This window comes from Globicephala melas, chromosome 9 (genome assembly GCF_963455315.2).
Source record: "Globicephala melas chromosome 9, mGloMel1.2, whole genome shotgun sequence".
Taxonomy (NCBI): domain Eukaryota; kingdom Metazoa; phylum Chordata; class Mammalia; order Artiodactyla; family Delphinidae; genus Globicephala; species Globicephala melas.
The window spans coordinates 76333676-76622033 of record NC_083322.1 but is presented as its reverse complement, the minus strand read 5'-3'; the positions used below and the strand labels follow the sequence as shown (position 1 = coordinate 76622033).

The following is a 288358-nucleotide window of genomic DNA, read 5'->3' as shown; positions in this document are numbered from 1 at the left end:
TGTTCTGTATATGTCTGTTTAAACCGCATGACTTTGTCATGTCTTTGTTAGTGTTTTTAAAAGCCACAGAGGGGCTTCCCTGGTGGCGCAGTGGTTGAGAGTCCACCTGCCGATGCAGGGGACGTGTGTTCGTGCCCCGGTCTGGGAAGATCCCACATGCCACAGAGCGGCTGGGCCCGTGAGCCATGACCGCTGAGCCTGCGTGTCCGGAGCCTGTGCTCCGCAACGGGAGAGGCCACAACGGTGAGAGGCCTGCGTACCGCAAAAAATAAAATAAATAAATAAAAGCCACAGAGATATTTTTACATAGAAAAACTAAAAACACATAAAAGTATAAGAAAATCTAACACTAATCTGGTTCCCATTATTCAGATATAATTCCATTTATATTTTTTAATATCCCCCAGTAATTTTTCTATATATTGGAATCACTTTTATTAGATGTCTTCATTTGATCTGTCATCAAAGATGCTTCTAATTGTTATGTATTCACTGAATAATTTTCTATGTTAGGATGTGCCAAAATATATTGAATTCCTTATTTCTGGACTTTGTCAATTTCAACATTCTACTCCCAGAAATAACCCTTGATTCAACTTCTAATTTAAAAAAAAATTTTTTTTTAATAAATATTTTTAATTCATTTTTGTCAGGTAATTCTCCTAAAACTAGAATTACAAGGTTAGTGAATGTGAACATTAGTAATTCTCATTTTACATATCACCCTTCAGAAATGTTGCATCATTTCCTTTTCTACCTCATTATAGAAAGGCCTATTTCACTATATCATTGCCAAAAGAGAGTGATTTCCTTAAAATCTTTTCTCCTTTTATTAGCAGAAACACAAGAATATTGAATTTTTTTCATGATTTTAAAGAAAAATGTTTCCAATATGAATTAGCTATTTTTATTTCTTCTCTCATGATTTTCTGGATATGTCTACCAATAGGTTGTCTGGCAATCTTAGTTTCCCAAGTTTTAGATGTTCTTAGTTTTCTGAATTTGAGAATGAGGAAGACTACATCAGAAGATGCTAGAAAACACTAGTTTTGAAATGGTAAGCCTAGTAGAGAAGCAGCAGAATGACGAATTTAATAGGAAATAAAAGTAACTTTTCATGATGTGACTATTAAGTATTAGAAGCGTGTCACCATCTTTTAGGAGTATTTTTAAAAATTGGAAATAGTTAAGTGATTTTGTCAAGGGGTGGAACAAGTGAATATTCAGGTGTTTCCAACTTCCAGATATTATCAGTCTGTGCAACCACAAAGGCAACTGGGCATTTTTCCTGGTAATGTAATCAATCTAGGAAAGAATTTAAAAATAAAGTTATCTGATGCCATGCCCTTAGTAACCACACCCAGATTTAAAATATTAGAGAAAAATTATTTGGACACTTCTATGTTCTTTTACTGTCCTAGATTTATTCTATTTAATTATAATTTCACAGGTTGCTTCTTGGGACAAATACTATTTTTAAAATGATTCCTAGAACATATTGGTTTCTTTTCTTCACGGAGCTGTGTAATTAATGTTGATGCTTCAGAGTGTGTTTTTCAACATTCACTGTGTATTTGTTTATTACCTTTTAAGTAAAAGTATGTTCTTGGGGGCCTTTTGCCTATAGGGGGTTATTTACCTCTATATTATATGACCTTAGACTGAGGTCCAGTCAGTAATTTAGTTACTGTTGTTTTTTGGAGTTTTTTTGTTTTGTTTTGTTTTACTATTTTCTACTTCCTTCATGTCAGAATGTCACTATTGCCAATGGACATACACTTATTGTTTCTAATCCCACTGATTCCTATCCTCTCCCCACTTTTTTTGTTTCTAATCAACTAATGACAGTGTTCTGGGAAATTGAGAATATTAAAACTGTAATATCTGAATAATAAGGGATATATTAAATGTAAATTCAAAACATGACTACCATTAACTCCCTGCCCTGAAGTGTATCCAGCAGAACTATTTCTCAAGACTTAATTTACCAGATGGTATTACAGGGAAAATAGTTACTATTTTAGAGAAAATTTAGTCTCCATACCTTAAGCTTTCATAGTTGAGAATCCTCGAATTGAATTCATAGTAAATAAATACCTCAAAGGAACGGTATCAGAATGGAGATTGTTTCCAATATAAACATTCCTGAAGCACTTTTCATTTATTCAAGCACCACAGCACCACAAATGAAAAGCACCACTTTTCATTTATTCAAGCACCACTAAATAATTGTAAGCAATTATTTAGCTTTTCCAATTGAATAGCACTTTCTACCTATTGCGATTCTGTGCATGAAATTAGTAAGCCAGAGTGAGTTGTATTGAATTACATTCATGTTTGGGCAACACATAGTCTACTCAAGTGTATCTAAAAAATGGACCAGAGTACACTTTGTTTTAAACATTCCTAAACAACTGTCCAAGCAGATAGGCAACATGAATGAGTAGGACGATGAACACCATAACTCGTACCTAGATCAACAATAATTAATATTTTGTTGTATTTGTTTCCTCTCTCTGCCTACACACACATACACACACAGATGTACATATGTATGCAGGCATTATATTTATGTATCTATTTATATGTGTGTATATATATATATAAATATAATTTCAAAATAACCTAAAGATTATGACAGTTTACACCTAAGTGCTGCAGAGTGTATGCTGTGAAAATAAGGACATATCCCATTAATCATTCCTGTCAAGAATTATTCCTTAAACTTTGTCATTATGTCTTTTTAGTCTGTTAATATAGAAGCGCTCCCAAACTCTTTATTGTCATAAAAGAAAGACACCAAGGCAGGTATGTTTAATAATGTCCCACCACCTAGATTTGTCTTGTTGCTTTTGTGTGGTCATTTAATGTTTTGGTTTTTTTTCTATTTCCTATATCAGCATTAAAATACAATTTAGGTCTGGAGGCTTAACTAGATTCAGTATAAATTTTCATTTGTTTTAAAAAATCCATCATGGGTGAATATTTGTGGTATGTAATACATATTATCAGGTTGATCCACACTTGTGTTCCTACATTTGATTTCCTGGTTAATGTTATGGTCACCACATGCTCTGTTTTAAAGGTAAGGTTTTTCACCTGTGGGATGATACTTTCACAACATACAAATTCACAGTCCTTCGCCCCTCAAAGTTTCCCTAATTGTTTTAGCAGTCATCGGCAATCCTTGACCAAATAAATTTATTTTACTGAAGATGGAAAAATGATTTTTCTAATTCAAACATTTCTTTTATATTAATTTTATTCTTTTGTAAAGAAGTACTTTCTGTCATTCACTGGAGATGAATTACAGTTACTCCTATAAAGGCATGGTCTATGCTTAATTTTTCATTTAATTACCACTTTAAAGAGTAATAGCCAGTGTGTAATAGTCACATGAATAGTGACAAATGAGTCTTCCTACTCTTTTAAGTTATAGTACACACACACACACACAGATGGTGCTAATAGATGGCCAGATAAATAGATAGCTTACAACAAATTACAAAATTCTTTTGATACTTAAATTGTCCCAAAGTTGAACAGTAGGAACCTGTTTTGTGTCATTTAGATATAACCATTTTAGTGTTCACCTTCTGTATTTTCTGCACCATACACATAATCATGCATTTCTGCAAGGAGTTTTTGTCCTTTTAATAGAGAATGGTATTTCAAACCTGTTATACTTTGGTATAAAGTATGTTGCTTCTGAATATCGTTGTTTCTTGGCATTTTCAGTGGACAAAACCATACGCTTTTGTTAAAATATTTATGTAATAAGTTTCAGTGCACAACATAGTAATACTACTGCTGAAAAAATTACTGAATGACAAGATGTCTCTGCAGTCCTTTTCTGTCCTTAGGATAAGTGTCATTAAGGAAGTGTAGCATAAGGGGACTCTGTTCTTCAATCTATTTGGTTGTGTTAACAATTTGACCTAGAATTAGGATCAGTGGCCCCAGCTGTATTCAACTTGAGATTTAGCCTTCTCATCAAGTTTTTTGAATGTGTAAAATATTCATTTGGTTCTAAAAATGCAAAACTATATAAGAATATACGCAGAAAAGTTTTGCTTTTGACTCTGCAAAATGTTTCCTTCCAGTACATCTTTTGTAAATAAAATCAGCATCTGAAGATATGTGTACATACATGTGTGTTTAAGTATGTACATTTATCTATATACTTTCCTAACTTCTTACACAAAAAGTAGCATACCATCTACCCTATCTATACTTTGCTCTCCTAATTTAACAATGTATGTACAATTATAAGTCCATACAAATGTCCTTCATTGTTTTTTATAGTACCGTGGTACTCCAACGGGTAGATTTTTTAAAGCTTTAAACTGTCTCTTACTTTGAATATTTGCCTTGTTTTAAATTTTTTACTGTAACCAACACTACAATGGGTAACATCGGCATCTTTTTTCCCCCTTATTTACAAAGGACTCTATTTAGGTTGGACCCCTAGAAGTTGATTTGCTAAGTCAAAGTAAAAAAGCTATCTAGCATTTTGTGGTGTTAGTTTCCCCCACTAGTTTCCCCCGCTAGATTTTGTGTCATCTGGCCTGTAGACCAGTAAACTGTGACAATGGCTTTTTCCCCAGCAAATTTGCAAGGCCAGTAGAACTTGTTGTCGGCATTTTTGGATTTTAGATCTAAAAAATGAGAACATTTTTAAATGTGGGTTTTAATTTGAAATTTTTAAAGTGTTTTTCCTAGGTTTAAGGGTAATTTTTCCTGTTTTTCTTGTGTCAACTGTATTTTCAGTTATTCATTTTTCTATCAGAATTTGCTTTTCTGAAAGAGAGAGGGAAGGAGCGAGGGAGAGAAGGAGAGGGGGAGGGAGGGAGAGAAGGAGGGAGGAAAGAAAGGGGGAGCACGGAAAGAGAACAAACATAGGGGTTAAACTTCATCTATGATGAAAAGGTACACATTTCTTGTGGTTTTAGTTTGGGGTGGGTTTGTGTGTTTTTCCATGTCCAAGGTTTTTTTTATGGAATCAAATTTATTCATCTTTTACCACTTCTGAATTTTGAGACATATTACGTAGGCTTCCCAATTCTGACATAAGATAACTAATACATGTTAAGCACTTGCACGGTTTCTTTGAAAATATTTATATATCTGATCGACTTGGAGTTTATCCTAGTGAAAGCTATGAAATACAGGTTCAATTTTAGGTTTTTTTTTTAATGACTATTATCTTCAAAATATTAATCAAAAACTTTTATCCCTGTGATTTAATTTATGACATACTATACTTCCATAGGTACTTGGGGCCCGTTTTACTTTGGTGCCAGTGGTCTTTCTGATTATTCATGTACACACAACACATTGCTTTTATGAGAGAAGTGGTTTCTTTTTCTTTATTTTAATATCTAGTAGGGCCAATCGTCCTCTACCAGGGCCAATCGTCCTCTACCTTGTTGATCTTTTTTAGGGTCTTCCTGTCTATCCATGTTTGTTATTCTTTTCCATATGACATTCCTAATGAACCTGTTTACATATAGTGAAAATCTATGGTAATTCTATTGGGACCATGGTAAGTTTATATTTTACCTAGTGTAGATCAATGTCTTTACAATGTTTGATTGTTATAGTAAACAATTGTGCTTCCTTCCATCTTTTTAAGACAACTTTTGTGTCTTTCTGAAGAATTTAAATATTTTCCTTCTGTAGGTTTTGTACCTTTAATCTTAGGTATCATCTTTTACTGATTGTTTTTTTAAACAGGATCTTCTTTGGGATTATTGTTTGAATATCTGAAGGGTTTTGAATTTCCTGACTTTTAATACTCTGATACTGAAATCTTTGTATTGGTTTTTACTCTTTTTTTAAATTCCTCTTGAATTTTCCATACATATTATAAAAAGCAGGAAATTAAGCATGTTTCTTCTTTTCCAGTTCTTATTGTTTTGAATAATAAGTCTAATTCAACCTTATATCAGTATAGATAGGATAGTGGCCCTTTTCCTTATTTTGGTGTTATTGCTCTATTGCTTCCTAGTATGTTGGATGTTGGTTTTGCTAGTGAGGCGTATACATTTTATCACGGTTAGAAAGTCACCATAATTTCTTATTTTATTGGTGTTTTGTTAACAAATAGTGGACTTTTTGAAAGTTTTTGTGTGTAGAGTATAAATTATATTAATGGATTATACTGTATTGAATCACCCTTGACTTTCTAGATTAAATCCTACTTAATTATGATACATTGTTTTTAATGTGCTTTTAGATTCTTCTGATATTATTTTATTCATGATTCAGCAAGATCAGTCTGTACTTTTCTTTTTTTATTACATATCTCTTATGCCATTGTGTCTCTAACATCCTTATAAAACGAATTGATGGCCTTGACTGGGTATAGCATTAATATCTTCATTCATAAAAATGCTCTGAAGGTTTTCTTGTCCTCCTCAATCTCTGTAACAGTTTGTGGCATTAGAATTACTTGCTTTTGCATGTGTGGTAGATTTTTCAGTGAAATTCAGTCTAGGTCTTTGTCTGCTTTTTCTTATCATACTTTTTAGAAATCTGAAAGTAAAAAAAACAATGGGTATATTAATGTTTTCCTGATGCATTATTGATACATTTTTTATCACAGAGCCTGAAAAATATTTTTGAAATGGAGCTTTTTCACTTCTACCACTGTCTCAGCCAAAAAGACCATTTTTTTAAGATGGTATCTCTTCATTATTGTATTCTTCATCAGGTGATGATGAATAGATATGTTGTCTTGTTGATAGTTTATAGAACTTTAAAGCAGAAAGAGTGAAAAACACTTTTTTTTTTTTTTTTTTTTGCGGTACGCGGGTGTCTCACTGCTGTGGCCTCTCCCATTGTGGAGCACAGGCTCCGGACGCGCAGGCTCAGCGGCCATGGCTCACAGGCCCAGACGATCCGCGGCAGGCATGTGGGATCTTCCCGGATCGGGGCACAAACCCACGTCCCCTGCATCGGCAGGTGGACTCCCAACCACTGCGCCACCAGGGAAGTCCCGAAAAACACTATTTATTAACTGAGATTGCTAACTCAGATCTTTTAAATGTCAGTTATTTTCTTTTCCTCTGCTTCTGATATCTGAAAGAAAGAGTGATGAATAATTACCAATCTGATAACTATTATGTATTTTGTCTATTAATTCACTAAAACAAACTCTGTTGATATTTTAATTTTTTAAAAACTTTCAGTGTTACGAATTTTTCTTCCCCACCTAACTTAATTGGAAAATTCTCTTCCCCATGACATCCTGAGATGTGATGTGCCCATGGAATTCTAAATCCGTTTCCTGGAATATGTTTATGCACAGCATGCAGAAACTTCCTATGTATTTTTTCTTCGCTCAGGGCATACTTCTTAATGACACATACCACCTGCTCAAAGCAAAAATTCTTTGTGATTTCTGAGTTACTCAAGGTCAGAAGCACATCTCAAAATCAGAGAATATAGTATTTTCAAATTTATGAATAATGCCCAATACCCTACCAGACTATGAAATCCAACGTCATTTTAAAGCACTATGTAAATTATTGATTGTAACGTGAATAGCAAGGATTCATTTTTTACCTTAATTATCGACATCAGGGTAGGAATATTGATAGGCCTGAGTAATTAAAATAGTTTAGATGATTTCTTTCAGGATTTTTGAATGTCTTACGCATGATTCAAGAATCAGTTTAGAGAAAATGTGTGGTGTTTGAGCCCCAAATTTGCTCTTTATCTTCTTTTCTTTTTTATATATTTTCCATTTATTCAGCAAATATTTAAAAAGCATATGATATCCTTTACTTGGAAATGTACATATTTATATATATGATGTCTTTCTTTATATTGTTGTGGACTTAATGTCCATGAAATAACCAACTCCGGTTCAATTCTAACCTGCTTAACATGGTAGCATACTAAAAATGATGAAATGCTTTCAGGTTTAGTGAGTTTAACTCTTTTCACTTTGCTATTAGAAGCCTAAGTGAAAACAAAGATCAATGTGAAAATAGGTGTCAGGATACTCAAAATTCTATAAACTGTGACACAGTAATTCTCATCATACAAGTCTACCTTAAGAAAGCAGAAACTCAGCTAATGACTTAAGTGTAAAGAAGTTCAACATTATTTAATGTAAAATTGGGAACTACTTATCCAATAATAAGGGACCAGGTTAATACTATATTTCTGAATTCTTGTGCTATATATTCAGTTGTGCAAAGATCAGCAAAGCTGATGATCCCTATTAGCACCTGTCAGTCAAGACTTCAAAACTGTAAGCAAAAGCTTGCAAACTCAAAGTAACGCCTCAACTAAATGCATTGCCCCAACCCTGATAACTAAGTTCCAGCTGCATTGATGTGCTTTATGTTCCTTGGATATGCTGTACTTATTACTACCTCAGAGCCGTTGTACTCCAGTTACTATCACATTATCCATTTTCATCATCTTTATTACTGTTACCACTATTAGAAATCATCACATTGATACATTTCCCTTCTTTTTTTTACACTTAAGTATAGTTGTATAGTTGTAGTTTCAGGTGTACAGCAGAGTGATTCAGTTATACATACATATGTATCTTTTTGTTCAGATTCTTTTCCCTTACAGGTTATATTATAAGATATTGAGTAGAGTTCCCTGTGCTGTATAGTAGGTCCTTGTTGGTTGTCTATTTTATATATAGTCGTGTGTATCTGTTAATCCCAAACTCCTAATTTCCACCCCCCCACACTTTTTCCCCCTGGTAACCATAAGTTTGTTTCTAAATCTGTGATTCTCTGTTTTGTAAATAAGTTCATTTGTACCTTTTTGTTTTTTGATTCCACGTATAAGCGATATCATATGATATGTGTCTTTCTCTGACTTACTTCACTTAGTATGATAATCTCCAGGTCCATCCATATTGCTGCAGATGGCCTTATTTCGTTCCTTTTTATGGCTGAGGAATATTCCATTGTATATGTGTACCACATCATCTTTATCCATCCCTCTGTCGATGGACATTTCGGTTGCTTCCATGCCTTGGCTATTGTAAATAGTGCTGCCGGGAACACTGGGGTGCATGTGTCTTTTTGAATTATGGTTTTCTCCACATATATATGCCCAGGAGTGGAATTGCTGGATCATATGGTAGTTCTATATTTAGTTTTTTAAGGAACCTCCATACTGCTCTACAAAGGGGCTATACCGATTTACATTCCCGCCAATAGTGTAGGAGGGTTCCCTCTTCTCCACACGCTCTCCAGCATTTACGTTTATTTTCTTTTTATTATCTGTCTTTTTCTACTGGACTATAAGCTGCTCAGGCATGAGAGGCTGGCCTATTCTCTTCAGTACTTCATGTTAGCATAAACATATTTGTTGATACATTACAGGCACTCAAGTGTTTAACAAATAAATGAGTGAATAAAAAGTAATAGGATATCATGAAACTGTTAAAAGGCACTTGTGATGTTTCAGAAAAAAGCTTAAAACAATGAGTGTCGGCAAAATTGTATTTACCTTATATATATAAGCAGAGGGAAATGAACACATTAACATGTTAAGGTTGATAACTCAGAGAAATATTAAAAATAAGAATGCTGCTTTTTTTATTTGCTAAATCTTTTATAATGGGCATTATTACTTTTCAGGCATTATTACTTTTGGGGCATTATTACTTTTCGAATCTAAAAGTAAACACAATATCTGAAGCAAACAATAATATGATAGGAAAATCACATGAATGGAGACATTTCTCCCTTTTAACTACTTAATGCCTCCCCCTTGAATATACTACTGGAACACAACAAATTTTAGGAGAAAGAAAGTAACATACACATAACATGGAAACCAAGATGTTCACAGATGCTAAAAAGCCGTATCTCTCGATAAAAATCATAAAGATTATCAAATGTTTGGTAAAGGATTTGATGTTCAAATACGTTGCAACCAATGTTGATGGGAATGTTGTATGAGCATAAAAAGTTTATTTCCTTTTAAGATGTATAAGGCAGAAATTTTTTATATCCCTTTATGAATGAGAAATTCTGTAATTCCATTACAGAATATCAAGAATCATTACATATCTGTTATGCCATTATGTCCCTAATATCCTTGTAAAGTGAAACGACAATTGGATGTAATTTTCTTGACATGATTGGTTGTAAAATAACATTAAGTGGGTCAGAGATCTAGGAATAAATCACAATTACCTTTTTCTTCTCTCCCAGAGATCTAGCCACTTAATTATGTTTTTAAATCATACTGTAAATAGAATTCTGACAAATACCAAAATTTTCCTAAACAATTTTGCCTAAAATTGACCAACTGCATTTTTTGAATGGATTGTATACATAATCAACAGTTTCCCTAAGCGATATCATCCACAGATCGATTCAAATTGTGCAGCAACCTAATATCACATTGACAGAGCAGTTATGGGCTTACTAAATGATTAGTCCCACTGTAATTTTCAGAAAAAATAAGTGCACTTTATTTCAGCTTAGAAATATAATTACACTCTTACTGCGCTCGACTAAGTATCATCAGAGAGAATACAGAATAAGGTACATTAGCAATGACATTACTTTGTTAGCTGAATTTTTTCTTATAAAATTATTTGATACTGAAGAGGGTATTTTTACAGTCAATTAAAACTTACATGTTTAAGGCACGATATCTGTTTAATCACCTGAGAGTCACTGGGTTATCTTGGCAGTTCTTTTGACATAAATGAAAAACATGCAGGAAATGTTTCATTGAGGAAAGTAAAATTAATTATTTAATATAATAATTCCAGAGTCTCTTTTGATGGCAATGACAATCTCCACAATATTTTAAGAATTAAAGAGAGGAATGGTTTGAGGCTGTCATTAATTACCTTAGTTTTCTTTAATAAAGAACTCCAACTTTGTTCAAATCAGCAATAGGCTCAAATCAAATAATTGGGACTTTCTTTGGAAAGTTAGGAACCATTGGGAATGAATGCATCCAAGTAAGAATTAAGACATGATTAAAGTGAACTAAACAAGGAGGAATATTTTCTCATGTGAATGAGGTGATATACAATGTGTTCAGCAGGGTGTAAGCAGCAGGTGACCGGTGAATATTTTCCAGTGTGTCATAGTTCATCTTTATCTTGCCCTTAATTGAAATGAATTCTTTTAAATTTAATTATATCCATTTTTCTTAAATCTCTTTTTTCAGCTTTACTGAAATATTCACGTATAACATGTAAGTTTATGGTATACAGAGTGACAATTTGATACAAGTATATATTGCAAAATGATTACCACAATAAGGTTAGTTGATACCTCCGTTCCCTCATGTCCTTCCCATTGATGGTGGGGGGAGGAGAGAGTGAGAACATTTAACCCTCTTAACAACTTCAAGTATATATTAATGCAGTTTTGTTAATTATAGTCACCATGCTCTACATTATATTCCCAGAACTTACTGATTTTATAGCAGGGAGTTTGTATACTCTGAGCAAATTCTCCCCATTTTCCCCACTTGCAGCCCATGGCAATCACTGTTCTACTGCCTGACTATGAGATTGACTTTTATTTTTAGATTCCTCATATAAATGAGAACATAGAGTATGTGCCTTTCACTGTCTGACTTTTTTCACTTCCCATAGTGCCCTCAAGGTCCATCCATGTCGTCACAAAAGGCATGACTGACTGCTTTCTCGTGGCTGAATAATATTCCACGATTGCCACTGTAGTTACAATTAGTACCTCTATTATTTTACAATATGATCATTTCTTTTTAGTGGTTAGAATAATTCAGTTCTGGTCTTTTAGCAAGTTTAATGTTTGTAATCTGATGTTATTGTCTATATTCAGTATACTATGCATTTAGATCCCTAGGGCTTTTCCTCTTCAACGTCTATCCTATCTCTCCAACCCCTGTCCCCTGGTAACCACCATTTTATCTCTGTTTCCGTAAGTTGACTTTTTTATATTCCATATAGGAGTGACAGCTTGCAGTTTTAGCCTTTATCTGACTTACCTTACTTAGCATCATGCCCTCAAGGTCCATTCATGCTGTCACAAATGGCACGATGTTATACAGACCTTTCACACCTTGGTTAAAGTTATTCCTCAATAATTTTTTATGCTATTGTAAATATAATTGTGTTATTTTTTGCATAGTTCATTGTTAGTATATAGAAACACAGTGGATTTTTATGTTGATTTTTGTATACTACAAATTACTGAATTTGGTGATTAGTTCTAACAGCTTTTTAGTAGAGTCTTTAGCGTTTTCCATACATAACATCACGTTATCTGCCAACAGAGACAGTTTTACGTCTTCCTTTCCAGTTTGGATGTTTGTTTTGTTTTTCCCTAATCGCTCTGGTGGGACTTCCAGGAATATGTTAAATAGGAGTAGAGAGTGAGCTCCTGGTCATACAGGAAAAGTTTTCAGTCTTACATGACTGAGCATGTTTGCTGTGAGGTTTCCAGGTTTCCATATATGGCCTTTGGTATGCTGTGGCACAGTCCTTCTGTACCCATTTTGTTTAGTGTTTTTATCACCAAAGGATGTAGACTTCTGTCAAATATTTTTCTGCATTTATTGAAATGATCTTATGATTAATGTGGGGTATTGCATTTAATGATTTGCATATATTGATCCACCCTTGCATCCCTGGGAAAATCCACTTGATCGTGGTGTATGATCCTTTTAATGTACTATTGAACTCAATTTAATAGTATTGTTGAGAATTTTTGCATCTGTATTCATCTATAGGGATATTGGCCTAGAGTCTTCCTTTCCTGTAGTATCCTAGTCTGACTTTGGTATATGATGACCTCATGAAATAAGTTTGGGAGTGTTCCCTCCTCTAATATTTTAAGAAGTATTGGCATTAATTCTTCTTTAAATGTTTGGTAAAATTCACCAGGGAAAGAATACGGTTGGGAAGTTTTTGATTACCGTTTAAATCCTTCCATTCAATATTGTTCTCTTCAGATTTTCTATTTCTTCATGATTCAGCCTTGGTAAGTTGTATGTTTCTGGGAATTTATTTATTTCAGTTATTCAATTTGTTGGCCTTTAATTGTTCACAGTAGTAGTATATGGTCCTTGTTTTTCTATGTTATTAATTGTAATGTCTTTCATTTCTGATTTGGGTCTTCCCTTACGTTCTCAGTTTGTCTGACTAAGCATTTGTCAACGTTTTCCTTTTATCTTAAAAAAACTAGCTTTTAGTTTCATTGATGTTTTCTATTGTCTTTTTTAGTCTCTATTTCATTTATTTCTGCCCTATTTTTGTCATGCCTTTACTTTTACTGACTTTACTTCTGACTAATTGTGCACTTTGGTGGTTTTATCTAGTTCCTTGAGGTGTAAATTTAGGTTGTTTGAGATCTTTCTTTTTTCTAATGTATGAATTAACGTCCCTCTTAAAACTGCTTTTATTTGTTTGATAGTTTGATATGTTGTGTTTCCATTTTACTTTGTTTCATGATTTGGACTTTTTATTTCTTTTTTTGACCCATTGATTATTCAGAAGCATGTTGTTTAATTTCCACACATTTGTGAATTTTCTTGTTTTCTTCCTATTACTGATTTTTTTTGTTTGATACAATTTTGGTTGGATAAGATACTTGGTATGATTGTAATACATTTAATACATTTGCTAAAATTGTTTTGACACTTACGATACACACTGAAGAATATTCTGTGTGTTCTTCACAACAGTGTATTCTGCGGTTGGGGTAGAATTTTCTGTATGTGTCTGTTAGGTCCGTTTCATGTAGGATATAGGACAAGTGCAGTGTTTCCTTAGTGATTTTCTTTCTTTAAAGTATAGTTATTTTATAATATTATATTAGTTTAGTGTGTAAAACATAATTAAATATTTTATAGATTATATTCCAATTTAAATCACTGCAAAATAGTAGCTATATTTCCCTGTGCTGTATATCTTGTTGCATATTTATTTTATACATAGCATTTGTATCTCTTAATCTCCTACCCCTATTTTGCCCCTCCCTCTCCACACTGGTAACCGCTAATTTCTTCTCTAATATCTTTAAGTCTCTTTCTGTTTTGTTGTATTCATTTTTTAAAGTTTCCACGTATAAGTGATCACATACGGTCTTTGTCTTTCTCTGACATATTTCACTAAGCATAACACACTCCAGGTCCATCCGTGTTATTGTAAATGGCAGAATTTCTTTCTTTTTTATGGCTGAGTAATATTCTACTCTGTGGGTATGTGTGTGTGCGCATGCATACACACACACACACACACACACACACATCACCTCTTCTCTATCGAGTCATTTGTTGATGGACACTTACGTTGCTCCCCTAGCTTGGCAATTGTAAGCAATGCTGCTATGAGCATAGGGGTGTGTGTATCTTTTTGAATAAGTGTTTTCATTTTCTTTGGGTACATACCCAGGAGTGGACTGCTGGATCATATGGTAGTTCTATTTTTAGTTTCTTGGGGACATTCCATACTATTTTCCATAGTGCATGCAAAAACTTTAAATTCCGACCAGCAGTGTACTAGAGTTCCCTTTTCTCCATATCATCTCCAGCACTGGTTTCTGGTAGACTGTTTGATGATAGCCACTTTGACAGGTGTGAGGTGATATCTGATGGTTTTGATTTGCATGTCTCTGATGATAAGCAGTGCTGAGCTTCTTTTCATGTGCCTGATGGCCATCTGTATTTCTGCTGTGTAATTATGTCTATTCAGGTCTTCTGCTGATTTCTTTAAGCAGGTTTATTTGATATTGGGTTGTATGCGCTGTTTATATATTTTGGATTTTAACACCTTATCAGTCGTATCCTTTGCAAATATTTTCTCCCTTTCAGTAGGTTGTCTTTTCTGTCAGTGGTTTCCTTTGCTGTGCAAAAGCTTTTAAGTAGGTCTCATTTCTTTTTTGCTTTTGTTTCTTGTCTTAGGTAACTGAGGCAAAAAAATTACGTCAAAGAGTGTTCTGCCTATATTATCTGCTAGCAGTTTTACATATTCTGGTCTTACATTTAGATCTGAAATCCATTTTGAGTTTATTTTTGTGTGCGGTGTGAGAAAATAGTCTAAGTTCAGTCTTTTAGATGTAGCTATTCCATTTTCCCAGCACCACTAATTGAAGAGACTGTCCTTCTTTGTGATATCTTTGTCTGGTTTTGGTATCAGAATGAGTTGAGAAGTGTGTTTCTTCATCTGCCATTTTTTGAAATACTTTCAGAATGGTAGGTGTTAACTCTTCTCTAATTGTTTGGTAGAATTCACCTGTAAACCCTTCTGGTCCTGAACTTTTATTTGTTGGGAATTTTTAAATTACTGATTCAATTTCAGTACTGGTAATTGGCCTGTTCGTGTTTTCCATTTCTTCCTCTATCAATCAGTCTTGGGAGATGGTACGTATTTAAGAATTTGCCCATTTCTTCCAGGTTGTCCATTTTATTGGCACAGAGTTGCTTGTAGTTGTCTCTTAGGATGCTTTGTATTTCTGCTGTGTCAGCTGTAACTTCTTTTTCCTTTCTCATTTTATTGATTTGAGTCCTCTCCCATTTTTTCTTGATGAGTCTGGCTAGAGGCTTATCTTTTCAAAGAAGGGCCAGCTTTTACTTTCATTGATGTTTGCTATGGTTTTCTTTGTCTCTTTCATTTATTTCTGCTCCGATCTTTAGATTTCTTTCCTTCCACTAAGTTTGGGTTTTGTTTGTTCTTCCTTCTCTAGTTGCATTTAGGCGTAAGGTGAGGTTGTTTATTTGAGATGTTTCTTGTTTCCTGAGGTATCGAAAACTGCCCCAGCTTCCCTAATTTTTGCCTCTATTTCTAGCTTAGAACCAACTAGAGAAAGCCAAATAGGCTCTCCTGACTATTCACACAAGATGCCCCACCAGGTAGCCCACCTCTGTCTTCCCCATGCCAACAGTCTCTGATCAGGGCCTTCCAATTTTCCACTCGAAAGCTTTTATACTTCTCTACCTGCCCTTGATTCTCTGCCAAATTCCAGTACTGGTGGCTTACTCCCTTCTTATAGCTCCTTCCTCATTTGGCTAGTCTTTGCTTATTTCCATAGGAGTCATAAGGAAAATGCCAATTATCCTCACAAGGAGCTACTGTGCCACACACACTCAAATGATAAAGTTAAACGGCTGACAGTTCCAAGTGTTTGTTAGTGAGAAAGTAGAGCAGTGGTTCTCAACCGGAGATAATGCCAAATGTTCCCTCGGGGCAAAAATTATCTGGAGACAGTTTTGGTTATCACAACTGGGGGACTGGGAGCTCTGCTACTGGAATCCAGTATGGATAGAGGCTAGGGATATTATTATAATAACGTCTCAAATGCATAGGAGATTCTCCTAAAACACAGCATTGTTCAGCCCCAAATGGCAGTAGTTAGTGCTGCTGCCGAGAAGCTCTGATGTTGAGCAAATGGAACCCTCCGATGTGTACACCATATGATCCAGCAGTCCCACTTCTAAATACTTACCCAAGAGAAATGAAAGTGTTCATATGTTCACACAAAAGTTGTAGGGGAATATCCACAGAAGTATTATCTGCAATAATCAATAAACTAGAAACAACAAAAGGATGAATGGATACACAAACTTTGGTACCCATAACATGGAATTCTACTCAGCGATGAAAAGGGACAAAATATTACTATATACGCAGCACAGTGAATATCAGAAACATCACGCTAAGTAAAAGGAGTCAACACAAAAGACTTTATAGTGTTTGAGCCCACTTACACGAAATTCTAGAAAAGGCAAAACTATAGCGACAGAAGTTATATCACTAGTTGCCCGGGACCAGGGTCAGGCAAGTGCATGGCATGCAAAAGGGGCAGAAACTTTAGAGGGTGATGGAATGATTCTATACCTTCATTGTGGTGATGGTTAAATACATATAATTACTAAACATCATCAAGGTTTACATCGAAAATGAGTGAAAATTATTCTATAAAATTTTATATATAAATATATATAGGGCTTCCCTGGTGGTGCAGTGGTTGAGAGTCCGCCTGCCAATGCAGGGGACACAGGTTCGTGCGCCGGTCTGGGAAGATACCACATGCCGCAGAGCGGCTGGGCCCGTGAGCCATGGCCGCTGAGCCTGCGCGTCCAGAGCCTGTGCTCCACAACGGGAGAGGCCACAACAGTGAGAGGCCCGCATACCGCAAAAATAATAATAATAATAATTATATATATATGTATATATTTGAAATTAAAACAAGGAAGTATCCATTTGGGAATGATTAATTCTGTCAAATGCTCCCAGAGAGGCAAATAAGGTAGGAATGGAAACAAGAGGAGGCCATCGATGACCTTACCAAGAGCAGTTTGAGTAAAGTGGTTGGGTCAAAAGTCAGATTTTACCGGGCTTCACATAAACGGGAAGTAAGGAAGCAGGCAATAAGTATACACTACCTTTTTGAGACGTCTGAATTAAACGAGGAAGGGAGGGAGAGACTGCACGACAAGAGAGACAAGCACAAAGGCTAAAGGGAGAATATTCCAGAAGAGATGAGACTTAGTGAAGATGCAGAAGAGAAAGACTGAGGGGAAGGAATTAGGTTGAAAGCACTGGGATGGTGGCCCTTGTTCAAGCCCCTCATCCAGAGTAAAAAAACGGAAATTAAGGTATGGTTGTGTATACATTCGTAGGTAGGTAGGGCAGGAATCTCAGAGAGATATTGGCTTTCTCAATTTTCTCAGTAAACTAGGAAGCAAGCAAGTTTGGTTAGAGAGGAGGAGAATGGTGACCTTGAGAAGTGAAGTTTTGTAGCCAGAAGGGAGGAACTCAGTGTGATCTATAGCTAATAAAGGCCAAGAAAAGGATTGGGCAGTGCTAATGGTATTGATGAACTTGCAGACCATGAACTGGTAGTGGTTTATGTTTACAAAGTTGACTGATACATTTAGAAAGTATAGCCTTGGACGTTAACTAGACTAATTGTGGTAAAAATTGCACAATATATACAAATATCTGCTGTACACTTGAAACTACTGTTAATTACACTTTTAATTGAGGTATAGTCTTACAAATTTTATTAGAAGCCAGAAAGTTTAATTTCAGCATTGATCGCAGTTTTGCTTGGAAGGTGTGGCTGGAGGAAAGAGATATGAAGGTATCAAGAATTTTAGGGAGAGTATTGTTTCAGATTGTGGGATCCAGGACCAGTAGGAGAGAGTGTACAGGAAAGAACTATTTGTTAGGGTTACTTATCTGTTAGCAATACAACCCCTGCTTCTGTAAAGCACATATATATATATATATATATACACACACACACACACACACACACACACACACACGCATAGTGTTAGGCTGAGACAATTTCAAAGAAACACCTTTTTAAGCATTTGCTAAAGGAAGAGAATCCATAAAGATAGAGAACAGACAAAATTGGTTAGTTTTTTTCAAAGGCCATCTACCATTGGTAGTTTGGGTATGTTTTTTTATTTAAATTACCTATTTTATATCTATATCTGTATATCAATTAGAAATGTTTCAAGGTTTATAGCTAATCCTTAGCCTGATTTCAACAAACGCTGTAAGTAAGAATTTGAGAATAATAGATCCCTTAGATGGTCTTGTGATTTATGACATCTTATCACTGTGACATAATGGTTAATACAATTCATTTAGTTTCATAAGTATACATAATTCTGTCATGTTGGACATGAAAAATCTGAGATGAACGGGAAAATATTTTCATACCGTTTTTGTAGTGTTGTTTTTATATCTTAAAACAACAACAAAGAAAACAGTCTTTCAAACCAAGTCCTTACTGTTTCATGTTTATGCAAAATAAAATAGTATACCTCACTTATTTTTTAATTTTATAAAAGTAAAGCAGTTTGTATATTGCGGTTTTCAATATATGTATATATTTAGGATACCTAAAATATAAAAATACTGATTAGAATAAAGTTACAATTTTGAAATTCTCACATAACATACCAAAAAAGCCTCAGAAGACATATTTCTCATGTCTCAACCTTTAACCGTTTCCACAGGCAATTCAAGCAACTCACTGCACTTGACAATATGAAGCCTGTAAATGAGTGTGTCTGGTGTCTGCAGGTATGCGTGCCTGCTTCACACAAAGGAGCCACATGTAACAACGATTTACCATGCATAGAAACATATCCAATAATTTATGGGGAATGAGAGCCTTTTTATATGATGTGTTTCTTTTCAGATGTTCTGTGATCCATGATACTGACCCTTGCAAGTAAAGCTCAAGGTCATTTACAAGAAAGTATTATTTTAGAAAATAAGTAGTTAGAAAAAATCCTACATCTGTACAAGCTAGGTTAAGCACCACTTTTGAAGGCAAGGGGAACTGCCTTTGTCTGGATTGTAAAACCTAAGTTTAGATAAAGAATCTGGCAAGCAAGCTGAAAGGCAGAAGGCATAAAAGGAACACGGTGTTATTAATGCTTATCACTCCTTAGGTCCATGCGGTTCAATGACAGTTTCAAAGGGATGTGCTGATAAACGATTTGCCTATAGCTTGGCACAGTGTGCTGTGATGCCAGTAAGCCTCTTGCGGAACAAAGAAAGCTAAGACACTTCTGAAGCTTGAACAGCTGAAGGACAGCTCTGAACCCAAGTGGCAGGTAGTGTTTCCCTCAGGCTTTTGTTACATATGTATGTATGATACATAACAAATTCATATATATATAAATATCTCTACGAGACTATATCACCGTGCTGTGTTAATAACAAAGTAGTAACCGCTGCCGTAGTCTCAGAAGGTTTTATGAGAGCGTCTAACAAAACCTTAAGTGCTCAAGAAAGTAGCACTGTTTTCACTTTACTGCAGATCTTAAGTTTGCCGGATCTTTCTAAACCGGTACCACTGAAAATGCCACTGTGTTATCAGCAATGAGAAAAATATGCCAGGAACTACAGAATATAAGAATTTATTTATTCTCCCAAATAAAATTCAGAGACAGTGAACTCCAGCTAAATGTTAGCTCGTCATCTTGAATATGTATTATCGAGTAGGCAAAATATGCAAACGGTAGTTTAAAACTCATCGATATTTTACTCATTTTCTTTACCTGATGATCAACTGCTTTAAATTCAGAATACTAACTGTCCTGTACACAGGCCTGAACCTGCATATGACAGAATAAAAGTCAGTCAAATGGAAAGTTCTATTCCCTTTATCTTCGTAGAAACTGAGTACTTTGTTTTATAATCCCTATGTTCAAATATGGAAATGTTAGTGGTTTAAAAGTGTTGTAGGGTATTTAACCAAAATGTATTTAACTTGTTACCTTTGAAGATTTTTCCTAAAACAATTGTGTAATGTGCATAGGACTCTATAGAAGTGTGTGAGTATATCCATAGAAAAGATTCCTAGAAGTGGAGATTCTAACCAAACATATATATATGCCTTTTTAATTTTGTAGCTGTTGCTAAATGGTTTTCCAAACCAGTGGCACAAATGCACAGTCTTAGCACTAAAGCCTTAATGCCCTGTTAACCCATGTTCTGGGCCATATTGGGCATTACCAAAATGTTTCTTTTCAAAATAATAGGTGAAAAAAGTGACCCCCTCAGTGTTGTTTTGTCTGTATTACCTCACCTATGAATGACTTTTATCTAGAGGATTATTAGTTACTTATTACATTTCAGTATTTGTATTTCTTGTAGGGAGTAAACTTTATTTTTTCATACTGATATATAACATAACAATAGAAGGCATACAAATCACAAGTGTACAGTACAAATTACCACCAAGTAAGTCTGACATAATAGAACTTTACTGTCATTTTAGAAGAGCCCCAGTTTTTCCTCTCTGCTGCTAACCTCTTCTCCAAAAGTAACCCCTATCCTGAAACGTAACAATACAGAATTGCTTTGCTGGTTTTTGAACTCTTTATGTAAAGAATCACACAGCTGATATCTTTTTGTGTCAGTGTTCTGTTTCTCAAAATTGTGTTTGTGTCTGTGAGATTTATTCTTCTTTTATGTTCCTTTTTAATTGCTGTATAGGATTTGTATAACTGTTACAGTGTATTTATCCATTGGCTACTGGACATTTGGAATGTTTTAATAATTCTATTATGAATAATACATTTTAATAATTACATACATTTCTGGGTTTTCAAAAATGTCATATCTGGTATTTTCTTACTAATTTCTCTAACTTCGTTATATATGCTGTTATTATCTTCCCCCACTGCAGGTCTTACATTTTTAATCTCTTAAAGACCTTTTTTCATATAAATGCTTAATTTTAAGTTATCAATCATTTCCTTTATTAAACCCGAGATTAAAACTTCTAACTATAAATTTTTCCTTGCACTGAGTTTGTGAACTTATTTTCCGCTCTTATTTCCTAAAGACTCCTGTTTTACTCTTTCTTTCATATTTAGATAATTCACCTGAACTTGATTTTTGAGTATGGGGGGAAGATGGGGAAAGGGGTCAGATTTCATTATTTTCATAGATAGATATGCAAGTGATAGATAGCACATGACTTTTTAAACTGACCTTTCTCCACCACTCTTCAATGCCCTCTTTTTTATATGTCTGTCTGTTTGTGGAGGTCTACTTGGACACTCGATATTGGTCTTGCTGTATATCCTTGTACCAAAAGCACATTGTTTAAGTACTGTACCACCTTAATAAGAATTCTTGATACCTGTTTGTTAGAATAAGTCATTCCATTTTGTCTTTCCCCTTCAAGATTGTATTTGCTCCTTTTGCCCCTTAAATTTCTTTCACACATTGCTTATATAGAATGATACTGCTTAATTTCCAAATATGAAGAGATACTGTAGTTATCTTTTATTTCGACCTTAATTTCCATGGGACTAGAAATATAATCTGTATGAATGATTATCTGTGTAATTTTTAGAATTTATTTCAGAATTCCCTTTTTGGCCTAGCATGTTGTATAAATATGCCAAATGAACTTGAACTTGAAAAGAATGAGTGTTTTGCACTTTGGCAGGAGGCGGTGGAGTTTGGAGCCTATTCTATATACTTCAATTATATTAAATTGATACATCTTTTTCAAAGTTTCTATATCCTTATTTTTGACTTCCTATTCAAACATTTAAAGAGCAAACATTTAAAGAGGCATAATGAAATCTTTGTGATTTTAGATTTGCCATTTTTTCCTTTTATTAATGTTAAATTTTGTATTATCTTCTGAGGATATGTTATTAGGGGCACAGACACATTTATAATTGTTATATCTTCCTGGGGATTAATCCCCAGGAAATCACTATGAAAGAACTATACTCAATTTTCTGTTTAATATTAGTACAATGTATCTTTATCCCAATCCTTTATTTCATATTTCATGTATTTTTGTATTTGAGCTGTAATTCCTAGAAAAAGTGCAAAAAAACCCCACAAAAAACAGTGCAGATGACTCCCTTCCCCGTCCTCTCATAATGGTACTATCATAAATGGCTATACTGCCCAAGGCACTCTACAGATTCAATGCAATCCCTATCAAATTACCAATGGCATTTTTTGCAGATCTGGAACAAAAAAATCTTAAAATCTGTACAGACACACAAAAGACCCTGAATAGCCAAAGCAGTCTTGAGGGAAAAAAACAGAGCTGGAGGAATCAGGCTCCCTGGCTTCGGACTATACTACAAAGCTACAGTAATCGAAACAGTATGGTACTGGCACAAAACTGGCACAAAAACAGAACTACAGATCAGTGGAACAGGATAGAAAGCCCAGAAATAAACCCACACACCTATGGTCACCTAATCTTTAATGAAGGAGGCAAGACTATACAATAGAGAAAAGAAAGACAGTCTCTTCAATAAGTGGTGCTGGAAAAATAGGACAGCTACATGTAAAAGAATGAAATTGGAACATTCTCTAACACCATACACAAAGATAGATAAATTCAAAATGGATTAAAGACCTAAATACTATAAAACTCTCTGGCATAAATTGCAGCAGTATTCTTTTGGATCCACCTCCTGTAGTAATGCAAATAAAAATAAACAAATGGGACCAAATTAAACTTAACAGCTTTTGCACAACAAAGGAAACCATAAACTCCATGAAAAGACAACCCATAGAATGGGAGAAAACATTTGCAAATGATGAGACCGACAAGGGATTAATCTCCCAAATACACAAACAGCTCATGCAGCTCAATATTAAGAAAACAACCCAATCAAAACATAGGCAGAAGATCTAAAGAGACATTTCTCCAAAGAAGACAATAGGCACATGAAAAGATGTGCATCATCACTAATTACTGGACAAATGCAAATCAAATCTAAATGAGGTATCCCCCCACACAGGCCAGAATGGCCATCATCAAAAAGTCTACAGACAATAAATGCTAGAGGGTGTGTGGAGAAAAGGGAACCCTCCTACACTGTTGGTGGGAATGTAAATTGATACAGCCACTATGGAGGACAGTATGGGGGTTCCTTTCAAAACTAAAAATAGAACTATCAAATGATTCAGCAATCCCACTCCCGGGCATCTGTCCAGAGAAAACCGTACTTCGAAAACATACACCCCAATTTTCTTTGCAGCCCTATTTACAATAGGGAAGACATGGAAGCAACCTAAGTGTCCATCGACAGATGTATGGATAAAGAAAGCATGGTACATATATACAATGGAATATTACTCAGCCATAAAAAAATCAAATAATGCCATTTGCAGCAACATGGATGGACTTACAGATTATCATAGTAAGGGAAGTAAGGCAGAGAAAGACAAATAGCATATATCACTTATACATGGAATCTAAAAAAATGATACAAATGAACTTACTTACAAAATAGAAACAGTCTCACACACTTCAAAAACACACTTGAGGTTACCAAAGGGGAAAGGTGGAGGGGAGGGATAAATCAGGAGTTTGGTGTTAACATACACACACTACTAAATATAAAACAGGTAATCAACAAGGATCTACTGTATAGCACAGGGAACTTAACACTCTGTAATAACCTATATGGGGGAAAAATCTGAAAAAGAATGAATATATGTATAACTAAATCACTTTCCTGTACACCTGAAACTAACACAACATTGTAAATCAAACATACTCCAATATAAAATAAAAATTAACAACAAAAAAAGAAGTTTTGAGATACTTTGAAAATAGGACTTTAAGACCACTGTATTTCTAAATTCATCTTTATTTCCCAAGTGTAGTCTTTCTGGAAACCATCCTAAAGCATGGGTAATAAGTCAGACGCCCTCATCCTGAGAGGGTGTTGATCACCAATTTTTTCCACTAATCCCAGTAAACTTGCCAAAATACCTGCTCTGCCCATAGTTTCTCAGCCTCCTCTTAGAAACAGGAGCTATCTCAAAGGTCTACATGGCACCAAATGCATTTTTCCCATTTTCCAACGGGACAAACGTATTTTTTAAGAAATACCTGTACTTTACAATAGAGGAATTATATTCTGCTGTCCTACTTCTCAATAGTTGCCACTTCTTTTATATATCTGTACTATTTTTTTTCCCTAAACACTGGCCATTCATTCAAGTTTGAAATGAATAAGTTGCATACGCTCAAGTTAAGGCACTTGTTTTATTCTGCATAAAGTTCCAGACTCTCTATTTTGACACCATTTTTGAAAACAATCTTTGCCAAAAATATTTTTTTCTGTTGCATCTCTATTTCTTATTAAATGTTACTAATAGCACTTAATTTTGAAAAAGTCTCTCTACTCATTTTAAGCTCTTTTAAACCACTTCTATTAGTTACCTTTTTTGACCAAAGAGAATGCATGATTGAATTTAATAAGATATTCAAGATGGATTTAAAACTTGAAACAAATAGATAAAAGAGCTTTAACACAGAACAATTAAAGCAAGACTAGTGAGAGATGAAGTGAAATGCAAAAGGATCTGAAGGGAGTCTTTGAATGTGATATTAAAGCAACTGTGAAAACTGATACCTATTGATGATTCCTTAATAGACCAGTCCTAAATAAGAGTAGTTCACAAGTTTACTTGAAAATAAATATATAACTAATTCTAGATTGCAAAGAAATAAACACAGATATAGATATCTTTCTATCAAATGCCTTTTGTGAGTAAACCATACATCAAAAATAGAGGTATATGTCTTTTCTCCAGCTGGTGGTTTAAATGCAGTTAGTCTGATTTCCGTAAACTGCAGTCACAAATCAGTCTCATTGCGTTATTGTAATTATGTCTTGTATAAGGCAGAAATTAGAGGTTTACATAAACATGCAATCAAATACATTTCAGGAATCAGGAAAATTTTAAAAGGCTGCTTTTCTTCTTATGTTTAAGATACTTAGAAATTATTTCTCTTCTCAGTCTCAATTTCTTTATGCATAAAATCAGATGCTAGTAATACCTCACATAGATACTATAAGGGTTATTTAAAATAGATTACGTGGAGTGCTTAATACATACAGTGGCAATCTCTTTGTTATTGCTCAGCAAATGTTATTTGAATCTGAATATAAAATTGATCTAATGTCCACACAATTTACATTCCATTTTCTTCTATCAGATACCATTTAAAATAAAATGTCAAGCTGTGCAACATATCTAAAATTGATTTTTTAAAATTTCATTACTATAAGCATGAGTGTTCATGTCAGATTCTTATTGTTGTCTAAACAAACAGGAAGCGAAACTGGCAGCAAATGACAAATCATAACATAAAAGAAATGGTGCCCAAAGAAGATGTATGAGATGATCCATTAGATTGCAGAAAAATTGTTAGAAATTCTGTTTATAATTTTAAATATGTTGAGGCTTTCTTTATGATGTAGATTAAAAGACCCAAACCCAAATATTAGGGATCCTCCCTCAAAGCCCACCCACAATTGTGATACACTTGTCGCTACTGCTCATGGCTGAGTTTTGAACAGCACTGCGTGGCCCGTTGCTATTGTTTGCACCAAACATACAAGGACTCAGACATCAGAACAAATATACTCTGGGGGAAAAAAAAATTGGAAAAGTCAAATGAAAAGTAAACGTAACAATACATTATTTAATACATAGCAGAGCGTTTTTGTGTTTTTGATTTGTTTTTTGAAAAAACTATAGCCTGGTTTCCCAGTCCTTCGACTTTCCAGCTTAAAAACAAGTCGCCAAAGGAGATCACAAGTAATTAACTTTATATCATTAAAAGATTAATCAAAATGATTTAATGGTGTTATTTGGAAAGTCGTCTTTAATTTTTAAATGAATCTGGATTTTCCATAACTCAAGTGTTTTATGCTATACTTACCGTGTTTTACCAATATAGACTTCACATATCTTTTACTTAATATGCAAAAATTCACAAAGAGCCTATAACATGCATTGGGACATTTATTTTTGTTCTTTAGGACCAAGTATGGGACATTTTAAAAAATATTTTTATTGGGGTATAGTTGATTTACAATGTTGTGTCAGTTTCAGGTGTACAGCAAAATGAATCTGTTATACATACACATATATCCACCCTTTTTTTAGAGTCTTTTCCCATATAGGCCATTACAGAGTATTGAGTAGAGTTCCCTGTGCTATACAGTAAGTTCTTGTTATTCATTTTATATGTAGTAGTGTGTATGTGTCAAGTGTGGAACATTTAAAACATTTTTCCATATATAGCCCCATTCTATCTTTTAGTTAATCACACCTACCTACTGTGTGATTAACTAAAAGATAGAAATCAATTAAGAAAGCAAAAACTCTTGAACTCCTTTCTGTTTATTCTTTTATTATAGCTTAGTTTCTAAAAATTCTATTCAATCTCTATTTCCAAATATTCCTGATAAAATCCTCATTTAGTTAAAATTATACTGGAAAATAAGGCTTTAGACAGTGAGCTTCTTTATTTTTCAAAAATAAAATGTATTGTTATTATCAAAACTTGAACATATGTTTTATTTTTTTAATTTTGAAATCATTTAGAGTAATAGGAAGTTGCAAAGATAGTATAGAAAGTTTCCGTGTAACCTTCACCCTGCATCCCTTATTGGTTACATCTTATTATGTAAACAGATTCAAAGGGTCACATACTGCATGATTCTATTTATATAAGATTCTCCAAACAACAAAAGTATAGAGATGGAAAACACATTAGTGATTGCAAGGATTGAGAATTGTGGGTAGAAGGAGGTAGGTATGTCTATAAAGAGGTATTATGAGGGACATCATTGTGGTAATACAGTAATTCTGTATCTTGATTGCCGTGGTGACTACATGTATTTACACATGTGATAAAGTTACTTGAAACTACACAGATACCTTATACCAATGTCAGTTCCTTGAGTTGGATATTATATTACAGACATTGAAAATGTAGCCAATAAGGGACAGCATGGCTCCTGTCTGCCTTGATCTAGCTACTGCTCCTGATGACAGCTGAACTTACCGGGTACAGAGCCCCCAGCATGTGATACCGTCCTTTGAGGGTGGCTTTGGATCACGTGGACCTTGTGTTTTTGTGGAAGCAGCACTGATTCTTCTTCAATCAAATATTCTGGGTATGGGTCAATGTGCAACATTCCTGCATATGCAGTCTCTCAGCCAGTGCCTCTATCCAAGGATACGCAGTGTTTTTGTCCATGAACCTGACGTACTGCATAAATCTAACATAAGGCACCCAATTGAAAGAAAATGGGGTGCAGATCATGGGATACACTGGTGCTATCACATACTGTACCACCAGCAGCTGCTGGCTTGATAGAGTGATGAGACTGCTTTTTGAAGGTGCAGCACAAAGGACAAGTTAGACATATTGCCTATGATCTTTACCATCCTTCCTGATACACCATCCTCCGGCATGCAGTCTATACTCTTAAGTCGAGAACCATTATTCTATATATACGCTGCTCCCAATAGAGAGAATACGTGGTTCTGGGAACCAGAGTTTGGAAACAGTGGTGTCCTGCTTATAATCATTTCCTATGACTTAACTTGAAGAATTTGTGCTTTCTGTCTCTTGTTCCCACAAGGAAAAGCACTTGCGCCAGAAGTTTTGTAAACGTTACATTAAGTTTCGCTCACTGCACGGTCACTTTGATCTTATGCACACAAGAAGGCAAGGAAAAGGGTAACCATTGGACAGGAGTAACTGACCCTGAACATCAGAAGGAGATAGAGCTGCTGTAATATTTTGGGGCAGGGAGGAATATACTTGGCCAACCAGGTGATCAACTAGGGCCTCCTCTGTCTCTTAAATCTTCCCTAACCAATTTTTGGCATTTGAGAAGATGGAAGATAGTCTCATTTTTTCTCTTTTAAGTTAAATTTTTTTTTTTTTTTTTTTGCTGCAGTATTCATGACATCATTCCTTGTTATTGACGGTCAGAAAATTCAGGATATATTCCAGTATGGATCACCGTCTAATGATGGTGGGTTCTGACAGCCTGATAGCTGCTGGCAGCTTGAGGCAGTTTGCCTGCTGGGAGCACCCAACACCTAAAGTGATATCGAATGGAAGGAGTGTGGAAAATGTAGATATGCAATTACATAGTATTCATTACCTAAGTTGACTCAAAGCAGAAGCAGCAGAAAGAAGCCCTGTCTAACATGCAACCTCTCAGTGCTTAACTCATAATCTTCCTTGCCCTTGGTGGGAGTCTCAGCTCCCCTCTAGGCCTCCACTGATACATCCCCGCTGCCCTGCTGTTTCTTGGGCCCTGATGTTCCTAGCTTGTCTGACATCTTTCCACCTTTCAGTCTTTTTAATGTTCATTTTACATAGAAAGTCCAGAGTTTTTAGTTGTCAGTAGCTGGAAGAATAAGGGAAAGAACATGTATTCCATCTTCCCAGAAGCAAAATATCACATTGCGTTTTAATTCTGTTTTAACTGCTGTACAAGGCTCACTTCTCTAAATTGGAGGCATATTTACGCTTTGGAGCCATTGTGTGCCCTCACGATTAATACCCATTTCCCAATGCAAGGTGAGTCTGAAACCAAGCAGGATCTTGTGGGGCTCCTGGGCACAGATGCCTTTCTGTGCCCCCCATCTCTTGTTTGTAGGGAATAGACTCCAGCCTCTATGACCTTCCCTGAGTCCCAAAGGGCAGATTCAAATAGTTGCTAATCAGGGAAGGGAGGGAATGCAGAGACAAGGGAGGAGCTGTCGGGAAACAATAGTGCGGCCTTGGGGCAGGGTCCTGGTTCCACCTCAAGGGATACACATAGCACTATCTTTGAGCTCTTTACAGAACTAAAACCCCCAACAAATGGAAGCTGTAGCATTCTTCATTCCAGAGAAGACCACCTGAGTCCAGATCAAAGGAACCAGAGAAGCTCTTCAAGAGATTAAACTGGGACCAGATTAAAGGTGTGCTGGGCCCTGCACACACCCAAATCTTATCAGCAACCCCGCCCTTGAACCATTGCTACAAAACTCCTCACCAAATCCTCCCGGGTTGGGACACACAGTTTTTGGAGGCATGAGCCACTGTGTTCCCCTTTGCCTGGCAAAGCAATAAAGCTGTTCTTTTCTACTTCACCCAAAACTTGCTCTCTGAAATCTGATTCAGCACCGGTTCACAGAGGCCGCGTTTTTGGCATCAAGTCCACTGGTCCTGCTCTCCCGAGTCTCCACTTCTCTCAGGAAAAGTTAGTCCTGTGATTACTCGCTTCATTTTGTTGATCTCTTCCACATTCACAGGCAAGTAGGTGGTGAGTTGGAGTGACAGTAACAAAATCTAGGAATTTCTTCTACTCTAGATACAACATAGGCATCAGGCTACCGGAAAAATTCGTGTAGGTCTTGGTGATGAAATTTTGTACCATCACTTCAGCTACTTTGTCTCCTGCTATATTTAGAGAAGCAGCAGAGACCTTAGGCATTCATGGGAAAGGAATGTTGTTCTATACATATTTACTTTTATTCCTTAAACCCATTTCTCAAAATGCCATATTTCCATATTTGTTTTTTTTTGTTTGTTTGTTTTTGCGGTATGAGCCTCTCACTGTTGTGGCCTCTCCCGTTGTGGAGCACAGGCTCAGCGGCCACGGCTCATGGGCCCAGCCGCTCCGTGGCATGTGGGATCCTCCCGGACCAGGGCACGAACCCGTGTCCCCTGCATCGGCAGGCGGACTCTCAACCACTGCGCCACCAGGGAAGCCCCATATTTAGTCTTGTATTCTCTATTCTGCACGTAGATAGCACAGGTATTTCTAGACTTTCCTCTAATTTCTGCCTATTGAATCAATATTTTTCTAGAAAGTCCCATCATATCTTGACATAAAACTTCCAATTTTAAAGGAACTCTGATCATAAAATTCAAACAGCATGCTCTTTTATCTGCAGGGGTTTTTTTCTTTTTTTTTTTAGTGCATATACAGAAATCTCTGATTGTAAAACTATAGACTAAAAGTGTTTCTTAGCAGTGTGCTCTCTGTTTTCCCGTGGCTTGCCCTATCCCCTTGCTTCCCACCCCCAGTGCACACTGGAAAGCCATGTCAGACATTATTGTCATGGCCTCGTACTTGTTTTTTATATCCTTGCTGCTACAGTCTTTGAACTTTCTACTGCACGGCAATAAAACGGGCTCCATCTGTGATAACCATCTTTCCCACTGTTCATCTTCACCTCTGGCCCTCAGGCTTTCAAATCTAGGACTGCTAGCATGATTTTCTGGGATTTTACTCTATTTTCTATTTGCCCTGTTGCTTTGTAACTATCCCTATGTCATTTTCATCACCCTGTTCCTATCTTCGATCAAAATTACAAAGTTCATGACCCATATGATAAAGTTGTCTTAACTAATTTCTCTTTGCTGAAACTACAGTACTTCACTAAGAAGCCATAAAGTTGCTGGGCCCTTTTGGGATTATGTCTGAGATTAGGGTTTTTTTAAATTGCTTTTATACCAATCTCCCTAGACATTTCTTAGTAAGCTATATTTAAATATATAAAATGAAAAATATAAAGCATAAGTTCTAATTTTGCATAACCAGCCCTCACAGAGTGCATTATGGAGTGTTTCCACTGAGTTTAGTCATTTTTTTAGTCCATATTATGAGAGAACTAATACTGTGCTGGAAATAATTCTACTCTGATGAAATTCAGTGTTTCACCTACATTAAGAGAATATGTGGACAAATGTAAAATAGCAAATCTGACTGAACCCTGATAAGGCAAATAGCGAGCCAATTTTTCTTTAATGTATTTTTTTCTGACTATTCATAATTCAACAGAAGTCTACTGAAGCTACTTAGTGCTGGACAATTTTTAAGTCAGGGAACAGACGGCAGGATGCCTGCTGCAGAAATATATGCCTTCCTGAGCAGCACCATACTATTTTGATTTTGGATTTTCAAGTATCAAAGGAAGCATCTGCTTAAAGAAGTTCATCATGTACATGATAAAGATTCTTCGTCACAAAGAATACTGGGAAATGTAGTGAAAAGAATCTAGCAAAAGAAACAAAGATATGCAGAAGACTTTTTTGGCACTCAAAGTGCCACTTTCTACTCCGTCGTTTTCCACTGTCTGATAAGCTTATACTTGCCAGAAGAAGTTTGTACTTAATATATAGATTTTATAAATTAATTTCAGTGAGATTCTCATGAGAGAATACTTAAATAGAATACCTTTTAATGAAGCAAGCCCTGAGTGGTAAAAAAAAAACTCAAGTGACCTTTCTTAGTTACCAGTAGGAGGGCACTTAGGTTGGAGAAAAGGTGGCCTCCTGTAACTGATTGACTCTGTAGAGCATTCAGATCATGATCTTTCCTGTATCTGGGGCAACAGAAATCAATTGCACAGCCCTGACTATTTTAGTTTGACTGCCATCAAATTTGTGTAAGGTTTTCAGCTGTGTACAGGTATGTGTTTAGAGAAACGATTATAATCTGATTGAAAACGTGCAATGGACCAACCCAGTCTATATTAGGCATCTGCTTCAAGAGTTTTTTTTTTTTTATATTTACCTCTATAGCAGGCATGAAATCATAGCAAAATAAGGAAAAATATAATTAAAAGAGTTTCAAGTTTACATCCTATTCATCAGAGAAGGAAGGAAAAATATTTAATAGATCAGCCTGCTTAAAATGAAGAAACAAACAGGAAACCTTCACTATGAGAATTAGCTATGGAAATAGAATTTAAAATCAACACTGATAAAGAGTAGACCAATTATCCTTTAAATTAAATTAGGATTTTAGCACTACTGAACAACAGGCAGACACTAACTTAAATGTTTTTACACCTCAGTTTTCAAGGAGATTGAGAAGAATGCTGAAAATCTTCTAATCGGTAGGCTCCATTCCCCTGCCATATTCCTCTCTGTCAGTGATAGAAGTGTAGATAACAAGATAAGCCCAATTTTATTAGTTTCTGCAGGCACTATAAAACTATGAATATAGAGTGTGCTTTTCTTAAAAACCACTCACATCTTTTTATAAAATTGTCCCCATGCTTTCCCAGTCAGGTGGATTCATTCCTTTAGGATGAGATATGGCAAATGTATTGCAAATATAATACCTTGTTAGAGTTTAAAATTTCTCTCACCACTGACCACATACCTGAAGTAAATTCTTCCAATGCTAAGATTCTAAGGGAGTTATTATTTGCAAAATTAATTATGATTAATCACCACTGCTATGTGATACGCCGTCTCATGCTGAAAAGAAATTTTAAAATTTTTCGTAGTTTTGTAGGTTTTCACTTCTGTGCTTTGGGCCTGTCTTCCAAATTTTATTATAATTTCTTTGAGGGGAGTCCTTTCTTTCTGTCCCCCACAGCATCAACTAAAATATCTTAAACACAGCTGAATATTAGTTTAGTTAAATGCTCTACTTGATCTTTCACTTTGAAAAATTTTTTTTAAAAATCCATCACAATATAGTCACTCAATACCTTTGTGAATAATTAATTTCTGTTACGTGGAATGTAAAACATAGACAAGTCATAAAAAATGGATTGGTAAAAGGTAAATCATAGAACATAAATCCTTCCTCTCTGATATCTACCAGAGTTTTCTCATCACTTTTTAGCAACTGTTACATCAGTTGGTTTTCGTTTTGTTTGTTTATGTTTATTTTATGGCTTATAGACTATTTACCGAATAGAAATCTGCACATCCTAAGAAACTTTTCAGCTTACAATATTTGAAAGAATGCAGTACGTAGCCCTATATTGACATAAAAGATCTTGCAAAACACTACAGCAAAGAGTTCCAGGAAAAAAGAGTAAATTTTATGCAATAGGTATTTTGATTTTGGTGAAGAGTATTTTTTACTGGTACAATTGTTGCTGTGGTTATTTTGATTTTAATTGAATATTTCCCTTAGCAAAGAGCATTGTTACATCGTAAATCAAGACAAGGTCAGTCCTTCCCAGCAGAAAATTAATCCTAGCTTACACAGAAGTCAACAGGAATTGAGAGAATATGATTAATGCTAATTCCTCAGTTTTCTCTGCCTGGCTCTAGATTAATTAAATACCCAGGATCACTGCAACTCTGATAAGGCTCCAGTAATCTTAGGGTCTCTGAAGGGTAGAATAAAGGATGAGCTACACCATAAAATAGCTATGGCTTAAACTTCCTTTCTCCTTGAAAGAAGCCTCAAATTTCAGCAGTTATGGGACCACAGTGCATGAATTCATTGCTAGGACAAAGAGAAACATTTGGTTGAACTATATAAAATCGCCAGTATTCTCCCATTTTGCCCTTAAAAAATTTCATATGTTTTGACCTGATAATCGTTTGAAATAATTGCTTTTAAAACAAAAAGGGATATGGAATCAATGCAAAGTATAATCTCCCTACAAATAAGCAGGAACCTCAGCAGTGATGAGAATTATGTAAAGTAATAAACTTAACAGATACAAAAAATAAATCTTTTCCCAGGATTGGAGCTGCTAAAGAGTGAAAGGAAGATAAATTTTTATGGATACGTAATTGTGTTTCAATAGGGGTTTACTCTCATTGCATAAAAGTCTTTTAAATGAGTACTCATTATTATCAATAGTTTTTGCTTATTGATTTATACTTCATCTTGTTTCTAGAATGAGTTCAATGGATTGGATGAGTTTTATGAGTCAGTACAAAAAAGGAAACCTCGCATACAACTCATATTACAGTGTCCTTGCAGTCAAGTCCCCTCAGAAGATATATTATTTGCTTATAAAAATCTAGTGAGATAGTGAGCAATTATGTAAAGTTCAGTAAGACTTATGCAGCTTATTTCTTTGTCAAAGGGCATCGTAACCTTTTATTATGAAGATCACAGTCAAGACAGCGAAAAGAAATGCAGAGTTGAGAAATGGAAATAAATATATTTTAGCCATGTTACACAGAGTTAGCCTAGGATGCGACCATAATATTGATATAACTGGTTGCAACAAGCATAAAATATGTGGTATTCACCTATTCATTCTTTCAGTCATTCATTTATTTATTCATTCATTCCACACATATTTACTGAAGAATTCACACATGACAGAAACTATTCTAGGTACTGAGATGCCTTCTCTTGTGGAAGTGACAATCTCTTAGTACTACAGGATTACCTATGAACTCTGTGTTTTAGAAAAAGCTGTAATTAAGTTGTGGATGATGATATTGTAAGAAGATACGTAAGAATCTTTCTTCCTGCTTCACTACTATGTACTTAGTAGAAGACACTATCATTTGTGTATATCAACTATTGCAGTAACATCCTAACACCCTCCTATAGTCCTCAAAGAACTGCCCAAATATTTTTTTAAAATATAAGCCAAATATTTTCCCTGCTCTGCTCAAAGCACTGTAATGTTTTCAAATTTCCTACCTCACTGAAAGTTAAAATTTTTTTTTAACCGTAGCTTTACAAGGGATAACTGTTACTATTCCTCTGACCTAAATAAGTATGAACCTCTCCTTGGTTACTCCATCTATTTTTCTGGATCCCTTGCTTTTCCTCAAACATGACAAACACGTTCCTGCCTCAGGACCTTTGCACTTATTCTTCCCTCTGCTGGAACACTGTTTTTCCAGGTACCCACTAACCTTAGTTCCTTAGTTCCTATTGAACTCAACCTCAAAAGTGCTTTTTATCAGAGAAGCCTTTCCTGATCGCTTTATATAAAATAGCTCTGATCTCAATTATACACCACATTATTCACCGACATTATTAAATGTTGCTTTATGCTTCACACAAGCTAACATGAAAAACGCTTGTATTTTCCAACTTGGAGTTTTATAAAGAAGACAATTAAATTAAATGTTAATATATGCAATGAGTCATGAATGCACTCAGATGTCGATATTTAGTTTCTCTCTAGGCATCTGGTGAGATTCTTTATTCAGCATGAATAAGGAACCATCACTTTTCCTTTTGTTTCTGGACGCCTGTTTGTCCAGGTTCATCTAATCCTCTTCTCTTTTTCATGGCCATCTTGTTCCTTGCATTGTACATTTTTATATTTTTTTGTTTCTAGTTATCTATTACTATTTACAGAATTGTCTTAGTTTTCCATCTGCAATTCTGTGAAGCTCACTTTGAGTACAGTATTTATCAAGTTCTGTGGCAGTATGCTTTTCAATAAATTGTGCAAAATTCTGTTTTCTATTCAACAACAAGAAACATATGCTATATATCAGACACTGTCCAAATACCAGAGACACCTAGAATAATACACACAGCCAACAATCAAGTAGATGGGAATTAAACTCCACCTTGTAAAAGAAAGAGTACCAGAGAATGTGTGGACATATTTTAAAACCACTACACAAACGTTTAAGGCTATGGCTGATCTCAACACAAAGCATGGAAACTTCTGTGTGGCCATAAACAAATTAAAAACTGCAAAAGGAGAGGTAAAGGAGCTGTACTGGGTATCTGCCTATTAAAGAAACCTAGAGAGTTAACATGAAATATACCTGCAAACTCATTTTCCAGCCTGTCCTGCAATAAGGTTAGTCATGTGACTATAAGGTTAGTCATGTGACTATGCTGACCAATAAAATATGAATAAAAGCAGTGGGTATATTTTCCATGCCAACGTAATTATCTATCATGTTGTCTTCCCTCTTCTCTCTCCCCTATGTGGCTGGTAGTAAAAGAATTCCAGAATGTCAGTGTCACATGATCAAAGAACTTTGGATCCCAAGTCAACATTTGGAGAAAAACTGCCCAGGAATCCACCTGGCACTGGACTTCACGTTAGTGAAAATATATACTTTTATGATGTCAAGACCCCGAGATTTCAGAGTTCATCAGTTACAGAAGGATGACTCATTCACTCCAAATAATCCAGAAATCTGAATTTTGAAGAGGTGTTCTTCTGTAACAAAACCATAACGTATGTGGCAACGGTCAGCAAATGTTGCAAAGGACCAGCGTGTAAATATTTTAGGCTTTCAGGCCTCTATGGTCTCTGTTTTAACTGCTCAACAATCCTGTACTCAGCCATAGACAGTACATAAATGAATGAACATGGCTGTGTTCCAACACCATTTCATTTACAGCAACAGGCCAAAGGCCAGATTTGGCCCACAGGTAGTTATTTGCTGAACCATGGCTTACAGTGTGAAAAGGAAATTGATAATGAAGGATAGAGATGCTGTGATCCATGATATACAGCAGCAAAATTTCTAGCCAAACTCTTGCTGTCATGATATTAGAGGTCAACCATGTGCCTAGTGCGTTAGGAGGTCTAGCAAAAATGATTTTAAAATCCTAGCACTTAGGGTGTTCTTGCTAATACTAAAAAGAGCTCAACAAAAAAGAATGGGTCACTCAGCACGTAAAAAAGAAAAGTATCAGACATTTGAAGAACTGGAAAAGCTGAATATTTTCAGACCCTAACCAAAGAGGTTAAATGTTAAATGGCTTTGAGCAAAAAAGAGCCAGAAAAGACCCTCGCTTGCATAAAGTGAATCAAGGATCACAAAACCAGAGTAAAAGGGTGGCCTGCACATCTGCTTCTTTAGGGCCACTGCTGGGTTAAGGGAGGACGAGGGGACCAAAAAGCAAAATTGAACTGGCTGAAGCACAAGTTTAGGTGCTTACTAAATTTTAAGGGATCTGTATTGCCAAGGAAATTATAAACTCAGAGGAAAAAAGCTTTGGAGGGGCTATTGACCACGGAGACTGTGTATGAAAAATCGCCGTGACTCTTTTCCCAGAGGACAGGGTTAACTGCACTGTTTACCTGTGAAAAGTCTAGGCAAAGTCACACCTTTAACATTACCTGAAGGTGGACAATGCAAATTTAGTGTTAATGAAGAAGAGAAAGAGCCCGAGAGGATCGGTGCCACGGTACCAAATGCTCCCAACCATCGCCAGGCACCTCCGTGCTTTGTGGCAGAGAAACATGGAGGAGGGACGCTAACTAAGGAGCCTGAGGGGGAGTTGAAGCAACTAGAGAAAGAAGAAATCGACACTAAATTTGAAGATACTAAGGGGAAAAGGCAAAAAGACGATCATACAACAAACTTCCAGGAAAGAGATTGCAAAGTACTTGCCCTTAAAGAGCCCAACACTATAAAAAGAGACAGGTGCAGGATTTAAAGAGATACACTCCATTTCAGGCGTCCAATTTTAAAGAGGTAAGTTGCTTAATGGGGCAAGTTTCTTAATCAGCAAATGTGACTTTCTAAATTTCATGGAATAATCAGGGGAACAAGATGATAATGTCTGTTCATTAGCAGGATATTCCCAAACTGCTTCACTACTTCAGTGACCACGATTTTTAACTGAGCATTAGTGTCTTTGGGGGAGACAAAATATTTTTTCTTTATTTAGATGTGTTTTCTTATCTCATCCAAGGCTTGTGTTGGGGGAACAAAAGGCATGACTGCAAAAAAAAAAAAAAAAGTCTTCCCAACACAGAGCTCCTGAACAGGAACAGGAAAAAACGAAAGGAAGGCGTGAGCTCCGTCAATTAGGTAGTGAAAGGGAAAACAGCAAGAGAAAGTGGAAAATGCAGAGTTCTACGTGTGGAAAGGCTGTCAACCTCTCCTGCAACACCAAAAGCAAACAACAAAACACTGCTAAATTACTCTCCTTTGCCAGACTGACAGAAAATGTTGCCATTAAAATAAAAAGCATGTAAAATATCTGGACATCATCCAGAATGAAAACAAGAAAAGCCCACAGAGATGTACTGCAGAAAATCAGTAAAAAAACTTACATGCAACTTAAATAAGGCACCCCCCCCAACCCCACGTATACAAAAACAGCATCAACCCAAAGAAAAGTATAAATCTACCCACTGAACAGAATTTAAAATACTGAAACAAGCATTCGAACATATGAAAAGTCACTTGGGATCAGAAATCAAAAATTAAAAATCAAAATGGATTTCTTATAAAAGCACAAGCTTCACCCAACTAAATTATGACTGTGAAATTTTCAAAAAAGGATAGCAAGAATTTTTTAAAAAGATGAATATACCCATAAAGGGAGAGAGAAGTGGGAGACTACTGTAAAAAGGTTATATATTTTTTAATTGAGATAAAAGTGACATATAACATTTTATTAGTTTCAGGTATACAATACAGTAATTCAACATACACATATATTATGAAATGATCCCCACTATTAGTCTAGCTAACATCCGTCACCACACAGTCACAATGCTTTTTCATCCTGATGAGAACCTTTAAGATTTACTCTCTTAGCAGCTTGCAAAATACACGATATTAACTACAGTGAGCATGCTGTACGTTACATCCCCAGAACTTATTTTATAACTGGAAGCTTGTACCTTTTGATTACCTTCATGTTATGTATTTTGATAACAGAAATAATGCAGCTAAAATTTGGGAGGAGAAGGGAGAGGAAAACAGAAAAACCACAAAAAACTCATTGTCTATAGACAATAACTATGTATTTAAGGATGCCCCCCCCCCAAAAAAAGTGATAAAGCAGATAGTGAAAGATAAAATAAGAAAAGAGGGAATTAAAGTAACTAGAGGAGATCTAAGTACCAAGGTGGCCCCTAGACAAACCATTCAACCTTCTTCAATATCCAGTTTTTTTTTATAAAAGAGCAGAGAATGCACATCCTATAGATAAAGAAACATAGCACATAAAACAAAAGGCCCATAATTATAAATTACAATGCAGTTGAACTAAACCTACCAATAAATGTGAACGAGCTTAATGTCTCCAGCATAATATGAGAAAAATTAGTTTCAATGTGGCACATACATGCACATAAAAAATATGATCATATATGATCCAGCAATCCCACCCTGGGGCATATATCTAGACAAAACTATAATTCGAAAAGATACATGCACCCCAATGTTCATTTCAGCACTATTTACAATAGCTAAGCCATGGAAACAACCTAAATGTCCATCGACAGATGAATGGCCGAAGATGACGTGGTATATAAATACAGTGGAATACTACTGAGCTATTAAAAAAACGAAATAATGCCATTTACAGCAACATGGAGGGACCTAGAGATTATCATGCTAAGCGAAGCTAAGTCAGAACGAGAAAGATAAATACCATATGATATCACTTACATGTGGAATCTAAATTATGACACACATGAATGTTTCTACAAAACAGAAACAGACTCACAGACATAGAGAGCAGACTTGTGGTTGCCAAGGTGGAGTAGGGTGGGAGAGAGATGGATTGCGAGATTGGGATTAACAGATGCAAACGATTATATATAGAATGGATAAACAACAAGGTCCTCCTGTATAGCACAGGGAACTATATTCAATATCCTGTGATAAACCATAACGGAAAAGGATATGAAAAAGAAATATATATATATATATATATATATATCTGAATCACTTTGCTGTACAGCAGAATTTAACACAACATTGTCAATCAACTATACTTCAATAAAAGAAATTTTAAAAAATGAAAATAAAAACATGGTCATAATATTCCCAATGCTGAAAAGGAAACTAGCTAGATTTGACAGAATGAACTTTATAATGTAAAGGGGTAACCTATGTATGATCAAAAGTTCCCCTTTTGTTTTCCCAGAGAGCATTTTAGTTGCAATTTCTTAATCAGGAAACATAACCTCACTGGCTTTCACACAGTAATCGAGGTAACAAGATGATACTGCATGTTCATCAGTGGGGTGTTCCCAAGCTAGTTCAGCAGCCACTATTTCCAACGGAGCATTGGTGTCTTTTAGATTTATTTAGATGTATTTGCCTGTCTTTCCAAGACTTGTGAGATGCAGTCTCCATACACGCCTTCACCTCTCCTTCGGCACCATGCCCGATAACAAATGTTCTGTTACTTATCTCCCTAACCTAGTTATATACGTCCTTCCATCTGTCATTAAAGTAAGAGTTACTTGGCCTTCTTTTTCAGTGGTGTCTTGGTCACGCTGGCTTTGGTGTTTGTAAGCATTCTGGTTTTCTATATTTTATCTGAACTCTTAGAAAATATGGTCACATTTCCAAAGTTAAAAGGTCAACCTACACTATCTCCATACAAAGGACAAGAGTTAATCCACAGGCAAAGTCAAAGAATTCTGCTATCATTCCCCATTCCAGCACACTGAAGGTGCACTCTTAAATCACATCATTCAGAAGGATGCAACGATAGATAATAATTGTGAACTGCAGATCATGGTTGCCAAAATCCGTCATCAGAGACAGTGACTACATAGGTGGATCATCTCAACCATTTCCATTTGACACTAAATAAAGGACTAAGAAGCTCCTAAGAAAGAACATATAAAGATGAAAAAATAAACGTAAATGTATGTTAGGACCCATGCGATAAAGCCTCTCGGGCTTAGGTTTACCCTACCTTCCTTTTAGAATTAGGGCTGCAGGAAAGAAAAATCGAAGATTTGTTTTTCATTAGTAACTCTGGGAGATTTTAATCATAAAGACACAGGGGCGTGTACCTGTTTAACATAGTGCAACACAAAAAGAGGGTGAGGCATTCTCCTTTTGCATAGAACACAGTAGAGCACAGAAAGGATGCCACGTTGCACAACTCCAGGGCAACTCAGCAGCTGTACATTGTGGCCTTCCTGAGTCGCAGGTGCTAATGACTTAGCAGGACTGTAAAAAGGTTCAGTGACAGCCAGACCCATTAAGAGCAGGAATTGATATAGGTGGTGGTGCCTGGCGAAGCCCCGAGGTACCCATGTAAAACTGGAGTGCCAAGCAGATACCTTGGCTCTAAATTAACCTGTGCACCTATAATATGGCAATTTATACAGATCCTACTGATTTTTAGAGGCTCATGAAACACAACTGCCAGCATCTTCCCCCCTTCTTGGGCTTAAATTATTAACTCTCCCTGGCAAAGTATTTCTTCAAGTCAGTTCTAATTCCCATGTAAGTGACAGCGTACAGGGTCGAAGCAGCATGTGGAGAACTGGGCAGAAGATCAGGTTCCTTTTGATGAAAGCCTAGTGGTACCCTGCAACCTCAGAGGAAATCAGTTGCAAGTCAGTGGTGCGGACCGAAATGTTTAATGAAGCTATCACTGAGGTCATCAGAAGGATGTGTCACCTTTCCCAGACACCACAGATGCTGCTGCTGAATATTTTCTGGACTTAAAGGGGTATCGTTTTCCCAAATGTTAACTGTTACTTGCAGTTAACCTTGGGTATGCGAGATTATTGAAGAAAATTAATTCAATGAGATTATTGTATGTAGAGTGTCAAGGAGACCTTGAAAATGCAGGTAGTTGACTTCACAAAAGTCTCTCCTATGCTCTTCATTTAATACTGTATTCCTTACGTGTGCCCACATAATTCACTTGCATGTCAGAGATCATTCATTTTATTAGCTAGCCTTTATACTTTTATTTAAAAAGCTTTGGTAAAACTCCTCATATTTCTCTGAACATACTCAAGTCTCAGATTGTTCCATTCATCTCCCTGATATTTCACAGCCAAATTCAGTACAATTTATAGAGCCCGTTTGAAGGCGTTCACTTCATAAATGTATATTCTGAGAAAAACTAACAGTTATTAACTACTCACTAAATGGTATTTTTTCAAACCTCCAAATTTATACTGAGTGAATATATTTCTTCCAATTTGGGAAGTAGGGGAAGAATTTATAGAAAAACAAACAGAAAGGCTGAATGAAGAAAGAGTCAGAGTAGGATCAGGGCTTCTCTGGAGACTATCAAAACCTTTGTGGACTTCTGTTGCACCAGCCTCATCTGGTGTTACTGCATAAAGCGTATCATCCTCAAGAATTCTAAAGCGAAATATCTAGTTGGCAAGTATCCGAATAAATCAGGATGTCTTAACAGTGAAGCCCTCATGATATCAGTTAGTGTTCAAAGTGTCTGTAATTCACTTGGGCTGTTAATACTAATACATACCACTTCTAGTAAGCGGAAATGAATGCTCATTAGCTGTTGAGACTCAAGTCATCCTGCCTAGGTTTGAATTCTGACTCTGCTGGTTAACAGAGAAATACATTAGCCTCTCTTTTCCTTTGCTTTCTCAATTTTAAATGGGGATTATTATTGTGCTTACTTTATCAGATTGGGGTTTTGGGGGGGGGGTTATTTGAATTTTATTTATTTTTTTATACAGCAGGTTCTTATTAGTTATCTATTTCATACATATTGGTCTATATATGTCAATCCCAATCTCCCAATTCATCAGATTGTTTTTAACATTAATTAATTTGCTATACCTAAGATACTTCAAGTGTTACTTGGCAGAGAATAAGTTTTATAAAGCATTAGCTTTCTATGATTAAGACACAATTAAAATACAGTAAAATGTTGTATATCATCCCACAAATTAAGAAGGAGAATCAAGTTCCTAAAGGTAATTCCAACAGTAACTCTATTAATCTATGATAATAGGGTGTGGAGAAAAGGGAATCCTCCTTTGCTGTCAGTGGGAATGTAAATTGGTACGACCACTACAGAGAACAGTATGGAGGTTCCTTCAAAAACTAAACATAGAGCTACCATGTGATCCAGCAATCCCACTCCTGGGCATATATCCATAGAAAACCATACTTTGAAAAGATACATGCGCTCCAATGTTCATTGCAGCACTATTTACAATAGCCAAGACATGGAAGCAACCTAAATGTCCATCGACAGATGAATGGATAAAGAAAACATGGTACATATATACAATGGAATATTACTCAACCATAAAGAAATAATGCCATATGTAGCAACATGGATGGATTTGAGATTATCACAGTAAGTGAAGTAAATCAGACAAAGACAAATATCATATAATATCACTTACATGTGGACTCTCAAAAAATTATACAAATGAATTTATTTACAAAACAGGAATAGACTCACAGACATAGAAAACAAACTTACAGTTACCAAAGGGGAAAGGGGGAGGGATAAATTAGGAGTTTGGGATTAAAATATACACACTACTGTATATAAAATAGTTAACCAATAAGGACCTACTGTATAGCACAGGGAACTATACTCAATATCTTGTAATAAGCTATACTGGAAGAGAATGTACAAAAAGAATATATATATGTACTGTGTAACAGAATTATTTTGCTGTACACTTGAAACTAACACAACATTGTAAATCAACTATATTTCAATTTTTAAAAATCTAAAATTTGTTTTTAAAAAAAATGATGCTTAACTTGGGCTAAGAAATATTTAATTATATTAAGAAAATATCTAGCCCGATTTATTGAAGTTTTTTAAAATCAAGAATAACTGAGGAAGTTTTCAAAAATCAGGTATATTGATGTATAATTTTCATACATTAAAATTCATATTTTTAGGTGTAGAACTCAGAGACTTTTGAGAAACGTATACACTTGCTAATTACAAACACATTAAAGATATGGGATATTTTCAACACCACAGAAAGTTCTCTTCTGACACTTTATAGTCAATTCCCCCAACATCCCCACCCCCTGGCAACCAATGATCTGATGTTTTTACCCATGGTTTTGCTTTATCCAGAATAAATGGAATTATGCTGCATATAACTTACGTTCTTTTTCGTTTTTGAGGAGTCCATTGTGTGGTTGTACCACAGTTTGTCCATTCACCCGCTGACATGCATTTGGAATATTTCCAGATTTCAGCTTGTTACAAATAACCTACAGATATTTGTGTGTAATTATGCTTTCATTTCTTTGAGGTAAATATTTAAGAATGAAAAATAAGAGTTGTATGGTAAGTGTATGTTTAACTATTAGAAATTTCCAAATTGTTTTCTCAAGTGGCTAGATCATTTTGCATTTACACCAACAATGTAAGAAAATTACAGTTGCTGTGTATTTCTGCCAAAAAAAGAGAATAGACAAATAGATAAATAGAATAGCCAGAAATATACCAACAGAAATACAGTGAGCTGATCTTTAACAAAAGGGCAGGCAACTCAATGGAAAAAGGAATGTCTTTTCAACAAATGGTGCTGGAACAAGTGGACATTCACATGCCAAAAAATGAATATGACATAGATCATACACTTTTCACTGAAATTAACTCAAAAGAGATCATAGACCTAAATGTAAAACTATAAAAATTCTAGAAGATAAGACTTACGAGAAAATTTGATTGAGCTTATGGTTAGTGATGAGTTTTTAAATTCAACACCAAAGCATAATCCATGAAAGAGAAAAATGACAATTTGGACTTTATTAAAATTTATTAAAATTTAAAGTCTCTGCTCTGCAAAGACTGTTAAGAGAATGAAAAGAAAAATAAACTGAAAGAAAATATTTACAAAAAGGAAAGAAAATATTTATGAAACATATACCTAAAAACTGACTTGTATCCAAAACATGCAAAATACACTTAATTCTCAACAATAAGAAAGCAAGACAATTTTATAGAGTGCAAAACATCTGGACACATGCCTAACCAAAGCAGACATAGAAATGGCAAATGTATGAAAGGATGCTCAACGTCATATATCATTAAGGGATTGCAAATTAAAACAATAATGAGGTAACATATTGGAATGGCTAAAATCCAAAAAAACTGACAGTACCAAATGCTGACTAGGATATGGAGCACAGGAACCCTCACTTATTGCCGATGAGAATGCAAAATGGTATAGCATTTTAGAAGACAGTTTGACAGATTCTTAAAAAGCTAAACATATTCTTACCATACAACTCAGCAATTACACTCTTAGGTATTTTACCAAATAACTGGAAACTGATGTCCACACAAAAACGTGCACACAAATCTTTAGAGTAGCTTTATTTTAATTGCCAAAACTTGGAAGCAGCCAAGATGTCCTTCAATGAGTGAATGCATACATCAACTGTAGTACACTGCAGTTCAAACACTGGAATATTTTTAAACAACAACAAAAAAAGTAATGAGCCATCAAGCCATGGAAATATATGGAGAAACATTAAACGCATTTTACTAGATGAAGTTCTAGTAGTTCAAAAAGGCCACACACAATATGACTCCAACTATATGCCATTTTGGAGAAGGCAAAACTATAGAGGCAGTGCAAAGAGCAGTGGTTGCTAGAGGTCAGAGAGAGGAGAAGAGGGATGAGTACGTGCAGCACCATGGATTTTTAGGGCACTGAAACTATTTTGTATGATACTGCAATGACGGATATGTACCAGTACGAGCATTTGTCAAAACCCATACAACTGCACGACAGACATAATGTCAGAAGTGTGGTTCATCCATTCAAAAATTAAAGTAGGGCTTCCCTGGTGGCGCAGTGGTTAAGAATCCGCCTGCCAATGCAGGGGACATGGGTTCGAGCCCTGGTCCGGGAAGATCCCACATGCCACAGAGCAGCTAAGCCCGTGCGCCACAATGACTGAGCCTGCACTCTAGAGCCCACAAGCTACAACTGCTGAACCCACGTGCCACATCTACTGAAGCCCGCACGCTCTAGAGCCCGTGCTCCGCAACAAGAGAAGCCACCGCGGTGAGAAGCCCGCACGCCACAACGAAGAGTAGCCCCCGCTCGCCGCAACTAGAGAAAGCCTGCGCACAGCGACAAAGACCCAACAGAGCCGAAAATAAATAAAATTAAATAAATTTATTTTAAAAATTAAAGTAATTAACTCTATCAATAAGCTGAAGAAGAAAAATATCACATGATCATCTCAACAGACAATTATGAAGCACTGACAAAATCCAAATCCATTCCTGATAAAATCCCTCAGAAAAATTGAAATAGAAGAGAACTTCATCACCCTGATAAGGGGCGTATACAAAAACCTACAGCTGACCTCATATTTAATTGTGAAAGACTGAATGCTTTCCCCTAAGTTCAGGATTAAGACTATAATGTCTGCCATCCCCAGTTTGACAGAACAGTCATTGGAGGTTTCAGAATGCATCTAGATTGGAAAGGAAGAAGTAAAACTGTCTTTAAACTGAAGATATGATATCTAATAAATATGCTTATCGAGGTTGCAAAATATAATACCAATATACATTAATCATTTGGAGTTCTATACACTAACAACAATTAGAAGTTGAAAATAATAATCCTGTTGATAATAATATCAAGTTATACGAAATACTTATGGATAAATCTGAATGAGTATGTGCAACTACTGAACACCACAAAATATTGCTGAGAGAAATTAAAGACCTAAGCAAATGGAGACATCATCTGTATCTTCATGGGTCAGAAGACTAACTGTTATTAAGATGTCAACTCTCCCAAACTGATCTACTGATTCAATAAAATCCTGTTGAATCAAAATGCCAGCAGCTGTTTTTGAAGAAATTGATGAAATTTAGTAATCTGTATAGAAATGCAAAGGACTAGACAACTTTTAAATAGAAAAACAAAGTTGGAGGAGTGACACCATGTATGTTAAAGACTTATGTAAAGCTACATAATAAGGACGGCATTGTATTGACATAAATATAGATTAAAAGATTGACAGAACAGGAAGAAGAATCTAGAAACAGGCCCACACTTACAGGGACAACTGACCTTCAACAATGATGCAATGACAATTGATAGGCGAAAAGTAGATTTTTCAACAAATGATGCTGGAACAATTGGATACCCATATACATAAAAATAATTTTTTCTTATTCAAAACTTAACTCAGTTTGTTTCATAGGCCTAAAGATAAAACTTCAAACTATAAAACGTGTGGAAGAAAACATAAGATAAAATATTTGCTTCCTTGGGTGAGGGAAAGATTTCTTAGTTATGACATAAAAAGCACATACCACAGAAGAACAAATTGATAAATGGAACTTTATCAAAATTAGAAACTTATGCACTTTGAAAGATACTATCAAAAGAATAAACTGACAAGCCACATACTGGGAGAAAATATTTGAGAAGCGTGTATCTGATGGACTTGTGTTCAGAATATATATAAAACACTCTCAAAGTTCAGTAACTAGAAAACAAACCAGTTTTTAAAATGGGCAAACATTTGAAAACGGACTTCATTACAAAAAGAAAGCTATACAGCAAATAAGCTCATGAAAACATGACCCACATAATTCATTAGAAAATGTAACTTACCCACACAATTTATGAGAAAATGTAAGTTAAAACCATTTGAAATAACACTGCATAGCTATTAGAATGTCTAAAATTTAAAGCCTGACTCTATCAAGTGCTGTTGAGGAGAGAGAGGAGTGGGAACTGTCAACACATTTGCTGTAAAGTAAACGGTACAACCACTTTGGAAAGCAATCTGGCAGTTTCCTTAAAAGTTAAATATGCAGGTATCATATCGTCCATCCCTTATACCTCTAGTGATACACCCAAAAGGAAAGCATATATCCATACAAACACGTGTACAGTGATGTTCATAGCAGCCTGATGTGTAATAGTCAACATCAAAAACAGCCATGTTCTTGCGATTTGATTTGATGACTATCTTTGGTGTTAAGTTTGGATTCCTTTTTCTTTTTGGGGTGTATATCTATTACAGATTTTTGTTTTGCAGTTACTATGAGGTTTCTGTATAGCGGTCTCGGTCTGTCTCTCTCTCTCTCTCTCTCTCTCTCTCTCTCTCTCTCTCTCTCTCTATATATATATATATATATATATATATATGATTAAGTTGCTGATCTCTTAATTTCAAATGCATTTTAAAAACCCTGCATTTGTACTCTCCTCCCTGATTACTATTTTTGATATCATATTTTACATCTGTTTTGTGTATCCCTTAACTGCCTGTTGCCTATATAGATGATTTTGCTACTTTTGTTTTTTAACCTCCCTACTAGATTTGTATGTGGATGATTTCCTACCTTTACTCTACGCTTGCCTTTACCAGTGAGCATTTTCACTTCCTAATTTTCTCGCTTCTGGTTATGGCCACATGTTCATCGACAGGTCAGTTGACAAAGAAATTGTGGTATATCCATACAAGGAAATACTACTCAACAGTAAAAAGAACTGAATTGTCAATATATGCAGCAACATGGGTGCATCTCCAAATTATTGTGATGAGTATAATCCGCACAAAAAAGAATACTGACAAACTGCAGTGGTTGTCTGGGATGGGGAGGGATGGGATAGAGGGAGTATAAATTAGTCCAGATAAACTCTCCAGTTGATGGATTTGTTCACTTCTTGATGTGGTCTTAGTTTCACGGGTGTACACATATGTCAAAATTTATCAAATGATGCTATTTAATATGTTCAATTTACTGTGTGTTAATTATATTCAACAAAAATTAGGAAAACAAAACATTTCAAGAAAAACAGGTTGAGAGGGAAGTTAGAGGAATAGTTCTTTAAAACAGGCTCAGTGTAGCCAAGTAATTCTTTTCATACAATACATCACATATAGTAATGGCCATTCCCCATAACTAAGATTCCATTTAATTCTATGAGCATTTATTTTCTACATTACTGAGTATTCCCTGAGTCTCAGATGCTGTGCTAACAGCTGAGAGTTTAAACAGGAAGTAGAGTCAATGTGGAATATTTTAGCGCAGTGGTTGAGAGCACTGGATTTATTGCACACTGACCTGGGTTCACCATCCATCACCCTTCCCTCCTAAATGATCATAGGCCAAATACTCAAATTATCTAAGCTTCAGTTTCCTCTAGTGTAAAACAAGATTAAATGGGATAATGTATATCATGTTCTAACTAAAGCACGGGGTATGGTATGTGTTCAATAAGTTATTACTACTGCCGTATTACTATTAAAATTAAAAGCATTACTTTTGAGCATATCATCAAGACTCTAGAGAAATAAAAGAACAAACTGATTTGCAGAACACTGAAAAGCTTTTAAGAGCTTCTCACTGAAGCTGTAATCATTTGTCAGTCTAAAAATCCACTTTCTGGAAACCTGCCTTTAGTATCCTATTTTTCAGTGGCTAAAGGAACCCAGGATGCCTTTAAAATGTCTGAATGGTACACATGACACCAACTAGTGTTGTCTCAGTTAGCAGACTGCAATTCAATTATCCACATGCATGACGAAAAAAATAAAACTCCAGAACCCATTTTAAAGGCGTTCTCTCAGCTGTAGCAAAGATCACCTGCTGTTTGAACGTTGTATTCAGCCAAAACAGCTAATATACTTTCAAATGTCTTTTTTTCTTTTCAGTTGGGACATACAATGTCTCTCCTGGCAATCTTCAGAGATTTCTCAACAATGTCTAAATTTTGAAACATGAAATGACTGTATTTCTGATCATCACCTTTGAGACAGGAGGCAGGCAGGGTAAAGGAACAAATGGAAGAATAAAATCTGTCTTTAAAGCATGATGGTCCTTCTAGAACATCAGCAGGAGGGACAGTTCCTGAGCAGGACTTAGGCTTGGCTGCAGTGCAAATCCCATTACTCTCTTCTTCAGAATTTCCAGGCTGAGTACGTACTTCTGTAGCCAGGAGGAGCCAATACTCAGAGGCAAAGATGTTTTATAAAAGTAAATCCAGAAAAATGTCTGTGCCAGAGGAAACTCTTTTCAAGCACCTAAGCTCCCTGAAGCTAAGGTCTAGGGGTGGTTCAAAAGTATAGATAATAATTCGGTATTTTGAGGCTGGAACATTCCCTGCCTAGATGAAGACTCTCCCCTCCCTCTACCCCTGCACCTGCCCAAATCACTGGTAGGACACAAACAGTTCATGCAGTTCTACTTGTTAAACTTTTACCACTGGTGAACTGGGCTAGTATACTGGTCAAGGGAATGCATTAGCTGGAATTTGAAACTTACAGAGGGAATAATTACAAGTGCAGAGGGATTGGACGGTTATTGCTAAACTGCATTGATGTTGATGCTGAAGAGAAAAATAATGAAATGCTGAAGGCAGTTATCAAGCATTTTAAAACCAAGTCTGAAAGCCAGAGGACCTTTCTGGTAGCATACAAAGCCCTCACCTGCTACATCGGGAGTACAGACAAAATATAGTATCCTGGACAGAAGACCAAGCCCAGGATATAATAGTCCGAGGGGCTGAGCTTCAGAAGGTAAGTATTCTAGCCAGTTAAGTCTTTTATGTCACGATAAAAGTCCTGATTGGGAAAACCTAGGAGTCTGACATATGGAAAGGAGACATCTGGGAGAAATCCTCTAAGATTTTAGGTACCCCAGATACCACTGAACCTTCTGAGCCTACAGAGTGACTGACCTCTATTAAGAGCTAGCACTTCCCTCATGCTGGCAGGCCTCTCCCCATCAAGGCGACAGTTTCCCCCTAAGGATCTGTCCCATCTCCCTTCCCAACTAACTAGGCACATAGCTAGGCTTAAGTCGTGGTATAGACTAGGTGGGGACATACCAGGCCTGTTAAGGAAGGCAAGATCATATATCCCAAAGGAACCACCAGACCTGTTTAGCGGACCTGAGGAAGCTGGAGGAATATGCACAGGAAATGATTCTAAGAGTGCTTGTTCAGGGAATCCAGAACAAAAACAAAAAGGTGGACACGAAAGAGTTTATAAATTTGCAAGCACTCTCCTAAGATACGGGATTTTAAACAAACAAAGATTTCAGGAAACAGTTCCTCATAACACAGAAAAGAAGTAAAGAAAAGGTCTGTATTAAGCAAAGTTGAATTGCCTTGGCAGATGGTGAAAGAAAAAATTGGAAGGCTCAGATAACTGGGCATTCTTAAATAAATATACACTATGTGTTTAGAACACCCACCAGATGATTTTCTTCCATAGGAAGACACAAAGCCAAAAGAAATGCTGCTGGCAAGAGGCATGAAACGTTAACTGAAGGATAATTGCTTTACAATGGTGTGTTCGTTTCTGCTTTATAACAAAGTGGATCAGTTTTACATAGCAATTATTCTCCAATAAAGATGTTTAAAATTTTTTTTAAATAAAAAAACAGAAAACGTTAACTGAAGAGTTAACAGATGGTTCTTTTACTACATACAGAAGCTGAAGATCAGAGAGACTTGTACAGAGCTTGGCTTGCTAACACTAACCAGGATCACAGACACTTTAACAGTAGAAGCCAAGTAGCTGAGTTTGAAGGATATAAGCAAGTGTCTTATTGATTGATAAGGGTGCAGCCAAAGAGGCCTGACATCTAGAAAGTTATCAACTAGGCTAACAGAACCGTAGCAATCCCAGGGGCAAAATGGATGGTCATCCAACAAGAGTATCGCTCAGCACGTACAGGGATGACAGAGCGGCTGAGACCAGTCAGTCCCATAAGAAGTCTTGACACTTGACCAAGTTTGCAGACGCAAGTCAGTTTTTACACCTAAGAACCCTTTGCTAGAACCAAAACGCATTCACACCTGACAACCTTTGCGTCCTCCTCCAAAAGAAGGATCCTGCAAAACCACAAGTGATCGTGTTTCCTCAGTCCTTTCCCAAAGCTACACGTGGCCAGATAGTCAGGAAACTGTATTTCAGGAAGAACAAAACACCCATGTATTTCAAGGAATATGAGGAAGGATGTGAGTTGATATTAATATCTGGAAAAACAAAGTGTCACCTTGGCCCTGCTGCTACAGCAGAGAGTACACGGGAATCTGGAAAAAAGAGAATCGTGGCCAAGGTCTGATTTATGATGGGTGTTCTGAGCCTGTGGACCCACTCAGTAAGCTTTCTGCAGTTCCTGAATGTGTAAACAGGGATTGACATACTTGGCAACTGGTGCAATTCCCACATGGAGTCCTTGGCATGTGAGGTAAGAGTTACTGTAGTGGAAAACACAAGTGGGTTGAAGCCTCTGAAATTTCCCTCACATAGCTAAAACAGTAAATCTAAAGCAATGTTACATTCTGGACTGGGTGGGATCAGTTAGTGCCAAACTTAAGGATCTTAAGGGTTTTGATAATATTCATCTATTTTCATTACTTTTGATAACTGCTACATTTGGACCTCCTTTTAACATCTTACTTTTTATGTTTATCATCTTCTTTTCTGATTCTCCCCCTTTCTGCCTTTGGAGAGCAAAATACTATTTTCTAAACAGATGTTTTGGAAATATGTTTTATTTCTAATGTTTTGATGCATATCTTTACATTTTAACCTGCATACTTATTGTTTAAAGGCTAAAATCATTCAAGCTATTTTCTTCCTCAACATAAAGATGCTAGCTTCTTTGTTTCACACATTGAATATCCTACTTTACTGTTTGCTTATTTTTAGCTGTATCTTTTTACAAAGTGAGTATTTTTATAGTCAAGAATAAATTAAATTCACCAAAAAATTGTTAACTGTCACGTTACTCTGGTATCTTGTATATCCTACATCTTCCCTCCACCTTCATTTTCCTTTTCACTGCAGTATATTTTAAAATGGTTCTTTAACAACATTTTCCGGTTATTCAAATATCACAATGTATCTTTAATTTATTCTTACACGTGAATGATAATTTAGCTGGGCATACATTTCTAGGTTCTTTTTCCTCAAAACTGAAAATATTGTTTTACTGCATCCCACTATAGGTTGTTGCTGAAGAGAATTTTGTTGTTTAATTCTCGTTTATTTTGTCAATCATCTGGCAGCTTTTGAAATGTTCTCTTCAATCTTGATAGTCTGCAGTTCAACTGTGATGTGTCTAGGTTATATTTGTTTCTGTGTTTTTAATTTTTCTTACCCAAAAGTCTAGCAGATACATTAAGGTGAAGATCAAACCTTCTCTAATATTTGAAAACTCTCAGCTTTTATCCCTTCCAATACTGCTGTTTCTCACTTTCTTAGTTTCTGTGTCCAGATCTCTTAGAATCTTGATATATCTCCCATGACTCTCATTTACTATTTGTCCCTTTATCAGTGATGTGTACTGGAGTGAATTCATTGGTGACATTTCCCTATTTCCTATGTTAGGTCCAGTCTAAAGCTTTTCCTGCCTCTTGAATTTTTTATTTTAATGAATATATTGGTTTAATTTTGAGATACTTTGTTCTCTCTCCTACCCACCTTTTCTTGCTTCATTTCTGTTTTGCTTCACAATGTTTTCTACAGATGTGATCACGTTTCGAATAAACTCTAAACATGCTCCTTTTGAACGTTATCGGATTGTTTTATAAAATCAGTTTCATTTAGAGTAAATCTGTCTTTTGATTGTTGATTCTGCTTCACTTAGCATGCTCCTTCTTCACCTCTCCACCTGTGTTAATTCACCAAGTTAAAATATGTGCGTTACCATCATTAGACGCTTTGTCTTCATGAGGGATGGCATGTTGGTTTACAGGAATCTGCTCTACACAGAAAGGGGTTTTTCTCCCTTCTTTCTTGCCCTCTTCCCTCATTTCCTGCACATCCTTCTCGGTCTGGTCATGTTGAAATTACCCCCAGCACCTCAACCTCCCCAGACTCTAAGTTAAGAAGCAGGTCTTAAAATAGGGGTTTAGACTGACATTTACAAAGTTTGAGTCTATAGTACATGCAGTAAGGGAAGCAATGTTAGCTTTTTTTTTTTTTTTTTTTTTTTTTTTGCAGTACGCAGGCCTCTCACCGTTGTGGCCTTTCCCGTTGTGGAGCACAGGCCCCGGACACACAGGCTTAGCAGCCATGGCTCACGGGCCCAGCCGCTCCGCGGCATGTGGGATCTTCCCGGACCGGGGCACGAACCCGCGTCCCCGCATCAGCAGGCGGACTCCCAACCACTGCGCCACCAGGGAAGCCCGCAATGCTAGCTTTAAAAGTAGTGTATCTGGGTTCTCCAGTGTCACTAGGCCCACACTTCTATAGAGGCAGCACGTGTAGGACATTAGTTTGCTTTCCTTTTCTTTGATGGGGAGCAGTGGTCGTTATCACTCTGGCACTGGTTTCATGAGTGACTCAGGTTTATTTCTCACCTTGAGTTGCTGTTCTTTAGTCCCAAGTACCACTCAGAGGTGAATTCCCAGACTCCATTGTCCACTTGGAGACCTGGAGCCAGCTGGGTCTATAGTTTCACATTTATTCATAACTTTCCTTTATCTTTTCCATTTTTAGTCCAAAGTTCAATTTAAAAAGTGTAAAATTACTAAAACCTTTTATTTTCTTCTCAATGATATCCATTTGTAGGGAAAATAAATTCCCATGTATCAAAGTGATATTTTGATGAATTTAAAGTAGAAATAGCTTTCAGTCCACTTTCTAAGAGAGTGATAGTTCAGAAAGAAAGAGCAGACAGAAGATTTAACTCTGTGAACATTAAGAGAATCTGTCAAGGTCTAATAAGTAAACTAGATGGTTCTGCCCCCAAAAAAGAGCAAACAGAGATTAGGAAAATTGACCCTATGAGCAAAAGTTCAAGAATTTGAAAACAAATTAAATTCCTTAGAGTAAAGATGAGCTAACAGAAGGAGGACTGATAAAAGACAATTAGATATATGGAGTCAAATATATATTCCTCTGTAAACAGCAATCAGAATTAGGGAAGGAAGGGAGGGAGGGAGAAGGAAGGAAGGGAAGGAGGGAGGGAGGGGGCAGAAAGTGAGATAGGGAGGGAGAGGGGAAGGGGAAGGGAGGGGGAGGGGAGGGAGGGGAGGGAGGGGAAAGAAGGGAGGAAGTGAGGGAGGGAGGGAGGGGAGGGAGGGGGAAGGGGGAGGGAGGGAAGGGGGAAGGGGGCAGAAAGTGAGATAGGGAGGGAGAGGGGAAGGGGGAGGGAGGGGGAAGGGAGGGAGGGGAGGGGGGAAGGAAGGGAGGGGAGGGAGGGGGAAAGGGGGAGGGAGGGGGAAGGAAGGGAGGGAGGGAAGGAGAAGAAAGAGAGGAAGAGATGACAGAAAAAAGATAGGAGAATTTAGTGAATAGACAAAAGTCCTTGATTCTAAAGATTGTGAGCTATTAATGCAGAATCTCAGCCACTGGTGATTATTTAGCAAAGTGTAAACAGCTCTCTTTCTGAGCCAGTTTAAATGTTCTTAAGTAGCAGCCTTAGCTGAGAACTTGACTTATTGAAGTTCCTTCTAGCTTAGTCATTCTCCGTCACATCTTGGAGCTAGACGTAGTGCCTCATAAAAGTTCTTTCAACTTCTGCATATGCTAGGCCTGAAAGTTTGGGCTAGTTTTGCTGAGACTCACACTTCAGTATTACTGATCTAAGAGGTTTGTGAGCACATATAAACCTTTGGATACTGATCTGAACTACACTCTAGGGCTTCTTGGGTTGTCTGCTACTTAATTAGACCTTCCACATAAGAAAAGAGCAATGGGGCTTCCCTGGTGGCGCAGTGGTTGAGAGTCCGCCTGCCGATGCAGTGGACACGGGTTCGTGCCCCGGTCCGGGAAGATCCCACATGCGGCGGAGCGGCTGGGCCCGTGAGCCATGGCCGCTGAGCCTGCGCGTCCGGAGCCTGTGCTCCGCAACGGGAGAGGCCACAACAGTGAGAGGCCCGCATACCACAAAGAAAAAAAAAAAAAAAAGAAAAGAGCAATGAGCTGGTGTCCCATCTCCAACAGATGTCTGTGCCAGATGCTCAAAGAAACACATACTCCATTGCCTATAATGTTGTCTATTGTTCATTTTTATACTGGGGCAAAGAAGCCTTTCTGAGAATACTCCTAGAATTTACAATAAAAACAAATAGAATGTCAACAGTTAAAAGGGCTAACCTCTATTTCAGTATTTTTGCTGTATATGCTTTTAATGAATATTCTCTATTGCTCTAGTGCTTGTATTTTAACTTCTACTTAATCCTTTTTGGTAATTCTAAATTGGAGTTCGTGTGCACCAAAAAGAGGCCCGATTATCCATGATACCCCAGGGCACTGGATGATGCCTGAAATACCACAGTCAGACACTCTGTTCACCTTAGGGCAGGCTTTGATAAAATGTGATGTTGAGAGCATTGATACTGATGCAGTGGAGAAAGACGGAAGAAAAGAACATGGCTGAGGAGCTGTGAAGAAAAAATAAATTAATAATAAATTATATCCACTGTGTTATTTTGCTCAAGGCAGCCTCATTAAAGCTTCCCATGAGGACATTAGAGGGAGGAATTCAAGGAGTATGTCCAGCCAGACAGTAAGTCCCACTTACTTAGAATTACTATAGACTTTTCCATTTAAAAATACCAGTAATATCACTATTCGTTATCCGATACCAACGTCTGATGAAAGAATATATTTGAGAATACTTTTCTAGAATTAGGTGAGTCTGCATTCAGAGGCCTCTTGGAATTGCAGTCCTATTCTTACTTCATATAGAATGAGGTATAAGAGAGAGAGCAAAGGTTTTGAAGGCAAGTAATCCAATTTTTGTCACTTACTAGCTATGTCACAGTCTTTTAGCTCCTATGTGCCACATGGAGATTACAATAACTAATACAGAGAGTCACTGTTAAGTTCAGATGATAAAAATAAGCAGAGCACCTAGCACAGAGCTTAGTGCCTGGTTGGTGTTCAGTAAATATTAGTTTCCTGCCCACCACTCCTACGCTCACTACCAAACTTTTCTCCCAAGGATTATTTTTCACAGGGCCCATCATTTATGTCCCCTCGTATTTGATGTCTGACAGGTTATCAGCTAATGACATCCCGCCTTGGGATATTTAGGTAACACTACCTTACTCTTCTCTATCACATTTTATGTAAAATCCAATGCCCTCTCTAAAATTTCAGCAAATTCCTAAGAGCTTACATTCACGGTTATGACTGGACGCTAGTTTGTGCCCCAGTGAACTCTCAAATTCCCTTACATTTCACCATCTGCTGTCATGTGTTTCTCTCAACTCCATGTGGGTCCCCATACCAAAAATCTTCTTCCCCTGATTTCTACCAAAAAACTAATTAATAAGCAACAGAGGCACATGCTGCAGAGATGGAAGAAATCAGAACAATACATACCCCTGTTCCTACACTTCCCTTGCCCGTCCAGGGTGGGAAATTTCTTACTGGACATGCTTTTCCTCAAGGTTCAGCCCCTAACTCCATTGCTTTTCCTTTTTCCCCTATTCGTTTCCCTTCATTATTCTCATTTGTTTACCCCCATCACTGAATTTACATTCATCTCTTAGTGTTTGGGTATCTTTCCTACAGTTTCCCAACTTGCTTCTTCAGGAGCTTATCTTCCACCCTGTATTAACTCAGTAGAACACACTGCTTCTTCACCAAAAAGAACCTGGTTCCCCACTATTAAAATTGTATTTTTCACATCACTTGAAGAGTGTTGAATACTCTTACTTACTGAAAGTATTATCAAGGACAATTCTTTTGTACATAAATGATTGAAAATATAAAGGTGAACTGTCTTTTCACAGGATATCAACCTAAGCTTCATTTCTCTTTTTTTCTGTTTGTTGTTGTTGTTCTTGTTGTTCTACAGCAAACCACTTCTGCCATTCAAGGATTGTCTGATCCTTGACATATCACTTTCACATTCTACCCTGAATCTCTGTCCATGAATCAACTTATTATCACAGTCAAAACAAGTCCACCACAGAACATTCTACTACAGAACACTCAATACTAGAGAGCTCCAGTGCTGCTAGACTGCAGCCTCCATGAAGGGAGCAGTTTTGTTTTATTTAGTGCTAAATCCCTGGAAGAGTGCAGTAGCCCTCGGGGGTCTCCAGTGCCAGTGTGAGATAAAGCTTGGTACTGGAGTTATCTGAAGATTCAACTGAGATGTGTGTGCAATATGACCTCTTCACTCATACGCCTGGCCCTTCAGTGCCCCTTTCTGTGACCTCTGTCTTTAGAAGTTGCTTAAATTTCTTTTCTTTTGTAGGTCAGGGCTCCGTGAGATGAAGGCCGTAGATACTAGTTCTCTAACTACCACAATGCTATAGACCGAGCGTTCCCGTTCCCCCAGAATTAGTGTTAAATCCTAATGCCCAATGTGATGGTGTTTGGAGGCAGAGCCTATGGGACTTGATTAGGTCACGAATGCATAGCCTTTAGGAACGAGAGAGTGCCCTTATAAAAGAGGCCCCAGAGAGCTCCTTGACACCTTCCACCATGTGAGGATACAGTGACAAAAAGGGAAATCTAGGAAGCAGGCTCTCACCGGAACCCGACCTTGCTGGTACCCCGATGATCTCGGACTTCCTAGCCTCCAGAACTGTGAGCAATAAATAATTTTCATAAGCCTCTCTGTTTGTTACAGCAGCCCGAAGGGACTAAGACACATAGTATCACTTCTGCCATAATCTACTGGTCAGAAAAACCCAGATTCAAGGGAGGGAACTACACCCCACTTTTAGATTGCATGAACATCTTCACCGGCAGCACATACACTGAGCCCTATCTCACTGATCCCTGTAGGGGCCAAGCTCCATACAAAACTGCATATGTACACGGTCTCATTTAATGCCCATAACAACTCACTGAAGTTATTATGAGTCAGTCATGGGCAGCCGATTGCCATGGTCACAGTGAGTTGTAGAGTGTGCTGCAGGTCCTTGTGGTCTGACTTTGGTGCCCAGACTCTTTATTATCGTGACATATAGGCTCTGATTGAGTTCACCAAAAGATTCTACTAGGAAGCTTTCTTGCCATCCATCTTCCAGTGAATGGTCAGAAACGTTGATACGTTCATATATTTTTGAAAAGTCCACACAGTTGGTTTTGCAAACATCAGATTGCAATATAACCTGCAACTGTGCTTTTCTTTTTAGTCCATTGCCAACTGACTACATGAACCCATGATATAGCCTGGACATTTACACTCGGTCATGGTCGCTTTTGAGGAGACAAAAGCTACCTGTGTTTATTTTCTCTTGGTTTTTAAAATTTACTAATACATATTGGCTTGATACTGGGTCACACGCTTGGGACAGAGCCTGAAACATCTGCTTGCTCAGAAGGGCATGTCATAATTATCGGAAGCTCCTCTTTGTTCCTTTAATAGCAAACACGCTGACACAATAATCCTGACTTCTAGCTGAATCTCTCCTGTCTTAAATGTATGCGAAGTTATATTTGGCACATGAATATTTAAGTAAACTAAGATAAAGGAGAAATATTACAGCTTGCTTTCTTTCATGAGAAACCTTCAGAGTAATCTAGAGTATCCTGTATACCAAGCCTGCAAAACAAAAACCATTATTCATTGTTGGCAGGAAGTTTCTTTTTGATATTAAAACATGATTAAATTTTTCCTAACTGAGCTTTTCTATTCTACCAAGAAATCATGAGGGGAAAAAATAAAAAGACTTCCACACCTGTAGAAGTATCGATAAATAATTAAAATGGGTGAGAGTAAAATTTGTTTTGTAAAAAACTTTATACCTTAGAATTGTGTGTGTTGGGGGTGGAGGGTGGTGCTCTGTGCAAAATTGTCCCTAAAATAAATAAAAATAAAATGAAATTTAAAACAACATTATATAGAGCTTAAGGCAATTTCACAGACCTTTAAGTTGTTAAATCCTACCTTCCTGTCTGAAAAACTACTCTGACAAACTGTTTTTTTTTTTTTTACAGATTTTGAGACTAACAATACCGCCACCAAAAAACACTTCACGTTCTGAATTTCACATATTCAATGATGTATTTTCCTTTCATTATATAGTTTGTCTTTCTGTTAGGAACTCACTATGATTGAATGATATTATCATAGATTAGTCTTAACTTTCAATTCCACATGCATTTGCTTAGAAGGAAAGAATTTATTAGTCTCTCATCAAGTCCTTGCAGTTTGCCCCATGTTCATTTCAGCACATCGTGTTTTAGAAAAGCAGATCCAGCATTTGAAATTTCCCAAGTGTCTGTGAGAAAGAACTCAGTGGTGGAGGATACTCAAAGGAGAATGTGAACCTGCAGTTTAAAATTAAAAACAAAATGATAATCCACAACAATGAGTCTTATTTCTTTTTCCTATTCTCCAGTCCTCTTTAGGGACTAGGAAAATAGAATGGGGCCCAGAATTATGATATTAGCTCAGAGCATAATCATATAAATAGGGCACACGGTCTGAAATCTTTGAGTTCCTTCCCTGGCGTGCCCCTGCTTGGTTGGGAGTTGTGCGTGTGTTGGAGCACTGACACAGCCTGACATATATGTTTCTCCCTAAGAAGGGAGAAGCATGATGCGTTTTTTCCAACACTCTTTGAAATCTTTAATTAACATTTATACTGTTGGGAGTGGCAGAAATTATGTAAAACTTAGTCTAATATTACATAAAGATTTTTAGGATTAGACAAACTTTAGTACGATTTCAGAATAAAAGAAGACTCTTATTCTGGAGATTCAAATTAGCACCAGGAATAACTGCAAACTTTATAATCACTCTTTTTCAAAATGAAGTTACAATTTCCTATCCACACTTAGTAACCAAGGTAGACTTTGAATAATGATGAAGTACTTTCTAAACTCTAAATACAATTCCTGAAACATGGTCTAAAACTTGAGAGCTCGGGCTCCCTTTGGTCTCTAGTGACTTGACTAGTTCAACTTCTAAGCCATGTACCAGTCATCCTTGAGTCATTCCATGAGTTAGTGTGAAAGACAGTGACCGAAGCTGATGAACATGGGACTTCATAAAAACAAATTCCTGCTATGAGGAAGAAATAGAAGAGGGACAGGTGCTTCTTAACTGAATAGTTGATTGAAATACCAAAAATAGGTACAGTATACATTGAAACACTGTCACTCTTATTGTAATAAAATACAAATCTCTTTTCCTGGGAGCCTAACAGAAATTGTAACTCAGTAGAGGGAAAACATGCAGACTGCTCTATTGATCTATATGAAGTAAAAGATAGTCAATTCGTAATAGCCTACTTCAGAACAATTAATGTCTTTCATTCTGAGTTGAATGTAGAGGAGAAAATGAGGGCACAGACAAGATAGCAATAAAGAGAAAGATAAAACATTGTTCAAACATGATCCTTCGATTAGTTTCCACCACAGAGGATCATGTAGAACACTGTCAAGAACAGAGAGCAAAGCAGGCCAGATGTCATATATTTGCCTGTAGCTGGCATTGACTGATCTACTCTGTCAAGAATATTCTGCAGTAATTAGATTAAATTTTGATTTAGAGGTATTTATTCATATTCACAGTGTATTTAGTACGCTGGAATGATGAGTTGGTTCTCTGGAGAAAAAAGAAAACTCATAGGAGAGAAGACTATTTACTTGCATTTCTACTGAAGCATTATCAAGCACAATACAGTTACGTTGTCTCTTCAGTGTTGAGACAATACAACAGTATTTATTCAATAACATTATAAGACATTATGCTAGAGTCCTAAATGCTTAGTAAACCTTCAAACAGAACAAAGTGTTTTTTACTTTATGTAGTGACAAGTTCTCATATAATAATTTTGTTTACTTCCAAAGGGATTCAAGTTTTTGTACTTCAAAATCGAGACCAGGGCTTCCCTGGTGGCGCAGTGGTTGAGAGTCCGCCTGCCGATGCAGGGGACACGGGTTCGTGCCCCGGTCTGGGAAGATCCCACATGCCGCGGAGCGGCTGGGCCCGTGAGCCATGGCCACTGAGCCTGCGCGTCCGGAGCCTGTGCTCCGCAACGGGAGAGGGCACAACAGTGAGAGGCCCGCATGCCGCCAAAAAAAAAAAAAAAAAAAAAAATCGAGACCAATACAGTCAAATAATATTTGGGTACGAAAAGTTACCTGAAGAATTTAGCAACATATACATAGCAAAAGTATTTTAGGTCCTGGAAAAACAGCCCTGTCTACTATTCAACTCAATTCTGTGATGAATCCTCATTACTCCATATAGCTTTGACTTGTAATAAAATGTCATTCTCTGTGTTCATGGTCTTTATGTAAAGTTATAACCTTGTATTTGTTAAAATTTTGAGAAAAATTAAAAACAGTAGTTCAAGCCATTTCAAGATTCAGAGATGCTAAATATTTATTTTATCTTATATCTGGCTCTATGCTAATGTTTGGCATTAATATTATAAAACATTTAGACTTTGAACCAGGCAGAAGTATAGCTAAATGAGAGACAAAATAGATGATTGAAGATGCATTATATGATTTTAGAACTATACTTTTAAATTAGCTGGTATCATACATTTTTCCAACGATTTAACTGGGGTAACAATGATAACATTTCTTGAGGTATTTTAAGTTAATATATAGGGCATAATTGAAATACTAGACAATTAGATTGCAGTATTGAAAAGGAATCAAGTAGTTGGAGTCGGCACAGACTGATTGTTCAGAAATTACTGAACTACACTGATGATTAATACATGTAGATAGGCTTTAAAATATTTTGTGCTACTAAATAAATATGAGAGATCTTACAAATGGAAGTCTGAACTTAAACTATATGATCGTGAATGTGTCAAGGGGAATAAATATAGACTAACATGATGGAAGACTAACATTTCTTCACAATGACGATCTAAAACTTGGTCTTACAGTTTGAGCAAGGAATATTTATTTAAACCATGAGGAGAAACAAAATATAAAGTCCAAATGTTAAAAAAAAAGAAAAGAAAAGAAATTTGGTTAATTTAGATTACAAAGCCAACTGCCTAGAAACTCACAGGCTGCTAAATTTAAAGGGAACTTTTACGTTAACCCTTCTGCACCTCTGTAAGCCTCCAGCTTCTGAAAGAATGCAGATATCGAAGCTCATGACAAAAGCACACGTAACGCTATGTCAATTCATTCTCTTTACAAAAAGTTTTGCACAGAAGAGGAAACACAAATTTTTCTCAACAAGTTATAATTAGTTGCTGTAACTGGACAATTCAAAGAGAATCAAAGTCTCAAGAAATTACCAACATACTTAGGTAACAAGATGTCCTCATCTGGAAATCATAGAACCTTTGCTTTAGTTGAAAAGATGCTATTACCAGTCAGAATAGTCTGGGTGGTACAGTTTGGAACTCCCAGCTGTGTAACAGAGTTTATTTTATGTCTACCCAAGTGGCTAGCAAAATCATGATTGGCAAAAGCAAGTTATATAAAATATTTATATCCAGTGTGATGAAAATGGTACTGGGTAAAAATAATTCAGTAAATGAAAGTTCTAGAATGCATCTAGTACTACTTACCACATTGGTTGGCATTAAAATCCTTCTCAGTAATCAGTTTTCTGAATTGCTTTATCCAAATGTTCAAGAAATACTGCTGTGGTAATAGCATCCCTTGAGGTACATTTTACTACTGCTTTCATATTTTCTATACTTTCATTCTTTTTAGTTTGCTATGTTTTCCTAGCCTAAAACTTAATCATTTTTGCACATATAGTCTATTTTGTCCAGTTATTTTAAGTCTTCGAAAAATGCTCTTATGAAGGCCTGCTCATCCCACAGACAAGAATTAAGGTTCTATTTTTTTCGAGACCTAGAATTTCACCTACATATTAAGGTAATACAAAATTTCCACTTGCCTGTCTTAGGACCGAGACATATGATCAGCAAGAGAAAGCAATATCTATTGTTAACTTCTTTAGTTTAAGGAAATGAAGTAAATCATGCCCATGTAAAATAATTACTGAAATAACTTTATTTTGGTATGCAAGTAAAAACTTGCATTGTTGGCAAAAAGAAAGAAAAATAAAACTCTCCATTGGGGAAAGTTGAGATTCCCACTTGGGTTTTAAAGTGAATCTACTGTAATCTTGTAAACTAATTTTTACTTGTACAAGGAAAATATATTTATAAATTTTTTTTTCAAATTTTTATTTTAAGAGAATCACATAGTCTTTTATATCAGTTGGATTTGTTAGCTAGCTAATGAAATCAGAAATAGTTGAAGTTTGGCTTGTAAAATAAGCTTCTTATGACAAAAATGTTTTTAATTTAGGTATAAGAACCCAATCATTAAAAGCCAGTATTCCACAAAGGATGTCCCCCCCAACAAATATTTATAGTTTTGGGGTTACAGGGCAACAGTCATTCAGTTATAACATGTATTTTAATACTATAGCAAAGCTCTTTGCCACTGTTAATAGGCAAAAGTTCAACTTAGTAATGATTTGATCAAGAATAAGTACTGGTTTAACTTAAATTTCACAGTAATTTATATAGACACTAATATCCTTTCTTATCTAAATAATAACTGTCTAATGACTAAACCAGAATTTGTTATTTAATTTACATAGACCTTCCCATTGAGATTGATGCCTTCCGATTTCAACTATAATTTTATTTAAGGCCAAATGTAAGATACTTGAAGCTGATGCTATTAGACCAGAATTTGAGGTAACAATCTCAGATTTTTATTACTGATTAGGAATGTAAATTCAGCCTTGAACTCTCCCTTAAAGTCATAAGACATATTTATCTGATATACAGAAAAGTAAAACACATCTCTAGTGGCCACAATGTCCTCTCTGTAGGAATCTAGAAGATCTGTCTCTACTGTTTCTGATCAGATAGCAAAGTTCAAGGTGATGGAGGTCAAAAGTGAAATTCAACCATGAATACCCCTGACAGGGAAAAGGGAAAACAGTTCAAGAAACCAAAGTGGACTTACAGGAACAAAATGTCAAAAGTGAATCTACAGAAGAGGCACAGAGGATGTACGTACCCAGGAGCAGGTACAAACAAAGGGGACAGCCCCTAGGAAAGCTACTCTGAATCCATTTCAGCGTTGGAGTCAAACAGACCTTTGTTTCACTCTAGGGTTTTCCTTTACTCTAAGCCTTCAGATCTAGATTCCAGGATGATAAAGAAAAGGCATAATATCTTCTAAGTAACAGCCCTTCCACTCTTGGAGGATAGAAGTATCACTCTTCAGTAGCCTTGTTAGTTCCAACTACATGTCACCAGTTCTTTCCCCAAAATTCAAATGATAGAGTTGGCCCTTCACTTATTGGCCCTTCACAATCCCAGGCTTTTATCTTTGTTATGTGAAAGTTTCTTATTTGTTTGTTGTAATAACATATGAGCCCAAAATAAACCCAACACTATAGGTCATGACAGAGCAGTACACAATACATTGGTGCTGTCTTAATTTAGCACAATTTTTTAAATTACTGTATTTCAGGTAATATTACTTTATCTTTTCTCATAGCTTGATTTGGCTCTAGGATTGTATTTAGGTCGGAATTAATAGAGCACACTGACTGTCTTAACTAGGTACACAGTTATTTCCTCTGTATAGTTTTGTATATTTAAATAGTTGGCAAATCTTTTGAGGACGCCTTCAATATATACTACCAGGTATGATATTTTTATGTGCCCAGTATGGAGTTTTCGAATAGATAGCCGAATGGTCACTGAAAATTTTAAAACTAAACTGAAACACACACACACACACACACACACCCCATTATCTTAATATATCACTGTCTTTAATAAATATATAAAGCATGTAGATAAGAAGTATATTTTATCTTTTTCAATCCACATGTTCACTCTACTCCATGATTCCTTCAAACTTTAATATGAACGAAATCAAACAATTTAGTAATAAGCATCTTACTAACAGCACATAAAGAACATTTCTCTCCTCGGAATTTACATGTATTTTTTTCAACTGCATTTTTCTATCCTGTAACTGCTTTTTTAAATAAATATGACCCTTGTGATTCAACTAATTTATATTTTTTAAAAATTGAAATAAACGAGATATTATCTTTTCAAGGTCATCAAAATGATTATTGTGAGTTGAACAAAAGTGTCACTCAGCTTGAAATAAAAATTATGGCTCTGAATTCAGAACCAAGGCTAGAATGTTCATTTTTCCTTTAGTTCTGATGTTTGACTTACTCTACACTGGGACATTAAATGTAAATTTTAAAAACTTTATTATTTCCCCCAAAATATTCTAGTTAAAAATAATTTTACTTGAATTTCTTGTGATTCTAGTGTATACATGGCTACATAGGAGAGACCACAAATGTTGGCAGTGTCAAGTCCTATATTTGAACTTCACTTTCATTGTTACCAGCCAAATGACCTATGGCAGGGTCCTTTACCGCCTGACAAAATGGTATTAGCATTCTTGACTGTAAATATTTTTAACTCAATTTAAGAACTTCTTCCACCTTTGCTTTAAAATTTTATTCTTTTTGTTCAGCCTGGGTGATCTCATTGAGTTTCATAATTTTAACTTCTATCTGTAAGTTGATAACTCCTAAATAAATATCTTCCAGCAAATGCTTTGTCTAAAAACTCCATAAGTGTACTTTGCTTGAGATTTTCATCTTTTGTAGCACAGACAATTCCAATCAACTTGTTCAACCTGAACTCATAATCTTCCTCTCGTACCTTTTTCTCCTCCTGTACCCTTACCTCAGTAGGTATAGAACTGATTCCTACTTGACCTACTACTGTCTAACACGCTCATTTTTTTCTCCTCTGCTTTAGCTACAAGAGTAATTGTTGCTGAGAAGTCAACCTTGCCATTCTCTTCCTTAAATACTTCAGTGAATCCCAATAACTTACAAGTTAGTATTATGGAATTTGAATTCAATCTTCCAGGACCTCTCCAGTTTCAGCTTTCAGTGTTTCTTCACTCACTCTTTTTTGCTCACACTGAATTATTTGCAGTTCTCCACAAATATCAGGTTATTTCCAATTACTCTGACTTTCTTCACGTTTCTCTATTCATTTATACTTTCCCACCCCCTCTAACTAATTAACATCATCTCTTCCAGACACAGGTTATGTGTCATCTCCTGCAGAAAACGAAACTCTTTAATTCCTTTTCCTCACTTCCTCTAATATGCAATAAAAAAAAAAAAACAGTAACAGGGACTTCCCTGGTAGTCCAGTGGTTAAGACTCCACACTTCCAATGCAGGGGGCATGGGTTCGAACCCTGGTCGGGGAACTAAGACCCCACATGCCACCCGGCTCAGCCAAAAACAGACAAAAAATCATTATGTTGTACACCTGAAACTAATATGTTACATGTAAATTATATCTCAATAAAATAAGAACTAAAAGTGGCCTGCAAGCTTAAAAAAAAAAAGTAACAATTTTATGGCTACAAACCCAATTTATTTTTGAATAAAATAAATGGTTGTTTTATTGTTTTCTCTATGGTTCTCTATGGTTCTTAATTATTTGATTCCTAAGAATGTAAGAGGTATACAGTGCCGCTGAGGATGAATGAATAAATATGAATATGACATCTGAGCTAGGTTTTAAAAAGATAGGCAAGATCGTGACTTGTGCAAATGGCAGAAAGGTTGTTCCAGGCAATGACGTACCTTGAGCCCAGGCACGAGGAGGAAAGCAGAGTACATGCAAGTCAGTGTAAAGCTAGTCGAAGGGAAAATGGTTCAGATTGCGTGGTGCAAAGGCTACTGCCACTTGCTGTGTCCTCTCTGGGTACTTTAAAGTGTCAGGAGAGCCTGTCCAATCCAGGTAGCCCTCTTTACCTCAGCCCTTAATATAGATAATAAGTGGATTTGTTAAGAATTACTGAATTCATACATAACAATAAGCACTATATAAAATCAACCAAAATATCATTTCATAATCATACAGTAGAAAGAACAGAGCCCTGTCTATGTCCATTTCCCACTTGATCAGGAGTTGAGAAAAGTCTTTTGCATGGATTTTTAATATGAATAATCTGTTCATGTTCTAAAAGGACGTCTCTGCTCTGGGCTTCAGTGCTGTCTCTCACATTGTCCTCATGCCACACCACTCTGTGCTGAGTGTTGTCACCCTTGCATTGCCGAATTTCTTCAGTCTCTGCTTTAAGGTTACCTTAAGTACTTTTTTTTTTTTTAATCAAAGTGATGGTTAAGCTAGTTTTGTTCCTCTCTGTTATGCTCTACAAAATGTCTGGCCTGTATCACTTGTTACTGTGGACTGATTTCTTTCTATTTGGGGGGACCTGAATTTTTCTGTCTCTAATCTTAGGACATAGTGTTCTCCACCCATCTGTTTCAGGGTTCTGCCTACACAGCAGAGACAGGGAAAAAAAGTTTTATATCCTACTTCTTTTGTTGGGCAGAGTAACTGCCAAATTGAATATGAACTAACTGCAGAACCCCTACCCCTCGGGAATGTGGAGGTCTTGACATTTCAGTTGTAACACAGTGACACCCGCCCCTATCCATCAACTCAGTTAATCTCCAAGAGACAACTTCATACTCAATGTCATGAAACTGAACAGGGAACATTTCTGGTAGCAAAATAGAATTTATGAAGCTACTACATTTGGAAAGTCAGATGAAGTCAAAAATCATGGAGAGTTTTATATTTTTTTATTTTCTCTTTTTCAGCTGGTTACTTTCTTTTATTCAGAATAGGCTTTAGGAGGACATAGAAGGTTTTAGAAAGAGTAGAAGGTTGGTATCTTAGTACCTATTTTTAACATGAATTTATAACCACCTCATGGTTCCCATTCTGGGTTGATATATATATATATATATATATATACATATATACACACACACACACACACATATGTATGTATATGTATATGTCGTGTTTTGAAATCCATATGCATATTTGCTTTGTCACCTTTTTGTTATTAGCAGTAGGACTTATTTTTAAAAAAAAGTTTCCAGTAATTAATAAGTAATACTAAAGGAATCCAAAATTATTTTTGTATTACTCTTTAAAAAATACTATCATAGACCTAGTGCTCATTGCTATTCAATTTGAAATCAAAGAGAATATTGAAATACAGCTCTTTGAGGTCTTATTAAATGGTAGATCAGTTCAGTCAAGGCACTTATCATTCTGATTACAAGATTATTTCTCTAGTGATAGGTATTAACGTTGAGGTTAACAGTCTTGATGATAGAGAATATGTTTTAACAATTCCAAGCAGATATGAACACTGATCTGTGTGTGGTCACATAGCTAAACATTTCAGGATAGACTGGGATCACATGTTAGTCTCTGAAAAATCCAACAATGTTTGCTTTTTAGCTCTGTCACATCCTCTTGAAACAGACATACATTGCTTATATCCATTCTTTTTTAGATTTCCTTCCCATGTAGATCACCACAGAGCATTGAGTAGAGCTCCCTGTGCTATACAGTAGGTTATCATTAGTTATCTATTTTATACGTAGTGTATATATATCAATCCCAATCTCCCAACTCATCCTACCCCCCTTCCCCCCTTGGTAACCATAAGTTTGTTCTCCACATCTGTGACTCAAAAAATCATGAAGAGTTTTAAATGAAGGGCTGTATAAAGACTGAATAAAGGAACAAATAAAGGCCATTTCATGAAAATAGTGACATCAAGACAGTGATATTTCTCATGATAGAAAATAAGACATTTTTACTTTTATATTGAGATTCTTAAGTGGGATGCCAGTATTGTCATTATGTACATTAGTTTCCTTAAAAACACACCATGTGCTTCAAAAATTTAAATAGATTTTTCTTAAATGTTAAATTGGAATTTTTCATTAAAAGATGTGACCTTTTTTTATAATCAACAAAAAAAAACTTTATTTTTTTTCAGGTTGTTTTAATACTAAAACTAAATAGCTGCTGAGCACCCATGCATTTATACCAGAGTAGTATCCACAGTGGTTATTGCTGGAGGACAGCCATACCTGCTGAAAGCATAAAACTTGGCCTGAATTTACCCTTGGAAATTGAAAACTCATAGTGGCATGTGTTACATTTGATAACAGTGTTACTTGGCAGAAAAAAATGAATGATGTTCAGTCAACATCAAAAAGGCACATTGGAACATATCAGACAAAGTTATTGTGACACAATGGAAATGTGGTATATATAAAAAAAAGATCCATTTGCATTTAATTTTATCCAAGTTTGATCTTCTTTAGACAAATGTGACATCTGTAATTTTAATGAGGTGTCCTTAGCATTTAATTATCAGTTATTCATTGCAATGTTTTGGCTATCATGACACTTTATTATTTTTTCTGTCATTTTTTTCTTTTGTTATTACTGGGTTCTCTGTATGATGTAGGATACCCCTATTTCAAAGAAAAATGACCAGTAGGATCTTAATATGGTAAAACATTAAATAAATTATATATATATATAAATTGCATTATTCTGATATTATAAAATTTTCACCTATCTTGTTCACAGTGGTTATTTTGTCATTAGTACGCCTTGCCTTTAAACAATGTTAATACTGTCTCACAAACGTTTAAATTACTACATAGAAATGACTAGTTCATAATAGTTTCTTCCTCTTTATTTTTATGTATAAAAAATTGTTACTTCAGTGTTCTAGATATAAAAACCTCATGACAGTTTGAATACATAAACAAGAATGACTTTAATGGATATTTTCCTTTGAAAAATAGCGATATACTGAAATACAATGCCAATTTCAAAATTTTGTCTTGAAACGTTTAAAGGCTCAATATTAGAGCAGTTGCTCTCATTTATGATTTGGGAAAATATAAATGCTACCAAATGTACCATAATGTCAATATGAATGGATTTTTCTGACACTGTAGAAGGTACTGTGGTATGCCACCCAGATCTTCTCTTTAGGGCTGAAGCATTCATCCCCCAGATGCAAGGCCTTCTGCCTGTTGAATCAAGGAGGCTCAGCCTCCTTGCCACAATTTCAAATACCCCTGAAAGACTACAGCTTCATACCTCCACTGGGGTCTGGTAAGGCCTGTGCTAAAAATACAACCCTTTTCAAACTCCCCCTCTGCCCAGCCCCACTTCCCTGACTCTCTTACAGGAATTACTGGTAGTTCCTAATGTAGCGACACCATGTAAATGTCTATCTTGGAATCTATTTCCTGGGGAAAATGACCTATGAAAATTAGTGCTGGAAAACAGGCACTAAAATGAGATTTTAGAACTATACCATCCACTGTCCAGACACCATCCATCACTAGTGTTAGATAAAACAAAGAGTCTCTGGCATGTGATTTTCTCCACTGGTGAATGAGAACAGGGCATCATGGAAGGGAATGCTCTGGTGAGTACACCGTCTCAGACATTCCCAGAGTTTAAGGGAAGTGGCAATTATAATTACTACAGAACCAAACGGCTCTTACTGGATGCTACTGAAGCATTAGAGAAAAATAGAAAAAGAACAGCAGAGGATGATTATTTACTAATTCAAGGCAAAGTATGACAGCTGGAAGATCGCCCCCATAAAATATAAAAGTACCGTACCTACTGCATCCTAGAGGTAGTAAAGACTGAGTATCAGACCCAGAACTTAAGAGTAGAAAAGCTCCCAAGAGGACTGAATTCTCACCTCCAGCAAATCTACTATGCCAAGGTCAGATTCATTATTGGGAAGGAGTGGGAATCAAAAATTATTAAGTTTGGAAAAATCTTTATTTACCGACAAAAAGCCCCACCTGCTCCAGAGCCCTTTGGTCCTGCAGAAGTGGCTCATTGCTCTTTGCCAATGGCTGGGGCTCCTCCTACTGCCGGATCATAAAGTTAGAATTTATTTATATGGGGGCATTGTTCATGATGCCGTATTTAAATTCCTAGCAAGAGGGTTTCCCTGGTGGCGCAGTGGTTGAGAGTCTGCCTGCCGATGCAGAGGACACGGGTTCGTGCCCCGGTCTGGGAAGATCCCACATGCCACGGAGCGGCTGGGCACATGAGCCATGGCCGCTGAGTCCGCGCATCCGGAGCCTGTGCTCCGCAACGGGAGAGGCCACAGCAGCGAGAGGCCCACGGACCGCAAAAATTAAATAAATAGATAGATAGATAAATAGATAAATAAATAAATAAATTCCTAGCAAGGACCTTCAGAGACAGATGCTAACATTCTATTAGGATAGCTCTTAGAATCATGGAAAAAGCAATGGCTCATACTTAGTGAAACAAAAATGCTATGAAAAATTCGTGGAAGAGTTCAAAAGGCTCAGAGATTAGACATGCTACAGTAGGTACACTATGCAAAGTCAAAAAATCCACAAGATAACTGTGTGTCACAGAGAAAACATGGAGGACCCTCTGTTTAGCAAAGTGCTAAGAAATGTGTCTGTGAGAAGAGCCCCGGCATTATTAAGACGCTCAGTGGTGGCTGTCTTCTGTAGGACAAGGATAACGGTAGGATTTTCTCTTACAGAAATGAGTTCCCTGATAGCAGTGGGGATGATATCATCTCCCAAAGAGTAAAGGCCATAGGGTGTTACTTAACCATCAGAGACGAAGCTGGAGCCATGATCCTAATAAGCAGCGGGGTTGAACTGGCAGTCAGGGTGGCCCGACTCATAATGCCTTGGAAGTGGTTAATAGAACTTGGTGTTCCTAAGGAAAGGTAGGGTATTGCTCCATCAACACAAACAGAGGAATGAAGGATGGATGACCTGGAGACTAAGAGCGGCTACCGCGATGAAACTCACAATCCCTTGCAGAGGATCCAGACCTGAGCCAATGTGCAGATCCAGACCCCTTGATTAAAGGACTGGTCAGGTCTCCGGGAGGAAGGACTCTGTCCTGCTACAGAAAGGGTGTGTAGTAAAATTTTTTCCAGCACTTTACCAAGGGAACCTATGTCCATTTACTAAAGCAACTTCACATTGAGGAAAAGGGAAGAGGTAGATTTTTTTAATGACTCTTGGACGGTGCTTGAGTTGAGAACTATACCCAGAAAACTGAAGTAGCAACATGTCCTCTCCCTACCCCCACCACCATTTTAATGAGAGAATGCGGAAGCCAGGCAGTAACTGTGTCCTGGCCTGTGCAGTTGCCAGCTAGGTCTACAAACATATTCTATGGTAATTTCCTTGGTCCCTAAATGTACAATTGGAATGGATGCACAATATAGTTGCCAGAACTCCCACACTGGTTCCATGGTTTGTGAGGCAGGAGCTTCATAGTGGGGAGAGCCAGATGGGAGCCTCTGAAGCTAACCCCACTTCCAGCCAAGATTAAATTAAGTACCTAGATCGTATCTCAAGAAGAACTAGCAAACTATTTACAATAGCCAGGACATGGAAGCAACCTAAGTGTCCATCGACAGACGAATGGATAAAGAAGATGTGGCACATATATACAATGGAATATTACTCAGCCAGAAAAAGGAACGAAATTGAGTTATTTGTAGTGAGGTGGATGGACCTAGAGTCTGTCATACAGAGTGAAGTAAGTCAGAAAGAGAAAAACAAATACCGTATGCTAACACATATATATGGAGTCTAAAAAAAAAATGGTCATGAAGAACCTAGGGGCAGGAAAGGAATAAAGATGCAGACCTACTAGAGAATGGACTTGAGGACGCAGGGAGGGGGAAGGGTAAGCTGGGACGAAGTGAGAGAGTGGCATGGACATATATACACTACCAAACGTAAAACCAACAGCTAGTGGGAAGTAGCCACATAGCACAGGGAGTTCAGATCGGTGCTTTGTGACCACCTAGAGGGGTGGGATAGGGAGGGTGGGAGGGAGGGAGGGAGGGAGACGCAAGAGGGAAGAGATATGGGGATATATGTATATGTATAGCTGATTCACTTTGTTATAAAGCAGAAACTAACACACCATTGTAAAGCAATTATACTCCAATAAAGATGTTTAAAAAAAAAAAAAAGAATAACTAGCTAAGTATTTAAAAGATGGAGGGCTGATGGTCCCATCATATCCTCATTTACTTTCCATGCTGGTCCTTACACAAACCAAACAGGATTGAAGGATGACAATGGACTATTGCAGTAACCCCAACTGCAATTCCTGAGCCTGATGTGCTATTTTTGCTAGATCAACAGACCTGAGGTAAACTACCATGAATTTGAAGAATGTATTTTTTTCCTAAATCTATCAAGAAGCAGATCACATTCACATGGGACTGACTACAGTATTTATTTCGAGTTTCCCCCCAGGGCTAGCTTTACCCTCCTGCATTCTATTATATTGTCTGAAGTACTCTGCAACGTTTAGATCATCTTCACAATATTATATTAGTCCATACGTCGATGACAACATGTTAATCAAACAAGATTACTGGTTCATCCGTTTGGTTAATCAAATGAAATGGAAGCATGTTAATCAAACCAAAATACACATTTGTCCTAAATATGTTGGAGGCCTTTATAAAGTATATATACTCTAGAAGATTAGTATCAGTGAAATTTTTATATGTCTTATGGTCTGGGGCATTCCAGGACATGTCCTTTACAAAGGACAGATGATTATTTTTTTTTGAGTCTATTACCATTTGTTAACAGATAAGTATTAATTTTAAATGCACTTCTATTAATCTTGAACTTCACAAAGTTAGAAAAATACCAAAATAATTAAAGGACATTATTACATCACATATCCCACAGCTAAGGAAACACAATCTGACTGGACTCTTCAGGATCTAGAGGCAAGATTTGGGAGTTCTGCTCCAAATCCAGTAAATACATGTACTGGATTACACAAAAGGCTGCCAGCACTGAGTGGGACCAAGGAGAGCATAGAGCTTTGCAGCAGGCCCAGTTTTCAGTGCAAGCATCCCTGCCTCTTGGACCATATGATCCAGCATACCCCGTGGCTTTAGAAGTATGTACGGCGGGAAAAGATGCAATGTAGAGAATTCTCCAGCAGTAAAATTACAACACAGACTCCTAGACTCCTTGATCAAGGCCATGCCATCTGCAGCAGAGAGTTGAGTATCATTTGAAAAGTGACCTGCATTGTCCTTCTGGGCCTTGGTGCAGATACGGCAAATGACCGTGCAGCCAGAATACCTCATAATGAGTTGCATTCCATCCTAATGTACGGTGGACCCAACAATAACACCTTGTAAGATCACACGGAACACGTGGGATGGGGCATGAGCAGGTACAGAAGGCACAAGGGTCTGGTTCACTAACAACTGAAGCAGATTTTTGTCTCTCTCATCTCAGAACTATGACTGTGTCAGGGAGATTCCCTTAAAACTAGATGATGCGATGCAGGGGACGCGGGTTCGTTCCCCGGTCCGGGAAGATCCCACATGCCGCGGAGCGGCTGGGCCCATGAGCCATGGCGGCTGGGCCCGTGAGCCATGGCCGCTGAGCCTGCGCATCCGGAGCCTGTGCTCCGCAACAGGGGAGGCCACAGCAGTGAGAGGCCCGCATGCCACAAAAAAACTAACAAACAAAAAAAAAACTAGATGATGGAGGCAAAACACAAAAAAAGTCACCCTGGGATCACAGATACATCAGCTCAGTATGTGAATTTGAAAAACTGCTAATGCAGGTTATCTTCACCCAGGGAAAGATGGTGAAAGTCAGCGGTGCAAGTCAGCCACAGGGGAGAGTCCTTGGAATGGTCAGAGCTTTGGACAGGGTAGACCATCCACTTCATACAGGGAAAATGGCCTGAAATAAGAATATCTGAAATCTCATAGGCAGCCGTGAATGACTTGGCTATCAGATCAGGGACACGGAAAGATAAAGGCTGGAAAACTAGGAGGGCTGGGGAAAATGTTTATATAGATCTATGGGAACTTCTTTGTATTGTATGTGAAAGGCCACCCAAGAGCATCACCAAAGAAATGGCACCAATAACATAGACAGAATGAGTCAGTCATTTGGTATCTGCCAGCCTCTGTCATTGGCCATCACGATGCTCTGGACTTGTGAACAGTAACATGGGGTCCCTTTCACTAAGCCTGATTTAGCTACTACCCATATTGAATGCCTAAATTTTCAGCAACAGAGATCAAATCTCAGATTCCAAAATACAGTAGGACATTAGTAACTATTTAACAACTGGTTATCAAAGAAAAAAAAGCCCTCATCTCTGTGGTGTAATATTTTCAGCATGGTGAACTTGAAGTTACCAACAGGACATTACTGAACTTAGAGACTTGAAGAGATGGGCACAGTCACCAGTTGAGACACAACTCAAGCCAACTCTAGCACGACACTGCCAGTACTGCACCATCCTTCCGGGAGACCAACAGGAACATGGTAGCAAGTTGATTACACTGGAAACTTTCCATCCGGGAATAGACAGTGAATCATCTTGACTGAGATCAGTAATTATGTATATATTCCATCACTGGCTGCTTCTCCTACCCACAAGGCTTCAGTGAGCACTAATATCTACGTAAAGGTCAACAGAACGTTTGCTCCCCTGATATGAGATCCATATAACATCATACTGAATATTAAAGAACCTCTCCCAGCAGAGGAGAATTGCTGTGGGAACGTGATCATGGGACAGAGTGGTTCTATGACACACCATACAGAAGCTGCTGGCCCGATAGAACAATTAAACGGATTTTTAAAGGTGCAGCTACCTGCTGAGAAATGATCATCTTGAGCATATAAGGCGTCATCGTCCAGGACCCAGCATATACCACAAATCAATTACAGTTATATTTCTTTACCAGGTTAAATACATGGAGATGGAAGTATACATTATGGAAAATACATAATACATGGAAGGGAGATGTAGAAGAGATCATGGTTTTTAAGAATCCTGGTTTCCTTTCTTTGGAAACCAAAGAAAGTGGTACGATGTGGTACGATGGTACGATGTGGTACGATGATACCACTGATCTCAATCTCATCTTCAAAGACTTGTCCCAAATCCTCTACCTTTTATTTTTCAGCCTACTTCATACCAAAGTTCTACGACTTTTTTTTTTTTATTCTTTCTTACTCGTACATCTTAAAAAAAAAAGTACCTGAAATATTGCTCGTGAAATCTGGCATTCAATTTTCGGAGTACATTTATATTTTCTAAAAATGAGCGTTTCATCAGGAGCAAGTATCCACCTCTGAATGAAATTACTCCATTCCCCTACCACCTCATCATAGATGGAACACAGTCTGGCTTCTCAGTAGATCTGAGTGTTGCAAAGGGAAAGCAACCAAGAAACTACTGTTCAATTTAAACAAAACCACCGACCTTTTAGCCAAGTCCCACATGTCATCTCTTGGTCTAAAATTGCATCACTAAAAATAGAAGTTTCCTTGTTCCTCTAAAATAGCTACCAAGATTAACGTACAGGTTTCCTTACAATTTTAACAAGTGTAGAGGTGGTGAGGCCTTCTCTTTTCAACTGTGAAAAAGGCTTTTGTGAATTATAAAGCCTATTTGACTTTTGAACACCTCGTTAAATCTTTATGTAGTTTTAGAACTTGCTGGAAAAAAAGACTACTCACGTTTCAAACCCATTCAGGGTATAAGTACTGCTGAAATAAATAGGGTGTTAAAATAAAACTCTTAACTAGGCCATTATATTGGTGAGATAAACAGTACTGCCAGGTAAAATTTCTCATGTTAAATTGGTCCTTATTTCCCAAACCTCTTACTTTTCTTTCCTAAAGCTGTCTGGCACCATGAAAATTCACAGATCTCAGGTACCGGTTTTGTTTTTCCTTTCATTTTATCCCCCTCGTTTCAAAAAGATCACTTCCAGAGCAAAGAAGCAATGTTCTAGTTGGCTCCTAAACCATATATTTTCAAGTAATTGGGAAAACTAGAATTGGGTCACAAGACAAATTTTTCTCTGTATCTATTAAAAGTGTACGGATAAGAAATTAGTCACAGAATCCAAGGTGCTTCTTAACACACCAATATGTAGTGTATGAGCAAGTATACTAAAGCAAGCAGTCAAGTTCACTGCAACTGGTACATCACAGTACCCGTATCTTGAATCAACCTCTACCTCCATAACTCAACTTTCTTCCCAATTTGTCCTTTATGTCCCTCGATTCTAATGATCAGCAAATCCTAAAGTCAATTACAGAATTCATCTCCCATTTTTTCTCCAATACTGCATACGATTCTCACCACAGACGTAACTGCTATGTCATTTTTTAGAAGACTTGGAAATAACTCGAGTGTATAGTAGATTAATGATACTGTAATTGACCTTAACATAAAATCAACATCCAGTACATGCAGGATTGAAGAGAGGAAACATTGTTTAAATTATAAGAGAAACAAGCTTGTAGTTTGTAACAGGACATCCAATGAAATACATCATTTAATGTGTCTTTAGGGAAATTACATTCAGGAAAATAGAAATACTTGACTTCCTGTTTCTCTTTCCATTTCTCCTCTCTCTTCCTCTCTTTCTTGTTGCCTGTAGGTATAGTATTTCTTTTAGGACCTCAAACACAGCACTACATGAGTCCCATAGAAAGCTTTCAATAGGAAATCAATGAGTAATTGAATTTAAAACACATTACAGCAATAAATCTGTAACAGCAGAAAGGCAAATCTATTTCCCAAACAAGATCAAAGAAGCAGACCAACTGCATTACGTGACTTCACTGAAAACTGAAGCTTCTAAAAGGCTCACAGAGTAAGATACAAAAATACATCTAGTAACTTCGGTAGAACTCTTTAGGAACTACAAGATCTTTGAACAAGATAAGGTAAATTTGAAGAAAATTTTTATTTGCTCTCATAATAAATTCCAGTTAAATAATTATCTCACACCAGATAAGCAGTATATAATTCTCATACTTAAAAAAATAAACAGATATTGCAAGATTGTAATTCAAAATATATAGTTGCTGATATTAAGCCCGGCCAACTCACAAGCTTCAAAGATCTGACTTAACTCAGAACTCACTGTCCAACAGTCCCCGGAATCTATGGCAGATTGAGTGGAGCCAGTAAAGTGAGAAATGAACAGGCCTGAAGCATTTTAAAATGAAAGTGACAAGTTACACCAAACTGAGCAGTTTAATAGCTTTCTTATAGTGCATGACAGTGGGAAGTATCTTTTACTCAAGATTCAGTACAGTCAACTAGGAATTTAAAACCCTGGTATGGGTTCATGGGATGAATGAATTCCACTTGACTTTCAGTTCACTAAGAGAGCAAATCACCTCTCCTCTACTTGCTCTGTGTATCTGCTTTATAAACGGGTGATAATCTCATCTCCCCTTGCCTCTCAGCAGATGACGTGAGGTTTAAGTGAAGATTTTAAGGGGAGAATATCTATAAATAATGACAAAATGTTGTAACTGTCCTCAAGTGAATTTAACCCTTATACATCATTAAAGCATCCGTAGCTCTCTTTGGAATCTACCACAGGCTCATCATAACCAGATGTTTTGTTACTGTTGTTTATTTTTGCCTGCCTTTTTCTTACTTTATACCTGACGAGATTCTGAATAACGTGAGAGACTTCTAACTAAAGACTCAGTCCTCAGCTTCACACAGTTTACCTCCGTCCTCAACACTTTACCAGGAAAAAAACAAAAGACACATGGGAACTACTTGTAACTACAAGATCGATTGATGGATTCATTTCTTTATCCACTGTAATATCTGTAATTCCTCAAGCCTTCTTTCAGACATTAGAAATACAAAGATGAATACGGTATCGTTTCCTCATGCTAAGATCTCACAGTCTGTAGCCTGAAGATCCCTAAGGGGCTGGACTCTTCCTGACTCCTGGGGAGTAATCATCACCAGCATCCCACTCAGAGCCGCTCAGCCTGGGCAACACGGGCTGTGATAACAGGCCTAGGACTATACCTTATGAGGCACTTCTGGCTTTCTGTGAAAGCAGTCTGTCCCCACATCACAACCCCATTCCATGACCTTTGCCTTTTTCCAGTCAAATTCTTATAGCCTCTGCACAGTAGGATTCACGACAGTCCAGTTCTCTAGTGAGGTGTTTAAGAGCCCCTACTGCATGGCCCTACTCTCTGGATTCCAATCTTGGTTCTTTCCTTTACCAGCTATATACACTGAGGCAAGTATGGAAGAGTTCTATGCCTCATTTTGCTCCTCTGTAAAAGAGTGGTAGTAAAAGTACCTAGGGTGTTAGGAGGCAAATGAATTAATATCCATAAAGCACATAGAATGGCATGTGGCACATGGTAAGGACTCAGTGTCTACGAACCATCATCATCATCATCACTACTGTGTGCCGTGGATAAACGTACAGGTGGTCAGTAGCAAAATGCTTAATACTGAAGGGTCTACTCCCAAAAGCCCAAGGGCCCAATCAATTTGAATATTCCCTCAACATCCTTTCTGTGTAAGAAGCAGCTAGGCCAACAATGGCTAACTTGATATCATAGAATGGAACTTCATAATTAATTGACTTTCCCTAGGACCCAGAAAATTTGATCTTGGAGCAAAAAGAGACACAGTCTCTAGATCTCTCTTCTAAACTGAATGGTATTTGCACTTACCCAGGGCCAGTGTGCACAACAGTAATGCCTTTGCATAGAAACTATACAGAGTCAAAATATCCTCTCATAAATCTGTCCGCCTCCAGCATTCCTCCACAGTAGATGGTGACTCGAACCCCTACATTTACATAAGCCAGAAACCTTGCATTCACCCTTCATCTATCCTTCTGAGAACTTCATTTTCAACATCTATCTAATCAATCATAGATCCCATAGGACTTTGTTTTTGAGCTATCTCTGGAGCCTATCCCTGTTTTTCCATTTTCATTCCCAGTCATCGTGACCCTTTACCTGAACTATAGTAAATTATGCCATGGCCACTTTGATTCCTCCTTAATTCATTCCCCCCCCCCACAGCCACCAGAATAATCTACTGAAAACACAAATGTGAATATGTCTCCCCTCTTTCTTATTAAAAAAATGACTTTCATGGTCCCTGGAATGAAATACAAGATCATTGTCGTGACCTACAAGGCCCTCCAGGATCTATAGATGACGTCGACCCAGGTCAAGGAACATCTTCCCCGACTTCGCTCACAGACTGGACTTTTCCAAATCCCCTAGGCAACTGAGCTTTCATCACGTTCACAATCGTGACCCTCTCCATCCAGAGAGCTCCCTAACCCACACATTGTCCCTATTCTTTTGACCTACTAACGCCTATTTCTCCCTCAACTATCCACTCTAGATCACTTTCTCAACGAGATCACACTAGGTCAGCTCATCTTTTAGAAATCAGTCATCTCCTTCCTGACACTTAACGCTGATATAATTGTTATTAACTGTACAGTTTATTTATCCTAGTCCCCCCACTTGTCTGTATTCCAGGACCCCTGGTTCCAGTGGATACCCAAAACCATGGATAGTACCAAAGCCTAGATATACTATTTCCTATACATACGTACCTATGATTAAGTTTAACTTATAAACTAGGCACAGCGTGAGAATATCCAAATTGTCAGCCAGCATCACTGCAGGGCCATTATTTAGTAAAATAAGGGTTACTTGAAACATAAGCACTGCAATACCCCAAACAGTTGATGTGGTAACTAAGAAGGCTGCTAAGTGACTAATGGGCAGAGTATGCGGGACAAAGGATGACTGACATCCGGGGCAGGATGGAACGGGACACTGAGAGATTTCATCACGCTACTCAGAATGGCACATAATTTCAAATTTATGAATTATTTCTGGAATTTCCCATTTTCAGATCATACCTGACCACGGGTAACTGAAACCACAGAAAGTGAAACCTCAGATAAGGCGGGGACTATTGGATTAACATGTTTGCCGAAGTTTAATATAAGTTCCATGTTGGAGAGGGGCCTTGTATCTTCTACGCACAGTTGATGCCCATAGAGACTCAATACGGTTTTTGATCCACAAATAGTTCATGAGTTAATTGTGACTCCACAGAGTTACCGAAGGCCAATTAACGTTTCAGAGAGCTCTGATTTACTAAAATCTTGATTCTTAATTCCACATTTAATTTCAGAATAAGACAGAACCAACCTCAGTACCTAATGTCTCACTGTTCTTTTATTGACAGCAAATTCAGGTCTTGGTACTGGAAGTCTGCCCAACTCTTCACAAGAGAGCAAGGATTAGTACTTTATTCACATGCTAAAAAAAAAATGAACATCATCTTTCATAAAATCAAAGATATAAATGTTACCTCCATCTTTGGGAGCTTCCGTTTCGCCTGAAATGGAAGGAGCAAATTTAAGAACCAGTTTAAAAGCCTTCAACCGTGTGAAGTATAAGAAATTTAAAACTATCCTTATATTTTCTAGGAAAACACATGTTTTAACTATGAAGAGAAATTTGGAACGTATTTCTCCCTTTGTATGAGAGTGTATTTAAACCCTGTATTAAGGCATTCTCTTTGCACTTTACATTTGCCTATGGCAATGCATCTTGCAGGATGATTTCTCTGCAAGAAATCTTTAAGATAATAACAAAATTTACCCCCATACCCTTCCAAATATGAATTATTAAAAGCAAATATACCCTTGGTGTATAAATTTCAAAAATCGTTAATGAATTTAAAAAGAAGAAATCATTTAGTCTATTTCAAGAAAAACACTTCATCTGTGTTTTCCACTTATATTTTTGGCCACTCCTTTTCAGCTTTCTTCAAAAATACTCCTTTTTCCAAGAGCAGCTTAAACATTTATGTTCTCTTCGATTCTGACTTGGCAATCCTGGTAAATTTCATTTTTATTTACCAAATGTCTGCTTTCCATCCTGGGAGAGGATTATACTTCTCGACCCCTCAGAAGTCACAACTTGTGACTTGCTTTGACTATGGAAACGTGAGCAGAAGTTTTATGTGTTACAGGCAGAAGCTGGAAGGGTCCATCCAAGCTTCATCCCATTCTCTTTTTCCTCTGCATAATGGTGAATGAGGTTCCATATACAAGTTGTTCAGGAGGGCTGTATCCCAAAGATTTTTTAAAGTCAAATCCCAACCACCATAGATATGTAACAAAACAGAGAAGTAAAGCTTTGTTCCTGTGCACCATTGAGGTTTGAGGGTGTTGTGCTATAGCATAAGCACATCCACAAGGACTGATAGAGCTATCGTATTTCCTCACTCTATTCCTGCTCTCTAGCTCTGTACTCATAGCTTTAGCTGCCACCTGTATGTCAATTATTTCCTCCCCCAAAATCTTTTTCGCCACCAGGAACAATCACCTAATCCCTGTATGCATTTTCTCCATGCCTCCTGAACGATTTTATTGGGCTGCTCTTCAGGCAATTGATAATCATAACCAAAACTAACTTTGTCATTTTTCTTTCAAAAACGTCATCTCCTTTCCCTTCCTCCAATACCACTCATCTGTGAGACTCATCCTCAACTGCTGTCTCCCTCAGCCCCACTCCATATCCAATTGATTGCCAAGTTTTGTCAGTTCTGCAACCCAAAAAGAGTTGATTCCATTCTCTTCATCTCCTTGCCAGAGTTCTGGTTTAGACCCTCATCATTAATTTCCTACGATTTTAAGACAAACCAGATTGTCTCCATTCCCAATGTTGCACGATCTCAATTTATTCTCCAAATTTTCACCAGCGTGGTCTTTCTAAAATTCAAATGTGATTTTATCACTTCACTGCCTGGAATCTACCAGTGGTAGCCCAAGCATTCTGTACAATGTCCAAACCCTTCGCGGAGCATTTGAGATACCTCACTATCTGACTCTAACCCACCTTTTTATTTTTACCCACAGATGTACCACCACATTCATCTTACCAATATGCCAAACCTCTTCCAGACGCATCATGTTCTTTTTTTTTTTTTTTTTTTTTTTGCGGTACGCGGGCCTCTCACTGTTGTGGCCTCTCCCATTGCGGAGCACAGGCTCCGGACGCACAGGCTCAGCGGCCATGGCTCACGGGCCCAGCCGCTCCGCAGCATGTGGGATCCTCCCGGACCGGGGCACGAACCCGTGTCCCCTGCATCAGCAGGCTGACTCTCAACCACTGCACCACCAGGGAAGCCCCGCATCATATTCTTTTAAACCTCTGTTACTTTTCATGTTTTTGTCTGTTAATGTTGCTTTCCTCCCAACACCTGAATGGCTAACTCTCCTCATCTCTCTGAGCGAAAATCACAACTCCGGACATCACCAAAAGCGGGAAGCAGATACAAATGAGTCCTCGTGGACCCTATCCAATGCATGCAATATCATATAAGAAAAATATATAGACAGAGGGATACAAATACAACCAAAGGCTAATAGGTCATGAAAACAGACGAAGTGAGGGTCTTTAAAAGGAAGGATTAAATAAAAGTATTCAGTAAAGAAATCCAATTGGGTACAAATGAAAAATGTTCTATTGGAGTTAGCTATTACCTGGTACAGAAGCTAGTTTGCAGGAGGTTAAAAAGTAAATGGAAGGTGAGACTTGGAAACACAAAGTGCAAACAATTCTCCTAACAAAGTGTAGAGCCTTCAGGACAGAGAGACGTGGTTCAAGGGCTAGAGGGGATACCTTAGCGGGAGAGAAATTTCCTCAGTTTAGGATATCGGAGTTTGGAGACACATTAGTCAGAGCTGCTAGAGGGAAATTAGAGTCAAAGGCAATTCTTTTTAAGGGAGTGTGGGTCTCAGACAGTGGAATGTTAGCTAACAATGGACTTGCTGAGAAACAGATATTGCTTTGCCTGTAGAAGAAGAGGAGGAATACAGGAGGGAACTTTATGTTTAGTCACGTCCAGGTTAAAGCAAGAGCAGTACTACTAAGTAGAAACAACCTACAGATCTGAAGGTATTGGTGGGATGGTAGATGAAAGGTCACAGTTGACCTTTTGTAAACCACATCCATTGATTTCCTAAGAAAACCAAGACCAAATGATCAGATTGTTCTCAGAGTGATGAAGCAGAATTGGATTTACCACGTTCCAACCTGTTTTCAAAACAGTATTTTTAATATGATTTTACCAAGAATCCTTGACAAAATCATTTGACAACATAAAATGAATTGTCTGTCTTTAAAAGTCAGAATGATATAGGAAGCCATATTTGAATGACGTGCAGAGCTGGACAAGGTATAAACCATGCAGATGTATATACAAAGCAACAAAGAGCCACAATAAATCCTTGAAAGAAACAGAATCAGAGAGAGGTACCACGAGGCAACATCATTTGTTTAAATTGTTATTTTTTGCTGAAAAACAGCCATATTTGGGGGTGTAGAATGAGCTTTCCTTACTGGAATCACCTACTTCCTTTGAAATTCATTTTCCCTTTGCTAAGCTGACCTAACAAACAAGGATCCCAATCCCAGTATGTATAGATGTGTTGAAGATTAGTTAGACATTGCTTATAAAGCACATGGTCAACTTAGCAAAAATTATTCTATAGGTATAAATTATGGACCTATGTACAAACACAGAAAAATAAAATTAAATGCTAGCTATAATATACTGCTTTGGGGGAATATTATTTCTAAGAGCTCAGAATTGTTTCTAATTAAAACTATCTTTCCTTAAACCAAGTGTCTAGAGATTCTACAGGTTCCTTTTGGCTAAGAAATATTTAAAACTCTGTGTTAGCGAAACACCTCTGACCTTGGACTTTCAGATTGGAGCACGCTTTGTTACAAGTACCTAGGTTTGGTGTTATAATGTCTTTGAGATATTTTATTGTATTGAATTTCTCTACACAGTTTGGACTTATTCTACACAGTTTGGACTTATTCTTAGAGATGTAATAAAAATTTATGTGGATAGCTGCATAGTCAATTGCTCTTAAAACACTTCTGCATATATTGTCATTAAAAACTACACGGGGATGTGTGTACAACATCAAAAATCCACACAAATGTTCAAAAGATTTCCACAGTCAGGTGTCTCACAACATTCTTGTAGCATTTTCTTTTCCCTTTTAGTCACTGATTTATATAAGAAAAACATACATGTATCTGCCATTAGGGGGAAAAAAGTACAACATCTCTTTTTATGCTCTGATTAACGTTGAGACACTTCAAACATTGCAAAAAGGCACTTCTGATGTTTTAACTTCTAGTTTTCATAGCCCTTTACAAGTCTGATTTTTCCTTTACTCGTGCTACATCACTTTAATTTATTCTTGTTACTCGGCCCCAGAAACAGACGGAACAGCCTTAGGCTTGTGGGAGCCGTTTGACCAATTGCTAGTTGGCAGAGAGAGGAAACACTTACACACAGCTCTCTGGCAGCCTGTGTGAAATGCATCAGCTCCATATAGGATGGTGGGTAAGGGCCCACATCAAAAAAAAATACACCATTACAACTGATACTAATAAGTCTCAGAGGAATTTAACTTGAATGGGAAAGTTCCAGTTCATTATCTTTTATCACTTAGTCACAACACCGTGCTAAATGATTTTTGTTAATATCTTCAGCCAAGCCATCACACAATGCCTTTTATCTTTTGTGAAAATTATTATCTAGTTTTTGCAATAAATAATGGGGGTAGAGACCAGATAGCTAGTTTAAGATGAGCATTTTAATGGTCAGGTCAACTAAGTAGAGCATGTTCAATATCAGAGTCTTTTTTAGACACTTACTCAAGAAAAATAATGGAGAGTATACAATGGTGAAAAAAAAGTGATCACCTGGTATAAGAAAAGAAGTACTAAAAGTCAGAAAATCATCCCAGATGCAGAAGCTACGTGACCATGTTACAGAAAAAAACTAAGTTCTAAACCTCTAACTTGCTTTTATATTTTTCTACCCTATTAAAGCACAATCATGACAAACAGACACACTCCCTGGAAGGCTAATACATTGGCACCCAAAGCAATATTCTCCAACAATTTCTACTTGGGATTGAGCAGAGTGTAAAGACTGAGTGGAAGAAAACCAAAGAACACTGCATATAACAGCTACTTATGAATTCTAGAGATGGGAGGCAAATGCCTAAATTATTCATTGAAAACAGGCAAAAAAATGTCATCTTCCTATATCAAGATCAATTCAAAACAACTACTTATAAAACTTACATAAGTTATCAGAATATCGCATTGTATTTTGTAGAGTTAAACACAATTCTTGGTGATACTTTCTAGTTACGCCTTCTGTATTTGCCTTCTCAGAGAAGCCTTTTGTAACTACCCAGTTTAAAGTAGTAGAGAGAGGTTACTTCATCCTTTACTTTCTTTAGTTTTTAAAAAATTTTCCTTATCTGAAATGCTATCATCTGCGTGTACTTGTCAACTTGGTTACTTTCTGTTTCTCTCCCCCAATAATGTCAGCGAATAGGATGTAGACATCTGCTTTACTCATCCCTGCATCCCAGCCCCTAGAACAAGGTTGGCCACACAGAAGATGCTCACGTCATTCCTGAATGAATGAAAACAGCTGGCTACTTTCACCTAACTACCATGTTTCAGTTAGAAACATGCTTTTCAACTGAATTGAAAAACCTTATTTTATCTACCCCCTTACAAAAAAAAATTTTGTCTTAACAATCAAAAGAAAGAAAAAAGTACAGAAATTTATCACATTATCACCACAGTAAAACATTCCTTCTATGTTTAATCTTTAATGTCTTTGAGTTGACCCATCTCTCTGGGGACAAGGCACACAATGTCTGCTGTTGCTATGTATTTGGGGATGTGGGTTAGGGGTGGGGACCATTTGAGAGGTTATCTTCTCCAACACTTCACGTTCTCTTAAAACTTTAGACCAGAATCACTGGGGGGAGCATCTTCAATACCAACCCTGACCTGGAACAGTACATAAGGAAATGAAGACACTAGTAATTGATGAAAACTTACCTTGATCTCCTCAGGAGCTGGTCAAGTACGTGTCTCTGAATCTGCACTGCAGGGTTTCTCTCTAGAACTTACCTTAGTGGCTTTCTTCAGTTTCAGTGAAACAGTAGCAGAAATATCTGTCAAATATATGACAACAGTCATAAATACAGTAAGGTCAAAAATGAAAGAATATCATGTAGGATGGATATGACTTATGTCAACTTAACATTTAAACTCCCAAATATAATCAGAAGTTTTACCTTCAGGAAAGCCTCTGGGAAGACCTGGGTCTCCTACAAAATTGCTCAGCTTCCTAGGAGAAAGGAAAATGAAAGAATCAAAGAGAGAAGGGAAAGCTGAAATGGAAGCAGTGGTTAGTCAACTGTTGTAGAACCAGTTACAAAGCACACAGGTGGAAATGATTACTTCCTTTGTGAAGGCAATTTCACAGAAGGTCCTGATCCCAAAACCTTCCCATCACCTCAGTACTCATCTGTGGGTTGGTATTATTTTCTTTTTTTTTTTTTCACATCTTTATTGGAGTATAATTGCTTTACAATGTTGTGTTAGTTTCTGCTTTATAACAAAGTGAATCAGCCATACATATACATATATCCCCATATCTCTTCCCTCTTGCGTCTCCCTCCCTCCCACCCTCCCTATCCCACCCCTCTAGGTGGTCAGAAAGCACCGAGCTGATCTCCCTGTGCTATGAGGCTGCTTCCCACTAGTTATTGATTTTACGTTTGGTAGTGTATATATGTCCATGCCACTCTCTCACTTTGTCACATAGCTTAAGTCTCTGTTCCCTGTTGATAGTAATAGCCCCTGGCGGAACTGTGACCTTAATTTGACTGAGTAACCTTATTTATGGAAGAGGGAGGAATAAACAAGAAAAACTGGAAGGGGTGAGTATAAAATACAGTGGGTGGTGAGATTCAAAAGAACATTTCACGTACTCATGTGCTAACTTTTCTCTCCTCTCTTTCCTTTCTCTAACGCCAAGCAGTGAAGGAAGTGCTAGGGATGCTTTCGGCCTTTTCATTTGTTTTGTTCTCTACAACATGCAGGTCTGTTTTAGAAGGTGATGGATGCAAGAATTTCACTGCAAATAAAAGTTACAATACAATTACAGTACGTATAGCCTTCACCCATTTCCAGAACTTGAAGCAAAATGCCAACAAATTTTACCTCACCTTTTGCTACTTAAAGTAGATACTTTCTGCCTCCCACAAACACAGAGTTTTTCTTTCCTTCCAAAATCCAGTATTGTGTTTAAACTAACCAGTCTTGAAAATGTAACTTCATGAATGGCATTTAGCTTGTATCTCTATAATAGCAAAGTATTACCAACGTAGCAACTAAGAGTTTGAAGTTTTGAGAATTATTTATGGGGATCCTACCTATAATGTAATATTTTTAAATAGAGAGTTGTACAAAGGAAAGAGAGATGGGAGAACAGATAGACGGAGACACAGAGACAGAAAGACACAGAGACAGACACAGAGAGAATAAATCAGATCCAATCACGAACGGAAGCTCAAAATAGTTTAATTTTTTCCTTTGGTAACTATAACCTCCTTCCAAAGCTCTCCTGTTTTATTTGTCCTTCTTCTTCCTCCTTTCCCCGCAGCCCAGCCCTCTGGAATCAGAAGCGACCTAACTGCTTACCCTCTACAACACATCTTCCAGAGAAGCGTTAGGAGAAAATGGAACTAACATTTTAGTAGATATTATAAACTAGGTGTGTTATGTATGCTATCTTACACAATTGCAAGTTCCTGGCTCTGTCATCATAACCATTTCACAGATAAGGAAGCTGGGGTTTCATAATTTGTTCACTGTTACCCAGCATCTAAGGGAGAGATCTGGATTCAGGTCCTGTTTTATCTGACCTTAAAATCTATGTCTTTTCAGCACAGGGCACAGTCTCTCCCTCCACCTCCTTATCCAGACTTTCAACTGGCCAGCAATTGGACTGCATTAACTAGCTCCACCAGAGGCTGAATAATGAGCGAGACTTAAAATGCTTTCCCTCCAAGGAGTGCACGTATTTACACAGGAGAAAACATCCTTAATTAGTGAAGGATTTCCTAAGGTAAACTTTCTGGGGTAAGCATCACTTTTCTGGTCGAGTGGCATTGGGGCTGAATGCTCCGCTTGATTCATTCATCAGATCATGGCTCTCAAACAGTCATATATATTTAGTCCCAAAAGACAACTAGCTAGGCATTGTGCTACACAGTATATTTTTTTTTTTAGTGATTGTTACTGGCAGGCTTTGAAGCAGTTGCTCTAACATTTGGGAGAACAGTGTTTGCGGAGGGAATTTGATTCAGTTCTTAATCAATGCATTTGTCATGTTTCTAATTTTCTTTCCGTACCCTTCAAATGCTGTTGCTTCCGAGGCTTAAAACGAGATAACCTCAGTTTGATATTGTTATTGGCTCTCTTGTCTCCTGTAGGATATCTAGAGAGAGAGAAGCAACATGAACTCTTGGCAGTAACAGGCTTTTCCGAAGGAACTGACGCCTCACATTCTAGGGTCATTTGAACCGCTTTAGTCAGGCAACAAGGAGTAATAAATTAACCTCACTTGGTAGCCACTTCCTCAACTACAAATGGTGTTAATACCAGCATCCCACTGGGCAGCTGTCTAGAGCAATTAGTTTCACATATACCAAACAGTGTAAGAGGTCAGGGTCAAGTTTCCAAGCCAAAGTACGTGCCCTTGAATCTCCTTCTCTTAACTCGTAGCTTTGTGGAACCCATTAACTCACTTTGCTTTCCTTGCTTAGGTTTTTATTGCATAAGAAGGAAATACTTACAGTATCTACCTAATTACTCATATGATTAAATGAGTGATGCAAATGAAGTGTATAAAAGAGTGCCTAAAGCACTCTGTGATTATATGTGAAATATATTTGTAATTCACTTAGTACTTCTGAAACATGGTATTAATGTGTTGCATCATATGTGGCAAGAAGGGATTCATTGTCATCATATTCTGCAGGCTATGAAAAAACAGGATTCATGTGAGGCTAGTAGCAGAGCACGTGTTTGGGACGGCATTCAATCCGCATAGGACAAAACAGGTAAATGCTCAAAGCAGGTAGAATTCACCCACTGCATATAGAGGGGACTTGAGAAAAGAGACGGCCGGAGCACTGCAGGCAGGATGAGAACTCAGAGTGGCTTCTCAGAACCAAAGAGGGTGACGTGCCATGAGACCTTAAAGAAGAAAATCAGACTTCATAAAAAATTGCTCAACAGATTAGAAACAGCGAGTTGCAATGATGAAAGACAATAACCTAGAAGCTGTCTGAAAAGCAAACATGATTAAGGCAGAAGTTAGGAACGATTATAGACAAAGAAAGATTATGGTTGAGCATACAGCTCTGTTTTAAATTGCTTTAACTGCATGAGGCACTGGTGAGAGTCAAATTTTGAAGGACCAAACTAAACTTGGAAAGAGACCCATTCTCCAGAAATGTTGAGACATGATCAAATAGAAGTATAGTTGATAAAACTCTTATTTTCAGTGAGGAGCAATTCATCCACTGAGGGCCTGGAGAGAGGAATGGGAAGTAGAGAAAAGAAGCAGAACAGAATATAGGAAAGTTTCAGAGACAAGTTCACCTATTAGCAAAGAAGTCTTTCAATACTACTGCTACCTGCCATCCCCCACCTGTGAATCCCCAGTCGCTGCCATCAGTGGCTACTTGAAATCAACCAGCCAAACAGACAACCAAATACATGAAGCTTTTAAGAAATCTCTAGATTTAAAGATGAAAAGAGGTAAGAAGAGACAAAAAAAAAAAAAAAATCAGAAACATTCCAGAATTGCTAACCATTAGTAAAGATCCCCATTCCTACAAGATTCCCATGCCTACATGTTTGCCCTCTGCCCCCAATACATTCTCCCATGTGAACTGAACAATTTACTATATTCTGCTATGTCACCAAATGTTCTCTATTAAAAACTTAAGATATTAAATGTCTACTTCTAAAAATGAAAATGCCTCTGGGAACGTGAAGAAACACCTCTTTTACATTTAGCAGAGAGGAACTGCATTGGAGAACTGGAGTTCTCATCAAAGCAGGGTGGAAGTGAGAAAAACTCAAGGAGGCAAGTCAGACCTCAACATGGGTTCATTGAGAATATGGCGTGACAAAACGGCATCCACGCGTACAGAGAGAAGAAGAAAGCAGAAAGGGAACAGAGGAGGACCACTGTTAAACTTTCGCTACATTTTAACTTGTTCTTTGGACCATCCTTGACCCAAGGAAGTAAAGAAACTCTTCTTTTGTGCTTTCATTTTAAACTGCATGGCCCCCAGAACTTGGGTTAGATTTTTTGATAAATCCTTTATTTCAGTTACACTCATTATCAGTTATGACGGTTCTGGACATTGCTTTCAAACCTAATTATGGAGACTTTTCTGGGAATGTGTACCCAATGTCTAAAGGCACTAGCAAAAAAATTTTTTTTGATTGACATTAGCTAGAGAAGAGATTATAAACTGCAACTGTGAGGGAGGAAAATGAGCATGGGTTCAGAGAGCAGTGGGTAGATGTTAAAGGTTCAAGCTCTTATACAAAGACAAGGACAAAAGGGGTCTCCTCAACCACCACAGCTACAGGAGGTATGGAAAACCTCAGCCTCAGCAACTCAGGATGCCAGGGAACAGAGTTCAGGGCTGGAAGAACAGCTGGAAATTTGAAGAAATCATGGCAGCAAGAGAACTGAAGGAACGCGGTCCAAAATCTCAGTATAAACCCTGCTCGAATCCCTGGCTGACAGTGAAATTACTCGTGCATGAGGAAGAGCTCATGAAGCTTAATGGGACGCTAGGCAGAGACCAGAGGAATCTACCCTTGAAAGACAGATCTGCAAAAGGGAACTGTGCGTTTGCTGCTTTTATAACTCAGAGCATTCCCTTAAACATGAGGTAGCTAACATTTAAAAGGACTGGCCGTACTATGCACTGCTGAGATTGTAGTACCTCATACATTGGTGGAGAAAACGTAAATTTGACCTGCTACTTTAGAAAAGAATTTGGCAGCATCAGAAACTGCTGTGTCCAATTACCATATGACCCAACAATCACATGTACATTTACCTAAGAATGAAAAAACACATCCACACAAAGATCTGTACATGAACGTTCATAGCAACTTAATCATGACAGCTCAAAACTGAAAGTAATCCAAATGTCCATTAATGCATGAATGGATAAAACAAACTGTGGCGTGTGTGTGTGTGTGTGTGTGTGTGTGTGTACAGTAGAATACTACTAAGCAATATAAAATGACTGAACCCCTGATACAACAACATCATGGATCCATCTCCAAATCACTAAGCTGGGTTAAAGAAGCCAAATACAATAGAATATGTGATGTTCAGCCCTTTCGTATGAAATTCTAGAAAATGCAAACTAATCTGTAGCGACAGAAATCAGAGCAGTAGTTTCCTGGGTTGGAGAGGCGGGTTACATAGGGAAATAAGGCATCTCTGGGGGATAACAGACTTGATCTGTACTCTTAGTGGGGTAGTTATTATACAGGCGTATAATCTGTCAAAACTCATCCAACCGCACACTTAAAATGGGGCAGTTTACTATATATAGACTATACCTCACTGAAGTTAACAAATAGGTGGGTAACTTGTAGATTTTGGAGCAATTCAAAAGCAGTTTTTCATATGCCTTTGAACAATTATTTTCATAATCTGGTTCTTTTTTAAAATAGCAAACTCAGCAATACTTAGGACTAGAAAACAAAGGGAGCCTGTTCTATTGATCTGACATTTGAATATTGCTTGCTTTTCTCCATTTCTCTTTCCCTCGTGTGCACAGCATTCTTCCTGTCCCCGTTCCTTTGACTGTCTTCTCATACTTCTAACATTGAAAAATGCTTATAACATGTAAGTTATTTGAACAGTTTACAAGTTCAATGCATTGAAAAATTGAGTTATTTATAGGAAAGACCTTTTTATAAATGAGTAAAGAAATATTGGGGGGAGAGGAAAAGAGGTAAATATTTTCTTTGTTTATTTCTACTGTGATATTTATAGAAGGGCCTTTATAATCCACTGTGGCAAATTTATATTTTTCTTTCTTCTCTATTAACAGAATCATAATTTTTCTTGGTAGAGCACTGCTCTCAGCTGCAAATCCAACACATTAATAAATACAATAATCCCACTTAATTCTCCAGCCTCCTTTGGAATGAGGAATGGCCACAGGGCACAGTTTTGGTCAATTAGATCTAAGCAGAAATGGCTGAGCAGAGCTTATGAAAAAATGTTAATAAAGGCTGATGCACTTTGGATATGATATTTATGCTTGGTCTTCCCCTTCTTCATTCCTTTAAGTAGAGACACAGAAGCGAGTCAGAGAAGGCATCTTGCAACCACAGGTTAAAGGCTAAGAACAAAAGCATAAGAACGACTCTCAAGTTGATGGAGCAAAAAGTGAGCCCTGATGGCTTCCTGGAGCTACCAGGTCAACACTTTATTTTCTAATCCTGAACTTTTTGTTATGCAAAAAAACAAACAAAACACCGTATTTGATTACATTGAATTTTCCATGCCACTGAACTTATTCCTAAATGATGCATGCACTCCCTCTACAAAATCTCTTTTTTATAGATAAGAGGAGGAAGGCAAAGGAAGTTAAACAGCTTCTTTCACTAAGTTCTCCCTCTACTTTCTTGTCCCTTTTCATCTTTCAGTCTTACTGAGATACAATGGACATACACCACCGTGTAAGTGTGATACACAGCATAAAGATTTCATTCATATTCATCATGAAATGATTACCACAAGAAGTTTAGTGGACATCTATGATCTCATATAGATACAAAATTAAATAGAAAAAAAATCTTTTCCTTCTGTTGAGAATTCTTAGGATTTACTCACATATATAAACAGAGAAGTGTTCCATAAGTACATCATGTTGTATATTATGTCCCTAGAACTTATTTATTCTACCTCTATTTTTAATTAACGACCCAATTCTGAAATCCAGGTCTTCTGACTCTCCATGCCATAAACGATTTCCCAATAGATGAAAAAGCCTATAGGAGAGAACCATTAAAACTAACTTATTTCTTCCAACATACAAGTTCATGAAAGCTAAAAGAAACCACTAGAGCTTAACACCTTGAACTATAGACATTTACATTTAAGACTTTCATTGTGTGTTAAGAGTAGCTAGGATTTGGAGTTAAAAATACATAACAGGGGTTAAAAATACTAAAAGTTCAAGTATGTATCTTCCTGAGATAACCCCCCATTAAAACAATCATAGAGGAATAGCTCCACCAGTTATTAATAAATATTATGAAGCCACCATAATTAAAACTGTAGAGTATTAGCACGTGAATAAACAGACTATTCAAAGAGAATTAAGAGGGTAGAACTTCAATGATCTCACAGAAAAAAAAGGGAGGGAATACATGAGGTGACGTATATGTCAATTAACTTGATGGGGAATCCTTTTACATGAATACATATATTAAATCATTACTTTGTACACTATAAATAACTTACAATTTTTATTTGATTACAATCAAATAGATCCAAGTTTGTATGTAAATTTAGTATACCATGATGTAATTAATGCTTTTATAGTCATGAAGTAATGAAGATCCATTCCTTATACCATTCAGAAGGATAAATTCCTCAGAGATCAGAAATTTGAATAGTGAAAAAAGGAAACTATATAAACATTAGACAAAAACATAGGTAAATTCTTCTATACTTTAGCCATGGGAATACTTCCCCAAGGACTCAAATCCAGATACACAAAAGAAAATGACTTAAATTTGAAAAATAGATTATGTAAAAATAAAAGTATGTTTCATAGCCAAAAAAAAGTCCACCGTAGTGGCATATGAAATAAAACCCCATAATTACATAATAATAATGTATGTCCAACTTATAGACAAAGTACTAAAGTCATTAAAATGTACACACTTCTAAAAATAAAGAAAAATTAGGTGTAACAATGTATAGTTCACAGATAAGGAAATATGAATCTCTCTTAACAAGATGAGAAGATACTCAACCTGATTCATCCTAACTGAATGCAAATTAAAACTAAATTGAGAGGGCTTCTCTGGTGGCACAGTGGTTGAGAATCCGCCTGCCAATGCAGGAGACACGGGTTCGAGCCCTGGTCCCCAAAGATCCCACATGCCGCGAAGCAACTAAGCCCGTGCGCCACAACTACTGAGCCTGTGCTCTAGAGCCCGTGAGCCACAACTACTGAGCCTGTGAGCCACAACTACTGAAGCCCGTGTGCCACAACTACGGAAGCCACGTACATGCTGCACAACAAGAGAAGCCACCACAATGAGAAGCCTGCGCACTGCAATGAAGAGTAGCCCCCACTCGCCAGAACTAGAGAAAGCCCGTGTGCAGCAACAAAGACCCAATGAAGCCAAAAATAAATTAATAAAAAAAAATAAATTGAGTTTCCATTTCTCACTTACAGATTGGAAAATATCAAAACTTTTGACATTATACTTTGTTGGCAAGGTTGGGTAAAATAATCATTCTCAGGTATTGCTAGTAGGGATGCAAAGTAGGAGAACCCATATGATAAAGAATTTGATGAGGCAACACCTGGCAAAATTATGTAAGCGTTTGAAACCAAGGGTAGTCATCAGTTTGCCATTAATATATAATAAACTGTCACCCGCCTTCACTGATCAAGCTCGCTTTGTTTTTACAAAAAACTTGTGTCCTCCAAACGTCATGTAGCCTAAACAATAAGATGTTTTTGCCCAAGTTGTCCAGTTCCAGGTCAAGCAGGTTAAGACTGGTTAGGACCACAGGTCCTCCAACTGGGCATGCATAAATGTCCACTCAGTGAACTTTTGACATCAGAGGCCAAAACTCCACCTAAGAACAGGCTCACACCATCATTTTCTGAGCACACGTCCCAGGAAGAAGCCTGTAGCTTAGTCATGCCTGCACAGAAGGATGATTACCTCACCTTATTCTTATCTCCAGTTACCTTTTCCAGGCTCCCTATGGCTCAGCTTTATTCCCGAAATATCCTAAGCCCCTTGCCTTGGGGGAGGCAGATCTGTTCTCCTGTTTCCTCATTTGGCTGCCCTGTGGATAAACCATTGCCTGCTGCAAACCTCGGCATCTCAGAGTCTGGCTTGCTTCATGTCCAGCAAAGGAACATGGTTTGGTAACACATTGACACTTTGACTCAGCAATTCTCCTTCTAGGGATCAGCCCCAGAGGTACGCTGGCCAAAATTTTTAAGAAGCTTATGTACGAGAATCTTCATACAACAATGGGAACTGGTTGAATGAACTATAATTTGTCCTCAGAGTGGAGTACTATGCAGCTGTAATATAAAAATAAGTAAGGAATATCTGCTTTAAAATTCCAGCCTGTAGAGACTCTGAATTCACAAAGTTGTATTATTTTATGGCCTTAGAAGATTTGTGTTTCACACAGCATTTATTAAAATAAGTTTTAAATACCTAGTTTGCTTGTTAATAATTTATAAAGCTTTCAGCACACTGTATCTATTTTGGGTAAGAGGGGAAAAAACTTGGGATACACATTTTCCGTTCCAGTTCAATTTTTTTTTCTTGATTATAGAAAGCAAAAAAATGAATAAAAGAAGAAAGGGAAGGGAAAGGAATAGAAGGAGGAAAAGAAAGAAGAAAAAGATTATGATAGGAGACCACGCTGACCTATAGCCCTACAATTTCACCTTACGTTATTCTCTGTTGAGATATCGAAGCTTTGTATAATGATGTATTTCTAGCAAGACATAATGATTCCCTGAGAAATATAGTAGGCAAGAGAGCAGAATAAATCATGTTTTAACATAACCAGTTTTATATTTCAGTGCTGCATTCTAGTTATTTTCAGTAACGTATGTAATTTGAAAGTCTGTATTATGAATGGCTGGTTGGTCATAAAGATATTGGGACTATTGTACTTAAAATGGATGGGGTGTGTGCATGCATGTGTGTGCTTGTTTCAAATGGTTACTACAAATTAACTGACTTTGGAGAGACTCTAAAATCTCTCCATCCATAAAAGTCTAATTAGAGAAGAGTTTTTACAGAATTTATGGTTAAAGAAAAAGCTGTATTTCAAATATTAACATATGTCCCACCTAAAGAAAAATATTTGAAAGTCTCATACCTGTATGCTTGTACACCCATGCAAAGTAAACTCACATTCCCTTAATCCCCTTCCTATGCTGGAAAGGCCTATACAAAGTTTGAATCTTCGCTATAAGACTATTTTGAGTATTACCTGGAGCAGCAGGATATTAATTACCGCTTCAGGGTATTAATGACCTCCACATTAATCTGTTAATAGAAAATCAGGCTAAGATCATGACTGTATCATCAAAGGAACATGCTCATGGAATCATTAACCAAACTAACAGTTTGATTAATGGATTTAATGAGTAAGTTAAGTTAATCAATGTACCGTTAACTAAAAAACAGTCCAAACAGATCATCCATGACTGTTGCCTAAATAGAGCCTAAATTTAGACAACGTTTACATTATATTGAAGAGAAACACTGAAATGTTTAATATTATCAACCTGTTATCGACATTCTCCCATTCTAAACTGGCAAATCTACGCTGTAGAATTCTTGAACTCTGATTATATGTTCTTCAAAATAGGAACCACAATAACAGCAAAGAAGCAGTTAAGTATATCTATTGATGATCTAACCAGAAACACACAACAACAACCCAGCTGGTAGCCTAGAAAAATAAATCAATTACAAGAGTTTGCTAACAAAATACCATTAGACCCCATGTTTTCTGCTGAACTGATGGGCCATATGGTGATGGATTTATTCTATGTTGGCAGCAGGAAAATTTTACAGAACAGAAATTAGATTGACATTTTATTTTTGCACACTGCTAAGTTTAGTTATGAGCTAATTATATGTGAAATATGGTGTGTGACTGTTGATAATATATGGGTCTTGATTATGTTTTTAAACCAAAGAAATAATTTAAGATATATTTCCAGGCTGCATTCATCTGACAAGGGATGTCCCCCGGGAGGAGAAAAGAGCAGGGCTGGTAGCTGCAGGTTGTCTGCAGTGACAAAAGCTCCTTAAAATTTGCTGTGCAATCTTCAGCAAAGCTTCCAGACAAACCTAGACTCCTAGAGTCAGTGTGGAGCCAACCTGGCTTTGAACAAAGACCAGGACGAAGGTGTCAAGGGATCAGCTAGCTGGCCTTGGCCACAGAATTGGTACAGTTCTGCCACCTAGTGGTTGCTCTGTCACACGTGACGTGGCAGCATTTACACGTGTGTGCATTCTGACTACATCTGCAAAGAAAACCATGATACTGGGAATGGCCAGCAAAAGCTTGGCAAATGACTTTCTACCATGTGAATCTAAGATTACCCAGGTTTTAAGAGATAAACACAAATGCACCTATATTTAATGTACAGGTGATCTGATCTTTCTCTCCCCACCATCCAACTTACCCCCAACCATTGACCTTCATAAAGACTAAGTTGTTGTTACCCAAATGCACCATATTCTCTCAGGAATTTCTCTGGTACATAATTCCCTCACTCATCTTGGCTGCACTGAACATTCCCACATCTTTTAACTTGATAATTATGTCTCCATGAAGCCTTCACTGACTCCTAGTCAATCTGTCATATGGCATTTTGTCATATAACTGGTCCCATTATGACTGCCCTTTTGCACACCTGTCTTACTTTCTAGAAGCTAAACTCTTTAAAGGCAAGGATTTTACCTTTATATCTCTCTATTGCCTCAGCATTCACTGTGCCTGTGGCCCATAAATACATGATTTACTGATGTCTTGATGTGTGTACTGATGTGTGTGACCCTTTGCTAGGGGTGTTTAATTCCAAATTTAGCCCAATTATTTTATATAGAAATGAAGCAAACATTTATTGAATAACTATTTCCAGGCATGGTGTTCTAATGCTTCATAAATCCTATTTTTCAGTGTTTTCACATGGTTCAAGTGCATTCATGGCAAACACATGGTAAATTTGGTCCTCAGCACTATAAAGATTCCATTCCTAGCAAGGCCAGATTTCTTTTTTTTTTTTAAGATGGACTGTAAAAGAAGATCTAAAGAAATTTCAAACATCATTTTAAGTTTCATCCTGCCTGAATGTGGGAAATGAAAAATAAAACTAGAAAGTATATACACTTTATTTGGAAAATAAATTTCCCTGGATTAGTCCTCTGTGAAAAACCTTTAATCTCAAATATGCAGGATAAATTTTCATGGTGGTCAGGAAAGTAATTTTGTAAAATTACCACTTTTACTTAACTTAGCTCACCCCGTCCTATCTTCAAGCCACACCTGCTTGCTTTATCGACCAAAATAAACATTTACTCATTTCTGTATTACATAACTGAAATAGTTACAGAACAGTCAGCTTAGATTTTTTCTTCCGTTATCTGCCAAGCTAGCAGCTACATCCTGGTTGAGAATGTTTATTGTCCAAAGATATCCTATAGAAGATAAAGTTTGATGCTTGAGGTTGCCATGCAGAGTTTATGAAACTATTGGTCATGAAACAAAATCACCTTTGCATGTAGATGAGACATTTGATATGGAGAAGTAGAAACAGTGAAGGTTTAAAGGGCCATGAAAAATGATTAAGTGTGGCACTCTTTAGCAGGTAACTGAGTACAAGTAATCATCAGAATGTTGTTATGTGACTGCACCTGCCTCATCTCTCAGGTCTTGGATGACTGTTCAGCAGATAACTTTTTTTTTTTAACATCTTTATTGGAGTATAATTGCTCGACAATGGTGTGTTAGTTTCTGCTTTATAACAAAGTGAATCAGCCATACATATACATACATCCCCATATCTCTTCCCCCTTGTATCTCCCTCCCACCCTCCCTATCCCACCCCTCTAGGTGGTCACAAAGCACCGAGCTGACCTCCCTGTGCCATGCAGCTGCTTCCCACTAGCTATCTATTTTACGTTTGGTAGTGTATATATGTCCATGCCACTCTCTCACTTCATCCCAGCTTATCCTTCCCCCTCCCCATGTGCTCAAGTCCATTCTCTACGTCTGCGTCTTCATTCCTGTCCTGCCCCTAGGTTCATCAGAACATTTTTTTTTTTAAGATTTCATATATATGTGTTAGCATACAGTATTTGTTTTTCTCTTTCTGACTTACTTCACTCTGTATGAGACACTAGGTCCATCCACCTCACTACAAATAACTCAATTTCTTTTTCTGGCTGAGTAATATTCCATTGTATATATGTGCCACATCTTCTTTATCCATTCATCTATCGATGGACACTTAGGTTGCTTCCATATCCTGGCTATTGTAAATAGAGCTGCAATGAACACTGTGGTCCATGACTCCTTTTGAATTATGGTTTTCTCAGGGTGTATGCCCAGTAGTGGGATTGCTGGTTCATATGGTAATAATTCTATTTTTAATTTTTTAAGGAACCTCCATACTGTTCTCCATAGTGACTGTATCAATTTACATTCCCACCAACAGTGCAAAAGGGTTCCCTTTTCTCCAGCATTTATTCTTTGTATATTTTTTTGATGATGGCCATTCTGACTGGTGTAGATGATACCTCATTGTAGTTTTGATTTGCATTTCTCTAATGATTAGTGATGTTGAGCATCCTTTCATGTGTTTGTTGGCGATTTGTATATCTTCTTTGGAGAAATGTCTGTTTAAGTCTTCCAGCAGATAACTGATAAATCTAGAATCAACCAAATACCTTCTGTAATAATTTTGTTTAATATGATTTTTTTTGTTTTTTGTTTTTGTTTTTTTGTTGCGGTACATGGACCTCTCATTGTTGTGGCCTCTCCCGCTGCAGAGCACAGGCTCTGGACACGCAGGCTCAGTGGCCATGGCTCATGGGCCTAGCCGCACCGCGGCATGTGAGATCTTCCCAGACCGGGGCATGAACCCATGTCCCCTGCATCGGCAGGCGGTCTCTCAACCACTGTGCCACCAGGGAAGCCCTGTTCAATAAGTTTTAAAGAGATAGAGAGCAGAATCATGTCAGTTATTATACAGTGCCATGTATATCACTGTATATATGTGAAATCTGGCTTCCAAATGCTTTTAAGGACATGAAACCCAAAGCAATGTCATCGTCCTTTGGAAGGGAATTTATATTCCATATAAATGCCATGTTGTCTTCAATTTAATCAAAATCAAATAAACCAGTATTTCCCTAAATAAGAACTAACTCTATTGCTCTCTCCCTTTGTGTCAGAATGCTGTCTTATTATTTTTTATTGCTAGATTTATTCTGAAATTTCAAACCTAAGAAAAGCTCAAGTACATCTTAAAAACCCAACAAGCCTTTAGCTCTATATCGAGAAGGAGTTTCCAAAACTGGATTATTAATATGTCCTGGGAATTTTTTAAATACATAGATGCCTTGGTCCCAGTCAAGACTCATAGAAACAGAATCTGAGGTTAAGGCCTAATCTGTTTTAAAGTCTTTCCAAACTGGACAGCTACATGTAAAAGAATGAAATTAGAACACTCCCTAACACCATACACAAAAATAAACTCAAAATGGATTAAAGACCTAAATGTAAGGCCAGACACTATCAAACTCTTAGAGGAAAATATAGGGAGAACCCTCTATGACATAAATCACAGCAAGATCCTTTTTGACCCACCTCCTAGATAAATGGAAGTAAAAACAAAAATAAACAAATGGGACCTAATGAAACTTCAAAGCTTTTGCACAGCAAAGGAAACCATAAACAAGATGAAAAGACAGCCCTCAGAATGGGAGAAAATATTTGCAAATGAAGCAACTGACAAAGGATTAATCTCCAAAATTTACAAGCAGCTCACGCAGCTCAATATCACAAAAACAAACAACCCAATCCAAAAATGGGCAGAAGACCTAAATAGACATTTCTCCAAAGAAGATATACAGATTGCCAACAAACACATGAAAGAATGCTCAACATCACTAATCATTAGAGAAATGCAAATCAAAACTACAATGAGATATCTTCTCACACTGGTCAGAATGGCCATCATCAAAAAAATCTACAAACAATAAATGCTGGAGAGGGTGTGGAGAAAAGGGAACCCTCTTGCACTGTTAGTGGGAATGTAAATTGATACAGCCACTGTGGAGAACAGTATGGAGGTTCCTTAAAGAACTAAAAATAAAACTACCATACAACCCAGCAATCCCACTACTGGGCATATACCCTGAGAAAACCATAATTCAAAAACAGTCATATACCACAATATTTATTGCAGCTTTAGGTACAATAGCCAGGACATGGAAGCAACCTAAGTGTCCATCGACAGATGACTGGATAAAGAAGATGTGGCACATATATACAATGGAATATTACTCAGCCAGAAAAAGAAATGAAATTGAGTTATTTGTAGTGAGGTGGATGGACCTAAAGTCTGTCATACAGAGTGAAGTAAGTCAGAAAGAGAAAAACAACTACCGTATGCTAACACATATATATGGAATCTACAAAAAAAAAAAAAAATGGTCATGAAGAACCTAGGGGCAAGGTGGGAATAAAGACACAGACCTACTAGAGAATGGACTTGAGGACACGGGGAGGGGGAAGCGTAAGCTGGGACAAAGTGAGACAGTGGCATGGACATATATACACTACCTAACGTAAAAAAAACAGCTAGTGGGAAGCAGCCGCATAGCACAGGGAGATCAGCTTGGTGCTCTGTGACCACCTAGAGGGGTGGGATAGGGAGGGAGGGAGACGCAAGAGGGAAGAGATATGGGGACATATCTATATGTATAACTGATTCACTTTGTTATAAAGCAGAAACTAACACACCATTGTAAAGTAATTATACTCCAATAAAGATGTTTCAATAAATAAAGTCTTTCCAGGTAATTCCTCCCTATCTCACCAGTGGATGAACTGGTGTTTCAGAAGAACTGGTTCTCAGGTGTACTCCTCAGAGCAGCGAGAACAGCATCACCTGGGAACCTGTTACAGATGCAAATTATCAGACCTGCTGAATCAAATGCTCTGATGGGCATTTGCATGTTAATGAGCCATTCCAGGCGACGCTGAATCACACTGAAGGCAATGTTTGAGAATTACTGGTTCCAAACAATGAGCTGAAAATTGAGGGTTCACTTAATTTAATACAACTGATCAAATGCTATCTTAAAAACATGTAAACAAATGAGATCCTTAACCTTGTGGGGGGCACAATATAACTGGCTCAATTATGTCTTTGTGATCTTTTTAATGATTTTAAACAAATTATTTACTTGTCAATATCTCCATTTATAACCATTATTTATTTTCTTTAGATTATCATTATAGATCCCATATGCAATGAGTTAAGCTTAAACACACTTTTACTGAACAGACTTACATCTCCTGAATAAACAGCTCTAAGAAATACCCCTTTGTTGAATTTCCAAAGTATTTTCTTTTTGTGGGAATCACAGAATTTAGAGGAACTACTAGGGGTGATAATTTTGCCCCATTTTATAGACTGAACAAATAAGAAGCAAAATTACATGTTGAAAATTATCCTAACATTGTGAGACAGATATCACTGTTTTGTTTTGTTTTTTGCGGTACGCAGGCCTCTCACTATTGTGGCCTCTCCCATTGCGGAGCACAGGCTCCGGACGCGCAGGCTCAGCGGCCATGGCTCACGGGCCCAGCCGCTCCGCGGCATGTGGGATCTTCCCAGACCGGGGCACGAACCCGTGTCCCCTGCATCGGCAGGCGGACTCTCAACCACTGCGCCACCAGGGAAGCCCGACATCGCTGTTTTAACATCAATGTAGAAGATAAAGTTAAATGACCTTCTGATAGACACTCATCTAGTAATTATTTGGGCTCAGATTACAAACCCAGGTACTAGCATTTCCAGTAAATTCCTATCTCATCCTCTTTGCATTAGATCCTACTGCCTAGTCTCTTGAATACACAGAGTAGGCACTCAATATATATTTGTGTAATTGAACTGCAAAGATTACCTCATTTCCAAGATGAGCAAGCAAGTCATTGATTTTCTATTCTATTAACTCACTCTGCAAAGAGGTATCTTAAGAAATAGTACTTGGAATTTTCAGCCATGACCGTCAAGTAGGAAAACCAATTCATCTGCATTGAGGATACTCATTTACGGAGGTTCAGAAATGAAGTAAAATTGGAAAAAATTCAGTATGATTCCTGGACGATACCCAGGGTTAATTGTTTTCCAGCATCAAAAGCTTGAATTCTCACTATTCCTCAGGCCCTAGAACATTATTAGTGCTACCACAATCTCAAGAGCTCATGTTATCAAATATCCCATCAACACTTCAAATGAGTCATTTATTTTTCTAGACAGACCTCAGCTGAACTATTGATCACTATGAATTTGTGTATAATAAGCATGAATTCGTCCACAGCATTCAGAATGCCAGATACTTCACATTTCTTTATTATTTTCAATTATTTCAATCAAATCAAAACTGAATTCCAGCTGCCAATCATCATAGTTAAAGCCATTATCAATTCATTTTCAGGTCCTGCTCCCCACTATTGATCAGATGAGAACACTGAGGTTTGCACCGTGCAGTTAAGCGAAGCCCTTCTCCCCACTCCCACCCCTGCTCTTTCATGTCAGTCGCTGGAGCCTTTGGCCCCTGCTCAGGCCCGAGGCATGATGAGAAGACAGCTGCTTTCTGTTCCTCCGGTGAGTTCCACATCACACCATCTATCACTTTCTAAATTCTATCACTTCAGGGGTGCTTCAGTGATTCAAGAACCAATTCTCAAAATTTCACAAGGTTCCACCCCTCCTGTCTCCCATATTCCAGTCTCAGGAATTCCACCTGTTTGTGAAGGGCAACTTTTCCCTCCAAACCTCAAAGCACAGAAATATCTCTCCTCCCTCCCTCCCTCCCTCCCTCTCTGTCTCTCAACATTCAACCAATTTGCTCAATGGACCAATACTTCACACCATCTTAGCAGAAAGACACGTGGATTAGGTGTCTGCCTGATTTTCCCATATACTATATAGAACACTACTCTCTCTCAGAAATCCCAAAAGGCCATTTTTACTTTCTTTGGAGCAGGAAGCGCCCAGACCTCAAAAAGTCTGGCTACTCTGGTGAGGCTACAGCAAATATTACTGTTAATAATAATAATCAATTAAACATAAGAAGCCAAATACAATATTTTAATATATGACCGTGTATATAAAGCACTTAATGTCTCAAACTCTGCATAGCCTAGAAGAATTATAAAAGCCTCTAAGGGCCTTTTGCTCTTTTTCTAAGTAACCTTAAAGATCACCTCAATTTCTTCCCCAGAGAAGCTCATGGAAACAGCAGAGCGGATCTATAGGAGACCTAGTAATCTTCAGACAGTGACATCTCTTCTCATGAGTAAGGGACACAAAATATATGTATGGGTCCACCCACATCCCCAACCCCCCCCACACACACACAATGTAGACTCTATACCTTACTCATGGACACTTCATATGACAAGGACTCTAAGGGTGGGGATTGAGGACAGGGGTTGATCCTGGTTTGGATAAACTAGGAAAGCTGACCATGTGCTAGGAAAACTGGAGCCTGACCTTGATAACTTACTGGATGTGGAGAATGAAGAAGGAAGGAAGGAAGGAAGGGAGGAAGGGAGGAAGGGAGGAAGGGAGGAAGGGAGGGAGGGAGGGAGGGAGGGAGGGAGGGAGGGAGGGAGGGAGGGAGGGAATGGAAAAGTCAAGGAACGACTGAAGTGTTCTGATCGCCTTGATGTTACTACCTTTCACTGACTTGGCTTTTCGGGGAAAAAAAAAAGAAATCTTACAAAACTATGGTGAGTTCAGTTTTGAACATGTTGAGTTTAAATTCCTCTGAGGCACGCAAGCTTCCTGGGGACCGTTCACATAGAGCTTCCCAATAGAAAGATATTCAGGTCTGGAATTCAGGAGAGCGGTCTGAGCATTACAACTTGAGCTTTGTACCAAAAAATATGTCCAGCTTCAAGCTTCAGAAATTTTAAAATAATTAAAATCAAAAGGCAATTTAATCACTTTATTGCTTAAGCCTTATCTTCCCTTGCATCCTTCTAATCCTCAGAATTTAAATTCCTTCACCCTCTTTCCTGGAGAGAACTACCTTTGGGTAGGTACAGCTTCTGTTCTGGGGTATGTGGAGGGGGTGTGGAAAGGAGGGGAGACTTGCTTTCAAAGCTTAATGCTGAGATATTTCAAAGTTTTAAATGAACTCCAGGGGATCTGAGTCCTTTTAATTGTACGTAAATGGAAGAAAAAACACTCTGCATTTTATGGTCTCAATCAAAATTCCAGGGGTCCAAATATCAGATTTTTAACGGAGCTAATAAACAAAAAGCTTAGTTGATCCAACTGATGTAAATAAGTCATCTTGATCCATCACGGATGGTGTAATTTTAATAAGTTGACACTTCCCTCAACGTTCTCCCTCTTTTCTTCAATGAATGAAATCAACACGATCCAATCTATTATTCAAGCTACAAAGCTTTTACTCTGGCGATGCCTCAGCTGATATAATTTGGGTCTCTCTGCCAAATCATCCCCTTTCCTGCAAACTGACCCTGCCGGCTCTAGTTTGGACCTCGCTGACAGTAAAGAGCCATCTCATGTTTCTGCCTAGTGTTTAGAGCCAGGCAAGCCTTGTTTTTTGTTGTTGTTTAATTTTTATTTTATATTGGAGGATAGTTGATTTACAATGTTGTGTCAGTTTCAGGTGTACAGCCAAGAGATTCAGTTATATATACACATGTATCTATTCTTTTTCAGATTCTTTTCCCATATAGGTTATTACAGAGTATTGAGTAGAGCTCCCTGTGCTGTTACAGCAGGTCCTTGTTGATTATTTTATATACAGTAGTGAGTATATGTTAACCTCCACCTCCCAATTTATCCCTGCCCCCCTAGGTTTCCCCTTTGGTAACCGTAAGTTTATTTTCTAAGTCTGTGCGTCTGTTTCAGTTTTGTAAATAAGTTCATTTGTATCAGTATTTTAGATTCCACACAGAAGTGATATCATATGATACTAGACAAGCCTTGTTTCGAAGGCTGGCTTTCTGCACAATCCCTGTGCTCCGGCCTCCACCCTATTTACTACCTAGGAAAACTCAGGCAAATTATTTAGCCTCTCTGAGAATCTGTTTCCTCGAGGTAGACATGGGGGTAGTAATACCTATTTCACGTAATTGTCGGGTAATGTCTGTTGAGACACTTTGCATAATGAATGACACATCATAAACACTGAAACATTCTCTTCCTTTTTTCTTCTCTTTTGTGCTTCCCTTCCTTCCTTCCACCCCCTTTTCACTACTTCCTCCTTTCCTTGACTATTCCTTTATTCCCTCTCTCACTTTCTCTATTCACCTCATTTCTCCCTCCTTCCCCTTCTAATTCTCTCTTTTCAATTATGAGAGGTGTTTTCACATAACAAAAGCCCATAACATTTGGGGCTTAAATTTTTCTAATTCTACCCCGTGAAGACAAAATATCCAGCTCCTTCAGTTTTGTCTCTCGATGCAACTCTTCCAGAATATGGGAGATACAGTAATAACATCAGCAGAACCACCCTGTACTGTAACTATGGAGGCAAGGACTAGAGACACTGACTCCCAATCCTTCTTGCAACCATGCAAGGAAGACAGTATTACCATGAATTAGAAGTAAGGAACCAAAGGGCAATGCAGGTAAATAAGCTGCCCCAAATGAAACAGCCACTGGGTGACAGATGTCAGTTCACCGACATTCCAATGCCTGTGTTTAGTTCTACAACTATGCCACTTCCTTGTAACCCTCACCAACACACAGGTGCTCCAAGTCTGCACCTTCCTACACACCATTTATCACACCTGGAATGTCCTTCATTTCCTGATCTACATGGAAAACTCCATCTCATGTTTCTCTGCCAGCTCAAATGTGCCCTCTTTTCTGAAGCGTTTCTGATGTTCAAAGGCACAGATAGCAGCTTAGACTTCCCTGAGCCCAGAGGACATTCTATAGAACTCTCTATATAAATAACTATTAAAGCACCAGTAAACTGTGAAATCCTCAAGGGCAGAAACTATTCATCACTGAACCACAGTACCTATCACAGTGCTTCTGATACATTAGGGTTTCAATACATTTTTCAAATTCTCTACACATCGTCTCATTTCCCCTATTTCATGGCGTCTTCCATATCTATCTTATCTCTAAACGTTAGCCTGCCCCAGAACTCAGTCCTTGAACTCCTTTTTTAATGATTCACTTCTTTGTTAGATTATTTCAACCAGTCCCTTGACTCTAAATACTATCTAACTGCTGAGGGCGCTTGTATTTATTCAGTCTGAAACTCATATATTCAACTATGAATTTATCTCCCATTTAATAAGCTAGCTCACAATCAAAATGTATAAAACTGAGTCCCCTGGCTTCCCCATAATCTGTCCCTCTCCCCAGTCTTACCATCTACACTAATGGCAACTTCATCCTTCCACCCGTGGCATTTGGGTCATCCTTGACACTTCACTTTCTCTAAACCTTGCCTCCGTCCAAGAGTCACAATTCTTGCACCTGCATTATTACTACAGCCTCCTGATTTCTCTGTTCTCTGGAAGTCTGTTCTCCGTATGACAGGCAGATTGATCCTTTTAAGCTTTAGGACAAACCACCTCTTGGCTTAAAACTCCCCAATGACTTAATATCTCATTCGGAATCAAATTCAAAGATCTCCAATACAACGGTCTACCTTTCCCAATATGGTCCGCATCCACGCCCCACCTCTCTGATTTCATTTCTTTCTCTTCTCACTGTATCTCCATTCCAGCTTTCTTTCCTTTTTTTTTTAAGTGTACCAGGATAATTTTATTTCTTTAATTAACTTTTATTAGAGTATAGTTGCTTTGTAGAGAAGTGGATGGACCTAGAGGGTGTCATACAGAGCGAAGTCAGTCAGAAAGAGAAATACGAATATCGTATATTAACACATAAATGTGGAACCTAGAAAAATGGTATAGATGACCTTATTTGCAAAGCAGAAATAGAGATGCAGACATAGAGAACAAATGTACGGACACCAACGGGGAAAGGGGTGGGGTGGGAGGAATTGGGAGATTGGTACTGACATAGATACACTAGTGATACTACGTACAAAATAGATAAGGAGAATATACTGTATAGCACAGGGAAGTCTACTTAATGCACTGTGATGACCTAAATGGGAAGGAAATCCAAAAAAGAGGGGATATATGTATATGTATAGCTAATTCATTTTGCTGTACAGTAGAAATAAACACATTGTTGAATCATGGTTTTCTCTGGGTATATGCCCAGTAGTGGGATTGCTCACTCCAGCTTTCTTCACGCTCTTTAGACAACTTCCCCACCTTAGTGTCTATGTACTTTCTGCTGCTTTCAGAACCTCCCCTTTCCCCAAACTCTCTCGCTTTCTTCAGGTCACTGCTCATATGCTGCCCTATCTATGATAGCACACACCCCCATCTCCAACTGTTACTCTGTTGCTTTACAAGATTTACTTATTTATTTTTGCACACCACTCATCACCATGTGGCCTAATGTAGGTCTACTTGATTATTTGTTCATTATCCACTTCTGGACTACACAGAAGATCCATGAGAGCTGGGACATTCTGGGTTCACTGCTTGATCTCATTGCCTAACACAGTACTAAACTCAGTAATGCCCAAGTATTTTTCATCAAATGAATGAAAGGATGATTATATCATTGGTGAAGTTATGAATGTGGCCTGCACTAAAACTCTCTCTCAATTTTCTGCCCTATTTTATTTTTCCCATCAGTTCACAATTTTTCTCTCCCACACACTGAAGCATAAAATGCAGTGAAATATCACACTGCTTCCTGTGACTTGGCGCTCAGCACACTGAATCAAACCCCATGATGCTTTAGAATACATGGACCACTGAACAAATGGATTAAGTCCTATTTGCTGAGCCAGAAATTTAACCGCGAACAGTGGCCACTTCCTACACAGGGACTACTGATGGGGGAGAGCCTTGAAAAACAGCCAACTCAGCGCAGACCTCCTGAAATTCTCCCCAGAATAAATGGTAATGACAAGTAGCAGGTGCGGTCGGGGAGGCTGATGAAGGGATTTGTAGAGAACTTAACAGCGAGTTGCCCTGAAATATGCTCTCCCCAAGCCTTCTTTGGATTGAGCTCAAAAAACTAAGAGTAGACTGAGTCTAAACCAAAACCCCTGGGGGCCAATTTCAACAGATTATCAAGCTACTGAAATGATCTTTGAAATCTTTTTTTTTTTTTTGTGGTACGCGGGCCTCTCACTGTTGTGGCCTCTCCCGTTGCGGAGCACAGGCTCCGGACGCGCAGGCTCAGCGGCCATGGCTCACGGGCCCAGCTGCTCCGCGGCATGTGGGATCTTCCCGGACCTGGGCATGAACCCGTGTCCCCTGCATCGGCAGGCGGACTCTCAACCACTGCGCCACCAGGGAAGCCCCCCTTTGAAATCTTTTGAACTGAAATGAATTACTCTCTGTTACCTTGTAAAATAATAATGATAAGAATGTTGGGCCAAACTTCATATAAAAATAAATACCCCAAAGAAGTAGAAATCTTGGCTCAGGGTCCACTGTGTCAATATTATTTTATGTATCCCCAGACACTCTTTTATCCAGGCTATTATCTAAGTGATTTCTTTGGAGGGTAGGTCTATGTACATGCAAACAGGGTATGGTTAAAAAATATTACCCATATAATAAGTTTTTTAATAAGTTAATGTCAATGAAAGATTTCTTATTGAAACTTCATGCTCAAGAGAAATATTGCCTTAAGATTAAGCTTGCTATAGAGCATTGTAATAACGAAGCATGTAGCCACAGAAAAACTCTTGGAACAAAAGGGTTCACTTCTCATGCACAGGCCCCAGAAAATCGAGGACCTTCCTGTTGAGGTCACATGGTTCCATTATTTTCCTGAGGCCCATGCTCTCAGTAAATCAAGCCATTTCAAGGGCAGACCACAAGTGTCCTTTGAAAAACAAGAAACTGGCAGGAATCCCTGAACTTAAACTATTTCAGAACTGATATTACTGATCGATTCTTGATGGCTTCATGTAAGCCTTTAACAGAAAGAAGATCAAAATACAGCTGATCTTAACCTTTTCCTTAAAAAACTGCCTCATTTCAATACATGTGTATAGATGGCTCATTTTGTAGTCTTGACTGTCCTTGGCCCTCTGGGAGAATACAAAGAGGTATAAGACCCAATTCCTGCCTTTAGCGCCCTTATCAATGGAGACGTCTGAAAGCTATGACTGTGTTAAGAAAATCAGGAGATAGTATGTGGGATAAGCAAGAGATGAACGTCAAATGCTTTGGGAATTTAGATATTGCAAAGATCCCGTCTAACTGAAGATTCAAGGGAATTCACACACACGTTAAAGGTATCATAATTGAGTTGGACCTTGAAGGTTGAGCTGGGTTTGAGGGAACTTTAAAGAAAGAAAGAAATCCTCAAACAGTAACTCAGGGAGAGCCAAGCCCAGGATATGTTTAAGGAACGAGAGACAGTCCACATAAGAGGTATCTTTTAAGATGACCCTTACCCCCTAATATTCACAACATCATATGGTCACCTCCCCTTGAGTATGAGATGGACCTACTAACTTGCTTCTAAGGAACAGAGAAAGGCCAAAGTGATGAGATGTCATTTCTACAGTTAGCTTACAAATGACTTTAACTTCCATCTTTCTGTATTCTTTCTATTACCTTCTAGGCTTGCAAACTTTGATGAAGCAAGATTCCATATTGGAGAAGCCCATGTACCGAGGAACTATGGGCCACCTACAGCCAACGGTGAGTGAGAAACTGAGACCCTCAGTCAGATCACCTGGGAGGAACTGAGCCTGGAAGCAGATCCTTCCCCACTTGAACCCTGAGATGATTATAACTACAGCAGACACCTTGACTGCAGCTGTGAGAGACCCTGAAGCAGGAGATTGAATGAAGCCATACGCAGCCTTCTACCCTAAGGTACTATGAAATAACTGTTGTTTGAAGCCACTACATTTTGGGGTAAGTTTTTATGCAGGGATAAATAACTTTTGCAGTGCAGACTGACTGTAAATTATTGCATGGAATAATTATTTACATGGTGGTTTATTATTTTCAAGATCACTTTTCCATGCATTGTCATTTGACTTTTAACAATCCTTGTGATTGAAAAAGCAAGTGAAAAACTCACTTTATAGATGGAAAAATTGCCCTGGTTTTATGGCTTATACTCACTGTCACACAACTAGCTAGTGTTTTCCTTTATTTCAGTGCTCTTTTCATTAGAACACTCAGAGGAACAGAGGGCTGAAAATTTTCAAGATTTAACAATATACCAGGATTATAGTCTTTAAAGGGGATGAACAGAAATGGCAAATACCTGAGCACAAGGGAATTGGTTTTGCTGTTTATCTTCACCTTCCTCACTCTTAAATTATGAATGCGTTATAAATACTGGATTTTATAGCTTTGTTTTGGTGTCTTTGTGCTTCTCCTAAGTCTGTCACCAAAATGTCAAAGTATGTTGACATTTCAGTTGATTTTGAATGGCCGTTAACTTTTTAAAAATTGAATAGATCTCATATGCAAACAGGCAGGCTTTCCATATGATACCTAACATATGTACATAATACATTTTACTGAATTTCCGAAAACTCCTGGCTGACCTATTAAATACTCATTTAATGCTTCTCTCTCACAGTATCAACATTTATTTACTTATATTAATACTAGGAAATTATAAATATATACCTCCTCTTGTGAAGGAAATACACAGAACAAAAATGAACCTTTCTTATTAAATCAGTTATTGAAATGAATTCTACTCTGAGTAATACTTTCAAATAACACTAAATATTGCTGCATGTAGTAACATTTACACCCCCCAAAGCTCTCAGGTGTTTATATTTTTAAACACTGATGGATTTTATATTCTTTACTCTCAGCCCTCACTGTTAGTGTGTCGATCACTAGTTTATTGCCAAGTATGTTTTTATTTTTACTGGCACCTTTCATTTCTAACTTCCTTTTTCTGTGAAAAAGAAACTCAGAAAACAGCTGATAATTTTAATGATCGTGTTTAAAACAGGACTAACGGCTCTACACAAGAGTTTAAGTTAATTCAATGCAGGTGATGGGAGCCATCCTGCATGGGTTTGAAGCCCACCATTTAGTAGCTGGGTCACAGTAGACAAAAAATAAAAACTAATCTGTGCTTTTGATAGTAACAATTCCAATCTTATGAAGCTGTCGGGATTAAATAAGTTAATATGTTGAATGTGAAGTGAATCCCTAGTGGTGGGTGCCAGACATTATTAGTGTTTGATAGAAGCTTCTTAGGTGATTCCAGTGAGCTGGTATTCCCCTAACCCAGGGCTCTCACCTTGGCTACACCTGAGAATCAACTGGTAGCTCTTAAAAATGACCAGTGCTTGGCGCAGTGGTTGAGAGTCTGCCTGCCGATGCAGGGGGCATGGGTTCGTGCCCGGTCCGGGAGGATCCCACATGCCGCGGAGCGGCTGGGCCCGTGAGCCATGGCCGCTGAGCCTGCGCGTCCGGAGCCTGTGCTCCGCAACGGGAGAGGCCACAACAGTGAGAGACCCGCGTACTCGCAAAAACAAACAAACAAAAAAAGACCAGCGCTTGGACCCTGTATTCATTTCCCATTACTGCTGTAACAAATTATCACAAGCTCAGCAGCTCAAATCGACATAAATGTATTAACTTACAGTCCGGGAGGCCAAAAGTCCAAAATGAGTCTCACTGGACGAAGCTCAAGATGTCAGAAGGGCTGTGTTCCTTTCCAGAGGCTCTAGGGGAGAATTCATTTCCTTGCCTTCTCTGGCTTCCAGAAACTGCCTGGAGTTTTTGGCTGGCGGCCCCCTTCTCTTCGAAGCCTACAACGGTTGAGCCTTTCTCCTGCCGTATCACTCTAACACTGACTCATCAGCTTCCTTCCCTCCACCCCCATTTAAAGACACCTCTGATTACACTGGGCCCACCTGGATATTCCAGAATAATCTAACGTAAGGTCAGCCAACTAACAACATTGATCCCATCTGTTACCTTAATTCCCCTTTGGCAAGTAAGGAATTCACAGGTTCTGGGAATCAGGACATAAACATCTTTGGGAGGCCATTATTCTGCTTACTGCAGGCTCCCACCCTCCAAAGACGAAGAGTTAATTGCTCTTGGCAGGGATATGCAGGGATATGCTTCACAAACTCACTAAGTGATTGTAATGTCCAGCTTCGTTTGAGAACTACTGATCTCCATTATTATCAGCGTTCCATGAAACAATGCCCATAAAATGTTCATGGGGAAATGAGATTTAGAAAGCATTTAATTAAACACATTATATGTTAAAGACAGTGTGGAGTTCTGTAATAGAGAAATCTGTTCAACCTTATTTAACCAGTCTCTTAAACCTTTGGGAGTAATATCTGTTAAGAGTCCAAGGAATTATTTTTCTATGTAATGCTTTCGGGATTTAATGCTCTAGGGAGCAAAATGAGTGTGATGGTACTTGTTTTCTTTTCTTTACTCGGATGCTTTCTTAAAAATTCTTTTACTATTAAGCTATCTGTGGAATCCAGGACGTGTCAAAGACTTGAAATCCACATTCAAGACAATCTACTCAGTATTGTGTTACCATACAGGTCATTACGAACCAAATGGTCTATATAGTATAATTGAATCATTCTTTGAGGAAAGAGAAAGAGAGACAGCCAGAGAGCCCCCAAGAGAGAATTACTTTGTTAAATAAAACACTTGGTTTCTCATGCTAGTATCTGACGACTGAATTGTTGACACAAAATCATACAGTGACTTAATGGCACAAACAGAATTAAATCACTCTGTTTTATAAGATGTATATAGTGAATACAGTTAGGGCATACCTCAAATATCGTGAAAACCAGGTCCATATTTCCTAGAAGACTCACAAACAGATAAACGATTCCTTCTCAGACTTCTCCGCAGAAATCTACCTTCTTGTGTAGCAAGTCAATGTGGAACATATAGTGTTTAGGAAATTTTGTATCCATTGAAAAGAGACTCATTAATAACTGAAATAATTTGCCAGGTATATGATTATGTTTCAGAAGAGGGATAATTCAGGACAAATAAAGACACTAAATAAAGAGTTTTGATGGTAAAAGAGCAAGCAGGTACTTACGAAAGATTCTCACTTAAGATAAACTAAAGGATTATTTCTGGTTATTGAATTATCTTCATCCCATAGTTGGACTGTCCTCCAAATACAAACTGGGTTTACAGTGCAGCCAGAGATTCTAGGGTCAGTTGTTAGAGACTGGCTGTAAAATTTTAGAGTTCAAGTTATTGTGGGTCAATGCCTGCCTGCTTCCGAACTCAAAAAATACTGTTCACTGGGTTGTTTGTTTTTTGGTATTGAGCTGCATGAGCTGTTTGTAAATTTTGGAGATGAATCCCTTGTTGGTCACATCATTGGCGAATATTTTCTCCCATATATACACTCTGCTATATTTAAAATAGATAACCAACAAGGACCTACTGTATAGCACAGGGAACTCTGCTCAATGTTCTGTAACAACCTAGATGGGAAAAGAATTTGAAAAAGAATAGATACGTGTATACGTATAACTGAATCACTTTGCTGTACATGTGAAACAAATAAAACATTGTTAATCAACTATACGCCAATATAAAATAAAAATTTAAAAAAATACTGTTCAGGACCTTTTTCTCCATCTAGGAAGTGGCATATAGTGACATACGATGTACAGTGATACTGAACCACACAGCTCTGGAGCCAAACCCCTTATGTTAAATCCCAAATACACCTTTTATTGGATGTATGACCTTGGATAGGTTATTTAACTTCTATGGCCTTGGATTCTTCATCAGTAAAATGCATAAAGTGATACCTCAATGCTTGGAACTTAGCAAAAGATTCACTAAATGTTAGTTCTTATTTTTAGCCCATTATATTTATACATATTATAAAGTAACATGATTAAATGCTTAGACAAATTTAATTTAAATGTGTTATTTTATAAATTTTACTAAAAGTACATTTGCAGTTTATAAAAGAAGCTAAGGAATGAAGTGGAATTTCATTTGAAGTTCTGCTACATGTGATGTGCATAATTTTCCCACTAATTAATACCATTGATTTGTAGAAACAGAAGCTATTTTTAAAGCTCACTTCTCATATGTCAGAGAAAAACATGGAGTCCAAAAGAGATTAAGTGACTTTGCATATTTTTAAACACATAAAAAATAGAGGACAAAAAGGCAAAGTTGTAAAGATTTCAAGCTTAAACAATTTTACTCTATTAAGATCTAAAAACTACTTAAAATTCTTGAGGGAAGATTTATTGTACTTAAGTTTCTTCAAATGTCACATTCAGAACATGCACTGAATATCGTGCTAGTCACCAGTCACCACGCTAAATGCTGAACAAAAGTTGAACAGCGATAAAAAGGTATGTGGGAATTAATAAGATGAGATTTCTTTTGAGAGCGTTAGGATGGAAAAGGCCCTTTGACTCCAACATTTTTGTATTACTGATGAGGTCATCAACTTTTAGAAAATGTTTAAATAACTTGCTCATAATCCCTCAGCCAGCAAAAGACGTATTTAAGTTCTGTAACTCCCAGTTTGCCTACCCAGCAAATACTGACCTTCATAGGAGATGGTGAGGCATAAGGGAAACAAAGTTAACCAATCCTTACACGGAATAATGGAGGAGAAATGCACTATTGGAAAATGTTATTAGCATTAATAAGAAACCATATCTGAGCTTTCTCCTAGGATATAGGATTTTTTAAAGGTCTTGGATTTAAAAAGCAGATTTTTGATTTTGAAATTTCAACTAGCTATTAGCAAGCTAAGACAGAAACAATGATCAACTAGCAATTAGGGTAGGAAGCACATGCCTCTTCATTTTTCTCTAATTGCCGACTTACTACCTGGGATTCTTTTTTTTTTTTTTTTAATTTTTATTGGGGTATAGTTGATTTAAAATGTTGTGTGATCTGGGATTCTTGATCTGATCTTTTTCTAACCCGTGCTATTCACCTCATTGCACTTGAGCACTGTCCTGTTTTTCCAATCTCCCTCTATTAGACTCATGCAGCGTAGTATTCACTGTGCTGGACTGAGAGCCTCACCGGGTTCTATGCGTTATCCTGCTTCTGACTTCTGCCAGTGCACACACCTTGTCACATTGAAAAGAAATCCTATTTTTTCCCTTATATTTGAAAAATGCGTCTGAAAATATGTCTTCACTCAGCCACTGTGCACCTTCCCTGTATCCAGCACTGTGCTGTGCCTCGTTCATTACAGGGTCCCATCATTCCTCTTCTGCTCTATTATAATTATTTCTGATTGGATCTTCCTGTTTCCAAGCTTGCCTGTAGAGTGTTGCCAGATAATCTTCTTAAAGCCCAACTCTAGTTACACTTGACCCTGGAACAACACAGGACTGAACGACGAGGGTCCACTTACAAGTGGATTTTTTTCAATATTAAATACTATAGTACTACAGGGCTCATGGATGATTGAACTGGGGATGTGGAACTATGGATGTGGAAAAACTGCAGACGTGAAGGACCAACTATAAGTTGTGCTTGGATTTTTGACTGCAGGGAGGGTCAACACCCCAAACCCTTGTTTAAGGGTTTCCCCTGATTAAAAAATAAAAACACTGCACACACACACACACGTGCAAGCACACACGCACACACACACGTGCAAGCACACACGCACACAAGAATGCAAGTTTTTAAAAAACAGTGAAAACTGAATAAGGTCTGCAATTTTAGTTAGCAGTAATGCACCATAGTCAATTTTCTGGTTTTGACATTACACTATAGCTCTATAATATGTTTCTGGTTCACAAACTAGCTCTCAGAAACACAGGGCAAGAAGGGACCAAAGAAAGAAGGAGACCCCACCAGATTGGTAGGTGGCAGGTTTAATGAGCCAGGGAACTTACTTAGGAGGCTTGTTTCGGGCAGCTGCAAGACTATTCCCCTTGGGACAGCTCACACTGTGGGGACAGTAGGCAGAGTGTACATTCCAAGGAGAGGGGACGAAGGGAGGAGTCTCTAAACACCCAGATGCAACTCGTGGGTCAACCACTGGTCACATCTATCACATCTTATCACCTCGTCCAACAGATGTCACTACTGGAGGGAACTGAGGGATGGGTACCTGAGACTTTCTTCTAGGTATCTCCTATGAGTCCATAATTACTTCAAATTTTAAAACAAAAAAATAAAACTTGTAAGTGGATTTCTTCACATTTTCAAAATAAACATGATACTCTGTATTGTATCTCAGGTTACTCTCCAGAACAGAACCACTTACGATTTCCTAAATATGCCTAGTGTTCACTAAGACATTTTACTTTGACCTTTCAATGCTTTTCTCCCTCGTTTGACGTGTCACTTACTCTTTCAAGATGTACCTTAAATGCCGCTGCTACCTTCAAGCATTGCTTGATCCCCCATCAACTAAATACAGTCTCTCCCACCCATAAAATCTTGTCCCATCTCCCTTTTGACACTTATAGATAATTCAGTTTGAGGAGTGATTTTCAGCACCCACTAAATTGTGAACTCTTAGAGGGCAGATTCTGCGTCTCACTTATCTTTTACTGCCCCAAGACTCTAGTAAGTGCTTTGCTCAGTATTTATTAAAGTGATATGAAGAATTCCGCTTTCAATAGGTAAGTGAAAGTGGACGTCAGTGGTAATCAACTAATAAACAAAACATTTTACACACCAAGGAGCAAAAAACATGTCTTTTAATCTCGTGTAACTTTGAATGTCTCAGGTATCTTTTCTTTGAATATTTTTTGTTAGAAATGGCAGAAAGTGAAAATGTTGTTCAGGTACAGTGGATACATGCTCAGGAATTAAACTTGAATTTGCCTATGCAACATTCAGGCAAACTCTATGGTATAAATTGCATAGAAGTTCCACACCAATTAAGAAGAAAAGCCAGGGGGGACCATCAATATGGCAGAGGAGTAAGACGCGGAGGTCACCTTCCTCCCCACAAATACACTAGAAATACATCTACATGTGGAACAACTCCTACAGGACACCTACTGAACGCTGGCAGAAGACCTCAGACCTCCCAAAAGGCAAGAAACTCCCCACGTACCTGGGAAGGGCAAAAGAAAAAAGAAAAAACAGAGATAAAAGGATAGGGACGGGACCTGCACCTCTGGGAGGGAGCTGTGAAGGAGGAAAGATTTCCACACACTAGGGAGCCCCTTCACTGGAGACGGGGGGAGGGTGGGAAGCTTCAGAGCCACGGAGGAGAGCACAGCAACAGGGGTGCAGGGGGCAAAGCAGAGAGATTCCCACACAGAGGATCGGTGCCAACCAGCACTCACCAGCCTGGGAGGCTTGCCTGCTCACCTGCTGGGGTGGGTGGGGGGTGGGAGCTGAGGCTCGGGCTTCGGAGGTCAGATCCCAGGGAGAGGACTGGGGTTGGCAGCGTAAACACAGCCTGAAGGGAGGTAATGCACCAGAGCTAGCCAGGAGGGAGTCTGGGAAAAAGTCTGGAGCTGCCGAAGAGACAAGAAACAATTGTTTCAGGGTGCGCGAGGAGAGAGGATTCCTTTCTCGTCTGCCCACAGAAGGGAGAGCACCACCACCTAAACGAACTCCAGAGATGGGCGCAAGCCGCAGCTATCAGCTCGGACCCCAGAGACAGGCATGAAACGCCAAGGCTGCTGATGCTGCCACCAAGAAGCCTGTGTGCGAGCACAGGTCACTATCCACACCTCGCCTCCCAAGAGCCTGTGCAGCCCGCCACTGCCAGGGTCCCGTGATCCAGGGACAACTTCCTTGGGAGAACACACAGCGGGCCTCAGACTACTGCAACATCACGCCACCCTCTGCCTCCAGAGGCTCGCCCCGCATTCCGTATCCCTCCCTCCCCCCGGCCTGAGTGAACAAGAGCCCCCTAATCAGCCATTGCTATAACCTCCTCCTGTCTGGGTGGGGAACAGATGCCTGAGGGTGGCCTATATGCCGAAGTGGGGCCAAAACCAAAGCTGAACCCCAGGATTTGTGCAAAAAAAGAAGAGAAAGGGAAATGTCTCCCAGCAGCCTCAGGAGCAGTGCATTAAATCCATGCAATCAACTTGATAAACCCTGCATCTGTGGAAAACATGAGAAGACAATGAATCATCCCAAAATTGAGCAAGTGAACTTTGGGAACAACTGTAGACTTCAGGTTTGCTGTCTGCGACTGATTTATTTCTGACTTTCATGTTTATCTTAGTTTAGTTTTTAGCACTTGTCATCACTTGTGGATTTGTTTATTGGTTTGGTTGCGCTCTTCTTTTTTATTATTATTGTTTTTATTTTAATAATTTTTACTTATTATTTATTTTTATTTATTTTCTTTCTTTTTTCACCCTTTTCTTCTGAGCCGTGTGGCTGAAAGGGTCTTGGTGCTCCAGCCTGGTGTCAGGCCTGAGCCTCTGAGGTGGGAGAGCTGACTTCAGGACATTGGACCAACAGAGACCTCCCAGCCCCACATAATATCAATCAGCCAGAGTTGTCCCAGAGATCTCTGTCTCCACGCTAAAGCCCAGCTCCACCCATTGGCCAGCAAGCTCCAGTGCTGGCCACCCCATGCCAAACAACTAGCAAGACAGGAACACAACCCCACCCATTACAGAGAGGCTGCCTAAAATCATACTAAATTCACAGACAACCAAAACTCACCAACGGACGTGGCCCTGCCCACCAGAAAGACAAGATCCAGCTCCAGCCACCAGAACACAGGCACCAGTCCCTTCCACCAGGAAGCCTACACAACTCACTGAACCAACCTCACCCACTGGGGGCAGACACCAAAAATAACAGGAACTATGAACTGGCAGCCTGCAAAACGGAGACCCCAAACACAGTGGGTTAACAAAATGAGAAGACAGAGAAATATGCAGCAGATGAAGGAGCAAGGTAAAAACCCACCAGACCAAACAAATGAAGAGGAAACAGTCTACCCGAAAAAGCATTCAGAATAATGATAGTAAAGATGATCCAAAATCTTGGAAATAGAATAGAGAAAATGCAAGAAATGTTTAATAAGGACCTAGAAGAAATAAAGAGCAAACAAACAATGCTGAACAACACAATAAATGAAATTAAAAATTCTCTAGAAGGAACCAATAGCAGAATAACTGAGGGAGAAGAACAGATAAGTGACCTGCAAGACAAAAGAGTGTAAATAACTACCGCAGAGCAGAATAAAGAAAAAATAATGAAAAGAATTGAGGACAGTCTCAGAGACCTCTGGGACAACGTGAAACGCACCAACATTTGAATTATAAGGGTCCCAGAAGAAGAAGAGAAAAAAAAAGGGTCTGAGAAAATATTTGAAGAGATTATAGTTGAAAATTTCCCTAATATGGGAAAGGAAATAGTCAATTCCAGGAAGCACAGAGTCCCATACAGGATAAAACAAGGAGAAACACACCAAGACACATATTAATCAAACTATCAAAAATTAAATACAAAGAAAAAATATTAAAAGCAGCAAGAGAAAAGCAACAAATAATATACAAGGGAATCCCCATAAGGTTAACAGCTGATCTTTCAGCAGAAACTCTGCAAGGCAGAAGGGAGTGGCAGGACATATTTAAAGGGATGAAAGGGAAAAACCTACAACCAATATTACTCTACCTAGCAAGGATCTCATTCAGATTCAATGGAGAAATTAAAACCTTTACAGACAAATAAAAGCTAAGAGAATTCAGCACCACCAAACAAGCTTTACAACAAATGCTAAAGGAACTTCTCTAGGCAGGAAAAACAAGAGAAGGAAAAGACCTACAATAACAAAACCAAAACAATTAGAAAACGGAAATAGGAAGATACATTTCGATAACTACCTTAAATGTAAATGGATTAAATGCTCCAACCAAAAGACATAGACTGGCTGAATGGATACAAACACAACACCCATATATATGCTGTATACAAGAGACTCACTTCAGACCGAGAGACACATACAGACTGAAAGTGAGGGGATGGAAAAGGATATTCCATGCAAATGGAAATCAAAAGAAAGCTGGAGTAGCAATTCTCATGTCAGAAAAAAATCGACTTTAAAATAAATAATGTTACAAGAGACAAAGAAGGACACTACATAATGATCAAGGGATCAATCCAAGAAGAAGATATAACAATTGTAAATATTTATGCACCCAAAATAGGAGCACCTCAATCCATAAGGCAATTGCTAACAGCTATAAAAGGGGAAATCGACAGTAACAAAATAATAGTAGGGGATTTAACACCCCACTTCCACCAATGGACAGATCATCCAAAATGAAAATAAATAAGGAAACACAAGCTATAAATGATACATTAAACAAGATGGACTTAATTGATATTTATAGGACATTCCATCCAAAAACAACAGAATACACTTTCTTCTCAAGTGCTCATGGAACATTCTCCAGGGTAGGTCATATCATGGGTCACAAATCATGCCTTGGTAAATTTAAGAAAATTGGAATTGTATCAAGTATCTTTTCTGACCACAATGTTATGAGACTAGATATCAATTACAGAAAAAGAAAACTGTAAAAAATACAAACCCATGGAGGTTAAACAATATGCTACTAAATAACCAAGAGATTACTGAAAAACTCAAAGAGGAAATCAAAAAATACCTAGAAACAAATAACAATGAAAACACGACAATGCAAAACCTATGGGATGCAGCAAAAGCAGTTCTAAGAGGGAAGTTTATAGCTATACAATCCTACTTCAAGAAACAATAAAAATCTCAAATAAACAACCTAACCTTACACCTAAAGCAATTAGAGGAAGAAGAACAAAAATACCCCAAAGAAAGCAGAAGGAAAGAAATCATAAAGATCACTTCAGAAATAAATGAAAAGGAAATGAAGGAAACAGTAGCAAAGAGCAATAAAACTAAAAGCTGGTTCTTTGAGAAGATAAACAAAATTCATAAACCATTAGCCAGACTCATCAAAAAAAAAGGGAGAAGACTCAAATAAACAGAATTAGAAATGAAAAAGGAGAACTAACAACTGACACTACAGAAATACAAAAGGATCATGAGAGATTACTACAAGCAACTCTATGCCAATAAAATGGACAACCTGGAAGAAATGGACAAATGCTTAGAAAAACACAGCCTTCCGATACTGAAACAGGAAGAAATAGAAAATATGAACAGACCAATCACAAGCACTGAAATTGAGACTGTGATTAAATACCTTCCAACAAACAAAAGCCAGGACCAGATGGCTTCACAGGCGAATTCTGTCAAACATTTATAGAAAAACTAACACCTATCCTTCTCAAACTGTTCCTAAATATAGCAGAGGGAGGAACACTCCCAAACTCATTCTACAAGGCCACCATCACCCTTGATACCAAAACCAGACAAAGATGTCACAAAAAAATAAAACTACAGGCGAATATCACTGATGAACATAGATGCAAAAATCGTCAACAAAATACTAGGAAACAGAATTCAACAACACATTAAAAGGATCATACACCATGATCAAGTGGGGTTTATCCCAAGAGTGCAATATATGCAAATGAGTCAATGTGATACACCATATTAACAAACTGAAGGACAAAAATGAGTCAATGTGAGACACCATATTAACAAACTGAAGGACAAAATCCATATGATAATCTCAATGGTTGCAGAAAAAGCTTGTGACAAAACTCAATACCCATTTATGATAAAAACTCTCCAGAAAGTGGGCACAGGGGGAACTTACCATAACATAATAAAGGCCATATATGACAAACCCACAGCCAACATCGTTCTCAGTGGTGAAAAATGAAAGCATTTCCTCTAAGATCAGGAACAAGACAAGGTTGTCCACTCTCACCAGTGTTATTCAACATAGTTTTGGAAGTATTAGCCACAGCAATCAGAGAAGAAAAAGCAATAAAAGGAATCCAAATAGGAAAAGAAGAAGCAAAGCTGTCATGATACTATACATAGGGAATCCTAAGGATGCTACCAGAAAACTACTAGAGCTAATCAATGAATTTGGTAAAGTAGCAGGATACAAAATTAATGCACAAAAATCTCTGGCATTCTTATATACTAATGATGAAAAATCTGAAAGAGAAATTAAGGAAACACTCCCATTTACCATTGCAACAAAAAGAATAATACCTAAGAATAAACCTACCTAGTGAGACAAAAGACCTGTATGCAGAAAACTATAAGACACTAATGAAAGAAATTAAAGATGACACAAACAGATGGAGATATATACCATGTTCTTTGATTGGAAGAATCAACATTGTGAAAATGACTCTACTCCCCAAAGCAATCTACATATTCAATGCAATCCCTATCAAACTACCAATGGCATTTTTCACAGAACTAGAACAAAAAATTTCATCATTTTTATGGAAACATAAAAGATCCCAAATAGCTAAAGCAATCTTGAGAAAGAAAAACAGAGCTGGAGGAATCAGGCTCACTGACTTCAGACTACACTACAAAGGTACAGTAATCAAGACCATATGGTACTGGCACAAAAACAGAAATATAGATCAATGGAACAGGATAGAAAGCCCAGAGATAAACCCACACATATATGGTTACCTTATCTTTTTTTCTTTTTTTTGCGGTACGCGGGCCTCTCACTGTTGTGGCCTCTCCCGTTGTGGAGCACAGGCTCTGGACGCGCAGCCTCAGCGGCCATGGCTCACAGGTCCAGCCGCTCCGCGGCATGTGGGATCTTCCTGGACCAGGGCACGAACCTGTGTCCCCTGCATCGGCAGGCGGACTCTCAACCACTGCGCCACCAGGGAAGCCCAGTTACCTTATCTTTGATAAAGCAGCCAATACACAGTGGACAAAAGACAGCCTCTTCAGCAAGTGGTGCTGGGAAAACCGGACAGCTACACATAAAAGAATGAAATTAGAACACTCCCTAACACCATACACAAAAATAAACTCAAAATGGATTAAAGACCTATATATAAGGCCAAACATAAAACCCTTAGAGGAAAACATAGGCAGAACACTCTATGACATAAATCACTGCAGGATCCCTTTTGACCCACCTCCTAGAGAAATGGAAATAAAAACAAAAATAAACAAATGGGACCTAATGAAACCTCAAAGCTTTTGCACAGCAAAGGAAACCATACACAAGATGAAAAGACAACCCTCAGAATGGGAGAAAATATTTGCAAATGAAGCAACTGACAAAGGATTAATCTCCAAAATTTACAAGCAGCACATGCAGCTCAATATCAAAAAAACAAACAACCCAATCCAAAAATGGGCAGAAGACCTAAATAGACATTTCTCCAAAGAAGATATACAGATTGCCAACAAACACATGAAAGAATGCTCAACATCACTAATCATTAGAAAAATGCAAATGAAAACGACATTGAGATATCACCTCACACTGGTCAGAATGGCCATCATCAAAAACTCTACAAACAATAAATGCTGGAGAGGGTGTGGATAAAAGGGAACCCTCTTGCACTTTTGGTGGGAATGTAAATTGATACAGCCACTATGGAGAACAGTATGCAGGTCCCTTAAAAAACTACAAATAGAACTACCATACGACCCAGCAATCCCACTACTGGGCATATACCCTGAGAAAACCATAATTCAAAAAGAGTCCTGTACCACAATGTTCACTGCAGCTCTATTTACAACAGCCAGGACATCGAAGCAACCTACTGACAGATGAATGGATAAAGAAGATGTGGCACATATATACAATGGAATATTACTCAGCCATAAAAAGAAACGAAATTCAATTATTTGTAGTGAGGTGGATGGACATAGAATCTGTCATGCAGAGTGAAGTGAGAAAGAGAAAAATACCGTACGCTAACGGACACATATGGAATGTAAAAAAAAAAAAAAAAAGGTTCTGATGAACCTAGAGGCGGGACAGGAATAAAGACGCAGATGTAGAGAATGGACTTGCGTACACAAAGCGGGATGGTAAGCTGGGATGAAGTGAGAAAGTAGCACTGACATATATACACTACCAAATGTAAAATAGGTAGCTAGTGGGAAGCAGCCGCATAGCACAGGGAGATCAGCTTGGTGCTTTGTGACCACCTAGACGGGATGCATATGGAGAGTGGGAGGGAGATGCAAGAGGGAGGGGATATGGGTATATATGTATACAAATAGCTGATTCACTTTGTTCTACACCAGAAACTAACACAACATTATAAAGCAATTATACTCCAATAAAGATGTTAAAAAAAAATAGAAATGCCAAATTAGGAAGGTCTCTAAAACTACACTTTGGTTTCACCCTCCCATAAATTCATTTCTTCTCAATATGCATGTTTTTCTCTTAGTTTACTTCATCTTCTCATTATTTCTTTCACTAAAAAAAAAAAAGGACAAGCAAATCCCTCCCGAGTCACTGGGGTGTAGTTCGTATCACATAAAATCTGCGGTTACCTCAATCTGAGGTTTCTATGTCACTGCAAGGTAGTATTCCAATTGTGAGGCTCAAATAATTATTTGTCCAGCACTCAGTTTGACACAGCATTATTTTTTCAGCACCTCTTTTGATGAAAATATATGGAAGCAAATAGACAATAATACAACAACATGAGAGGAAGCTCAATTTTTAAAAAATTTATGCATACCTGTTTACTTCATGTGACTCTCTGCATAGTTTCCAAATTTGCAAAAACAACTTGTTTCAATCCACTAATTACGGGAGGTTTTATTCAGACTTGTCTTCTACCTTGAACTACTTCATTATTTGAGGTGATTAAGCCACTGACATTCTGTAATGAATTCACATTCAATGGAGCATTTTGAGGGCCTCTTAAATGACATATGTGCCAGACACTCAATGGACTTTTTTGATTTTCTAGTCTCTGTGATGAATCTCAATGTGGTAAATATTCCTTCCAACCCCAGTCGGTGTCTCCTTATTAGTAAAAAGGTTTTAAAGGATAAACTGGAGTTGGTGACATCATCTATGGCTTGTACAGCTCACGAGTCCCATACAAGAATCAACCCAGGATCTTGCCTAAGTGGCACCAAGAGCTGATGAAACTGAATTGACTGAAAATTACTTCTTTAGTAATTACTTTTTCTCCAACATGTACCAATTGGTAATTTACTAAAGGGCAGCTTAAATTTTGCTTACCTACAGTTGATCGTCAGCTGAGGTCATGCTGTTAATTACGGAACTTTTAAATAAACTCCTCAGGCGACATATGTATACGTATAGCTGATTCACTGTGCTATACAGCAGAAACTAACACAACATTGTAAAGCAATTATACTCCAATACAGATATAAAATAAATAAATAAACTCCTCAAACAATACAATCTCTTTACCTCCTCCACTGAAAAAGTTCTTCCAAAATTTGCAATGTCAGAGAGAAGGATATGTTTATCAAGAAAAGTGCCCTGCAAATATATGTTTTAATAATTATCTTTAGTTCAGAGCCATGGTGACTCTGTCCAATATAATCTAGAAAGAGCCTGATACAGCTTTTAAATTGGATGAATGGTTCTAAAGAAACCAAAGTTTTGGCACCGCATAACTTCAGAGAAGCATTAGGAAATCCATTTATTTTAGTTCTGTGAGCTCATGAGGAGATAAACTTACATTAGTTTTAATTGCAGAGATTGAGGTTTCCTCTCAGAAAGGTTTCTTCAGTTCTACCCAGGAGTTATACGTAAAAATCTAGTTTCCCAGAGATCCCTCACCAGGGATAGAGAATATTTATAATCCAGAGATTTAGGGGAAAATAATACAGTTTGGTATGATCTGTGAAAGGTACTAGTGGAAGTGTAATCAATCTAATGGATAAATACTTTAATTGTATACCAAAAAGAAACAAGAATTTGATGATTTCAAGGTCAAGAAACATTCTAGGTACAGAGCATATTAATTCAGGTTTGTCTTGAGAAAGTGAATATGAACCCTGAGAATTAAATGAAAGCTTTTGAGGAAGCAAAGATATTAAAGCCGTTAGGGTTTTGGTATTATTGCTTCTACTTCATGTGTATTTGTACTTTCTATAACCAAAGAAATGTAACACTGAGCCCCTGCCCTCAGAGAGCATCTAGATGGAGCAAATTCCAAGATTTATTCACAGTAAATATTGACTACATCAAAGAAAAGTACTAAGGGAGAAATTAGAACATGAGCTGAAACCTAGAAGAATGTGTAAAATTTGTACCTCTGCTAATAAAATAAAATTTGCACTGATGTAGAAGAGAAGAAAGAAGGGAGAAACATGAGCAAATGCAGTGCCCAGGCTACCTAAACCTAAAGAGTTTTTATTATAAAATTAGGTAAGAATTATTCCAGGCAGGGGCTTCCCTTCCCTGGTGGCGCAGTGGTTGAGAGTCTGCCTGCCGATGCAGGGGACATGGGTTCGTGCCCCGGTCCGGGAAGATCCCACATGCCGTGGAGCGGCTGGGCCCGTGAGCCATGGCCGCTGAGCCTGCGCGTCTGGAGCCTGTGCTCCGCAATGAGAGAGGACACAACAGTGAGAGGCCCACGTACCGCAAAAAAAAAAAAAAAGAATTATTCCAGGCAGATAAATTCTAAAATTAATATAAGGCTAATAAGTGTGAGAGTTCTTGAGTAGAACATGAAAAAAAATTGAATAGCATACCAATTAAGTAATAAATCAATGGGAGAAAGACTAGACTTAGTGAGTTAAGAAATTTATGTGTTCATCTGAGTTGGGTGAGTGGTTTGGCTAAATTCGACAGGTTTGTGAAGCATTAGTAGAAAGATTATTTGAGTTCTTAAGTGTTGAAGATATTTCAAAAATAGGAAGAACAGATAACCATGATTTCTTTGGAGATTGTCTCCATAGAGAATGGAAGAGTATGAAAAAAAAGAAGTAACAGAAGAGTTGAATGTCAGAGAATACTGTAAAGAAATCTATGGAAGGGGGCACTTTTATCATTAAGCTCCACTGGGCATTCTTAAAATCATGATCATTAGTTAGAATAACTGCCTTGATGAATGAATGTAATAAATAAACTTCCAAATCTCAGTGGCTTTACATAACAGAAGCTTATTCCTTTGCTCTCAGGAAGTCCAAAACAGATATTCCTTGATTGGTGGACAGCCTTCCAAGGGGTCTTGCTCCGGACCCTTTTATCTTATGGCTCCTTTCTCTTCTTGGGCTTCAGAGTCATGTGAATTTGGCAAGGAATGGGGAAGGAGAATGAACTGTGTGTTGGAGTTTTTATGGGCCAAGCCTGGAAATGGTGTGCATCACTTTTCTTCACATTCTATTGGCTAGAACTCAGTCACATGGGCTTATTAATTGCAAGTCCTTTTAGGAAATGTAATCTATGGGCTCGGGAAGAGGAGGAATCTGGTTTGGTGAGCAGCTAGATAATCTTTGCCACACTTGGTTCTGAGGATATATCTGATTAATAATGATAACAATAAAGAGATAGGAGTCAGAGGGCTTCCCTGGTGGCCCAGTGGTTGAGAGTCCGCCTGCCGATGCAGGGGACGCGGGTTCGTGCCCCGGTCCGGGAAGATCCCACATGCCGCGGAGCGGCTGGGCCCGTGAGCCATGGCCGCTGAGCCTGCGCGTCCGGAGCCTGTGCTCCGCAACGGGAGAAGCCACAACAGTGAGAGGCCCGCGTATCGCAAAAAAAAAAAAAGAGAGATAGGAGTCAGAAAAAATTTCAACATTCGTTATGTTATGCATAGGGATGTGGAACTGAATAATTCTTTTTTCATCTTTCAACAAAATGCTTATGTTCTAGCTTTAATCCTACCACTGACTAATGAAGTTCAGCAAATCACATTTCCCTCATTAGTAGTTACAGTAATATTGCAGGTGAAGTAAATACTTAGTTCAAATTTTTAACATATTTATATATTTAACAGAAATACAAGTTAAGGGAACTAATGTATCATTCACTCATTCTTTGTGGCAAAACAGACAAAACAAGGAGGAAAGCTAGCAGCACTACAGAGGTTTTCACATCTTTGGATGCGTGGAGTTGAGAATAACCAACAAAACGGCTGACCCAGGGGAATCAAGCTTCAGCTAAGGTGAGCAGACACCACTCCCAGTCGTCCTAACAATGAGGTCACCACGCATTGTCATAACAGTCTTGCAATGCGATAAATCACATGCAGGTAAAGCAAATAGTCGTTTGAATCAGAGATACAAGGGTCTTGGAGGAAATCTGAAGAGACGTCTCTTAAGAAGGGGTAAGATAATGACAGGAAAGAATTTGAATTAAAAAGGATTAATATTGAGTATGCATGCTCTCAGCTGCTGGGTCCTCACCGTATTTATTGTTTATCCCATCAATTTGCTTAAAAGTCATATCAAAATGTCAAGAATTTGCAAGCTAACACTATCTTACACCCTTCCACACTTTGCTCAGGAAGAAGGAGCTGGTGTGGGAAATGATGGGTCTCACTGACCAGCATAACTGGTTGGGAATTAGAGCAACTGTAACAGCCTGTGGCTTAGATCAGTGGTTTTCCAGCTTGTCTATACAGTGAAATACAGAAAAAATTTTTAATGATTATGCCTGATTCCCATCTCTACTGAGTTTGGTTTTCTTGATTTAAAAATCTAGCTTTTTTAATACTAACAGCTCATACAACTCAATAACAACAACAACAAATCCAAACAACCCAATCAAAAAACGGGCAGAAAACCTAAATGGACACTTCTCCAAAGAAGACATACAGATGGCCAAGAGGCACATGAAAAAATGCTCAACATCACTAATTATTAGAGAAATGCAAATCAAAACTACAATGAGGTATCACCTCACACTGGTCAGAATAGCCATCATTAAAAAGTCTACAGATAACAAATGCCACAGAGGGTGTGGAGAAAAGGGAACCCTCTTACACTGTTGGTAGGAATGTAAATTGGTGCAGTCACTATGAAGAATAGTATGGAGGTTCCTTGAAAAACTAAAAATAGAGTTGCCATATGATCCAGCAATCCCACTCCTGGGCATGTATCTGGAGAAAAACCATAATTTGAAAAGATACATGCACCCCAATGTTCATAGAGGCACTGCTTACAGTAGCCAAGATATGGAAGCAACCTAAACATCCATCGACTGAAGAATGGATAAAGAAGATGTGGTACATATATACAGTGGAATATTACTCAGCCATAAAAAATGAAATAATGCCCTTTGCGGCTACATGGGTGGACCTAGAGATTATCCTACTAAGTGAAGTAAGTCAGAAAGACAAGTATCATATGATATCACTTATATGTGGAGTCTACAATATGTCACAAGTGAACCTATCTATGCAACAGAAACAGACTCACAGACATAGAGAACAAATTTGTGGTTGCCACGGTCACGTGGGGAGGAACAGATTCAGAGTTTAGGATTAGCAGATGCAAACTATTATATTTAGAATAAATCAACAACAAGGTCGTACTGTATAGCACAAGGAACTATATTCAATATCCTGTAATAAACCATAATGGAAAATTTTAAAAATAGAGAAAAATCTAGATTTTTTTTTAAGCTCCCTAGGTGATTCTCGTCTGCAGCCGAGGCTGAGAACCACTGATTTAGATTTTTCTCTTTGCTCTCTTCCTACTGTGCAGGGACTTGGACTCTCCCTGTGAGGAGAGTGAGAGTCTAGGGGGAGTAGAAATGAGTCAACACTGATTATTACTTATGAGCTGGATTTTAGTATGTACATTGAATACACTCATTCGTGTTTATGATGTGTGAGGCATTGTTCTAGAGTCTTGGAACATAGAGTGAACAAAACAAAGAAAGATCTCTTCTCTTGTGAAGCTTACATTATCCAGTAGAGAACAATAAACAGTGAATACAATAAACAAATAAATCCCGTTGTACAGTAAAAGGTGATAAAGTGCTATATAAAAAAAGAAAAAGTAGAGCAAGGTAAGGGGGACTGAGGACACAGGGAGAGGCGAAAGAATTACAACTTTAAATAAGGTCATCTGGGAGAACTTTCACCTGAACTTTGCTAGCACTTTCGTGTATTGTTTCTTTCCTTTTTTTCTCACAGTCTTGGGGTATCACGACCTACATGATGCTCAAAGACGTAAAGCAAGCTGCTTAAAATCATGCGGTAACTAGGTAGGTTTTAGAGTCATGAATAAAACTCAGGTTTCTGGGAGCCCAAAGCCAGTGCTCTCATGCACTTCACATGATCCCTTCTTATGCTGCATTCGTATTTTTATTTATCAAATCAATGCATCTGGGTTGTGTTTCCTCCATTTATGCATCATATACTTCTTCCTGGCTTGTCAATCGGAACTAATGTTCCCAGGAGGTCGTCAGCATGTAATGCAAGCCTGCTGCCCCTGGACACTGATACCACACTCCAAAAGGATATGTATGATGTTTCTCCCTCTCTGAGTTAGTCTAGATATGTGCGGTTTGTAACAACCGTCAAAAGTGAAAAGCACAGCTTCTAATCTGCTGATGTTTAATGGCTGTCCTCTCACTGTAACCTCATGAGACTGAAGAGAGGCCTTATTTCCTAATACCATCACCTTGGGAGTTAGAATTTCAATGTGAATTTTGGGCGGAGGCAAATATACAGTCCATAGCAGAGGTGAATACAACACTTCTTGAAATCATCGCTTGAAACAAGTGATGATGATTCCATTCATAAATATGAGGTGGATATAAAACACAGATGTGTGTGTGTGTGTGTTTAAAATTGTATTTTTCCTGTGCAATGTTTTGACTCTACCATGATATGGGACACTGAACTTAACAGCCGTATATGAAATATCTGGCCTTCAATTAAAGCTGTTTTGTCCATTTCCTACTATCTTCATTAAATCACTGATTTTATCAAAAAGACTTCCTTGAGAGTTAAACAATCTCTGTTGCAAGGTAATATTTTAGACATTCAAAAGGAACATCCTTTGTGCTGTGTTTATCGTATCTAAAAATAATAATTAAGGAAAACAGCATGGGAACTGTGAATAGTCAATCTTTTTCTGTCTTTAAAATATATCTTTGGTATGTTTGTTCTCAAAATTCTTGTCCAAGACTTTATCTTCCATCACCAAGAAACTTATATAGGTCCCTCCAGATTTTCACTGTTGCTCATAGAATAAAACCCTGTTTGGCCCACAAGGCCTTGAGGGTCCGGCTCCTAACTACTTCTACACTATCATCTCAGAGCACGTCCCGCCTTGATCACTATACCCCTTCTTTCTTTTCCTTGAATATACCCAGCCCTTCCCCACCTACAGACTTTGAATGTGTTCCCTCTTCTGCCAGGCTTTCTCCTCACTGGTTCATTGTCATCATTAAGGACTCACCTCAAATGTCCTGCCATTTGTAGACGTGTGTGTATTTATTAATCTAATATAACATCCACAATCCTATCTCTATTACATTATTCTGCTGTTTTCAATCTCCCACTTAAGAACCCCTCTTACCTTGTTTATTTGTTTACTTGGTTATTTTCTGCCTCATCCACTAGAAATAGGCTCCCTGAGCACACAGACCTGTATGCACAGACATCTATATCCACAGCATAGAACCCCGTCTTCGATCAATACTTGTCAAACAAAAACAATTGATGAGTAAATATCTGGATAATATGTGACAGACATTAAGACCTGATGCATTTGCTCCACAATGTATATAAAAGAAAGAGAAAAAGTGAGAAAAAATACATGTGTCTCTGTGTAGGGGTACCGTGTGTATTCTGTGCAACCTGTAAGAATGAGTCGTTTAGTCTTACGTAGGAAGCACAGATACATAATTCTGGATGATGAATTAATACAGCTGTATCACTACTTCATTAACTCTGTAGTTCCAATCAGTTGTACAATGACTTTATATTTTGTTATATAAAAACTACCTTTATGTGGTTTGGGGGATAGCTTACATTAACTCTGGGGAGAGTTACTGGTATATAGACACATCTCCACTTGTCCGTTGTGATCCAGTAATAAAAAGTGTGAGGCCACTGATGGCTTCTAATAAATGCCAGAGACTGATGAAATGTAGTAACAAAGCCATTAAACATGCAAAAGGGAAAGGACATTTGACAGTTTTATGCTACTTACAGTTGGAGAATTCAGATTTAAGACATCTAACTATGGAATGCTACATTAAATGACACTGCTTTAGGTGGGCTGAAAAGAAATAGGGGAAGGAAAAAAACGATTCCCGTTTTGCTAAAGTTGGCTTCTGATGCAAAAATAGTCCACAAGACAAATTTGACATTTAAGGGAACGTTGTTTTGTCACAGAAGTGTTCCCAGAAGGGCAATATAACATTGCAGAGGCGACATTCACCTCCCCAGCAAGGGTGCAGATTTACCTCAACAAAATAATGATATGAGGGAAAATTAAGAAAGCACATTGCTTGGTTGAATGATATAGAGGGAAATTGTTCATTTAAAAATCCTGCAAACAGATGTATGCCATTATATATATTGATAGAGTGGATAAACAAGATCCTACTGAATAGCACAACCTGAATCACTTTGCTGCACAGCAGAAACTAATGCAACATTGTAAATCAACTATACTTCAATTAAAAACATTTTTTTAGGGGCTTCCCTGGTGGCGCAGTGGTTGGGAGTCCGCCTGACGATGCAGGGGACACGGGTTCGTGCCGCGGTCTGGGAGGATCCCGTGCACCGCGGAGCGGCTGGGCCCGTGGGCCGTGGCCGCTGGGCCTGCGCGTCCAGAGCCTGTGCTCCACGGCGGGAGGGGCCGCGGCAGTGAGAGGCCCGCGTACCACAAAAAAAAAGAAAAAGAAAAAAACCATTTTTTTAAATCCTGCGAACAGATTTTGATGTGTGGTTGCAGATCTCAGGAATGTTTTGATCAGTCAAATACACCAGGAACATATGAGGACACAAACTGGAGATATCGAGACATACTTTCTACATTTACATCTGCTCCATCTCAAGCACTCCTTATATCTGGAGTTCTTTGTGACCAAGCTGAATGAAATCCTCTGGCATGAGAAGGTTCTCTTTTAAAATCATATTATCCTTATTTTTATAGATTATTTTTTCTCCTGTTCTCAGCTAAGGTACTAATATTATTCAATTGCTTCAAAGATATATTCCTTGCAGTTTGCAGACAATATCGGGGTATCGCCTCTAGTTAAGCCTTTATGAAAAAGCTGATTTGTCTATAAAAGAGAAAACCTGTGTAGCAGGACAACAAAAGACTTTCACACCACATTCTTAAATCTGAATGAACCTGCTGGCTTCATAAGGACACTAAAACAAAAATTAGCATTTTGCTCAAGCTTTCCTTTCAACAGTGCCCCAAAGCTATCTAATTCACTTCCTCTCATTCATTACTATTCTCAGATAAAAAGAAAGGGAAAAGAAACTCTAACGTACATATTAATATTCAAGTTTTGTGAAAGAAAATGTAACGTTCTCTGGATGAATGATGATGAGAGTTTCCACATGGAAATCTCTTGAAGAGTGATGCCAGTGAGAAACTTAGGCAGCAAGACTTTGATTTCTTTAAGGAAAAAAAAAAGGCATCCAAATATTCCATTCTTAAATTATTACAAATATTGGTATTATTTCAACTTTGCAAACATCTAAACCATCATTTCCAGACTTAGGTAATACAGAATCGGGTGTACAGTCAGCTAAAAGAGAAGTAAATATGTTTCTCAAAATATCCCTGAGTAAATACTAGAAAATTATATTTAGATTATTTTAAAATCTTATTAAATACTTCCTGAATATTATGAAATGCTGATTACTAATCATACTTTCGAGACTACAGGAAAGTTGTGCCACCATCCCATCTCCATCCTTTTCGAAAAACATTTTCTAGCTGCCGCCATTCCTGTATTCACAGTGGCTCATTACGGCAGCTAAATGATTCTAACATGCGCTCATTACGGCACCTAAATGATTCTAACATGCGCTCGTTACGGCAGCTAAATGATTCTAACATGCACTCATTACGTCAGCTAAATGATTCTAACATGCACTCATTCTAACATGCGCTCATTACGTCAGCTAAATGATTCTAACATGCGCTCATTACGGCAGCTAAATGATTCTAACATGCGCTCATTACGTCAGCTAAACGATTCTAACATGCTCCTTTACATTAAAGCGCTACTAAATAACCATGGCTTGATATGTTACCCAGAGAAATGGTTCACTTAAACAAAGGGATATGAGAGAAAGTTTCATCCAAAGAAATAATTCTCAAATGGTAAAATATTAGGTAGTCTTGCCAGGGCACACATATAGAAACACAGCCCTCTACAACTAACATCACAAAATCTATCATCTGTTTTGCCCTTGTCCGCATGTGGCCCATTTCTCTGAGACTGTGGTCCTCCAATTTTAGCACACAGCCGAAGCACCTGGAAGACTTCTCAAAACACAGATTGCTCAGTGTCACCTCCAGAGTTTCTGATTCAATGGGTATGAGTTGGGGCCAAATACTGTATTTCTAATTATCTCCAAGGCTGCTGGTTGGTGGGTGCACTTTGAGAACCACTGATCTAAGTTACCGATCTTCATGCTTGTCTGAAATCACCTAAGGAACTTTATTATTTTTTTAATCCTTTTTTATTGAAGTATAGTTGATTTACAGTGTCACGTTAGTTTCAGGTGTACAGCACAGTGATTCAGTTATACATACATATATATTCTTTTTCAGATTCTTTTCCCTTATAAGTTATTACAGAATATTGAGTATAGCTCCCTGTGCTATAAGGTAGGTCCTTGTTAGTTATCTATATTATATATAGTAGTGTGTACATGTCAACCCCATTTTCTAATTTATCCCTCCCTCCCTTCTCTTTTGGTAACCTAAGTCTGCTTTCCGTGTCTGTGGGTCTCTCTCTGTTCAGTAAATAAGTTCTAAAAATACAGATGCCACCCACAGAGATCCTGATGTCACCTGCCTGCTCTGTGACCTAGAATCAAACAGCCTTTTTAAAAGATCCCTAGGTAATTCTAACGTGCGGCAAAGCTTTCAATCCACTACTCCAAGTACTTTAATGAGAATAACGCTAACATATAATCAGACAATACTGCTCCTATACTCCCAACCTTAATCTAACAACATTCAATGTATGCTCATTCAACGCCAATTGTGTGGGCCAGGTGCTGCAGGTGTCCTGGTCTGCAATGTCCTATGGGACCTGACCTCTGGAAATCTTTCTGACATCACACCTTAACACCCTCTGCCCCACCCGCTGGCAGTCATTTGGCTCCAGGGACAAAGGCCTCCTTGCTGCCCCTTCAGTACCTCAATGTACTCCCAGCTCAGGGCCTTTGGACTCACCATCCCTCTTCCAGGAAGACTCTGCCCCTTCCTCTAGTTCTCAGCTCATCATCACTTCAAAGAGGACTTCTAACACCTCTATCTAAACGAGTCCTGCCTTCCCTCAAATCCACTCCCTTTGTCCCCTGACCCTTCTTTATTTGTATTCATAGCACTTCTCAAGTAAAGAAACATTTATTTACTTATTGTCTGTCTCATTCCACTGAACAGAAAGAAGTAGAATCTATATTTTGTTCACTGCTACATTCCCAGTGCCTAGAGATGTGGTTGGCCTATAACAGACACTAAATAAATATTATTGAATAGACAGGGATGCAGTGATAACAAGATGAGCATGACAACGAGAATGGGATCCATGGATTTCAAAAACAAATGGGCACTGAATGATATAAGAACAGTCCACATGGCTAGGAGCACACAAAAGAAGGGCAGGAAACCCAGCCTGAAGTGGTCAGAGAAAACTTCCCAGAGGAAATGATTTCTAAACTGAAAACTGAAAATGAGTAGGCACCTTCCAAAAGGGTGGTAGAAAGTGCACAGAGTATGACACATTGATGAACTGAAAGAAGCTTAATAGATAATTCAGCGTGGGTCTACTAAATTTCCACCAGGAACAAAATGCAGTAGTTGAGCTATAAAATATACAAAGATGATTCAGATTGAAATCTGAGAGCATGAAATCCTGGAAGGCAGGAATCAGACTGATGGATTTTAAACATCTGTGTCCACCCTACTATTACTACTCTGCACACATAGTAGGCTCTCTGCTAGCACCTGGATGAATAAGTATGAATGAAGAAATTGCAACTCATGAGGCTTTAGGGATCTCACTGACATTTCCCCAGTGCCTTGCACACAGAAGGGTCTCAAAAAACTTTTTTGATCAATGATCCGAGATGAATGATGTTCACCATACTTTACCCAAATTCCAAACTATATGACTCATCCTACATGAATATTAATTAGATGTTATTACGGTTGTATCCCTCAAAAGGAAACAATAATTATTTCATTCCATTAAATTTCTCTACAAGCTACCAGGATATGTGACTATGTTTCCAGCTTTGATTTTCTGCTAAATTTTCTTTATGAAAATGAATTCAGTAAATTATTTGGTGCAAGTTGTTTCTTTGTACTAACGAAAAGACACACCACTTTTTTTTTAATCCTGTCAACCTCACAGAATAGTACATCCAGGTTTTCGTAATCTTCTTATCCTATCTTTAATCTTGAGATACCTGACAAGTTGTTCTTTTACTGTGACAAAACTTAAAAATGACACTACAGAGAAAAACCACACTGAATACTTGTCTGGTTTTAAAAGTAATTAACTCAGATTCAATACACATTAACTCTTTCAACTCCAAGCATCCTCTGTTAGGATCCTGAAGGTATGAGAAACATGATTCAGGCAAAAGGAACAATAGCTAATAAACCCATTACAATTTTGGTCGGCAGACTCTCAAGTGCTCCCCAGTGATCCCCACCTCCTGAATCCTCTCTCTTGGGTAATTCTCTCACCTTGACTGTGGGCCAGGCCTATCAATTCACTCTAGCAAATAAAACATGCAAAAGTGATGAAATGTTACTTCCAAGAAGAGGTGACAAAAAGACGGTGGCTTTCATCTTGGGCACACTCTTGCTCTATCCCTCTTTGGAGTCACCAGTCGCCCTGTTGTAGAGACACTCAGGTAGCCATGTAGAGGCCCACAGGGTGAGCATGGTGGTAAAGGCCGCCAGTGCCCACAGGAGTGAGCTAGGAAGAAATACCCCAAGGGAGACCTGGAGCAGCTCTGTGAGTGTGGAGAAGAATTCTACAGCTCCTGCGGAGCACCGAGACAGCTTCAGTCCCGGCTAACAACCTGACTGCAACCTCACGTGACATCCTGAACCAGAGGCTCCTAGCCAAACCCCAGCTAGATTCCTAATCCCTGGACTCTGGGGGATAACAAATAGTTGATGCTTTCAGCTGCTATGTTTCAGAGTAATCAGTAACTAGTTCAATAATGAACTCCAAGAAAGAGGCCGTTATTTGATTTCTACCCTCATGTGGTTGCCTCCCAGGCTCCTTCCCCTCAGAACTAAGATAGCATTGTGGTTAAGAGCACTGACTCTGAAGCCCAACAGCTGAGTGTGAATCATGGCTCTGACTCTTTAAGTAAGAACATGTGATAATAGCATCTACCCCATGGGCCATGGTAGTAATTAAATAAGTTGATAACTTAAAGTTCCTCATTGATACTGAATGTTCTGTGATTGTAGCTGCTTTTATTACCCATTCTTTACCTACCTCCTTACATTTACATTCTCCATGTCAGTTCTTTTCTCCTCTTTGTTTTATATCCATTTATTTCATTTTCCCTCGCCTTTAAGCATTCTTTTAAGACATATGTATTGAACTCCAACTATCTGCTCTTATATAGACCATATTATATAGACAATAAGTGAATGAACAGATCGAGCCCAGCCCTTTTACGGCTTATAATTCTCTCCCCTCCTTCTATTATTTTCTGCCACTCTTCCTCACCACCACGGCATATTGTATTTTTGAAGTTACCTGGCCTTGGTTATTTTATCATTAGAAAGATTTATTGGGCATTGAAATAGTCCGTAGCCAACAGACCTGTCCATCTTCCTCATGTAAAGGTTTCTGGCATTGGCTTAAGCTCTCTAAGATCACTGAGTCTCAGATAAAATCCATTAATATAACTAAACCAGTTATATATTTTTTAAATCTTTAAAGAAATATTTTATAACTGACTTGAAATATCCCCATTTGAAAAATCTGTTTACTTTCTTGACTTCAGAAGTCCTTACAGTTACATTTGGAAACATAAATCCTATCCTATTAATAACCCCTACATTTCTTCATGGATTTATATCCTTTTTAGCAACTAGCTAAACTTAAAATATATTCTTTTGCACAGAAAATATAAGCAATTTCAGTAAAGTGATATGAGCTCCTAAGAATTGCTCAGGGATTCTTCTGCACAAAGTTGAAAAATATTGCAAACTTCAAGCACAGTGAAAGGTGGCATGGCTGACTGCTTAAGACTACCAACCCTGGGAGCCACACTGCTTGGGATCAAATTCTATTCTTGCTTCTTAATTTACTTCACCTCTCGTGCCTGTGTTTCCTCATCTGTGAAAAAGAGACAACAAGGGTTTCTGCCTCGTAGAGTTTTCATAAAAATTACATAAGCTAATATCTCTAAATTGCTTAGAAACTAATACATAGTATATACCATATGTGTTGATTAAATAAGAATAAAATAAAGAGGTTGAGAGCTCTCTGAGATGGATATTTTTCTTTAAGGAACCAAACCATAAAAGAGAAAAGAAAACTTAATAATCGTAAGTGTTCCACCTCAGAGTCCTATAAAAATAATTAATCTGTTCTCAAACACAGCACACTCTTCCAAGAATACCTACAGCCAGGAGACACACAGTGTGCACTCCAGGACTGTCCAGGAGACAACAACGGTTGAAACAAGTGGACATCTGAATGATGATGTGAATAATCTGGAATCAAACCTATGTTCTAACCATATTAATCTAGATATAAGTAGAATTTGGAAGTTTTATAAAGGCAAACTTCACTTAATTCAGAATTTCTGGTTAGTAATGCAGTATCAGTTGAGCTGAAAATTTATGTGTGCATTTATTATTTGGCATATATTGAGGACCATTTCTTGGAAGACCAATATGAATGTTGCTGGCTTTAGGAAGTTTACTCTAGAGAAGATCAAGTATCCATAAAAAACAGATTGTGTTGTGTGCTCTAATGAAGACACATAGCAGATATAGTGATAATGTAGTAAAAAGTAGAGGATAATATGGATAATAATAATAACCTTCTCAGAAGAATTAAAAACATAAAGACAGGAATAGACCTACAATAACAAACCCAAAACAATTAAGAATATGGGAATAGAAACATACATATCGATAATTACCTTAAATGTAAATGAATTAAATGCTCCCACCAAAAGACAGAGACTGGCTGAATGGATACAAAAACAATACCCGTATATATGCTGTCTACAAGAGACCTACTTCAGACCTAGGGACACATACAGACTGAAAGTGAGGGGATGGAAAAAGATATTCCATGCAAATGGAAATCAAAAGAAAGCTGGAGTAGCAATTCTCATATCAGACAAAATAGACTTTAAAATAAAGACTATTACAAGAGACAAAGAAGGACACTACATAATGATCAAGGGATCGATCCAAGAAGAAGATATAACAATTGTAAATATTTATGCACCCTACATAGAAGCATCCCAATACATAAGGCAAATAATAACAACCATAAAAGAGGAAATCGACAGTAACACAATCATAGTAGGGGACTTTAACACCCCACTTTCACCAATGGACAGATCATTCAAAATGAAAATAAGGAAACACAACCTTTAAATGATACATTAAACAAGATGGACTTAATTGATATTTATAGGACATTCCATCCAAAAACAACAGAATACACATTTTTCTCAAGCGCTCATGGAACATTCTCCAGGATAGATCATATCTTGGGTCACAAATCTTGGTAAATTTAAGAAAACTGAAATTGTATCAAGTATCTTTTCCGGCCACAACACTATGAGACTAGATATCAATTACAGGAAAAGATCTGTGAAAAATACAAACACATGGAGGCTAAACAATACACTACTTAATAACGAAGTGATCACTGAAGAAATCAAAGAGGAAATCAAAAACTACCTAGAAACAAATGACAATGGAGACACGACAACCCAAAACCTATGGGATGCAACAAAAACAGTTCTAAGAGGGAAGTTTATAGCAATACAATCCTACCTAAGGAAACAGGAAACATTTCAAATAAACAACCTAACCTTGCATCTAAAGCAATTAGAGAAAGAAGAACAAAAAAACCCCCAAATTTAACAGAAGGAAAGAAATCATAAAGATCAGATCAGAAATAAATGAAAAAGAAATGAAGGAAACAATAGTAAAGATCAATAAAAAACCTGGTTCTTTGAGAAGATAAACAAAATTGATAAACCATTAGCCAGACTCATCAAGAAAAAAAGGGAGAAGACTCAGATCAATAGAATTAGAAATGAAAAAGGAGAAGTAACAACTGACACTGCAGAAATACAAAAGATCATGAGAGATTACTACAAGCAACTCTATGCCAATAAAATGGACAACCTGGAAGATGACAAATTCTTAGAAATGCACAACCTGCCGAGACTGAATCAGGAAGAAATAGAAAATATGAACAGACCAAGCACAAGCACTGAAATTGAAACTGTGATTAAAAATCTTCCAACAAACAAAAGCCCAGGACCAGATGGCTTCACAGGCGAATTCTATCAAACATTTAGAGAAGAGCTAACACCTATCCTTCTCAAACTGTTCCAAAATATAGCAGAGGGAGGAACACTCCCAAACTCATTCTATGAGGCCACCATCACCCTGATACCAAAAAGAGACAAATATGTCACAAAGAAAGAAAACTACAGGCCAATATCACTGATGAACATAGATGCCAAAATCCTCAACAAAATACTAGCAAACAGGGCTTCCCTGGTGGCACAGTGGTTGGGAGTCCGCCTGCCGATGCAGGGGACACGGGTTCGTGCCCCGGTCCGGGAAGATCCCACATGCCACAGAGCGTCTAGGCCCGTGAGCCATGGCCGCTGAGCCTGCAGGTCCGGAGCCTGTTTTCTGCAATGGGAGAGGCCACAGCAGTGAGAGGCCTGCGTACCGCAAAAGAAAAAAAAAAACAAACTAGCAAACAGAATCCAACAGCACATTAAAAGGATCATATAACATGATCAAGTGGGGTTTATTCCAGGAATGCAAGGATTCTTCAATATATGCAAATCAATCAACATGATACACCATATTAACAAGTTGAAGGAGAAGAACCATATGATCATCTCAATAGATGCAGAGAAAGCTTTCGACAAAATTCAACAGCCATTTATGATAAAAACCCTGCAGAAAGTAGGCATAGAGGGGACTTTCCTCAACATAATAAAGGCCATATATGACAAACCCACAGCCAACATCGTCCTCAATGGTGAAAATCTGAAACCATTGCCACTAAGATCAGGAACAAGACAAAGTTGCCCACTCTCACCACTCAACATAGTTTTGGAAGTTCTAGCCACAGCAATCAGAGAAGAAAAAGAAACAAAAGGAATCCAAATCGTAAAAGAAAAAGTAAAGCTGTCACTGTTTGCAGATGACATGATACTATACACAGAGAATCCTAAAGATGCTACCAGAAAACTACTAGAGCTAATCAAGGAATTTGGTAAAGTAGCAGGATACAAAATTAATGCACAGAATCTCTGGCATTCTTATACACTAATGATGAAAAATCTGAAAGTGAAATTAAGAAAACACTCCCATTTACCATTGCAACAAAAAGAGTAAAATATCTAGGAATAAACCTACCTAAGGAGACAAAAGACCTGTATGCAGAAAATTATGACACTGATGAAAGAAATTAAAGATGATACAAATAGATGGAGAGATATACCATGTTCTGGATTGGAAGAATCAACATTGTGAAAATGACTCTACTACCCAAAGCAATCTACAGATTCAATGCAGTCCCTATCAAACTACCACTGGCATTTTTTACAGAACTAGAACAAAAAATTTCACAATTTGTATAGAAACACAAAAGACCCCGAATAGCCAAAGCAATCTTGAGAAAGAAAAACGGAGCTGAAGGAATCAGGCTCCCTCACTTCAGACTATAATGCAAAGCTACAGTAATCAAGACCATATGGTACTGGCACAAAAACAGAAATACAGATCAATGGAACAGGATATAAAGCCCAGAGATAAACCCACGCACATATGGTCACCTTATCTTTGATAAAGGAGGCAAGAATATACAGAGAAGAAAAGACAGCCTCTTCAATAAGTGGTGCTGGAAAAACTGGACAGCTACATGTAAAAGAATGAAATTAGAACACTCCCTAACACCATACACAAAAATAAATTCAAAACGGATTAAAGATCTAAATGTAAGGCCAGACACTATCAAACTCTTAGAGGAAAACATAGGCAGAACACTCTATGACATAAATCACAGCAAGATCCTTTTTGACCCACCTCCTAGAGAAATGGAAATAAAAACAAAAATAAACAAATGGGACCTAATGAAACTTCAAAGCTTTTGCACAGCAAAGGAAACCATAAACAAGATGAAAAGACAACCCTCAGAATGGGAGAAAATATTTGCAAATGAAGCAACTGACAAAGGATTAATCTCCAAAATTTACAAGCAGCACATGCAGCTCAATAACAAAAGAACAAACAACCCAATCCAAAAATGGGCAGAAGACCTAAATAGACATTTCTCCAAAGAAGATATACAGACTGCCAACAAACACATGAAAGAATTCTCAGCATCATTAATCATTAGAGAGATGCAAATCAAAACTACAATGAGATATCATCTCACACCAGTCAGAATGGCCATTATCAAAAAATCTACGAACAATAAATGCTGGAGAGGGTGTGGAGAAAAGGGAACCCTCTTGCACTGTTGGTGGGAATCTAAATTGATACAGCCACTATGGAGAACAGTATGGAGGTTCCTTAAAAAACTACAAATAGAACTACCATACGACCTAGCAATCCCACTACTGGGCATATACCCTGAGAAAACCATAATTCAAAAAGAGTCATGTACCAAAATGTTCATTGCAGCTCTGTTTACAATAGCCAGGACATGGAAACAACCTAAGTGTCCATCATCGGATGAATGGATAAAGAAGATGTGGCACATATATACAATGGAATATTACTCAGCCATAAAAAGAAACGAAACTGAGTTATTTCCAGTGAGGTGGATGGTCCTAAATTCTGTCATACAGAGTGAAGTAAGTCAGAAAGAGAAAAACAAATACCATATGCTAACACATATATATGGAATCTAAGAAAAAATAATGTCATGAAGAGCCTAGGGGTAGGACGGGAATAAAGACACAGACCTAGTACAGCACCTACTTGAGGATATGGGGAGGGGGAAGGGTAAGCTGTGACAAAGTGAGAGAGTGGCACGGACATATATACACTACCAAACGTAAAATAGATAGCTAGTGGGAAGCAGCTGCATAGCACAGGGAGATCAGCTCGGTGCTTTGTGACCACCTAGAGGGGTGGGATAGGGAGGGTGGGAGCGAGGGAAACGCAAGAGGGAAGAGATATGGGAACATATGTATATGTATAACTGATTCAGTTTGTTGTAAAGCAGAAACTGACACACCATTGTAAAGCAATTATACTCCAATAAAGATGTTAAAAAAAAAAACCCAAAAAACATAAAGACATAAGAGAAAAGTAAAGGTTGGAGTGACAGCTAAAGGCAGGTAACATGCCATGCAGAGCAATCAGACTCCACAAAGCATGGACAGGCATGTGAAATTAAAATCCTGTCTCAGAAATTAAAAGAATCTCAGTTTTGCTGTTTGTGGAACATATGGGAGAAGTTGGTGAAAAAGAACAGACACAAAGGCTGTGGGAGGGCTTGTATGCCACGGTAAGAAATGGATAGTTCTTACAGGCCAAGAAACACTCCATGATAATGAACTGCTTGTCAAATAAGTTTGGGAAGTGCTGACCAGCACGACTCCTTGGAGAGGACATTGCATCTCAGGGCACTAAGAGATCACAATGAAAAGAAACCATTTTTCAAACATAATTGAGTAGGCAAATTCAAATCGAGCTCCAATTTCTGGAAATAAGGGTCCTCAGGAACACAATTCAGAGAATGCTATTGGAGGCCATGGAAGGTAACACTGCTTTTGAAGTGGAAGACAAATTTGAGAAGGAAAAAAAAAAGCCTCCACCAGGGAAGCCAGGCAGGAAATGACTACAGCGCTATGTAAGGAAATGGCAGTAGAAAGTCACAATAAAATCTTTGAGAGAAGCACACACTGTCTGCTTAAAGGTAGGGAGTAAAAGGGAGAGAAAGAAGTTTAAAGTGACCCAGAGGCTTTATCATTTAAAATCAGGTGATTGTTGTCTTCTGTTTAGGTGTCAAATACAAAAAGCGTTCAGAAAAATCAAGGTAAAAGAGAGACCCTATCCTCAAAAACTTATATCAGTAGATAGGTAGAGAATGCCCCACCCTAAACAGAGTAAATCTGTTAGAGGCATGGTTTCTTCAATGTTGGCAGACTTTGCTTGCTGAGCCATTTTTCCTACCTTGTTAAAGCCCCACCCCTGGTCGATGTCCTGTGTCAGTGCCCTTACAACCTTAAATTTCTTTTCCATTGCACTTCTTTCTCCAGAAAAGATTCCTTTCATTTATACTTAAGCGTGATCCCTTTTTCTCATGGATATTTCTAATTTAAGCCTTAGCTCTAACACACATTAAAGGTTTTACCTTTTGGATATAAAGCATATCAACAAAGGGAAGAAGTATAAATCCTTAGAGAAAAAGTAGGCATTGCCCTAAAAATCACTGGGCACAGGTGATGACCTACTCCTTGTTAAGGACAGCTCTGGACCTGTAAAAGGGATAAAAGTAACAGCCAATGAACTTTTCTCCAAACACCTGAGAAGTATACTTCAGAGCGTCATGAGAGTAAGTATAATGAGATGAACATTTCCTCAAGTGAGAGCCAGAATTATTTACATCAGAATAGACAGTGAAGTCTGCTTAAAAGTTGCAGATGCCTAAATTCCATCCCTAGGAATCTCTAGGTTGGAGACCAGGCATCTGAATTTTTAACTAACACCCCTAAATGACTCTTTCTGAACACTAATATTCAAGAACAGTCGACGAAATAAGACATATGGAAAGTATGTCAGGTAGAAGGTTTTATATAAAATATAGGCAAAGAACATTTGGTTAATCAGATTTGGGGCTATTTTTACTGGCAGTGGTAGAGAAGCCAGAAAGCAAATTTCATTCTGAACTTGCCTTAGGTAAGTTAATTACAGAGGGATTTACCAGTATTTCTCAGAATAGATTTACAATCAGCTTGGAACATTTTTATTATCTTGACTTAAGAAAGGATTTCATTTAAACCAATCCCATTTAAAATGGCTAGTCGATTTAATCAAATTTTAACCAAAACAGCGATTTAATTATTTGACATTACCTCTGTCTGCTGTTCACAAATTTAAAATAGGTGATTTTTTTATGTAATATATAAAATGTACATTTTAAAATAATGATTTTGGAATACATTCACAACATCAAAAAACTGAGTAATTACTTTGTTTGCTGTCAGTAAATGAATATGAGACTCTATGCAGTTAACCATCTCCATTATAAATATATAGATTTATTTTTTAATATGAAGAGCAAATTATTTGCATTTTGATTTTTCCATCAATAAAGAACAGATATTAACATATATGTAATATTATTCTGAAAAAACGCGCAGGCTACATTTAAACTTCTCTAGAGACAAATGTTCTGTGTTTATTTTAAACACTGCATTGCGAGTATCTGCCCAGGTGAACATGAAAAATTAAAAATATATTTTTACACTGTTAACTGCCTTCATCTTATTCTTTTTGTTTATTCTTTAATCAGAAAATTATATTTTACTCACTCAAAGCTCACTTTTGCAATTTACTATCATTTAGGTAATACTTCTTATCCTTGGCTAAAAGTATGGATCATCAATGAACTTACTAAAACAAACTAATACCCAGGCTCCACCACTAACCAGTTTTTGATGGGTAGAGCTGGACTACTCTGTAGTTTAGAAACTCACTGGTTAATTCTAAAATCTGGCCAAGGTTGAAATACTCGGTTTACAGAAGAAAAAAAATCAGTTCTAGGTGTGCAGAAGACTCTACTGTTATTAGATTGGCTTTTCACATGGAGAGCTTTAATTAATTCAGTCAAGCAGTATAGGTGACTCACACCTGTTCACTGGTATTGTGTGTGTCTGTGCATGTGTGTGTGTGTGTGGGGTGTACTGAGATGTGTTTGTTTATTCATTTGCTTATTTTTACCATTAGCAATAACTACAGATTTCTGAATGTTTCACTCTTCACACCAATCTGTCTTAGGCATGGCTCTATGTTGCAAATTCAGATTTCACCTTACATGTCCGTATTGTTACTGCCACCAAATGTTAGAGAGAAAAGAATACTAAGGAGCCCTTCACTTGTTCTTAGGTATCATAACATTTATCTGAAAAGGTTTTTTTAATATAATATCTAAAATACCTTAAAACAATGTCCATCGACAGATGAATGGATAAAGAAGATGTGGTACATACATACAATGGAATATTACTCAGCCATTAAAAAGAATGAAATAATGCCATTGGCAGCAACATGGATAGACCTGGAAGGTTATCATACTACGTGAAGTAAGTCAGAAAGAGAAAGAAAAATACCATATGATATCACTTACATGCAGATTCTAAAAAAAAAAAAAAAATGATACAAATGAACTTATTTACAAAACGGAAACAGACTCAGGGACTTAACAAACCTATGGTTACTTGGGGGAAGGGTGTGGGGGAGGGATAGTTAGGGAGTTTGGGATTGACGTGTACACACTACTATATTTAAAATAGATAACCAACAAGGACTTACTGTATAGCACATGAAACTCTGCTCAGTACTCTGTAATAACCTAAATGGGAAAAGAATTTGAAAAAGAATAGATACATGTATATGTATAACTGAATCACTTTGCTGTCCACCTGAAACTAACACAACATTGTTAACCAACTATACTCCAATATAAAATAATAAAAAAGTATAAATTTCCTGTGGAAAACAAAATACCTTAAAACTTGAAGGCACAACATACTGTAATCAAAATTAAGATATAGATCATTTTCAGGCTGGCAAATCTTGGTTTTAATATATCAAATCAAGATTATTTTTAGAATAGTATAAAAAGGCTATTTAATAAAACCATGAGAACATACTTGAAATACACAAAATGCAAATTTCAGGTTGAAATATGTGTGTGATACAATCTATTTTAGTGGGGAAAATGTGCATCGGTATATATATGGCGAAAAGAAAAAGGATATTTAGAAAATGTTAACACTGCTGACTTCTAGGTGATGACTGCAGGGGATCTCTGTACTTTCCAAATCTTCCCCCAGTAAATATCTGGGAAGGCAGATTATATCCAAACTGACTTTATAAGTTGAAATGATTTACACACATTTTTATATTAGATTTGTTTTCTAAAACTACATGTCATTTTTATTTTAAAATAATGTAAAACTAATTGTACCCATACTTTTCTAATTGTTGCATTCTTCAATTCGAAAGAGGAATGATTGGGCCTATTTTTACCTTAGGAAAGATGAGCTAAGTTGAGTTGATTTGGCGTATGCATCTTAGTTGGTTCGATTCACACATTTGCAGAACCCAGGAAGGCAAATATGTTCAAGACGATGCCGCAAAACAGCCACAAGCCAACTTTCATCTGAGCTACTCATTTTCTAATTTTTTTGTCTCTTTTTCTTCTATGCTCTTCTTTCATTTTTAATAGCATGTTAACAAAAAAAAAATTCATTAACGGTATTTTATTAAATACTATGGGGTAAGTGTCTTCAAGGTGCTAAGCTGCTAACATATCTGAGATAAACTGTGCAGTCCTTCTTTCAGAGCCAATAAGCCAGATAAGCATGAAGCAATTTTTAAATCTCTGTTGATTTCTCTATCTTTAGAGACTCATAGAAAAGATTTGTTGTCCAATAATTATCCTTAATTTAGGACCTCGTGATTCAAGAAAACTCTGCTTAATCGTATGAAATGTAAGTAGCATTTAGAAGAAAAATAGGTCAAGTGAATTGATTTTTGAGACAGAGCCATAGGTTAATAACAAAGGAATTTTAAAGGTGAGAGACAGGGCTAAAATTAATGTAAATGAAGTAGAAGAAATTACTGGATATTGGACATTCATCAGTGACATCCTACATGGTTCATGGCTGATATAAGCTTTCTCTCCTAAACTTCTCTTTCTCTAATTGTATTTACCCAAGTTAGTGAGAATGGTAGCTACCGAGCAGCCATTTCCCATCCATTCTTCTGGATAAAAGGTATTTATATATAAATTTTTAAAGCTTAATTGTTCAGAAAATCATGTCCTTAATAACCAAGAATTAATAAAAACATATTTAGGAAGCATGTAATTCACATAATATAATGTTAACTAAAAACAGTGGGATACAAACTTACAAATAAGATAAAAGAGCAATTATTTTAAGCTAAGCATGTATGCCAATGAGAAGAGACTAGAAACAAATATACCAAAATTATTATTTGTTAATAGTTATCTCCAAGTGGAAGAGTTAAAAGTGATCTTTAAATTACTTCTTCATTACTTCCTATTTTCTAAAATGCTTATTTCAGAAAGGAACTGTTCATTAAAATATAGTAATACCAAAAACATACATACAATATTTAGATATATAAGATGTAGCTAAAATAATTTGCAATGAGGAAAATTTAAGCTAATAGTCAAAGACCAAACAATCAAAAAAGACTTATTTAGACGTACTAAACTTAAAGCTTAAGAATCAATACTATTTAAAAATAAATGATATAGTCAGTGGGGAGCACTAGAATTTAATGGAGGTAATTTCTTAATTAATCAACTTTTATATAGACTATTAGCTACATGATGCGGGGGGAAAAGCATAGAGTTTGTGAGATCACAATCTGAACACACAGAAAATAAGAAATTGAGTAAGGTCCACAGGTGTTTCTTCTCAAAAAATAGGTGAAGACATACATATTTTTAATTGATTGTCGATGGTTCCAGCATGGAGGTTCTGATCGATGCACTAAGGCAGTCAAATGTACCATTTTAAGGTGAAAAAGGAATCAGATACAAAAAGAATATTCAGATGGAAAGGAGGCATGGCGTGTCGTTTTAGTGCCATCTCCCTCTCTTCTCAAGTGTCTCCACTTAAACACTTCCTCACAAGCCAGCTTATGAAGTCAAAACATCTTTCTACAGTCTATTATCCCAAAAGACTTCTCCCAAGTTATACAAAAAGAGGCTACAAATTTAGCCAAAGCTCTCATCTACAAAACAGGCCTTCAACCCTTGGATGGGTGTTATCTTGAGAACAGCCAGAGTAATCTTTTTTAAACTTCTCATTTTTTTTTTCTGCTCTGGTTTGTGGATTTATTCCATACAATCTGGCACCAAGGACGAAAGACTGCTTTAGATACGATTTTATCACAAGGGGAGCTTTCACAGGAAATGTATCCTAGGTCCCCAGAAGAATACTTCAAGTCACAAATTTCATTAGGACATATAATTATCATGGGAAAACTCCCAATGTACCACTAAGTATGCGTGTGCACGCACACACACACACATTCACTGTGAAAAAAGGAGAAGGACAGGGCTTCCCTGGTGGCGCAGTTGTTGAGAGTCCGCCTGCCGATGCAGGGGACACAGGTTCGTGCCCCGGTCCGGGAAGATCCCACATGCCACGGAGCGGCTGGGCCCGTGAGCCATGGCCGCTGAGCCTGCGCGTCCGGAGCCTGTGCTCCGCAACGGGAGAGGCCACAGCAGTGAGAGGCCCGCGTACTGCAAAAAAAAATTAAAAAAGGAGGAGGACATAGTTTGCAGGAATAAGTCTTTAGCAATTAGCTGGAGGATGGCTTTCAGAAAGGGAAGAGGGTGATGCAGAATGGTAACAGGTAAGTCTGGTCGCTGGGCAAGAGCCAAATCAAAGTACCCTATGTGTCACCTGCCGGAGTGCTAACTCTATTCAGAACCTAAAGATTGGTATACATAAGCGTCATTCTGATGACAACGAAAATATGGTTTGAATGGTAGCAAAAGAAGAGGCAGGAGGATATATTGGGAGATTGTTGCAATCATCTATGGGAAAAACGATGAGGTTCTAATCTAAGGTGGTGAACTTCTAGAGAAAAGTCAGAATTGAGACACATACAGAATTAGAGTCAAATTTGATTTGGTTGGTGAGGCAGGTAGAGGCATCAAGGATGAGGCCAGGCTTCATCTCATCTTTTTTTTCTCAGGCATGGCTAGTAAATTTTACGTAAATTTGCAATCCTGAGGCAAATGGCATAAGCAAAAAGTTTTACTAGTCAATAAAAAGCAATTCTACCAGGGCTTCCCTGGTGGCACAGTGGTTAGGAGTCTGCCTGCCGAGCCACAACTACTGAGCCCACGTGCCACAACTTCTGAAGTTTGTGCACCTGAAGCCCGTGCTCCACAACAAGAGAAGCCACTGCAATGAGGAGCCCATGCACCGCAGCAAAGAGTAGCCCCCGCTCGCCACAACCAGAGAAAAGCCCACACACAGCAACAAAGACCCAATGCAGCCAAAATAAATAAATAAAATTAACTAATTAAAAGAAACCAATTCTACCAATCCACTGGGAAGTAATATACTAAATAGAGTTGGAAAGCATTTTATTAAAATATTTAGATAAAATATTTATACAAAATTATATAATGCTTCTACTAAGTACATTTAAAGGAAAACACAAACTCATTTTAATTTATACAGCCAGATAAAGGCTGAAAGAATTTAAGTAGAAATTGAAAGATGTGATACCATTAACCAAGAGAGTAAATCCACACCATATGGAGGTAACCAACAGGCAGCTGGATATCTGGGCCAGGGTTTGGGAGGGAAATCTTGGCTAGATTTCACTCAGGGTTCCTAAAAATATGTAAATTGGCAGTTGAAGCCACATGATCTTCTAAAATCTGAAGATGGGTGGCTTCTTGTGAAGTCAAATTGGTGCTTCTAATGCCTTCCCATCTGCTTCCTCATTGGCATCATTGGCAGCTGAGTGTCAGACTTCCATTCCTCAGAGCATCCATTCTGGGGCACACCTACCTTCATGAAAACTCTGCCCACCTCTGAATATTCCAAAATGTACCTTCTTTGTTCACTTTAATTTTGCAAAAGACTTGTTCACTTTCTTTCAAGTTTCCATTTACTGCCACACCACAAACTTCTTATGGGCCAAAGCCAAGAACACAGAAAGTTTATATACTCTTCTTACATTTCTAGCTAGGAATCACAATGTTAATTTTCTTATCTATGCTTCACAATTATGTAGATCAGCTCTAATAAAGACCAGCCTTTTGAAGGTGTCTTCACTCCAATATCTAGTAAGATCTAGGATTATGAGTATAGTGGGCAGTTTGCTATAGTGGTTAAATGCATGGGCTCTGGAACTATAGCACCTGGGTTCAAATCCCAGCTCTGCCATCTTCGAGCTCTGTCTTCTTGGTCAAGTGACTTGCTTCTGTGCTTTAACTTTCCCATCTATAAGAGGGACATAATTATAGTATGTACTTCCCAGTGTTGTCCATAAGGAGTATATGAGCTGACGCATGGAAACTACTAAAATAGTGTATGGTTCATGGTAAGTGCCACAAAAGTGTCAATTATTATTTTATTATTTGCCATTATTAGCATTAATCTACCCATGAGTCTTTCATAGAGGACTCCTGATATCTGTCAAGACATTATCAAAAGAAGTTAAAAATATATAGTTTATTAATATTGTCAGCTTCCTATAAGGAGAAAAAAGAATGTGAGTAAAGAATTTCTATTGTTCTCAGTGGAAAAATATGCTCAACTTTTATTCTATTATGATGCCTGTACATTTGTAATGTAAATCAATAATTTAAAGTTATATAATTAATATTTCATGGGTTATAGCTGTGGTCAATCACTAATAATTTCCAGTTATATATAACTTCAGTAAATATTTAATGTCTTTAGCCAAAAATGATCAGGGTGAGGAAGAAAATAGCTTTGACAAGTAGAAGTGCAGTTTTTTTGAAGTGAAGAACTCTCCATGTATTCAGCAGAATCGACCATTAATATAAAAAGGCAATCAGCTTTCAATGGCAGCAGCACCACCAGAAATATAGTTCTGTCAGCATCGTCATTACCAGACACTTATTGGTGATGGTGTTCACTTGTACAGAAGCCTTTGCTTCTCACAACACACAGCTACCATCATCTTTAATGTCACTGTGGGAGAATCTAGGAGTTGGTCTTCAACCCTACAAACTTCTTTCAGTGTCTTGTCTGCTGTATAAGGATATTTTTTGAGAGCAACTGTAGACTTGGGGTTTGCTTTCTGCACCTAATTTGTTTCAGGTCTTATGTTTATCTTAGTTTAGTATTTAGACCTTATGATCATTGGTAGATTTGTTTATTGATTTGGTTGCTCTCTTCCATTTTTTATTTTATTTATATATACATATATTTTTTCTTTTTCTCTTTTTGTGACTGTGTATGTGTATGCTTCTTTGTGTGATTTTGTCTGTATAGCTTTGCTTTTACCATTTGTCCTAGGGTTCTAACTGTCTGTTTTTTGGTTTTTTGTTTTTCTGTTTTTAGTATAATTTTTACCACTTGTTATCATTGGTGGCTTTGTTGTTTGGTTTGGTTGCTCTCTTCCTTCTTTCTTTCTTTTTTTTAATTATTTCTTAATTTTTTTACTTTTAATAATTATTTTCGATTTTAATAACTTTTATTTTAGTTTTCTTTCTTTCTTTTCTCCCTTTTCTTCTGAGCCATGTGGCTGACAGGATATTGATGCTCTGGCCGGGAGTCAAACCTTAGCCTCTGAAGTAGAAGAGCCTAGTTCAGGACACTGGCCCACCAGAGACCTCCCAGCCCCACTTCATATCAAACGGCGAAACCTCCCCCAGAGATCTCCATCTCAACACGAAGACGCAGCTCCACTCAACGACCAGCAAGCTATAGTGCTGGACACACTATGCCAAACAACTAGCAAGACAGTAACACAAAGCCACCCATTGGCAGAGAGGCTGCCTAAAATCATAATAAGGTCACAGACACTCCAAAACACACCACCGGATGTGGTCCTGCCCACCAGAAAGAAAAGATCCAGCCTCATCCACCAGAACACAGGCACAAGTCCCCTCCACAGGAAGCCTACAGAATGCATAGAACAAACCTCACACACTGGGAGCAGACACCAAGAACAATGGGAACTACAAACCTCCAGCCTGCAAAAAAGGAAACCCCAAACACAGTAAGTTAAGCAAAATGAGAAGACACAGAAATACACAGCAGATGAAGGAGCAAGGTAAAAACCCACCAGACCAAACGAAGAGGAAACAGGCAGTCTACCTGAAAAAGAATTCAGAGAAATGAGAGTAAAAATGATCCAAAATCTTGGAAATACAATGGAGAAAATATAAGAAACGTTTAACAAGGACCTAGAAGAACTAAAAAGCAAACAATGATGAATAACATAATAAATGAAATTGAAAATTCTCTAGAAGGGATCAATAGCAGAATTACTGAGGCAGAAGAACAGATAAGTGACCTGGAAGATAAAATAGTGGAAATAACTACCGCAGAGCAGAATAAAGAAAAAAAGAAAGAAAAGAATTGAAGACAGTCTCAGAGACCTCTGGGAAAACATTAAACACACGAACATTTGAATTATAGGGGTCCCAGAAGAAGAAGAGAAAAAAAAAGGGACTGAGAAAATATTTCAAGAGATTATAATTGAAAACTTCCCTACTATGGATAAGGAAATAGTTAATCAAGTCCAGGAAACACAGAGAGTCCCATACGGGATAAATCCAAGGAGAAACACGCCAAGACACATATTAATCAAATTATCAAGAATTAAATACAAAGAAAATACATTAAAAGCAGAAAGGGAAAAGCAATAATTAACATACAAGGGAATCCCCATAAGGTTAACAGCTGAACTTTCACCAGAAACTCTGCAAGCCAGAAGGGAGTGGCAAGACATATTTAAAGTGATGAAAGGGAAAACGTACAACCAAGAATACTCTACCCAGCAAGGATCTCATACAGATTCAACAGACAAATTAAAACCTTTACAGACAAGCAAAAGCTAAGAGAATTCAGCACCACCAACCAGCTCTACAACAACTGCTAAAGGAACTTCTCTAGGCAGGAAAAACAAGAGAAGGAAAAGACCTACAATAATAAAACCAAAACAATTAAGAAAACGGTAATAGGAAGATACAATTCGATAACTACCTTAAATGTAAATGGATTAAATGCTTCAACCAAAAGACATAGACTGCCTGAATGGATACAAAAACAAGACCCGTATAGATGCTGTCTACAAGAGACCCACTTCAGACCTAGAGACACATACAGTCCGAAAGTGAGGGAATGGAAAAAGATATTCCATGCAAATAGAAATCAAAAGAAAGCTGGAGTAGCAATTCTCGTATCAGACAAAATAGGCTTTAAAATAAAGACTATTACAAGAGACAAAGAAGGACACTACATAACAATCAAGGGATCAATCCAAGAAGAAGATATAACAATTTTAAATATTTATGCACCCAACATAGGAGCACCTCAATACACAAGGCAAATGCTAGCAACCATAAAAGGGGAAATCGACAGTAATACAATCATAGTAGGAGACTTTAACACCCCACTTGCACCAATGGACAGATCATCCAAAATGAAAATAAATAAGGAAACACAAGCTGTACATGATACATTAAACAAGATGGACTTAATTGATATTTATAGGACATTCCATCCAAAAACAACAGAATACACATTTTTCTCAAGTGCTCATGGAACATTCTCCAGGATAGATCATATCTTGGATCACAAATCATGCACTGGTAAATTTAATAATATTGAAATTGTATCAAGTATCCTTTCGAACCACAATGCTATGAGACTAGATATCAACTACAGGAAAAACTCTGTAAAAAATACAAACACGTGGAAGCTAAACAATACACTACTTAAAAACGAAGTGATCACTGAAGAAATCAAAGAAGATATCAAAAAATACCTAGAAACAAATGACAATAAAATCACGATGACAGAAAATCTATGGGATGTAGCAAAAGCAGTTCTAACGGAAGTTTATAGCAACACAATCCTACCTCAAGAAACAAGAAACATCTAAAACAGTGCAACCTTACACCTAAAGCAATTTGAGAAAGAAAAACCAAAAATAACCCAAAGTTAGCAGAAGGTAAGAAATCATAAAGATCAGATCAGAAATAAATGAAAAAGAAATGAAGGAAATGATAGCAAAGATCAATAAAACTAAAAGCTGCTTCTTTGAGAAGATAAACAACATTAATAAACCATTAGCCAGACTCATCAAGAAAAAAAGGGAGAAGACTCAAATCAATAGAATTAGAAAGGAAAAAGGAGAAGTAAAAACTGACACTGCAGAAATACAAAGGATCATGAGAGATTAATACAAGCAACTCTATGCCAGTAAAATGGACAACCTGGAAGAAATGACAAATGCTTAGAAAAGCACAACCTTCTGAGACTGAACCAGGAAGAAACAGAAAATATGAACAGACCAATCACAAGCACTGAAATTGAAACTGTGATTAAAAATCTTCCAACAAACAAAAGCCCAGGACCAGATGGCTTCACAGGCGAATTCTGTCAAACATATAGAGAAGAGCTAACACCAATCCTTCTCAAACTCTTCCAAAATATAGCAGAGGGAGGAACACTCCCAAACTCATTCTACGAGGCCACCATCACCCTGATACCAAAACCAGACAAAGATGTCACAAAAAAAGAAAGCTGCAAGCCAATACCACTGATGAACATAGATGAAAAAAATCCTCAACAAAATACTAGCAAACAGAATGCAACAGCACATTAAAAGGATCATACACCATGATCAAGTGAGGTTTATCCCAGAAATGCAAGGATTCTTCAATATATGCAAATCAATCAATGTGATACACCATATTAACAAACTGAAGGAGAAAAATCATATGATCATCTCAAGAGATGCATAAAAAGCTTTCGACAAAATTCAAAAACCCTCCATAAAGTACTCACAGAGGGAACTTACCTCAACATACTAAAGGCCATATATGACAAACACACAGCCAACATCATTCTCAATGCTGAAAAATTGAAACCATTTCCTCTAAGATCAGGAACAAGACAAGGTTGTCCACTCTCACCACTATTATTCAACATAGTTTTGGAAGTTTTAGCCACAGCAATTAGAGAAGAAAAGGAAATAAAAGGAATCCAAATAGGAAAAGAAGTAAAGCTGTCACTGTTTGCAGATGACATGATACTATACGTAGAGAATCCTAAGGATGCTACCAGAAAACTACTAGAGCTAATCAATGAATGTGGTAGAGTCGCAAGATACAAAATTAATGCACAGAAATCTCTTGCATTCCTATACAGTAATGATGAAAAATCTGAAAGAGAAATTAAGGAAACATTCCCATTTGCCATTGCAACCAAAAGAATAAAATACCTAGGAATAAACCTCCCTAAAGAGACAAAAGACCTGTATGCAGAAAACTATACGACACTGATGAAAGAAATTAAAGATGATACAAACAGATGGAGAGATATACCATGTTCTTGGATTGGAAGAATCAACATTGTGAAAATGACTCTACTACCCAAAGCAATCTACAGATTCAATGCAATCCCTATCAAACTACCGATGGCATTTTTCTCAGAACTAGAAAAAAAAAAAAAAATTCACAATCTGTATGGAAACACAAAAGACCCTGAATAGCCAAAGCAACCTTGAGAAAGAAAAACGGAGCTGGAGGAATCAGGCTCCCTGACTTCAGACTATAATGCAAAGCTACAGTAATCAAGACCATATGGTGCTGGCACAAAAACAGAAATACAGATCAATGGAACAGGATAGAAAGCCCAGAGATAAACCCACGCACATATGGTCACCTTATCTTTGATAAAGGAGCCAGGAATATACAAGGGAGAAAAGACAGCCTCTTCAATAAGTGGTGCTGGGGAAACTGGACAGCTACATGTAAAAGAATGAAATTAGAACACTCCTTAAAACCATACACAAAAATAAACTCAAAATGGATTAAAGACCTAAATGTAAGGCCTGACACTATCAAACGCTTAGAGGAAAACATAAGCAGAACACTCAATGACATAAATCACAGCAAGATCCTTTTTGACCCACCTCCTAGAGAAATGGAAATAAAAACAAAAATAAACAAATGGGACCTAATGAAACTTCAAAGCTTTTGCACAGCAAAGGAAACCATAAACAAGATGAAAAGACAACCCTCAGAATGGGAGAAAATATTTGCAAATGAAGCAACTGACAAAGGATTAATCTCCAAAATTTACAAGCAGCTCATGCAGCTCAATATCAAGAAAAACAAACAACCAATCCAAAAATGGGCAGAAGACCTAAATAGACATTTCTCCAAAGAAGGTATGCAGACTGCCAACACATGAAAGGATGCTCAACATCACTAATCATTAGAGAAATACAAATTAAAGCTACAGTGAGGTATCCCCTCACACCAGTCAGAATGGCCATCATCAAAAAATCTACAAACAATGAATGCTGGAGAAGGTGTGGAGAAAAGGGAACCCTCTTGCACTGTTAGTGGGAATATAAATTGATACAGCCAGTATGGAGAACAGTATGGAGGTTCCTCAAAAAACTAAAAATAGAACTACCATACAACCCAGCAATCCCACTACTGGACATATACCCTGAGAAAACCATAATTCAAAAAGAGTCATGTACCACATTGTTCATTGTAGCACTATTTACAATAGCCAGGACATGGAAATAACCTAAGTGTCTATCAACAGATGAATGGATAAAGAAGATGTGTCATTGTATACAATGGAATATTATTCAGCCATAAGAAGAAATAAAAATTAAATTATTTGCAGTGAGGTGGGTGGACTTAGAGACTGTCTTACAGAGTGAAGTAAGTGAGAAAGAGAAAAACAAATACCGTATGCTAAAACATATATATGGAATAAAAAAAAAGGGGGTTCTGAGGAACCTAGGGTCAGGACAGGAATAAAGATGCACACATAGAGAATGGACTTGAGGACACAGGGAGGTGGAAGGGTAAGCTGGGACGAAGTGAGAGAGTGGCATGGACATATATACACTACCAAATGTAAAATAGATAGCTAGTGGGAAGCAGCCGCATAGCACAGGGAGATCAGCTAGGTGCTTTGTGACCACCTAGAGGGGTGGGATAGGGAGGGTGGGAGGGAGAGGCAAGAGGGTGGAGATACGGGGATGTATGTATATGTATAGCTGATTCACTTTGTTATAAAGCGGAAACTAACACACCATTGTAAATCAATTATACTCCAATAAAGATGTTTAAAAAATTTTTTTAAATTTTAAAGGGATACATTAAAAAAAGAATTTAAGGTACATTATTTTACTTAATAGTTATTAAACTTGACATCTCAGCCCTGATGAAGCAATGATATTGTTTAATGATATTGATTATTTTAAGTTATTTAGAAGAAGGAGTATACTTTTCTAGGAGTCTCCATCCAAAATTTTATCAGCATATTGTTGGTTCATTCAGTTGTAAGTCAATATAATGTACAATTACATCTATGACTTTTTTGAGTAATCCATGTGCAGCGTTTCATTCTGAATTTCATAACTTCTTCATATTTAACTGGTTTTTTTCTGTCAATACATGTAGGAATTCTGCATTTTCAATAATTTAATTTGCCAGAACATTTACCACAAACCCTCTGTTATGTATCATCTTCCAGAAAATCTTTGCACTCTTTAACTGTCTCCGAATCAGCTAATACTCTACAGTGTTAACTATTTTTTGTCGTTTGGGCTTTGTTATAGCACTCTATTATCTCTCTCTCTCTCTCTCTCTCTCTGTGTATATACATACATATATTTGTGTGTGTGTGTGTGTGTGTGTGTGTGTGTGTGTGTGTGTCTCAGGTGATTATTTTTCATCTCTATTTATCAAAGGCTAGAGTATGAATTTAAATCCATAATAATAATACAACAGTCTTTGTTTAATGAATGCTAATGATTCCATAAGACATATATTCTTGGGGTTTTTTTCCAAAACAGGAAAAATTCTGCCTGCATCATCTTTTTAAAATATTATAGAATTCCTGAATGCTTAGGCTGAATCAAGAATGTCATATTCAAGAAAAAAATGAAGTGTTTATGGCATCTTAAAAGTTTTTCAAATTGAGTTGTGAAAATGTGTTATCTAAAACAATTTAGCTTTTCGTGTAACTTAATTTTTTTTCATGTGTTTCTTTGAATAACTCACTCTACATCCATGCTGATTTTTGTGAGGTGCACTAAACTGGTAAAGATAAAATATTTATGTTTTAAAAGCTCTAGAATTTGCTGATTTAAAAAATAGCAATTTGGGTATAAGCTACATTGCTGCTGTGATTTCTTCTTTGAATTTCTGACTCTAGATGCTGCATACACTGGTTTTTATGCCATTATTTTTGTAAGTAAATATGACATATTCTCATTTAGATCTGTTTTTCCAATTTTGTAGAGTTACTCTCTAATCCAGTTTTCTCTATTGATAAGTGACTTTAACTCTTCTACAAGTCTCTCAACAGCATGCATATCGGCAGGTAATTTCTCCTAGCTGGTGTTCAGTATGTGGATCCCATGATTTTCTTCCCCAACAGCTACACTAAAGTCCGTTTATTAGAAATATTTGGGCTACCCATATTTTTGATGCAATGGCAGGACCTTTTTGAGTATGGTTAATGAAATTTCAACATTGCTGCCTAAGAAACATCCATGATGGATCAATTATAATTTATAATTTGGATTTGCATTTCTAAAAGAAGACAAGAAACTAGCCACTTGTGACCAAACCTATGTATAAAATTACCGATTGCTAATGTTTTTAACGATCTTCTAGCCCACAAATAATTCAAAAGCATCTTATTTACCAAATTACTTTATCATGTCTTTACATAGTTTTTATGCCAACAATTCTCTTTTCCCACTCATCTATCATAGTTTTCATTATTAATTAAAACAAAAGAGCCGAATAGCATGTGTACAACTGTCATGGCAGGCAGGGTCTATGATGTCCTCAATGACCCCAACCTCCTGGTGTTCACAGTGTTGTGTATTTCCCTCCCCATGAGTGTGGGATGCTTAGTGACTTGCTCCTAATCAATATAAAATGGCCAAGGAGACAGGATGTCACTTCCATGAGGAATTTACATAAAATTGTGGCTTTTCTCTTGCTATCAGACTCTATTGCCTTCTAGGCTTACATGCTCTGATGAAACAAGATGCCATCAATAAAGTCAGGGTGATGTCCAACCAATAACCAGCTAGGAAGTGAGGCTCTCATTTCAACGATTCTCAAGGAAGTAAATTCTTCCAAAAACCACCTGAGTTTGCAAAGTACATCCTTCCCTGGATGAGCCTTTACATGAAACTGCAACCCTTGCTAACAACTTAATTGCAGCCTCATGAGAGCCCTTGAAAGAAGAGATCAGGTTAAGCTATGCCCAGACCTCTGACTCACTGAAGCTATAAAATTACAAATGTATGTTGTTTCAAGTCACAAATTTTATAGTGATTTGTTATACACCAACAAAAATCTAATACATTTGCCATAAACAAGTTTGAGAGAAAGCAAACTAATTCTGGATAAGCTCAAATAAGAATGGCAGAGTAATCAAGTACATTAAAGAATAATCCACTATTGTGGTACTTTCAGGGTCTTCAGTCAGTATTATTCTTTTTTTTTACAGAAGGAATGAATAATGTTGGGTGCTGGTAAGTCAGTGAAGTAGAAAGTTTTAAACATTCTTACAAATTGGTTTCATTCATTCAACAGTGTATTGAGCACCTACTGACCTATTGATGGATACAATTCTGGAAACTGGCTGTGTAATGGAGAACAAGAAAGACAAGGCCCCTGCTCTCACAGGGCACACATTCTTGTGGAAGTAGAGTAAAAAGTAAACAAATACACTAAAAAGAATTTCAGGATGTAAGTTCTGGAAGAGCAGGGATGTATCGCCTTTTATTGCTACATTATCCTCAGACCCTTCAACAGTGACTGACCCATTGTAGGTATCCAAAAAATATTTGCTGAATAAATTAATATTTAATGAAATGAACAAAAGCAAGACAACATAGTGTAATAGTGCGACTAGAATAGTTACTTTAGATGGAGGAGCTAGTGGAGGCCTTACCGAGAAGCTGATATTTGAGTTGAGACATGAATGACATGAAGTCAGCCTTTTGAAGGTTTAAGGCAACAGCATTTCAAAGAAAGCCACAAGGGCAAAGACTGAGGATTAAGGGTACAGCCTGTGGCTGGGGACCAATTCACATGCATGCAAAGCAAATCAACCTATCCAACTACTGAGCCAATGGCACTGCAAATAAGCTTATTTCCTGAGGAGTCTTTCAGCAAAAGCAGAAAATACCATTAGAATGTCCAAATGCTCCAAGAAGTTATAAATAACTCTTCTTTGCCAGGGTGATAGGAAACATACTTAGTGCTTATTATGGGCTTAACTCTCCTCTGATTAAAAAGGTCATTAACCTTATGATTTTGTAAACTGAACATGCATTAAAGATATACCTTAATGAAAGCCTGTAACTTTACTGTAGTTAATTCACTTTATCTCCAATGTAGCACAGCATCCCCGTCCATCACTTCACTATACTTTTTGTAAGAATCATTTTCTTAATCTTAGAGTCAAATGGAAAGAGTAATTTGGCTAGGTTTAGCATTGGAGTGGTTTATTATATAAGAAAACTTCTGTAAGTCTCAGAACAATAATTCTAAAAATATTTGCACCTATTGTCTTTCGTCTTATACAAGTTTAAGGAAAGTTTCCAAAGAACAAGAAAATTTTCAAATACTTCATCATGTTGAATTCAGTTCTTCTGGCAATTCAGTTAGTCATCTGATTATATACTGTATTACATATAATAAATATATAAATTAAGTTCCTGTTTATCTATTAATTACACTACTATCAGAAAATACTGGGTTGGATTATACCAAATTAGAGTGTAAACTTTGGATGTTTTGTCTTACATATTAGCTATGTGGTACACTGAAATTATACTTTGGGAGAATCTAGCGGTACCTCAGAAACATAGCTGACATCTTCCAGAGCAGCTGACCAGGGTAGTTGCCAAAAATGATAATTAGCAGTATAGATATTTAACACCCCTTAATGATTATTTCATGTAAATGAGAATATATAGGAGGTACTTTTTGTCTTTATCACAACCATTAGTACTATTTTTACTAGGAATAGACATAAAGCAGAGAGCTAGGAGACTACAAGGCTGGAGCAACCCAGATGGCATCCTCAGTCTCCACTGTAACATTTCCAGATCTGAATCGAATATGGAGAAGTGAAAATTCCAGACAAGTGGAACAGGGTGTTAGTTCCTGGCTCAGAACTCTTCTCCAGCATTTTTCTTCACATAACATTTATCTCAGCATCGTGCCAAGCTAAAGGTAAATAATGCTCACTCACCATGACAGAACCTCTGAACCCCCTCTTTAGGATTGCTACCAATAACTACTTCTAGAGTCCGCAGGGTATTTTTTTTTTTAAATATCTTTAATGGAGAATAATTGCTTTACAATGTTGTGTTAGTTTCTGCTGTATAACAAAGTGAATCAGCTATATGCACATGTATATCCCCATATCCCTTCCCTCTTGCATCTCCCTCCCACCCTCCTTATCCCACCCCTCTAGGTGGTCACAAAGCACCAAGCTGATCTCCATGTGCTATGCGGCTGCTTCCCACTAGCTATCTATTTGACATTTGGTAGTGTATATATGTCCATGCCACTCTCTCACTTCGTCCCAGCTTACCCTTCCCCCTCCCCGTGTCCTCAAGTCCATTCTCTATGTGTGTGTCTTTATTCCTGTCCTGCCCTTAGGTTCTTCAAAACCTTTTTCTTTTAGATTCCATATATATGTGTTAGCATATGGTATTTGTTTTTCTCTTTCTCACTTACTTCACACTGTATGCCAGTCTCTAGGTCCATCCACCTCACTACAAATAACTCAGTTTCGTTTCTTTTCATGGCTGAGTAATATTCCATTGTATATATGTGCCACATTATCTATTCATCTGTCGATGGACACTTAATGTTGCTTCCATGTCCTGGCTATTGTAAATAATGCTGCAATGAACGTTGTAGTATGACTCTTTTTGAATTATGGTTTTCTCAGGGTATATGCCCAGTAGTGGGATTGCTGGGTCGTATGGTAGTTCTATTTTTAGTTTTTTAAGGAACCTCCATACTGTTCTCCATAGTGGCTGTATCAATTTACATTCCTACCAACAATGCAAGAGGGTTCCCTTTTCTCCACACCCTCTCCAGCATTTACTGTTTGTAGATTTTTTGATGATGGCCATTCTGACCGGCGTGAGATGATATCGCATTGTAGTTTTGATTTGCATTTCTCAAATGATTAATGACGTTGAGCATTCTTTCATGTGTTTGTTGGCAATCTGTATATCTTCTTTGGAGAAATGTCTTTTTAGGTCTTCTGCCCATTTTTGTATTGGTTGTTTGTTTTTCTTGATATTGAGCTGCACGAGCTGCTTGTAAATTGTGGAGATTAATCCTTTGTCAGTTGCTTCATTTGCAAATATTTTCTCCCATTCTGAGGGTTGTCTTTTCGTCTTGTTTATGGTTTCCTTTGCTGTGCAAAAGCTTTGAAGTTTCATTAGGTCCCACTTGTTTATTTTTGTTTTTATTTCCATTTCTCTAGGAAGTGGGTCAAAAAGGATCTTGCTGTGATTTATGTCATTGAGTGTTCTGCTTATGTTTTCCTCTAAGCATTTTATAGTGTCTGGCCTTACGATTAGGTCTTTATGAGTTTATTTTTGGGTAGGATGCTAGGGAGTGTTCTAATTTCATTCTTTTACATGTAGCTGTCCAGTTTTCCCAGCACCACTTACTGAAGAGGCTGTTTTTTCTCCATTGTATATCCTTGCCTCCTTTATCAAAGATAAGGTGACCATACGTCTCAGGGTATGTTTTACATGTGCTCATGCACACAGTTCTCTCTGCTCTCTTAGGATCCCATCATTTTCCTTTTATTTAATCCATATTTTCTGGTGAGGCTTACACGCCTCTAGGGTGACTTGCAGGCACCAATTGCTCTCTAAGGCTGCCAACAGTATCTTTCTCTGGTGCTCTAATGCCTTCTGTGAAAATCTGCTTCACCAAAAAGCTTAAGAGTAGTATATGGTTATGGAAAGTGTAACAGAAGGGTTAGCTACTGCAACTGCTGTGCTACTGCTGCTACTTATAGTGTCTAAATATTTTGGTTCAGCCTTATACTTGGGCAATTAATATTTGTTCTAGGTTTTACCAAATGGGGAAAATACCTTTCAAGTTTTCACCTCCTTCTCTCACCACCAACAGGCTACACTCTTAAGTAAGAGTTATAAAGCAGTATTGCCTTTGTATTCCTCTCTTTCAGGAAGTATATGCTTCCTTCATATGCTTACTGTATCGTCTCCTGAGGGTTCAGATAGTAGTTTATTGGAATAATTTTTAACAATGATCTGAATGATATATATTTTGCAATACAGTTCACCACCCCTCTCCTCTAATTCTGAAGGATATTGCTCAGATCAAGTTTGTGGCTTCATGACTATTCCCTGAGAATGAGGTCTTTGAAAGATCTTTAAGTCCTACTGAAATAAGTCCTGAGTGAACCACACTCCACCATTGCTTTGGACATAACTGGAAATGCCTAAATTCCAGAGATAATATGTTTATAAAAATCATAATTTAGATTAGCACTCTATAACACAAGAAACTCGGACTGAGTCTTTTTCCTTTCAAATACTGGAATTGACGCATCCCCAGTTCTCAAAGCCATGCCTTTATCCATCCACATCCACGGCACTCTGTGAGGACAGCGTTAACCACGGTGCTAGGTCAACCTCACTCTTACCATTTCCGTGAAACTATCATATTTTCTCACATACCCTCTGGAACACACATTTGCCCAGAAAGTAATTATACTGTATTGCACACTATTTGATTTAGAGCCATGCTGAATAACAGGCTCTTCTATCTCTAAGTTGCTTGAAAAAGAAATCTGTACCAAAGAAAAGTAAATGTTAAAATCATAAGTATAAAGGTGAAGATTTAATTTATCCTGCAAATAAAATTTAGCTATTGGACTATAGTATGTATTTCAGAGAATTTAGCTTGCACAATTAGTATTTAATAATCTGCTGTGAGGCTTGTCATTTTGTAACCTGAAATCCTGATCATAACCTGTGTAAACAAGAAAATTCAAGGTTGTACAATTATTTGGATAGGAAATGAATATGAATGCCATTCTTCCCTTGACTGGAGGCTAAAAGAAATCTCAGGAAAGCAGGGCATCTACTTTTCTGCCCTGAGGTAGGTCTGTATGGTAATGCACTGTCCTGATTCTGAAGATGCCACTGCTGACCCATTACGAGTGAGCCACTGCAGTATTTTTCCATCAGCAGTGAGGATGTTCCCCTATTTTACCCGATTTTGATTTACTGGATCAGATCGAAGTTCTCTAAATGATTAGGTCCGTAGCTTCTGGTTAATATGGATATGGTCATGTGCCTATTGTCAGACTGTCATTGCAAAATGGGTCACTTGATTGTAAGCAGTGTCATATGGGGTCCCACGATGATCAAGTAAATATCCAGAACGTCTGAGCCCTCAGACAGTGGTGCCAAGGGAAGCACTGAAGGCAAGGGCAACAGATTCATACCCAGAACACATGTCAGTCACCAAAAGACAAACACCTCCTTCCTCTAAGGTAGAAGGGATGTGATAGAAGAAAGCTACTTGCCCCGGAGGGACTGGCTGGCCTCCTCAATGGCTCAGTACTGGTCTCTGCTGCTGACAGGTTAACATGCAGCTAAAGCAGTAGCTAGACGAACCTGTGATGGGGAACTCAGGATCTGGGCTTAAATGCAAATTCTCCATTCTGCAACCAGAATCACTCTGTTTGTGGTCCTGAAACACAATCACTGGTATATGTATGAACAGAGGCTGGACAGATCATCACATCCAGCGGGGTTGTTCAGTGCCTCCTCTATAGTGAATGCTGAACCCTAGGCACTGCCGTGGATACAAAAATCTGCAAGCGTTGAGCCGCTCCCATGAGCCTACCCTTCTGCAAAACTCTCCGTCTCAATTGTCTCAATCTTTTTCCATCTGAGCTCCTGACTATTCCACGTGTATTTTTACCTCAGCCCAATTCTCTCTCCATGTCAAGTAAAAGACCAAGTGTATTACTTAAGGATATTTCCAATGGAAGGATTTCCCTTTCACACTGCCCTTCAGGCCACACCTCCTGTCCATTTTTGGCTCACGCCAACTTATCAAGCTAACCCATCTATGAACCAGGACCAGGTATTTTCCACGTCTATCCTCCGGTCATAAAAACCCATCACAAGGTGTGAGCATGAGAAGAACACTGGCCCCTGCAAAATTCATCATTGTAGCCGGTCCTGAAATCTTAACATGGTACATCTCACTCTCTGGAGCATACGTATTGTAACACAAAATCCAAAGCACTTTCCACTTCCTGCTCCCCCAGTATTATTCATATGTTGTTATTAATTTACAGTGTATGAACATGATGCTCTTTGGAATGTCTAAATCAGTACTGTCCAATGGAAATATAATGGGAATATATAAATAATTTAAAATTTTTCACCGATCACATTTTAAAAAGAACAAGTAAAATCCATTTTAATTACATATGTATTATTTAACCAATATCCAAAACTGTTCTTTGAAAATATAATCACTATAAAACTATTAATTAGATATTTTACATCATTCTTTGGTACTAAGACGTCAAAATCAGATGTGTGTTTTACACAAAACAGCACATTTTGATTTGCATTACCCACATTTCAAGTGCTCACTAGCTACATGTGAACCTCCACTTTTGGCCAAGGTGGGATGACAAGGACCGGAATTACCCTCCTGTTAACTAAAAAGCCTGACAAAAATATGTGAAATAATAGTTTTCAAGACACTGGCCATTAGGGAACAAAGGACAGGGATTCCTTAGAGATGAGAAATGAGTGAGTTAGCCCTATGACTGCTCCAGCTTACTGTCTTGAGAGAGTTTCCAGGACATTGCCCAGGGAGGAGTTCAGCAGACTCTCTTATTGAGAAACGGTCCTGGAGTCCAAGGACATCAAGGTAGCTACAGGCCTCAAGAAAGAAAACCAGAGAGGAGAAGGCTGCACAGAGAGAGAACCCTAGGGATCTTCAGGGGATCAGCACATGTGTGTAAGGAAATTACATAAGTCAGACAAATAATCACATGAAAGGATTAGTGGAAACATACACTCATATAAATCAGGAACAGTGCGCATTCCCACCATCCATGTTGGAAAATCTCAAGATTTAATGGACATCAGGAAGAATACACAGAAGTGTCTTGCTTCAGCAGGGGTAATAATTAGGTCTAGAATAGACACTGCTGTTGTCCCTCCTAAAAAATCGAAAAAGCAAGACACAAAGGGATCAAACTATTTCCAAGTAACTTAGGTGCATCCCAGAACAAAAGTCAGGAGTATTTACAGGACTACGAAAACAGGCAGCAAACAAACTGGTAAAATTCACAACATCTGGCTTCCAAAGACAAGGCTTGCAAATAAGCAAGAAAAAAATGCTCCATCATGAGAAGAAAAATTAATCCACTGCCACAAAGCCAGAATGGACACAGATCTAAGAACTAGCAGACAAAAACATGAGAGCAGTTGTAACTATATTAAGTTCAAACATGTAAGTTGAGAGGGACTTCCAGCTTCAGATTCAACAAGCTTGGAAGGTGTCACTCCTGTCCCTAAAACAAGAAAAACTGATACCAATAGAAAATCAATGACTTGTCCTGCACATTAGAGAACTGAGGTCACAGGACAAACCATCACCCTGAAATGTGAAGAGACAGGTGCATGCAGAGACACAACTGAAATCTACCTACATGGAGAAGAAGCTGCTGGAGCCATAAACTTGCAGAAACACTGAAATAGTAAGTTTGATGAGCTGCTAGAAGCTGAATGAGGACTAGTAAGAGACCCAGAAACTCCTTGGGGGATGACCCTAGGGGGCCCTACATTTTTGTGGGCTTTCTCTCCAGGAACTGGACCAAGTCTCATCATGAGGAGTAGAGAAAGATCTCCCTGTGGCCATGGTAGGGACTGGGGAAGAGTAACCACTGGGAAATACACACAGGTCCTTCTCCATATGAGAGGCCTTCTCTCCAAGAATAAGAACTTGGCCAGAGCACAATTCTAAAATCTTATGCCAGGCGGGGACAGGGGAAGGGAAATTTTCCCCACTCCAGGCCTCTATAGCCTTATATTTCATCTAAGGGGGTTGGTGGGAAATAGAATTAACACAGATCAGAACACTGCAGCCAAGGAAAGGAGTAGATGATAGTGGAGGGGAAAAAGCTATACCACTGAAGAAAACAACTGTGAAGACTACAGTCCCAAGACACAGGTCCATCAAAAGACTGAGGCTTCGTTGGAAGATTATACATTGCTTCCCATACACATACACACACCTTACCACCATAGCAACAGGCTCCAGCATAATAACAATAAATTACAGCTGAAGAACCTACAGCACCCAGACTCTGTCTGATGAAGAGCACATAAAGAAGTCTGACATCAAGAGGGGAGGAAAACAAGGACACCAGAGGAATTGAAGCCTCTGGAACCTACAGCTTCCACAAACATTCATCACAGCCCTACCTATATTAACATCAATCCTTAAAGGCCTATTAACTTCAGTTCTTATTACCCAATGTAACATGTCTGGCATTCAACAAAAAATGATAAAGCATGTCAAAAGCAAGGGGAAAAATACTCTCAAGAGACAAAGCAACCAGCAGAACCAGACTTAGACATGACACAGATATTGCATACTGTATGAGTCCACTTGTATGATATTCTGGAAAGGGCAAAACTATAGAGACAGTGAAAATATCAGTGGTTGCAGGTGTTCAGGGAGATGGAGGGAAGGATGAAAGAGGGAAACACGGGGGAGTTTCAGGGTGGTGAAACCATTCTGCGTGATATGGTAATGGTGGACAGATAGCACCATTCATTTGTCAAAAGCCATAAAATTTTACAGCAAAAGAAGGGAAATTTAAGGTGTGAAAAATTTTTAATCTACTTAGGAGGTTAAGGGGGTCCCAGAAAATGATACAGGCAGTAACAACACAATCTAATTCTATTACAAAGGTATGAAATAACATAACTGAAAGGGCAAAAGAAAAAGACTTTGTTGGAAGTAACTTTGAAAATGAGTTGAGACTGTAAGAGTAAAGGCGACAGAAACTAAATAAGCACTCTACTCTGACTCACAAAATTGTTTACAGTGGGAGTGAAGGTTGACCATTCTGAAATGATTTACATGGATCTGGAGCTCTACAATGAGGTCCAGGTTTGGAGGATGAAGGGAACGGGGAGAAGCAAAGGGAGGAGGCTAGAATGATCCATTTGGTAAATGATTAGAGTTAGACAACTCAGTAAGAACTCAGGGTTAGCTTAATATAGATACAGATCAATACATATAGCAATACTTACAGATGTGTACATACATGAGTTGGTAAATACATAAATTTTCGTGCTCTGTTAGCTGAGAGGTCAAGCAAGCATTATCACTCTATAGCAACAAACACATCTATTGCCTAGATCTTGGTTTCTAATAACATTCTCCTTTAAGAGGAACCAGGACTCCCTGGATAAATGTGTGATTCTAGAACTCAGGGAAGGAATACACAAGATGATCCTGGAGCATCGTAGAGTGCCAGAAAGTAAGAAAAGTATAAATGAAAAACCCCACAAAGATGGGCATATGTCAAAGGGAGACAGGAGCTAACTTAAAGAGTCCTCAGTGGTCAAAGCTAAAACAATTTGAGCAACTAAATAAAGTAGAATAGGATTATAACCCGAAGTATAAAGTAAACACCCAGGAGTCTACACTGATATAAATGATTCGATAAATAAATAGGAGAAAGTAGACAAGTCACCTTAGGAGAATTCCAAATAATTTATGTTGACACCCCACCTTCAAGGAGAAGAACATAATTCCCTTCTCCTTAAGTGTGGGCTGTGTATAGTGACTTATTTCCAAAGAGTACAGTATAGACACAAGGAAAAAAGAGTAACTTTTCTGAGAAATTTGACCAGCCCTACCTCAGTCAGGGGACTGAGATTAAGACCAACAGTGATACAGCAGGTTAACAGTACGTACTCTTGATATGACGTGATGAAAATGGTACTTTACCTATCTGTTCTGCCTTCCAAAAACCCCAGCCTAACTATGAGGAAAAAAAATCAGACAAATCCCAGTTGAAGGACAGTCTATACACATCTGACCAATCCTTCTCAAAAAATGTCAAAAGTCACCAAAAATAAAGAATGTCTGAGAAACTATTACAACCAAGAGGGGCCTAAGGAGATAAGGCGGGAAAATGTAATGTGATAACCTGGATGGGATCCTGAAACAAAGAAAAGACACTATGTAAAAAGCAAGGAAATCTTAATGAACTATGGACTTTCGTCAATAATAATGTGATTTAGTAATTGCAGTAAATGTACCACACTAATGTAAGATGTTAATAATAGGGAAACTGGGAGTGGAGTATTGGGAACTCTCTGTTCTATCTTCGTAAGTTTTTTAGAACTCTAAAACTATTTTAAAATAAGAAGTTTATTTAAAATGTGTTAGTGACATGAGAGATATTTTTAAAAAGACTCCAATTAAACTTCTAGAGGTAAAAACTACAGTGTTACATTAGGGCCCGGATAGACTTGGCCTCAGATGCAAAATTTAAGGGGGTGCCAAAAAACTCAATATCAAGATAAAGGATATTTTAAAACAATATTCTAAAACTCATAATTAATGCCAAAAAAGTCCGTGATGAACATAATACATAAATTTGAAAGGATTCAAAAAATGCTGTGCCAAGCCATATTGGAGCCTGAGGCAAAAGGAAAAATGTGAGCCGTATACATGTTTTATGTATTTCCTCACTAGGTTTTCTCCAGAACATGGGAGTAATTGAAAAAATACTGAAAAAAATTTAAAGTACGTATATTAAAACTCACAGCATTATTTTAAGTTGAAATATCCAGGAATTATATTTACTTCTGATAAAGTTTATACTTATCAAACAAGTCACATTCATTCGTTTTAACTAACAACTCAAAACTGAAAATGAGATAAGCAAAACAAGTTTTTAAAAATATTATTGATGAGTTTCTGTGGATTAAATCCAGAAAAATAAAATTATAATATTCTGTTTGGGGTATAAACAACAGTTTTAAACTTAAAATAGTGTTGTGCATTGGAATATACCTACTTTTCAATTGTTCAGTATTTTCCCAGGATCGGTGAGGAATAGAAAGTTCAGCAAAAGACTCATATGCGTAGCCGCTAAGTTCCAGAGAAGAAACTAATATAATTCACTTGGGAAAGGATGGTACTTTCAGTCAATGTTATTGGAGCAATGATTACATCAAAGAAAAATTTTGACTCCTTTCTCACACCGTGCCAGAAAAATTAGTTCACAATTTACTGCAGACCTAAATGTGAAAGGCAAAATAATAAGTATTCTTGATATCACCTTCACAGTGGGTAATACAATTGTTTCTTTAATAGGATACCAAAAAGCAATAAAAATAAAAAAATAAAATGAACTGGACTTCATTGAATTAAGTATTTTTGTTTATTAAAAGACTCCATTAAGAGAGTGAAAAGATAAGCTACAGCTGGGAGAAAATATTCAGTGCATGTATTGAATCAAGGACTCATATTCAGGATATTTAAAGCATTTCTACAAATCAATAAGAAACAAAAAAGATCTTAACTGAAAAATGGGAAAAATCCTTGAATAGGCACATCTTAAAAGAGAATATCCAAATAGCAAAAAAAAATTACAGAAAAGAGAGTTCAAAAGTATTAGTCATCGTAGAAATGCAAATTAACACCACAATGAGATGTCACTGCATGTGTGTATGGAACTCTTTGGGGATTACTTAAATAAGAACCAAAAATCAAAATCAAAAATATGAAAAAACTAACGGAATTATATCAAGAACAAATATTGCTTTTTTATTTAATGAAGAGAATGATATGTGTAGCTAAAAACTAAGCAATCTGGCAGGTGGCTTAAACGTTAGGTTTGGTTCATAGGAATTAGAAAATGTTAAATATCTTACATGATAACTTAAAATGAGAATTGACTAAATTTGTATTAATTCTTTATCACATGATTAATAGTTTTAGCTACCTTATAGCTTACACAGAATTTACACATGTAAATTTTGAAAGAAATTACACAAAACTTTGCCTATATGTTTTATCCAATGTGCTGTAAAAAATGTTGGTATTTCCAAAATTATTCTAGTTATATTTGAAAGAGGCAGCATCACTAATTTATGATATTTTTAGAAATTAATATTGAGAACTGACAAGTATCAATTATACTTAAGCACGCTAAAGGGATATTTTTAGCATTTACCATTTTTTATCACGGTTTTTGCTTTGCTCTAAAGCCAGGCATTTTTTGACATTTCCATCAAGGGATGGAAGAGGTATAGTTGCTAACTGGAATTTTTCATGACTTCTATCACACCACATATTTCTAACACATATGTGAATTCAGACATACCCTACATGTTTCAATATCCTGTTTTTAAAGCCAGGCTTCACACTTAGCAGAAATATATATACGCAGGGAAAGAGAGGTTTAAAAAGCATTTTCTTAGTTTGCTGTTCTTTAGATTTTAAAACCCTGGGGTAACATCCATTAGCAGGACTTGGGGTAGAAGAGGGATATGCTTATCTTCTGTAAAACGGGAGAAAAATTATTTTGCAGACAGTTGCTGTTCAGACAGTTTTAAGATCAATTTTAGGAACAAATACATATGGAAGTTCAAGATCTGGAAGCTGAAAAATCTGTGCATATAGTCAACCAAAACAGGTTGAGAGGTACAGAATTGTATAAGTTTATGTCTTGGAAATTCTGTAAAGTTAAGATGAAATGATGGGAATATTTCACCTGCAAGTTGTCTTAGGCCTTGGAAAATAAGAGGTTAAGATAAAGGAAAAAAATTTCTACTTGTAAGTTCAAAATTGGTTCCTATTAATATATGCAAATTCAGGTACAAAATATTGGAATAATAGGTATCTAAATGTTGCTGCTACACATAGTAAATGAGATGTTTTCTCAGTTTTGTAAATGACATGTAATAAAGGTAACTTAAAATGCAATTCGAATAATATTGCACTAGATTTTTCAAAGTGTATTTTTAATTATAAAGAGTCTATTTTTTTTTTCATCATTTAGGATGGGTTTAGCACCACCTCTCAGTTGGGTTTTAAAATGGGTTAAAAAATGATACTAGTAATTAGACTGAGGTCCATGTTTTAATATGGCCATTTTTTTGAGTCAGTTCAATTTAATATATTTTTCACTAAACATTTCCTTTTGAAAAGGGCATATTTTGAATTAGAAATAAAACACACTTGACTTTTCTTCCCCGGTTGAGTCTCTGAATGATAGGTTTGCTTAGTTGAATAGCTATGGCCCACGAACATAAACTAATATCAATTTGCCTCCAGGGACACTTTCTTGACCTCTTGACCCCAGAGGAGTCTCAAAAACTGCATCTTGTGATCTGTCTTATGAGAGTGAGGAATAAAGTGTTTTCATTTGTATGTGGTTTCTTCCCCCCCACACAAAATCTGTTGGGTTGTCAGAGGAGTGCCTGTGTTCCTACAAGCTTATCACCCAAAAGTATTAAAAAGACAAAATATTTATTTCTGGATGCCATAAAGAATTCTCTCCCCCCATCCCCCTTTTTGAATGGTAAAGTATCTAGGAAATAAGATATTCTGTCAGGCATTATCTAAGCTAAATATAGGAGATTTTTCAGGATTCCACTCCTTCCTTCTGCTGGTTGCAAAAAGGACCCGGAAGAATTTAGTACTTCTTTAAGAACTAATATTTAACCCATCATCTAAAAAAGAAGACATCTCTCTAAATCACTATTATTTCATGGCCCTTTGAGGGCCTATGCACTTCAGCAGTTATAATCCCTTTCGATCAAAATTACACAGATATGTTTTGGAACTTATCTTACCCACTTCAGGATTTAAACTTTGATCTTCCCACTCTTCCCGGCTTCCAGCCCCCCCACCATCCCACACTCTTACCTATGACAACTCCCTCTACTATAGCACTTATTTATTCATTTGTTACTTGAGCATATACTCTGTCCCAAGCCTTTCCTGGATACTGGAGAGATCAATGACTGAAATAAAGATCTATAAGGGAACGTAGAGAGATAAATAAGAAAATGAAAACTTAAAATATATAGTCTATTAGAAAGTAATATATACTATGGAAATTAAGGATAAGGGAGATTGGGAATATGGATTGCAATTTTAAATACAGTGGTCACGTTAGGCTTGGTAGAAAAAAAAAAGACATTTAAATAAATCTTAGATGGGGTGAAGTAATTACCCGTATAAGGGAAGAACTTAACTAAGCAGAGGTAACAGCCAACAGAGAAGCCTGAGGCAGGAATAAAGTAAATATGCTCTAGGAATATAAAGAAGGTCCTTAAGTTTGGAGAGAGTAAACAAGTAGATCAACAGGAAGAATAGCAGATGAAGCTAGAGAGGTGAGTTAGATCATGCAGTGCCTTAGAGACCACTGTAAGGAATATGGCTTTTACTCTGAAACAATGGAAGCCAATAATATTAACATGATCCATCTTAAGTTTTCAAATTACTATCTCGAAAGTAGGATGCAGAAACAGGGACTACTAACAAGAGCCTATTGCAGTAATCCAGGGAAGAACTGATGGTGGTCATAAAATGAAGATATTTTGAAGTAAAAGCCAACATGATTTGCTAAGCAAGAGGCTGTGTGGTGAGTAAGAAGAAGAGGAAAGGAAGATTCCAAGGTTTTAGACCTGATAAATCACTGGTTCCATTCATCAACCATTTTTATAAGTGCAGGGAAAGAAAGAAACAGAGACACAGGGAGATGGAGACAATGAGAAAGGAGAAAGTAAAAGAAAATTAGATGAAAAAAGTTGAGCATTAAATTATACATTTTTATTACTGGATTGTGGGTGGTATAAGTGGAAAGGAAAGAGCTGAATTTGTATACTATTTCTTCCATTTATTAGGCAAAATTTTTAACTCCCTGACCTTCAGTTTACATGTCTCTAAAAGTACTTACCTTTTTATTAAGATGTTGTCAAGAGAATTAACTAAGATACCATAAAATCTTAGCATATTTTTTCTTCTATTTTCTTAACTGTTAATATTATTAAACAAGTATAATAAACTGAGATTGTTTAAAGAACAAAAAAAGAAAAGTATGTAACTAGATTCTCCACATCAATAAACCAGCTCAGGAATTCTCAAACATATTTTTTCAGCTGTCATTAAATCTCTAGGTACTATATTAGGTTTACAGTCCTTATTTTTTCTCTCCCCATAAAAACTTACCCCAAATTCATCTAAAATGATTATTTCTATTTCCTGAGATTAATGCACTATGAAGCAATTTCACATTAATATGTTCCTGTTGAGAGCTGAGCCTTTGTTACGATTTTTCCTAAGTGGAAACCAAAGGGACACACATGTTACCAAACAGAAAAAGAAAAAATAAACTCAATACTGAAGTTAGTTCATGAACTGAGAACCTTACCAGGTAAACTCAAATCTACATCATGAAAAATGCCTAGAGCATTACTAGTTATCTAAATGGAAGAAACATCTCTCCTAGTATGTATTCCTGAGATTTTTTAAAAAGCCTATTCTATAAATCCTTTCAACAAGCTTAAAGTAAGTTCAATAAAGGTTTCTTTTTCCCAGAAAGATTTCATTTCATATTTTAGACCATAATGTATATCTAACTCACAACCACAGCAAAACATAACTTATCTTTCCATGCATTCCCTAGTTATAAACCTAAATTTATATACAGAAGGCCTTGGCATTTGGAATACTAGTTAGTTGTTATTAAATGATTACAAATAACAAGTCCAATTACTTCATACTCAATGAAAGTTTGGAAATTAGTGAAAGAGGGATCAATGGGGGGAGAGGGGGAGGGAATGAGGAAGGAGTCAGTCAGATATTAAAGAAAGTTCTCCATGAAGAGAGATGCCAGATGGATATTTGGTTCTATACAAAAGGAATGAAGAGCTACAGAATGATGAAAATATATGTGAATATTTTTTAAAATTTTAAATTTAAAAATTTCTCTAGAAGATAATTGGATACAGCAAAAACAAACAAACAAACAAAAAACCCACCTTATAATATATTGTGGAGTTTATAGCTTATCTTATGTGGAAATAAAACTATCACAGCAATAGATCTAATTTTTCCATCTTGTCTTTGACTATACTGTTTTAAGTTTCTTACATTATATGTGAAGGGATATAATACTATTCAAAAGTAGAGTGTGGTAAGTTAAAGATTCATATTGTAAACCCTAATATAACCACTGAAATATTTTTGAAAGAGAGAGATATAATTAATTATGCAGCTAAAATGAAATACAAAAAAAAAAAAAACTAAAACAAAGCAAGGAAAGAGAAAAAAAGTGGAACAAAGAACAGATAAGACAGATGGAAAACAACTTGCAAGATTATAAACTTAAACATAACCATATCAATAACCACATTCAATGTAAGTGGTCTACATTCCAATTACATAAAAAGCAGAAATTTTCAGCTTGGAGAAAAAAATCAACACCCACAATACCTTATCTGTAAGAAACCCACTTTAAAAATAGAGACAGAGGTTAAAAATAAAAGAATGGAAAGAGACATACCACACAAACCCCCAGACATAAGAAAGCTAGAGTGGCTGTTTTATTTTCAGAAAAAAAGGTACGCTTCAGAACAAATATATCACCAGGGAGAAAAAGAGATATTTTATAGTAATAAAGGGTCAATTCATCAAGAAGATACACAAACCATAATTTATGTGCCACTAACAGGGCTTCAAAATATATGAAGCAATAATGGAAAAAAATAAAGGAGAAGTAGACAAATCCAAAATTTTAAGTTGGAGATGTCAATGCTCCACTCTCAGAAATTGATAATACAAGTAAACGTGACATCAGTAGTGATATACAAGACTTGGACAAAACTGCCAATCAAATTGACCTAATAGACAGGGATAAAACTCCACCAAACCACAGCAGAATATACATTCTTTTCAAGTTTAAATGGAATAGTAATGGAGACAGACCATTTGTTGGGCCTTAAAATGTCATAATAAATTTTAAATTAATTAAACATTCCCACAACTGAATTAAAGTAGAAATCACTAACAAATATAGAAAAATCCTCAACTATTTGGAAATTGAGCCACACATTATTGAATAATGCTACTGAGTCTAAGAAGTCACAGAAGAAAATTAGATGTATTGAAATGAATGGTAATAAAAATATATCAACAACACATCAACATTTGCAGACTACAATTAATAACAATATCCACAGGCTTCCATGGTGAATCCTATCAAACAGCTGAGGAGGAAATAATACAAAGGTCTGGGAAAATACTGGAGTAGAAGAAGAAAGCAAACTACAGACAAGGAAACTACAGACAAGTATCTATTTTTCTAGGAATAGATACTAGGATTGGGGGAAAAAAGCCTTTGTATTCCCTAGAAAAGAATAGAAAGTATAGATACTAGAAATATAAACTTCAACCTGATAAAGGATATATATGAAAAAATTAATGATGAAAAACTCAGTGTTTTCCTCTTAAGATCAACAAAAGGAAAGAATATTGATTCTTAGCACTTCTATTGAACAGTGCAGTGGAAGTCTAGACAGTGTGTAAGGCAATAAGAAGAAGTAAAAGACAGGAAGACTGAAAGAAAGATGTAAAATCTCTTCACTCACACTTCATACCATCATGCATACAGAAAATCCTAAGGAATACACAAAAAAGCTACTACAACCAATACGTGATTTTCACAAGGTTACAGGCTAGAAGAACAGCACCCATACGTTAAATATATTTCAATATACTAACAACAAAAAGTTGGAAAAGTATAAAAAAAAAATTATAAAAGTATCCAAAAGCTTATATTAGGAAACTTGTTAATATTAAGATATCAATTCTCCCTTAATTGAAATATGGATTCAATATAATTTTAATCAAACTAGTAGGTTTTCAAGGATTTGAGAAGCAGATTCTAAAATTTACGGAAATGTAGTGTAAAAAACCTAGGAATGGAGTATAATAGGATACAAAGGAAAGTGGTAAACATTTCCATTTCCATGATAAATAACCACTGGAAATAATCTAGGTATAATAATCAAGAGAGTGTGTTATTGATATGAGGATAGTTAGGGAGGTAGAAAGTTCAAACACTGAACTATACATATATAATAAATTGATTTTCAGCAGAAGTTCCAAGGGAAATCAATGGAGAATGAATAGTCAAGAAACAATACTAGAAAAATTAAATATACACAAGAGGAAAAGAGGAACACTCACCCTACTGCACACTACATGCAAAAATATGAAATGGATTAAAGCTCCCCCAAAAATATAGAAGACAAACTTGGGTTACATAATAACTTCTTAGAAAAGAAAAAAATACAACCACTGAAATATTGAAAAATCATACTTCATCAAAATTTACAACTTTTGGTCTTTGAAAGCCAGCATTAAAAGCCAGCATTAAAATAAAAAATAAAAACAATCCATAGTCTGAAGGATAATTCCCAGTGTTCTCAGTACATATATTCAACAAAGAACTTGTACCCAGAATATATTTTAAAAATCTCTTACAACTATTAATAAGAAAAATACAATATAATCTGGCAAAATTTGAATGTACATTTCACAAGAATAGATATATAAATGACCAGTTAAGTACATGAAAAGATGATTAAAAACAACAGGTCAGGGAAATGAGTATTAAGTATAAATTTAATGAGATCCACTTGAATGGTTAGAAGTGAAAAGACTCCTCACAGGTTTTGGTGACAATGTAGTGGAGCTAGCTGTAGCTTTCATGGCTTGCTGCTGGAAATGTGAAGCAGTACAACTACTTTGGAAAATCATCTGGCATTCTCTCAAAGAGTTAAGCATGTACTACTCCCACCATGCAACTATTCCACTCGTAGGTATTGAGTCAATAGAAATTCAAAACATATGCTCACAGCAGCTTTACTCATTATAGCCCAAACTGCGGAACAACCTAATGGCCACTGACAAGGGAATGTAGAAAGAAATTTCAGTATATCCATTCAATGGACTATTATTCAGCAATAAAAATGAACAAACTAATGACACACACAAAGGAATCTCAAAACATTATGTCGACAGATAAGCCAGATATAAAAGAATGCATACTGTATAATTTTATTTATATTTAATTCAAGTAAATGCAAAACAGAGAAAGTATTTCCTGTGGCTTAGGTCTTCTGGAAAGTTCAGAAAGCAATCAGTGGTTGCCTGGGCCTGGGTTTGGAGGAAAGTTTTCTATAAACGGACATGAAGAAACTTTTAGGGGTAATAAAAACTTTCAATATTTTAATTGTGGTGGGGGTTACAGGAATGGACACTTAAAATAGGCACAAGGAAAATAATAACAATCAATACCTAACAATCTGGTCAAATTAACTTTTGCTCTGTAAATGAATCATTTTAACCCACCCTGAATTATTTTCCCTATATGGTTAACAAAATAATACAGTTCCTGACACAGAGTAGATATTCAAAAAATATCAGTTACATTTTATTCAGTAATATTAAAGTACACGGGTAGATATATTTATTTTTACACTTAAAATATACTGTTCTATTTTTGATCCATGTTTAGGAATTGTCTCCCAGGCACCATGTAAAAACAAGTTATACTACCTTTAAACTTTCTTTGAGCATAATGGATTTTCATCAACCCTTAAAGTAAATTCACTAAAGGTTTAATTTTTCCAGTTTAATTTAAAAATTCAATGATGTGTATCACTGTATTATGTCTTCCCATTGCCACTGCAGAAAGGAAAACCAGTGATCCATCAGAAAAGGTTAACAAAACTAGAGGACTGCAATTTTTCATTTAAGATCTAGAGTTTATACATTCTAAGAAATAGAAAAAGGCAGAGCTAAAAATACATTTAAAGGTCTTCTAAAGTAGACAAAGATAACTAAATAATTGAATTTACAATAGAAAAAATACGCTCCCTCATTTCAGACGTGGTGGTATTCTATTAGCACTTTCAAGGCTTGTTTTAGCAAATGTATGCATCCCGGTGTTATAAAATTCATTCACATTGAGACCACCTTATGTAATGCGAATTGTCAATGCATTATTTTCTAAAATACCTTCATATAAGATGTACCTATACAATGTCAAAGTACCTAAATGACAAGTAAAAAAATTTAAACTTCGTAGCAGAATGAAGAATTTAAATCTGCAGTTTGCTCTATGCAGCCCAAAGTCAATGATCTCAGGAACTGTAATTTGAAGAGAAATTTAAACTATGAAGTAAAACGGGTGGACCAAGAACAACGTAACTAATGATTCACTATCTTTTTTCTCAATTTTTAACAGCTTTATTGAGATGTAATTTACATACAAAAAATGCACGTTTAATGTATACAATTTGCTGAGTTTAGATATATGCATACACCTGCAATACCATCACCATAACCAAGGTAATCAACAGATCCGTCACCTCCAAAAGTGTTTTGTCTCCCTTTGCTAGAGTTTTTGGTTTTGCTTTCTTTTCTTTTTTTTTTTTTTTGTTTTTTGGTTTAATGTTTCATTTTTGTAGTAAGAACACTTAAACATTTGTTAAGAGGGTAAATCTCAGGCTAAGCGCACAGTACTGTATTGTTAAGTATAGGCGTTATGTTGTACAGCAGATCTCTAGGTTTATTCATCTTGTATAACTGAAACTCTATATCCATTGCAAAGCAACTCCCTATTTTCCCTCCCCCCAGGCCCTGGCAGCCACCATTCTATTCTGTTTCTGCGTGTTTGACTATTTTAGATATCTCATATAAATGGAATCCTGCAGTATTTGTCCATTGGTGACTGCCTTATTTTCCTTAGCTTAATGTCCTCCAGGGTCATTCATATTGTTGCAAATAGTAGGATTTCCCTCTTTTAGAATACTGAATAATATACCACTGCATATATATATATATCACATTTTCTTTATCCGTTCTTCTGTTGATGGACATTTGTCTCCACATCTTGGTTACTGTGAATAATGCAGCAATGAATATGGGAGTGCAGGTATCTCTTCAAGATTCTTATTTCATCTCTTTTGAAGTCTATCCAGGAGTGGGACTGTTGGATCATAAGGTAATTTTATTTTCAATTTTTTGAGAAACCTCCATACTGTGCTCTATAGTGGCTGTACCATTTTACCTTCTCATCAACGATGTAGAAGTGTTCAGATTTCTCTATGCCCTCACCAACACTCATCTCTAGTCTTTTTGATGATAGCCATTGCAATAGTTGTGAATTTATAACTCATTGTGGTTTTGATTTACATTTCCATATTGAGCAGCTTTTCATGTACCTGGTGCCTATTTGCATGTCTTCTCTAGAGAAATGCCTATTCAACTCCTTTGCCCATTTTTAATTGGATTGTTTTGTTTTTTCTATTGAGTTGTAGTTTTTATTATATATTTTATGTATTAACCCTTTACCAGATAAATGGTTTGCAAATATTTTCCCTATTTTATAGGTTGCCTTTACTGTATTGATGTTTCCTTTCCCGTACAGAAGATTTTTAGTTTCATATTATTCCACTTGTCCATTTTCGCTTTCATTACCTGTGCTTTTGGTGTCATACCTAAAAAGATCATTGCCAAGACCAATGTCAAGAAGCTAATTCTCTTTGTTTTCTTTTAGTAGTTTTACAGTTTGGGGTCTTACATTTAAATCATTAATCCCATTTTGAGTTGATCTTTGTATGTATGAGATAAGGGTCCAATTTTATTCTTCTGCGTGTGGATATCCAGTTTTTCCAACACCATTTATTGAAGAGACTGTTCTTTCACCATTGTGTATTCTTGGTATCTTGTTGAAGACCATAGACTACATATGAATGGATTTATTTCTGGACTCTCTATTTTGTTCCATTGGTGTATATGTCTGTCTTTATGCCAATAACATACTATTTTAATTACTGTAGCCTTGTAATATATTTTGAAATAAAAAATGTGATGTCTCCAGATTTGTTCTTCTTTCTCAAGATCATCTTGAATATTCTGGGTCTTTCATGTTTCCATATGAATTTCAGGATTTTTCTCCATTTCAGCAAAAAATGCCACTGGAATTTTGATGAGGATAGCATTGAATCTGTAGATCATTTTGGGTAGTATGGACATTTTAACAATTACTAAGTCTTCCAATCCATAAACATGGGATGTCTTGCCATTTGTTTGTGACTTCTTTAATTTCTTGTGTACGTTTCAATGTAAAGGGCTTTCACCTCCTTGGTTAAGTTTATTCCTAAGTATTTTTTTTTGATGCTATTTTAAATGAGATTTTCTAAATTTCCTTTTCATTTCCCTAGTTCATTGTTTGTGTATAGAAAAAACACTGATTTTTTGTATGTTGATTTTGTATTCTGTAACTTGACTGAATTTGTTGATTAGTTCTAAGAGTTTCTTGGTCGTGTTTGGTGTTTTCCGTATATATAAGATCATGTCACCTGCAAAAATAGACCATTTTACTTCTTTCTAATTTAGATACCTTTTATTTCTTTTCCTTGCCTAATTGCTCTGTCTAGGAATCCCACTACTATGCTGAATAGAAATGGTGAGAGTGGGCCTCCTTTTCTTCTTCCTGATCTTAGAGGAAAAGCTTTCTGTTTTTCACCGTTAAGTTTGATGTTAGTTGTGTGTCTTTTATCTTTGTTTAAGGGAAGTTCTACAATTATCAAATTGAGGGACACTCTGCAGAGGAATCAAAGATTTTAAAAATCTCTATAACAAGGAACTCACAGTCTGGTGGAGGATCAGCTGACAGAGGAGTTTATTAGCTAAAGAGACATTATCACATTCAAAGTTTTTTTCTTCCCCTCTTCATTAAATATTATAAAATAAGGAGTAACTTAGAAGACGCTAAATGTGCTTTGGTGCTTTAGCTTCACCAAACAATTACATCCTGTATCACTATACATGATCACTTTATAGCAAGTGCTGTCATAGCTCACCAATACGTTGCAATCTCCTTATACAAGAAACTACCAACTCTTTGTTTGCACCATAATGCCTGGTGAATGTTAAGGACATTGTAGATGGACAATAAATACTTCCTGGTTTATCTGTAGGTTAATATATGTTATAGACTGAATGTTTGTGTCACCCCAAAATTCGTATTTGAAATCCAGTCCCCAGTTTGATGATATTTGAAGATGGGGCTTTTGGGAGGCAATTAGGTCATGAGGATGGAATCCTCATGAATGAGGTTAGCATCCTTGTAAGAAGAGGCCAGAGAGCTCGTTTGCTCTTTATACCATGTGAGGATACAATGAGAAGTCATCAGTCGGCAACACACAAAGAGCCCTCACCGGAACCTGACCATGCTGGCACCCTAGTCTCACACCACCACCCCCTAGAACTGTGAGAAATAAATTTCTGTAATTATAAGCCACCTCATCTATGGTACTTTGTTACAACAGCCCAGACTAAGATAACATACTTGGAATTATCCTCAGGAATAATAATCTTTCTTCCTTACCTCATATTTTAAGCATTACCTTCTCACTGACCTGTCTTTAATCTCCAGCTGTTTCATAGGAAATATGATGCCTTTGGGGTAAATAGATTGATTTCAAAGCAAAATTTTCATATTGCCACTTTTTATTCTAAAAATAGCATTTCTGGCATCCAGCTTTCATCATGTGAGCATCCAGCTTTGGCTTGGTCTATCAGGTAGTGCAGGGACAACAGATGTAATTGGGGCATGAGAATCAATAAACCTAGATTCTAGCTCCAGTTCCTTGCATCTCACTTTCCTCTTTCATGAAAAGAATGGTAAGGTCATTGTCTTAGGCAATTAACCAGACAAAGCGGGAATTCACAAGAACATTTTCTTGTGGCTTAGGGGTACCGGGAATTGTGTCATGTGAACAGCACTTCGTATGCATTACTGTCATCTCTGATTTTCAGCACATAATGAGTTATCAGTCATGTCTTATCCTAAAGTATATGATGACAGACAAGATAGCATAGGTATTTTGACAATTTAAGAAAAAAGAAAAGCAATTTGACTTTCAATATGGTTCGAAAATTCCATTAGGCATTCCAGTGCCTGGTACAGACAAGAGGATTCATGACTACATTTTTTTAAATGTCCTCTCTCACTATGTCTCTTTTGACTGCAAAGCTCTGTTACACAAAATGAACCTTAGGAAATAAAATGAAGTCAATGTTGGTGTCGGCCACTGGTTTCCAAATGTTGCTGCACGTACTAATGACCTAAAGATCTTTAAAAATACTAACGCTTGGCAGCACCCCAGATATTCTAATTTAATTGGTATGGGGTGTAACTTGGCTATTTCAATGTTTACAAAGCTCCACAGGTGATTCTAATGTGCAACCAGATTGCAGAACCACTATCCTGGGCAATTGCCCAATCTCATTTCAGTCGTCTTTCTCAACCGCACCTTAGCTGCTGAAACTCTTTTGATGAAGTTACCCTCCTCTGAATCATTTTTTTTAACTTTGTGACTACTTATTTTATTTATAAATTTCGAGTCACTTTTTTTATGCATTACTTTCCTTACTGTGATATGTTAATGCCTTAACATTTGGTTCTAACAGTCCTTACTATGTCCACTAATTTCAAGCAAACCTTATCAACCTTTCCAGTCTCTTCTGCTAAGCACCCTCACCCCACCCCATCACCAACTAAGTTCCAATAATAAGTAATGAATACACATATTTAGGTTTCTAAATATGCCAGGAACTCTCTCAGCTCCTGCTTTTTGCACATGCTTCGTTTCATTTGCTTAGAGTACTCTCACCACCATCACTTTCCCTAATTCTTACTATAAAATAATGCTGCGAAGGTTTTTTTGCAGTGTAATGAATAAGTGAAATCTAATATCTGATTGCTGAATCAAAAAAAGTTTTGTCAGAGGAGATAAATCTCAAAGGATGAGTATGTCATTGGACAAACTGAAAAGTAAAATTCACACAGAAAAAATAGCCCAAGCAAAGGAATGGGGCAAAGGGGGAAGGCAAGTAGAAGAGTACAAAATTAAGCAGAAATTCATGGGTACAATGTGACTTAAGTGAAGTATATTCTCTGAGCAGAATCAATAACAGCCAATAGAACAACTCTCTTGGCCAGAGAGAAGGCATAGGTCAACTACAAAATATATCTTTTGGCTATATTCCAAGACTCAGAATATTTCTTCAGTAAAGATACACCTCCCTTTTCCTGCCTTCTTGCTGCTGTGTTTCATGCTTCCACTTTTCTCATCCTGCGTAACTCTTTGGATCAATGACTCTACTAAAGGGTTGGCCAGGTTTTGGATTATAGGTGTTTCACAGAAAGATATCTCACATCTTAGCCTCAAGACCATGCACTGCTGCCTTTGGTAAAATTCATTCACGCTCTCACTTTGCCTAACCTGATACTGGACACACAAGATTCCAGTCAGAGGCAGAGGCTCCCTCTTAGCAGGGATGAGATGATACCAGTGACCCACATATGTATCAATTCAGCAAATTTAAATTAGAAATTTAAATTTAAATTAGAAATTTAAATTAGAAAACAATTTAAATTAGAAAACAAATTTAAATTAGAAAACAATTCTGGCAAACTTAATTTTTAAAATTTACTAACATTATTAGCTACCAATAACTAATTGCTAATAAATAATTATTAGCAAACCAAATCCAATAACACATTAAAAAGACCATACACCATGACGACCAAGTTGGATTCATCCCAGGGTCACAAGGTTGGTTCAACATATGACAATCAATCAATGTGATACACCACAGCAACAAAAGACAAAACCCACATGATCAATTCAATAGATGCAGAAAACACCGTTCGATAAAATCCAACATCCATTCATGATAAAAAACCCTCACCAAAGTGGCAATAGGGGGAATATATCTCAACATAATAAAAGCTATTCATGACAAACCCACAGCCAATATAATACTCATCAGTGAAAAGCTGAAAGCCCTCCCTCTAAAATCTGGAACAAGACAAGGATGCCCACTCTCACCACTTCTCTTCAACATAGTATTGGAAGTCCTAGTCCCAGCAATCAGATAAAAAAAAGAAATAAAGTGTATTCAAATTAGTAGAGAACAGGTAAAATTGTCATTATATGCAGATGACATGATACTATATATAGAAAACCCTAAAGACTCCACATAAAAACTACTAGAACTGATAAGCAAATTCAGCAAGGTAGCAGGATACAAGATTAACATATAGAAATCAGTTGTATTTCTTTACACTAACAACGAAACATCAGAAAGTGTATGTAAACAAAAAATCCCTTTTAAAATCTCATCAAAAAAAATAAAATACTTCGGAATAAACCTCACCAAGGAGGTGAAAGATTTATATGCTGAGGACTACAAAACATTAATGAAGGAAATTGAAGGTGATTCAAAGAAATGGAAAGGTATCTCATGCTTTTGGATTAGAATAATTAATAGTGTTAAGTTGGCCATACTACCCCAAAGCAATCTACAGATTTAATGTGATCTCTATCAAATTACCCATGACATTTTTTCACAGAACTAGAACAAATAATCCTAAAATTTATCTGGAACTATAAAAGACCCAGAATTACCAAAGCAATCCTGAGGAAAAATAACAAAGTAGGAGGCATAACCCTCCCAGACTTCAGACAATGCTACAGAGATACATTAATCAAAACAGTGTGGTATTGACACAAAAACAGACATAGGAATCAATGAACAGAACAGACAGCCCAGAAATTAACCCACACACCTACAGTCAATTAAACTTTGACAACAGAGGCAAGAAGATACAACAGGGAAAAAACAGTCTCTTCAGCAAGTGGTATTGGAAAAGTTGGGCAACCACATGTAACCCAATGAAGTTAGAACACATCCTCACACCATACACAAAAATAAACTCAAAATGGCTTAAAGACTTAAATGTAAGACATGACACCATAAAACTTCTAGAAGAGAACACAGGCAAAACATTCTCTGACATACATCATACCAATATTTTCTTAGATCAGTCTCCCAAAGCAATAGAAATAAAAGCAAAAATAAACAAATGGGACCTAACCAAACTTAAAAGCTCTTGTACAGCAAAGGAAACCACAAACAAAATGAAAAGACAACCTACAGACTGGGAGAAAGTATTTGCAAATGATGAGACCAACAAAGGCTTAATTTCCAAACCATACAAACTGCTCATACAACTCAATAACAAAAAACAACCCAATCAAAAAATGGGCAGAGAACCTAAATAGACATTTCTCCAAAGAAGACATACAGATGGTGAACAGGCACATGGAAAGCTGCTCATCAACACTAATTATCAGAGAAATGCAAATCAAAACTACAATGGGGTAGAAACTCACACCAGTCAGAATGGCCATCATTAAAAAGTCTACAAATAACAAATATTTGAGAGGGTGTGGAGAAAGGGAACCCTCTTACACTGCTGTTGGGAATGTAAATTGGTGCAGCCATTATGGAAAACAAAATGGGAGTTCCTCAAAAAACTAAAAATAGAGTTGCCATATGATCCAGAAATCCCACTTCCTTCCGGGCATATACCCAGACAAAACTGCAATTCAAAACGACAGATGCACCCCTATGTTCATAGCAGCACTATTCACAATAGCCAAGACGTGGAAACTACTTAAACGTCCATCAACAGGTGAATGGATAAAGAAGATGCAATGCACTCGGCCATAAAAAAAGAATGAAATAATGCCATTTGCAGCAACATGGATGGACCTAGAGATTGTCATACTGAGTGAAGTTAGCCAGACAAAGATAAATATCATACGATATCGCTTATATGTGAAATCTAAAATACGACACAGTTGAACTTATCTATGAAACAGAAACAGACTCACAGACATAGAGAACAGACTTGTGGTTGTCGAGGGGGAGCAAGGCGGGGAGGAAAGGATTGGGAGTTTGGGATTTGCAGATGCAAACTAGTATATACAAGGATGGATAAATACCAAGGTCCTACTGTATAGCGCAGGGAACTATACTCTATCCTGTGATAAACCATAATGGAAAAGAATATGAAAAAGAGTGTATATATATATATATATATATATATATATAACTGAGTCACTTTGCTGTACAGCAGAAATTAACACAACATTATAAATCAATTCTACGTCAATAAAAATTTATTTTTTTAATTATTAGCTACCAGTGCGTAGCCTATAGAATCAGAAAACTACCTGGACAACCAGGCCTTGAGGAGGACAGGAACCCAGACCTCTCTGGAGACATCATTGAGAAATAGCTTTTAGGAAGGGTATTAAGGGAAAATACCAAATGTCAAAGGAAATATCTTTGAGGCTCTGACATCAGAAAGACTCAATTCCAAGTTGATTCCATTGGTGAGCTACTTACATTAGACTCAAAATCCCAGCAGTCAGATCGGCCTAACTTGACTCTCATGTGGGTACTTGGGCCAGTGGGACCAGGGGTGGGGGGGCATGGGAAATCAGTATATGTTACTGACAATTCCATCATGACCCATAAAATGGACGTAGATAACTTTTTAAAAGAAAGATGGGGCACTGTTAACCAGAGTAAAGGGTGACACACAGGCAAAATCAAAGTATGTCTCCTATAATGTTTATGCTTCTTATGGATAAACCTGGCCACAAGATGCAACAGGTATTAAAGTTATGTTCCTTTTGAGTACTTCTTTTTTAATAATCTACCACAGACTGTGTGTTTGTGAACTCTGCTATATGCTTCAAAGCCACATGTGAAGCCTTAGGCAGGGACTGAATGTACCCCATTCACCAAGTGAGCAATTAGCCCAGCCTTCTATGACTCCCCAACCTTGTAATCTCAGGATGGTACCTGATCATCCTACCTAAACATGTTCCTTAATTATACAAAAGTCATATACATACAGGACTCCAGAAAAAAACAGATTAAACAAGTGACAGAGAACTGACTACATGGAATAGGGCCTGGAGGTGTAAAGCACCTCTTTCCCTGGTCCCCATGCTCAACCCCACTGATCTACCAAAGGTGTTCTGTGTTGTTTGTGGGAAAGTTGGAAGTCTGGTGGTTTGCTAAGCTCCGTACAGAAGATTAATGAACAAATAAAATGTAAAGTTTTTTCCAATAATCTCCTTTTGTGCCAAGATTGAGGAGACATTGGAGAGGACGCAGGAAAATATGTGAACTAGGTAGAGTTTTGCGTCAGCATCCTCCCATCTCCCCACCTATCCTGTTTCTATGCCTGATTCTGACTCTGATGGACCCTTATAAGCTCAGCTTCCTCTAACCCTCCAAAGAGTTAAAACCAGACAAGGGTCTACTGTCAGTCATTTGCCCCTTAGTTTAATTTAGTCCGAAACTACCAAGACTTAAGTCAAGTTGGAATTAAATGCTTTGTGCTCTGCTGAAGGAATTTAAGGCGTCACCAAAAATGTCTGGGGGTGGGGTGCTGGGAGTTGCAGAGAACTTCCTCAGGACCACTGAAATGATACTATGGCAGAAGCTAACAGTCTCTTATTTAAATTTAGAGCTGTCTTTAAAATAATATTTTTAAGTATTTCTCTGAGTTTCCCACTGTTGGGATTTTCTCAAGCTGCATCCTTTAACCACTAATTTACTGCAAGAGTAGTAAGATTAGGGATCAGGGAACACCAAAATTAGGTATTTGGCTAAAAGTCATAATAAAGTGAAAGAAGGGCACAAAGTGATAGCAACTTTTCACGTTTTAAAATTCACCCCTAGGGGGCTTCCCTGGTGGCGCAGTGGTTGAGAGTCCGCCTGCCGATGCAGGGGACACGGGTTCGTGCCCCGGTCCGGGAAGATCCCATGTGCCGCGGAGCGGCTGGCCTGTGAGCCATGGCCGCTGAGCCTGCACGTCCGGAGCCTGTGCTCCACAACAGTGAGAGGCCCACGTACCTCAAAAAAAAAAAAAAAAAAAAAAAATCACCCCTGGGAGAGGAGCTTCAAGTTGGCAGAAGAGTAAGACGTGAAGATCACCTTCCTCCCCACAGATACATCAGAAACACATCTACATGCGGAACAGCTCCTACAGAACACCCACTGAACGCTGGCAGAAGACCTCAGACCTCCCAAAAGGCAAGAAGCTCCCCACGTACCTGGGTAGGGCAAAAGAAAAAAGAGACAAAAGAATAGGGACGGGACCCGCACCAGTGGGAGAGAGCTGTGAAGGAGGAAAGGTTCCCACACACTAGGAAGCCCCTTGGCGGGCGGAGACTGCGGGTGGCGGAGGGGGAAGCTTCGGAGCCGCAGAGGAGAGCGCAGCAAAGCAGTGTGGAGGGCAAAGCGGAGAGATTCCGGCACAGAGGATCGGTGCCGACCAAAACTCACCAGCCCGAGAGGCTTGTCTGCTCACCGGTCGGGACGGGCGGGGCTGGGAGCTGAGGCTCGGGCTTCGGTCGGAGCACAGGGAGAGGACTGGGGTTGGCAGCGTGAGCACAGCCTGAAGGGGGCAAGTGCACCACAGCTAGCCGGGAGGGAATCCGGGAAAAGGTCTGGACCTGCCGAAGAGACAAGAGACTTTTTCTTCCCTCTTTGTTTCCTGGTGTGCGAGGAGAGGGGATTAAAAGCGCCGCTTAAAGGAGCTCCAGAAACGGGCGCGAGCCGCGGCTATCAGCCCGGACTCCAGAGACGGGCATGAGACACTAAGGCTGCTGCTGCCGCCACCAAGAAGCCTCTGTGCGAGCACAGGTCACTCTCCACACCTCCCTTCCGGGGAGCCTGTGCAGCCTGCCACTGCCAGGGTCCCGGGATCCAGGGACAACTCCCCCGGGAGAACACACGGCGCACCTCAGGCTGGTGCAACGTCACGCCGGCCTCTGCCGCCGCAGGCTCGCCCGGCATCCGTACCCGCCCCCCCCCCCTGCCCCCAGCAAAGAACAGACGCCTTCAGGTGACCTACACGCAGAGGCGGGGCCAAATCCAAAGCTGAACCCCTTGAGCTGCGCAAACAAAGAAGAGAAACGGAAATCTCTCCCAGCAGCCTCAGAAGCAGAGGATTAAATCTCCACGATTAACTTGATGTACCCTGCATCTGTGGAATACATGAATAGACAACGAATCATCCTAAATTGAGGAGGTGGACTTAGGGAGCAACGGCAGATATATTTTTTTCCCTTTTTCTCTTTTTGTGAGTGTGTATGTGTATGCTTCTGTGTGTGATTTTGTCTGTAGAGCTTTGCTTTTACCATTTGTCCTAAGGTTCTGTCTGTCCGTCTTTTTTGTTTGTTTGTTTTTTTTAGTATAGTTTTTAGAGCTTGTTATCATTGGAAAATTTGTTTTTTGGTTTGGTTGCTCTCTTCTTTCTTTCTTTCCTTTTAAAATACTTTTAGATTTTTTTAAACATTATTTTTTATTTTAATAAGTTTATTTTATTTTATTTTATTCTTCCTTTCTTTTATTCTCCATTTTATTCTGAACCGTGTGGATGGCAGGGTCTTGGTGCTCCGGCCCAGTGTCAGGGGTGTGCCTCTGAAGTGGAGAACCAAGTTAAGGACATTGGTCCACAAGAGACCTCCCAGCTCCAGGTAATATCAGACGGAAAAAAACTCCCAGACATCTCCATCTCAACACCAAGACCCAGCTCCACTCAACGACCAGCAAGCTACAGTCCTGGACACCCTATGCCAAATAACTAGCAAGACAGGAACACAACCCTATCCATTAGCATAGAGGCTGCCTAAAATCATAAGTTCACAAACACCCCAAAACACACCACCAGATGCAGACCTGCCCACCAGAAAGACAAGATCCAGCCTCATCCACCAGAACACAGGCACTAGTCCCCTCCACTAGGAAGCCTCACAACCCACTGAACCAACCTTAGCCACTGGGGGCAGACACCAAAAACAATGGGAACTATGAACCTGCAGCCTGTGAAAAGGAGACCCCAAATACAATAAGTTAAGCAAATGAGAAGACAGAGAAACACATAGCAGATGAAGGAGCAAGGGAAAAACCCAGAAGACCTAACAAACAGTAAATAGGCAGTCTACCTGAAAAAGAATACAGAGTAATGATAGTAAAGATGATCCAAAATATCAGAAACAGAATGGAGAAAATATAAGAAACGTTTAACAAGGACCTAAAAAAATTAAAGAGCAAACAAACAATGATGAACAACACAATAAATGAAATTTAAAATTCTCTAGAAGGGATCAATAGCAGAATAACTGAGGCAGAAGAATGGATAAGTGACCTGGAAGATAAAATAGTGGAAATAACTACAGCAGAGCAGAATAAAGAAAAAAGAATGAAAAGAATTGAGGACAGTCTCAGAGAATGCTAGGACAATATTAAACGCACCAACATTTGAAAGATAGAGGCCCCAGAAGAAGAAGACAAAAAGAAAGGGACTGAGAAAATATTTAAAGAGATTATAGTTGAAAACTTCCCGACAATGGGAAGGGAAATACTTTATCAAGTCCAGGAAGCACAGAGAGCCCCATACAGGATAAATCCAAGGACAAACACACCGAGACACATATTAATCAAACTATCAAAAATTAAATACAAAGAAAAAATATTAAAAGCAGCAAGGGAAAAACAACAAATAACATAAAAGGGAATCCAAATAAGGTTAACAGCTGATCTTTCAGCAGAAACTCTGAAAGCCAGAAGGGAGCAGTAGGACATATTTAAAGTGATGAAAGGGAAAAAACTACAACCATGATTACTCTATCCAGCAAGGACCTCATTCAAATTTGACAGAGAAATTAAAACCTTTACAGACAAGCAAAAGCTAAGAGAATTCAGCACCACCAGACCAGCTTTACAAGAAATGCTAAAGGAACTCCTCTAGGCAGGAAACACAAGAGAAGGAAAAGACCTACAATATCAAACCCAAAACAATTAAGAGAATGGTAATAGGAACATACATATCAATAATTACCTTAAATGTAAATGAATTAAATGCTCCAACCAAAAGACATAGACTGGCTGAATGGATACAAAAACAAGACCCGTATATATGCTGTCTACAAGAGACACACTTCAGACCTAGGGACACATTCAGACTGAAAGTGAGGGCATGGAAAAAGATACTCCATGCAAATGGAAATCAGAAGAAAGCTGGAAATCAGACAAAATAGACATTCAAACTAAGACTATTACAAGAGACAAAGAAGGACACTACATAATGATCAAGAGATCAATCCAAGAAGAAGATATAACAATTGTAAATATTTATGCACTCAACATAGGAGCACCTCAATACATAAGGCAAATAGTAACAGCCATAAAAGGGGAAATCAACAGTAACACATTCATAGTAGGAGAGTTTAACACCCCACTTTCACCAATGGACAGATCATCCAAAATGAAAATAAATAAGGAAACACAAGCTTTAAATGATACATTAAACAAGATGGACTTAATTGATATTTATAGGACATTCCATCCAAAAACAACAGAATACACTTTCTTTTCAAGTGCTCATGGAACATTCTCCAGGCTAGATCATACTTGGGTCACAGATCAAGACTTGGTAAATTTAAGAAAACTGAAATAGTATCAAGTATCTTTTCCGACCACAACGCTATGAGACTAGATATCAATTACCGGAAAATATCTGTAAAAAATACAAACACATGGAGGCTAAACAATACACCAATTAATAACCAAGAGATCATTGAAGAAGTCAAAGAGGAAATCAAAAGCTACCTAGAAACAAATGACAATGAAAACACAACGACCCAAAACCTATGGGATGCAGCAAAAGCAATTCTAACAGGGAAGTTTATAGCAGTACAGTCCTAACTTAAGAAAAATCTCAAACAACCTAACCTCATACCTAAAGCAATTAGAGAAAGAAGAACAAAAAAACCCCAAAGTTAGCAGAAGGAAAGAAATCATAAAGATCAGATCAGAAATAAATGAAAAAGAAATGAAGGAAACAATAGCAAAGATCAATAAAACTAAAAGCTGGTTCTTTGAGAAGATAAACAAAATTGATAAACCATTAGCCAGACTCATCAAGAAAAAAAGGGAGAAGATTCAAATCAATAGAATTAGAAAGGAAAAAGGAGAAGTAACAACTGACACTGCTGAAATACAAAGGATCCTGAGAGATTACTACAAGCAACTCTATGCCAATAAAATGGACAACCTGGAAGAAATGGACAAATTCTTGGAAAAGCGCAACCTTCTGAGACTGAATCAGGAAGAAATAGAAAATATAAACAGAGCAATCACATGCACTGAAATTGAAACTGTGATTAAAAATCTTCCCACAAACAAAAGTTCAGGACCATATGGCTTCCTTCTCAAACTCTTCCAAAATATAGCAGAGGGAGGAATACTCCCAAACTCATTCTACGAGGCCACCATCACCCTGATACCAAAACCAGACAAAGATGCCACAAAGAAAGAAAACTACAGGCCAATATCACTTATGAACATAGATGCAGAAATCCTCAACAATATCCTAGTGAACAGAATCCAACAGCACATTAAAAGTATCTTACACCATGATCAACTGGGGTTTATCCCAAGAATGCAAGGATACATGAATATACGCAAATCAATCAATGTGATACACCATACTAACAAGTTGAAAAGAAAAACCATAGGATCACCTCAATAGATGCAGAAAAACCTTTCGATAAAGTTCAAACACCCATTTATGATAAAAACCCTCCAGAAAGTAGGCATAGAGGGAACTTACCTCAACATAATAAAGGCCATATATGACAAAGCAACAGCCAACAACGTCCTCAATGGTGAAAAAGTGAAACCATTTCCTCTAAGATCAGGAACAAGAAAAGGTGGGCCCATTCTCACCACTATTATTCAACATTGTTTTGGAAGTTTTAGCCACAGCAATCAGAGAAGAAAAAGAAATAGAAAGAATCCAAATAGGAAAAGAAGAAGTAAAGCTGTCACTGTTTGCAGATGACATGATACTATACATAGAGAATCCTAAAGATGCTACCAGAAAACTACTAGAGCTAATCAATGAATTTGGTAAAGTAGCAGGATACAAAATTAATGCACAGAAATCTCTTGCATTCCTATACACTAAGGATGAAAAATCTGAAAGTGAAATTAAGAAAACACTCCCATTTACCACTACAACAGAAAGAATAAAATACCTAGGAATAAACCTACCTAAGGAGACAAAAGACACATATGCAGAAAACTATAAGACACTGATGAAAGAAATTAAAGATGATACCAACAGATGGAGAGATATACCATGTTCTTGGATTGGAAGAATCAACATTGTGAAAATGACTATATTACCCAAAGCAATCTACAGATTCAATGCAATCCCTATCAAACTTCCAATGGCATTTTTCACAGAACTAGAACAAAAAATTTCACAATCTGTATAGAAACACAAAAGACCCCGAATAGTCATAGCACTCTTGAGAAAGAAAAACAGAGCTGAAGGAATCAGGCTCCCTGACTTCAGACTATAGTATACAAAGGTACACTAATCAAGACAGTATGGTACTGCCACAAAAACAGAAATATAGATCCATGGAACAGGATAGAAAGCCCAGAGATAAACCCATGCACATATGGTCACCTTATCTTTGATAAAGCAGCCAAGAATATATAAGGGAGAAAAGACAGCCTCTTCAATAAGTGGTGCTGGAAAAACTGGACAGCTACATATAAAAGAATGAAATTAGAACACTCCCTAACACCATACACAAAAATACACTCAAAATGGATTAAAAACCTAAACGTATGGCCAGACACTATAAAACTCTTAGAGGAAAACACAGGCAGAACACTCTATGACATACATCACAGCAAGATCCTTTTTGACCCACCTCCTAGAGAAATGGAAATAAAAACAAAAATAAATGGGACCTAATGAAACTTAAAAGCATTGCACAGCAAAGGAAACCATAAACAAGATGAAAAGACAACCCTCAGAATGGGAGAAAATATTTGCAAATGAAGCAACTGACAAAGAGTTAGTCTCCAAAATTTACAAGCAGCTCATGAAGCTCAGTATCAAGAAAACAAACAACCCAATCCAAAAATGGGCAGAAGACCTAAAAATACATTTCTCCAAAGAAGATATACAGATTGCCATCAAACACATGAAAGTATGCTCCACATCATTAATCATTAGAGAAATGCAAATCAAAACTGCAATGAGATATCATCTCACACCAGTCAGAATGGCCATCATCAAAAAATATACAAACAATAAATGCTGGAGAGGATGTGGAGAAAAGGGAACCCTCTTGCACTGTTGGTGGGAATGTAAATTGATACAGCCACTATGGAGAGCAGTATGGAGGTTCCTCAAAAAACTAAAAATAGAACTACCATACGACCCAGCAATCCTACTCCTGGGCATATACCCTGAGAAAACCATAATTCAAAAAGCGTCATGTACCACAATGCTCACTGCAGCTCTATTTACAATAGCCAGAACACGGAAGCAACCTAAGTGCCCAACGACAGATGAATGGATAAAGAAGATGTGGCACATATATACAATGGAATATTACTCAGCCATAAAAAGAAACAAAATTGAGTTATTTGAAGTGAGGTGGATGGACCTAGCGTCTGTCATACAGAGTGAAGTAAGTCAGAAAGAGAAAAACAAATACCGTATGCTAACACATATATATGGAATCTTAAAAAGAAAAAAAAAATGGTCATGACGAACCTAGGGTCAAGACGGGAATAAAGACACAGACCTACTAGAGAATGGACTTCAGGACAAGGGGAAGGGGAAGGGTAGGCTGGGATATAGTGAGAGAGTGGCTTGGACATATATACACTACCAAATATAAAATAGATAGCTAATGGGAAGCTGCCGCATAGCACAAGGAGATTAGCTCGGTGCTTTGTGACCGCCTAGAGGGGTGGGATAGGGAGGGTGGGAGGTAGGGAGATGTAAGAGGGAAGAGATATGGGGATGTATGTATATTTGTAGCTGAATACTTCGTTATAAAGCAGAAACTAAAGCAATTATACTCCAATAAAGATATTTAAAAAAAAGTATACAAAGTTTTAGCCATAACGATTATCTCAATGCAGTATTTTTTATCATAATAAGAATTTATGAACAAAAAAAATCACCTCTGTTTCAAATCTCAACTGCCCAACCATCCACAGATCATTTTTTTGTTTGTTTGTTTGTTTTTTGTTTTTTTTGTTTTTTTTTTGCGGTACGCGGGCCTCTCACTGTTGTGACCTCTCCCACTGCGGAGCACGGGCTCCGGACACGCAGGCTCAGCGGCCATGGCTCACGGGCCCAGTGGCTCCGCGGCATGTGGGATCCTCCCGGACCGGGGCACGAACCCGTGTCCCCTGCATCGGCAGGCGGACTGTCAACCACTGTGCCACCAGGGAAGCCCCATCCACAGATCATTGACTCAGCATTTTTCAAGTCTCCTAAGGAATTTCTCTCCTGCAAATTAAACTATTTACCTGAAAGTAGCCCTAAATCATTTTAGAAGACCTAACTCTAAAGAAAATGGTAGAGGCTAAGGAAAAACAAACAGTTTTCCAAAAGTTTTTTGTAAATGCTCCCTTTAATAATGTATAATTTTGTTATTCAAGCAACAGATGGGCACTGTTAAAATGAGAAATAAGAAAAATCACCTGTAATCCAACACATTAATACCCTGGGAATGATCCAGAAATAACTCTTTTTGACACTTTGGTATATAGCCTTTCAAATTTTTCTACACATAATCTGTCTATATTACAAATTAGATCATACTGTATATATTATTTTTAATCTGTATCATTCATTAAATAATATATCATGCACATCTTCCTGTATCAACAAATACAAATCTAAGACATATCAAGGCCCTCTTAGTATTCCAGTGTTTGAACACTATGTGTTAGTATTCATTTACCAATTCTTTATCTTTTGGACATTTTAGTTGTTTTCTTTTTTTTTTTTTTTTTTTAACATTTATTGGCTGTGTTGGGTCTTTGTTGCTGCGCACGGGCTTTCTCTAGGTTGTGGTGAGCGGGGGGCTACTCTTCGTTGTGGCAAGCGGGCTTCTCATTGCAGTAGCTTCTCTTACTATGGTGCATGGGCTCTAGGCACGAGGGCTTCAGTAGTTGTGGCTCACGGGCTCAGTAGTTGTGGCTCGCAGGCTCTAGAGCGCAGGCTCAGTAGTTGTTGCGCACAGGCTTAGTTACTCCACGGCATGTGGGATCTTCCCGGACTAGGGCTCGAACCCATGTCCCCTGCACTGGTAGGCGGATTCTTAACCACTGAGCCACCAGGGAAGTCCCATTTTAGTTGTTTTGAAATTTTTTTTCTGTTATAAATATGATAAACCAGTGAATATTCCTATATAGGAAACCAATCATCTATTAACTATTCTTGAGTATCAGAATACAGCAATGTTTTATCTATCTGAAAACCACTTAGCAAAATCACAGGTATCTGAAAAGATATTCAAAACTGAACACTAAGTCAACTATTTTCTAAACCTACGTTCCTTGATTATCAAAATAATGTTCAGTTCTTTGCTCAGAATCATGTAATTTTATTCAAAGCACAATTAGAATTGCTTTGAAAAACAGAAACAGAAAAGAAAATAAAGTTATTAGAGGTAATTGCACTAAAAATAAGAGGCACTTTGTTGCCTTTGGATGTTAAGAAAAACATTCAGTAATAATAATGAATACTGTAATTTATTTTTTCAATTTATTTTTTATTGAAGTAGTGTTGATTTACTGTAATTTGAACACATAATATTCATTGGGTATTTTCTATGTGTTAGGTACTGTTCTAAGTGGTTTATATTCACTCTATCATTTAACTCTGTGAGATAGTTCATAATATTGTTATCCCCATTTCACAGATAGGAAAATTATGCTAAAAGCAGATGAGCACTTGTATTCTCAGGAAACAATGAGTAACATAGTAAACATACCTTGTCAAAGGGACAGTATATACTAAATGTATACTATTGAATATAGTTCCATGTGCTATACAGTAAAACAGTGAGGTTTTACTGTATAGCACATGGAACTATATTCAATATCTTTTAATAACCTATAATAGAAAAGAATATGAAGCTGTACACCTGAAACTAACATAATATTGTAAATCAACTAGAGTTTAATAAATATTTTAAATTTTAAATAAATTAATTAAATACAGGTTTAATACTGGTGCATAACTAAGTGAAGATTCAGAAGCTGATATTACAATGAGAAATAGTAAGAAGGTAGGTTGCACGTTCACAATGAGTGTCAATTGGAATTTGCTCTATCAGAATAAAAGGAATTGTTTATTATATAAAAAATAGACAATAAATTAGACAGTATTAAGATACTTTTTCAGCAAAAACTGAGTAATTTGATGATTCCTCTCAAAAGTATCTGAAATCAGAATTAAATGTCAAAAAATTCTAAATGATTTTAAACAAAATTTGAGCTTATAACTTTGGCAATATATAGAATGATTTGATTTGTTGAAAAGCAAAGAAGTCACCCTTAAATAGTAAGATGGTAAAAGAAATTATTTTAGCCATAGAAATTCTGTAAGGAAATTATCACTAAAAAGATATTTACAAAAGTAAAAGTTCTTCACTTAGGTCATCAGATAATTATGGTAGAGAAATCAATTAATTCAATTTTTTTAAATTGTGAGCACTTTTCTTTAGCTTTAGTTGAGTTATACAGTATAAGACATACTGTCTGACAAATATTTTCAGGTGATTTTGTCACAAAAAAACTTAAAATTTGAAAAAAAAATAGTAAATTCACTGCCTAAAAAAATCCAAGCTGGAATAATTTTGAACCTTTTCCATCTGTCAAAGAATTATAGCTAAATATAAAAAAGTTTGTTCCTTTCACGACTGACGGTGTTCAAGCTACATTAGGTCAAAATCTCGATTTATTAGAATTTTAAGACAATAAACTAATGTTTCCAGTATTGCTCTATTCTACTCTGTGATGCATAGTGAAAATATTTGTGTTCATTTTTCTAAAGTAGACTCTATAATTTATGAATACACAAAGAGATGTGTAAGTGTATACAAATGCTATGAATCATTGCCATTGTGCAGAACTTTGAAAAAATATAGAATATAATGAATTTGATGGCTGTTTCCCTTGCTAATGCACACTGGTTGAGTTCTGAACAAGTTTACAAAGTGGTGTTCTGTCAACTCCACTTCAAGATTTCCTTAAACAAAAGAGGAGCTCACCGTTCAATATGGGAAGGAAAAAAGTGGCAACGCAATTTACTTTTCTCATCAATATTACACTGCCTATGAATGAGCTAAACTTGACATTCCAAGGAAAGGGAAAGTTGGTTTATGACCTAGATGGAGAACTACATGAATTTATGTTGAACTGAAAGTTCTCATAGTAGTTATCAAAAACAATCTTTTAACATATTTTTCTAACATGAGTCAATGTGCAAAAAGTTTCCATTTTAATTAATAGCATTATGTAAATAAGCCACGAAAATAATAAAATTCGATGATTGCTTTGTTGACACTGATAAACAGGTTTTCTTTTAGTTTATGCGATAATCTTTTCAAGTTATTAACACTGTTAATATAAAAGTTAGTGAATTTTCTTGACATGGAAAGATGTGTTTTGATTGAGATATGTTTTTCAAAGTCAAATCATTTCTAAAATAATGACTGAGTATTGTCAATGTGGATGTGAATACTGAAGAAAATGATTTTTTGGTACTTGACTCACTTACCTGAAATTTTAAAAATCTGTTTGAAACAACTTGAGTAGGTAGATTTATGTTTTCAAATGTAACCTAAATACAGATCATATATTTCCAATGTAAATGTATGGTTTAACTTGAGCTGTGCTACAGTGTAAAAACATACTCTCAATTTCAGAGACTTATTACCAAAAAACAAGAGATGTAAACTATCTCATTAATAAATGTATATGGCTTACATATTAAGTATTAAAATAATTTTTGGCATATTCAGTTAAATAAGTTATATTTTTTAAAAGTTCACCTGTTTCTTTTTACCTTTTTAATGTGGCTGCAGGAAAGTTTAAAATTCCATATGTGTGATTGCATTATACTTCTGGTGGATAGCACTGATGTATGATAACTTTTTCTCCCTAATCTGCAGATTAAAAGATGTTTTAAACTGTCTTTAAATTTGCCCAGAATGCTTTCATTTTAGTAATTTTTCTCTATAAAAGTTCTACTTATGTGGAAATTTAGAAAAATACAGAATAAAAAAAATTTTAAATTACCCATATATGAATTTCGAATTACTATCAATATTTTGATGTATTTTCTGGTCTTTTTCCTAAATCAGTCCCTTCTCTCTTTCTCTCAGGTTCCTCTCCACACTCCCAAGTAAAACAGAACACTATATTTTTTCCAAAATTATTTGAGCCATTGAGAAGAAATGAAAAGGGAATTCAACCTTAACCACAAGAAGATTAGAGAAGCTATGCCTTTGGGGGATTTAATGGTTAAAAGTAAAATATTCCTTTTCTCTGCAAAAGATACTGTCAAGAGAATGAAAAGACAAGCAACAGACTGGGCAAAAATATTTGTGAAAGTCACATCTGATAAAGCAGGGGTCCCCAACCCTTTGGCTGTGGACCTGTTAGGAACTGGGCCACACAGCAGGAGGTGAGTGGCGAGTGGGTGAAGCTTCATCAGCTGCTCCCCATTGCTCACATTACCGCCTGAACCAACTCCTGCCTCCCGTGGAAAAACTGCCTTCCACGAAACTGGTCCCTGGTTCCACAAAGGGTGGGGACCGCTGTGATAAAGGACTATTATCCAAAATATACAAAGAACTTTTAAAATTCGACAGTAAGAAAACAAAACAACCTGACTCAAAAATGAGCCAAAGACCTTGACTGAAACCTCACCAAAGAAGACATATGATGGCAAATAAACATATGAAAAGATACTCCACATCACATGTCATCAGGGAAATGCAAATTAAAAGAATGATCAGATATAATTACATACCTATTAGAATGGCCAAAATCCAGAACACTGACAACAACAAATGCTGACAAAGAGGTGGCGCAACAAGAATACTCATTCATTGCTGGTGGGAAAGCAAAATAGTACAGCCGCTTTAGAAGGCAATTTGGCACTTTCTTACAAAACTAAACATACTCTTACCATACAATCCAGCAATCACACTACTTGATATTTACTCAACAGAAATGAATACTTATCTCTACACAGAAACCTGCACATAGATGTTTACAGTAGCTTTATTCATTATTGTCAAAACTTGGAAGCAAGAGAGATGTTCTTGGTGAATGAATAAATAAACTGTGATACAGCCAGACAATGGAATATTATTCAGCACTAAAAAGGAATGGGCTATCAGGCCATGAAATGATATGGAAGGAACTTAAATGCATATTACTAAGAGAAAGAAGCCACTCTGAAAAGGCTACATACCACATGATTCCAACTATATGACATGCTAGAAAAGACAAAACAATGAAGGCAGTAAAAAGATCAATGGTTGCCAGGGACTGGGGGACTGAGGGATGAAGCGGGGAAGCACAGAGGATTTGTAGAGCAGTGAAAATACTCTGTAGATACTATGTATAATGGTGGACACTCATCATTATCATCATTGTAATGTGTCCAAATCCACAGAATGCACAACACCAAGAGTGAACCCCAGTGTAAACTATGGACTTTGGGTGATTACCATGTGTCAGTGTAGGTTCATGAGTTGTAATAAATGTACCACTCTGATGGGGATGTTGATAACGGGGGGAGGCTATGCATATGCAGGGGCAGGGAGTATATGGGAAATCTCTGGACCTTCCACTCAATTTTGCTGTGAACCTAAAAGTGCTCAAAAAAATCAATGAATTTTTTTTAAGCATAAGATGTTCTATTCTCCTTTCTCTAAAATTAGGTAAGATTTTTTCCCCCTGGATTTTTTCTCTAGGCTTCCCAAAAGAAATAACATATTTTAGAAGTTGTTAGATGTTGCTCCACTTAAGTGTGTTGAAAGCAGTTTATAAAGAAGATACCTAAGGTTAAATGATTTAAACACACTTGTACCATGATAGCTCCCTGGAAGAATAATTAGTATCTTAAGTAAATCATTAAAAACTTGTATAATTACGCCATATGTATTTCAAGCAATCATTTACAAACACAGAGCGTTTCTTACCATCATCACTATTATTAGTCATTGATAGAATATGCTTCTAACACTTCTCTCTACATAGAGCACAAGCCTATGTGTGCCTCTGAAGTCTTTCCATTTTATTTATTCAACAAATATATACTATCTATTGAAATAAAGGTAATTTCATATAACTCCTTTAGTAATGGTACAGTAATTTTAAAAAACTGATTATGAAGTGTGTTGTGTGCATTGGTGGTGGTGGTATTGTAATTATCAAAGAGGAGCCTCATAATACATTTGTTTATTTTAGAAAGGTTAAATTAGAAGGTGAGCTTTAGGGTAGAATTCTCAATATAACTATGTATAACATGTATTTGTTCTGTACATAAAAATGTAAAGTTTGCACAAATTCACAATAAGATCAATGTAATTTCAGTCCAACCATCTCAACTTTTAAGTAGAAATTCAGAAACCTAAAATAAAGGCTTATTAGGTAACAAAGACACATGCACTAACACTTGTCCCTACACTAAAGCCTATGCCACAAAGTCCGCGGGAACATGAATTTCTAGTCGACAAAAGTAACATCACTTAGAAACAGGTTATTTGCTTTACAAAATTAGCAACCATCCAGATATATTTTCATTTTGTTCTTCCTCCACTCCCTCTATAAAAGCAACATGCCCTTCAAGGAGATGTAATGTATATTTCAGATATAGTGTATATTTCAACACAAAAGCACATCCTTTCTCTTCCTTTATGGAGTAAGCCAGAGTGATGAATTTTAGAAATATCTTAACTTCTCCAACGGATGCAACTTGTCCTAAATTGAAGCATTTAAAGAGTGCATCGTTCTCACGTGTTTGGTAATCTATCTAAAGTACAATCTATTAATGGCATGACTTTTGCTATTTTAAATAATGTTCTTATAGCTCTGTAACCAGTAAGAAATAAAACTGTTTTCCCTAAATATTTTGTTTTGTTATTTAAACATGATTAATCTCATGCACTTTATCTGCATATTCCTTGGTGCAGAAGATGCTAATGTTACATTATTTTGAGTTAAAAGTTTGTGTTTGTGGCCTTTTCACTCCATTTACTGCTTGGCTTGTTGCATCAACAAGAAGTGATGTAGTTTAATTACTTTTATGAAAATGAACGTAAAACTGTTATTACTTTGCACAAGTTCTAATGGCAATACCACTTTGGAATGAACCACAAAAGCAGACAGAGTGAGTCACAGTACTTACAGCATGCAAAGTAACAGAAAGGAATTCTTATTTATTAGAACAACATTAGCCTTCCATGGTACAGAAAACTGATTATGCTTCCCTGATTCGTTTGTTTTCTTCATGCTCTATGGGGCTCTTACACGGCTTCTGTATAATTTACTGACTCATTATTTCCCACTAGCAAGAGTATAGATATTACTTTCTTAGATGACACATTAGGGGAACTTAAAATGTAATCAAATCATAGAATTTAAAGCATCTAAACTCCTAGAATACAAATTTTTTATCTAAAGAAAAGCTCCATGCATTAAATTTCAAATAAACAGGAGAAGCAGGCTCTTTTGCTTCATTTCTGTGCATGTGATAATTAAGGAGATTGAAGGGGGTGAGGAGATGAGAAGAAATTTGTACAATTTGTTCATGACTTGCAATATTTTTTTTCTTTCTTTCTCAGATAATTCCAAATGTTGTCTTATTCAATAATTAAAATGTATGACAAAATTGGGATTACCAATATCCCATAACTTTTACAAGGGAAGGAAGACATCTTCCAATGTTTGATATAAAGTATTCAAGAGAAGGTACTGAATAGTGAGGAATTGAGAAATTTAGTCTCTGGACTCAGACAAGCATAGATATGAAATTTATCTCCAATATACTAGCTCTATGACCTTAGGCAAGTTACTAAGCTGTAGCCAATGCTTTTTCATAAATAAAAGGACTTTATAAAGATTAAGAAAATACATATGAAGAACTTAACACAAAACCTGTTTAATAGTAGATATTCAATACAATGTATTACTAATGAACCCTTAATAAAAATCAGAGTTAAGTAGGCATACAATAGATGTCAGTTCTTATCATTGTTAGTATTACTGTTATTATGAGTACTATTATTTTGTCTTCCTCTCAAGCACTGTATAAGCAAAGTGCATCCTGCCCATCCATTCCTTTCATGGTTCCAAACAGGATGATATTTCCACTTCTGGACTTACGTGGGATTTGAGGGTTTTTAAATTTCTTTATCATTGAGAGCATCAGCTCTATTTCTAGCATATGTGCTAGCTGTAGAGGGAGCATAGCAGAGGTATGACGTACGAATATTAGTAAGATACCCGGGGTCCATGCAGCAAAGTCTGCCAATGGCAATAACAACAAAAATTAGAACCTGTGCTTCACTCTTGCACAGCATTTAAACTAGCTTGAAAAATCTTCAAATTGGTGAAGGAGAGCCGGTGCTCTTCCACATACTTTCAGAATGAAAATGGCAGTCATATAAATGTTTGCCAGCCTCAACTTAAAGCCAATTTATTTTTGAATAATGTTGAAAATAACAAAATCCCAGTGGACTTTGCTGTAACAGAATTTGATCTGTTAGCAGACAGGACCTTCCCTATAATGCATTATAATCTTAGGAATCATCCTAGAGGATACGAAAGCAAAGAACAAAAAATATAATTTTAACATAAAAAATTTTGTTTGCCCTAGTATCCTCATAAGTAAATAGAAAAAGAGAAAGACTGTGTTTGGAGTACATTTGTAATTCCTTTTATTCTTTTTAAGGCACACGGATGTGTGTACTTGACTAAATTTGCTAGGTAATTTATCACAGTCTGAGTATCAATTCAAAACTATTTATTACCTGAAATAATTAGAATGATCATTAAAAAACACAGAAGGGTATAATGAAAACCAAGAAAATGGAGGGATTGAGATGAAGTTTTCTTGTTATTGTTTTCCTTCCCTTATTTTTCTTGACTCACCCTAAAGGATAGATGGTGCCTGTTAATAGTAGTAAGGAAAGAAAAATGCTGACTGATCTGTAACACTCAAAGCAAAGGGAAAAGAAAAGAAAGCAAACATGCATAAGCCGAAGAAAACGAGCAAGTGGACAGAGAGAGGAAAAAGAAAATGGGACATGAGACAGCCTAACTAGAAAAATACAAACAAGGGGGATGGAAAGAATATCACACAACAAAAGAAGAGCTGGTACAAGAAAGACATAGCATAAAAGAGTAATGAAAGAAACTCAGAGGAAAGAAGAAAGGGCGGAGCTGAAAATTTGTAACAATTTGAAAAAGTAAAGCAAAAGTGAAGAAAAAGAATGATCACAGCAAACTGTTGCCAGGAAAAAAAAAATAATAATAATAATAATACTCAAAGGACCAGATGCATTTTGAACATATTTTTCTTAAAATGGACAAAAATAAGAACACACTAAAATTACAAATGTAAAAATTCCTTCAGATAAAAACCAAGGTCAAAAAAGGGAAACACTCCAGGGAAGAAAGAGAAGTCTACAGGTCATTGGCACATCTTAAAAAGGGCTTTCACTGTTTCATGAACGTATGTTGCCAAAACTCGATGGATAAAGGGAGTGCTGGGTGTGGTCAAGTGGCTTTTTTGTGAAGCAACACAATGAAGATAAAAGATGTCCCCGATTTATCAAAGTGTTAAAGAAACCAAATCTTTCTCTTTGGACTCAAGAAAGGGATAACATTAAAAATCATTCAAGGGATAACATGATACAAACGAGATGATACTATGTCTTTGGAAAAGTGAAAGATAAAACAGAGAAAGCATCTATTAAATTTTTTTTAGGAAAAAAATGTAAAGTTAAGGGGAAAACACTATAAAATGTATTAGAGAGGCTCTATTAACAGGAGGTAAAGAGCAGTGGTTAGGCATAGTGATTACAAATCAGAAGGCCTAGGTTTGAATTCTGGTTCTACCACTTACTCAGTGAGTGATATTTAGCAAGGAGATAATCACTGTGTCTCAGTTTACTCATATATAAAATGGCTATCACAAAATTGTTCTCAAGATTAAATAAGATATTAAATATAAATCACTGGGCACAGTGCTTAATATATAGTAAGTACTCAACCAGTATGTAATAGATAAAACAGAGCAAACGTGAAAAAGTCTTGGTAAGAACTGTAAAACAAGTAACTTATTCAGATCTTTAAATGTCTCCTTAATTTGTGTAATTATGTCTTGGTAAATACCCCATTGTTACATAAGCATGTTGATGGAATTCCCTTTTTGAGGAAATTTACAATTACTTCATTTGGGGCTTTTTTTTTTTTTTTTTTTTTTGCTTTTAAACATTTATACAATCAACTCTGTGGAGAACATTAATAGGACAAAGACAAGGAATATGAATGAATGACACTATGGTGACAGAAACAAAGTAAATACTCGAAAACAAAACTCCAGGGTGTGAAAGAAAACCGTGATTTATGCAAAGTACTTTTGTGTACAGATCACTTCTTAATAATTCTGTGAATGCTTTTGAAGAGGAAATCAACTCCTGCCTTCTAATTTCTACCAATAGGTAGAAGTGTCTTTCTGATAAATGACTATTTAGATCTAAAAGAGTTAAAAGAAACTTGTTTCAGAACTATAGATTTTAAGGAAAGTAAATAAACAAAGTATGTTTGATTTCAAAATAAAAGTTCTAAATAATTATGGGTTGGCCAAAAACTGTGTTCGGGTTTTGCCGCAATAGCCTACGGAAAACCCGAACAAATTTTTTGGCCAATCCAATATACATAGATGTGGAAAAATTCTGTGACAGCAAAAGGATTCATGACTCTGTGGATAGGAATTTTGTCTGTCTAAAGGTCATTCCTCCCACTATAATAAAAGTTCAAAGTGTAATACCAATGTTCAGTAATATAAATTTGAGTATCTAAAGTATAAACATAATAGACACTTTAAATTTAAAAAGGTATAGATTACTGAACTATTGCCAGTCAAATATTTTCAGTTCTACTATTTTTCTATTTTTAAATTTATTAATTTCTGCTCTTTTGAATTCTAATCCCTGTTTTAACCTTTTCTTAAACTTATATTGCTCCTTACCTAGTTCATTTCATACATGGATTTTCATTTTTTCTTTTTGATAAGTTCTTAAGACGACAAATTTTCCTGTGGGTACTAGTTTAGTTGTATGGCATAGGCTCTAATTCACAGTGGGGTTTCTTTTGATAATGCCTATAAATTCCAAAATCTTGGCTTTGATTTCATATATTTTTAATGTTTTTCATGTGCACCTGATTATATCAATAGACAATTCTCATTACATCTAGAGAACAAGTATTGTTTTCTGTCTTATTCACTGCTTTTACTTCAGAGTAGGACAATGTCATTCACTTGGTAGAAAAAATAATTAGTAATTTATTGATTAATTATAATTGATCTTAGTTCTAAGTTTAAAAAAATACGTCAAATGATAAACTGAATAAAATTTTTTCCAGTCATTTAGAAGCCATTAAATATGACAGAAGAAAAAGGAGGAGGTGGTGATTGACAAGGAGAAGCAGGGGGAGGGAGACTGAGGGAGGGGAAAGGAGGGAGAAGAGGGAAACAGTAACCTGGGATTCAAAAGCCTCAAGTTCTAGACACCATACCAAGTTCGTCTTCATTTTCTTTAAATACAAAACAGGGAAGTTCTCTTGCCCATGATATCTAAGATCCTCCTCTATATATGTGTTATGGTTCAACCTAAGATGATTGATAGACAGGTAGATAACATGCACATCTACACGCACATATTTACACACGAGTGTGTACTTTCATCAACTGATTAATCGCATGAGGAACAGAAAATTGCAGCTTTTCTGAATAAGAAAGAAAAACACCATCTAATTTGACAACTCAAGTGATAACTAAGTTTCCCGGGCAAAAATACCTATCAACAGTTCATCCATGTTATTGCTAACACCTACGGTACCTGGGAACACATTATAACCTGAATCAGCTGGTCTGTCTTTGAAATGCTGACTCACCTTAAACGTGCTTTTCTATAACTTCTTGCTTTACATTCTAACTATACCTAATGGAGCCACACAAGTAAAGCCATTCATTTTCATATAAAGTCATTGATGCAGCTCTTTCAGTCAGTGTAAGGCTGCAGGACCATGACTCAAATTCATATTGAGATAACACAGTAACAATAATATTCGTAATCATTATATTTGTTACTAGATGAAGTCTCTTCGCAATTCAATGATATTTCCACCAACCTGTTATCTAGTGAAGCACGTCACTGTGAGTCATAGGTCACCTCCTTCCTCGCAAAAAATCCTTGGCCTCCTCCCAGATGCCTGAGGATATTACTCTGCGCGTGCCAGAGACGCTCTCTTCAGCTCTCACGCAAGGCTCCCGGCCAGGTGCAAGCCTTTTACACTCTGAAGTTTCTGAGCCAGAGAGACAATGGAAGCCACACAGTTGAGGACTGTGGCTAATGGAGGAAGTAGTGCCTCCTATAAAAAGGGCAGCTGCTACTCAGCTGTAACTTGTGATCCCACGTGGGGAGACTGGTCAGAACTTTTGAGAATTTTGGAAGGTAAAATTTTAAGTGAAATCTCCCGATTTGTATACGTTGGCAACTCTTTCAAATTTTTCAAAGACAACATACAGAAAGAAAGATTAAAAAAAAAGGGGGGACTTTCCTAGTGATGCAGTGGTTGAGAGTCCACCTGCCGATGCAGGGGACACGGGTTCGGGCCCCGGTCAGGGAAGATCCCACATGCCGCGGAGCGCTGGGCCCGTGAGCCATGGCCGCTGAGCCTGCGCGTTCGGAGCCTGTGCTCTGCAATGCGAGGGGCCACAGCAGTGAGAGGCCCGCGTACCGCAAAAAAATAATAATATATATATATCTGTGGTTTGAATTTGACCCAAGGCTGCCAGTTTAAGTTTCTGACTCAGGCTTCTGATACAGTATGGCTTTTTTCAGGGTGCCCTGGCTGTTAATTGCTCATTGGGGTTAATGAGAGATCAAACTTTAGAAACAAAAGCCTACATTTATATTACTAGATATAACAAATTGTAAAAGAGAGGTATTAAGGATGTTTATGAGGCTTCATTTGCTGTCTTAGAGAACTTGCTATTTTAAAGTTATCGATATAAAATAAAAATTAAATTAAAAAATGAAGTTATAACCATAAATATTGGATTCCAAAATTTTCAGATTTTGTAACTTTTTGAGATGATGAAATGGTTTCCCAGGGTTGTGTTTAATTTAAATAGATCACAATGGGACCAAAAATAATTTTAGACAAAGGAGAATAACCCTATTTATTCTAAGTCACTTTATAACCCCCACCTGTTCCTCCAGCAATTTTTCCTTTAAAGATGTTACATTCAACAGCAATACAGATGAATGGAACAGGATAGAAAGCCCAGAGATAAACCCACGCACATATGGGCACCTAATTTACAACAAAGGATGCAAGAACATACAATGGAGAAAAGACAGCCTCTTCAATAAGTGGTGCTGGGAAAACTGGACAGCTACATGTAAAAGAATGAAATTAGAACACTCCCTAACACCACACACAAAAATAAACTCAAAATGGATTAAAGCCCTAAATGTAAGGCCAGGCACTATAAAGCTCTTAGAGGAAAAACACTCTTTGACATAAACCACAGCAAGATCTTTTTTGACCCACCTCCTAGAGTAACAGAAATAAAAACAAAAATAAACAAATGGAACTTAATTAAACTTAAAAACTTTTGCACAGCAACAGAAGCCATAAACAAGACATAAAGACAACCCACAGAATGGGAGAAAATATTTGCAAATGAAACAACAGACAAAGGATTAATCTCCAAAATATACAAACAGCTCATGGAGCCCAATATCAAAAAAACAAACAATCCAGTTAAAAAATGAGCAGAAGACCTAAATAGACATTTCACCAAGGAAGACATACAGATGGCCAAGAGGCACATGAAAAGATGCTCAACGTCACTAATTATTAGAGAAATGCAAATCAAAACTACAATGAGGTATCATCTCATGCCGGTCAGAATGGCCATTATCAAAAAAGCTAGAAACAATAAATGCTGGAAAGGGTGCTGTGAAAACGGAATGCTCCTACAATGTTGGTTGGAATGTAAATTGATACAACCACTAGGGAAAACAGTATGGACGTTCCTTAAAAAACTAAAAATAGAACTACCATACGACCCAGCAATCCCACTACTGAGCATATATCCTGAGAAAACCATAATTCAAAAAGAGACATGTACCACAATGTTCATTGCAGCTCTATTTATAATAGCCCAGGACATGGAAGCAACCCAAGTGTCCATTGACAGATGAATGGATAAAGAAGATGTGGCACATATATACAGTGGAATATTACTCAGCCATAAAAAGAAACAAAATTGAGTTATTTGTAGTGAGGTGATGGACCTAGAGTCTGTCATAGAGAGTGAAGAAAGCCAGAAAGAGAAAAACAAATACTGTATGCTAACGCATATATATGGTACTGATGAACCTAGTTGCAGGGCAGGAATAAAGAGGTAGACATAGAGAATGGACTTGATGATGTGGGATGGGAGGGCGAACCTGGGGCAAAGTGAGAGTAGCATCGACATATATACACTACCAAATGTAAAATAGTTGGCTGGTGGGAAGAGGCAGCATAGCACAGGGAGATCAGCTCGGTGCCTTGTGACCACCTAGAGGGGTGGGATAGGGAGGATGGGAGGGAGACACAAGAGGGAGGGGATATGGGTGCATGTGTCTGCATATGGCTGATTCGCTTTGCTGTGCAACAGAAACTAACACAGTATTGTGAAGCAATTATACTCCAATAAAGATGTATTAAATAAAAAAGATGTTACATTCATTTTCAATCCCTTTTCCAACAGATGGAAAAAATCATTCCTATAATCAAGCGCAGGGATTAGCATTCAGTAAAGGACCATATAGCAAATGTTTTAGAAATTTTTTAGGCATTATAGATCATTATCGTCTCTCTTGCAACTATTCCAATATACATCGTAATGTGAAAGTAGCAAAAACAATGTGTAAATGAATGGCATGGCTGTCTTCCAATAATGTTTTATACACTTACTAAAATTTGAATTTTATATAATTTTCATGAGTCACAAAATATTATTATTCTTTTAATTTTTTCAACCATTTAAAAATATAACAGCTATTCTCAGCTCATGGATCATACAAAAACAGGTGGTGGGCCAGAACTGGCCCACAGGCTGTAGTTTGCTAACCTCTGATTTTAGAGCACATCATTTCCAGTATCAAGATATCTAGAATACCAAATTACTTGTAAATATTTAATTTTTAAATTATATTGCCAAATTGTTAAGAAAGTGGCTTGGCAAATGGAGAATCAGAAAAAAAGGAATTGGATTATTTGGAAAAACATTTCATCTATAAGCACATCCTACAAAAAAAGCATATCACATGGAAACTGCTAATCAAATACCCCTTTGCCTCCTCGCGAAGTTTTTTTGTTTTACAAATCCACAATCTAGCAGACAGTTTAAAATTCTAGTAGAAGTAAACCATACTCATCATTGTTTTGCCAGCTCTGACTTTGGCCAATTGTCTTTGAAGATATTTCTGACCATCTTATCTCCTACTAACATACTATAGAGGAAGATAATACCAGGGTTGTAAGAACAGTCCCCATCATATGGGCAACATGGGTGGATGCATTAGTAGATTTTTTTTCTTCTTGATCTTACCCTTTAAAAATATTTCAAGGAAAACTTGAAATAATTTATTAAATATGCTGGTGGGTTTCCTTTTTCAATTTCCGAAGCAAACAGTCATTATCCCTTACTTACAGGAATTAAAAACCACACTGCAGATTTATTTTGTACAATTGGTAGAGGTTGTTTATATCACCAAGGCATTATAAAATCATTTATCATACATTCTTCTCGTGTGTGCAGTTCTATTTTATGTACTACACAAGACGTTCCCTTTTGCAAAGGTGTTGCATCCAGAATAAATAAACCTCTGGGAGGAATGTGAGCGAGGCTGAAATTATCTATCAGAAAAATGAACGGTATTTTAATCATTCCTGTGTATCTTCCTTTATATATTTCAGACATTGCATTTATCGTGAAAATATATAAAAGTAAGAATACCAGACCAAAAGATCTTTTGCAAACGTCTCCTTGGCTAATAAAGTCCAGGGCCTGGACTCAGCATTTGGTACTTAGAGTTACCTAACGGCCTTTGGAATAGATAAGCTAGAGAGCTAAACTCACTTTTTCACTTTGTAAAGAGCAATGGACGGATATCTGTTCTGGTTCAGAAAAAAAAAAAAAAAAAAAACACCCTACAAGCTTTATAGAATTGTAGTAATAGTATGGCTTAGTTAACATTATTATGTTCTATTGAGATCCTGAAATGGAGGTATGATTAATTATTTCTACAGTATGGAAAATTTGAGGAAAGATCAATTTCTGTGTTAATTTTTCTTAATGCTCTCAGCTATTTCATTGAAATCCAAGAAGAGTTCGTTGCTTTTCTTCCTTGGAGAATTTACTGATTTTCTAAAATATTTACAGGTAGGTATCCTTCTAGTATCTTACTTGATGATAAATCTCATCAGATTTAATATCCAGAAACCAAAGGCCTCAGAAGTCATGAGTATATTTTTTGGTGGTGGTGGTGGTGATGGCGGGCCATTTGTGTGTGTGTGGGGGTGGGGGGTGTTTTGCCTCCATGGCCATTTGTTTAGACCTTCAAATTACATGAAGAGAGATCATCCAAAGTGGAGCAATTGTTTAAATAGGGAAACAAAGGGATGTTTATACACTTTCTATATACACTTCTTTAAACACCTGTATAATTTCCACCCAAATTGTCATAGATCATTACTCCTTAGATTAATCAGCTGTAAATATGTAAAAACTGTTAATAACATTATCTAACTCAAATTTAAACACTTTAACCTTAAGGAATTCATAAGAAACTTCTGTCAAATGTTGCACTAAAAAACAGGTAATCTATGGTCATGTAATCCCCATGGTGTAGTATTCTAATAATAATAATTATTATTATTATTATTTGCGGTACGCGGGCCTCTCACTGTTGTGGAGCGCAGGCTCCAGACGCGCAGGCTCAGCGGCCATGGCTCACGGGCCCAGCCGCTCCGCGGCATGTGGTATCCCCGTGGACCGGGGTACGAACCCGTGTCCCCTGCATTGACACGCGGACTCTCAACCACTGCACCACCAGGGAAACCCTCTAATAATTATTTTTAAAAATAGGTTCTGTTTTCACATTCTTTTATAATTACTTAGATTTGTCATTTAAGTGATATTTTCTAGAATTTCATCTGAGACCTGGAACTTACCAGTTTTGTTTTATCTAGTACTTACTTTATCCTCCTACACATGGGAACACATACTTTTTGAAACAATAAAGAAAACCTGAAGTTAAGTCACACTTTAAAGAACTATAATGAACCTAGCTCTTGTCTACCTGCCATCTAGCCTTAAAATAGAACTTTTGGAAATTCTTAAACTGAAAATATTCCCCTCGTAAGCATGGTTTATGAATATTAAGTCATTGTAAGGGAGAAAGTCCTGCAGTAGAAATCAAGAGGAAGATTTTTAGTGCTGGCTCTGACACCAATTAGTTATACAGTCTTTTAAAATCTATGTTTGTTCATCTTGTAAAATGAATTAACAAGGCCTGTACAATTGATAAAGCTATTTTGTGTCTTAAAGAAGTTAATACATATGAAAAGCTTTTGAAATTTATAAAATATTCTAAAATTTTAGTCTATTACTAAATCAATTCCACTTACATTTACTTATGCATTAATCTTCTATTATATTTAAAGTTCTATTTCACTTTAGTTATAGAGTTACCATTATTTAAAATAATGAATGTGTAATACGGGCAGGATTATTACCATAGGACAAATAAAATCAATCTGATAATTTGGAAAAAAATCTATATTTCGTCCACCCTTCTTTGCATCCTCAGCCTGTGTGTGCGTGTGTGTGTGTGCATGTGTGTGTTCTTCACATTGGGAGATATACGTTGAGAAATTCAAGCTCAAGGATTTACTTAACTTCTATTCCTGACTGTGCTGGAGCATGTCCCCCAGGAAGAGGTGCTAGATTGAAGTCATAAAGTATTATGACTCACTTTGTTCATGACAATATCATCAACTTAATAGCAGCAACCAAAAGCAATTCATTAAGCGTTGCATGATGTATTGATATTTCCTCGTCATGGATCTGGCTGTTACAGATTAGATTGTCTTAACCAAAGTATCATTTGGTCGTCTAACACATAAAGTTAGAATATAAGACAATGACATCTACACTGCTAGTGAACTAAAATTCAATCAGGATATTAACATCAAGAATATTAAGGATGTTGTCATTAAAGTTATTCATATAACACTGCTCTTGCACTCACTATTGGTTTGTAGGAGGATAATGATCTGTATGTATGTGAAATACTAAAATTTAAGATGAAAAGGCTCCTGAAACAGTACCTGAAACAGGCTTCAGAATTTAAAATACTTCAGTACATTAAACAGTATTTGTCAAACTGTTATTCGTTAATACTGTACATAATTCACAATTGCTTTCAAGAACACTCAATACAAATAAAATGGGTCACCAATAAGTCTCCCATGAAAATATCTGTTGGGCTGCCCTGGTAGCACAGTGGTTAAGAATCCGCCTGCCAATGCAGGGGACACGGCTTCGAGCCCTGGTCTAGGAAGATCCCACATGCCGCGGAGCAACTAAGCCCGGGTGTCACAACTGCTGAGCCAGCGCTCTAGAGCCCACGAGCCACAACTACTGAACCTCGTGTGCCTAGAGCTCGCGCTCTGCAACAAGAAGCCACCGCAATGAGAAGTCCGTGCACCACACTCGCCACAACTAGAGAAAGCCAGCGCGCAGCAACAAAGACCCAAGTCAGCCATAAATAAATAAATAAATAAATTTATTAAAAGAAAAATATTTGTTAAAATTCCTGTGATCCAGGTTGAAATCCATAATGACTCCAAAACCTCTTCACAAGGCAACCTGCTCATACGGCCTGCTTATATTTGTAATCAAGTCTGTTTTATTCAATAGAAAACAAATCTCTTAAATAACACCTCTGACTGATCTTTAGGTGGCCTATGTATATCAGAGTCAGATATTTATTAGTTACTCACTCACAAGACATATGAGCCTTACAGCAATTCAAAGAGTAAACTTTGGATGTTATTCTCCAGTAGCATGGACTCCAAGGGGAAGGTAATACACAAGGAAATTTCCTCTGAGTCCAGATAGGGATACCCATAACAAATATTACCAGCAAACATTGTACAATCTCACAACTGTAAACTAAAAGAAAGAAGAATGTTATCTACTAGAGGAATGGTATTTTATATCTTAATGTAATCAACTTTTTACTTGTCTCAGGAGGTATTCATTGGGGTGTTTGTAGTGGTGGCTTTTTTATGACCCATCTCCTCCACTCTTAGCCCGAGTGACTAGATGGCTGGGTTAGAAGAGATCCAGCTTCCTTGTCTGAATACCTAGAACACTTGAAATAAATACCACATTGTTGTATGTGTGATCAGTTCACCATTATTTCCTACGTGTAATTACTGTTGCTTCACATGAAAGTATCTTAAAAGTGAAATCCATGTCTTATGCATATATATTCCTAGTCTAGCAATGCCCAGAGCACATGGAAGCCATGCACTAAATACTTACTGACCGTTTGTTGACTGACAGAAGCCAACCGATATTTAAATAGTACATTCAGTGGCCTGAGAAAACTATGGAATCCTGCCATAGGCTCATCATATGCGATCGTCTATTATAAATATTGGTAGCTCTGACAAAGATAATGGTAACTTTTTCCTAAGCCAATACTAATGTACTGACAATTCTGAGGTCTGAAAAAGTATCTGAATTATTTCAGGTCTTAATTTATAAACTAAGAATTTGTTGATTCAGGAAATTTCATTTTGGCCATATTTTCTTTTTAAAATTACAAATCAGTAATGTTACAGGAAAACAAAAATCATCAAGATGTGTTTGTGTATCAGAGTTACTTAAATAATAAACACTAATAGAGAAAATGCAAGAATCAAGCATAATTACTAGGTTATTTTCAAGAGCTCATCTAATTGAGATCATAATTATAGTGCTGTTTTAAGGCATAAATTTAGCATTCTTAATAAAGATGCAAGTTTTAAATGGTAACATTTATTACTTACTTTAGATACAAATTTTTATGGTCTCATTCACTTTCTAAGCAGGGAAAAATTTCTATCTTTTTAAAGGATATCTCTCTGTGTCTCTTTTCCTCTCTCTCAATTTAAGAAATAAAAGAGACCTTTGCTGTAGGCAAAAGCAAAGACTAATAGTTAAATCAGATGACATTTAGGGATTTTCATTTGTTTTTCAAATTTCTTCAGGTAGTTTTTTATTTATTGTTGAAAAGAAAACGTGTGTATGTATTAACAAAAAGAAGGTAGAAATAACATGACTCCCCATCACCTCTTTCTGACGTTATGTCTCTTGCCCCGGGAATGAAGACTATCATGGGCTTGGTGGTTCTTCTTCTTTGAGTATGTATGGCTTTTGGTAGGACACTTTGTTAATGACTCTTCTTAGGCAAAGGATCTCCTCTGAGAATTCTTGCCCAAAACGGAACTGAAAGAATTGATTGGGGTATCAAGGTGTTATCAAAAAAGAAGAGATATAGGGCACTCACAGCCAGAAAACTCCTAAAACAGAAACTCAGATCTTGTACGTCTCTACTCCTTCTCAGTCACATCTTATTTCTCATTGTTCCATTTCAGTCTAGGACTAGAAAATAGAGCAGGAAAGGGCGGTTTGTCCAACTACTATCAGCTCAATTAGTTGATTTTTCTTTGAGATATGTTCTTAATAGTAAATTGTCTCTCCCCTGGGTGAGACATTTTGACCATGATAGATATCTTTTATTTATGTTTTTTGGCCCAAATTTCAAAATCTGATTATTTATGAACATTAGGAATGTTTTAAATTTTAAACAAGGAAAAATAAAAGCATCTTGTGAGATATCCCTATGACACAGGCCACTTCCCTCATTAATCCCAATACCAAGATTAAGTCATCACAACTGCATTAAATACACATTACAAATTTTAATGATATTTTAAAGGCAAAGTCCAATTTAAACAAATCAAATATTATTAACACATCATGTGAAAAGCAAATTAATATGAACAATTTCGTGGGGCAAATGTTTCTTCATAAATATAATTATCCCTGAGTTATAAGTAATCTTATTATTATTGATAATAAATTGTACATTATTTAGTACCTGGAGTGCTCTGCACTGACTTTTGCATCCTTCTGACATATTTTCTCATACATATTTAAAATGTAAAGTATCCTAACTCTTTTGTATAAAATTATACATAAAAGCCATAATCTAGTATATTTTAAGATTATATTGGTAAAGAAATGGCATGGTTAGCCTTTCCTATAGTAAAGGGAAAACAGCATTTATCTACATGTTACCAAAGTAATCATTTGAAAACTGAAAAAGATTTTTAATTTTATTAGCATTTTTAAATGGTTTTTATATATGAAGTTGCTCAATTTAAAATACCAAGATATTGGTAATATTGCATAGGATATCATCTACTTGGTATGGTTTCAGCATGTGTATTAGCTAAATGAAAATGGAACTTGTGTACTGGCTCTATTTCTAAAGGAAGGATGGAAGACACTTTTCAAACACATCTCTCTTCCTGGCTCTATAGTAGGCTTTCACTTAAATGATCTAATTTAAACTTCATGATGCCTCTACCCTAATACACTGAAATAATTATCCACATTTTTCAGATTAGGAAACAATATTTAGAGAGACCAAGTTATTTCTTTGTGGTAATATTCATTATAGCTCTTGATTCGTTACTTATATGCTAATGTTCTAACAAATTTAACCTATCTCACAAGAATGTATACGTATGATAAGCTAAAATAAATTTACAGTAAGTGAGGTTGAGGTATAGTAAAACTAAATGAAGTTATATATTCCAGACTCTAGAATTAGGATATACCTTCATCCAAGCCTTCAAGCAGGCAAGATTTAAAATATAGTCATTTATAGGACATAGAGTATCTACAAGTTAAAAATAAGCAGTTGCTTAGAAAAGACACATCTAATCAGAGACTAAAGAGCAATTACCTTATTTTTGTAATCTCCTGGCATGATCACTATCAACTGAGGAGTTTCACAAAACTATTTCTTACAACTCATTTAGTCTTATGATATTATACTGCCCTGGAACAAAGAATGGATATTTCAGCAGCAATCTATTACTTGATGGAGAAAGAAGATGCTCTTCCTTCAGGGAAATCCTATATATACACTGAAAATAATGTTTTTGAAAAATATTTACTACCATAGAGAATGGCCAGAATAAATTGTTAAGTGGGAGATATATATATATATATTTCACAATAAAATGTTAAAGTGGGAGAATATAAAATGTATATTCTACACTGATCATATTTAAGGTTTCCTATAAACTCCTTCCCAGATCTACCATAAATGCTTCTAATTTGCTCCTACTAGAAACCAAAGTAATGTCATTAAATAAGTAGTTAGATCATAGCTGTGTCCACCTGCAGCCATCAGGGGTTAAGTAACATTTGAATAGTATAACAAATAATCAAAATATATTAAGGTAAGATAAGCATGCTTAACAATTCTTTTTCAAATATAAGTCTTCTGTACTTTTTATTTCACCAAAAGAATGAGTTGGTAATTAACCTATGGTCAGAAGAGCTAAATTCCAATTTACCATAGTTCTCCATGACCTTAAGATGCACAAAAGCATAGCCCTTCTCAAGATAATGCATGTGTGCATAGATAAAAATAGAAATTAAAGTGTCATATGGAACATACCCTTCTTCCATTGATTGCCACTTGCCTGACAGGTCAGCTAGCTTCAGGCCAAAATAATTCATTTCAGGTCACTAGGCTAACAATTTCCAGTTTACAGTTCTCTAGTAAAAAGAATTCTAACACATTCCAGAAAATAGAGTACTACCTTCAAAACATTTTGGAAACCTGCGAAGTATAAACCAGACTTTTCATTAGTGCTGTAAAATTTAATGACACTTCCACTTATAATTGGTTTTTTTTTTTTATTCAGGATTACATTATCTGGCATCTATGTCTTTCACAACTTTTATCCCTTTATCACAGCTCATTAGGCACGGAAAAGGGGAGATATGAAACACGAATTAAATGGCTTTACTGTTGGCCCTTTAGGCAAAAAAGACAACTCTACTCCCTAGAGAATTATCTAGACCCAAAGGTCAGTAGGAATTCTTTAGTTGTTTTTTATTCTACAGTATACTTAATATTTCCTACTGTCCTTGATAATTCTTCCTTGAATAAATATTATAGGACTTCAGCCTTATTAAATAGTCATGGCAGAAAAGCTGACAAACAAAAAAAGGACAAAGGAAAAAAATTACCACTGCTAAAATTTAATGTATGTCATTTTTTTCTAGCAGGCAAAACCATATATATTTTTGCAGTTATACTGTAGATTTTTTTAGCATTTCCTCAGCTCTAGCAATATATTCTTCAATACAGATTTTAGAAGCTAAATATTATTTTATTATATGGATGTATTGTTATTTACTTAAATAACTTTGAGGTTATTTCCATTTTTTGCTATTCAAAATAAAGCTACAGTGCGCACCTTTGTGAACATATCTTTACACACAATTGAATTTTCTCATAAATTCCAAGAATTTTAATATTTAATTCAAAGCATGAAAAAATTTTTTAATTTGATTTCCAAAAGAGAATTTTATATAGTTCCATCATTTCCTACTCAGAATGGCAGTATGAGAGCACCCTTTTTCAAGAAGTCCACCAAACAATAGACTTTTCTTTACTTTTGCCAATTTCATTGATAAATATTACTTCTCATGAAGTCATTTTCAGAAAGTGAAAACCTGTCAGAATTAATCTCCACCACAAGAAACACTAAAAGAATTTCTATAGGCTAAAGGACAAGGATATCAGATAGAAACTTGGCTTTACAAGAAGGAATGAAGAACACCAGAAAAAAATAACAACAGCCAGTAAATATTACAGGCCATTGAAATTATTATTCCTATACTCACACATACTTTTTGTTGTTTCCTTAAAGACATTTAGCCATTTAAAGTAAAAATAATAACAAAAATGGGTTTTACAGAATATTTAGAAGTAAATGACAATTGAAAATATATTGTTATAAATTTCTTAAATTGTTCCTTAAGTAATAGAATTTTTAGTGCTGTATGAGAGGAGAGGATAGTAACAGAATTTTTAATGTATGCTGTAATAAATTAAATATGCATATTTTATTATCTAAAGAAACACCCCCCAAAAGTACAAAGCAGAATAACTAAAATGCAACAAGATGAGATAAAGTAGAACCCTAAAAATACATTTATATACCTCCAAAAAAAGACAAAAAGGAAACAACTGGAGGACAATGAATGGATGAAACCAAAAACAAAAATCAAATACCAATATGAAATTCAAGCATGTCAATAATTACATTAAATTTTACAAACAAAACACTTCCCTTGAAACACAGACTATAAAGTGGGATTTAAAAAGCAAACAAGACTCAACCATGGTTACTTATGAAAAATAAATATACTTTAAACAGAAAAGTATGACAAATTTGAAAGTTAAAAGACTTTTTAAAAAGATTTACCATGCAAGCATTGATCATAAGAAACCTGTTATACTATACTAATGTCTACCAAAAAGACTTGAAGATGAATAGTACTACCAGGAAATTAGAAAGTATATTCAATGGGATGATAATAAAAGTACACAAATTAAAATTTATGAAACTCAGCTAATTCATCCTTAAAGAAAATGTAGTTTTCTTCTCCAATTTTTAAAATTATGGTGAAATACACATAGCATAAAATACACCATCTTAATCATTTCAACTGTACAGTTCAGTGGTGTTAACTATATTCATAATGTGCAATCATCACCACTATCCATCTCCATAACTTTTCATTTTGTAAAACTGAAACCGTGGACCCATTAAACAATAATTCCCCATTCTCCCTGCTGCCCCGCCTCTGGCAACCACCAATCTACTTTCTGTCTCTGTGATTTTGACTACTCATATAAGTGGGTAGTATTTGTCTTTGTCTGTAAAGACAGTATTTGTCTTTTTGTGACTAGCTTATTTTACTTAGCATAATGTCCTTAAGGTTCATCTATTTGGTAGCATATGTCAGAACTGCCTTTTCTTTTTAAGGCTGAATAGTATTCCATTGTATGCATAAACCACATTTTAGTTATCCATTCATCTAGCAATGGATACTTGCGTTCGATCCATGTTTTTAGTTATTGTGAATAATGCTGCTAAGAATATGAGTGTATGAATACCTCTTTGAGACCCTGCTTTCAGTTCTTTGTATTCCTTTTATTTATTTTACTTTTTCTTGCCTAATTGCTCTAGCCAGAACTTTAAGTACTATGTTGACTGGAAGTGGCAAAAGCCAGCATCCTTTCCTTGTTCCTGATCTTAAAGGGCAAGTTTTCAATTTTTCACTATTGAGTATGATGTTCATTGTGAGTTTTTCATATATGACTTATGTTACGTTGAGGTAGTCTCTGTCTATTCCTCATTTGTTGAGTGTTTTTATCATGAAAGGGTGGTGAATTTTGTCACATGCTTCTTCTGTAACAATTGAAACGATCATGTGGGTTTCTTTTCCTTCATTTTGTCAATTTGTTGCATTACATTGACCAATTTTCATATATTGAATCATCCTTGCATTCCAGGAATAAATTCCACTTGGTCATTTTGTATAATCCTTTAATATGCAGTTGAATTTTGTTTGCTATTATTTCATTGAAGATTTTTGCATCAATGTCCATAAGGGATATTGGTCTCTAGTTTTCTTGTAGTGCCTTTGTCTGGCTTTGGTATCAGGGTAACATTCTTCAATAAATCTCTACTTAAATACATTTTGATTTAAGTAATGCAGTAGACTATTTCTAGACATTAGAAAAACAAGGTTGACCTTTTCTTTCAGCCAAGATGGAGTAACAGTGACTAGATCTACCCTACCTGAATCACCAAAAAAAATACAAAGGCTTTCAAAACATCAGACATTAGGCAATGAAGACAATGAGATGACCTTTATGATTGTTCCAGCTTACTACCAGGTGTAAGTTTGCATGCAGTGACTCAGGGAGAAAAACCTGACAGTGTCCCTAATGGGAGACAGAGCTGATTGTCGAAGGAAGCTCGAGTCTGTAAATCAGAATAATGGAGGGGAGAGATGCACAGAGAGAGAACCCCAAAGATGTGCAGAGAATCCCTCAAATAACTCATTAAACTACTGTTCAGTGCATGAGTGTGAGAAAACTACCCACATCTGTGAGGAGGAGTAGGGAATCACCTGAAAGGATTACAGTAAACAGTGCTTGGAGCTCCCATAGGGTTGGGAATAATGCCTGTTGGCAACGACCAGAGTAGAAAACCTCATAATGCACAGAGCATGTAGTACTAACAAGGGTATTGCTTCTGCAGTGTGGAAAAATTAATTATAGACTTTTAAAGCAAGACCCAAAGAGATCAACCTGTTTACACGTAACTGTACTCCAGAATAAAACCCAAGAATATTTTTAGAAATACAAAAATACCCCAAAAGGTAAATTTCACAAGGCCTGGCACAATGAAAAATCACATACAAAGACATCAAAGAAGCAGGAAAACACAACCAATAATGAAAAGAAGAAGCAATCATTTGCAACTGACCAAAAAATAATACAGATGATAGAATTAGTAGATAAGAACATAAAGTAGTTATTCTAACTCCATTCCTACATTCAGGACACATGAAGAAAGACTGAATACCTTTCCTCAAGAAAAGCAAGGGAGGTATAAAAAAAAGAACCAAACCAAACTTCTAAAGATGAAAACTTAAATGCCTGAGATAAAAATATACTGATCGGCTATAATTGCAGATTAGACATTGAAGAAGAAATGCTGCATGAACTTAAAATAAAAATAAAATTATCCAAAGTCAAACCCAGAAGAAAAAGAAAAAAAGAAAGAAAAAATGAGGGAATTGTAAAATAACATTAAGCACTTAAAAATATATAGAATTAGAATCCTCAAAGAGAGGACGACTGAAGAGTTATCTGAAGAAATAATGGCCAAAACTTTTCCAAATGTGATGAAAACTATAAACACAGATTCAAGAACCATAACAAATAAAAATCATGAGCAACATGAAGAAAATTACACAAAAGCATATCATGATCAAACTGCTTCAAACCATCAATAAAGACAATGTCTTAAAAGGAATCAGAGAAAAAGCCATACAGAAGAAAAAAAGATAACAATGACAGATTTCTCATCAGAAAAAAAAAAAATGCAAACTAGGAGACAGTGTTAAAGCTACATCTTCAAAGAACTAAAAGAGAAAAAAGTCAAGTTATAATTCTTAAACCAATGAAAATCTCTTTAATAAAGTTAAAATACAGACTTGTTCAGACATACAAAACCTAACAGAGTTCATCACCAGCAGACCTGCATCACAAGAAATATTAAAGTAAGGTCTTAAAGCAAAATAAAATAAAAACATACACATTTTTAAAACTTGGGTCAAACAAAGCTTAAAGCAAGACCCAAAGAGATCAACCTATTTACAAGTAACTGTATTCCAGAATAAAGCCCAAGAATATTTTTAGAAAAACAAAAATACCACAAAAGGCAAATTACACAAGGCCTGGCATCCAATGAAAAATCACCAGGCATGCAAGGAAGCAGGAAAACAAAACCAATAATAGAAAAAATAATACAAAATATTCCAAAAGGTGGTATACAGTGGAATACATTGATAACTATTTTAGAAAATTCTTTGGCAGCTTCTTAAAAATTCATACATTTCCCTAACACATGACCCAGATATTCTACTTCCAGGTGCTTACTCAAGAGGAATGAAAAAAGCTCATGGCCACACAAAGACTTGAACCAAATGTTCATAGCTGCTTCATCAGTAACAGTCCAAAACTGGAAATAACCCAAATGTCCAACACCAGATGAATGCATAAACAAATTGTGGTATATCCATATAATGGAACACTATTCATCAATAAAAAGCAATGCCCCATTGATATGCATATCAACATTTAAGAATATTGAAATAATTATACTGAGTGAAAAAGTCAGACCAAAACAAAGTTTGTACTATATGATTCCATTTCTATAAAGTTCTAGAAAATGTAAATGAATCTGCAGGAAACAAAAGCAGTTAAGTGGCTGCCTGCAGGTATTGATTATGGAGAGCTATAGGAGGGAAGGATCACAAAGTAAAATAAGGAAACTTTTCAGTGAATGGTATGTTCAGTTTCTTGATTGTAGTGATGCTTCCACAGGAAGACACATCTTACCAAACTGTTTACTTCAGATATGTACAATTTATCATATGTTATACCTCAATAAGATGGTTAAAAACCAAAAGACGGTCCATAGGTACTAATATGAGAAAACATTTACTATAAATCAATGTTTTAAGTCTGTGAAACAAGATATATTTTATCATCTTGATTTTGTACAAAAATATAGATACATATACATGTCTGTATAAACATAGAAAAGATCTGGAAATAAAGGTTTATGCTCACAGCAGGGCACACAAGGAAAGTAAAGAAGGATTCAGAAATAGTAGTAGATTGTTGCTTTATATATATCATATTTTTAAAAGGAAACTATTAGTTTGACATTTAATTTGTAAAAATAAATGGCCTTAGAGAAATTAGGACTGTCTCATAAATATTTTTTTAACATCTTTATTGGAGTATAATTGCTTTACAATCGTGTGTTAGTTTCTGCATTATAACAAAATGAATCAGCTATACATATACATATATCCCCATATCTCCTCCCTCTTGCATCTCCCTCCCACCCTCCATATCCCACCCCTCTAGGTGGTCACAAAGCACGGAGCTGATCTCCCTGTGCTATGCGGCTGCTTCCCACTAGCTATCTATTTTACATTTGGTAGTGTATTTGTGTTCATGCCATTCTCTCACTTCATCCCAGCTTACCCTTCCCCCTCCCTGTGTCCTCAACTCCATTCTCTACATCTGCATCTTTATTCCTGTCCTGACCCTATGTTCTTCAGAACCTTTTTTTTTTTTAGATTCCATATATATGTGTTAGCATACGGTATTTGCCTTTCTCTTTCTCACCTACTTCACTCTGTATGAGAGACACTAGTTCCATCTACCTCACTACAAAAAACTCAATTTCATTACTTTTTATGGCTCAGTAATATTCCATTGTACATATGTGCCACATCTTCTTTATTCATTCATCTGACGATGGACACTTAGGTTGCTTCCATGTCCTGGATATTGAAAATAGAGCTGCAATGAACATTGTGGTACATGACTCTTTCTGAATTATGGTTTTCTAAGGGTATATGCCCAGTAGTGGGATTGCTGGGTCATATGGTAGTTCTATTTTTAGTTTTTTAAGGAACCTCTATACTGTTCTCCCTAGTGGCTGTATCAATTTACATTCCCACCAAGAGTGCAAGAGGGTTCCCTTTTCTCCACACACTCTCCAGCATTTATTGTTTGTAGAAAATTTTTGAGGATGGCCATTCTGACCGGTGTCAGGTGATACCTCATTGTAGTTTTGATTTGCATTTCTCTAAGGATAAATGATGTTGAGCATTCTTTCAGGTGTTTGTTGGCAATCTATATATCTTCTTTGGAGAAGTATCTATATAGGTCTTCTGCCCATTTTTGGATTGGGTTGTTTGGTTTTTTTGATATTGAGCTGCATGAGCTGCTTGTAAATTTTGGAGATTAATCTTTGTCAGCTGCTTCGTTTGCAAATATTTTTTCTCATCCTGAGGGTTGTATTTTCATCTTGTTTATAGTTTCCTTTGCTGTGCAAAAGCTTTGAAGTTTCATTAGGTCCCATTTGTTTATTTTTAGTTTTATTTCCATTTCTCTAGGAGGTGAGTCAAAAAGGATCTTGCTGTGATTTATGTCATAGACTGTTCTATGTTTTCCTCTAAGAGTTTGATAGTGTCTGGCGTTACGTTTAGGTCTTTAATCCATTTTGAGTTTATTTTTGTGTATGGTGTTAGGGAGTGTTCTAATTTCATTCTTTTACATGTAGCTGTCCAGTTTTCCCAGCACCACTTATTGAAGAGGCTGCCTTTTCTCCATTGTATATTCTTGCCTCCTTTATCAAAGATAAGGTGACCATATGTGCGTGGGTTTATCTCTGGGCTTTCTATCCTGTTCCATGGATCTATATTTCTGTTCTTGTGCCAGTACCATATTGTCTTGATTACTATAATTTTGTAGTATTGTCTGAAGTGCAGGAGCCTGATTCCTCCAGCTCCATTGTTCTTTCTCAAGATTGCTTTGGCTATTCGGGGTCTTTTGTGTTTCCATACAGATTGTGAAATTTTTTGTTCTAGTTCTGTAAAAAATGCCACTGGCAGTTTAATAAGGATTACATTGAATCTGTAGATTGTTTTGGGTAGTACAGTCATTTTCACAATGTGAGTCTTCCAATCCAAGAACATGGTATATCTCTCCATCTATTTGTATCATCTTTAATTTCTTTCATCAGTGTCTTATAGTTTTCTGCATACAGGTCTTTTGTCTCCTTAGGTAGGTTTATTCCTAGGTATTTTATTCTTTTTGTTGCAATGGTAAATGGGAGTGTTTCCTTAATTTCTTTCAGAGTTTTCCTCATTAGTGTATAGGAATGCAAGAGATTTCTGTGCATTTATTTTGTATCCTGCTACCTTACCAAATTCATTGATTAGCTCTAGAAGTTTTCTGGCAGCATCTTTAGGATTCCCTATGTATAGTATCATATTATCTGCAAACAATGACAGCTTTATTTCTTCTTTTCCGATTTGGATTCCTTTTATTTCTTTTTCTTCTCTGATTTTTGTGGCTAAAACTTCCAAAACTATGTTGAATAATAGTGCTGAGAGTGGACAACCTTGTCTTCTTCTTCTAACTTTGGGATTTTTTTTGTTCTTCTTTCTCTAATTACTTTAGATGTGATGTTAGGTTGTTTATTCGAGATGTTTCTTATTTCTTGAGGTAGGACTGTATTGCTATAAACTTCCCTCTTAGAACTGCTTTTGCTGCATCCCATCGGTTTTGGGTCATCGTGTTTTCATTGTCATTTGTTTCTAGGTATTTTTTGATTTCCTCTTTGATTTCTTCAGTGATCTCTTGTTTATTTAGTAGTATATTGTTTAGCCTCCATGTGTTTGTATTTTTTACAGATTTTCTCCTGTAATTCATATCTAGTCTCATAGCATTGTGGTCAGAAAGAATACTTGATATGATTTCAATTTTCTTAAATTTACCAAGGCTCGATTTGTGACCCAAGATATGATCTATCCGGGAGAATGTTCCATGAGCACTTGAGAGGAAAGTGTATTCTGCTGTTTTTGGATGGAATGTCCCATAAATATCAATTAAGTCCATCTTGTTTAATGTATCATTTATAGCTTGTGTTTCCTTATTTATTTTCATTTTGGATGATCTGTCCTTTGGTGCAAGTGGGGTGTTAAAGTCCCCTACTATGATTGTGTTACTGTCGATTTCTCCTTTCATGGTTGTTAGCATTTGCCTTATGTATTGAGGTGCTCCTATGTTGGGTGCATAAATATTTACAATTGTTATATCTTCTTCTTGGACTGATCCCTTGATCATGATGTAGTGTCCTTCTTTGTCTCTTGTAATAGTCTTTGTTTTAAAGTCTATTTTGTCTGATATGAGCATTGCTACTCCAGCTTTCTTTTGATTTCCACTTGCATGGAATATCTTTTTCCATCCCTTCACTTTCAGTCTGTATGTGTCTCTAGGTCTGAAGTGGGTCTCTTGTAGATAGCATATATACGTGTCTTGTTTTTGTATCCATTCAGCCAGTCAATGTCTTTTGGTTGGAGCATTTAATGCATTACATTTAAGGTAGTTATCAATATGTATGTTCCTATTACCATTTTCTTAATTGTTTTGGGTTTGTTATTGTAGGTCTTTTCCTTCTCTTGTGTTTCCTGCCTAGAGAAGTTCCTTTAGCATTTGTTGTAAAACTGGTTTGTTGGTGCTGAATTCTCTTAGCTTGTGCTTGTCTGTAAAGGTTTTAATTTCTCCATCGAATCTGAATGAGATTCTTGATGGGTAGAGCAATCTTGGTTGTAGGTTTTTCCCTTTCATCACTTTAAATATGTCCTGCCACTCCCTTCTGCCTTGCTGAGTTTTTTCTGAAAGTTCAGCTGTTAACCTTATGGGGATTCCCTTGTATGTTAATTGTTGCTTTTTCCTTGTTGTTTTTAATATTTTTTCTTTGTATTTAATTTTTGATACCTTGATTAATATGTGTCTTGGCTTCTTTCTCCTTGGATTTATCCTGTATGGGACTCTCTGCGCTTCCTGGACTTGAGTATTTCCTTTCCCATATTAGGCAAGTTTTCAACTATAATCTCTTCAAATATTTTCTGAGTCCCTTTCTTTTTCTCTTCTTCTTCTGGGACCCCTATAATTCGAACGTTAGTGTGTTTAATGTTGTTCCACAAGTCTCTACGACTGTCCTCAATTCTTTTCATTATTTTTTCTTTATTCTGCGCCGTCGTAGTTATTTCCACTATTATATCTTCCAGGTCACTTATCCGTTCTTCTACCTCAGTTATTCTGCTATTAGTTCCTTCTAGAGAATTGTTAATTTCATTTATTGTGTTGCTCATCATTGTTTGTTTGCTCTTTATTTCTTCTATGTCCCAGTTAAATGTTTTTTGTATTTTCTCCATTCTATTTCCAAGAGTTTGGATCTTCTTTACTATTATTACTCTGAATTCTTTTTCAGGTAGACTGCCTATTTCCTCTTCATTTGTTTGGTCTAGTGGGTTTTTGCATTGCTCCTTCATCTGCTGTGTGTTTCTCTGTCTTCTCATTTTGCTTAACTTACTGTTTTTAGTGTCTCCTTTTTTCAGGTTGCAGCCTCATAGTTCCCATTGTTTTTGGTATTTGCCCCCAGTGGCTAAGGTTGGTTCAGTGGGTTGTGTAGGCTTTCTGGTGGAGGGGACTAGTGCCTGTGTTCTGTTGGATGAGGCTGGATCTTTTCTTTCTCATGGGCACAACGGCATCCGGTGGTGTGTTTTGAGGTGTCTGTGACCTTATTATGATTTTATGCTGCCTCTCTGCTAATGGGTGGGGTTATGTTCCTGTCTTGCTAGTTGTTTGGCATAGGGTGTCCAACACTCTACCTTGCTCATCGTTGAGTGGAGCTGTGTCTTAGAATTGAGATGGAGATCTCTGGGGGAGCTTTCACCGTTTGATATTACGTGGAACCAGGAGGTCTCTGGTGGACCAATGTCCTGAACTTGGCTATCCCACACAATAGGCACAGGCCTGACACCCGGCCGGAGCACCAAGACCCTGTCAGCCACAGGCTGAGAAGAAAAGGGAGAAAAAAAAAGAAAGAAAAATAAAATAAAATAAAGTTATTAAAATAAAAACTCAAAAAATTATTAAAGATTAAAATGTAATAAAAGAAAGAAAGAGAAGAGCAACCAAACCAAAAACCAAATCCACCAATGATAACAAGTGCTAAAACCTATACTAAAAAAAAAAAAAAAGGACAGACAGAAGGCTAGGAGAAATGGTAAAAGCAAAGCTATACAGACAAAATCACACAAAGAAGCATACACATACACACTCACAAAAAGAGAAAAGGGAACAACATATATATGTATATCTATGTATATAAAAAATAGGAAGAGAGAACCAATTCAATAAACAAATCTACCAATGATAATAAACTCTGAATACTAAACTAAGATAAACATAAAACCAGAAACAAATTAGATGCAGAAAGCAAACCCAAGTCTACAGTTGCTCCCACAGTCCACCGCCTCAATTTTGGGATGATTCGTTGTCTATTCATGTATTCCGCAGATGCAGGTACATCAAGTTGATTGTGGAGACTTAATCCACTGGTCCTGAGGCTACTGAGAGAGATTTCCCTTTCTCTTCTTTTTTGCACAGTTCCTGGGGTTCAGCTTTGGATTTGGCCCCACCTCTGCATGTAGGTCACCTGAGGGCATCTGTTCCCTGCCCAGACAGGACAGGGTTAAAGCAGCAGCTGATTACGGGGCTCTGGCTCACTCAGGCCTGGGGGAGGGATGGGTACAGAATGCGGGGCAAGCCTGCGGGACAGAGGCCGGCGTGACGTTGTAACAGCCTGAGGCGCAGTGTGTTCTCCTGGGAAAGTTGTCCCTGGATCACAGGACTCTGGCAGTGGCGGGCTGCACAGGCTCCTGGGAGGGGATGTGTGGACAATGACCTGTGCTTGCACACAGGCTTCTTGGCGGCAGCAACAGCATTAGTGTTTCATGTCTGTCTCTGGTGTCCGCACTGATAGCTGTGGCTCGCGCCCATCTCTGGAGCTCGTTTAGGTGATGCTCTGAATCCCCTCTCCTCATGCACCCCGAAAAAATGGTTTCTTAACTCTTCAGCAGCTCCAGACTTTTTCCCAGACTCCCTCCTGGCTAGCTGTGGAGCACTAGTCCCCTTTAGTCTGTGTTCACGCCGCCAACCCCAGTCCTCTCCCTGGGTTCTGACCTCTGAAGCCTGAGCCTCAGCTCCCAGCCCCGCCCACCCCAGCGGGTGAGCAGACAAGCCTCTCAGGCTGGTGAGTGCTGGTTGGCACCGATCCTCTGTGCGGGAATCTCTCCGCTTTGCCCTCTGCACCCCTGTTGCTGTGCTCTCCTCTGCGGCTCCAAAGCTTCCCCTCTGCCACCTGCAGTCTCCACCCGCGAAGGGGCTTCCTAGTGTGTGGAAACCTTTCCTCCTTCACAGCTCCCTCCCACTGGTGCAGGTCCCATCCCTATCCTTTTGTCTCTGTTTATTCTTTTTTCTTTTGCCCTACCCAGGTACGTGGGGAGTTTCTTGCCTTTTGGGAGGTCTGAGGTCTTCTGCCAGCGTTCAGTAGGTGTTCTGTAGGAGTTGTTCCACATGTAGATGTATTTTTCATGTATTTGTGGGGAGGAAGGTGATCTCTACGTCTTACTCCTCCACCATCTTGAAGGTCTCTCTCATAAATGTTTTAACTCATTCCTTCTCATTCCTCATTTGAATTTCAACAAGTATAACAATTACTTTTTATTCCAAGGTTTGTAGTAATAAGGGGTATTAGTGATAAGTGTTTGCTTTTGCTAAGGTTATTGTTTAATTTTTACAGTTTAGTCTTGTAGCCTTGGCTACACTATATTACTTAGAGTCACGAAATCTTCTGAACATGAGGTAAATAAAAACAAAAGTAAAAATAATCATAAACTAAAACTGCCTAGAAATATAGCTTTTCATTTCAACTAGTAGTAAATTAAAATCTTAGTTAAATATTTAGACCCCGGTATATACAGATGGATTCTCTGTGTGAGTGAAATCTGAAATAAACAGAACAAAATAGCTAAAACAGCCAAAGTGTCAAATTTAAGGCTCAGAAATCTGGCTGCCTCTAGGGTATAATTGCATTTCTTTCCAGGGAACCTCACACCTTGAATTAATGAGAACATTGGATATGGTTTTTTTACCTTTATCTCCTTTTGATATGTAACAGACCAAAAAAAGAAGGAACTAAGAAAAATGGTTCTATGACTCTTTACCAAAAACAACCCTAGGCTGACATTTATAGCATATAGGTCAACTTAAGGACACAACAGATTCCTTATATATTGAAATAGCCAACATTTCAAAAGGCTTACACCCTGACAATGTTATATAATTCTTATAAATTAATAATGATTTTTAAGTGCCAAATCACCTATAGGTAATAAAAGAAACCTATGATTTCTGCCTAGATTTATGCCTAAAAAATCATTTTTCATTGAGAATAACTTTGCAAAGTAATCAATTGCCAACTTAACCAATGAGTTGTAACAAATAGATTTTGTTTTAAAAGTTCACTTGCAAATCTTACTGTTTGAAACCTGGAATACATTATTTTCTCTGCTTAAAAATAATGCTAGATTTAGCTCTAGCCAGGCCACTAAAGCCTACTTAGTGCCTAATTTAATACATATAGCATATTCTACAAGTACTAAAGAAGAGAAACACCATTTTAAATACTGATTTTCATAAATAAATAAATGACGAAGCTTTAATGTGGAACTTGAGAAATGCATCATCCCCTGCTAAAGTGATAGCTAGAACTTCCCACTTCCTATATATCCTCTCCCCAATACAAAGTAGAATCTGTACATAAAACTATGACATGCCTTTATCTTGTTGATCACCTTTATCTCCCAATAGAATGTTAGCTACAGGAGGCCAGGGAACATACTAAAGGGACAGTTCCCAACAACAACAACAAAAAAGGTGGGGAGAAGGGGTGACTGTGTGGAGTCAATGTTATGATTGAGAGTTTGAGCAGGAAATGATGATACAAAAGATAAAACTAAAAAAAAAAAAAAAAAAAAAAAAAAGATAAAACTAAAGGAAAATTAGAAACTCCAGGAGCAAGAATCTATATAGAAGCCACAGCTCAATTATAAGGTAATGACTTCAAATTAGATTAAGTGACCTTTAAGAAAAATAGAATGTACTCCAATACAGAGGCAAAAATTATTAACAAGCTGAAAGATAACAAGGAAACAGTAATGAAGACAAATGTGTGTCCTGTCCACAGGAAAAAAAAAAAGGCAATCATAAACTCCAGGAGATAAAAACTGTGTAAGAAGACTGCTTTCAGCATATCATGCAAACTAAAATGTGGCATGGTTTTCAGCAATGGGTAGAATTCAAAAAGGAAAAATACATTTCAATTGGATATTAGACATAGGGATATACCTTTGGAATTCAGAAAACAGGATATAAATTTAGCAAATTAATTTTCTCTTCCCTGAACAAAATTTGTACAACCATAAGCAAATTTTTGTGAGTTGTCAACATTTAGAATTAACCTATAGACAAAACATCATGTTTAAAAAATAAAAAGAATCTGCTTTAACAATGTAGAAGTAAAGACATGTTTGACAAAAGTTAGTAGATAGGAATGGGGAAATTAGGAAGTCAAACTAACAGGAGAACTAATCACATATATAAACCTATATATAAATCTCATGGTAACCACAAACAAAAAATCTGTAATAAATACAAACACAAAAAAGAGAAAGGAATCCAAACGTAACACTTAGGACAGTCATCAAATCTCAAGGGAAGTAAACAAAACATGCTAAGTGAAATAAGTCAGAGAAAGACAAACACCATATGATTTCACTTATATATGGAATCTAAAAAACAAACAAATGAACAAATATAACAAAACAGAAACAGAGTTATAAATACAGGGAACAAACAGCTGGTTGCCAAACTGAGGAGAAAAGAAATAGGTGAGGGAGATTAAGAGGTATAAACTTCTAGCTGCAAAATAAATGAGTCAGAGGTATGAAATGTACAGCGTGGGGAATGTAGTCAATATGTGATAGCTTTGGATGGTGACACATTATAACTAGACTCATTGTGGCGATAAGTTTGAAATATATAGCAAAAACGAATCAACTGTGTTGTGTAACAGCAAGATCAACTATACTTCAAAAACAAACAAAACAATAAAACAAAATAAACAATAAAACAAAAACAAACAAACAAACAAACAAATTCATAGAAAAAGACATCAGATTTGTGGTTACCAGAGGACAAGGGTGGGGAGGGGAGGAACTGGATAATGGCAGTCAAAACGTACAAACTTCCAATTATAAAATAAATAAGTGCTAGGGATGTACTGTACAACGTGATAAAGATAATTAACGCTGCTGCGAGTTACGTACAACAGTTGTTAAGAGAGTAAGTCATTAGAGTTATCATCACAAGGAAAAGATGCTTTCTATTTCTTTTACTTTGTATCTATATGTGATGGTGGACGTTCACCAAACTTATTGTGGTGATTACCTCATGGCGTATATAAATCAAATCATTATGCTGTACACCTTAAACTTATGCAGTGCTCTATGTCAATATTTTCTCAACAAAACTGCAAGAAAAAAATTTAATTCAAAATATTTTTCAAAGAACAGGAGCACTAATAGTCTCATAAAATGTACAGAGCCAAGAGGTACTGCCTACAACTGAAAGAATATATATATATATAATTATAGATACCCTTTATATTATACTGTTAGAAATTTCATAAAGAAAGAAACTTAGAAAATGATGGAATAACTACATTGGGGAGTTGGCAGGTAGAAAATGATAGAAGTGAATGAATCCTCTTCTACCATAACAGAAAAGAAATAATCATTTCTAGAACTGATAAATCAAGAAAGAGCAGTATAAGCAAACTGTTTCAAGATACTAGAGGTCCCCAAAACAAGGAAACAATTATAAGAGGTTGCCCTGCTTGGCGTTTGATGTTTCTGTGCCATTTGATTTTTAACCATTTGTGTGCAATATTTTTAAGAATATTTTATGTGATAAAGCAGAGATAAGTAGCCCACATATACCCTCAATAACACTTGCAGCAGGCTCAGTATGAGTTCTGCACAGGACTGTATGAGCCAAACTGTGATTTGCAATTCCAGGAAATCATAGTTATTTAGGTGCAAAGAATCACAGAGTCAGGGAGAGAGAAATGTTCTCTCATATCCACAGAATCCAGTCCCCATTGATGAGCTGAGCACCTTTTTAAAGTATTTACCTCCCAAGTATGGGATAGACACCTCTTCAGACTTTAAAGCCACAAGCAGCTGGTCAAACCTCTGAAGATCAGCCTCGCCCAGTCCCCGCCGTAAAAGCATTCTCTCTGGTTAACTGTTTCTCCATCAGTGTAATCTGAGCAGTTCTGTAGGGACTTTCAACTATGAAAATCAGGCTTGCTTCAGAGATGAGACAAACACGCATTGTCAAGTTTTTCTAAAACTAGAAAAAATTTTGGCCTTCACAAACATTTTTTAAAGAAACTATATATATATATATATATATGTTAGATAACTGGAAATATTAAAGAGGAAAAAAGTAGAGTAAGAGATAATGTGTTGACATGTTAGATGCATGTCTGGGGACTTTGGGGTAAAGGATGAAGGAAGTGAAGCAATTGGTCATGGAGGATCTGGAGAGAAAGGGAATAACAGGGGCTGAGGATAGAAGATGCCTGGTAGGCTTAGTACAGCTGGAGTAGAGTGGTGGTGAGGGGCAGTAATTAGAGACCAGGTGAGAGACATAATCTGGGGGGTAGTGTGACTGGAGAGATAGGAACAGGTCATACTGAGCCTTGTGGGACAAAGTTAAGACTTAGGGTTTTACTCCAATGAAAGGAGAAACATTGGAGATATTGAGCAGAAGATTAACATGATGTGATCACTTGGGCCACTGGGTTGACATTGTCTGAAAATGTGGAAAGCCAGAAACAGGGAGACTAGTGGTGACGAGAAGTGGACAGATTCTGGTTTTACTTTGAAGGTGGAGATGATAGGGGAAAAAGAGAGGCATTAAGTACTAAATCAAACTTTTCAGAATAAAAACCAGAAGGATGGAGTTGCCATTTACTAAGATATGGAACACTCGGAGAGGAAGAGGACTTGGAGGGGGCATGTCGGGAGTTCAAAAATGTCTACTAAAACAATTCTCCTTAGATAAAAAGACATTATATTGGGGCTTCCCTGGTGGCGCAGTGGTTGAGAGTCCGCCTGCCGATGCAGAGGACGTGGGTTCATGCCCTGGTCCGGGAAGATCCCACATGCCGCGGAGCGGCTGGGCCTGTGAGCCATGGCCTCTGAGCCTGTGCATCCGGAGCCCGTGCTCTGCAACGGGAGAGGCCACAACAGTGAAAGGCCCGCGTGCCACAAAAAAAAAAAAAAAAAAAAGACATTATATCTATATTTTAACCATAGTAAAATTTGAGTGAATCCAAATATTCTCTCTTTTAGGTAAATGGAAACATGACCATTTTCAGATTTCTAATGTTACTAAAAGTATCCATTTTTAGAGTTGTTTACTAGGCTCATCTATGGAGTCCTCCTCTCCTGTCCCAAATCCGTATTGCAGGAAAATCGACCTGGAACACAGCAATTAAGCATGCAGATGAACAGCTCATTTATTTTGGCCCTGGTAAAATATCATTAATCAAATTTATGAATGCAATGAAATCACTTCTTCCATGTTTATTAAAAGTCATTATGAAAATGTTATCTCTGGGTTCAGCTGACAGTTTTCAACTTAATGTAGCTTTTAATCTATGGCAACAAAATCAATTATGTCACCATTGGGCACCTTAAGGAAGGTAAATTACTGCCAGTCAGAAAGTATTTTCCTTTGGATTTATATCCTCACAGATATAATTTTTTTAAAAAAGAAACTATAACCACAAAAAAGAGAGCAGAATCATGTTTTCCAGAGAGGTAGCGCTGTGTAAGGGAAAGGGCCCTTATTTAGGAGGAAAAAAAGCAGTCTGAGTTCCATGGTCCGCTATGTACCAGCAGTGTGACCTATGGGGAGGGGGAAGGGTAAGCTGTGACAAAGCGAAAGAGAGGCATGGACATATATACACTACCAAACATAAGGTAGATAGCTAGTGGGAAGCAGCCGCATAGCACAGGGAGATCAGCTCGGTGCTTTGTGACCACGCAGAGGGGTGGGATAGGGAGGGTGGGAGGGAGGGAGACGCAAGAGGGAAGAGATAATGGGAACATATGTATATGTATAACTGATTCATTTTGTTGTAAAGCAGAAACTAACACACCATTGTAAAGCAATTATACTCCAATAAAGATGTAAAAAAAAAAAAAACCAAACAGTTTTGGCAGCAATAGAAAAAAAAAAAGTCACCTGATGTTATTTAGCAGCAGATTCTCATTCTTTCGAATAACTTCTTAAAGCTTTACTATACAATATAAATGTAAAATGGTATTAATCATAAATTACATATATGTGTTTTTATAAGTATAGGCAATTATATTTTTATCACAGAACCTATTCATTTCCTCATTCAAATATTATTGCTCGCTTAGTGCCAATCAAACTTTGAAGTAAAGATCTTCATTTGCTTGGGAAATATACAGGTATATGTTCAAGGCAGGTGAAGGATGGGTGGGTAGATGAATGGACAGACAGATGAATTAATCAAATGATAGTGTGCGTGAAACTGCTTCATAAAATTTCAAGTGCTATTCCAATGTTGATTTTGAGTACTCACGTAAAGTATCCACCTGCCCCCACAATATACTTTTCTTTCTCCACAATAATGGGAGATAATAGATTTTAGATTTTAAAGGTGTCTTGACAATGCATTAATTAAATTAATCTCAAGCTACACTGCCGCCTTTTGAGGAAAGTTGATATGCTTTCCTATTACCCATCCCATTGTATTCAGTACTTAGTTGATATGCTTTTCTATTATCCATCCCATTGTATTCAGTACTTTCCATCAGAGATATGATTAAATGACATTAAGATTCTCCAACTCTAAAATAGAAATAAAGATATGTCCCAATCTAAATATAACCCTCATTAACATTTCTTAGGAAAAAAATTACAGTTAAAAAAAAAAAAGAAATTCTCTTGTAATTTACACGCAACAGAAATTAAATCCTATTGGCCTTATGCGTTAAAATCCCTAAGAAATTAGTAGTCCAAAATCAATCCTCCTCAATTTCTTACTCCACTCAACCTCAACAGGGTGAATTCTCGATACTGGAGAGAAGCAGCCTTCAGAGGCCACAGCCTTCGTAATTCTTGTGGATACTCAAGACTGAATATATTTATCACTAAGTCTCTCATGAGATGCCTTTTTAAAGGGTCTAAAAAGTTAATAGGACATACAATATTATCACGGTATTTGTCCCATATCCATGAAATTTAGGGAAAAAAGCATTACCCATCTCTTAAAAGTTATCACACTCAATATTATGCTTCTAAATTCAGTACTCAATAATGCCAAGTATCACAGTAGAGCATCAGTGGTCTCGAGAGAGGGAAGGTGGATAGAGAGAAGTTTGGTGTCAGTAGGGTCAAAATACCAGTCACTTTATCAGAGATGCTCAGAAACCACAGGCTGTGAGATTAAACTCAGTTCCACCAACGGGGTAATGACAGCAATAAGTCTATCAGGGGAAAATCAGCCAACTATGCCATCTCCATCCTCAAGTTGCTTTTTCTGTATGTTTGTTTTTGCATTGTTTGGAAAATTGCAATATCAGCAGGCTCAGTCATTTGAAACCCTTTTTATCCTATTCAATATACTTGAACCCTCTTAAAATTCATTTCTCCTCTGACTTCTGTGTTTCTCGCACCCCACTGTTGAATCAGCAGCAGCGTATAATGATGCAACCTCCATAATAACTTGCAATGGATATTTTCATTCTTGTGCCTCATTAGCTATTACTACTGTCTCTTATAGAAAACTTAGGTTTTAAATCTGCCTAAGAAGGCATTCTTCTTCCTCCCCACAGATGACTCAGCTAACTAATCATCAATAGATTTTTGTATTAAGTTTGCTGTTGATAATTGTGCCAGTGAGGACCAGCAGTGCTTCTCAAAACACTGTCATGTACCTCACACCTGTTAGAATGGTTATTAGCAAAAAGACAGGTGCTGGCAAGGATGTGGAAAAAAGGGAACCCCTGGGCATTGTTGGTAGGAATGTAAACTGGTGCAGCCACTATTAAAAACAGTATGGAGGTTCCTCAAAATATTAAAACTAGAACTACCACATGATTCATCAATTCTACTTCTGGGTATTTATCTGAAGAAAATGAAAACACTAATTTGAAAAGACATAAGCATCCTAATGATCACTGCAGCATTATTTACAATAGTAAATAATTTACAGTAGAAACAATATTGTAAACAAGTATTCAGAATAGTAAATAATTTACAGTAGAAACAACCTAAGTGTCCATCAATGGTTAAAGAAGACACGGTACACATATGCAAAGAGAATGCTATTCAGCCACAAAAAAGACTGGAATCTTGCTATCTGTGACAACTGGATGGATCTTGAGGGCCTTATGCTAAGTCAAAAGAGGAAGAGACAGAAAGACAAATACCATATGATCTCACTTATATGTGGAATCTAAAAAATAAAACAAACAAACAAAAAAAACAAAACATCAAGTTCATAGATACAAAGAAGCGATTGCCAGAGGGGAGGGGGTTGGGGATGGATGAAATGGGTGAAAAGGGTCAAAAGGTAAAAATTTCCAGTTATAAAATAAGTAAGTCATGGGGATGTAATGTATATCATGATGACTAGAGTTAATAATACTGTATTGCACATTTCAAAGTTGCTAAGAGAATAAATCTTAAAAGTTCTCATCATAAGAAAAGAGTTTTGTAACTATGTGTGGTGACAGATGATAACAAAATGTTTGTGGTGATCATTTCACAGGGTATATGAGTATAGAATCATTATGTTGTACACCTAAAATTAATATAATGTTACATGGCAATTATATCTCAGTAAGAAAAAACACTGTCTTTCCTAGTATTTCCCTTTGCAATTGCCTGCAACCACAAAAGGCTCATCAGACATTCTAACAATTCAATTTTTTTAAATAAACTTTATTATTCTAGAATAGTTTTAGATTTAAAGAAAAGTTGCAAAGATAGTACAGAGTTCCCATATACTCACACCCAGTTTCTTCTATTATTAACATCTTACTTTTTTTTTCACCCAATCGGCAGATCTTTTCTGGCCCCAAACTCTCGGAGCGCTCATCATCCTCCCTATAGTTGGATTTTCCTGGCACATGTTGAGTCTCGACCTTGAATCTGGCTGGATTCTTACATCATTTGTGCTTTCGCACGCACGGAGGAGGCTGCTCACATATACTACCTTTTAGGAGTGGGTAGAGATTTGCACACTGAGCCGCACGTGCTTAGAATGAATGAAATTGGAACATTCTCTAACACCATACACAAAAATAAACACAAAAGAATTAAAGACCTAAATGTAAGACCAGATACTATAAAACCCTTAGAGGAATACACAGGCAGAACACTCTCTGACATAAATTGCAGCAAGATCTTTTTGACCCACCTCCTAGAGTAATGAAAATAAAAACAAAAATAAACAAACAGGACCTAATTAAACGTAAAAGCTTTTGCACAGCACAGGAAACCATAAACAAAACAAAAAGACAACCCACAGAATGGGAGAAAATATTTGCAAACAATGCAACCAACAAGGAATTAAAACCCAACATATACCAACAGCTCATGCAGCTCAATATCAAAAAAACAAACAACCCGATAGAAAAATGGGCAGATCTAAATAGACATTTCTCCAAAGAAGACACACATATGGCCAAAAAGCACATGAAAAAATGCTCAACATCACTAATTATTAGAGAAATACGAATCAAAACTACAATAAGGTATCACCGCACACCAGTCAGAATGGCCATCATCAAAATGTCTACAAACAATAAATGCTAGAGACGGTGTGGAGAAAAGGGAACCTTCCCACACAACTGGTGGGAATGTAAATTGGTACAGCCACTATGTAGAACACTATGGAGGTTCCTTGAAAAGCTAAAACGAGAGAGGAACTTCAAGATGGCGGAAGAGTAAGACTTGGAGATCACCTTCCTCCCCACAAATACATTAGAAATATATCTACACATGAAACAGCTCCTACAGAACACCTACTAAAAGCTGGCAGAAGACCTCAGACATCCCAAAAGGCAAGGAACTCCCCACGTACCCGGGTAGGGCAAAAGAAGAAAGAAAAAACAGAGACAAAAGAATAGGGGGAAGACCTGCACCAGTAGGAGGGAGCTGTGAAGGAGGAAAGGTTTCCACACACTAGGAAGCCCCTTCGCGGGTGGAGACTGTGGGTGGCGAAGGGGGGGAGCTTCAGAGCCACGGAGGAGAGCGCAGCCACAGGGGTGCAGAGGGCAAAGCGGAGAGATTCCCGCACAGAGGATCTGTGCCGACCGGCACTCACCAGCCTGAGAGGCTTGTCTGCTCACCCGCCGGGGCGAGCAGGGCTGGGAGCTGAGGCTTGGGCTTCAGAGGTCAGATCCCAGGGTGAGGACAGGGGTTGGCTCTGTGAACACAGCCTGCAGGGGGTTAGTGCACTACAGCTAGCCAGGAGGGAGTCCAGGAAAAGGTCTGGAGCTGCCGAAGAAGCAAGAGACTTTTTCTTTCCTCTTTGTTTCCTGGTGCGTGAGGCGAGGGGATTCAGAGCGCCACTTAAAGGAGCTCCAGAGACGGGCGCGAGCCGTGGCTATCAGCGCGGACCCCATAGATGGGCATGAGACACTAAGGCTGCTGCTGCCGCCACCAAGAAGCCTCTGTGCAAGCACAGGTCACTCTCCACACCTCACCTCCCGGCAGCCTGTGAAGCCCGCCACTGCCACGGTCCCGTGATCCAGGGACAACTTCCCCGGGAGAACGCACGGCACGCCTCAGGCTGGTGCAACGTCATGCTGGCCTCTGCCACTGCAGGCTCGCCCCACATCAGTAACCCTCCCTCCCGCCGGCCTGAGTGAGCCAGAGCCCCAGAATCAGCTGCTCCTTTAACCCTGTCCTGTCTGAGAGAAGAACAGATGCCCTCAGGCGACCTACACGCAGAGGCGGGGCCAAATCCAAAGCTGAAACTCAAGAGCAGTGTGAACAAAGAAGAGAAAGGGGAATCTCTCCCAGCAGCCTCAGAAGCAGTGGATTAAATCTCCACAGTCCACTTGATGTACCCTGCATCTGTGGAATACCTGAATAGACAACAAATCATCCTAAACTGAGGAGGTGGACTTTGGGAGCAACGATATATTTTATTTTTTCCACTTTTTCACTTTTTGTGAGTGTGTATGTGTATGCTTCTGTATGTGATTTTGTCTGTATAGCTTTGCTTTTACCATTTGTCCTAGAGTTCTGTCTGTCCGTTTTTTTTGTTTGTTAGTTTGGTTTGAAATACTTTTCAGGGCTTCTTATTGGTGGATTTGTTTTCTGGTTTGGTTGTTCTTTCTTTCTTTTTTTAATTACTTTTAAAAAATTTTTAATAATTATTTTTGTTCTTTATTTTAACAACTTTTTAATTTTATCTTTTTCTTTCTTTTTTTCTCCCTTTTATTCTGAGCTGTGTGGATGACAGGATCTTGGTGCTCCAGCCAGGCATCAGGGCTGTGCCTCTGACGTGGGAGAGCCAAGTTCAGGACATTGGTACACCAGAGATCTCCCAGCTCCACATAATGTAAAACAGCGAAAGCTCCCCCAGAGATCTCCATCTCAACGCCAAGACCCAGCTCCACTCAACAACCAGCAAGCTACAGTGCTGGACACCCTATGCCAAACAACTAGCAAGACAGGAACACAACCTCACCCATTAGCAGAGAGACTGCCTAAAATCGTAATAAGGTCACAAACACTGCAAAACATACCACCAGACATGGACCTGCCCACCAGAAAGACAAGATCCAGCCTCATCCACCAAAACACAAGCACTAGTCCCCTCCACCAGAAAGCCTACACAACCCAGTGAACCAACCTTAGCCACTGGGGGCAGATACCAAAAACAACAGGAACTATGAACCTGCAGCCTGCAAAAAGAAGACCCCAAACATAGTAAGTTGAGCAAAATAAGAAGACAGAGAAACACACAGCAGATGAAGAAGCAAGGTAAAAACCCACCAGACCAAACAAATGAAGAGGAAATAGGCAGTCTACCTGAAAAAGAATGCAGAATAATGATAGTAAAGATGATCCAAAATCTTGGAAATAGAATGGAGAAAATAAAGAAATGTTTAACAAGGACCTAGAAGAACTAAAGAGCAATCAAACAATCATGAACAACACAATAAATGAAATTAAAAATTCTCTAGAAGGGATCAATAGCAGAATAACTGCTAACTTCTGAGGCAGAAGAATGGATAAGTGACCTGGAAGAAAAAATAGTGGAAATAACTACTGCAGAGCAGAATAAAGATAAAAGAATGAAAAGAATTGAGGACAGTCTCAGAGACCTCTGGGACAATATGAAACACACCAACATTCGAATTAAAGGGATCCCAGAAGAAGAAGAGAAAAAGAAAGGGACTCAGAAAATATTTGAAGAGATTATAGTTGAAAACTTCCCTAATATTGGTAAGGAAAAAGTTAATCAAGTCCAGGAAGCACAGAGATTCCCATACAGGAAAAATCCAAGAAAAAACACATCAAGACACATATTAATCAAGTTATCAAAAATTAAATAGAAAGAAAAAATATTAAAAGCAGCAATGGAAAAACAACATAAAAGGGAATCCCCATAAGGTTAACAGGCGATCTTTCAGCAGAAACTCTGAAAGCCAGAAGGGAGTGGTAGGACATATTTAAAGTGATGAAAGGGAAAAAACTACAACCATGATTACTCTATCCAGCAAGGATCTCATTCAGATTTGACTGAGAAATTAAAAACTTTACAGACAAACAAAAGCTAAGAGAATTCAGCACAACAAAACCAGCTTTAAAACAAATGCTAAAGGAACTTCTCTAGGCAGGAAACACAAGAGAAGGAAAAGACCTACAATAACAAACCCAAAACAATTAAGAAAATGGTAATAGGAACATACATATCGATAATTACCTTAAATATAAATGGATTAAATGCTCCAGCCAAAAGACATAGACTGCCTGAATGGATACAAAAACAGGACCCATATATATGCTGCCTACAAGAGACCCACTTCAGACCTAGGGACACATTCAGACTGAAAGTGAGGGCATGGAAAAAGATATTCCATGCAAATGGCAATCAAAAGAAAGCTGGAGTAGCAATTCTCATAGCAGACAAAAGACACTTTAAAACAAAGACTATTACAAGAGACAAAAAAGGACACAACGTAATGATCAAGGGATCAATCCAAGAAGATATAACAATTGTAAATATTTATGCACCCAACATAGGAGCACCTCAATACATAAGGCAAATACTAACAGCCATGAAAGGGGAAATAGTAACACAATCATAGTAGGGGACTTTAACACCCCACTTTCACTAATGGACAGATCATCCAAAATGAAAATAAATAAGGAAACAAGCTTTAAATAATACATTAAACAAGATGGACTTAATTGATATTTATAGGACATTCCGTCCAAAAACAACAGAATACACATTTTTCTCAAGTGCTCATGGAACATTCTCCAGGATGGATCATATCTTTGGTCACAAGTCAAGCCTTGGTAAATTTAAGAAAATTGAAATCATATCAAGTATCTTTTCTGACCACAACGCTATGAGACTAGATGTGAATTACAGGAAAAAATCTGTAAAAAATACAAACACATGGAGGCTAAATAATACACTACTTAATAACCAGCAGATCACTGAAGAAATAAAAGAGGAAATCAAAAACTACCTAGAAACAAATGAAAACACAATGACCCAAAACCTATGGGATGCAACAAAACAGTTCTAAGAGAGAAGTTTATAGCAATACAACCCTACTTTAAGAAACAAGGAACATCTCAAATAAACAACATAACCTTACAGCTAAAGCAATTAGAGAAAGAAGAACAAAAAACCCCCAAAGTTAGCAGAAGGAAAGAAATCATAAAGATCAGATCAGAAATAAATGAAAAAGAAATGAAGGAAACAATAGCAAAGATCAATTAAACTAAAAGCTGGTTCTTTGAGAAGATAAAACAAAATTGATAAACCATTAGTCAGACTCATCAAGAAAAAAAGGGAGAAAACTCAAATCAATAGAGTTAGAAATGAAAAAGGAGAAGTAACAACTGACACTGCTGAAATGCAAAGGATCATGAGAGATTACTACAAGCAACTCTATGCCAATAAAATGGACAACCTGGAAGAAATGGACAAATTCTTAGAAATGCACAACCTTCGGAGACTGAACCAGGAAGAAATAGAAAATAGGAACAGACCAATCACAAGCACTGAAATTGAAACTGTGATTAAAAATCTTCCCACAAACAAAAGTTCAGGACCAGATGGCTTTCTTCTCAAACTCTTCCAAAATATAGCAGAGGGAGGAACACTCCCAAACTCATTCTACGAGGCCACCATCACCCTGATACCAAAACCAGACAAAGATGTCAAAAAAAAGAAAGCTGCAGGCCAATATCACTGATGAACATAGATGCAAAAAATCCTCAACAAAATACTAGCAAACAGAATCCAACAGCACATTAAAAGGATCATACACCATGATCAAGTGGGGTTTATCGCAGGAATGCAAGGGTTCTTCAGTATACACAAATCAATCAATGTGATACACTATATTAACAAATTGAAGGATAAAATCCATATGACCATTTCAATAGATGCAAAAGAAACTTTCAACAAAATTCAACACCCATTTATGATGAAAACTCTTCAGAGTAGGCATAGAGGGAACCTACCGCAACAAAATAAGGCCATATGTGACCAATCCACACCCAACATGGTTCTCAATGGTGAAAAACTGAAACCATTTTGTCTAAGATCAGAAACAAGACAAGGTTGTCCAATCTCACCATTATTATTCAATATAGTTTTGGAAGTTTTAGCCACAGCAATCGGAGAAGAAAAAGAAGTAAAAGGAATCCAAATCGGAAAAGAAGAAGTAAAGTTGTCACCGTTTGCAGATGACATGATACTATACATAGAGAATCCTAAAGATGCTACCAGAAAACTATTAGAGCTAATCAATGAATTTGGTAGAGCAGCAAGATACAGAATTAATACGCAGAAATCTCTTGCATTTCTACACACTAATGATGAAAAATCTGAAAGAGAAATTAAGGAAATTCTTCCATTTACCACAGCAAGAAAAAGAATAAACTACCTGGGAATAAACCTACCTAAGGAGACAAAAGACCTGTATGCAGAAAACTATAAGACACTGATGAAAGAAATTAAAGATGATACGAACAGATGGAGAGATATACCATGTTCTTGGATTGGAAGAATCAACATTTTGAAAATGACTATACTACCCAAAATAATCTACAGATTCAATGCAATCCCTATCAAACTACCAACGGCATTTTTCACAGAACTAGGACAAAAAATTTCACAACTTGTATGGAAACAGAAAAGACCCCGAATAGCGAAAGCAATCCTGAGAAAGAAAAACGGAGCTGGAGGAATCAGGCTCCCGCACTTCAGGCTATACTACAAAGTTACAGTAATCAAGGCAATATGGTACCAGCACAAAAACAGAAATATAGATCAATGGAACAGGATAGAAAGCCCAGAGATAAACCCATGCACATATGGTCACCTTATCTTTGATAAAGAAGGCAAGAATATACAGTGAAGAAAAGACAGCCTCTTCAATAAGTGGTGCCGGGAAAACTGGACAGGTACCTGTAAAAGAATGAAATTAGAACACTCCCTAACACAATACACAAAAATAAACTCAAAATGGATTAAAGACCTAAATGTAAGGCCAGACACTATAAAACTCTTAGAGGAAAACATAGGCAGATCACTCTATGACATAAATCACAGCAAGATCCTTTTTAACCCACCTCCTAGAGAAATGGAAATAAAGCCAAAAATAAACAAATGGGACCTAATGAAACTTAAAAGCTTTTGCACAGCAGAGGAAACCATAAACAAGACGAAAAGACAATGCTCAGAATGGGAGGAAATATTTGCAAATGAAGCAACTGACAAAGATTAATCTCTAAAATTTATAAGCAGCTCATGCAGCTCAATATCAAAAAAACAAACAACCCAATCCAAAAATGGCCAGAAGACCTAAAGAGACATTTCTCCAAAGAAGATATACAGATCGCCAACAAACACATGAAAGAATTCTCAACATCATTAATCATCAGAGAAATGCAAATCAAAACTGCAATGCAATATCATCTCACACCAGTCATAATGGCCATCAGCAAAGAATCTAGAAACAATAAATGATGGAGAGGGTGTGGAGAAAAGGGAACCCTCATACACTGTTGGTGGGAATGTAAATTGGTACAGCCACTATGGAGAACAGTATGGAGGTTCCTTAAAAAACTAAAAATAGAACTACCATATGACCCAGCAATCCCACTACTGGGCATATACCCTGAGAAAACCGTAATTCAGAAAGAGTCATGTTCCACAATATTCACTGCAGCTCTATTTACAATAGCCAGGACACGGAAGCAACCTAAGTGTCCATCGACAGATGAATGGATAAAGAAGATGTGGCACATATGTACAATGGAATATTACTCAGCCATAAAAAGAAACGAAATTGAGTTATTTGTAGTGAGGTGGATGGACCTAGCATCTGTCATACAGAGTAAGTCAGAAAGAAAAAAACAAATACCATATGCTAACACATATATATGGAATCCAAAAAAAAAAAAAAAAAGATCGTGAAAAACCTAGGGGCAAGACGGGAATAAAGATGCAGACATACTAGAGAATGGAGTTAAGGACACAGGTAGGGAAAAGGGTAAGCTGGGACAAAGTGAGAGAGTGGTAGTATATATATGGACATATAAACACTACCAAATGTAAAATAGATAGCTAGTGGGAAGCAGTCGCATAGCACAGGGAGATCAGCTCGATGCTTTGTGACCAGCTAGAGGGGTGGGATACGGAGGGTGGGAGGGAGATGCAAGAGGGAAGAGATATGGGGATATATGTATATGTATAACGGATTCACATTGTTATATAGCAGAAACTAACACACCATTGTAAAGCAATTATACTCCAATAAAAACGTTAAAAATAAATAAATAAATAAAAGCTAAAATGAGAACTACCACATGATCCACCAATCCCACTCCTGGGCATATACCTGGAGAAAACCACAATTTGAAAAGATACATGCACCCCAGTGTTCACTGCAGCACTATGTTTACAATAGCCAAAACATGGAAGCAACCTAAATGTCCAACAACAGATGAATGGATAAAGCAGATGTGGTACATATATACAATGAAATATTACTCAGCCATAAAAAGAATGAAATAATGCCATTTATAGCAACATGGATGGACCTAGAGATTATCTTACTAAGTGAAGTGAGTCAGAAAGAGAAAGACAAATATCACATGATATCACTTATACGCACAATCTAGAAAATGACACAAATGAACTTATTTACAAAACAGAAACGTATGGTTACCAAAGGGGAAAGGTAGGGGGGAGAGGTAAATTGGGAGTTTGGGATTGACATATACACACTATAAAATATACACACTATATATAAAATAGATAATCAACAAGGACGTACTGTATAGCACAGGGGATTCTACTGAATACTCTGCAATAACCTATATGGGAAAAGAATCTGAAAAACAACAGATAAATGTATATGTACAACTGAATCACTTTGCTGTACGCCTGAAACTAACACAACAAATCAACTATACTCTAATATAAAATAAATTTTTTTAAAAAAATCCTATAATAGTATGGTACATTTGTCACAAATAATTAACCAATATTAATATATTATCTAAAGTCCTTTCTTTATTCAGATGTCTTTAATTGGTACCTAACGTCCTTTTTCTGTTCCATGCTCCCATACCACATTACATTTAGTCTCATGTGTCCTTAGGCTCCTCTTGGTTGTGATAATTTCTGAAATTCCTTGTTTCTGTTCATCTTGACTGCTGTAAGGAGTACTGGTAATGATTCAACTATTACTTGAGTTGGTTTCTTTCTTTCTCTATCTGATGTCCTAGTAGAGTTTGCTGAGTTTGACTTCTCTCCATTGACTTTCCATGGGTCTTTCTAGTCAAGAAGCTTGTTTTTCTCACTTCTCTAGATTTTCTCTTCTGCAGCCACCCACAGTAAGAGATATAAAATCAGTGAGTCTGGGTCTGTCCAAATTATTTTGTCCATTTTCTCTTCTTTTGTTGGGTAATTCCCACCATTAGACCATTCCTCTTTAGGCTGACATGTAGTCAAAGCCCCAATCTATTGTTGTTCTATCTGTCTCATCTTTGTTGTGCCTTCCTACAGAATATGAATTCCATAAATCTCAAGCATGCTCCCTCAGGACAAAGGGAACACCTGACTTCTGCTTGTAATTATCCACCAACTAATGGTATGAATATTTTGCACTCAGATTCCTAAATTCCTCCTCATAAATGTATCCAAATTTCCTTGTAACCAAATGGCATAGCCATCCCAGTCCTCCAGGCATATTGACGCAAGTATTCTTACAAGGAATTCTCCCATCTTCAGCTTTTTTTTTTTTTTTTTGCCGTACGCGGGCCTCTCACTGTTGTGGCCTCTCCCGTTGCGGAGCACAGGCTCCGGATGCGCAGGCTCAGCGGCCATGGCTCACGGGCCCAGCCGCTCCGCGGCATGTGGGATCTTCCTGGACCGGGGCACGAACCTGCGTCCCCTGCATCGGCAGGCGGACTCTCAACCACTGCGCCACCAGGGAAGCCCTCCATCTTCAGCTTTAAGAAGTTTTCTCCATAGCCATTTGGATCCTGGTTCCTTAAAGCACAGTTATGTAATCCTGCTATTCTCTTTCTGTCAGAATTCTTTGAGTCCCAGTCATCTTTTCTGTCCTAGTAACAACTAAACCAATATTTCTCCTTTATGTTCTTTAGAGCAATTAGGCTCAGGTTCAATTCTTTCCCTTTTATATCTGACTCTCCTGGCCTTTAAGATCTCATTTTCCCCTTTACATTTGTCTAGTCTCTGAGCTAAAATATCAACTTTTCTAATAAGCAACTCTCTTTCTCCAACTCACTAAGCCAGTCTTCCTTTATTTTGTTTTCAGCTAATCATTCCAGTTACTTTTCAATTGGCTGAAAAATCTTAATTTTTCTAGAGTTAAAAGCTACAACTTTTAATTGCCTTTTTAGACAGTGGGTTTGCAGCAACGTAACTTTGAGCTATGATATTATCTTATCCCAAGAGGATAACATATTCTGTTCATTAAAAGAGCTTCCATTCATTTTTAGGTATTCATTCATAAAAATCTACCACATTTTCCTGGGAAAACGCATAGTTTGGGTCTGTGAAATCAGGATCCACAGCGAAAGTTTATTCAGCTAACAAGTCTCAAGTCAACTTGAGACCACATAGTTTATTCCTACTATAGTTTTATTTCTTGGCCTTGAAAGCCAGTGACGTAACATAGGGATGAGTAGAATGTTGGTCAGCTGGTCTAGCACTGCCCACAGCAGCCCTGGTACCAACAGCACAAAGCCAGAACCTCACTAGTATTCTGTAGAAAACGCAAAATTCAGATGCCTTGCAGTTTTAAAGCAACAAATATTGCTACTCCTTGCAAGGTCAGAAAGGACTAACCTTCCCTCCACCTGAAATACCAGGCCAAGCTGTGCCTATGAATCTCAAGGTCTTACTATCACAGTCTTACCTACAGGCATCTACATCCAGGAAGGCTGAAGTCACCTGCACAGCCCGAGTGCCTCTAAGGCACAGGTGCCTGTAGTCTTGCCTGAATAAAAACTGTCACTTTCCTGGGACAAAGTTATTATAGGTTTCGGTGACCCATCAAAGTCAAAATCCCACCTGGCCAATTTACTAAAGCCTGAGGCCTAATGTCACCCACCAAGGGAGCATGAGTTAAAAGCCAATAATAAAATTATAAAAAAACAGCCATATGGCATGCTATACAGAGTTGCCACCTACCAAAGTCAAAAAACCATGACTCCCACGTCTACTACTGCTTGGTAAACCAAAACCCTCTTGGATCATTTAGGGTCTCGCGTTGGTAATGTACCTCTATCTCCACAGTTCTCTTTCTTCCCAGCTTCTACTCGTTACCTATTTATTGCCAAGGTATCTGATCTAATGCACAAGATTCAGAGGCTTGCATATTTAATGTATAACACTCTTCCCCCCTTACCGAAGTTCAGAACCAACTGAGAGCTGATCCAAAGGTTAGGAGAATGGAGATGCCCCCTTTATTACTGAGGAAAACTGTTGGGGTAGGCAGTAACTTACACATGCAGCCACAGTGAATTCCTACTACTGCACCTCACGGTCGGGCTACCTACCATGTGTTAGGGAGAAAAACAGGATACCATCTTCATCTAACTTAAAAAAATTGGGTTTGTAAGGTGTGCCGTTATTTTACGCACCACTAAGAAAGAAATGAACCCTGCTTGTCATTTAAACTAGGACATACCATTAGTCATAAGATATATGTTTATTCAGAGATGCTAAGCTATTTTAAAGATGTGTCTTAGCATAGAGAACAGACTTGTGGTTGCCAAGGGGGGAGAGGGGGGTGGGGGAGGGATGGATCAGAGGTTGGGATCAGCAGATGCAAATGATTATATATAGGATGGATAAACAACGAGGTCCTACTGCATAGCATGGGGACCTCTATTCAATATCCCGTGATAAACCATAATGCAAAAGAATATGAAAAGAATATATATATATATAACTGCATCACTTTGCTGTACAGCAGAAACTGTGTAACATTGTAAACCAACTATACTTCAATAAAAGTATTTTTTTTCAATGTGCCTTGGAATTGAAGAAATATGAAATAGGATCTGTACAAGCCGGCAGACCCCACACTCAATAAGGAGAAGTAGTCAGGCTGCACGAGCCCTTTTCATCCCCCTGCACCTGCACGTGAATATAATGATGGACTCCTCTGCTGAGGAGCAGTGAGACAGGGCAGAAAGGGGGGCAGAGCTATTCTAGTTCTTAAATGCTTGGAAGTATGAAGCAAGGAGAAAAGAGATGCCCTCACTCAACCAAAAACTAATGGTCTGTTTCAGAGAATTTGCAATAGTTTCTAGACATGATGCCAAAAGTAATCTCGAAAACTTTTCATATGGGAAAAAGAAAAACTTGTCCTTCACAGAAGAAAAGTTCTACAGGAAAAAAGAATCTAAATATGAAGTTAATATTTAGATTTAAGGATTGGAAACAATATTACTATGTGGCAATTTCAATTTTAAGAGAATAATGAGAGCACAGTAAATACTTTGGAGCTATTATTTGCAATTTTCAAGCATTGAACCAGCATTTTAAGCAATCAGTGGAAATAGGACCTAGAACTTGATTTTATCAGAACAACATCATTTCATGTTTTGTCTAATAAGTTTAATCAGTCCTGACTGTTCATTTATCTGAATGGTCTCATGGTTAACTCTCCTTTTAAATCAGAGATATTATAGTCTTAGTCTCTATAGCAAGAACAGATTGCTGATTTCCAGCTTTCAGTTGACTAAAAGCATGCTAGCTCAGTATTACAGACAAAGGGACACTCAGGAGCCTGATGAGAATGACCAGCAAAAGCAAATAAACAGCCGAATGATGATGGAGCCTGAAGGCGTCAGAGGTATTATATAAAAGCAATAGGGCTTCCCTGGTGGCGCAGTGGTTGAGAATCCGCCTGCCGATGCAGGGAACACGGGTTCGTGCCCTGGTCTGGGAAGATCCCACATGCCGCAGAGCAACTAGCCCGTGAGCCACAACTACTGAGTCTGCGCGTCTGGAGCCTGTGCTCCACAACAAGAGAGCCTGTGACAGCGAGAGGCCCGCGCATCACGATGAAGAGTGGCCCCCGCTTGCCACAACTAGAGAAAGCCCTCACACAGAAACGAAGACCCAACAGAGCCAAAATAAATAAATTAGTTAATAAACTCCTACCCCCAACATCTTCTTTAAAAACAAACAAAAAAACAGAGCTCCTAGCTAGCCAGCCCTCAATCAACATGTACTATGAGTGTTGTCTTAAACCAGTGAGGCTCGGGGATTATTATTAGTGCAGCATAATTTAGTCAGTCCTGACAAACACACCTAATTAATCTCACCTCTAATAATCACATGTTTTTATAATTACACTGTCATAATATCAACCTTTATATGTCCTACATCATCCTTCTATGGTTATCAGGCCAAGCAGGATGTTGGCAATTTTTTTGAAGTTCATTCATTCAACAAATATGTTCCAGACACTGTGCTAGGTTCCAGGCAGAGAACACTGAACAAGGAGACATGGTACCTTTCCTCATAGTTCATTATGAAGTTGACTGACTCATGGGGGAAGCAGGAGATCATAGATATTAACAAAAAAATTCTCTTAAAGTTTTGGCTTATTTAATTTTTAATTATATAGAGATCTATCACCACATACTCCCAATTATTACGGTCACAATAGGTTTAGAATCTTATTAATTTCCGAAGTATCTGAAAATCTCATTCCATCACTCCTTAAAGCTAAAACTTACCTGGGAGAGGAAATCATTACCTGGTTAAGCCCTTAGTAGGGACAGTTTATTTGATTGCACATTTTATACATGGCAAAGCTACTAAAGATAAAAGCCCTGTGAAAGACAGAAACTCAGCAGAATTTTGAAGGGGATTAAAGGTTAGGCATACAAGGAACAACCTAAATGTAGAGTATCCATAAGCACAGGGTGATTTGTGGTGAAATGGGTGAAGCAGAAAAGCATCATTCAGTGAATAAGGAGTAATGAGAGGCAGGCTAGGATCTCAGAATACATACTGAATTTAAAATCCATTCGCTTGACGGCAGTTCTGGTCTTACTACTCATTTGCTATACGACCTAGAATAAGTCACTTAACTTTTCTCTGCCTTAGATTCCTCATCTAGAAAATACGGACAGAGTTTTTTTAAGAAAAAAAACTCAAAGAGTTTAAATCTAGGTAAAATCTAGATGAGAAAGCATTGTGAAAAAACAGAAGTGCTAGTCAAAGGAAAAATGTTAATATTTGGGAGTTTGGGATTAGCAGATGCAAACTATTATTTACAGAATGGATAAACAACAAGGTCCTACTGTGTAGCACAGGGAACTATATTCAATATCCTGCAATAAACCATAATGGAAAAGAATATGAAAAGGAATATATGTGTATTTATGTGTATATATATATTATATATATAACTGAATATATATTATATATATTATAATATATATGAATATATATTATATATATAACTGAATCAGTTTGCTGTACAGCAGAAACTAACACAACATTGTAAATCAGTGAGATTCACAAATTCACCACAACTATTTCTGCAAGAGAGAAAGTAAGGCAGGTCAATATTTTCTATTCTATGATAAAGTAACAAGGCTCTTGAATGTTTTACTCTGCCGGAATGTTTTACTTTCTATGTCAACTAGCAGGGATACAAGGGCACTCCTAGAACCATCACTCCTACTCACCTGCTTCCAATAATTCATTCCAATATCCATTATTGGAGTATTCCAAATATTCAATAATTCATTCCAATACTCACCTGCACTCCTGCAGTTCTTCAGTGGAAGAAAAAGGAACTGAGTTACAGCAGACAACAGAATTCAGAATAACTTGAGATGCACCTCCGAGAATGACAACCAGCTGGAACATCATCTTGGGATCTGGGCAGAAAAAAAAAGTTTGAGAAGCGCTGCATCAGCTGACTTCTCGGTAAGCCAAGAAGTAAGCTGTTCTTATTCAGCTGTTCTCTGATCTACATGTGTTCCTGGAACATCAGTTTACGAAATCATGCTCTTAGAGTATAGATGGGCAAGAGCAATTTCATTATTGGAGCAATACTCTAAGGAATAAAAATAATTCATTTAAGGCAGAAAACGGGATTTGCACTTTCTTCTCTGCAAACCTTAAGAACCACAACTTTTCACTACGTTCTAATCATTGCAACTAATAAGAGCACATTACTTCTACAACTTTGGGAATCAAAATAATTATGCTTTAAGAAAAATAATGAATCACAAAAGTAAAGAATTGGGACTAACACATAATTTTATAAACATTTCCTCCAAAACTTTAATCCAACCTTTCTTTTCAGTCTGAGAGATTCTAATTTGAACAGTATGGACTTTAGATGCTACTACTAATTTGACATTACATCTAATGGAAATGTCATGCCCTCAGTGACTGAGTCTCCACTACCAAACTAAACCAGAGGATAAAAACAGCTGCCTAACTAAGGTTTTGACTCAATAACTGCAGCAAACTATGTTTTGCCTGAGAACAAATTTTCCTGAAATCTTGAATTAATTTTTTTAAAATTCTGGACTAGAAATGACAGCAAATCTTCACATCTTACATTGACATTTGCGTGGTATCTCCACCTAGAATCTTTCTTCTCTTAAGCTGTCTTCCCACTAGATCAGACAGAAAAAATTCTGTATTATTCAGGACCATGATTTTCCTTATGGAAAAGGTTTCCCTAGTAGGTCCATTGACTTTCACATTAAAAAAAGAATGTGCTTATAAACCTGAAGTCATTATTGTTCAAACATATAAAAGGTTAAAGGAGGAAATATAGAGATAGGGGAAGAAAGTTTTTGTTTGTTTGCTTTTGTTTTTAATGAAAAGGGTATTTCCAAAGTAGCAAGGTAAAATAAATGTAAGAGCAGAATACTGTGGATCAAAGTAAAATAACCTGAAATATGATACTGAGAGCTTGTAACATCTCCCATGGTCATAAGGGCCATGGTTGGAACTTTCCTAAAAATAAAGCTTATATTGATTGAAAGTATTTTTCTGGCTATATGCCCCCTAACATCCACAGCTATATTGAACTAATCTATCCTAACACCCAGCATATAGCACATTGCCTGGCACAGAGCAGGCCCTCGATAAATATTTATTATTGAATGAATCCCCAAAACAGAACCACTAGAGGTATATCTCAGTGCACAACATTCATGCTTCAGGATTCAACACAACTTTTTTTTTCACATACTTAAAATGCATTTAATATTTACTGAACATTCTCACAGATAGCTCTAATGGGCATCATTGTTTGGAATTTGTACGTATACCTATCAATACAAATAGTTTGCATTGAAAGTTAGGATTTTCTTTAAAAGGAAACATACTATTAGGCCCTAAAATCTTAAATGATCCATTTTGCTTTCAGATAAAGAATGAGCCAGGTACTAAGATAGTTAGTAACAGGAACTACAGTTGACCTTGACCCTAAAAAGTCACTTGGCCACAGGCTATAAAAGACCAAACAGTGAATGCCCTCAATAGGTAACCACAAAAATTTTCCCTTCCATAGATCTATTCGTGTCCCCCAGTTTCAAGTCAAAAGTTAGACCTGAATGATTGGGAATGATTGGGAGTTTGGGATTAGCAGAGGCAAACTATTATTTATAGGATGGATAAACAGCAAGGTCCTACTGTATAGAACAGGGAACTATACACAATATCCTGTGTTAAACCATAATGGAAAAGAATATGAAAAAGTATATGTATATATGTATATATATATATATGAATCACTTTCCTGTACAGCAGAAATTAACACAACACTGTAAATCAACTATACTTCGATAAAATTAAAAGAAAATTAGACTATGGGCTAGAACACTATCTCCAGCATAGAAATGGTTTAAGAGGGAAGCAGTGAGATTATTCCCAGCGTCAGACACTGTTGGCTGGCTGACCCAACTGCCAATTCCATTCACCCTCTTTCTCAATGCCTTACACTAAAGAGGCTGGAGAAGTGAATTACACACTTTTCCAACCTAATATGTCGCTAGGGGCAGTCACATGAAAAGGTCTGGCCACTTAGACATAAATGATAATATTACTATGTGGTTTTGAGAAAGATCGCGCATCCTATACACCCAGGGTGAATATAGCTACCCTGCTGTCCTGCTTATTCTTGCCTCCTGAGTAAGTGATGTGACAGTTGGAGCTGGAGCAGCAATATTGCAACATGAAGGAAAAAACAGAATGCTGGATCTGACAACACTGAGTCACTTAAGCAATACCAAAGCTGCCCATTTCCATAGTCTTGATGTGTGAAAATAAACAAACTAGAAAAGCACTATTTGTTTAATCCATTGTTTGTTAGGCAATGTGTTAATTGCAACCAAAAAGCATTTCTAACTGATATGCTCCCCTTTCTCACACTTATGTATTTCAAAGTCTAGCCTTGAAGTGGAGAATTTGTGGAACAGTAGGCTCTTGCGGTGAGTCATTATATTCAAAGGCCATGAGCTCAGGATTTTCATTTTGATTAATATATAGTGGCCACTTCCACTAGGTCACTCTTGCTCCTAAAGGACATCTCTTTTATAGTCCATCACGTATTTTTAATGATTTGTTGACATTTCTGTTCACCATTATCAGAAGTGAAATCTTCAAGGGCAGAGTCCCTACCTTCTATCTTTGGTATCCTAGGCACTTGGCTTGGTGTCTGGCTCAGGACAGTTTCCAGTGAACGTTACTTGATTACATACATACCTATACACGTAACTAATTGGAGCCTGCTCTGAACTGAATGGCTGACTTAGGGATGACCTACTCAGAATATCATCGCTTCCAGGTATGAAAAGTAGATTTCAATTTTCAGGAAGGAAATAATCAACACAAGACCAAAATAAATAATATCACCAAAGATTTACACTGTTAACCTTTGCCAGAATCTCTGGGATTAAATTTATAGGTGATAAGGTAAACCCAGTTCACATGTTTTTCCTTCTTCTGAACTCCTTTTAGCATTTGCACTCTGCATCATTTATTGAGACTGGAGTCATGAGTCCAGAGTAAAAGCGGTGATTCTAACCACAAATAATCTGTATAAATTAACTCCCCCAAGCTGTGGCTACGCCAAGAGGCTTTCATTAACCTATAAAGCTCATAACCTTCATCAGATCCCATTATCCCTGCTCACCCCAAAAAAATTACTTTTAAAAAGACCTAAAACTAAAAACGATTTGCTTGTCATGAAAATACAGAATTCAGACAAAATCCCTAGGAAGGAATTCCAACCATTTAATCTTTTATTAATCAGGGGCCTATTAAGCTTTATAACATGTCAGGAAATTTTAGGAATTTGAGACAGGTAAGTGATTGCACACACATCCACTCCCCTCATAAAGGGGGTGAACCAAGTTAACAATCAATGAACCAGATTAATGAACCAGATTAACAATTGCAAACTCCTCTTACACAGAAATTTGGGAAGACATGCTATATCCAGGACTCAGTTTACTCAATTCTAAAAGTCGATATGATATTTTAATCTTTAAAGGTTAATTCATTCATTCAACAAATGTCTACTAAGCAAGTCTTCTCCAAGCCCCCATCGTCCACACACGCATCATCTCCATAAGTACCAGCACACAGTGGTAAACACATAGCCACAGAGAAACTTCCAGTTTAATAAGGAAGACAAAGAAACAAGTATTTGAATTTCTTGTGATGAGTATCTTCAAAGAATCTACTATTTTTAATATTTATTTTTGTTTTAAAATTGATTTTATTTTTATTAATATGTATTCTGAAAATTAAAAACTTCCAAAGAAGCTACTTGTGGTTGACGGGTATTTTAATATTTGAACATTCAAGTTTAGAACCTTAATTCAGCTATTAACTATACAATATGCAGGACAAAAATGAAACACATAATAAACATCCAAGGATTCTTTCTTTTCTTTTTCCCTTGTGAAAATCGGGGGAAATGCAAAAGAATCCAGAGTACTGATCATATCATTTATATACCTAACAAGTGAGTTTCATCACGCACCACAAAAACAATTTGATTCTTTCCTCACCACTGCCCTTGCCTTTCTTGCCTATGGAGCATGTTGGTCTCTGTCCCCTTGGACGTCACTGAAAGCCAGAGCTTTGACTTTTAGATTGTTCCCAGATAAAACTTCCTTCCTTCTCTTTAGTACCAAAAGAAAAAACAAAAACAAAACAAAACAAACCCCACTAAACTCACATAGAATTAGGTTCCACGTCATGATCAAAATTCCTATGTCCATCTGAGTTAAAGTTTCTCCCCTCCTCCAGCACTGGAGAGGGGCAGGAGGGAAGCCTGCAGTGGGACCTGGCAGGCTGTCTCTTGTCCGCTCTGCCAGCTCCGCATCCTCAGCCTCCCTCCACCTCAATCAGGATATGAGTCCAACAGGTCAGAGATAGAAGACACGGCAGGACAAGAAAAGTCCCATTTGACCAGCGCTCATTTAGCACTGCTTTTTCCTGGGCTTAGTAAGTGTTCAAAGCTGTCTTTTCTTTCTTTCATTTATTTGTTTGTTTATTTATGGCTGCGTTGGGTCTTCGTTGCTGGGTGCGGGCTTTCTCTAGTTGCGGCAAGCGGGGGCTACTCTTCGCTGCAGTGCACGGGCTTCTCACTGCAATGGCTTCTCTTGTTGCAGAGCTCGGGCTCTAGGCACGCGGGCTTCAGGAGTTGCGGCGCGCGGGCTCAGCAGTTGTGGCTCGTGGGCTCTAGAGCGCAGGCTCAGTAGTTGTGGCGCACGGGCTTAGTTGCTCCGCGGCATGTGGGATCTTCCCAGACCAGGGCTCAAACCCATGTCCCCTACATTGGCAGGCGGATTCTTAACCACTGAGCCACCAGGGAAGCCCTAAAGCTGTCTTTTCTAATCCCATTTTAATCAGTTCTTTGAAGACCCTTGGGCTCTGGGGGGATTTCTCATTGCAGAGTGTGACCTGATTTTGGTGACGCTTTCGTGACTGGACACTTACTATCCTACTTAAAGCCCCTAGGTGTCTGTACATCACCTTCAGATTTCGCCCAGCCCCTTGTATATGAATTAGGAAAAGGTGCCTCCTCCAGACTGCTGAATTGCAGAAAGCACCCGCCCACCAGGTTGATGCAGCCCTGCACATAAGCGCTAGGCAAACAGTTCTTTCTCACCCTTCAACTGGGCGCTTTTCTGCAGAGCACAACCTCACAATCACATAGCCGCAGCCCTGTGCCCTCCGCAGACTGTCTACAGGGCATTCAAAGTTTCTCCACCAAGCCCTTCTGGTTAGGATCTAAGCAAACACATCTGCTCTGTGTGCTCATTCCCCCCATACACAGTGCATAGAAAACCCAGCCCTTCTACCTGTCACAGGTGGCAGTGCAGTTGCCTGCCAAGTTCAGCCTTTTCTTTCAACCCTCGGGGAGACAGATCTACACCCAGCCTCTTGCATTGTATATTTTTCTGCTGTGAATTAAAAAGCAATCTATTACATCACCCTAATTCCAGGGGAACATAGCAACGGTTTCCATGAAGCAGCAGCACCCCTCACTGGAGCTGAAGTGAGGAGACAGTACATAACCTCCCCCACCACACACACACACACACACACACATCCTCTACCTGCACATCCAGAGCACACCAGCAACTCTCTCGACTCCAATGTCCTACCTCTCTCAGCTTCTTGGACTTTAACTCTTTTATAATCCACATGGTTTAAAGAGACTTTGTTCAAATCCAGCACAGGGCATCTGGCAACTCTTGCTTTGGAATTTGGGGTAGTTGGCACCCTTTGCCTTAGAGCTTCCATCAAAATTAAGACTAGAATGTTTTCATTTTTATATTGTGTAACAGTAATTAAAATCCAAATTTACAGAAGGTCCAAGGAGAAACATTTTGAAAGAAGTTGAAAAAAGGAATATTTATAAGCAAATTAAATGTAAATTTTAATATTTTAACTATGTGTATTATGTAGTTATAGAGATATGTGTATTAGGCCTCCAGAACTGATCAGTCCTATTCTGGAAAAAGGGTTATACAGAGGAATTTAACAGTCACATGGCAGATGGGCAAGGGAAGTCTGAGGCAAGAGATCCTTCCCAGATGATAAGAGGGTTCAGGTAGCCATATAATTTAACACCCAAACCTGACACTTTGGGGAAACAAAGTGAGCGCTGTGAAAACACTGAGCTGACAGATGTAAAACAGAACTGTTCCAGACAAACTGGACACCCCATATATGAATCAAAATAACTGCACACTGCTGACTGGTAGTAGAAACTAGCAATGAAACTGATTTCTAAATTGAGCCAATCAGTGGACATTCACTCCAAGAGGAACATTAGTGAGAGTGATCAGAACGGGGACATGGAAGGCATTTTAATTTGTAATTAATGACAGCTCGTCAACTCTCAATGCTCTTTCTGAGTGAAGGATGGTATACTTTATGGGCCATATTCAAAAGGCATTAAACCAGAAGTCAGGACACAAGCTGTAAAGGAACCTAAGAAGAGGTATCATGATTAATCATTCAAATAAATACAGTTGGATTAGTAAAAATTAATTAAACTAATAAAAAATATAAACTAGAAAGAGTGGTCTAGATGTCCAAACATGTGTGTTTGACTTGAAAAAATCTGATAAGTATGCTATACCAAGGTACTTAAAACGGGGGACTAGAATTGTTTAGAACTGGAGCCCAGCTAGAATACTTAAGGGAGGATGCGGGAAAGGGAGAGATTTCATTTCCCAACTGGCATGCCATTTAGCTAGAAGTGGTACTTTGGTTCCATCCCTTGAAGCTTTTAAAAAAAGCTTGGAAACATACACACACACGTGCACATGCACACACACACACACACACATCAAATAAACATGAAAATTAAAGCTATGTTCCCAGTTGATGATGAATTTAAGTTAAATTAAAAAGGAAGAATTAAAGTACAAGACTAACTGCCTTCAATTAAACATTATACATGGCTCGACAATTAAGATACCATTGATTAACTATAAACTAGAGACCAATAATAGTAACTAATAGTTAGCTGCATGCAGCTACCATGGTATTACTCCTCAGAATAACTCTGAGGGATGAGAAATTATTATTCACGTTTTACAGATGATGAAACCCAGATATTGTGAGGTTAAGTAAACCTGTCCGAGGTCACAAAGCTAGGAAGTGATAGCAATTAGAGATTCAAGTTCAGGGAGCATGCTTCTACCAGGCTGAAAAGCCCTTACATTCAGCAATTCTTTGTGCATGGGTGGGAGAGGAAAGAGGGAAAGTGTCCCATAAGGGGAGATCTGGTCACAGATTGATAATTTGCTTCAGGATTTCAGTCTCTACACATCACCAACCTTAGTGTATTAAACAGCCTAGACAGAGGTTATGGCAATGCAGCTCAGCAAATACATCAGTGCTTTCTTTTGTGTGAACACAGCTACTTTTCTTTTTCAGTGAGATTAAAAAATCAGATCTCTCAATTTCAGCTGATTCTGATAAACTCTTGGAAAGGCAAAAGGGTATCTTCTGGAACATCCCGGGGGGGGGGGGGAATCTGCCACCGTGGCTCCGTGTGGGTATCCGAAGCCCTTGCAGTGTATACACCTTTATCTTCTCCATTGTTGTGTCATTGCTCCTTGACGTACAGCTGTCTATTGGAAAGACATTGTGAAATTCTCTCTTATGAAAGTCAAATGTGTTTGTGGTAAGATAACAGTAATGAAATACAAAGGAAGAGTGACTTTGCTTCTACTTGGGCACTCCTACTGCATTCCACAAAGAATGGTGTCGGAAGGGGAACTTCTAGCATTTTTAGAGTTTCACTATTTAATAACATTTTAATTTTTAATACATTCAAGTTTCTAGTTTTAGTGACATTCACAATGGAATATACAAGCACGCATGTCTTCTAAATAGCCTTGGCTCTGTAAAAGAATCAGTGGTAAAACTGTTCCTGTAGTTTAGATGTTCTGGCTGGGTTACAAAAGCAGGCAGCTGTGTAACAAGTTAACATTAAATATTAAAGAATAATTGTAGCATTAAAGCATTAAGTTTAATTGTCTCTGGCTACATATAACTCAGTCTTTGGTGAACACAAAGTTAGTGTATCAGGGTGGAAAAATTAATGACAGTGAAGTTTTGATTTTGAAATTAAACACAATGCATTTCTAAACATAGAAAGATGCCTGGAATTTTACCTTTAGGATTTTATCTGCAGCTCGGAGCCTATTAAGGCTATTTCCGTGTGCCTTTTTCTCTTTTGTGCCTACGTCACCGATTTAAGCTTTTTATTTATTTAATTTTAAGAAGAAAGAAGATGTTCTGTAGAAAGCATTGTGCCTGCTAACCACAAGTAGGACTAGAAAAGGACTAACGGGGGGGAGGGGCGGTAGGGTCGTTGCAAGCGGGCGGTGTGGCAACATCGGATGATAAGAGGGAAGATTATACAGCACTCCCCTGTAATCTTATTCCACCCAAGAAATTTGGGAGAATGCGAAAAAGCAGCAGCCCAGCATTCTTGAAGGGGCGTGGCTTCCCTCCAGGGGCTGTCCAATCGAATTCCTTCAGAGGGAGATACCTCGAGAAGATTGATGAGGGTTGCTAGGAAACAGGAGCGTCCCCCTCCCGCCTGACCCAGAGATTGTTCTGCACAAGCCCTCTCCAGGGGCTCGCAATGTGCAGCTGAGCAGCGTGTGGGGCAGAGCTGCACATCGGCCTCGCAGGCTCGCTCCCTCTTTCTCCTCCAGCATGCGGTCCTCCGGTTGCTCGGGGACCACAGGAGAGTTCTTCCAGGGCTGACAGTCCAGGTTCCCCCGCAGGCCAAGGGCTCTAGCAGAGCTTCAAAGTTAGAGCCGACGACCTCCCTGCCGCCCCACTCCCCTTCACCCAACCCCTCCGAAATTCACCAACCTTTGCAGGCACTGCCTAAGGCTTTCAAACAGACGTGAAGCCGCCAGCAAAACCGCCCTGGCTTTCTGTATAATAATCTGCTCGTCTAGGTACCCTGGCTCACTGAAGACTCTGCAGATACACCCCTGTTAAGGGAGGGAGGAAGAGGGAAAGGGAGGAAAGGAGAAAGAGAAAATGAGAAGGAGAGAATGCCAGAAGGTCCGTGCCTCTGCCGAGAGTCCCAATTAGATGCGAAGAATTCAGCCCGGCCAAGGTGAAGGAAAGTTGCTTCCAAGCCTGGGAAGTGGGTTTGCCTGTACAGAGGAGAGGCACTCAGCTGGGAACTGCTCCCCTCCCCTCCTCGGAAGACCACTGGGTCCCCCCTTTTCCCAACCTCCTGCCTCTCTTCTCCTCCCACCCTCCCTTTTCCCACTCCCCACTGACTCGGAAGCCTGGATGCTCTACCACCAGGCAGTGGTCCAGCACGCAGCCTGGAGGGGGCGGGGGCAGGGGGCACTGTGACAGGAAGCGGCGCGCACAAGTTGGCCATTTCGGGGGCAAAATAAGTTCTCCCTTGGATTGGGAAAGGACAAAGCCAGCAAGCTACCTCTTTTGTGTCGAATGAGGAGGACCAACCATGAGCCAGAGCCCGGGTGCAGGCTCGGCCGCCGCCGCTGCCACCACGGTCAGCTCCAGTCCCTGCCGGGAGTTGGCGGTTCGAGGTAAGGGGCCCAGAGGAGGACGTGCCCCTCTGGAGGGCGCCCAGTGAGGGCGCGGAGGCTCGGGTGCCGCGTGGCGCAGGCTCAGCCGGGAAAGTTGAGGCAGAGCCCGGACCAGTCCCTACTGTTCTGCCGGGGGTGGGAAGGATGGGGGCCAGAGGCAAGGTGGGTGTGCGTGAGTGAGAGTTTGTGTCTGCGCGCGCTCGTCTATGTCTCCGGGAGGGAGGCAGAGCTCAGAGCACAGATCTGCGGTCAGGGTGCCCAGGGCTGGAGAGGTGGAGGGACTAACTAGCGCTCGCAGACGCCCAGGGAGAGCAGTCTCATGAGCCAACCACCTCCAGCCCTGCCCTGGGCTCAGGATAGGTTTCTAATCGGGGATTCCGTACGCTTTGTGCACTGGAAACCGTGCGACCGACTGGCTGCCACAAGGGCGGTTTCCTTCCTGTGGGTGCGAGGTTGCCAGGCGAGGTGGGCAGCGGTCAGTGGGACCTGGTCCTCGCCGCTTCTGGGAGACGCTCTGCTGCCAGAGGCGGCCAGAGGTTTGCTCTCCTGCAAGCAGGTTTGGCAAGGATCCCTAACTCGATGTCCTTTGCTCCTTTTGGCTTGAGCGAAAAAATCGAAAAGCCAGACGGGGAGCCTATCTCTTCATCGATCCTGTTCCAGTTTCTTATCTGACAGTGAGATAACACAGAGAGGGCGGGAGATTCGCGATGCAGAAATAGACTAGGAAATAGATCCAATAAGCTGGTTTCTTAAGGATTTCATTTAGATTTCCTTCTAGTTCCTTCCCTGGATTAGCAAACGTAGATTCCCAAAGGTATAGCACTCTCAGGTAGATATCTTAAGGGGACATGCCCCTGCCTTTTAAGTATTTCAAAGCATTGTGAATTTTAATAACAAACAATAAAACTGTATACTTCTAATGGTCTGTGCTCAAGTGCTCAGCTAATTTACTAATAAAGTTATTTATACTGTTATTTGAATAGTGATATGTTTGACCTACACAGCGAGATAGTTACATATCAGTATAGTCAAAGCTGAGATTAGTGTGAGTTAAGGATCTCAGAAGCACTTCATTACTTTAAGTTTCTTGCCTTAAATTTATCTGTGCTACATGATCTTAGAAGTGTTCATTAGCGCTATGTTGTGTTTCTTTGGAAGAAAAAAAAGCATCGATTTGTAGAGAAATATTATTCATTTTCCTAAATTTAAGTCTGCTTTGGATTATCTGATCACATATTTTAAGGCTGTTACCCGGACTCTAATTGTTCATGTAAATATATGTAATATAGGCATGACAAAACCATTTAGACTGCCAATACCCTAAACTCAGGTAGATTACACACTTCCTACCAAAGATGTTTAGGAGACTCTATTTGTTAATACTTCTACAGTGCTATGCACATTTTCCTCAAAACAGCCCAAAAGAATTTGAATAGATTTTGGAAGTATTATACACCAGACTTTAATAAACTGATCTATTCCCTTCCATCATGTGAGTGTCTGGTATTTACAAAGATTTCTCACACCTGTAGGTTTTAGCTGTTCATCCTTTCAAGTTCTGATCACCCAGCAGTAGGTACCTGGGTATTTTGAATAGACCTGCCCTAAGGCTGCCTTGATTTCTGTTCAGAGTAACACAGGTGCTCAGGATGCAAACAGGAGAAGTCTTGAAATTTATATTTTCACAAATAAGACAATGAAAATTTCATAGTATCTACATTCATTGGGCTAAAGAGAATGATAAATGGTACAAATAACTTTTAGAATTGATAAGCCCCTCCCCCCCCAAAAAAAAACCCTACTCATAAAACCTCTTGTTCTGTGAGCTAGATTCACACCAAGGAAATGTGAAACTCAACTTGCAGAAAAGTATGCCAACACAAGGAATAGATTAAATTTGGAGACAGGGAGAGAGAGTCACCCCTTGATTTAATTGAATGGAATTTGTCAGACTTCAGAAATATCTAATCAATACATTGAGAAAAGGTATGGAAGGCTACCAAAAAAGAAGATATTATAAATAATGAAATATATCCTATGGTCTTTTTTAAAAGTTGCAGTGTACACATGAAAAGAAACAAGGGTAAGTCAGATGATTTACCCCTACAATCACCAAACATCAAAATGAGCCCACCTCTGATTTTATGTCACTGCAATTAAAATTGGTAAGTTAAACAAACGCAAAGAGAGCATAAAATGCAGTGATCTTTATTTTTTATCAAACTTAAATTAATATTTTTATTGAATGAAAGAAGTAGGATAATTGGCAAAAGGTCACCTGTCTCACTTCTCTACTTCATGACAGGTGATCAACCAGAACCACACAGAGTGAGGACAGTCTTATTTTGAAAGATTCCCAGCAATCACATTTTTACAACTTCCCTGGGTAACTTTTTCTCCTTTTATGTCAAGCTCTTTTTATCAAATTAAACCATTTTCTCTTTCTTGTCCATTCTAATAGATATCAGTCACAATATGGTACTTGATTTCTTTCTCCAAGGTTGTAGCTACCTCCTGCCAAAATATAGCCCACTATCTTGGGGATGAAATGTTTCATTTTGTTGTCCTGCACTCAACATGGTCCCAAGATACCATTAAACAAAAGAAAATTACTACCTAATATCCATTGAAGGCCAGCACAGTATGCATTTATGCATGTTTGAATACGGCCCGAGTTCCAGGGTAAGACTTGTTTTCTCCAGGGTTTACTCCCCAAAGAAGTAGTAATGTTTACCCATAGTTGTCTCACTTTGCTATTTTACACTCAGTTTAGTGTGCATTTTTGTCTCTCCAGAGACTCTGCTAAATTCTGCATTACATGAATTTGTTGAAATTGCTCCGAAGAAGTAGCATAAAATTGTAGAAGATTATCCACCAAGACTGTACACATAAAATGAGTACAATCATAGTCGTCATGGAGAAGGTAGAAACTATTAGGTCATCCCCCTCCTTCTTCTTCTAATGTAGGCTTGGTCCCCATAGCACACCGTATTTTGGAGTACTTCAGTGCAGTCTGATTTTAAATGGCTCACGTAATGACTTCTTCTAGCACCCTTGAAAGACTATTTCACAGTCTAATAGTTCTCCCTATCAAAAACTTTGTTGCGACATTCAGCCTAATGTTCCTCTGGTGCCATTTGATCTTGTTACTTATCCCCTATTGTAACCGCCCTGGACCAGTCCATTCTCTTGCCTGATTTACAGCCTTCATCCACCCTTTATACAGGACTTGTAAAATACAAAAGCTTTATAGAGTTACAGGAGAGAACCCAAAGGTGACAGTTTTATATCTGGACATCTTTTCTAAATATTTAAGATACATCTTTCAGGTCATTCATATGTATGTGTGTGATTATATATTCCCAATAATTTATTTCAGTAATGTAAGTGTGAGGAAACTTTTCATCTCTGACATTCATGACCTACGTGAATACTGAAATAAGTAATGTTCTATGTGGGTGCACATTTATGAGACATTTTCATTGCAAATGTGATGTCAACAGAACCCTGTCAACGCCCACACTACAAGGGAGTTCTGTGACATGCTGGTCTGATGCTCCACGGAGCCCCAGAAGCTGCTGGCATGTAAATTCCACTATTGAAATGAAAGTGATTTCCATAATTAATAGAATGTGCTAGGAATATAATAGTGTAGGTATTGATAGTTAAATGCATACATTAACATGATAGAGCAATTCTATTAGAATATAGTAGCCCCTTCCTGCTAAAACAATCTGAAAAGCCAGCAGAATTAGGCGTGAATTTATCACTATGCTGTATCATGAAAAGTAAGCTCAAATCATGCATACATCAATATGGAATCTATTTAGATTTATATGGAGGTACCATATGTGAAGGTTACTTTAAAAATAGAAAAGGCTGTAATAACCACAAGAGAGGAACAGGTTTTCACTTTGTTCACTTACAATCTGCTTCCAAGACATCCTTGTGTAGGATTCCTTAAGCGTCTCGAGCAAATATCTTGGTAGACTCACCATCCCACTCAAATGTTTCTTCAAGTCCCAAGCATTGAAAGGCAAGTTCTGCCAGACAGTAGAAGAGTGATAGGAATCAGGGAATCAGCTCCTGGGTTACACTTGGCAAGTCCAGAAAATACAGAATCAAGAGTGAGGTGAATCAGCAGCTAAAAACACAACTTACTGCTGTTCCTTTACCGCTTGGTGATCATTAAGATCGCATGTAGAAACATTTACATGGATTGTTAGGGAAACAAAAAGCAGAAGTGGCATTCCAAAACTGAATATAGCTTTAGAGGGATAAACTTAGACAGCATGGAACAAATAACTTTAAAACCAGTATTCTCTCTTCTGAAGCCCCAAAGTGTTTTTATAGTGCCACTTACCACATAGTGGTGAGTACCCTCAAAATGATTTTCCTTAGAAACAAAGGGGAAATTGATTCTCTTGGAATAGGAAAAGTAGGCCATTAATATACTTGTGACTTCTCCCTGGGACAGAGGCATTCTAAGAAGTGTGAGTCTCTACACAGAATGTATCATGTCTCCACCAAATGAGTAATCTTTTTATTGAGCTGGAAATCGTACACTGAACTTTTAGGAACAGAAGAGAGAAAAAGATCTTGAAAACATTCAAACAGAATCTCTACAAGCATAGACGAAAGCATCACATTTGGAAATAAAATCATACAGAGCGAGGTAGCTCCACAGAAAGCTCATGTTTTTATTCCTTATTAGAATTTACTTCACTATCATTGCCTCTGCACAATATTGCCTTTGCCAACCCGCCACACACACGCGACATTTCAGTAAATTCAGTTGGAAGAATAGAGGTGTGCACCAGACAGAGAGAAAATTTCAAAGCCATGATACTAGACACATAGTTTGAAAAAAAATTACAACTTGCGTATATGCAGCATGGGAGTAGTATTAAGAGTATAACATTTTGATTAGATTACCCTAAAAAGAGATTAAAGAAAAGGTAGCTAATGGGGAAGCAACCAGTGAGTAAATATTATTAAGCACCTAGTATAAGCAAAACAAGATTCAGGACATACAAATGGGGACACACACAAAAAATGTTAAAACACACACAAACTCTCATAAACATGTTGAAGGTATTCCAAAAATCAAACTTGAAACTCTAGAGAAGACGTTACAGGAATTAACATCTGAACAAAAAAGTCTGTTCCTTCATTTAAAAGATGTATTTAGATTTTAAATTCCATATATACATATTCTATCACCCTACGGAGACACTGTGCCACGTGCTGTAAGGTGATGAAACTCTCATAATGTCATAATAATAGATAATTATTGACAAATTGCCATGTTCTGAGACCTCTGCAGAAACATTGCATTACCTGATTTAATACTCACAAAAACCCTATGAGGTAGGTGCTATGATCCCCACTTAACAGAAGAGGAAATGGAGGCCCAGAGATACATTTTCTGCAGCTCGGATAGTTAACAAGGCAAGAACTAGAATTCAAAACTTACTTTCTTATCCCAGGTCCTATTCTGTTTACTACTAAGCTACCTTGCCTCCCAATTTATGTTTTATGCGGGACTTCATTTCATTCACCGAATATTTTCTGAGCTCCAAGTAGAGGGACATACTTTGGTTAAAAAAGAGAGACAGACAGACAGACATGGTGAGAGAAATGGAATCCGGAACAGAATTCAACAGGCTCAGCCTCTCTCCTCCCCCAGAGAGACACAATCTCTTCTGAAGGGTGAAGAAACACAAACAGAAGAAATAAACTAAGAAATTATTTACAGTTAATTAGAACTAAGGGGGAAAAAAATGAGAATCAGAAATATTTCTCTCTTTATGACCTAACTACTTCCCACCAAGAAAATGAGCTGGTAAAAATGTTCTGTAGACTAGTACAAATTTGAAATTTCTTTACCCAGCTGAAATAGTCATTCATCTGTATCTAAGAAACTCTCAGCATTTCACACATTTGGGCGTTTATTCATAATATAGACAACAGCTTGAAAAAGGAAGGGCTCGAGGGTTTCAAATTTTAAACACACTAAGAACAAGAGATGCAAAGCCACCTGCCAGAGATTCCAAAGGCTCAGTCAGTAGTGGGGCCCTGGGAAAACCCACAGACCTCGTGATTCTCTGACCTGGGTGCTTTCCCACAGGCAGAAAACCTGATGTCTTGGTTGCATGAATTTGTATTTCATTTCAGACAACCAAAGAGCTGAAATAGGAGTCTTTACCTGAAAGTCCTTCTCTGATTTGGGATTTGCTCTAGAGTATTTTATAGACATAAATCATAAATGGATATCACAGATCTGTCCCTCCATCGGGGGGAAGCAGTTTCTTTCCATTGTTAATAATACATAGCGCATAGATTATTAGTAATATTGTGTATTTTGCTTAACAGTTTCCATGCACCATGTGTTGGTGAATATAACATAGCAGAAACTGCTTTCACAAAATATGTCGAAATACATGCCAATTCGGGAGATGCCACTACAAGGTCAGAAATGGAATTTTTATGTCTCAAGGAGGAAAGGAGACCTGGAGAATATAATTAACAGTTTCTATTTTGAAGCATCTTATTTTTCCTAAAAAAGCAAAGACCCTCTACATGCTAATGCATTAATCCCAGTGATTTCTGTCAAGTCCAGATATACTGGTGGCCAGACCACACCTCACTTCAGAATAATGAGGAGTCAAGTCATGGGACTTAGAGCCTAACACATATCCTCCACAGACTTTGCTCAAGGCCTGCCCTTGGGAAAGATGTTTTAAAGAATGTTAAATCCCCAACTCCCTCCAAAAGAATCTCTTCCACTACCTGTCTTGGTTCCTTAAGTTCTCTGAATTTTACCTAAAGTATTTCACCCGAGAAATACAAATGACTATATATTTATAGGTCCATGTAGTTCACCAACCCTCCAGCACACTGGATTTAAAGGTTCATTTTTTTTTCAGAAAAGCTGACTTCTTCCAGTTTGGCGTGGAGTGGCAGAAAGAACAATTATAATTTTTACCGATTTTACAAATTTGCCTGAGTAAAGTCCTTCGATGGCTATAATTTCCTGAACAAACATGATGCAGAAATTTGAGAGGAAAACAATCTTTCCTATAGTTATTGAACAAATGACTCCTTGCTAGGAAGGCCACTGAGGTGTTATAGAGTGCTCACCCGACCCACTTTTTTTCCTTCTAAACTTCTAAATGTGTATTTGTTGCTACGTGGTGTAGGCAGGGAATCTAATGATGATAAGTATGGTCCGCAGAGGGAAAGGGTTGGGATGTATGAACTAGGAGAGAAAGAACCCTGAGAGACCCAGGGCAGTTCCCCTTCGCCCTTCCCTTCCCACCCTCAATTATCCACTCCCCTCCCTGTAAATAGTGTTTAGCAAATTATCGCCCAGAAGAGCCTACCTCAGAATCACCTTGAAGTCTACTTAAAATGAAGAATACTGGGACAGATGCATCCCGGACTAATTTCCTTTAGGTTGGGGTTCAGGAACGCATGTATCAAATATGCACCCAGGTTGCTCTTATGCATACTCAAGTTTGAGAAACCCTACTGTTTCTGTCAGCTCGGGCTGCTATAATATCACATCCATAGACTGGGTGTCTTAAACAATTCTTCACGTGGTGAAGAAAGAGAGCAAGCTCTGGTTTCTCTTCCTCTTCTTACAAAGATACTAATCCCATCATGGGAGCCCGCATGCTCATGACATCACCTAAACCTAATTACCTCCCAAAGGTCCCATCTCCAAATACCATCACGTTGGGGGTAGGGCTTCAACTTATGAATCTGGTGCACGGGAGTGTGGGGAATCACGGTACAAAATTATTCCCCACAGCAAGTCCACTCTAATTAGATTGACCAGTGGCCTCAAATAAATTCTGTGAGCCTGAGAATTAATTAATTAATTAAGTTCAGCTAATAGAGCGCAGTCTCCATGACTTGGGTGAATAGATTCATTTTTTGGAAAACTCATACTGTTGTCACTGCAAAGGAATTTTTCTTCTATTACCTAAAGGAAATTCCGCTAAGAGAATGCAAACACGTACAATACGTATCTTTTGGATATTCTTATTAGGAAACTTCCTCATTTTTGACCTTTTATGCTGTATTTTGTAACGGCAATACTGAGATGTTAGAAAGGGAAGTTACTGGTGTTGGAAGCGGATCATCGAGGAAAACATTATTTCTATTTCTGAGAATAGAAATTCTTCTAGTTTGGTAACTGCACACTTAAAACTCAAATTGTCTTTGGAACTAGATCCTTGTGAGCTAGGGGATGTGGTGAAACGTTGTTTGGTCACAGTCATCCCTTTTGCCCTCCGGATCTGCAGAGCAGTAGCGAATGAAACAAAACAAAACTTCATTTGGCAACTTCTTATACATTCTCCGCTCAGCTTCTACTTCATTCAAGTGACTGGTTGCTTAGCTGAAGCTAGCAAGCCTCACAAATACTGCCAAAGATAGTTCCTAAGCAGCGTTCAGAGCCACATGGGAAAAATGCTGGAGAGTGGAAGGAGGGGCGGGCAGCAGGGGGGAGGGGGACGCTTAGGCGGGACCACCAGCTTTACTTCCTAGGGGGTCTAGGCCAACTTTTTGTTCATTGTTTTTCCACACTTAACAGATTTGCTGAAGAGAAAAGCAATAAAAAATAGACCACACCACCCCCCATTCTCCCAAACATTAAAAAAACATTTGAATTTTTAAAACATACACTGTGGCAGGTACAAAAATGTCCAACTGCTGAAAGCTACACTGTGTCCCTTGCAGAGCCTGGCTCCCTCACCCTCTGTGATGGTTACAGTGTTTATACCTGATAATGGTACTTCCCCGGGACTCTTCCACTGACACAGTAAATCTAGCTAAAGCTAAAAACCCATCACTACCCTACATTTCTAGATTCTAGAAGGGACACCATCATTTTCCCAGAAAGACGGTTCCAAGTCTTGGAATTGCCTATGACATTTCCATTCTGTCTGGTTCTCTGTTAACTCCACCTTCATAATTCATCTGTACACTGTGTTCTTTTCTCTCCTACTACTGTCAAAACCTTAACCCAGGTTATCAGCACTTGCCTCTCAAACTTCTCTAACAGGTTATCTCCTCCAATCTCTCCCTCTTCACGTATTAGTTACTTATCAGATATTTAATGAGTGCCTATTACGTGTCCACTCTCTATTCTACAGATGTTACAGCAGCAGTAAACAACCCCAAAAAAACAATTTATAAGGATTTTTGTTTTCATTCAGCTTCCACTAAATAGTGAGAGTCAGGCAATAAAGAAGGGAACTAAGGTGCTACGGAGAAAATATAATGATGTGATGTAAGAAAAGGGGGAAAGTTGGAAAAGGCAACGTTACTACCAGATCTTGATGAATAACTGACTTTGCCATTCCATTCCTTGGTTTAAAACGCATTAAAGATAAACTCATTACTTAAAAAGGAAGTCAGAGCTTCCTAGCTTGGCCATCAAGATCTTTTACAAGCAAAGATCTTGTCCTAATGAATATTTCCAACCTTCCTTCCTCAAGATGAGCCTCTCCTTTACTCAGATTTTACTCGGATTTCTCCCACAAAAGAGAACTTTGAGTATCTTCGTAAGTCAGAACTTCATTTAGAATGCACTTTCTTCTTCCTTTCTACAAACCGAAACTCTAAGGCCAATTAAAAATCTCACCTCATCTAAGTTCATACTAATGATGTTTTCATGTGTCTTACCAACGCAATTTTTTTCCAAAATATTCATGTGATACTCATCAGCTGGGGGCTTGAATCATGAAATCCTGTTCTGTCCTGAGTCATAGGTAGATAGAACAGCAATTTGGAGAATAAAATCAGAAGGCAAATTAATTTTGTTTCACATTGCACCTTTTAAATGCATTCAGTAAGCTACATTACACACTGATGTAATAGAATAAGAAACCTTAATTGCAAAGGAGTCTCCATTTGCAAACTTAGTATGCCTGAACGAATATAATAAATAAAAATTTGAACTTTAGAGTTGGATCTCCTCTTTGTCCCCAGAAGGAGCCTATTTCAGGTCAGAAGTTCAGAAAGAAAGCACCAATGCTCCTAAGGTTCTCTTCCACCCTTTCTTGTCCCTCTTACCAACTCAAGTTCTGACTCTTCCAAAGATGGAGGGGGAAGGGTGGCCATAGGCAGGAGACATGGGAAATAAGTTCTTATCTAACAAGCTCCACAATCTCTGGGTGCCCAGATTTTTAAGGCTTACTCTCTCTTTCATAGTGTGTGTGTGTGTGTGTGTGTGTGTGTGTGTGTGTGTGTGGTGAGACTTTTTTCCCTTCACTGGGTATCTTCCATGCTGAAATATTAACATTAATTTCTCCCCTTCATATCTCACACTTTAAAAATAAGAATTACTGTTAAAATATTAATTTTAATCCATAAATTATACCATTTTCCTAAAGGCACTTTGCATCCCAAACAAAATAATGCCATATAAAAATTTTAAATTTTGGCATGAAAAGTGACATCAATTGAATTAAATACATCCTTACTGAATGTCCACTGTTTTCAAGGCACTGGGCAAGGTATTGAGGAGGAAGATACAGAGGAGAAAAAGTTACCGTGTCTTCCTAAGAATGTATAATCTTATAAAAGAGATGAGCTATGCATATATCTAACTAAAGTAACAGGAAAATTCAGGAGCTCACCCGTGAAACCCTTGAGTGAGTAACAATACTTGTGGTTGGCATAACTATGGAAAGTACCATGTGAAAAATTTGCTTCTGTCCTGGACCTTGAAAAATGGTTAAGATTTCAGAAAATGGAGACAGCCACTGTAGACCTATGCAAGGGTAGAGAGATGGGGAAGGGGGAGCTCTTGGGGGAGCAGTGTGTGACCTGACTGAGTTGACGAGTAGGGTGTATGCAGGCCAGGGGAAGGTAAAGCTCTGAGAGCATATGGAACAATGGCTAACATTTCTCCTGTAGGCCAAGGAAAGCCTCTGAAAGCATTTGAGCAGGGGAATCAAAGCACAATGTGAAGATAAATATGAGAAAATAAAGGTTTGGGAGTCAGGGAGATGAGTTGGGTCATTATGGCAACAGTTCAGGTAATGATGACCTAAACTAGGGCAGCGGCAACAGGAATAGAAAACACAGAATGAATCTGACACAAAGATAAATAGTGCCTCGTAGGTAAGAATTACCTGTTGGGTGAAAAAGTCCAGCCAAAACAATTAAGCTCGTCGTCTTTCTCCTACAATAGAAAGGGGGTCATGCAATATCAAAGCCCTGGTTTAATAAAGGGAAACGGGGGGAGGGTTAAAAGGCTATTTTTCAGGAACTTGGCTGGAAAAAAATGTAATATTCAAAATATTGACGATTTAAAAACAAGACTTAGAAATGAAATCAGTATCTTCTACACGGTTATGATTTGATAGCATTTATCCACAGACAGCACGTTAAGCCACCACAGTCTCTCACCAGCCTCCTTGACTTTTGTCTTCCCCTTCTAAATCCATCCACCAGGCTAGAGCTGGAAATATCTTAATACAAATCTGAGCATGTTTCCCTCTGCTTAAAACTCTCCAAAAATTTTCCATTGCCCTCAGGCTAATCAAAACATGCTTTACCTGGCCCACTAGGATCTGCATACATCTCCAGCTTTCTGTCCCCTCCCTTTCAACTCACTCTTCTTTCCATCAAACTGAATGGCTTCAATGCCTTGCCCTCTCTCTCCTCAGGCCTTTCCATAGCTGGGCAACTTCCCAGAGCCTGGGCACACTCAATTTGAATTTTCAGGGTTTAATTAGAATTCTATATCACTTCTGACCACCTATAGTATAATAGGTTAGTTCTTGCTGCTGTGTACTCCGCAAGTTCCCTGTACTTCTCTTCATCGTGCTTTACGATAATTGTCTATTTCCCCACTGGGGTCTGTAAGTACTAAAAAGACAGAGACCACGCCTGCTCATTCACAGCTGTATCTCTGTTACCCAGCAGAGCAAATCACACATAGTAGAAGATCAATAAATATTTATTGAATCAACGGAGTAGGGGTTTAATTAAATCACTCTGGAGCTCATTTTCCTCATTTTAAAAATCGGATAGTGATCTTTAAAATTCCTTTTAGTCATATAGTTCCTGCAAGTAACCTTTGTCAATACAGAGGACGGAATTCAGCATCCCAAGTCAGAATCAGTATCCTACTATACTCAAAACATCAGTGGGTCCTATTTATAAATTTATATTTTAATTGCTGTTTAAATAGGAAAGTCATTGGAGGGATGAACTGGGAGTCTGGGGTTAGTAGATGCAAACTATTACATATAGAATGGATGGATAACAAGGTCCTACTGTAGAGCACAGGGAACTATATTCAATGTCCTGGGATAAACCATAATGGAGAAGAATATAAAAAAGAATGTGTATATATATATATATATATATATATATATATATATATGTATGTATGTATAACTCAGTCACTGTGCTGTCCAGCAGAAATTAACATAACATTGTAATTCAACTATACGTCAATTAAAAAATAAATAAGTAGCAAACCATTAATAACAATGCTAGTGAGATGTTTCCCTATTCCTCAACCTGTCCTCATTCTGCAAACCTTTCTCCTCTTTACTGCACCTTAAACAGTGAGATCTGGGTGAAAAAGAGATAGAGAAAAATAACCATAAAAACTGCGAGTTGAGTAAACTTCCCAAGAAGTTTACTTACTTCCCAAGAAAGTCACCTTCCAGGCAGATTTCCTTGTCCCCAGAATTCTCATAAATGGAAACACATTTCAGACATTTTCATAAAAGAGGATGCAGAAATCTCATTTGGTAATACTAATTTCCACCAGCTCCAGTGAATAACACCTCAAGGTGTTCCATTTAATGCAATCTCGCTCACAGTACTTCTCAAAAATAAAATAAAGGTGGCTCACACACATATTCTCTACAGCATTTTTAGGAGAATGAGAAGCCAGCTGTGAATAACAATAACTTTTATTGAATCCTTACTATATGCTAGGTACTGCTTATTTGCTTTAGTTATATTAACTCATTTAATCCTCAGAATAGCCATCCATATGAGGTAGGTACTATTATTATTCCCATTTTACAGAGGAGGAAACTGAGGTACTAACACAAGTTTACATAGTAACAACATAGGTAGGATGTGGACCCAGCAGGTTTAGCTCATGAATTTGACCAGTTGACTATACTGCTTCTTTAGTGAAATCATCCCCAAACTAAAATGTATAATATGCAAAAAACATTTGGAATAACTATCTTCTATTCCTTGATTTGAAAAACAATACAAAACCTGGTAACATTCTGAGCTCTTTGTCAGAAATAAAAATCAGTAGTATAGTCAGATATTGGCCCAATTTGCTAACACTATTAACAGAATATGTTTAACTGTTTACATTTATTATTTTCACGTAAAACCTTCTAATTCCAGTAGCTTGAGAGTCAGCTAAAACTAAAAGAACCACTTCTAAGGCCTTATTTCTTTACAAATAATTTGTTCTTTTGATTTCTAGAACTTGCCCACTCCTTGAAAAGGCAGAGTGACAATGCTTTTAATCTTTTTATTAGCGAGAGAGAATTTAAAGAAAAAAATCACTTCTCTTATTTTGGGGAGAAAGAAAAGATCTCAGATTCTTTTGTGTAAAACAAAAATAATTGATACATGGGTGAAACCAGTGGTCAAGAAAAGGCAACTGTCCTACTTTATTCCTTTTCCTGTCCATCCAGCTCTCAGAGTAGGTATCTTTACATGTATCTAACCCTTGAATTGATTTATTAAGCTGAGTTTACAAGCTAAAGAGGAAGAGGTCCAGAGGAGATAATTACAGAAATACAAATCAAGAGAGACAGCTTTGAAAGAATAGTAATTTTGCTTCTTGCAACTGACCTTAAATCCCTAGGAGGAGAACAGAACAGCTTAAAGCAACCTTTTCTCTCTATTCAGAAGTGATGGCGAATTAATTGTGCAGTTTAGCTGAACTTTGCTTTCCCTTGTATCCTAGGAGGAGATCTCTGACAGACTGGGAATTTTTGCTTGTTTGTAATGTAAACTCAGTATCTAGAGGTAGTTCTTCACACTGCATGGGCTCATTGGAAAGCCCTAATTCCCAAAACAAACAAAGAGGGAAAGCTGAACAAAATAATCCACCAGCAAAAGGGAAAATAGAAAAAATAGAAAATAGAACGCTTGAAAAACAATCTTTATTTTGATCATTTGATTTTAAATAATGCCTGAGAACAATCCTGGTGACTTCAGAAGTCTGACGACAAAATCCAAACTTGCTCATCAATGAAGGTGTATCCATTTACATGGATTCATCAGTTGCTCTGATTATAAAAGCACTTAGTGAAAATTTTGTCTATTTTTGGTATATCAACTAGTCCATGCAGGTCTAGCAAAAAGGAGGTTTGAGTGTTTGCTGATGAATAGCAACACTGCTAAGTACTAACTGTGAGAGTTAAAATTAGAGCATTACAATTCTAACTTCCTCAAATTGGATATTTCCATGCCTGCACATACCATTTCAGTTAGGTAATATTACCCTTATGATGCTAATTCTATAGCTTCCTTCCTTTAACCATGACATTTTTATTCATCCATTCAACAACTGTTTATTAAGCACATATATTGAATTTGTACTAGGTTAGGCACTGGCAAGCAAAGACAAAAAAAATAAAAACATGGTCCTTGCCCTCAAAGATCTTTATTTACAATAATAAAACTCTATATTTTAAGTTTTACTTAAGTATGAGTGGCATCATAGTCTTTCATCTACTATTTCAGGCAAAATTAGTCAAAAAAGGCTATAGGGACTGGATCTGCTTCCTTGGGCTCTCCTGAAACAATGCCAGAGGCTTAAGAGTCACCCCAAGCAAAGTACCTTTCCTGTTTTCTTAGTACCAAGGTTTGCTTAATGCTTTTATAGAGGAAAAACATGTTGCAATGTAAAATACAGAGATGACAACTGAGGGAATGCTCTGGGGGTCGAGTCCTTGATATCTTGGTATGTGTATAACTGCCGCCATTTACTTTAACTTCGTATATTTTTGGCACATCAATCTATTCTTCCCAGAAACTTGGACTAAGCACCTTCTGTACGTGCCTGACCCTGCAATAAGTGCTGGGGATCTGTACATTTGACCTTCTGGTCCTATGTGTGGAACTTAAAAGTCACATGGATAGTGTCTAACTTATTAATGACCATATGCTCAGGATTTTAAAAAATTCAAGATGTACTCAATGGAATGTAGACTCAAAGAACCATATTTTCTAATGTTCTTTTCCTGAGATTAGAAAGAATTTGGTCTAATTAAGGAGGCACGGTATTCTCTGACAATTAAAAAAAACAAAGGAATCTGAATCAAATGGCACTGGAAAATGTACATGGGCCAGTTTGAATTTCACAAAATAAAAAGCATTTTTGCTGCCAATGTTGTTCTGAAATTGCAAACTGTGTTTTTTAAATGACTTATCAAAAATTGTTAAACCAATCAAGAAGTCAACTGAGACTAGAAACCACACTAGCTAGTAAATTGACTTACTATCTATTATAATTCCTCCATAAAGCAAAATAGGCACTTTCCTTTCACACTTTAATGTTTCTACAATTGTGATTTAATTCAATTTATGTGCATACTTTATGTAATAATTTTTTTCCCAAAAGTTATTCTTAAATTCATGGTGAATCTTACTATGGAGGGCATCAGAGCTAAGGAAATACATTAGTTGCAAGCACGCTAACTGCCTATCTTATAAACTATATGTTCTATAATAACTGCAAATATCTTAACCAAATTTACTATTAAATGCTTCACACTTTGCTACAAATGGAATGATAAACTCTTTTCTTCCATATACTTTCAAAATCCAAAATCACTTGCTTTGAAACACCTCATTATCAGAGTCAGAAATTGTCTCTCAATCCCTTCATTATCCCTGCTTGAAAATAAGAACAGTGTCTTATTAATCTCTATACATTTCTTGTAGGGAAAGCCATAACCTGGTTGTTTCTATATCGCTGGAGTCCATAATAATGCCTTAAAAATAGTAAATGATTGTTGAATGAATAAACGATAGGCCAGAGGAAGAAATGTAAGAATAAACACCTTGGACACAATGAGCCCTCAATAAACGTGTTGAATTATAATGAGTTGCTTATGTTGACTGACAGGGTATATGGCCATAATTCAGTGATAAAGTTTTAATATTCTTCTGTAGTGGTTGCCTTTGTACCATAAAGAGGAAATTAATCAATGAGTTTAAATTTTATTTTAATACTTAACTTCATGCATAGCTAAGGTGTGTATATTTAAGAGTCTTAGTATTTCAGTCTTTTGTTCAAACAGTCCTGTCACATGCCCAACAATTTTTGTGATACTGTCTGTTAAAGAATGCCTCCTGAGTAACCTTTATCTTAAAGATGGATTTTTGAAGATATAAACTTATGAAATACAACCTTCTCAGTGATTACTTTCTGCACATACTCTAATATTAAATTATTTTTTAATGTGTCCTTACCTTTATACTTTATCGTCAGCCCATCTAACCCCCAACAGTCCTGAGAGCCAAAACTAGCCTTTTGTCTCTAAACTGAACTTCTCCATTCAGATGCTTTACTAGAGTCTCCCATTTTTGTTAAAGTTTTTACTCTGTTGAGTTAAAGCAGCACATTAGATTCAAAAACTGGCTCAAATTTTGGGCTAGTATGAAGAAATATATTTTAATACAACAAATGAAGTTAAACAGTATTTTTTTTTTTTGCAAATGCTCAAAAACCTCTCACTAAAAATTCAAAATGTATTTGTAAACTAGTTATTATCTGATGGCAGAGACCATTTTACCAACAATATCACTTTGAGTAAATGTAAATAGGGGAAAATAGAGGATCTCAGACCAAGTCCTAGAGACTGCTATTTACAGGTCACGCAAAAAAAAGGACCAAAGATACACTGAAGCAGTGGTCACTGAGGTAAGAGGCAAGCCAGAGAAAGTAGTGACCATCAAAACAAAGAGAGGAAAGTTTTCCCAGAAGAAGGCTGTGGAAAACTGTAGTGATGCGGCTTGGGAGGGCAACTTAGTTGAGACAATGTATGGGACCAATGCTTTGGCATCTTGATCCTAGAAACGATTGAGATCAGTGTGTTTAGCATCTTCAAAGCCATTAGAAATTAGTGTGGAGTAGGGAGACAGAAAACTGTTTGGAGAAGACTGAGTCGAAAATTGGATTTGAGGAAGTAGAAACAGTGATTACCCCTCATTCGTACAGTTTTGCAGTAATGGTGGGCAAGGGAATGAAATAGTAGCTGGAGGAGAATGTGGTCGAAAGGAAATCTAGAGCTCTTCAATAAATACAATATATTGTGTGATTACAATATATCAGTACTGTCGGTATATGCTGAGGGGTGTCCTTATCCTAAGAACAGTGGGAAATCATTCAAGTACTTAAGCAGAAGTGGGGCCATTCATTCTTTTATTTTAAAAAAAAAGCGCTCACTGGAATCCGGAGAATGGATGAATGGATTGAGGTCTGAGGGGTCAGACTGGATACAGATTGACCTGTTAACGGGACTTTGGTAACTGTGCAGAATGCAGAAGATGGGCACCTTTGGGCAAAGATGGCAGATGCTGACATGATGAGAAGTAGAACGATTTGGAGAAAACTTTTAGTAGCTAAAAAGTGAAAGCATGGTGATACATGGGTTATAGATATTGCGTACCACCTTGATGTTTATACAGTTGTTCACAATGAATCAAGCCATCAAACAATAAGGATTTATCGAGTGCCCACTATGACAGCAATCTATCATCCCTTTTACGGAAGGCTTGAAATTATTTATGCATTAGACCTAGGGATCGGATTCTAGACATTGTTTATCTCAATTGTTTTTCACACGCTAAAAAGAAACAAGCCATTGTTGGTGAATACCCATTGTGTCCTAGGGATGTGGGGACAAACAGTGCATTCAGAAGCTACCCGAGGCTCATCCAAAAGGGATGACAAAATCATCTCTACCCAGCACAGCCTGCACAAGTACGGTGCAAGCTGATGAAAGTTGCAGTTGGCTGAGAAGCCCATCAAGGGTGAATCACCAACACCACTGCAAGATTCAACAACACACCCACCTCCTCCTGATACTGGAGAACTAGTAAACCCAAAGTCACACGTATCATAAATTCCGCTCTTAACGACTGGGGACAGTGACAGCATTAAACTTGGGGAGACCTGGCTAGCATCATACAAACACCAATGAGAGTGACTGATTTTAAAATACTGTATTACAAAGATAAACTTTCATGCTTCTCTCCCTCAACTCTCGGGGAAAGACGGCTAAGACTTCACAGTAAGTCTAACAAGTCTTACAGTGCAAGAATTTTATTCTCAGTATCAGTATTGATTATGGTAGCTGTTAAAGTCTGCTTAGAAGGACACATTTTTCATTAGTCAAACTATTACCTGATACATGAGGAAATCAATTCTGTTTTCTTCCACTGTTACCAAACCGAATATATTTAAGAGGGAAAACACAGTGAGGAAGACGAGCTCCACACTTGATGCTGGGAGAACCTGCTGTGAATACTGATTCTATCATTTGTAAATTGTGCTATCCTGAAAGCTATACTGAATCTCTCCAAACCTCAGCATACTGTCTACCTCACAAGGTTGTTCAGATCAAGGAAGGTAAAAATATAAAAATACCTGATAGGGCCTGGCACTTAGTAGGTGCCCATTAAATGTAAGCAGAATCTTACCAAGGCTGAATCGCCTCTGCCCCGAGAGTAATATCCACTCACGTAAGATTCTTACTCTTCACTCTAATAGTAACGGGACCCCACTGTCCATCTAACTCAACTTTCTTTTGATAAGCCTGTATGGATATTAATTAAAATAGACTCATTCATCAAATGATTTCCACTTATCTTTTTGGAATTTTCTATATAGATCCCTCTATGAATTTTATAGTCTTCTCTATAAACCATATGTTCTGTTTCTTATGTTTATGAAGATTATATGTGTGATCTAAGTTTAAGAAAAGGAAGATTTCATATAAATTATCATTTGGTGGAGAGAGCAAAATAATGCAGACTATTTCTTGGCTTCTTTCAGGCTGAACTGCTGTAGCTTTAATAACTTCTGCACTGCAGTGATTATGAAACTAATGCGTATTTTTAAATGTTAACTCAGAGTGTCAGACGGTACTTATATTCGGCAAAATCTTAGGAGGAACAAGTTTGAGGGCTAACAAAAACGTGGGCTGTTAGACATATTTTCTGTTATTCACATTTCATGAAGATTCTTCAGCCTCTAATCATTTTTATCGAAATTGTACTGTAATCTTTACTTTCTGAGAGGCGTGCAGTCAGAAATAAGAACTTGAGGTTAATGTTAATTACAGGAGCCAGTTGAAATGTATTTTAACAAAAGCATAGATATTGAAAGTCAAATAATTCCTTAGGGATTTTCAGCTTCACTCAATAGGCAGAGGAAGCTAGGATAAAATTTGGGGAATTAATAACCCATTTTATAGAGACAAAGAATCTTGCATCTCACAAGCACGACGATCTGATTAGCTTTTCTTTTCTCTACACTAACTCCAGAAAATGTCTTATTCATGGAAGCAAATGGAAGGATGCTTCAAGAAATCACACAGCTTCTTTACAGCCAAAAACACGACTCTATTCCCAAAACATCACCTCTCAGCTTAACACAATTAACCTTAAGAAAACTCAAATAAGCTCTTTATAGCTAATATGTATAATCATCAATATGTTTGTGGTTTTCTTTGTTTTCCATCTAAACCCTGAGCAATGCTAAATGAGGGGTTTTATATTTAGAAGTGAATATCCCTCACTGGAAGACAGAACTTGATATTTTTGGAGCTAATTTTGTTTTCTTTCTTATTCTCATTCCCCAATAGCCCTTCAAGTTTCGGAACCCCTTTTTTCCAATGAATTGTAGTATCCAAACCAGCTATTTTGGGGGTTTTTTAATAAGAAAATTAGCTTATTCATGAAGCACATTTTACTAAAAAGAGAAGATGAAGCTCACTGGTGAGCTTAATGATATTTTTATCAGGGCAAATTAGGAAATGAATTCAGAGTTGCAGCCCCCCTGACGAGCATACTCTGACCTACTCTCATTATTTGTTTATTCCATATGGATACCTGTTCCTGGCAAGTGATCCACTTAGTGAATTCCTTGCCAAAATTCACACCAGATATTTTGTTGTGTAACTTAACTACCCAGAATAAATCCTTGACGCTCAGGTTGTCATAGGAGACAATGAAATAATACGAGTAGGAACATTTATATAAAGCGTATTTCTTTCCGGAAGTTTGATCTCTTTTTGAGCTCAGTACCTCTGACAGGAAGGAGGCAGCAGGAAGCAACTTATCAAATCAAAGACTAGTGGATCTTCTCTAGTGCATATGTCAAAATCCCTCAAAATTGTCTTGTAAAATAACTGATGTTCCACATATCCCAGGTAACTAACAAGG

At 37.4% G+C, this 288358-nt stretch overlaps 1 protein-coding gene across 2 annotated transcripts in view; it reads left to right on the top strand.

Annotated features, from left to right (window-relative positions):
* The first annotated feature begins 266938 nt into the window (after positions 1 to 266938).
* Positions 266939 to 288358, top strand: part of GRM3 (glutamate metabotropic receptor 3) — a 235451-nt gene continuing 214031 nt past the window's right edge. The window contains exon 1 of one of the 2 annotated variants that reach the window (XM_060304730.1): positions 266939 to 267886. The gene's annotated coding sequence lies outside the window, so the exon portion shown is untranslated. The remainder of the gene's footprint in view (positions 267887 to 288358) is intronic. The other variant, XM_030857001.2, reaches the window with a different exon arrangement.